The 254111-nt window shown below is 45.8% G+C and overlaps 11 protein-coding genes across 22 annotated transcripts in view; 4 read left to right on the top strand and 7 right to left on the bottom strand.

Moving 5' to 3' along the window:
* Positions 1-11980: 11980 nt before the first annotated feature.
* Positions 11981-73117, bottom strand: LOC115176381 (nectin-2). Its single transcript, XM_029736379.1, has 7 exons — positions 72756-73117; positions 26064-26173; positions 24424-24673; positions 22975-23283; positions 22645-22762; positions 22129-22277; positions 11981-13193 (listed from the first exon to the last, which is right to left on the bottom strand). The coding sequence occupies exons 1-7, from the start codon at positions 72838-72840 to the stop codon at positions 12595-12597; spliced, it is 1620 nt and encodes a 539-aa protein (XP_029592239.1). The 5' UTR covers positions 72841-73117; the 3' UTR covers positions 11981-12594.
* A 3163-nt stretch (positions 73118-76280) lies between these two features.
* LOC115176379 (uncharacterized) lies at positions 76281-90872 on the top strand. 4 transcript variants are annotated; one of them, XM_029736377.1, is made up of 14 exons: positions 76281-76419; positions 77211-77549; positions 77772-78035; positions 78338-78373; positions 78799-78971; positions 79209-79371; positions 80250-80311; positions 80551-80743; positions 88296-88454; positions 88640-88713; positions 89733-89759; positions 90315-90361; positions 90445-90507; positions 90651-90729. In XM_029736377.1, the coding sequence occupies exons 1-13, from the start codon at positions 76341-76343 to the stop codon at positions 90467-90469; spliced, it is 1641 nt and encodes a 546-aa protein (XP_029592237.1). In that variant the 5' UTR covers positions 76281-76340; the 3' UTR covers positions 90470-90507; positions 90651-90729. The 4 variants fall into 4 exon arrangements, with proteins under 4 accessions (XP_029592237.1, XP_029592236.1, XP_029592235.1 ...); XM_029736376.1 differs by lacking the exon at positions 90445-90507 and having other exon boundaries at positions 90651-90853; XM_029736375.1 differs by lacking the exons at positions 90315-90361; positions 90445-90507 and having other exon boundaries at positions 90651-90872.
* A 4837-nt stretch (positions 90873-95709) lies between these two features.
* LOC115176378 (phosphatidylserine lipase ABHD16A) lies at positions 95710-114041 on the top strand. Its single transcript, XM_029736374.1, has 19 exons — positions 95710-95854; positions 96256-96312; positions 96578-96644; positions 96920-97006; positions 97346-97431; positions 97647-97720; positions 97925-98035; positions 101288-101402; positions 102959-103060; positions 103155-103218; positions 103418-103467; positions 103824-103947; positions 104153-104257; positions 104486-104549; positions 108874-108930; positions 109036-109098; positions 111900-112075; positions 112844-112890; positions 113324-114041. The coding sequence occupies exons 1-19, from the start codon at positions 95753-95755 to the stop codon at positions 113405-113407; spliced, it is 1635 nt and encodes a 544-aa protein (XP_029592234.1). The 5' UTR covers positions 95710-95752; the 3' UTR covers positions 113408-114041.
* Positions 114042-115239: 1198 nt separating this feature from the next.
* Positions 115240-139589, bottom strand: LOC115176377 (valine--tRNA ligase-like). Of its 4 annotated transcripts, none has more exons than XM_029736370.1 (30): positions 139116-139213; positions 136601-137016; positions 136130-136273; positions 135396-135594; positions 134438-134565; positions 134173-134248; positions 133917-134017; positions 133675-133802; positions 133209-133373; positions 133012-133093; positions 132730-132849; positions 132071-132179; positions 131817-131905; positions 130252-130342; positions 130002-130126; positions 126876-126979; positions 126531-126689; positions 125785-125875; positions 125582-125687; positions 125420-125490; positions 120454-120579; positions 120239-120343; positions 118385-118532; positions 118164-118291; positions 117795-117950; positions 116890-117111; positions 116651-116762; positions 116342-116517; positions 116002-116151; positions 115240-115868 (listed from the first exon to the last, which is right to left on the bottom strand). In XM_029736370.1, exons 1-30 carry the CDS (start codon positions 139117-139119, stop codon positions 115800-115802), a joined length of 3900 nt encoding a protein of 1299 aa, XP_029592230.1. In that variant the 5' UTR covers positions 139120-139213; the 3' UTR covers positions 115240-115799. The 4 variants fall into 4 exon arrangements, with proteins under 4 accessions (XP_029592230.1, XP_029592233.1, XP_029592231.1 ...); XM_029736371.1 differs by lacking the exon at positions 139116-139213 and adding an exon at positions 139496-139589 and having other exon boundaries at positions 115800-115868; XM_029736372.1 differs by having other exon boundaries at positions 115800-115868; positions 136667-137016.
* A 203-nt stretch (positions 139590-139792) lies between these two features.
* On the bottom strand, positions 139793-143037 carry LOC115176490 (uncharacterized). Its single transcript, XM_029736529.1, has 4 exons — positions 142395-143037; positions 141578-141789; positions 141051-141546; positions 139793-140797 (listed from the first exon to the last, which is right to left on the bottom strand). The coding sequence occupies exons 1-4, from the start codon at positions 142728-142730 to the stop codon at positions 140246-140248; spliced, it is 1596 nt and encodes a 531-aa protein (XP_029592389.1). The 5' UTR covers positions 142731-143037; the 3' UTR covers positions 139793-140245.
* Positions 143038-153061: 10024 nt separating this feature from the next.
* On the top strand, positions 153062-156902 carry LOC115176409 (zinc-binding protein A33). The gene is made up of 4 exons (XM_029736441.1): positions 153062-153107; positions 155019-155041; positions 155486-155601; positions 155826-156902. Exons 3-4 carry the CDS (start codon positions 155580-155582, stop codon positions 156389-156391), a joined length of 588 nt encoding a protein of 195 aa, XP_029592301.1. The 5' UTR covers positions 153062-153107; positions 155019-155041; positions 155486-155579; the 3' UTR covers positions 156392-156902.
* A 774-nt stretch (positions 156903-157676) lies between these two features.
* Positions 157677-184762, bottom strand: LOC115176408 (uncharacterized). Of its 3 annotated transcripts, none has more exons than XM_029736440.1 (11): positions 184615-184762; positions 174583-174648; positions 171562-171582; positions 171174-171452; positions 166230-166350; positions 165789-165964; positions 164897-165036; positions 164482-164629; positions 163865-164046; positions 163678-163767; positions 157677-163510 (listed from the first exon to the last, which is right to left on the bottom strand). In XM_029736440.1, the coding sequence occupies exons 2-11, from the start codon at positions 174632-174634 to the stop codon at positions 162566-162568; spliced, it is 2154 nt and encodes a 717-aa protein (XP_029592300.1). In that variant the 5' UTR covers positions 174635-174648; positions 184615-184762; the 3' UTR covers positions 157677-162565. The 3 variants fall into 3 exon arrangements, with proteins under 3 accessions (XP_029592300.1, XP_029592299.1, XP_029592298.1); XM_029736439.1 differs by lacking the exon at positions 184615-184762 and adding an exon at positions 184379-184523; XM_029736438.1 differs by lacking the exon at positions 184615-184762 and adding an exon at positions 183630-183708.
* Positions 184763-186184: 1422 nt separating this feature from the next.
* On the bottom strand, positions 186185-198052 carry LOC115176489 (mediator of DNA damage checkpoint protein 1). Its single transcript, XM_029736527.1, has 11 exons — positions 197993-198052; positions 197608-197755; positions 196553-197194; positions 196260-196338; positions 194791-196100; positions 192751-194567; positions 190892-192547; positions 189026-189178; positions 188647-188829; positions 187537-187662; positions 186185-186518 (listed from the first exon to the last, which is right to left on the bottom strand). Exons 2-11 carry the CDS (start codon positions 197741-197743, stop codon positions 186198-186200), a joined length of 6423 nt encoding a protein of 2140 aa, XP_029592387.1. The 5' UTR covers positions 197744-197755; positions 197993-198052; the 3' UTR covers positions 186185-186197.
* A 1006-nt stretch (positions 198053-199058) lies between these two features.
* On the bottom strand, positions 199059-208176 carry LOC115176376 (tubulin beta chain-like). Its single transcript, XM_029736368.1, has 5 exons — positions 207833-208176; positions 201033-201150; positions 200755-200865; positions 200291-200535; positions 199059-200047 (listed from the first exon to the last, which is right to left on the bottom strand). Exons 3-5 carry the CDS (start codon positions 200813-200815, stop codon positions 199265-199267), a joined length of 1089 nt encoding a protein of 362 aa, XP_029592228.1. The 5' UTR covers positions 200816-200865; positions 201033-201150; positions 207833-208176; the 3' UTR covers positions 199059-199264.
* An 8389-nt stretch (positions 208177-216565) lies between these two features.
* On the top strand, positions 216566-234733 carry LOC115176373 (flotillin-1-like). Its single transcript, XM_029736359.1, has 12 exons — positions 216566-216697; positions 217444-217505; positions 218304-218379; positions 218748-218838; positions 218991-219134; positions 227637-227756; positions 228272-228520; positions 228751-228932; positions 229868-229913; positions 231276-231413; positions 231694-231858; positions 231971-234733. Exons 2-12 carry the CDS (start codon positions 217463-217465, stop codon positions 231995-231997), a joined length of 1281 nt encoding a protein of 426 aa, XP_029592219.1. The 5' UTR covers positions 216566-216697; positions 217444-217462; the 3' UTR covers positions 231998-234733.
* Positions 234734-234788: 55 nt separating this feature from the next.
* The window catches only part of LOC115176370 (epithelial discoidin domain-containing receptor 1), an 81373-nt gene continuing 62050 nt past the window's right edge, over positions 234789-254111 (bottom strand). The window contains exons 9-21 of one of the 4 annotated variants that reach the window (XM_029736355.1): positions 247602-247851; positions 247289-247429; positions 246203-246256; positions 245194-245360; positions 244769-244979; positions 242470-242616; positions 241925-242078; positions 241625-241757; positions 241084-241211; positions 239857-240054; positions 239202-239469; positions 238884-239033; positions 234789-238690 (exon numbers count right to left, since the gene is read on the bottom strand). In XM_029736355.1, coding sequence (XP_029592215.1) covers positions 238550-238690; positions 238884-239033; positions 239202-239469; positions 239857-240054; positions 241084-241211; positions 241625-241757; positions 241925-242078; positions 242470-242616; positions 244769-244979; positions 245194-245360; positions 246203-246256; positions 247289-247429; positions 247602-247851 — 2142 coding nt within the window. In that variant the 3' untranslated portion in view covers positions 234789-238549. The remainder of the gene's footprint in view (positions 238691-238883; positions 239034-239201; positions 239470-239856; positions 240055-241083; positions 241212-241624; positions 241758-241924; positions 242079-242469; positions 242617-244768; positions 244980-245193; positions 245361-246202; positions 246257-247288; positions 247430-247601; positions 247852-254111) is intronic. The other 3 variants (XM_029736357.1, XM_029736356.1, XM_029736358.1) reach the window with 3 other exon arrangements.

The raw sequence follows: 254111 nt of genomic DNA, 5'->3' as shown, positions 1-254111 counted from the left end.
GGAATAGAGGGCCATTTTGGCCGCATCCCTGGTGTGGGCCTATGGAGGATAAAGGACAGGAGAAAAGCTCATGGACAGGCCCTGTAATACAGAGATAAATTGTAGAATAGAGGCATGGGGCTACAGATGATAGAAGACTAGAGACTCCCAGACCAGACACACACTAAAGTACAGCTAAACCAATATAGTGCTGCTACGCCCAAGGAGCCATAGGTGGTAAAAGATGAGAGCTGTAATATTGCTCTGTGTGTGTGTGTGTGTGTGTGTGTGTGTGTGTGTGTGACTAAGGCCCAGGCTGCTCATTGCTCTCGTATGTCACACACACTGCTCTCGTGTCAGACACTCCTCTGCACATGGACATGAATCAGGCCTCTCTATGGAGCCGACCCACAGCACCATATTTGTGCCCCTGTCACTGTGGCCCTGTCACTGTGGCCCTGTCACTGTGGCCCTGTCACTGTGTTAAGAGCAGGGGTCAGCACTAGGCTAAGACTCAGCAGGTAGGCTAAGACTCAGCAGGTAGGCGAAGACTCAGCAGGTAGGCTAAGACTCAGCAGGTAGGCTAAGACTCAGCAGGTAGGCTAAGACTCAGCAGGTAGGCTAAGACTCAGCAGGTAGGCTAAGACTCAGCAGGTAGGTAGATACACCACACAGTTCCATACCTTCAGCTCCCCTCTGTTCTGCCCTCTAGACAACGTCTGGCTTGCAACAGAGAAGCTCAATAAGTTGAAAGGGGAAGGAACTCCTTTCCTCACAGAATAGATAGTGATCTGATGGGCTGCAGGTAACACTGGGGGGTTGTCAGTCTCCTGTGGTAACCAGATCAGAGAAACAGAGAGAGAGATATAAGGGGAGGAAGAGAGACGGTATCTCTGAGCAGTGAGTTGGGTTGTCAGATTCTCACCATCCATCTCCCTTCTTTATTATGAGAGTGACAGAGAGAGAGAGAAAAAGGTCAAAAAAAGGAGAGAGAGAGAAGATGGATGTATGATAGAGAGAAGAAAAATAGGTGTTTAGATGGAGAGACAGGTGAATGGAAGAGATAATACAGAGTGTTAAGAGGTGTTTAGATGGAGAGACAGGTGAATGGAAGAGATAATACAGAGTGTTAAGAGGTGTTTAGATGGAGAGACAGGTGAATGGAAGAGATAATACAAAGTGTTAAGAGGTGTTTAGATGGAGAGACAGGTGAATGGAAGAGATAATACAGAGTGTTAAGAGGTGTTTAGATGGAGAGACAGGTGAATGGAAGAGATAATACAGAGTGTTTAAGAGGTGTTTAGATGGAGAGACAGGTGAATGGAAGAGATAATACAGAGTGTTAAGAGGTGTTTAGATGGAGAGACAGGTGAATGGAAGAGATAATACAGAGTGTTAAGAGGTGTTTAGATGGAGAGACAGGTGAATGGAAGAGATAATACAGAGTGTTAATAGGTGTTTAGATGGAGAGACAGGTGAATGGAAGAGATAATACAGAGTGTTAAGAAGTGTTTAGATGGAGAGACAGGTGAATGGAAGAGATAATACAGAGTGTTAAGAGGTGTTTAGATGGAGAGACAGGTGAATGGAAGAGATAATACAGAGTGTTAAGAGGTGTTTAGATGGAGAGACAGGTGAATGGAAGAGATAATACAGAGTGTTAAGAGGTGTTTAGATGGAGAGACAGGTGAATGGAAGAGATAATACAGAGTGTTAAGAGGTGTTTAGATGGAGAGACAGGTGAATGGAAGAGATAACAGAGTGTTAAGAGGTGTTTAGATGGAGAGACAGGTGAATGGAAGAGATAACAGAGTGTTAAGAAGTGTCAAGAGAAGTTGCCTCACACACAGACATAGCTGTGTGAAGTAGTCACAGTTCTTCCCACAACCTGACTCTATTTGATGTCAGACAAAGACAACAGAAATAGATTTCACTCCTACAGAGAGACGAGACCACAGCCACTGAATAAAATCACTCTGGACTGCCTCAGAGAGAAGACACACACAATCTCTATCCCGTGTGAGAGCTGCATGTACATCGTCACAAAGACACTGTGGCCAGTTGATTCACTCTAGACCTGACAGAGTCCAATAAAAATATCATATGACTTATCCTGACCAACCTAGAGCCAGAATATTTCTGTTTCTGCTCTTCTCTTGATCGGTCGGGGTGTGTGTGTGTGTGTGTGTGTGTGTGTGTGTGTGTGTGTGGTGAGAGCACGATTGAGAACCTGTTGAGACGGTGAGTGCCCGAGCCAAACACACACACACATATCTATTCTTAGGAGCGGAGCAGGGGTAACCACTCATATCGATAAAGATCAGACTGAGACAGTAGGTCAGTGCTGCCAGCTAACCAGGACCCTGAAAAATGTATTATTACTATTCTGTGTGCTTCAGGGAGAGGTTTAGTTCCAGGTACATCCCAGCATGGGAACTTGATGTGCACACGCACACACGCGCACACACACACACACACACCTCTCATCTGCGGCTGCCGTCTGTTTTTGCAGGTGGTGGTTGAGGTCACTGCACCACTGAGTGGGACATACAGAGAGAACACACACACACACACACACACATCTCACAGAATCTAAACTAACACAGCTGCACTAACCCCATGCCCCCCCTCTTCTAATCCTACTCCCCCGTTCCTCTCGTCACCCCAAATCCAACCCACTCCTAAACCTACACTATACTGAAACCCATCACCCTACAACAACCTCCCCCCGCTTCTCCTCCACAGTCCTCCTCCCAAACATCCTCTATCACCTCCCCTACACTATACTGAAACCCATCACCCTACAACAACCTCCCCCCCGCTTCTCCTCCACAGTCCTCCTCCCAAACATCCTCTATCACCTCCCCCTACACTATACTGAAACCCATCATCCTACAACAACCTCCCCCCCGCTTCTCCTCCACAGTCCTCCTCCCAAACATCCTCTATCACCTCCCCCTACACTATACTGAAACCCATCATCCTACAACAACCTCCCCCCCGCTTCTCCTCCACAGTCCTCCTCCCAAACATCCTCTATCACCTCCCCCTACACTATACTGAAACCCATCACCCTACAACAACCTCCCCCCCCGCTTCTCCTCCACAGTCCTCCTCCCAAACATCCTCTATCACCTCCCCCTACACTATACTGAAACCCATCACCCTACAACAACCTCCCCCCGCTTCTCCTCCACCCAAACATCCTCTATCACCTCCCCCTACACTATACTGTAACCCATCACCCTACAACAACCTCCCCCCGCTTCTCCTCCACAGTCCTCCTCCCAAACATCCTCTATCACCTCCCCCTACACTATACTGAAACCCATCACCCTACAACAACCTCCCCCCGCTTCTCCTCCACCCAAACATCCTCTATCACCTCCCCCTACACTATACTGAAACCCATCACCCTACAACAACCTCCCCCCGCTTCTCCTCCACAGTCCTCCTCCCAAACATCCTCTATCACCTCCCCCTACACTATACTGTAACCCATCACCCTACAACAACCTCCCCCCGCTTCTCCTCCACAGTCCTCCTCCCAAACATCCTCTATCACCTCCCCCTACACTATACTGAAACCCATCACCCTACAACAACCTCCCCCCGCTTCTCCTCCACAGTCCTCCTCCCAAACATCCTCTATCACCTCCCCCTACACTATACTGAAACCCATCACCCTTCAACAACCTCCCCCCGCTTCTCCTCCACAGTCCTCCTCCCAAACATCCTCTATCACCTCCCCCTACACTATACTGAAACCCATCACCCTACAACAACCTCCCCCCGCTTCTCCTCCACAGTCCTCCTCCCAAACATCCTCTATCACCTCCCCCTACACTATACTGAAACCCATCATCCTACAACAACCTCCCCCCCGCTTCTCCTCCACAGTCCTCCTCCCAAACATCCTCTATCACCTCCCCCTACACTATACTGAAACCCATCATCCTACAACAACCTCCCCCCCGCTTCTCCTCCACAGTCCTCCTCCCAAACATCCTCTATCACCTCCCCCTACACTATACTGAAACCCATCACCCTACAACAACCTCCCCCCCCGCTTCTCCTCCACAGTCCTCCTCCCAAACATCCTCTATCACCTCCCCCTACACTATACTGAAACCCATCACCCTACAACAACCTCCCCCCGCTTCTCCTCCTCCCAAACATCCTCTATCACCTCCCCCTACACTATACTGAAACCCATCATCCTACAACAACCTCCCCCCCGCTTCTCCTCCACAGTCCTCCTCCCAAACATCCTCTATCACCTCCCCCTACACTATACTGAAACCCATCACCCTACAACAACCTCCCCCCGCTTCTCCTCCACAGTCCTCCTCCCAAACATCCTCTATCACCTCCCCCTACACTATACTGAAACCCATCACCCTACAACAACCTCCCCCCCGCTTCTCCTCCACAGTCCTCCTCCCAAACATCCTCTATCACCTCCCCCTACACTATACTGAAACCCATCATCCTACAACAACCTCCCCCCCGCTTCTCCTCCACAGTCCTCCTCCCAAACATCCTCTATCACCTCCCCCTACACTATACTGAAACCCATCACCCTACAACAACCTCCCCCCGCTTCTCCTCCACAGTCCTCCTCCCAAACATCCTCTATCACCTCCCCCTACACTATACTGAAACCCATCACCCTACAACAACCTCCCCCCGCTTCTCCTCCACAGTCCTCCTCCCAAACATCCTCTATCACCTCCCCCTACACTATACTGAAACCCATCACCCTACAACAACCTCCCCCCGCTTCTCCTCCACAGTCCTCCTCCCAAACACACTCTGTCATGTGGAAGGTGCATTCAACTGGATCTACATTCGTCTACCTCCACCCCCATCTAAACCCTGTCAGATGCCCCCTCCCCTACTGCTCTGGTGGCAGTGGGCCAACCATGCACCACCCCTGGGAGCCCTGCTACCCACAATCCCCTGCTCCTTGTCTGCCGTCAGCTCCAGCCCGGTCAGCATCAGGACAGGAAGAGTAAACTCCTTGGGACGCTAGGGGATACAGGGGCATCCCCCACCCCACAGCAGACCAGGGGTTGAGTGTGTGTGTGTGTGTGTGTGTGTGTGTGTGTGTGTGTGTGTGTGTGTGTGTGTGTGTGTGTGTACAGAATGTAGCTTAATAAAACCCTGAGAAGAGTCAACATTATGACTTATTGATAAAGGGGAACAATACCATTTCCTGTGTCTGTTATACTAAAGCGTAGTCTCAGTAATCTCAAGAGTTCCAGTGTGTTCTGCTTTAGTGTACTTGACATTGACAACAATATAGAGAAGTAGTATGGAATGCAGACATATTGCAGACAGTCATGTACCCAGGCTAGGCCAGGAGAAGCCATCATTATGCAAACAGCAGGGAGTAGAAGATCAAATACAGCACATGGAAAAAGGGCTCTGTAAGATGTCAAATATTGTCATTGGTGTGCAGCACCCGGCTCATATATACTATTTGGTTTAAAAAAAAATATTTACATTATTTTTTTAGAAAAACAGTACAAAAAAAATGAATACACCGTAAATCTGTGGCTCTGGATTGGAGAAAGTCAAACAGAATCTACAAAAAGCATGTGATGAGGCCAAAAGGAGTTTCCATTCACATTAAAAAAGGTCAGAACTGGGCTGGCTACTCACATAGGTCATTGAAGAGATGCCCTCATGGGTCAGCCCATCAATAAATCCTACTGTGATTCACTCTGGAATCGTTGAGTCAGGCCTGGAGCCTAAGGGTGAGGGGTTAAACGGAGACAGGCTAGCTTCTATCCATCCATCCATCCATCAGCAGACTAGAACAGGTTAAAGTGTGTGTTACAGCTGTGTGTTAATCTATACACTACTGTATGGACTGGACTGTAGCTCAGACAATTAGAAGCCATGGACAGTATAAACTTTGAATGCTGCAGGGTAAACAGGCGTACGCGCAGGTAAGTATACATGTGTCTACCCACTCCGATGTCCACACACACACACACACACACACACACACACACTACCCCCCTCAGGCCATCATACCAGACAGAAACTTTGCTGGTGTCTAAACACACAAACATGCCGTTAAAGTACATTCTGCCGTGCACAAACACAGAAACCCACACGATTATTCCTAATCGAGTCCGACAGACACAAAAACAACGTCTGCCTCATTCTCCCGTCACTGGGAGCCAGAACAGGGCCACCATGACAGTGCCCCGAGCATCACTACAATAGAACTACAGCAGATTGACACTGGACTGGTACAGCACTACGTTAGAACAGGGATTGGACAACACAGAGCTTGGCACCGCAGTGTCAGTTTGGATTCAAATCTAGATGATGTGGTTTTTGGTTGAACAGCCAGGTTTTGGTTTAAGGGGTCACTACTCTTAAACTATGAAATATTTCTGTTGAGTGCAACGCAGTGTGGGTGTATCCCTCTCAGGTGTTTCAAGAGATGCCACCATTTCTGTTCTGTTGTGAAAGGAAGTCTTTAGCATTCAGCCAGGAGCCCAGAGAAGAGAGTGAGTGTCGCCTTTTCATTTTTCCAGCCTCAAACTCAAAGCAATTAGTGGAGCCAGATGGCTGTCTGGACTGTGAATAGTTTGAGCATCGACGGAAAAACTCCATAGACGACACACACACACAGACCTGTGGCAATGAGTCAAGACACGGAAGATACAGACCTAAAGAACCAAATTGGTTCTAGCGGAGACTACAGGGCAGAAAAACATTCAAACCTTCACACAATGAATCCATTTCGACTTCATCTCTGCACTGTATTACTGTGGGGAGTGAAGGTCACACGGTTTTACAGTGATAAAATGATGGGCGCATGGAAGCACGCGTCTCCTCCTCCCACTTTTTGGACCAAACCCGTCTGGTTGAGTCAGCGGGTTCAAAGAATGCAGCCCTTGAGAGCTGGTCTAATTACTTAGTTTCAGCCAGTTTCAACCAGCATGCACATTCCCCAACTGATAAACTCTCCCTCTGCCTCCAGGAGTAACACTAAAGCAGCACCACATTCCTAAGCCATTACACACAGTATCCGTATGTTTCCTTGACTCTCTCTCTTGTCCAAACTACCCGTTACCACAGCAGCAGGGTCAGTTCAGCCAATCAGATGACATATGCAAATCAAACAAACAGGGGGAGGGGCTAACACACTTCATCTCTAACCTTCGTGTTGATTCCCATAGCCTAGATACTGTACGTTATCAGCACTCTGTTGACAATGAACAGTTTTATCACAACCGAAACCAGACAAACAGCAAGACTCAGCAGCCTCCAGGGTGTGCTAACATGTGACACTAGCTAACAGAGGACATTAATAATAAATATACCCAGATACATACCTACATTCAATTACTATTTATATGTGTTCTATTTCCTTCTATGTACATAATACACAGCAACAAGGTCATCATTTCAAAAATCAAGAAAACTTTAATTGCAACCAAATCCAAAAAAATAAATAATAGAAAGACATGACAAATAGTGACAAATTCTAAAATGTTTCTTTAAAAAATAAAATACACAAGTTCAGAGAATGGTGAATAAAAAGCACATTTTGTGGTAAGATTGTTTCGAGTGTGCACCATTTTGTGCAGTAAAAGCACATTAAGCCTGTTTTGGTGTAGTAATCACAGCAAAGCAGTCGAGAAATAAAGCACTCCAAAAACATAAATTATAAAGCACTGCAATAAGAGATAAAAAGATAGGACTAAGCATTGATACAGAATAGAGTAAATCCTTCATGCTTGCCGCTGAGAAATAGAACACGTGACACCATAAATTAGTAATTCTTTCCGTTAGATACTGTATTTATATATTTATACTATGTACACGTCAGGGGGAGCGATCGAGACGACCAGGAAGTTAAGGCTTCGATTAGTCATCAGCGTTTAGAGCCAGAGGAGGACGATGTGGATTATCATCAACAACCTAACTCTGTGTTCGCTCCAGGTCAGGAACATTACATCAACTCTCTAAAAGCATTTTGATTTTAAAACTTTTGTGCTAGGCAGTACAAGTGGAGGTCAAGAGAAGTAGATTCCAAGAAAACATTTACTTAAAAAAAAAAAATGTTGTAAAAGACTGAAGACATAGTTGGATAGTGATTTTCTAGGAGCATTTTACTTCGGGACCAGTCAGTGGAGGTCAAGTTTGGCCAATTGGGTATTTTATTTTGGGAAAGCTGTAAAACGCAGCACTCACAGAGAGAGTAACAGTACAGATGATTCTCAGAAAGTGTTCTTAGAACACATTCTCCTTAAACTCTCTGACATTGGGCAAGAAGAGTGTGTGTGTGGCTCTCTCCCAGTCTCTGGAGAACAGAAGGGTCTGTGAATGTGCTGACACAGTTCTGACCACTGAGCTTAGTTGGGACCATTGAGTGTTTGGGAAAGTGTCTCTCCTACTAGTTCCCTCTTTCTGTGTGTGTGTGTGTGTGTGAGTGTGTGTGTGTGAGTGTGTGATCAGGCTGCAGGGGACAGTGTACAGTAATGTCTCCTCTAACTCCCTATGCTAAGAGACAGAGGGGGCAGGAAATGGGGGTTACATTAGGGTTACACACCCTGTGGCACTGACAGACGTCCCAAAGCCCGAGTCACTCACACACACACACACACAGCGCTGACTCAGAAACCACACACACACACACAGCGCTGACTCAGAAACCACCCACCCACCCACACACAGCGCTGACTCAGAAACCACCCACCCACACACAGCGCTGACTCAGAAACCACCCACCCACCCACACACAGCGCTGACTCAGAAACCACCCACCCACCCACACACAGCGCTGACTCAGAAACCACACACCCACACACAGCGCTGACTCAGAAACCACACACAGCGCTGACTCAGAAACCACACACCCACACACAGCGCTGCCTCAGAAACCACACACACACACACACAGCGCTGACTCAGAAACCACACACACAGCGCTGACTCAGAAACCACACACACACACACACACACAGCGCTGACTCAGAAACCACACACACAGCGCTGACTCAGAAACCACACACACACACACACACACAGCGCTGACTCAGAAACCACACACACACAGCGCTGACTCAGAAACCACACACACACAGCGCTGACTCAGAAACCACACACACACACACACAGCGCTGACTCAGAAACCACACACACACACAGCGCTGACTCAGAAACCACACACACACAGCGCTGACTCAGAAACCACACACACACAGCGCTGACTCAGAAACCACACACACACAGCGCTGACTCAGAAACCACACACACAGCGCTGACTCAGAAACCACACACACAGCGCTGACTCAGAAACCACACACACAGCGCTGACTCAGAAACCACACACACAGCGCTGACTCAGAAACCACACACACAGTGCTGACTCTGTGGGAGCTAGTCTATCTGATAAATAGGGTGTGTGTTTATGGGTGAAGGGGCAGGTATCTTAAGTATTCTGATTGAGTTTAGTGAACCTGCCAATCCAGTTATTTCAGTCATCATCCTGGCTGAAAAACTAAAATGTTTACAACTATTTTTCTTGAGATGAACTAGATTCAGCAGTATTTAATAGCTGAAGATGTGCATCTTATACATCCTATACCTTTTCATTGAAGGGTTGTCAATTCAAGCAGTTACATTCTGAGTACAGTATTATTGGCTGCGATTGAACTTTGACCTTGGCCAAACCAGGAAGTGAGTTCAGGAAGTGAGACAACATTGACTCTATACAGCAGTTAATTATACTGACAAATATCCACATTTTTTCCACAGGAGTTCGACAAGAAAAATAAAGATCCGTACATATATATTATACAGATACCTCACACCAAAATATACATACAACTTTCTCCCTTCCCTCCCTCCCTCTTCACATTACAAACCCAAGGACATTATCAATATTTCTCCAAAGACACTTTATCACCTTCATACAAATATAACTAGTGGGCATATCCTGTTTTGGTGTTACACACAAGTGCAAAGATAGGAGATATGTGTTTGTTAGTGGTCATGATAAGTAGTTCACTACAGGCCTCTACGCTGACTTTTTTTAGGCGCACGTGTGTGGCTAAGTTGAAAACTTTAGGCGCACACAAAGAAATTTAGGAGCACAGTGAAAAATATTTGAGGTAATAAAGCTAGAATTCAAAACTGTTCAGCACACTGGGGCTCCTAAATAAAAATTAAATGTCGCACAGCAAAATATTTAGGCGCTTATGCGAGTAAAATGGTTGCACTGTAGAGCCCTGCTCTAGGCATGTGTACTGTATCTATAATGTGTATGTAAGTCAGAGTTTTGGCCTATACTGAGGCCATAATGCTATCAATCTATTGTATTGACAGACTTAAGCTATCGTGTTATCAAGTGATGGTTAGGCGAGTCGCACAGTGGGTCAGTCTCCCCCCTCTCCCTCCCCCACACCAAGGTCAACCTCCACCACAAGAGTTAGCATCATCCTGGAACACTACTACACATCGCTCTCTCACCAGAGTGTGTGTGTAATATGTGTGTTTCTCTGTGAACCCTATGGGTTAAAGGGCCCTATTAGAGGTGCATCCCACAGGCACCCTCCACGCCCTCAGCGGTAAAACACACATCGTTTGACCCCATGACCTCTGGCTGGCCGTGACCCAGAAACAGACCCAGGCTTAATGGGCCAATCGGGTGCCTCACTTGGTCAGGGCGGCCAAGGAAACCCCACTGATTAACCAGGAAACAAGGTGAATCACAGGGGAGTCATGAGATAGGAATCGTTAAGGGGCTGATTCAGACCTGGGGTATTGAGGGTAGGAAACTAAGGCTCTTCAGGAAGACAGCTGGTCATAGCCTTCCAGTGGTCATCAGTTTGCCTCTCGTGATGTATAATAGTTGTACATGGTGATATTGACTTGAACAGCCCTCGACTGTCTTGTTAGAAAGACAAATGAGTCACTAAACTATCAGGCTCTGGTCTGTCTGAATCATGAAGGATTATACCCAGATCTCTGCTAGTCAATATAGGTCCTACAACAGGTCATACACCCCCTGTGTATGCACAGAATCAATCAATTAATTTGACTTCATTTCTATCTTAATTAGCTACAGATGCAAATATGCCATCATGTATTTGGATTTCGATATACCTTGTGATTGTATAGATTGACAGAGCAACATATACAATGGGATAGGAGGAAACCTTACTAAGAAAACTATGAAAGCCGAGATGTACAGTGAGCAGGGCATGACGCCACCATGGCTTTCTGAGTCAGGTCTGGCAGGAGGAAGGGGGCTCCTGGCCATGCAATACTCCCTCTGCTCTCCCTGTATCCCTGACCTCCACACAGCACTGTGTAAATCACACACACACACACACACACACACACACACACACACACACACACACACACACACACACACACACACACTAGAGAGAGGTGATGGAGAAAGACTGGTGGAGGAGAGAGACGGTGAGGGAGAGAAGGAGATAGAGGAGAGAGACAGAGGTAAGAGACAGGGTAAGGAGGGAGGAGAGGGAGAACGGAGGAGAGCGAGGAGGGAGAGAAAATGTCCACGTCATACCATCTAAGCGGTGGTAATTTGGTGTGCGTGTGGGCTAAGCTGAGCGGTGACTTCATGGCTCATTAGCAATCAAACTCTTCCTGTCAGGAACACCACAAGAAGAGAGGGATCAAACGGAGGAGAGGAAGAACAGCCCTGCTGTTTCAGAGCCTTTTCTTTTTCTCCCTCTATCAATTCATCCTAATCCCTCTCTCCGGAGATGAGAGAACAGCTGTATGGTTTCCCTCTATCCATTCCCTCCCTCCTGTCCCTCTATCAATTCCCTTTCATGCACGGTCTTCATCTAGATGACTACCCCTCCTTCAGTAAGTTGTTTATCATTTCAGAATGTCCCAAACTAAATTCTGCGCATACTTCCAGTTGATGGCACAATAGCAGAGAGAAAATGAGGTAGAAAGAGGCCTACTGCAACATACAGACACGAGAGAGAGTTTGACATTTTACTTTAACCACAACTACATCGACCACTTCCCCTGCCAAACTTCCTGTTCCCTTCCCCAGTAATATCACATACAGCAGAAACAAGACTACTGTAGCCGGAACAAACGTTGTCCCATAGGAGAGAGACGAGAATAGCAGGCAGCAGATACCATCGTGACACCCCTTACATTGCTACTGTGCATTTAGTGGAGATAAGAGTGAATATTTTAGTGAGGAGTTTCTCTAGCTAGCGAGGGAACGGCTGCATGGAGATGCCATTTTACCCACAAGTCCCTACTACAATGTGTCTCTCTGGAGGCTTCAATCTCCAAGGTCCCTAAACTACAGAAATGAGGAACACAACAGACAGAGCAGCGATGTGAGAAAGATAGTTTCAGGATTTCTTTTTGGTAGATAGATATCAAGTGATCCACTTTTCATATTGGGACCAGAGAAAAATACTTGTTTTATCAATGCACCAGTCCTCCATCTTGTTTCTGTACATTCCCTCCCTCAGCCACTTCATTCAGTTCATCTTGTTTCTGTACATTCCCTCCCTCAGCCACTTCCTTTCATCCCGCTTTCCCTTCCTCCTCCTCCTCTTCCTCTGCCCGTTCTCTCTACACGTACACGGCAGTCCGTGAGATGACCGACCCGTCGCGCTGAGACTCCATGTCGTCGTCAAGGTAACCGCTCATGATTCCATCCTGGTCATGTGGTGGGCGGAGCTGCAGGATGGGCCCGCCGCCTCCAAAGTGGTCGTAACTCTCCTCGTCGTCCTCCAGCTGGTCAAACTTCCTTCGCTCTGCCTCGTCCAGCTCGCCGCTCAGCAGGATGTCCTGCGCCGTGGGCGCCGTGGCAACCCCCCCCTCACCACGCCCCCCCAGGTGCAGCGGCACGTGTTGATTGACCTTGTCAGTCAGGCCATCATGGGCGGAGCCCTCCTTGTAGACGTAGATGGGGCTGTTGTTGTTGCCGCCAGCCCCGTTGCCCCCGGCACCAGCACCCGTCCCGTTCTTGCTCCCCTTCCTACCGGCGCCGAAGAGACGCGACTTTATGTCGTAGGAGCTGTGGTTTGGGTTGCCACGGTAACCCTGCTGTTGCCTGCGGCTTCGGGTGACCAGGACGGCGATAAGGGCGGCGACGAGGATGAGGGCCAGAAGGGAGCCAATCACAGCACCTGCCACCACGGCCGCGTTGGAGTGGACCACAGAGGGTTCTGTAGGAAGGGAAGGGAGAGGAGAGAAAAAGAGGATGAGACCAGTGGAGGAAAGCAGATTGAGAAAGAAAGCAGATGGAGAGGGAAAATAAAGAAAGAGGACAAGAGGGAGGAGGGAGGGCGAGAAGAAGAGGAGGGGTTGGATGATGTCAGTAGTCTGCACTGTATTCCATGTGATGTGTTTTTGCATGTGGGAGTGAAGGTGCTGAGGCTTTAACAGCAGTGTTTAACATCACTGGCATTTCCTACTCTCCCTCTGAGATGCTCTTGTCCCCATTCCCTCACAAAACGCCCTAATAACGTCAGAGCAACATTTCAACAAGGTCTCTGCAACATCAAGGCAACGTGCCAATGACGTCTCCTCCTAAACTGTGTGAGGGCAGTGTGGAGGTTCTCTTTAGTCTCAGCCCCCTCACCCCTAAAATAGCAGAACGACTGAGCAAAAGCAAAAGACATCCTCTGGAGTCCAGAGGGCAAGAACAGGTGGAGGGCTATGCAGGAGGACAGGACAGGAGGATGATAAATGGATGGAGGGATGCAGCCAGGGATGAAGGAGAAGAGGAGGAGGATGCAGGGTGGTGGTGACTGACAGAGCGAGACAGCAGAATGACAACTCCTGCTTCAAGCTACTATAGTGTAGAACAGGGGACAGTCCGTCTGCCCTCTCTCTCCCCTAGCTACTGAACACCCAGCTCTGTTGTATAAGCCCCGGACGGTGCGCGTTTTCCCTCATACCTAGTTTGGTCATATTGCAAGGCTCATGACTCCAGATACAAGACACACCGGCTGGTGAGATTGCTAGTTATTTGCAACCCCTCTCTACCGCTTTCTTAGCCATCTCTCCCATCCTCCTCCATCTACTACACCCTCTCATGTTCCCCACACCACACCCCCCCTCCCTCAGCCCCTACTCAGTTTCTCTTTCCACACACACTTCTCACTTGTACACACGCACCCCCCCCCCCCACAGTAGCTAAACCTTTCCATTGATACATGACCATGAGACATGGTCCTCCAATCCGTCCTATAATAAAAACACAGGAACTGCATTTACACCTCTGTCTCCAGTGGACCCAGAAGACCTAGAGCCTCAGTACCTGGAGGTGCTAAAGGATGGAGTAGATACAAGTGTCCCCTAAACACTGATCCAGGGTCAGGGGCCACATTCATCAAGATTGTCTCCGAGTAAGAGTGCGGATCTAAGATCAGTCCCCCCTGTCCATGTAATCTATATCATTATGATTTAGAAGGCAAAACTGATCAAGGATCAGTAGTGAGACGCTTTATTAATACAGGCCCTGATATTATCTAATCCTCCCAATGGTTAAAGGTTGGTTAATTAATCTGGTACTAGATATGTGGTTCGGGGCAAAAAGGTTGGTGTCTGGTCAGTAGAGCGCTAGTAGAGGACAGTAGAGCAGAGGACGCTAGAGCAGAGGTCGCTAGCAGAGCGCTAGTAGAGGACAGTAGAGCAGAGGACGCTAGAGCAGAGGACGCTAGCAGAGCGCTAGTAGAGGACGGCAGAGTGTTAGTAGTGCGCTAGAGCAGAGGCCGCTAGAGCAGAGAGCGCTAGAGCAAAGGGCGCTAGAGCAAAGGGCGCTAGAGCAAAGGGCGCTAGGGCGCTAGAGCAGAGGGCGCTAGAGCGCTAGAGCAAAGGACGCTAGAGCAAAGGATGCTAGAGCAGAGGACGCTAGAGCTCTAGAGCAGAGGACGCTAGAGCAGAGGACGCTAGAGCTCTAGAGCAAAGGATGCTAGAGCAGAGGACGCTAGAGCTCTAGAGCAAAGGATGCTAGAGCAGAGGACGCTAGAGCTCTAGAGCAGAGGACGCTAGAGCAGAGGACGCTAGAGCGCTAGTAGAGGACGGCAGAGTGCTAGTGTAACCGATGTGAAATGGCTAGTTAGTTAGCGGTGGTGCGCGCTAATAGCGTTTCAATCAGTGACGTCACTCGCTCTGAGACTTGAAGTAGGGTTTCCCCTTGCGTTGCAAGGGCCGCGGCTTTTGTGGCGCGATGGGTAACGATGCTTCGTGGGTGTCAGTTGTTGATGTGTGCAAGGGTCCCTGGTTCGAGCCCAGGTTGGGGCGAAGAGAGGGACGGAACCTACACTGTTACACTAGTAGAGGACGGCAGAGCAGAGGGCGCTAGAGCAGAGGGCGCTAGAGCAGAGGGCGCTAGAGCAGAGGGCGCTAGAGCAGAGGGCGCTAGAGCAGAGGGCGCTAGAGCAGAGGACGCTAGAGCAGAGGACGCTAGAGCAGAGGACGCTAGCAGAGGATGGCAGAGCGCTAGTAGTGCGCTAGAGCAGAGGACGCTAGAGCAGAGGGCGCTAGAGTGCTAGTGCAGAGGACGGCTAGAGCAGAGGGCGCTAGAGTGCTAGTGCAGAGGACGCTAGTGCAGAGGGCGCTAGAGCGCTAGAGCAGAGGACACTAGAGCAGAGGGCGCTAGAGCGCTAGTAGAGGACGGCAGAGCGCTAGTAGTGCGCTAGAGCAGAGGACGCTAGAGCAGAGGACGCTAGAGCGCAAGCTAAGAACATTAGAGCGCTAGCAGAGGACGCTAGTAGAGGACGCTAGCAGTGCGCTAGTAGAGGACGCTAGCAGTGCGCTAGTAGAGGACGCTAGCAGTGCGCTAGTAGAGGACGCTAGCAGTGCGCTAGTACAGGACGCTAGCAGTGCGCTAGTACAGGACGCTAGCAGAGGGCGGCAGAGCGCTAGCAGAGGGCGGCAGAGCGCTAGCAGAGGGCGGCAGAGCGCTAGCAGAGGGCGGCAGAGCGCTAGCAGAGGGCGGCAGAGTGCTAGTAGAGGACGGCAGTGTTGTGTCCCAAGGTTTCACTAAACAGCTTCCTGTAAAGGAATGCTTCCTCTCCCACGGTGTTTGGCCTTTTAAACAGCACGGGACAAGCTCTCACCAGCATGATCACACACAACATATGTTTTACTATCCTTGTGGGGACCTAAAATGGATTTCCATTCAAAATCCTATTTTCCCCAACCCCTAAGCTTAACATAGCTTTTGTCCTCATGGGGATGTGGGAAATCTCCCCACGAGAGAGAATTTTGCTTACACACACACACACACACACACACACACACACACACAGGGGAGACGCTTCTCCCAGTCAGGCAGTAAACACACTGAGCACAACGCCTTGGGAATAGCGGTACACAATCCTCTCAATGAAAAATGCACTCATATCTTCCTCACTCTCACTGGACTGGTGCAACAAAGTTTCTCTGGACCCCCGCAAGCTCAGCCCCCCCCCCCCCAAATATAATTGAATGCGTCAGCCAGAGAGCCACTCACAAAGTTTAGACAAACAATCACTATCCACGATGCTGAAAGGGTCTATACAGCTGCCTATCAAAACCACGATAGGCTTTCTGTGGTGTCAGGGCATGTAGCCTATAGCTTTACTTAATGGATAAATGTTTATTGAAGGCCATCATTTGGTCATCATTTTCTCATGTTAAGCCTAACATTTCACGAAGCTATACACGTTGTTGTAGGGCATCCATTTAGATTACATTCTTGCCACCAGACAGCAATTACTTGTTCAGTAATTAAAAGCTGGAAATTCAAACATTGCAGATGGTAAAATACATGTTCAATACAACAGCATACTAATCAGCAACCAATTGATGTATTCTTTTGATACACAACTGTCCTGTATATCCTACCTGAACATGCATGACATGAGCCATTCCACGGGCTCTCTCCCAGCTTGGATAGAAAGTTGTGTAAAACCAATCTCTTTTTTTCTATGTAGAGGCCTATAGTTGCTACAGTATGCGGCTGCGTCTGCTTGCATTTTTGTGTACAAATGTTTAGCACAGCCTGTAGGTCCAGGTTACAGGCCCGACTGTTTTCTATACTGACAACCCAGACAGTCCATTGCGCTGCACACAATTTAAACTTAGTCTTGAATGACACATGTCAAGATATACCAGAGATAAGGGACTGTTGGTATTGCAACCACACAACTCAAATGCCGGTTCACCAGTATGTATAGAATCACAACATGCTTGTTTTGTTTCAACTCTCAAGAACAATTGTCCGCTGAAGATAATAATCTGTTTGCATCTGCCAGTTTATTGGCTGTCCAGTATCCAGACGACCTGTCCCAGAGCTTCCTATTCGGTTCATCTCTTTCCGTAACCTGTGAGTCCGGCAATTAAGGAGAATGCGAGAGGCTTAATTAAAGATTTTGCAGAACTGCTAGATTTGAAGCACCACTCCATTCTGCCCAGTTCCCCTCGTCTTGCTACGGCAATCAAGATGTTTATAACCATCCCTGTAACTGTCGCTTCTGCAGAGAGATGGTTTTCTGAACTAAAACGCATAAAGACCTACTTAAGAAGCATTAGGCTCTCGATCCGACATACGTTTTTTTAACTCCTGAGTAAGCTCCACTCACTGCACTGGCGCCGTCGTAGCCTTGACAACCGCATTTGTTCACCGATATCCCCTTATACTTTCAACCAGTTCAGGCCTGAGCACTTTGATCAGTCACATTCTTGAAGCCCAAGAAACAAATGCTTAGCTTCATTGTACATTAAAAAGATTCGTAATGTATTTTTAGAGAGTTACTGTCACAATTATTTATGTCAGACAGGTGCATAGGGCCAACGACAGAAACAACCCCAGAAAGTACACTATGCATCGCTCCAGCACAAAAACCACTGGCTGAGGAAAATGATGCTTTTTAGAAATTGCGTCATGCACGACCATAAGCTCCAAGTAACCGCAAGTAATGAGAGAGATGGGGCGGAAATAACGCCTGCTGCCGCCCGCCTCCTAAAGACATGCAGCAGCCCCCCACCGCACATCATGGGAGAAGAATGATTGGCTGGTTTCTTCACAGAGAGAGAGATGGTCAGCAGCAGTACTGAATGTGACTTACTGAATGGTCTGGATCAGTCTATTTATACATGTCTCTGGTCTTGATCATGTCTTACTGAGGGGTGGAGGGATGGCAGAGGGCAGTCAGGCCTGCAGGCTGGAGAGGAACAAACTACATCCTCTCTGTATGCATGGCCAAAGACTGACAGACTGGGAGGAAAACAGAACGAAGATGCATCCTCTGAAGGGGGGCTGACACCACTACAGGGGAATATGTGAAATAGGAAGGATGCAGGTTAACTCATTAAGAGGGGCTGATTTTGACGTGATACCATTGCAGGGGAATAGGGGAAATGGAAAGGAAAAAGGTTTGTCTTCTGAGCGAGTGGGGAAGGATTTTGATGTGACACCAGTGCAGGGCAATATTGGAGAGACCAGGTCTGGAGACAGTGGTGATGTCAGAAAATGTGTTAGCCAACTGTGGCGGAGCAGGATCCAGTACAGGATCATGGGAGCTAAGCAGTAATTTAGAGAGCTGGTATTTAAGAAAAGGAGAGACCAGCTCAGCAAGATGAGAGAGAGCGATAGGGAGAGGGTAAGGGAGGATGAGAGAGATAGGGGGAGAGGGTAAGGGGGATGAGAGAGAGAGAGCATATGAGAGAGAAAGTAAGGGAGATAGAGAGAATGGGATGAGAGAGAGGGGGGAGAGTGGACAGAGGAAGAGTGAGAGACGGGGTGAGAGGGAGATAGAGGGGAAAGGGAGACTGGCTCAGTGCTGTGGGCTGGTATTTGAGAAAGACAGAGAGAGGGGGTCTCAGAGAGGGCTAACGGCATGTCTTTCCACTGAGCACAGATCAGTACAGTGTTGTAGGAGCCTGATAGAGGTCAGTTATAGAGGACCGGACCAGGGGCAGGGACACAGACAGACAAAAGAGACAGGTCCCAGGTCAGCTCGAAACCCTGTGCAGGGCTCTCTGCGTCAGTTGTCACACAGCTGGGGGCAGGACAGGAGCAGCAGCAGGACAGGAGCAGCAGCAGGACAGGAGCCTGCTCTAGCCTGGTGCAGACGCTGGCCATTTCACGGCCACGTCCCCTCTCAGCCCTGGTTGGACACAGCTCCACTGCATTAGCACTCCATCTGTATTCACACTACCTCTCTCTCCGTCTCAGTCTTTCTCTGTGTGGGCCTGCACTCAGTTCATTCATCCCCCGTTTTACTGTCTTACTCACTGAGGGGGAATGACAGGAGAAGAGAAGAGAAGGAGATGACGAGTGGGGGAGTAGGTCGGGGAGTAGGTCGGGGAGTAGGTCGGGGAGTAGGTCGTTTTGCCCCTGAGCAAGGCAGTTAACCCACTGCTCCTCGATGACGTGGATGTCGATTAAGGCAGACCCCTGCACTTCTCTTCAGAGGGGTTGGGTTAAATGCGGAAGACACATTTCAGTTGAATGCATTCAGTTGAATGCATTCAGTTGTACGCATTCAGTTGTACAACTGACTAGGCATCCCCCTTTCCCTTTAGCAGGAGAGAGTACAAGGAGTAGATGAAGGGGGAGGGAGGAAGAGGACAGAGGGAGTTAAGAGGGAAAGAATTTAGGGGTGTTGGACCAAAGAGGAGAGAGAGGGAGGACAGGAAATCATTCTGGGAGACAGGAAAGGACAGCAGAGTTTATAGGAGACAGGATGATGAGGGGGAGGACAGAAGAGAGGGAGTTAAGAAGGAGAAGCAGCCAGGAGCTGAAGCAGCAGAGGCCGACTGATCCGCTCAGAAAGGATAGAGTGAGACTCCAACACTACACACTCACAGCACCGTCAGCCTGCTCGCTCTCACACACACACACACACACACTAATCAGAGAGAGCGAGAGAGAAAATGGAGGGGGTGATAGTGGTAGAGAAGAAGCAGCGCCATAGATTCCCATAGGGGTTTTAAATGGCATCAGCATCCTGTTCCCCTCTCACCCCCCTCGTTATTCTAAAAGCAGCCACTCTCGCTCTCTACCAACCCTTCCCCTTTCTCTCCATCTCACTCGTTCAATCACCCCTTTTTCTCCTCTCTACCTCCCTCCAGCCACCTGCCCTGTACCCATAGCCAGCCCTGTACCCATAGCCAGCCCTGTACCCATAGCCAGCCCTGTACCCATAGCCAGCCCTGTACCCATAGCCAGCCCTGTACCCATAGCCAGCCCTGTACCCATAGCCAGCCCTGTAATACCCTGTGGGCCTGCATGGGGACGTCCATTATGTTCCAGAGAGATGCTAGTGGCCCATTAGAGAGAACACATTAGTAGCATGGGGAGGTGAGGGACGGAGGGAGGGAGGGAGGGAGCGAGGGAGGTGGCTTTTAAAACACATTCACCAGTGAATTGCACTTTTTGTCCATTTGTCCTGCATTCCCCCGTGTCAGCACAAAACAACTTCAGGTAAAGTGCAGATCAGGGCGGCGGATATATTTTTTATAAGAGAGAGAGAGAGCAAGGTGGAACTCGTGGAGGGGGAGCTAAAGCTGTAGAGGGATGGAGGGATAGATGGACGGAGTGTTATTTATTTAAACGGGTGCGGTCGACCGAACATCTCAAGTGGTGTAGTGGTTGTCTAGTCACAGTACACAACAAGGAGATAGCAAGGTTGAGTTTCAGTCCAATGCAAACCGTACCCTCAAACCAAACCTGCCAGTGTGTGGAGACCTGAAACTGTCTCTGATGATGCAATACATTCTAACAGTAGATGAACAGACGAGTGGAGCTCAAACATCACAGCTAGGATCCATGGGTATGAACAGAAGGAGAGGATTACATGCAAACAAGGAGGGATGGGTGATAAGGTTTCAAAGGGTAGAGGATGGATAGATGGAAAACCAAAACAGAGGAAGAGAGGCCCAGTAAACTGCCCCCCAACCACTAACCCCAGGGACAGAGCATGCTGTTCTCCCTGACTACAGGCAAGCATCACCACATCCTCTCTGTCTGTCTGTCTGTCTGTCTGTCTGTCTGTCTCTCACATGTCTGTCTGACTCTCACATGTCTGTCTGTCTGTCTGACTCTCACATGTCTGTCTGTCTGTCTGACTCTCACATGTCTGTCTGTCTGTCTGACTCTCACCTGTCTGTCTGTCTGTCTGACTCTCACCTGTCTGTCTGTCTGACTCTCACCTGTCTGTCTGTCTGTCTGTCTGACTCTCACCTGTCTGTCTGTCTGTCTGTCTGACTCTCACCTGTCTGTCTGTCTGTCTGTCTGACTCTCACCTGTCTGTCTGTCTGTCTGTCTGTCTGTCTGTCTGTCTGTCTGACTCTCACCTGTCTGTCTGTCTGTCTGTCTGTCTCTCACATGTCTGTCTGTCTGTCTGACTCTCACATGTCTGTCTGTCTGTCTGACTCTCACATGTCTGTCTGTCTGACTCTCACCTGTCTGTCTGTCTGTCTGACTCTCACCTGTCTGTCTGTCTGTCTGACTCTCACATGTCTGTCTGTCTGTCTGACTCTCACCTGTCTGTCTGTCTGTCTGACTCTCACCTGTCTGTCTGTCTGTCTGACTCTCACATGTCTGTCTGTCTGTCTGACTCTCACCTGTCTGTCTGTCTGTCTGACTCTCACCTGTCTGTCTGTCTGTCTGTCTGACTCTCACCTGTCTGTCTGTCTGTCTGTCTGTCTGACTCTCACCTGTCTGTCTGTCTGTCTGTCTGACTCTCACCTGTCTGTCTGTCTGTCTGTCTGACTCTCACCTGTCTGTCTGTCTGTCTGTCTGACTCTCACCTGTCTGTCTGTCTGTCTGTCTGTCTGTCTGACTCTCACCTGTCTGTCTGTCTGTCTGACTCTCACCTGTCTGTCTGTCTGTCTGTCTGTCTGTCTGTCTGTCTGTCTCTCACCTGTCTGTCTGTCTGTCTGTCTGTCTGTCTGTCTGTCTGTCTGTCTGTCTGTCTGTCTGTCTGTCTGTCTGTCTGTCTGTCTGTCTGTCTGTCTGTCTGTCTGTCTGTCTGTCTGTCTGTCTGTTAACCAAGCATGCCTGCATGTGTAGTAAGTGTGTTTTCAGGTGTGTGTCCAGGTGTGTTTGTAGCATAGCATGCACATGTGTATGATTACAGTCATTTCAGGTGTGTGTGGACTCACCTCTGACCATAACAGTGACCTGGTCCTTGCCGATGCCCAGGCGGTTCTTGACCTCGCAGACGAAGGTTGTGTTGGCCTGCTCGTCCACCTTCAGCACGGTCAGCACGTTTTCTTTTACCTGCACTGTGTCTGGCATCTGACCGGACATACTGGGGGTAGAGGGAGAGGAGAGAGTGGAAGAGAGGGAGGAAAACATAAGTATTGGAACCTGGCCCAGATCTCCCTACTTTCAACTTCCACCTTTTCATACCTCTAAAAACGTCATACAGGTAAGTGATTATGGAGGAGCCAGTCAGGACACTGCAGGCTTGTTGTTTCTACTGCGGTTAAACTCCACTATGGAAACATACACCATTTCTCCATCATCAAGATAAGAGGCCAGTGGCTGTGGAGTTGATTATTATTATTATCATAATACTATCTGTGGTTTATAGTGGCCTGTGGATAGAGTGGTAACTAAACAAGGAGAGAGAGACCGAGACTGACAAAGAGACAGGCCGACGGACAGACACTCACGTTTTCCATGTGATGGTGGTAGGGATGGGGTTGGCAGTAGCCTGACAGGTCAGAGCCACGTTGGTCCGACCCACGTACCAGTTATTATCATAGTCCACGATGGTCACCTGTGGGGGGTCTGAGAGAGAGAGAGAGAGGTTAATTAGTGGGACTTCCTACACAGAGAAAATAGTTGTATTTGGATGCATATGCAACATTAAAAAAGGTCTGACAATACGGTCTGCATGAGTAAGAGTGTGTGTGTGTGTGTGTGTGTGTGTGTGTGTGTGTGTGTGTGTGTGTGTGTGTGTGTGTGATGCATGTGTGCACCAGTGTGTGCAGTGGCCTTACACTCGATGGCCAGTTTCATCAGGAAGCTCTCAGGCTTGGCCTGGGTCCGATGGGACACCAAACAGCTGATGTCTTTGCCGTTGTCTGCTGCAGTGGGAACCAGCATGTACTGGCTGGTTATCGTCACGGTGTTGTCAGCGCCCGCCGTAGAGGCGGAGGTAGCGTTGCCGTTGACAGCCGTCACCCATGCGATCTGGGCAGCAGGGCGACCGTCGGCCGACTCACAGCGGGCCACAGCAACTGGCTGGGCTCCCGTGGCAACAGTGGAGGCTATCACTGTTACTCCAGAGGCAGAGTTCCTGGGTTTGGCTGATGAAGGGATAGAGGGAAGAGAGAGAGAATAATTAATGAATACCAATATTGATAAACGACTAGACCGGCGAAAACAAGACAGACTCTATCTGTTTGTTCCCCCCCTTCTCTCTCTCTGTCCATGGCTGTTGAATGTGAATAGAGCAATCAGGACAAGAGCCGACACCAAGCATGACAAGCAGCCGGATCAATAAACCCCCGAGGGGAGAGCTCGGTCCAGGTTAGAGCAATGGTTCTAACCCATTAACAGAAACACAATTGATCTGACAATACCACTTATAATAGCAATTAAGCTGCTTGGACAGGATTTTAACCTGCAGGGTAGAGGTCGGATGGGATGGGGGTAGAGGTCGGATGGGATGGGGGTAGAGGTCGGATAGGATGGGGGTAGAGGTCGGATGGGATGGGGTAGAGGTCAGATGGGGTAGAGGTCAGATGGGATGGGGGTAGAGGTCGGATGGGGGTAGAGGTCGGATGGGGGTAGAGGTCGGATGGGGGTAGAGGTCGGATGGGGGTAGAGGTCAGATGGGGTTAGAGGTCGGATGGGGTTAGAGGTCGGATGGGGTTAGAGGTCGGATGGGGTTAGAGGTCAGATGGGGTTAGAGGTCAGATGGGGTTAGAGGTCAGATGGGATGGGGGTAGAGGTCGGATGGGATGGGGGTAGAGGTCGGATGGGATGGGGGTAGAGGTCAGATGGGGTTAGAGGTCAGATGGGGTTAGAGGTCAGATGGGGTTAGAGGTCAGATGGGATGGGGGTAGAGGTCGGATGGGATGGGGGTAGAGGTCGGATGGGATGGGGGTAGAGGTCGGATGGGATGGGGGTAGAGGTCGGATGGGATGGGGGTATAGGTCAGATGGGATGGGGGTATAGGTCAGATGGGATGGGGGTATAGGTCAGATGGGAGTAGAGGATGGGATGGGGGTAGAGGTCGGATGGGATGGGGGTATAGGTCAGATGGGATGGGGGTATAGGTCAGATGGGATGGGGGTAGAGGTCGGCACAAGAGCACTCACAGATACATAACAGAACATGGACACACACACACACACACACACACACACACACACACACACACACACACGAGACTAGGGAAACAGAAACACACATCCTAAAAAGACACAGACATACGGTCCTACCTAGCATGACGAGGGAGGTGACACCCTGTTCGTTGCCGCTGGGGTAGGTGGCGTATTCACAGATGTATTTCCCCTCGTCAGTCATCTTGACGTCCGAGATCTGGATGGAGGGGTTGCTGAGGGAGGGGGGGTCCGTCGTGAAGCTGACCCGCCCCTTCAGGGGCGATGTGGGGTAACTTGCCCCAAAGTTAGGGTGGTACACGGCGATGTTGAGTCGCTCGCCCTCCTTCGGCTCATAGATCCAGGACACCTGCGTAGACGAGTCAAGTTCTTTCATTCAAATATTACACAACCTGTCAAAAAGGGGTCAATAAATAACAGTGACTCTTAATCTTTTCTTTGTGAACATGTATTACTATCTACCAGATGTGTGGACTCGAGTCACAAATATGATGACTTGCAACTCGACTTTAACACCAATGACTCGTGACTTGACCTTGAGCCTTTTGACTCGACCTGACTTGATATCCTCCTCAAGCCCAAATATTAAAAATGATGCTATTAAAAAAGTGTGCAGCGCATCAACTCTTCATTTAACAGATTACAGTTTGAATCGGACAGCAGCCAATCAAATTGTGCCAGCTGAGAAAAAGTTGTGCGTGGCAGTGCAGAGGAACGTCGGCGGGTGAATTCAGATGGAGTCCTTGGAAAGATGATACCCAAAATTATTATTTTCAGATATAAATACTACGCTGTAGTCAACAAAAAACGGATTGCAACTTGCAAAATATGTAGGAAAATATGTTCGACATTTGAAGCTGCACAAAGACCGGTAAGTCGTGGCTAATATAGCCGACATCTATATATAACTTCACTAGTGTATCATGTAGGCTAATGTAACGTTAAATCAATGAGCCTCCACACAGTCAGTCAGTGCGAGAACGTGATCATTGCACCCAAGATTGAGCTACTACTGGCTAGGCAGTTGGTAGCCTAAACCCTGCCTGATGTTACTGCTGTTCCTAAAACCATTGACATACGTTAGCCTACTGTAACCACACACAGAGAGTGTGTGTGTGTGTGTGTGTGTGTGTGTGTGTGTGTGTTAAGGTTGGGCGATTGTGTACAAGCCTACATCGCCCGACTGCGCCCCATATAGATCCTCGATAGTCGACCACTATTGGGGGGGGGTTCTCATGGCTGCCCATGTATTTCCATGGAAATATAACGCTTATTTGGAAAGTAATAAATATATAGATGTTTTTAAAAGCATTCGTGATTTGCGTGAATGTAATATACTAACTTACTCTTGTTAAAAATATGAAATGGTATTACATTTGGTGAAGAGCACATTATGACATGTTTAGGACTCGAAACTCAAATTTTAGGACTTGAGACTTGACTCGGACTTGCCTGTCTTGACTTGAGACTTACTTGTGACTTTGTAAAACAATGACTTGGTCCCACCTCTGCTACCTACACTATGGTAGATATCAGACAATCCAAGTACAGTGCTCGTAAACCTGGATGATCAGGGACAAGTGTTGTTGTTAATGGAAATGGACGTAAATTGTTATGACGGTAAAATCCACGAGTCCAGACATTAGTTCCTGTATGTGTGTCTGATCATTTAGGACTTTCTTCTCATGTTGTAAAAACGTATCCATTTGTCTACATACGAGTTCCTGTCTGACACTGACCTGTGTGAGCTGTATCCCTACAGCGTCTGTGAAGGCACACCTCAGGTTGACCGCCTGGCTGGGGTAGGACATCACTTCTGGTTCCACCTTCACCTGCTGAGACACCGCCCCTGGGAAGAAGAGGAGAGGACGTTAGTGCACCTTTCACCACGGCTTCCTGTTTTCCCCTCCACGTTCTACGTCAGAGGCCATGAAGGAAAGGGGAGTAGGAGAGGAAGCTTGTTGAGACTATTGGGACCAGACCCCAGCCCCAGTCTGCCTGATGAGAGGAAGCTTGTTGAGACTATTGGGACCAGGCCCCAGCCCCAGTCTGCCTGATGAGAGGAAGCTTGTTGAGACTATTGGGACCAGACCCCAGCCCCAGTCTGCCTGATGAGAGGAAGCTTGTTGAGACTATTGGGACCAGACCCCAGCCCCAGTCTGCCTGATGAGAGGAAGCTTGTTGAGACTATTGGGACCAGGCCCCAGCCCCAGTCTGCCTGATGAGAGGAAGCTTGTTGAGACTATTGGGACCAGGCCCCAGCCCCAGTCTGCCTGATGAGAGGAAGCTTGTTGAGACTATTGGGACCAGGCCCCAGCCCAGTCTGCCTGATGAGAGGAAGCTTGTTGAGACTATTGGGACCAGGCCCCAGCCCCAGTCTGCCTGATGAGAGGAAGCTTGTTGAGACTATTGGGACCAGGCCCCAGCCCCAGTCTGCCTGATGAGAGGAAGCTTGTTGGGACTATTGGGACCAGGCCCCAGCCCCAGTCTGCCTGATGAGAGGAAGCTTGTTGGGACTATTGGGACCAGGCCCCAGCCCCAGTCTGCCTGATGAGAGGAAGCTTGTTGGGACTATTGGGACCAGGCCCTAGTCTGTCCAATGACAGATTGTAGTTTTGTGGAATGGTCTGGTACGCCATTAGACTACCTAGAGTAAGCAAGTAGGTCAACGCTCCAGGAGTCTGCTAGAGGGGTGTGTGTGCGCCTCCCCATTCTAGCGATGAGTGGAGGAAACAGGACATGTAGTGAAGAGGAAAAAGGCCAGTCCGCTCCACACCGGTCATAAATCATTTGGATGGATTATGCTTTTCTAGAACCAGCCATTTACTCTGGGCTCACACACACACACACACACGCTGTGTACAGGGATTGGTGTGCGTTTGTGTACATGTTTTTCTACATTTTCAGGACCAAAACGTCCTGACAAGTCACCAGAAGGTGTCTTTCGTGCATGTCTGCGTGAGAATGTAATTAACTGTATGAATGAGTGTGCATCGGTGTGCCTGTCTTGTCTACCTGTTCTACGTAAAGACAAATCATCTGCTGCGACACACCTGTCAATGTTTACCAACATTTCAATCTCTCTCTCTGCGTGTGTGTGTTCCCATATTGTGTAGCCACATGCTTCTTAATATGATGCACACACACACACACACACACCGAAGTGATTGATACGCCGATTAATTTTAGCATCATAACTGGTTCTACTGGTTTGTCCATCCTCCCAGAAACTACGGTGGAAGACTGGAGAAGAAGGTGGGGTGGAAAACACACCATCCCTATAGAGTCACGAGTCAAAGGCCAGGACTGACGGTCTTCTCTGGTGGTGGTTATGAGCAATCCACACAGCCTACCTCTGCTACCATGGTCTTTAAACGGGAAGACACACACACACACACACACACACACACACACACACAGAAGATAGACAGACAGGGAAAGAGAGAAAGAAAGACAGAAAGAGACAGGGAAAGAGAGAAAGAAAGACAGAAAGAGACAGGGAAAGAGAGAAAGAAAGACAGAGAGAGAGACAAAGAGAGAGAAACAAAGAGAGAGAGAGAGAGAGAGAGAGAGACAAAGAGAGAGAGTCAGAGAGAGAGAGACAAAGAGAGAGACAGAGAGAGAGAGACAAAGAGAGAGACAGAGAGAGAGAGAAAGACAGAGAGAAAGACAGAGAGAAAGACAGAGATGGCGTGAGAAAGAAGAGAGCGGGAGAGAGCAAAGAAAACAAGCAAGGCATTTCCTAGAATTACCCACCATCTCTCCCAGCACTGACCCAATGTCAGATTCAAACCACAAAATAACCCTTCTGCAACCACATAACCTCTTTACAACCACCCACCCACCCGGAGACTCTGCTGCCATGACTGAACAGAGCCAGAGGCACTGGTATTCCCCTCATAGTATTAACAGCATTAGGTTGATGAAAGCATGGGGCCAAAGGGAGTTTCCACCATATTCCTTCACAGATAAGGTTCATTTCTTATACTGACAAATCAATGAGGGGGAGTGAGGTGAATGAGTCAGTCCACGGGGTGAAGGGTTCAGAATCTGAGCGTGTTCTAGCTGGATCCTGGTGCCTCTCCAGACCTTGAAGACCTGTGTGTATTGTGTCCTAGTGTAGGGGCCACCTGCTGTGTGATCTAGGTGTTTGGAGTGTTTGTGAGGGATCAGGCAGCAGCCTCACTTCAATCCACCTGCAGCAGATAGACCAACTACAGATTAGCTCTGGGACCTGCTCGGCTCTAGTGAGGGAAGCATGGAGGGCTATTGAAACCCAGGATTGCTCGTCTCCACTGGGGACTATGAATTGAGTCAACCTTGCACGCCACAGGTCATTACACAGACCTGTATTGATAAGCATGCACACAGTACGCCAGCACACACGCACACTCGAGAGACACACACTCGAGAGAGAGACACACACACACACACGCACACGAGACACACACACAGTAATTTTTAATCCCAGGAAGGCAGGCAGGCGGGAAGGCAGGCAGGCAGAAAGCCCAGAGGGACAGGGCTGAGGAAAGCCTGCCTGCTGTCAGTCATAGACAGAGCAATAAGAGGAAAACCAACCCAGTTTAACTCTCTCTAAGCCAAGATGAGAGGAATGGTTTGAGACATTCAACCCCCCAGGGATATAAAATATAACCCACCCCCTGAAATGACTAACCCCTCGGGGGTTGTAGACTATCATTAGAACAGCATGGGTTGACTAGGATATTTATGGTGTGTATGTTTGCATGTATGTACAGGAGGTGACGTGTGTGTGTGTGTGTGTGTGTGTGTGCGCTGTGTCGCTAAGGTAAGGATGCCTTAACTAATATTAAAAACTGCAAAATACAGAGAAGAGTGAAGTGGACAAATTAACATAGAATGAGGAGGGGAGAGGGATTTGGAGGGGAGGATGGAGATGAGAAGATTAAAGGGAGAGAGAGCTAGAGCGAGAAAGAAAGAAGATTGAAGGATAGAGAAAACCGACAGCGAGAGGAGTCTCTAACCAACAAGACCCTGAACATATTCTACCCCCAAGCAATAAGACTGCTAAAATAGTTTGTTAAATATACTGGACCAAAATATAAAAACGCAACATGTAACAATTTCAAAGATTTTACTGAGTAACAGTTCATATTAGGAAATAAGTCAATTAAATTAATGAATTTCACATGACTGGGCAGGAGGGCAACCATGGGTGGGCAAAAGCCCACCCACCTGGGAGCCAGGCCCAACCAATCAGAATGAGTTTTCCCACAAAAGGGCTTTAATACAGACAGAAAAACTCCTCAGTTTCATCAGTTGACTGGGTGGCTGATCTCAGACGATCCTTAGGTGAAGAAGCCGGATGTGGAGGTCCTGGGCTGGCGTGGTTATACGTGGTCTGCAATTATGAGGCCAGTAGGACATACTGCCAAATTTTCCAAAACGACGTTCGAGACAGCTTATGGTAGAGAAATTAACATTCAGTTCTCTAGCAACAGCTCTGGTGGCCATTCCTGCAGTCAGCATACCAATTGTGCGCTCCCTTGAAACATTGGTGGCATTTTAGAGTGGCCTTTTGTCCCTGCACAAGGTGCACCTGTGTAATGCTCATGCTGTTTAATTAGCTTCTTGATATGCCACACCTCTCAGGTGGATCGATTTATCTTGAAAAATGACAAATGCTCAAACAAGAATATAAACAAATTAGGCCACAAAATTTGAGAGAACTAAGCTTTTTGTGCGTATGGAGAAATTCTGAGATATTTTACTTCAGCTCATGAAACATGGGACCAACACTTTACATGTTGCATTTATATTTTTGTTCAATATAGTTAACCAATAGCTACCCAGAGTTACAGCATTGACCTTTTTTTGCATAAACTTTGAACTCCTCACATACGCTGCTGTTGCCGTTTAGTCTATCCTGTTGCCTAGTCACTTTTTCTATTATTATTTGTCTTTTTTCCCTCTCTGCATTGTTAGTAAGCATTTCACTGTTAGTCTACACCTGTTGTTTAACAAGCACGTGACAAATAACATTTGATTTGAGACGGTTGAAGGGTAGAGGAAACAGACAGAGGGGAGACAGTTGAAGGGTAGAGGAAACAGACAAAGGGGAGACGGTTGAAGGGTAGAGGAAACAGACAGAGGGGAGACAGTTGAAGGGTAGAGGAAACAGACAAAGGGGAGACGGTTGAAGGGTAGAGGAAACAGACAGAGGGGAGACGGTTGAAGGGTTGAGGAAACAGACAGAGGGGAGACGGTTGAAGGGTAGAGGAAACAGACAGAGGGGAGACAGTTGAAGGGTAGAGGAAACAGACAGAGGGGAGACGGTTGAAGGGTAGAGGAAACAGACAGAGAGGGGAGACGGTTGAAGGGTTGAGGAAACAGACAAAGGGGAGACGGTTGAAGGGTAGAGGAAACAGACAGAGGGGAGACAGTTGAAGGGTAGAGGAAACAGACAGAGGGGAGACGGTTGAAGGGTAGAGGAAACAGACAGAGGGGAGACGGTTGAAGGGTAGAGGAAACAGACAGAGAGGAGACGGTTGAAGGGTAGAGGAAACAGACAGAGGGGAGACGGTTGAAGGGTAGAGGAAACAGACAGAGGGGAGACGGTTGAAGGGTAGAGGAAACAGACAGAGGGGAGACGGTTGAAGGGTAGAGGAAACAGACAGAGGGGAGACGGTTGAAGGGTAGAGGAAACAGACAGAGGGGAGACGGTTGAAGGGTAGAGGAAACAGACAAAGGGGAGACGGTTGAAGGGTAGAGGAAACAGACAAAGGGGAGACGGTTGAAGGGTAGAGGAAACAGACAGAGGGGAGACGGTTGAAGGGTAGAGGAAACAGACAGAGGGGAGACAGTTGAAGGGTAGAGGAAACAGACAGAGGGGAGACGGTTGAAGGGTAGAGGAAACAGACAGAGGGGAGACGGTTGAAGGGTAGAGGAAACAGACAGAGAGGGGAGACGGTTGAAGGGTAGAGGAAACAGACAGAGGGGAGACGGTTGAAGGGTAGAGGAAACAGACAAAGGGGAGACGGTTGAAGGGTAGAGGAAACAGACAGAGGGGAGACAGTTGAAGGGTAGAGGAAACAGACAGAGAGGGGAGACGGTTGAAGGGTAGAGGAAACAGACAGAGGGGAGACGGTTGAAGGGTAGAGGAAACAGACAGAGGGGAGACGGTTGAACGGTAGAGGAAACAGACAGAGAGGGGAGACGGTTGAAGGGTAGAGGAAACAGACAGAGGGGAGACGGTTGAAGGGTAGAGGAAACAGACAGAGGGGAGACGGTTGAAGGGTAGAGGAAACAGACAGAGGGGAGACGGTTGAAGGGTAGAGGAAACAGACAGAGAGGGGAGACAGTTGAAGGGTAGAGGAAACAGACAGAGGGGAGACAGTTGAAGGGTAGAGGAAACAGACAGAGAGGGGAGACAGTTGAAGGGTAGAGGAAACAGACAGAGGGGAGACGGTTGAAGGGTAGAGGAAACAGACAGAGAGGGGAGACGGTTGAAGGGTAGAGGAAACAGACAGAGAGGGGAGACGGTTGAAGGGTAGAGGAAACAGACAGAGAGGGGAGACAGTTGAAGGGTAGAGGAAACAGACAGAGGGGAGACAGTTGAAGGGTAGAGGAAACAGACAGAGAGGGGAGACGGTTGAAGGGTAGAGGAAACAGACAGAGAGGGGAGACAGTTGAAGGGTAGAGGAAACAGACAGAGGGGAGACAGTTGAAGGGTAGAGGAAACAGACAGAGGGGAGACAGTTGAAGGGTAGAGGAAACAGACAGAGAGGGGAGACAGTTGAAGGGTAGAGGAAACAGACAGAGGGGAGACAGTTGAAGGGTAGAGGAAACAGACAGAGGGGAGACGGTTGAAGGGTAGAGGAAACAGACAGAGAGGGGAGACGGTTGAAGGGTAGAGGAAACAGACAGAGGGGAGACAGTTGAAGGGTAGAGGAAACAGACAGAGGGGAGACGGTTGAAGGGTAGAGGAAACAGACAGAGGGGAGACGGTTGAAGGGTAGAGGAAACAGACAGAGAGGGGAGACGGTTGAAGGGTAGGATGGAGAGGGAGGAGACAAAAGAGAGAGAGAACAGAAGCTGTGTCTGTCAGTGCTGCTCTACTTTACTGTGCTTCAGTTTATCGCCTAAAGGACGGGTGACACACAACACGCCCACCAACACGTACACAGATTTGGCATCTAAAAGTAGCACATCAATGTTCAAGTCAGCATCCTAAGTACTGTCACCAATCATTATGTCTCTCCCTCTCACACACCCTGAGAGCAGTAACACCCCTGCCATATTAACCCCGTCATCTCTGAGCTCTGCCTGACATCTACATATTTCCCACCATGCCTTTGATGAAGGGAAAACGGATGGGAAAGAGGAGAGGCGTGCCGGAGGATGGAAGGATGAGACAGCTAGGAGATGTCAAAGTGATGCAGGATGAGTGGACAGCAAGAGAGCGAGAGAGAGAGGGAGGGAAGGAAGGAGAGAAGGAGAGACAGCAGGGTGAGTGACCGGTGAAGGAAGTGACATGAGGGAGAAATGGAGAGAATAGGGTACAAGCAATGGAGGGGGAGGGAAAGAGTGAGAAACCGAGACAGACCTCGAGAGAAGGGGAAGCAATAAACAAATTTGATGAGCAACATCTGAGAGGAACAGAGAGAAAGAGAAGGAGAGCAGGAGACAGAGGAGATAGACAGTGAAAGTGATAAATAAAGTAGGAGAGATGTTTAGACAGAGGAAAAGTAGAGAATGAGAGCGAGAACAGGAGAGGGAATCGGTGCATGGAGAATGGAATGACAGAAGGAAAGAGGAAAAGGGAGAGAGGGAGGTGTGGAGCAGTAGAGGAGAGCAAAGGTAGACTACACACACACTTGACCTTGAGAGAAAATGAGGACTGTCTCAGAATAGAGGGCAGAGGAACAGTGGGAGTATGACACCCCCCATTTGAACAGCCGTCGCTTTAAAGGGAACATACACCTATTACCCTTTCCCTGCTTACCTCCCTCCCTCCCCGTCGGTCTGCCCGCTTACCTCCCTCCCTCCCCGTCTGTGTGCCCGCTTAGTTCCCCGTCGGTGTGCCCGTCTGTCTGCCCGCTTAGTTCCCCGTCGGTCTGCCCGTCTGTCTGCCCGCTTAGCTCCCCGTCGGTGTGCCCGTCTGTCTGCCCGCTTAGCTCCCCGTCGGTCTGCCCGTCTGTCTGCCCGCTTAGCTCCCCGTCGGTGTGCCCGTCTGTCTGCCCGCTTAGCTCCCCGTCGGTGTGCCCGTCTGTCTGGCCGCTTAGCTCCCCGTCGGTGTGCCCGTCTGTCTACTTAGCTCCCCGTCGGTGTGCCCGTCTGTCTACTTAGCTCCCCGTCGGTGTGCCCGTCTGTCTACTTAGCTCCCCGTCGGTGTGCCCGTCTGTCTGCCCGCTTAGCTCCCCGTCGGTGTGCCCGTCTGTCTGCCCGCTTAGTTCCCCGTCGGTGTGCCCGTCTGTCTACTTAGCTCCCCGTCGGTGTGCCCGTCTGTCTACTTAGCTCCCCGTCGGTGTGCCCGTCTGTCTGCCCGCTTAGCTCCCCGTCGGTGTGCCCGTCTGTCTGCCCGCTTAGCTCCCCGTCGGTGTGCCGTCTGTCTGCCCGCTTAGCTCCCCGTCGGTGTGCCCGTCTGTCTGCCCGCTTAGCTCCCCGTCGGTGTGCCCGTCTGTCTGCCCGCTTAGCTCCCCGTCGGTGTGCCCGTCTGTCTGCCCGCTTAGCTCCCCGTCGGTGTGCCCGTCTGTCTACTTAGCTCCCCGTCGGTGTGCCCGTCTGTCTACTTAGCTCCCCGTCGGTGTGCCCGTCTGTCTACTTAGCTCCCCGTCGGTGTGCCCGTCTGTCTACTTAGCTCCCCGTCGGTGTGCCCGTCTGTCTACTTAGCTCCCCCGTCGGTCTGGCCGTCTGTCTACTTAGCTCCCCGTCGGTGTGCCCGTCTGTCTACTTAGCTCCCCGTCGGTGTGCCCGTCTGTCTACTGAATCAGTGTGTGACTGAGTGAGAGAGTGAGGCTGATGGCTAATGGTTCTCTTGTCCTCTGTCTGATGGTCACTGATGCAGCACAGTCCATCTCCAGCCCCAAAGAGGCCAGTTATTTACAGAGTAACACCACATCCCCAGTATTCACTAGAGCGTTTACTGGCCAAAACAAGCATTCAGCCTACTGTCTAAGACCATGCAGGCTTAACCCTCAAACAGTATTCCCTGCTGTGTGCTCTAGTCTCAAGTCCTGTTCAGTAGGGAGGAAACTGAAAACATTTGGAAATTGAGTGAAGCAGGGAGGTTCAACCTGCATGTGTCCAATAAGAACAAAGAGTTGTTTTCCACTGCTAAACATTGTGTTGCGATGTATCCTACTGAGAATGGCCTTGTACATTAGCCCCTGTGCTACCCTGTTCTCTACAGAGCTCTGTGGTGGCCCATTTGTTCAATCATCCTGGACCTTGATTTATTTGATTACCTACATTAGCTGCTGCACTCCCTCTGGTATTCAACCCAACACATTTAGCCTTTTAGCTCCTCAGTGTGATCCTGTGGGCTGGCCAGTGGTTGGTCTCTGAGGTTGAAGCCAAATAACCTGCATCTGCACATGTACTCTGACTGCCACTGTGTCACTGACATCCGTCCCAGATGGCACCCTAGTCCCGATATAGTGTGTATTTAGAGCCCTGCTGGCCGTGATCAAACATAGTGCACTACATTGGGAACAGGGTATGACATGATGAAAAGTACAACAGTCCTAAAATAGAGTCTGGAAAACAGAGCCATGACAGGAAGAGAGGACAAAGGATGGAGGGCAGAAAGAGGAGTAGAGAGAGATTGTGTAATGAAAGAAAGAGATGGCATCGGGCAGGATAGAGCTTCAAAGTGACAAATTAACACCTGGGGGAAATCTGTATTGAGATCGAGGTGTGTGTGCTTCATAAACAACAGGTGTAGACTAACGGTGAAATGCTTACTTACGGGTCCTTTTCCAACAATGCAGAATTAAAGATGAAATAAAATCATTAAAAAATAAACAGTGGCGAGGAATATATACACAGTGAATAAACAGTACAGAGTGGATGTGCAGGAGTACGAGGTAATTGAGGTAGACATGTACATATAAGTAGGAGGTAAAGTGGCTAGGAAACAGGGTAGATAATACACAGCAGCAACAGCGTATGTGGTGAGTGTGAAAGTGTGTGTGTGTGTGTGTGTGTGTGTGTGTGTGGGTGTGTGTGTGTGTGTGTTCCTCCTGTCTGTTTGCATACCAAAGCTTGTTTGCTTACATGCTTTATATTAGAATTTGTTCTGTAGGGAGTATGTTAATATTTACGCACAAAAGTCAAGTTTGTTCCTTAATTACACACAAAAAAAACGAGTTCATTTAAATAGTTAAAGGCATACTAACTGAAAGTAAAACTAGGCAGTGACCCTACCTGTACTCTCAGGTCACTGACGCGTACTGTATATGACTGAGTGTGAGAACTACTACAGCAGGATCTGACAGAGGCCTCCAGTCCCTTTACTACAGGGACCCCAGCAGGATCTGACAGGAGCTTCCAGTCCCTTTACTACAGGGACCCAGCAGGATCTGACAGAGGCCTCCAGTCCCTTTACTACAGGGACCCCAGCAGGATCTGACAGAGGCCTCCAGTCCCTTTACTACAGGGACCCAGCAGGATCTGACAGGGGCCTCCAGTCCCTTTACTACAGGGACCCAGCAGGATCTGACAGGGGCCTCCAGTCCCTTTACTACAGGGACCCAGCAGGATCTGACAGGGGCCTCCAGTCCCTTTACTACAGGGACCCAGCAGGATCTGACAGGGGCCTCCAGTCCCTTTACTACAGGGACCCAGCAGGATCTGACAGGGGCCTCCAGTCCCTTTACTACAGGGACCCAGCAGGATCTGACAGGGGCCTCCAGTCCCTTTACTACAGGGACCCAGCAGGATCTGACAGGGGCCTCCAGTCCCTTTACTACAGGGACCCAGCAGGATCTGACAGGGGCCTCCAGTCCCTTTACTACAGGGACCCAGCAGGATCTGACAGGGGCCTCCAGTCCCTTTACTACAGGGACCCAGCAGGATCTGACAGGGGCCTCCAGTCCCTTTACTACAGGGACCCAGCAGGATCTGACAGGGGCCTCCAGTCCCTTTACTACAGGGACCCAGCAGGATCTGACAGACTAAATGTATTACATGCTGTATCTCAGTGGATTTCAACCCTTCCCCTCTCTCGTTCCTCCCTCGCTCTCTTCCCCCCCCCTCTCGTTCCTCCCTCGCTCTCTTCCACCCCCTCTCTCGTTCCTCCCTCGCTCTCTTCCCCCCTCTCTCGTTCCTCCCTCGCTCTCTTCCCCCCCTCTCGTTCCTCCCTCGCTCTCTTCCCCCTCTCTTGTACCTCCCTCGCTCTCTTCCCCCCTCTCTCGTTCCTCCCTCGCTCTCTTCCCCCCCTCTCTCGTTCCTCCCTCGCTCTCTTCCCCCCCTCTCTCGTTCCTCCCTCGCTCTCTTCCCCCCCTCTCTCGTTCCTCCCTCGCTCTCTTTCCCCCCCTCTCGTTCCTCCCTCGCTCTCTTTCCCCCCCTCTCGTTCCTCCCTCGCTCTCTTCCCCCCCCTCTCTCGTTCCTCCCTCGCTCTCTTCCCCCCCTCTCTCGTTCCTCCCGCGCTCTCTTCCCCCCCTCTCTCATTCCTCCCTCGCTCTCTTCCCCCCCTTCTCTCTTTCCTCCCTCGCTCTCTTCCCCCCCTCTCTCGTTCCTCCCTCGCTCTCTTCCCCCCCTTCTCTCTTTCCTCCCTCGCTCTCTTCCCCCCCTCTCTCGTTCCTCCCTCGCTCTCTTCCCCCCCTCTCTCGTTCCTCCCTCGCTGTCTCTCCCCCCCTCTCTCGTTCCTCCCTCGCTCTCTTTCCCCCTCCCCCCCCCTTCTCACCAGGTATGCACATACCAGAGAACAGGTCAATTCTGGTCCAGTGAGTTTGTGTGGATCGAGTGATCATTATAGGAGTAGTCTTTGAATAAGGCTCCACCCCAAATGGCACCCTATTCCCTAAATACAGTAGGGTATTTCTCACTCCACCTCATTCCAACCAATACCTCCCCAGGAAGATCCATAGGACATGCATCATATGACAGAGTGCAGCCATACAGTAGCTACATTTATTTGCAACAGTAGTGTACTAAATGTCCAGCGTAGCGTAGTCTCCTAACAAGGGGTATACCTACTAACATACAGTACTCAACTTTGACATGGTTTTCTGTACAGTACATACTACATCATTTAAGAGGCACAGGCAAAGCAAAAGCCCAGTACTCAACTAAACAAAAAACAAGTGGGCGCACACACACACGGCAGGGCCCAGGCAGGCACTCGTCTCTACAGGCTGAATTATTCATTTCCTGGTGAAAAAGAGCACAGCGCTCTCCTCTTCTCATACCTCCATTATTGATAAAGAGAAACATTTACACTGGGGAGGGGGGGGCGCAAGAAAGAGCGAGCGAGCAATATAAAGAAAGAGGACGGGTTTGTGACTCCAGAGAGACTACAGGATGGAAATGTGGTTGTGTTGTGGGCTTTTGTCTGGTTGTTGGTCTGTTCCTGGATGTTTACAGAGAACAGAGGAGCCACTGCTCTCCTCAGCCAAATATACTGCTGCTCCTGCATGACTCAGTCTCTCTGCTGTTATACTGCTACAGTCTCTACGGATGCGTGGGCCCGGGTCAAACATAGTGCACTATAAAGGGAATAGGGTGGCATTTGGGGCACAGCCTACTGCTACAGTACAGCCCACCTCTCCTCTGGGACAGTCTGGCCATGACAGCTTTGTTATTTCCCCACTTTATTTCAGTCCAGGTCCTGTCACGTTTTATCCTTCTAGCTTTGGTCTATCCTTGTTCATCTGGTTCTGGCCTAGTCTTCTCACTCCACCTCATTCCAACCAATACCTCCCCAGGAAGATCCTAGCTAACACAAACCAGACCTCAATGTCAGGAGAAACTTCAGGATCAGTTCCTCAAAAACTTCCCTGATCTCCCTTCTTAATTTTAGCCTTGTCTGACACCTCTTTAGCGAGTCTAGCAGGCTGCCAGCTTCAGCAGAAAAATACAGGTTCCCCAATATCTCCCTCACCCGATCTGTCTGTCTGCCATTATCTCACCTCAGCCCCAGAATAGAGTTACCATCAATGATACAGGTCTAGGATCACAGGGAGTGATAGGTGATCAGGTAGACACACTGCACCAGACAGGTATGTCTCCAAAAGGTTTTTAAGTTATGGACATAAATAAATATACACAATTGCAACTTTATCGAGTGCAGGCCTTTTGTACTACTCAAAACTGTCTGCATTCTATGTGTGTGTGTGTGTGTGTGTGTGAGAGAGAGAGAGACTCCATCACTCCTGTGCAGTGTAACAATGTGCCTATAATAAAGGGGATATTTTTGGTTACAGTAGGTGTGAGCTTCTGATTCATCTGCTGTATAAAATCACTCCTGGGGTTTAGTGAGAGAGATTCCAAGACAACACCTCAGTTTACACCTCGTCAACCACACAAACACAGCTGTGTTGCTGCACTCCCTCGCTGCCATCACTTCCATTCAACTTGAATTCACCTTGGGCTGTTTCCCCAGCTGCTTTGTCAAAGCTTACAAACCATCATGGCTTGTAAGAGTCCGTCCCCCAATCAAAGAGACCAATCCAATTTCTGATACTTTTAGAGGATTAAAATAGTGTACGTTAGAGGTAGGGCAATTTTGGTCCTGGAAGACAACCCTGGTCCTGGAAGACAACCCTGGTCCTGGAAGACAACCCTGGTCCTGGAAGACAACCCTGGTCCTGGAAGCTATAGGCTCTTCATGTTTTTGATTTAACTGACCTGGAAGACCAGGTGTCTTATGCAATCACTGAACTAATCAATTAGCTCAGTTGGTCAGGGCTGCGTTCAGCATACAAAAACATAAGGTTCTATTGAACTGAAACGGTGCGGTACTGACCAACCGGTTAAACAGGGAGGAGTTGAGTTTAAAATGCACCGCTGCCCTTTAAATACGTCAGTCATTACTTCAAGCGACGAGCCGGTACACCTTCCGAACGGAGAAAACTTGTCAGAGTCCGTATAAGAACGTTTTGGGAAAATGTGTCGTTCAGTAGAAACCGTTCCACAACATAGAAAATGTTCACGCTAACTAAACACACCCCCGGTGTGGTGCCTAGTTGGAACAAAATCCTGCAGAACACAAGGAACAGGGTTACCTACCCCTGGTGTATGTGGTATGGAGAGCGCATCAAACCAATGCCTGACCATATGTCTGGCTAACAGAATGCTGACTGAGGGACAGGGTAGTGAACGCTTAGTCAGATATCAGCTGATTGTCTACATCAGAACAGCGGAGGACGACTCTGGCCTAAATTACAAAGCTAGCCCGTTGGAATGAATCCCTGCTGACAAGCAAGGGAGGAGAGAGAAGAGAAGGAGAGAACGAGAGACACAGAGACGAGAGAACGAGAGACACAGACAATGTGAGACACACCAAGAGGCTGAGAGAGTGAGAGACAGAAAGGGGTAGAAAGAGTCTTTGTGAAGGAAGTAACAGAACAGTTCCATTGTCCTGCTGTTCCTCTCAGGTCTGTTAGGACCAATAGATGGATGGGTTTCCTCCAGCCATTGTTCCCATTCTGAATAGGTGGCAGGCTATATGAAACCCAGCGCTCTAACACACACCTCCCATAGGCTCTCACCTCACTGGAGGTAAAGTGATTAGAAGAGAGGGATGGGATAAGAGAGAGAACACAGCCTTCCTTCCTGTGTGATCATGAACTGGATTTAAATTAGAGGTCGACCGATTATGATTTTTCAGCGCCGATACCGATTATTGGCGGACCCAAAAAAAAGCCGATGCATCGGCAGATTATTATTATTTATTTTTTATAATGACAATTACAACAATACTGAATGAACACTTATTTTAACTTAATATAATACATCAATAAAATCAATTTAGCCTCAAATAAATAATGAAACATGTTCAATTTGGTTTAAATAATGCAAAACAAAGTGTTGGAGAAGAAAGTAAAAGTGCAATATGTGCCATGTAAGAAAGCTAATGTTTAAGTTCCTTGCTCAGAACATGAGAACATATGAAAGCTGGTGGTTCCTTTTAACATGAGTCTTCAATATTCCCAGGTAAGAAGTTTTAGGTTGTAGTTATTATATTATTATAGGAATTATAGGACTACTACTCTCTATACTATTTGTATTTCATATACCTTTGACTATTGGATGTTCTTATAGGCACTTTAGTATTGCCAGTGTAACAGTATAGCTTCCGTCCCTCTCCTCGCTCCTACCTGGGCTCAAACCAGGAACACATCGACAACAGCCACCCTCGAAGCAGCGTTACCCATGCAGAGGAAGGGAAAAAACTACTCCAAGTCTCAGAGCGAGTGACGTTTGAAACGCTATTAGCGTGCACCCGGCTAACTAGCTAGCCATTTCACATCGGTTACACCAGCCTAATCTTGGGAGTTGATAGGCTTGAAGGGGTGGGTGTAATTTGTGGAACGTTCCAACAGGAATCTGTTCCAAAAAACGTAAAGTAAAAGGTTGCCAACCAACAACGCATACAAAGTAGCAACGCATACAAACCTAGCTAACTAGCTGCCAAATAGGCATCAACTCACCACGTAGCTTATTCTTAATGTTTGTCCATAGGCAACCAGACATGTGAGGACAGACATTTTTCAGAATAAACGTGATGAGTGAAAAACGCAATGAAATAGACCACTCCCTACCCGGTATCTTATTCTGCCGCTATACAACTTTGTATGCGTTGTTTTTTGGAAACCTTGTTATTTACCAAGTTTTTGGAATAGATTCCTGTTGGAACGTTCCACAAATTATACCCACCCAGGTTGAAGTCATAAACAGCGCAATGCTTGAAGCACAGCGAAGGGCTGTTTGAATGAATGCTTACGAGCCTGCTGCTGCCTACCACCGCTCAGTCAGACTGCTCTATCAAATCATAGACTTAATTATAATATAATAAACACACAGAAATACGAGCCTCGGGTCATTAATATGGTCGAATCTGGAAACTATCATCTCGAAAACAAAAGTTTTTTTCTTTCAGTGACATACGGAACAGTCCGTATTTTATCTAACGGGTGACTAAATCTAAATATTCCTGTTAGGCATTGATGTTTATGGTTAGGTACATTGGTGCAACGACAGTACTTTTTTCGCAAATGCGCTTGTTAAATCAACACCCGTTTGTCGAAGTAGGCTGTGATTCAATGAAAATTAACAGGCACCGCATCGATCATATGCAATGCAGGACACGTTAGATAAACTAGTAATATCATCAACCATGTGTAGTTAACTAGTGATTATGTTAAGATTGATAGTTTTTTATAAGTCTAATGCTAGCTAGTAACTACCTTTGCTTCTTGCTGCCCTCGCGTTACAGGTAGTCAGCCTGTTAATCCTTGTGGAGTGCGATGTAAGGCAGGTGGTTAGAGCGTTGGACTGGTAACCGAAGGTTGCAAAAACTAATCCCCCCTGAACAAGGCAGTTAACCCCCGTTTCTAGGCCGTCATTGTAAATAAGAATGTGTTCTTAATCTGACTTGCCTAGTTAAATAAAAGGTGTGTAACAAAATAAATAATAATACTAGTAAAAAATTATAATAAAAATAAAATAAATGTAAAAAAAAAAAATACATATATATATAAAAAAATTAAATTCTAGAAAAAAAAAAAAATCTGCAAATCGGTGGCCAAAAATACCGATTGTTATGAAAACTTGAAATCGGCCCTAATTAAATCGGCCATTCCGATTAATCGGTCAACCTCTAATTTAAATAGAAGCTTTAGTTTATATTGTAAGAGAGAATGGTGTGAACCAACCAACAGCACGGTCCTATAGTGCTTTCAATCAAACACCTCTACAGCACATATAGGGAGTTGGTATATTACCTACATCACCATGGTGACTGGTGCTGTGAACACCGTGTCCATCGTGAGCTGGCGGGTTTAAACAGTGTTATTAGTAAAGTGGTCCAAACGTTATTACATCACTGAGGGTTTATTAAAGCAACAATCATTGAGTGGACATTTACCTGCCTCTCTTTGGGCTTTGCACACTGATCTAAGGCAATGGCAGCTCTCTGAAGATCACACACGAACAATAGTGCACACAATTACACACACCATCAGGCAGGAACAGTCTCCCATCTACCAGTCATTACAGTTGGGAAGGGCTGCCTTTGTTGACTGTCTATTCTGTTAAGATAGAGTGATGGATAGAGAGATGGAGGAGGGGAGAGATAGGCCATGGTCCCTAAATAGACCCTCTCTCATGGCCCTCCAAGTCCCAGTCATGCTCTGATGCCCTACTACAACAGGGGCCATAATCAGACTGTAATCAGTAACACAGACAGAGAGACAGACAATTGAGGCTGTATTCTGTTGTAGCCTAATTTGACTCCACATTTCACTGCTTGACATTTCTGTTCAAAAGGGAAAAGATTTTCACCGTTTTCCCCCAAACCGTTATCACAACGTGTTCTAATTTTGTTCACTAGTATCAAAGTTCACAGTTCTGATTTGGGCCAGAGGACTTCTTTAAGAAAAGATTTTGTAAATCACACACACGAAGCTATAGCATACAGAGTCCAGTAGAATGGGTGGGTTAGTTCACACACGAAGCTATAGCATACAGAGTCCAGTAGAATGGGTGGGTTAGTTCACACACGAAGCTATAGCATACAGAGTCCAGTAGAATGGGTGGGTTAGTTCACACACGAAGCTATAGCATACAGAGTCCAGTAGAATGGGTGGGTTAGTTCACACACGAAGCTATAGCATACAGAGTCCAGTAGAATGGGTGGGTTAGTTCACACACGAAGCTATAGCATACGGAGTCCAGTAGAATGGGTGGGTTAGTTCACACACGAAGCTATAGCATACAGAGTCCAGTAGAATGGGTGGGTTAGTTCACACACGAAGCTATAGCATACGGAGTCCAGTAGAATGGGTGGGTTAGTTCACACACGAAGCTATAGCATACAGAGTCCAGTAGAATGGGTGGGTTAGTTCACACAAGAAGCTATAGCATACAGAGTCCAGTAGAATGGGTGGGTTAGTTCACACACGAAGCTATAGCATACAGAGTCCAGTAGAATGGGTGGGTTAGTTCACACAAGAAGCTATAGCATACAGAGTCCAGTAGAATGGGTGGGTTAGTTCACACACGAAGCTATAGCATACAGAGTCCAGTAGAATGGGTGGGTTAGTTCCCATCCAGTGGACTACATTCCTTACTAAGAAACACACTGGTGTTTTAGGAGAATTTCCTGTTTCTGTGTGACGGTCAAATTAAAACAAAGTGCAGCTGCGAAAACTGAAACCTGCCCAAAACAAACGTCAACATCAAACCAAGACTGTCGGTCGTGAAGGTGAAAGTTAACGTCTTACTGTATTTGTGTGGGTAAAAATGAACCACTGGTCTTTTAGGGGAATTTCCTGTTTCAGCGTGAAGGTCAAATTCCAACTGCAGAAACTGAAACCTGCCCAAAACGTCACCATCAAACCAAAACTGTCAGCCGTGAAAGTGAATGTCTTACTCCGTAAACATTGTACTCTGTATTTGTGTTGGTAAAAATAAAGCACAGTAACAGGCTGAGTCAACATGGAAACTAACCATGTCTTCTAGTGTGAGAACTCTGTTATGACTGACAGTTTAATAGATCTTCCTCCCGTCTCCAGGTGTGGGATATTGGGAATCAAAGGCCACCTGGGCTGCTACCTACCTGAGGACAGAGCTGCTGTGCGGTGACACACACACCAAGTGCCACATCAAACGCTAGCTGGCTAATCACACACACTAGCTAATGAGTCAGATCCTCAAAGGAGAGCCAGGAAATGACTGATCCTTCCTTTGAATGTCCATCAGCCCAGGCAGGAATATTCAGATGAACAGCAGCTCTACAGAGAGAGGGAGAGGTTGAAGGTCATAGGAAACCTGGAACCAGCTTGTCTTGTGAAATCTGATCTAATAGTACGAGGGAAAAGTGCTGTTCCATATCTCTGTTCTCCACAAGAGCAAAGTAGCAGACACACAGGAAGGGTAGAAGCTTCATCTCTGCATCCTTTAAATGAGACTGCTTGTTGCGGATTTGAGTGACGGTTAAATCCGAGCTCCTGTGATATTCCGGAGCCGTCGTGCCCGCCTGGCGTTCCAGGGAGCAGCGTTGATTAGGAGCAGATCTGCCACGCTGATCCCAGATTTCCACCCCAGATCAGATCAGAGCCCCAACCATCAGCATAGAGGGAGGAGGTCAGAGGAACTAATTACACACGTGGCAGCTAGTCTCTCTCACACACACACACACACACACACACACACACACACACACACACCTTAGCCCGGGCAATGCCCCCAGTGCGCCGGACATCATAATGACGCGACCCCCCTCTTCCTTTTCAGAGAGCAATACACATAACCTTCAATGAGTTTCTCAGGTACTGTAAGGAACCAATACACACTCTACACACTCTACACACTTACAGCTGACTACACTTAACGTGATGACATGTCTATCAATGTCTAGTACAGGCCAATACAAGCCCCTCAATACTACAGTATAGTCAACAGCAGTCAATACTACAGTATAGTCAACACCAGTCAATACTACAGTATAGTCTACAGCAGTCAATACTACAGTATAGTCTACAGCAGTCAATACTACAGTATAGTCAACAGCAGTCAATACTACAGTATAGCCAACAGCAGTCAATACTACAGTATAGCCAACAGCAGTCAATACTACAGTATAGTCAACAGCAGTCAATACTACAGTATAGTCAACAGCAGTCAATACTACAGTATAGTCAACAGCAGTCAATACTACAGTATAGTCAACAGCAGTCAATACTACAGTATAGTCAACAGCAGTCAATACTACAGTATAGTCAACAGCAGTCAATACTACAGTATAGTCAACAGCAGTCAATACTACAGTATAGTCAACAGCAGTCAATACTACAGTATAGTCAACAGCAGTCAATACTACAGTATAGCCAACAGCAGTCAATACTACAGTATAGCCAACAGCAGTCAATACTACAGTATAGCCAACAGCAGTCAATACTACAGTATAGTCAACAGCAGTCAATACTACAGTATAGTCAACAGCAGTCAATACTACAGTATAGTCAACAGCAGTCAATACTACAGTATAGTCAACAGCAGTCAATACTACAGTATAGTCAACAGCAGTCAATACTACAGTATAGTCAACAGCAGTCAATACTACAGTATAGTCAACAGCAGTCAATACTACAGTATAGTCAACAGCAGTCAATACTACAGTATAGTCAACAGCAGTCAATACTACAGTATAGTCAACAGCAGTCAATACTACAGTATAGTCAACAGCAGTCAATACTACAGTATAGTCAACAGCAGTCATTGGCTTTATGTGACCGGCAGTCAATCCTCCAGCATCCTGCTCCATTCAGTCAGACTGGACATAGACTGGCCCCTTGTTCAGATCACAACCCAGTTGTGCTTCAACCTAGCCAACAGAATTAGAGGGGAATGAGAGACAGTGAGAGAAATAGATGGAGACAGAGAGAGATGCTCCAGAGTTGAGCAACAGCTGCTGAGCATCACATCTGTTCAGAGCAGAGTCATCAGCAAACAGACTGGAACAGACCCCACGGAGCACTGCCATAGGGAGAGAGGGATGATGAGAGAGAGATGGAGAGGAGGGAAATAGCATAGATGGAGATAAAGCCACAGCAACAACCAGCTACTCTGAAATAGAACAGGAATCTAGAAGCACATGTTCTCTTCCTGCCACTGCCTTCCTCAGCCCTTCACATCCCCCTTCCTTCCTTCCTTCCTTCCTTCCTTCCTTCCTTCCTTCCTTCACATCCCCCTTCCTCCATCCCTCGCTTCCTCAGCCCTTCACATCCCCCTTCCTTCCTTCCTCCATCCCTCGCATCCCCTTTCCTTCCTCCATCCCTCGCTTCCTCAGCCCCTCACATCCCCCTTCCTTCCTCCATCCCTCGCTTCCTCAGCACCTCACATCCCCTTTCCTTCCTCCATCCCTCGCTTCCTCAGCCCTTCCTTCCTCCATCCCTCGCTTCCTCAGCCCCTCACATCCCCCTTCCTTCCTCCATCCCTCGCTTCCTCAGCACCTCACATCCCCTTTCCTTCCTCCATCCCTCGCTTCCTCAGCCCTTCCTTCCTCCATCCCTCGCTTCCTCAGCCCCTCACGTCCCCCTTCCTTCCTCCATCCCTCGCATCCCCTTTCCTTCCTTCATCCCTCGCTTCCTCAGCCCCTCACGTCCCCCTTCCTTCCTCCATCCCTCGCATCCCCTTTCCTTCCTCCATCCCTCGCATCCCCTTTCCTTCCTTCATCCCTCGCTTCCTCAGCCCCTCACATCCCCCTTCCTTCCTCCATCCCTCGCATCCCCTTTCCTTCCTCCATCCCTCGCTTTCTCATGTGAGGCTGACAGAACAGAGGCCTGTGAGTGTGGAGATGAAAGGCTGGGGGTGGGGTGTGTGTGTGTTTGTGTGTGTTCTCATGAATGAATGACCCCTAGTTGAAAATCCCACAAACTGCCCTGTCCTCGACACAATGGCTAAAAACATAGACCACGGGGCAGGAGGTCACACTGTGTTAGAGAAGGGGAAAATCTATAGTTACATATCAGGATATTCATTTTGATGTTATATCGTATTGACGGCAGTTGGCTGCACCAAGACGGCAGTATTTGTATAACTTGTTCACCATCTTGTTAAATAGGGCACCAAATTGTTTTCAACACTTTTCATTTCTGGGTGGCAGGTAGCCTGGTGGTTAGAGTGTTGGACTAGTAACCAGCAGGTAGCCTGGTGGTTAGAGCGTTGGACTAGTAACCAGCAGGTAGCCTGGTGGTTAGAGCGTTGGACTAGTAACCAGCAGGTAGCCTGGTGGTTAGAGCGTTGGACTAGTAACCAGCAGGTAGCCTGGTGGTTAGAGCGTTGGACTAGTAACCAGCAGGTAGCCTGGTGGTTAGTGCGTTGGACTAGTAACCAGCAGGTAGCCTGGTGGTTAGAGCGTTGGGCTAGCAACCAGCAGGTAGCCTGGTGGTTAGAGTGTTGGACTAGTAACCAGCAGGTAGCCTGGTGGTTAGCGCGTTGGACTAGTAACCAGCAGGTAGCCTGGTGGTTAGAGTGTTGGACTAGTAACCAGCAGGTAGCCTGGTGGTTAGAGTGTTGGACTAGTAACCAGCAGGTAGCCTGGTGGTTAGAGTGTTGGACTAGTAACCAGCAGGTAGCCTGGTGGTTAGAGCGTTGGACTAGTAACCAGCAGGTAGCCTGGTGGTTAGAGCGTTGGACTAGTAACCAGCAGGTAGCCTGGTGGTTAGAGCGTTGGACTAGTAACCAGCAGGTAGCCTGGTGGTTAGAGCGTTGGACTAGTAACCAGCAGGTAGCCTGGTGGTTAGAGCGTTGGGCTAGTAACCAGCAGGTAGCCTGGTGGTTAGAGCGTTGGACGAGTAACCAGCAGGTAGCCTGGTGGTTAGAGCGTTGGACGAGTAACCAGCAGGTAGCCTGGTGGTTAGAGTGTTGGACTAGTAACCAGCAGGTAGCCTGGTGGTTAGAGCGTTGGACTAGTAACCAGCAGGTAGCCTGGTGGTTAGAGCGTTGGACTAGTAACCAGCAGGTAGCCTGGTGGTTAGAGCGTTGGACTAGTAACCAGCAGGTAGCCTGGTGGTTAGCGCGTTGGACTAGTAACCAGCAGGTAGCCTGGTGGTTAGAGCGTTGGACTAGTAACCAGCAGGTAGCCTGGTGGTTAGAGCGTTGGACTAGTAACCAGCAGGTAGCCTAGTGGTTAGAGCGTTGGACTAGTAACCAGCAGGTAGCCTAGTGGTTAGAGCGTTGGACTAGTAACCAGCAGGTAGCCTAGTGGTTAGAGCGTTGGACTAGTAACCAGCAGGTAGCCTAGTGGTTAGAGCGTTGGACTAGTAACCAGCAGGTAGCCTAGTGGTTTGAGCGTTGGACTAGTAACCAGCAGGTAGCCTAGTGGTTAGAGCATTGGACTAGTAACCGAAAGGTTGCAAGATCGAATCCCCGAGCTGACAAGGTATAAATCTGTCATTCTGTCCCTGAACAAGGCAGTTAACCCACTGTTCCTAGGCCATCATTGAAAATAAGAATTTGTTCTTAACTGACTTGCCTGGTTAAATAAAGGTAAAATTAAAAAAAATGTATTTCCATGACTGATCCAAATTCCTTTTCTCATGGCTCTCTCTTGTACCTCTGCAGCAGACATATGGTGAGCAATATGTTTGGAACATTGAATCGGCACCAAAGTATCGTGATAATATCTTATCGTGAGGTCCCTGCTAATTCCCAGCCATACTGTGTGTGTCCTTACTGTCCCCCAGCTCATGGGTGGTATTACCAAGTGAACCCCACTACACTTCTAACAAACGTGTCTAATCTCCTCTTAGTGCAGGTAAAACTCATGGCCTCATCCCAGCTCCAGCAACAATACTGGGTGTACTGAGCTATAGTGGCCATTCCACCTGGAGGAACAGAACACACAGCATTAGGAGAGGAACTCACTGTCCAGTCATGACTGCATGCCAAATGGCACCCTATTCTCTTTTGGCAGCAAAGGGAGAGAGCAGGTAGTTTATGTTTCTCTCTCTCCATGGTCCCTGAGCAGAGCACAGAGCAGACTTTGTTGACATCTCTCCATGGTCCCTGAGCAGAGCAGAGCAGACTTTATGTTGATATCTCTCCATGGTCCCTGAGCAGAGCACAGAGCAGACTTTGTTGACATCTCTCCATGGTCCCTGAGCACAGCACAGAGCAGACTATGTTGATATCTCTCCATGGTCCCTGAGCAGAGCAGAGCAGACTTTATGTTGACATCTCTCCATGGTCCCTGAGCACAGCACAGAGCAGACTTTGTTGATATCTCTCCATGGTCCCTGAGCACAGCACAGAGCAGACTTTGTTGATATCTCTCCATGGTCCCTGAGCACAGCACAGAGCAGACTTTATGTTCTATAGTGGGGTAAACAATTGCACTCCTTTGAGCTCTTCAGCTCTCCTCCTCCCCTCTTATCTCTCTCCCTCTTCTCATCCCCCGCCACAAATAACAATCTACCCCACACAGCAGGCACTTCCAAATATTTACTCAGTTCTGTTCTGAATACAAAGGCCATTCTCCCACTGCCTCAGATGTCCCTAACACACACTTTTCTGGAGACACACACTTCTACAGCATACCACACACACACACGCACACACACACACACACACACCTCTTGTACCTGCTCTCCACTAGTGATGGGGGGGGAATCGATGCGGTTACCTATCGGAATATAATTTGACGATATCGTTTTGACAATATCTTAATATTATTTTTGCGCTAGTTGTCTGTACCTGCACCAAATCTCCAGTATTTTTCCTCCATAGCTTGTTCTCCATCTTCTTTTTAAATAGGAAGACAATTTGTTTTCAGCACCTTTATTTCCATGACTGATCAACACTTGTTTTCTCATGGCTCTCTCTTGTCCCTCTGCAGCAGACATATGGTGAGCATTATGTTTGGAACATAAAAAAAAAAGAATAATCAAATACATAATCATACTATCGAATTGCAATACATATAGAATCGTGAGAATCGCAATACAGTGTATCGACACGTAAGTATGGTGATAATATCGTATTGTGAGGTCGCTGGCAATTCCCAGGCCTACACTCCACACACACACACACACACACACACACACACACACACACACACACACACACACACACACACACGTTAGAATTCCTGTGTCTCTAGACTCTCTCCAGCTGATCACCTCCGACTACTCTACCGCTCTGTTACCGCTCTCTAACGAGGACTGCAGGTACAGTACGCCCCCTTGGCTTGTGTGTGTGTGTGTGTGTTGCTCGCTCTCCCACACAGACACTTCTAATTCCTTAGTGTTCACACCTTTGTCCTCCATCTTTTCCTGTGCAGTTTGTGCCCTCCCTTTGTCTCTCTCATCATCATCCATCTTCACCTCTCTCTCCCTCTCTCTCTTTTGCCCCTCTTCAGTCGCTCTCCCTCTGCCCCTCTTCCCTCACCTCCCATCTCTTTTCCTTTCCTCGTTCACACTCCCTGTCACACCCCCCCTCCCTCTCTGACAGTCTCTGTGGTTCCACAGGCTGCACCTGTGTCTCATTACCGCCGCTGACGGTGTTGAAACGAGTTCCCTTTCTCCTCTTCCCTATTCCTCTTTCCTCTCGTCTCTCGTCTCCCCCTTTAGCTACTGCCAAGGCACATTTATCTCTGTGTGCTGAACAATGATCTACTTCTCGCTTTCCCCATCCCTCACTTTCTCCCTCTCCTGTCCGTTCAGCCATGGTAGACTGAGTTCAGATGGTTTCCTAGGTGGCCTGGCCTGGTGGTCGGGTTAGCTAGGTGGCCTGGCCTGGTGGTCGGGTTAGCTAGGTGGCCTGGCCTGGTGGTCGGGTTAGCTAGGTGGCCTGATGGTCGGGTTAGCTAGGTGGCCTGGTTAGCTAGGTGGCCTGGTGGCCGGGTTAGCTAGGTGGCCTGGTGGCCGGGTTAGCTAGGTGGCCTGGTGGCCGGGTTAGCTAGGTGGCCGGGTTAGCTAGGTGGCCTGGTGGTCGGGTTAGCTAGGTGGCCTGGTGGTCGGGTTAGCTAGGTGGCCTGGTGGCCTGGTTAGCTAGGTGGCCTGGTTAGCTAGGTGGCCTGGTGGTCGGGTTAGCTAGGTGGCCTGGTGGCCGGGTGGCCGGGTTAGCTAGGTGGCCTGGTGGTCGGGTTAGCTAGGTGGCCTGGTTAGCTAGGTGGCCTGGTGGCCTGGTTAGCTAGGTGGCCTGGTTAGCTAGGTGGCCTGGTGGTCGGGTTAGCTAGGTGGCCTGGTGGCCGGGTTAGCTAGGTGGCCTGGTGGCCGGGTTAGCTAGGTGGCCGGGTTAGCTAGGTGGCCTGGTGGCCGGGTTAGCTAGGTGGCCTGGTGGCCGGGTTAGCTAGGTGGCCTGGTGGCCGGGTTAGCTAGGTGGCCTGGTGGCCGGGTTAGCTAGGTGGCCTGGTTAGCTAGGTGGCCTGGTTAGCTAGGTGGCCTGGTTAGCTAGGTGGCCTGGTGGCCGGGTTAGCTAGGTGGCCTGGTGGCCGGGTTAGCTAGGTGGCCTGGTGGCCGGGTTAGCTAGGTGGCCTGGTGGCCGGGTTAGCTAGGTGGCCTGGTGGCCGGGTTAGCTAGGTGGCCTGGTGGCCGGGTTAGCTAGGTGGCCTGGTGGCCGGGTTAGCTAGGTGGCCTGGTGGCCGGGTTAGCTAGGTGGCCTGGTGGCCGGGTTAGCTAGGTGGCCTGGTGGTCGGGTTAGCTAGGTGGCCTGGTGGTCGGGTTAGCTAGGTGGCCTGGTGGTCGGGTTAGCTAGGTGGCCTGGTGGCCTGGTTAGCTAGGTGGCCTGGTTAGCTAGGTGGCCTGGTTAGCTAGGTGGCCTGGTTAGCTAGGTGGCCTGGTGGTCGGGTTAGCTAGGTGGCCTGGTGGTCGGGTTAGCTAGGTGGCCTGGTGGTCGGGTTAGCTAGGTGGCCTGGTTAGCTAGGTGGCCTGGTTAGCTAGGTGGCCTGGTTAGCTAGGTGGCCTGGTGGTCGGGTTAGCTAGGTGGCCTGGTTAGCTAGGTGGCCTGGTTAGCTAGGTGGCCTGGTTAGCTAGGTGGCCTGGTGGTCGGGTTAGCTAGGTGGCCTGGTGGTCGGGTTAGCTAGGTGGCCTGGTGGCCTGGTTAGCTAGGTGGCCTGGTTAGCTAGGTGGCCGGGTTAGCTAGGTGGCCTGGTGGCCGGGTTAGCTAGGTGGCCGGGTTAGCTAGGTGGCCTGGTGGCCGGGTTAGCTAGGTGGCCTGGTGGCCGGGTTAGCTAGGTGGCCTGGTGGCCGGGTTAGCTAGGTGGCCTGGTGGTCGGGTTAGCTAGGTGGCCTGGTGGCCGGGTTAGCTAGGTGGCCTGGTGGCCGGGTTAGCTAGGTGGCCTGGTGGCCGGGTTAGCTAGGTGGCCTGGTGGTCGGGTTAGCTAGGTGGCCTGGTTAGCTAGGTGGCCTGGTGGTCGGGTTAGCTAGGTGGCCTGGTTAGCTAGGTGGCCTGGTGGTCGGGTTAGCTAGGTGGCCTGGTGGCCGGGTTAGCTAGGTGGCCTGGTGGCCGGGTTAGCTAGGTGGCCTGGTGGCCGGGTTAGCTAGGTGGCCTGGTGGCCGGGTTAGCTAGGTGGCCTGGTGGCCGGGTTAGCTAGGTGGCCTGGTGGCCGGGTTAGCTAGGTGGCCTGGTGGTCGGGTTAGCTAGGTGGCCTGGTGGTCGGGTTAGCTAGGTGGCCTGGTGGCCTGGTTAGCTAGGTGGCCTGGTTAGCTAGGTGGCCTGGTTAGCTAGGTGGCCTGGTTAGCTAGGTGGCCTGGTTAGCTAGGTGGCCTGGTGGTCGGGTTAGCTAGGTGGCCTGGTGGTCGGGTTAGCTAGGTGGCCTGGTGGCCTGGTTAGCTAGGTGGCCTGGTTAGCTAGGTGGCCGGGTTAGCTAGGTGGCTTGGTGGCCGGGTTAGCTAGGTGGCCTGGTGGCCGGGTTAGCTAGGTGGCCGGGTTAGCTAGGTGGCCTGGTGGCCGGGTTAGCTAGGTGGCCTGGTGGTCGGGTTAGCTAGGTGGCCTGGTGGTCGGGTTAGCTAGGTGGCCTGGTTAGCTAGGTGGCCTGGTTAGCTAGGTGGCCTGGTTAGCTAGGTGGCCTGGTTAGCTAGGTGGCCTGGTGGCCTGGTTAGCTAGGTGGCCTGGTGGCCTGGTTAGCTAGGTGGCCTGGTGGCCTGGTTAGCTAGGTGGCCGGGTTAGCTAGGTGGCCTGGTGGCCGGGTTAGCTAGGTGGCCTGGTGGCCGGGTTAGCTAGGTGGCCGGGTTAGCTAGGTGGCCTGGTGGCCGGGTTAGCTAGGTGGCCTGGTGGTCGGGTTAGCTAGGTGGCCTGGTGGTCGGGTTAGCTAGGTGGCCTGGTTAGCTAGGTGGCCTGGTTAGCTAGGTGGCCTGGTTAGCTAGGTGGCCTGGTTAGCTAGGTGGCCTGGTGGCCTGGTTAGCTAGGTGGCCTGGTGGTCGGGTTAGCTAGGTGGCCTGGTTAGCTAGGTGGCCTGGTGGTCGGGTTAGCTAGGTGGTCTGATGGTTGGGTGCCTGGAGGAGGATGGAGGCCAAGCCTCTCCATCTTTCAACATCTCCTGGTCTGATGGTGCATTCAGCTTCAATCTCCTCTATCCATACATCTAGAATATTCAATCATACAACAGGCCTTGTTGCTCCTCTCCCAGCCTGATTCAGATGGGGTGGTACGGACAACAGAGAAAGCGCAGTACATACTGATATCTAGAGAATGGTAGATGTATCATTGTATGGGGGTTTGTTAACTCCAGCTACATGGTAGAACAATACCATCCCCTTCCTCAAACTACGACTCACATAATGTTATGTATTCTCAGTGTAAATTAAGAACACCTGCTCTTTCCATGACATAGACTGACCAGGTGAAAGCTATGATGTCACCTGTTAAATCCACTTCAATTCAGTGTAGATGAATGGGAGGAGACAAGTTCTAGAAGGATTTTAAAGCCTTGAGACATGGATCGTGTATGTTTATTTATTTTACCAGGTAAGTTGACTGAGAACACATTCTCATTTACAGCAACAACCTGGGGAATAGTTTCAGGGGATAGGAGGGGGATGAATGAGCCAATTGTAAGCTAGGGATGATTAGGTGGCCGTGATGGTATGAGGGCCAGATTGGGAATTTAGCCAGGACACCGGGGTTAACACCCCTACTCTTACAATAAGTGCAATGGGATCTTTAATGACCTCAGAGAGTTAGGACACCTGTTTAACATCCCATCCAGAAGACAGCACCCTACACAGGGCAGTGCACTGGGGCATTGGGATCATTTTTTTAGACCAAAGGAAAGACTGCCTCCTACTGGCCCTCCAACACCACTTCCAGCAGCATCTGGTCTCCCATCCAGGGACTGACCAGGACCAACCCTGCTTAGCTTCAGAAGCAAGCCAGCAATGGGATGCAGGGTGGTATGCTGCTGGCGAGCTCCGTTTCAGAGCCACTCAGAGGGAGAGATTTGAGGACAAAAGATTTAAGTGCCTTTGAACGGGGTAAGGTAGTAAGTTCCAGGCACACCGCTTTGAGTGTCAAGAACTGCAAGGTTGCTGGGTTTTTCACTCAGTGTCTATCAAGAAAGGTCCACCACCCAAATGACATCCAGCCAACTTGGCACAACTGTGGGAAGCATCGGAGTCAACATGGTCCTTCTTCCCTGTGGAACGCTCCGACAAATTGAGGCTGTTCTGAGGTCAAAAGGGGGTGCACCTCAATATTAAGAAGTTAGTTGTTCCTAATGTTTTGTACCCTCAGTGTACAGCCGTTTAGCACAGAGGGTGGTCATCTCACGTTCACAAACACCACTAACTCTGATTACACCAAAGTTACAGTCCTTATGAACAACTGACTATTACAACACTGGGACATACAAACAAGCTGAGCAGTGTTAGTTCACCTTCCCACGCTGTGAATATTAATTTGTTCTCATTACGTCGCTAAGCTGCGGTTGTCAAATTGAACACTGCATAATTCAACAAGGGGACGAGACATGTACAGAAGAGGGGAGAGGAGCGGTGGTTGGGAATACACGTTCCACTATAGAAGTGTGAATCTAAGTCTCATTACTATACTTCAGTCTCTAGAATGAGCTCCAACTCTAGATCTCTGCCTTGTAAAGGCCAGTTCATACTCTAGTTACAACATTTGGCACTTTGGCAGTAGTATAAAATCAGCTTTAGTCCTAAGAGAGGACTTGAGAAAGTGTCAATCTTAGAATACTGAAACGGAACTGAACTAATTCATTGATGACATTGACAGAACACTAAAACGACTCAACGAACGCAGGAAGCCATTAGCCAAGTCATTAGTCATGTTTAGATTGACAGAACTGTTCAGCGTCTGTTCACATCCTGCCAGCCACCAAACCCCCTCCATATATACCTTCATTCATCCATCCATCCATCACTCCCTGTGCATGTAAATAAATATAGGCAGAGTGGGAAACGGAGAGAGAGAGAGAGAGAGAGAGAGACAGAAAGTAGGCCAGAAATGGAGAGAAATAAGAGAACAAGAGGGGAAGACAGAAAGCGAGAGGAAAGAAGAGTTGAGCTGGGAACAGGAAGGAAGAAGACAGTGGTTTTGAGGGTAGAGATGGAGTCAGCTAGAAGGAATGAGGGGGGAGAGATGGCAAGGAAGAGAGGGAGCGAGGGAGGGAGCGTGGAAGGGACCTGACTGGTGCAGGGAAGAAAGCCAAAGGATTGAGGAAAAGGGAGGACGGCAGAGAGGAGGGTTATAGCTAGGGAAGACATCAATAATCTATGGCGGATAAAGCTATTCCGTGTTGAACGGAGGAGAGAAAGAACGAGAAAACGAGAGCGAGAATGAGAGAGATGCAAAAGTTGGTAGGTGGGGCCTTGGGGACATCTATTTAAAAGAAGAGAAATTAAAAGACGCTTGTGTTCGTTTAGAGAGGAGGGCACCCCCCCCCCAACACTCCCTAGGCAATGTCTATTTAAATGTGGGTTTAAAAATCGGAGAGTGTTACAGCTCTAATCACGGCTGGCTGGCGTCACAGCACATTCCCTCTCTCGCTCTACCTTTCTCCAACGCCCAAAGCCCTCCCCCGTCGCTCAGCATGAACACGCACTCAAACTGAACACAAACGCACACACCAAGCCCCCCTAGAAGGGCTATTGCACGACAGAGCTGAATTCATGAATCACTGATAGACAAATCAGCTGCGAGCGAGTGAATGGAGGGAGGAGGAGTGAGAAAGGAGAGAGAGGATTGTTTCCTTTAAAGACTAAAAGTGAAGCCGATATCAGGAAATTGCCCCTAGCTGCCTACAAGGCCAGAACACCTGGCTCTGCCTGGCTCTGCATGCACACACACACACACACACGTGTACGGAACAGCCCGTAAGTAGCTAAGAAAGCCAGTCGACAAGCATGAAGGAGATACACAACACCAACACACATGAACCAAAGTACTGCTACCACCAACTAGCCACTTTCTACACCTGGTCCTCCAACTTCCATTCCCAACTTCTGCCATCATCCAGAAGGCGAGGTCGGTACAGGTGCATCAAAGCTGGGACTGAAAAACAGCTTCTATCTCAAGGCCATCAGACTGTTAAACAGGCATCACTAACACTGAGTGGCTGCTGCCTACATACAGACTTGAAATCATTGGACACCTTAATAAATGGATCACTAGTCACTTTAATAATGTTTACATATCTTGCATTACTCATCTCATATGTATATAGTGTATTCTATACTATCTACTGCATCTTATTCTATACTGCTCTGACATTGCTTGTCCATATATTTATATATTCTTAAATCCATTCCTTTACTTAGATTTGTGTGTATTCGGTATTTTTTGTGAAATTCTTAGATATTACTTGTTAGATATTGCTGCACTGTCAGAACTAGAAGCACAAGCATTTCGCTACACTCGCAATAACATCTGCTAACCACATTTATGTGACCAATAACATTTTATTTGAGAGAGAGGCTGACTATTGTTTGGAGCTCCACCTTTCCTCAGGGGAGCTGGGTAGTCAGACAGATCTGTCCATTCACACAGACTGGACAGGAAGGGGGGGAGCTGGGTAGTCAGACAGATCTGTCCATTCACACAGACTGGACAGGAAGGGGGAAGCTGGGTAGTCAGACAGATCTGTCCATTCACACAGACTGGACAGGAAGGGGGGGGGAGCTGGGTAGTCAGACAGATCTGTCCATTCACACAGACTGGACAGGAAGGGGGGGGAGCTGGGTAGTCAGACAGATCTGTCCATTCACACAGACTGGACAGGAAGGGGGGAAGCTGGGTAGTCAGACAGATCTGTCCATTCACACAGACTGGACAGGAAGGGGGGGGGAGCTGGGTAGTCAGACAGATCTGTCCATTCACACAGACTGGACAGGAAGGGGGGGGAGCTGGGTAGTCAGACAGATCTGTCCATTCACACAGACTGGACAGGAAGGGGGAGCAGGGGGGGGGGGGGGGGGGATGAGATGGCAAGGTAGACGGGGGGCTCCAAGGTACAGGCTGCTCTGTGATGCTCTAGTGGCCCTGGGGGAGGGAAGGATAAGGAAGGGGAAACCGGGAAAGTTAGGGGAGGGGAGGATAAGGAAGGGGAAACCGGGAAAGTTAGGGGAGGATAAGGAAGGGGAAACCGGGAAAGTTAGGGGAGGATAAGGAAGGGGAAACCGGGAAAGTTAGGGGAGGGAAGGATAAGGAAGGGGAAACCGGGAAAGTTAGGGGAGGGAAGGATAAGGAAGGGGAAACCGGGAAAGTTAGGGGAGGGAAGGATAAGGAAGGGGAAACCGGGAAAGTTAGGGAAGGATAAGGAAGGGGAAACCGGGAAAGTTAGGGGAGGATAAGGAAGGGGAAACCGGGAAAGTTAGGGGAGGGAAGGATAAGGAAGGGGAAACCAGGAAAGTTAGGGGAGGGAAGGATAAGGAAGGGGAAACCAGGAAAGTTAGGGGAGGGAAGGATAAGGAAGGGGAAACCGGGAAAGTTAGGGGAGGGAAGGATAAGGAAGGGGAAACCGGGAAAGTTAGGGGAGGGAAGGATAAGGAAGGGGAAACCAGGAAAGTTAGGGGAGGGAAGGATAAGGAAGGGGAACCCAGGAAAGTTAGGGGAGGGAAGGATAAGGAAGGGGAACCCAGGAAAGTTAGGGGAGGGAAGGATAAGGAAGGGGAAACCAGGAAAGTTAGGGGAGGGAAGGATAAGGAAGGGGAACCCAGGAAAGTTAGGGGAGGGAAGGATAAGGAAGGGGAACCCAGGAAAGTTAGGGGAGGGAAGGATAAGGAAGGGGAAACCAGGAAAGTTAGGGGAGGGAAGGGAGGAACTGGGGACTCCACTAGGAACACAATGACAGGCCTGTTTCAATAACAGTAGTATATAATTTACCCACCAATGCCTGGCTGGCCCACAGTACAACAGTAACTTGATATGAATAGAAGTAACTCACATCAAGGCAAGGCATGGTGCCGTTCTTCCTCAATTCCCCAAATCCAACCTGCTGTAGAACCCAAGCATGGTACATTTAGTGGAAGTGACCTGGCTAGACTTCACATCTGTGTATTGTGCTCTATAGTCCTTGTAACAGCAGTGTCCTGAGAGTGTGATAGGAGTTCTCAGAGGATTGAGTGTGGCCACAGCATCTCTGTGGGACAGGTTAGTCCTGATAAAACCATACCTCTCCCTGGCACAACCTCTCTCCCTGGCACAACCTCTCTCCCTGGCACAACCTCTCTCCCTGGCACAACCTCTCTCCCTGGCACAACCTCTCTCCCTGGCACAACCTCTCTCCCTCGCACAACCTCTCTCCCTGGCACAACCTCTCTCCCTGGCACAACCTCTCTCCCTGGCACAACCTCTCTCCCTGGCACAACCTCTCTCCCTGGCACAACCTCTCTCCCTGGCACAACCTCTCTCCCTGGCACAACCTCTCTCCCTGGCACAACCTCTCTCCCTGGCACAACCTCTCTCCCTGGCACAACCTCTCTCCCTCGCACAACCTCTCTCCCTGGCACAACCTCTCTCCCTCGCACAACCTCTCTCCCTCAGCAATCTGATTCAGCCCACCATTGAGCCTGAGGTTCTGTGAAAAAAAAGAGCGTGTGTGTGTGTGTGTGTGTGTGTGTGTGTGTGTGTGTGTGTTGGAGGGATAGCCGAGTGCCATTCTGCAGCCAGGGTGAGGAAGGGAGGAGGGAGAGGGCTTGAGATTATTGTTGGGAAACGTTGTTGTACTGTCGCAGCAACTTAACCTTCAAAAACTGCCTTCTGGGACAGGAGCGGGGGAGGGAGGGAGGGAGGGAGGGAGGGAGGGAGGGAGGGAGGAAGGAGAAAAAGGAACATTGTTAGGAGGCAGAGAGAGACTGCAACATAGAGGCAGCAATACACCATGTTGATAGGAAAGGTACCATTACAAAACAGTGAGGGAAAAGAAGCAATAAAGAGAGTAGTTTGTATTGGCAGGCTTAAAGAGAAACTTCAACGTTAATGTAGGTGAAACAGAGGGAATAGGACAGAGGGGGAGAGAGGGAGATGAAGGAGAGAGAAAGAGCAGAGAAAGAAGGGAACCAAAGACATTCAAATTACAGCAGGAGAAACGAGGGATGAGGGGAAGGAGGGACGGAAGGAGAGGGGGACACAGACTATAAGACAGGCTGAACAGACGGATCAATTACGAGGACCAAATTACAGAGAGGAGGAAGTTAAGAAGCTACTCAGAGGAAATCAACAGACAGAGAGAGAGAAGGGAAGATAGCGAGACATGGAGAAGGAGGAAGGAAGATGAGGAGGGGTGGAGAGTGTAAGACATGGAGAAAGAAGCAGAGAGAAAGAGAGAGGGGGTGGGATAGAGCTACAGGAGGTAGATTGGATTCATTAGTTAGAGGGCTGGCAGAGAGCAGAGGGATAAAGGAATAGGACTGAGTCAGAGACCCCACTGTGGCTGTGTAAGAAGGATGGGATCAGCTATAGTGTGTGTGTGTGTGGGGGGGGCTCATTCAACACAAAATTCTATTTAGATGAAGTGCCAAGACTATCTGTAGTAAACAAACACTTTGGCACACCCTGTTGACAAAACCCAGTGAGAGGAAAAGGCCAACCTGTCACTCCAGTCTCCTCCTATTCTGCTTTCTACCAGTCCTGGTGGCTGCAATGAATCTCAATGGTGATCATTGAGATAGGCTAGTCTTCTGTAGAAATTCTGTAGACATTCAAGCTGAAAAAGGTCATCATGAGGTTTGCTTTGGGTGGCAGTTGGATAACTACACTATAATTGACAGAGGTTACAATCTCAAAATGGCACCTTCTTCCCTATATAGAGCACACTTGACTAGGACCCATAGGGCTCTGGTTAAAATGAGTGCACTATATATGGAGCCATTTGGGATGCACCCAGAACAAGCCAAACAGAGTTGGTAAGGTTGATAGCTCTGGGCATCAGTGTTGTGACTAATCAGAAATGCAGTCTGCCGGCGGCCATCTTCCCTTTAATGTTTCTGAGATTCAGAAGAACATGGGGAAATAGAAGACAACACACTGTGTAATATCGGTTTTATCTTGAACAATTTAAACACGACTGAATGTTCTGTTCCAGCTCCACTCTTATCTCTGATAAAATGTCCCACACTAAATAAACTCCCTGCCTAAATGTCTTCCCTGCCTGTAGCCCAGTAATATGGTATGTCCTCTCCCTGCTCTAAATAACTACTTCCCACAAATCTAAAAGCATTGGATTGGTGGAGGCATAGGCTAGTGGGAGTTTACACCATATTTCTTATACCAGTGATTTCCATTTCGAATCAGGGAAGTGAAGTGAACAAGTGTACACTTTGGGAAGAAGGAAAGAACTGGGAGATTAAATTCTTCACCATCAACAGCCCATAGTAACATGTGATGATGTGGTTGGGTCTTAGGCGTGTCACCCTAAACAAGGTCCTGTCACAACTCAGTAAATATCCTCCCTCAGCCCTGTCTCTGTCTGTCCAGACAGGCTGGGAAGTGTGAATTTGACACAACCTTCTCAAAGTGAGCTGTACGGAGATGCAGAGAAAAGGCAACTGGTGGTGTAGAAGTGGAAGAGACAGGTTGTGACGTCACGGATAACATACAACACATTACGAAAAAACAGAAAGATGTGAAAAAAAGTGGGAGAGAATGGGGGGGCAAGAGAGGTGGTAACTGTCAAACTGACTTGGACACACAGAGAGAGAAAGAGAGATAGTGGTTTGACAGAGCCGTCAGTGCGAAACCTAAATGTTTTCAATAACACATAAGGACACTGCATCCTTCCCTGATCGATACAAGATCAATAACACAAACCACACTCTCCATTTAGACACATTAAGGTGACTGCTAATGACAACGGAAACATGTGTGTGTTCGTAGCTAGGACAATGTCAAGGGCCTCTGTGCTCAGTGCCATACAGATCTGCTGAGCGCACCACAGAGGATTTTACAGATGGAGAGAGATGGGAGAGACAAGAGAGAAAAGTGTGAGGAGAAAGACAGAAGATGTTAAAGAGAGAAAGGTTAGACATAATTGGCCCAACTCCATCAGTGATAGCTAGATCTGTCACTGTTAAAGTGTCAGAGAGAGGGATGATGCTAAACTACAAATGAGCAGATCCTCCCTCCCTCTCTCTCCTCCAAATCCCCTTATCCCTGTGCCAAGTTGCCACTGTGAGGAATTTAAAAGTATGTCATCTCCACTCTGCTCCCCCACTAACGCTGCCCCCTTCATTCCAACTGTACCCACCCCTCTCAGCCCCCTTAACCAGCAGCCTAGTCCTAGCGCCTTGGTTTGTGTCCAGTGGTGTAAAGTACTTAAGAAAAGATACTTGAAAGAACTACTTTAGTAGGTTTTTGGGGTATCTGTACTTTATTTATATTTTTAACTACTTTTACTTCACTACATTCCTTAAGGAAAATATTGTACTTATTACTCAATACATTTTCCCTGACACCCAAAAGTACTCGTTACATTTTGAATGCTTAGCAGGACAGGAAAATAGTCCAATTCACGCACTTATCACCTGAACATCCCTGGTCATCCCTACTGCCTCTGATCTGGCATACTCACTAAATACATGCTTCATGTTGAAATTATTTCTACTTTTGATACTTAAAACCCAAATACTTTTAGACTTTTACTCAAGTAGGACTTTACTGGGCGACTTTCACTTTTGTCATTTTCTATTAAAGGCATCTTTACTTTCACTCAAATATGACAATTGGGTACTTGACCACTGTTTGGGTCACAGTTTCATTGGGCACAGCAGGAGTCTTGATAAGTGGTACTGTGAAAGCGTTGCTGCAGTGTCATGCCATGTCCCATTCAGGGGCTGCTCCTAGACTCAGTCTCTCTCGATGGGGGTGTGACCACTGTAGCTGGGTGTCATCTGAGGCTGTGTCAAAGAGAATCTCCTACTCCCAACATGACCAGCTAAACACGGATTCTCTAAGGTACTGTGTTGAGTGTAGAGGCAGGCAGGGAGACAGAAACTGGTGTGTGTGCAAATGTGTTTCTGTGACGAAGACATTTTTGATAGAGGGATGGATGATAAGGAGCACTATCGGCATTTCCACTGATTCATACCATATCCAGCCTTGATAACATCTACAGACGGGTTTGTGTGTTTTGCTCTAGTTGGAATCCAACCTGACCCCAGTGACCTCAGCAGAACTATGATTTTGTAAACCCTTCCACTCCCATTCATCTTAATGGCATTTGGCATTCTTTAAAGGGGGGGGGGGGGGGGATTTCTACTTCTCCCTTTGATTGGATGGGATGGCCTCCAATCTGGCAACCCTGCCAGGTAAAACAAACACTCCCAATGGAGGATCTCTGTAGCAGAGGGGGGGGGGGGGGGGGGGGGGATGTCGTTTTTTGGGGGGCTGAGTCATTCATTCATGATCCATCAGTTATTTAACACCCTCTGAAAGATGCTTTGAAAGGATGTGTCAGTTTAATTAATATGTAGAGATAAATGAGGCTATTCTCAGACGACTGTGGTAGACAGGGAGGAACACCACCACATCCTGAAGAAACCACCCGGCAAAAAAGACATCTTGGTCGACCGAGAGCAGTCACACACACAGTCAAAAGTTTTAGAACACCTACTCAAAATGTTCTCTTTATTTTACTATTTTCTAATAATAAAGACATCAAAACTATGAAATAACACATAGAATCATGTAGTAACCAAAAAAGGGTTAAACAAACCAAAATGTATTTTATGTATTTGAGATTCTTCAAAATAGCCACCCTTTGCCTTGATGACAGCTTTGCAAACTCTTGGCATTCTCGCAACCAGATTCATGAGGTAGTCCCATTTTTCAACAGGACAATGACCCAACACACTTGTGTTAGGTCCAGGCTGTGTAAGGGCTATTTTACCAAGAAGAAGAGTGATGGAGTGCTGTATCAGATGACCTGGCCTCCACAATCACCCGACCTCAACCAAATTGAGATGGTTTGGGATGAGTCGGACCGCAGAGTGAAGGAAAAGCAGCCAAAAAGTACTCAGCATACGTGGGAACTCCTTCAAGACTGTTGGCGAAGCATTCCAGATGAAGCTGGTTGAGAGAATGCCAAGAGTGTGCAAAGCTGTCATCTAGGAAAAGGGTGGCTATTTAAAGAATCTCAAATATAAAATATATTTTGATTTGTTTAACACTTTTTTGGTTACTACATGATTCCATGGGTTATTTCATAGTGTTGATGTCTTCACTATTATTCTACAATGTAGAAAACATTAAAAATAAATAAAAACCCTTGAATGAGTAGGTGTTCTAAAACTGTTGACGAGAGAGAGAGAGAGAGAGAGGAGAGAAAGAGAGAGAGACCCTTTCATTCTAAAATGGTTTAAATACATTTTTAAAAATCCTTAATCTACACACAATACCCCATAATGAAAGAGAGAAAACAGGTTTAGAAATGTTTGCAAATCTATTAAAAATAAAACAGAAATACTTTATTTACATAAGTATTCAGACCCTTTAATGGAACAGTTTCATTTAACTTATAATAGTCTTCATATCGCAAAATCAATGTGATGTGGTTCATCAAAATGATATTTAAATGAAAATGGTACAAATCTAAAAGTAACTATTGGCAAGATGTAAAAATTGCCAAAATAAACCAACAAATAAAAACATTGCAGCCTGCAGGTAGAAAATATATATCCTAAAAATCACAGGCTACTTATGGCCTGTCTGCAAGGAACTAGAAACACTGCATCAACTATTAACTTGGCCCAGCCTTCACTCTGGACAGACACAGCTGTAGACTATTTTCACACGGGGTAAAAAGTAATCAGGTAGGCCTATTTTATGACGTTTCCACCAGAGCAGAGCATGACATTTTTTCCCCCTTTCATGCTGAGTGGTTAACAAAAAAGGGAGAGAGCTGGAAAGATTGTTCAAATAGGCTACATTGAGAAACCATTGTCATGCCACTTACATATCTGTTTAATCTAACCCTGGAATGTAATGAAATTCCAAAGATCTGGAAATCAGCATTTGTCCTGCCACTTTTAAAAGGGGGAGATCCAACTCTTTTAAATAATTATAGGCCAATCTCAAAGCTGTCACCCCTGGTGAAAATACTTGAAACCCTTGTGAGTGAACAGCTAAAAGAGTTTTTATTTAATCAATGTACCAATCGGGTTTCAGGAAGAAGCACAGCACAATTACAGCAGCCATGAAGGTTTTAAATGATATCACTGAAGCTCTTGACAAAAAACAGCATTGTGTCTCACTTTTTATTTATCTCTCTAAGGCTTTTGATACAGTTGATCATGCTATACTAAGGCAGAGATTGTCGAGTGTAGGTCTTTCAGAGCATGCAGTTGCATGGTTTGTTAACTATCTGTCTGATAGAACTCAGTGCACTCAATTTGATGGACTTAGGTCTGTTAAATTGTCTGTCATAAATGGTGTGCCCCAAGGCTCTGTACTTGGTCCTCTTATTCACTATTTATATAAATAATTTAGACAAAAATGTCCAAAATGCACAACTTCATTTTTATGCTGATGATACTGTTATTTACTGCTGTGCTTCATCTCTTACAAAAGCTTTCCAGAACTTGCAAACTGTTTTTAATACTGTTCAACATACCTTGTCTCAATTGAAGCTTATCCTCAATACTGACAAAACTAAACTACTGGTGTTTTCTAAAGCAAAAAAATAGACCTCTGAACCTTTCACCAATTACTACCTGTCAGGGCAAGGAGATTGAGGTTGTAACCTCATATAAATATCTTGGAATTTTGATTGATGATGGCCTCTCTTTTAAAATGCATATTCAACAACTTACAAAAAAATTGAAGCTGAAATTAGGATTTTATTTTAGGAATAAGGCTTGTTTTTCTTTTGAAGCCAGAAGGAGGCTAGTATCAGCTACATTTATGCCTTTACTAGACTATGGGGATATTTTATATATGAATGCTTCCGCTCAGTGTTTGAGATCAATTGACACCCTTTACCATGGCACTCTGAGATTTATTTTAAACTGCAAAACCCTTACGCACCACTGCACTTTGTATACCAGGGTTGGCTGGCCTTCTCTAGTCACTCGTAGGCTCAGTCACTGGTATACTTTTATTTACAAAGCCATTTTGGGTTTACTACCTTTTTATTTGGGCATTTTTATTGTTCAGAAATGTGGTGGGTACTCTCTTCGTTCGCGGGACTTTATCCTGCTAACTGTTCCAAATGTCCGAACTGAATTTGGTAAAAGGGCTTTTATGTACTCTGCGCCATCGTCTTGGAATGCCTTACAAAATACTTTTAAACTGGAAGAACTTGTCCCGATTGGTATTTTTAAATCACTGATGAATGATCTTGAGACTGATTCCCTGACATGTCAATGTTTTTAATGAGCTGTTTTTGATTTTGTTATATTCTTTGTTAATTCTATGGTTTTTACTAGATTAATTGTAGTTTTTCATGTTGTTTGTCTGTAATTTTCGTAATGACTTGGCGCTGCCTATCTTGGCCAGGACGCTCTTGAAAAAGAGATTTTAAATCTCAATGAGCCCTTCCTGGTTAAATAAAAGGTTAAATTTAAAAATTAAATTAAATTTAAAAAAATTCTCAAATGGATGTAAAAACAGACTTTGTTTACTTGCCGTTTGAGGCGAAGAAGATATTTCTTTGAGAAGCTACAGTGATGGTGAGTTAAGAGAGAAATAGTAGTGTATCAGATCCTAAAATGGGCACATTTATAGGCCTACATCTGCATGCAGGCAGGTAGCCTAGGCCTAGTTCTATGCACAATCAGGTGCGTGTCCTTACTCAACATTGACAGGAGCGCTCCAAACAAAAGACAATGAATAAATTGACAACTCATAAATGGAATGAAATAAACCAAAACTTTCTCACAAGTGTAGCCTAGGTTGTGCGCTCTACAAACAATGTGTCCACTCCTCCGATGACAAGACTGTAGTAATAATAATATATATTGAATGCATTACCAGAAATTACCATAACCAAACAGACATTGTGGATGAGAAATGATGGGAATGAATGGTAAATGTACTACTGGTGACAGTGGTGTGCCATCCCCGCAGCGGACTAGTCCACCGAGACGGGCGTGAATCAGACAGCTGTCTCGTGTGCCATATATATATATATATTTTTTTTTACATATGTGCCACTGCTTGTCGAAAAAAGAAATCTTGGTTGACCAACAGCCTATTTACCAAACAATCAACTAAATGTCAGTCAGCCCTACACAGCATAGCCTCAGGTTACACACCCTCATTATTACTAGCTAGTGGTGTGTCGACTACTATCGCTCCTGCTTCCCTGTCCAAAAGCAAAACTCATAGTTCAGTGACACAAGAAGTGCTGCTGATCGACCAAACTCTCCCTCTCTCTCTATACATCCTCGCTCCCCTTCACTCTCTCTCTCTCTATACATCCTCTCTCCCCTTCACTCTCTCTCTCTATACATCCTCTCTCCCCTTCACTCTCTCTCTATACATCCTCTCTCCCCTTCACTCTCTCTCTATACATCCTCTCTCCCCTTCACTCTCTCTCTATACATCCTCTCTCCCCTTCACTCTCTCTCTATACATCCTCTCTCCCCTTCACTCTCTCTCTATACATCCTCTCTCCCCTTCACTCTCTCTCTATACATCCTCTCTCCCCTTCACTCCCTCTCTCTCTCTCTATACATCCTCTCTCCCCTTCACTCTCTCTCTCTCTCTCTATACATCCTCTCTCCCCTTCACTCTCTCTCTCTCTCTATACATCCTCTCTCCCCTTCACTCTCTCTATACATCCTCTCTCCCCTTCACTCTCTCTATACATCCTCTCTCCCCTTCACTCTCTCTATACATCCTCTCTCCCCTTCACTCTCTCTCTATACATCCTCTCTCCCCTTCACTCTCTCTCTATACATCCTCTCTCCCCTTCACTCTCTCTCTATACATCCTCTCTCCCCTTCACTCTCTCTATACATCCTCTCTCCCCTTCACTCTCTCTCTATACATCCTCTCTCCCCTTCACTCTCTCTCTCTATACATCCTCTCTCCCCTTCACTCTCTCTCTCTATACATCCTCTCTCCCCTTCACTCTCTCTCTCTATACATCCTCTCTCCCCTTCACTCTCTCTCTCTATACATCCTCTCTCCCCTTCACTCTCTCTCTCTATACATCCTCTCTCCCCTTCACTCTCTCTCTCTATACATCCTCTCTCCCCTTCACTCTCTCTCTATACATCCTCTCTCCCCTTCACTCTCTCTATACATCCTCTCTCCCCTTCACTCTCTCTCTCTATACATCCTCTCTCCCCTTCACCTCTCTCTCTATACATCCTCTCTCCCCTTCACTCTCTCTCTATACATCCTCTCTCCCCTTCACTCTCTCTCTATACATCCTCTCTCCCCTTCACTCTCTCTCTATACATCCTCTCTCCCCTTCACTCTCTCTCTATACATCCTCTCTCCCCTTCACTCTCTCTATACATCCTCTCTCCCCTTCACTCTCTCTATACATCCTCTCTCCCCTTCACTCTCTCTATACATCCTCTCTCCCCTTCACTCTCTCTCTATACATCCTCTCTCCCCTTCACTCTCTCTATACATCCTCTCTCCCCTTCACTCTCTCTCTATACATCCTCTCTCCCCTTCACTCTCTCTATACATCCTCTCTCCCCTTCACTCTCTCTATACATCCTCTCTCCCCTTCACTCTCTCTCTATACATCCTCTCTCCCCTTCACTCTCTCTCTCTATACATCCTCTCTCCCTATACATCCTCTCTCCCTAGAACTATCCATCTTGTCTAATGATGTTTTAAATCAACAACAACCTAGTCTGGCCTTTGATTTAAAGGAAATATGTATAGACAGAGAAAATAACTGTCTCTCCACATACATTGATTATAGACACACGCATCACTAAGCTCTATGGCTTGACTTACTGTAGTAGGTCTTTTCATTCTATGTGGAATGTAGTTCATTGACGAACTGTTATAAACTGCCATAAAATGAGGATTGAATTAGAATTCCACGGAGGCAGCAGAGTCAGGGCCACAGGTGTTGGGCACCATCCACACACACTTAATATTACTGTCACAACTATTGGGCTGTAAATTAAAAACACACATTTATGTCTGAATCAACTGAGGTTGACTGGTGATGAGGGCAACTATTGCTCTACGCTCTAAACAGGCCCTGTAGTGTGTGTGTGTGTGTGTGTGTGTGTGTGTGTGTGTGTGTGTGTGTGTGTGTGTGTGTGTGTGTGTGTGAGAGAGAGAGAGAGAGACAGGGCCAGTGATGAAGCCATACTAAAAGCAGCCAAAGCAAGGCTAACGAACACACACACACACCTGACCTTTTCCCAATCCCCATGGCATTTGCAGCTCTAGAGTGGAGGGGCAAGGACACCTCATTAACATAACACCTGGAGCATGCAGACATTCATTGAAAAGTTCACACATTCAAAAAAAAGGTTGCTTTTCCAATTTCAAATAAGACTAGTCTATTTCTGCAGTGTTTTTTCTGCTGTGTTTGTCTGGGAAGAAAAATTGATTTAGATAAGAATGTTTCAATTATAGTCTCCCATCCCCCCCAAAAAACACACTCCACATTCTTTTATCCGTGGAATATCACATCTTTCTCTCTCACTCCCTTCTCCCTCCCCCTCTCAGACACCCATAAACAGCATGGCCTTGAGGACAGAGGGAGGGGGAGAGGAGGGAGTGCGTTTGAATAAACCAATAACTAACGTCGCTCAAACAAAAGCGCTGGACAGGAACATGAAAGATGGTAGAAAATAAAAGACCAGAGAACAAGGCCCCCTGTATGTACTGGGTCTGGCAGGCGGGGGAGGGAGGGAGCTCAAGTGGTGGTGGTGGGGAGGACGGGGGACGGGGGTCTGAATTCGTTGTTCATTCAGTCCTATAAACCAACTGACTACCAACCATCAACAGACTGACTCTGAAACACAATCCTCAGCCTGAACTGTCTCTGCATCACTCTAAAGAAGCCACCGGTTCCCAAAGGGCTGAAGAGACCCATCAGGAGGATCTCAAGTGTCTTCACTGCACAAAGTCAATTTGGCCTAATGTCACATTTCTCTCTTCTTCCAACAGCGTGCGACTGTAACCTGCTCTCCCCTGACCCTGCCAGCCCACCAGTCGCTCTCACACGCACACCAACGCCGTTTACTCAGCCGTAAAGATGACGAAACCAGTCACAGCTGACCCCATAGCCCTATTTCAATATAAAACATCACCATGGCAACGGGGTTCAAGCCCTCCTGACCCACATAGGGCCTCCACCTCGTTAGGGGGTATTACAGTGTCGTTTTAGGGCTCAAAGTGGAATCCCATCCATTCTCTCAAGATAACTTCATTTTCTACTACATGTCTTTTATTGATTTTCATACTATAGAAGCCTACCTTAATTCAAAACAAATTAAACTCACTGTTATTACATTGTAAGCTGGGTTATGAGACTATATTAAATTGAAATTGATGAGAACTGAACTAAGCCTACCTTCCTCTACTAAGCTATTGAAACTTTTTTGGGTCATTTCCTTATAAACAAGATTTTCTTGGCTTAGCAAAGAACACAAAAACAAATCTCCCACAAAAAACACACAAACAAGGCCTGAACATTGTCGTGTAAGAGGCTCTTTCTGTCAAATCAGTAAAGTGAAGAGGGAGATTTTTACACTTGAACTGGTTAAACCAGCGTTTTCCCTGATAAATATGCAGAAACCTTTTTGTTTGCCACTGGTTTCCTTCCCCCTAAGTGCACTAGATGTTCTGTAGAATGGATTTGGGCTGAAAAGGTCCACGCTATAAATAAATCAGAAGAGAAAATACATTTCTGTGCCGGATGATGATATTATTATTTTTGTGTTATGTACAACAATGCTCCCGAGTGACACAGCAGTCTAAGGCACTGCATCTCAGTGCTAGAGGCGTCACTACAGACCCTGGTTCGATCCCGGGCTGTATCCCAACAGGCCATGATTAGGAGTCCCATTGGTCGGCACACAAATGGACCAGCGTCGTACGGGTTAGGGTTTGGCCGGGGTAGGCCGTTATTGTAAAATAAGAATTTGTTCTTAACTGACTTGCCTAGTTAAATAAATCAAATAAAAATCAACTACAGCAGGCAGTACAGTAGGCCTCGGCTAGGCCAGCACCCTCTCTTCCTGTGGCACTAAAGTTTCCTTAGACAGTGTTGACTTTTTTATCCATGGGAAAGGAAAAAATAAAGAGGGCTGGGTTATATTGCCACTACAAATAAATGAATATAGAGATTTACATTTGTTTGGGCCAACTTGCCTGATCACTCTGCAAGTGTAAGGTGAGAATCTGCACACCTGAGCGCGAAGCCTACCACACCTGAATAAATTAACCTTCTGAATACAGCAAATACATTACCAACATCTTTTGATCTTTATATGTAAGTGTGATGCCAAAAGTGGGCACTGTTGAGAAGTTAAATATAGCCTAAGCGGGAAATTTGTTGAAACAAAACAAATAGGTTAGGCTACTGTCCTCACCTTTTGATGGAGTAGAACTAGCTGATAATCATACTGTAATCACAGGCAGAACCATGTATTTAGAGAGGTGGGCCAATGCGGTTTCTGCATTTCTTTCCACAAAATATATTTTTTATTTGATTTTTTTCCCAGGGGGTGCTGCAGCACCCTCAGCACCCCTACTTCCTCCTATGCATCCAGGTACTTTTTTCCAGTGCTGGAGTTCTAGATGAAATCATGACAAATAAAAAACACTGCTGTTCATGTTTTATTTTTTAATCACCTGGGAACATGAACAGCCGTGTTTTCCTTTTCATTAGCCATGTTAGCTCCCCATTGACATTACACAGGGAATTTTTTTTTTAAAGACTATAAAACTGAATGTCTAGAATGAGCATTATGATGCATTTACATGACATGACAACATTCTATGGCAGCCAAGTTCTCAAAATCCACCCCAAAAAATTAAATGCAAAATGTGAGTTATTAGTCCACTGTTGATGCAGTCCCAAAATGTTTTGCATGTCAGAAGTAAAGTATTCAAGACATTGGACTTTCAAGATGCAGTGTAACCAGCCACATCATCATGCAGATGCAAAATACATCATATGATGCAAAACGGATCATCATGGTTATGTGGCCCATGACACTTTGCTTTTTGAAAGTCCAATATCTTAAACTTGACTGCTGACATGCAAAACATTTAGAAAAATACCAAAATATAGTTTGAGTGGATTTTTCCTTTAACATTATATGGTGAATATTTAAACAATACAATGCAACTGTATGTCTAGAATTAGAACAATATTCAAATTCTCAGTTGGTCTAACTAATTATAAACTGGGTGGTTCGAGCCCTGAATGCTGATTGGCTGAAGGCCGTGGTATATCAGGCTGTATACCACGGGTATGACATGTATTTTTACTGCTCTAATTACGTTGGTAACCAGTTTATAATAGCAATAAAGCACCTCAAGGGTTTGTGGTGTATGGCCAATATACACAGGCTGCCTGCTATGCCGGACGCACGGTCTAGTCGGCATGTACGGGCTGTATCCAGGCACTCCGCGTTGCGAAATAAGAACAGCACTTAGCCGTGGTATATTGGACATATACCACACCCCTCGGGCCTTACTGCTTAAATATATGGCTCTGGGTACAGGTGTTTCTTTAAAATGCACAGGCCACAAGGACGCTATCAAGTGCGATACTGCAGCCTCAATCACTTTTTGTTGTTGGTGGCAACTAGGCTACACCCTGTTGTTGCACTGTTTACATTAAAAGCTATTTCTAACCCAATGGATGTGTTGTGAACTGGAACTAATCCAGGAAGATGTGTCGGATAGAGGAAAGAAAAGGCGCAGGGGGACGTAAGGAATTGAAGGAGAAGCGTGGTCCTGGGGAAAGAGGATCAAGGACACGCAACAGCGCTAGGGTTGTATTTGGAACAGAACAAGTGACAATGCACCTGCTGGCACCAGGAAGAAACATATACTTCGATTGCCAACTGAGCCACACCTTACGAGCAAAAACACCGCGTAGCCTACTTTACGCCGAAACTCTGGTTACCGAGTGAGATAGTGTCACGGTCAGAAAATAGTCTAGTCAAATTAGTTGACGGACACAAGGAGACTTTGTTTATTCATAATTTATTTCACGACCGTAAGAAGGAAAACGTTAAGACCTAGTGTACACCTGCACGTTGATTGTATCCAAACGGAGTCCTCCCCGGCAGGTGACAACCAAACGATCCGCGGTACGAGTATAGGATAACAACGTAGGCTGCTGTTGAATTTCTAGGGTGGTTTCTGAAATATGTTCTTCTTACCTTGAAAAGTCAGCAACGTGACCACGCAGAGCAGTCCGATCATTTTTGTGAAGTCATGCCAATTTCGAGCATCTTCTCTCGCCATGCTGTCTGTGCTCTGATTTAAATGACTCTTATGTCGTTGATAAAACAACCTCTATCCGTGTCTTTTCCCGGTTTGAACTTTAATCGTGAACTAATCAGAAGTCCGATTTCAAACGTCCTTCACTGACTGCGCGTCTTTCGGAGCCTGTTAAAAATAATACAAATCCTGTCCAATCGATGCCGACAAGAAACTCACAAATGTATATTTGTCCCTTAGCTAAAAAGGTGTTTTGTGGATCGGACTGCGTCCTCCACCAACTATTTCCACACTGCGGAGAGACCGCTACTGGGTGTGACGTCATAGACTAGCCCGAGGCAACGTCACAGCTCCTTGAAATCAAACGATATGTGACTGGAGTTTAGAAACTCCCAAAAGGATGAGAATATAGAGGAATTGTACTTTTTAAAAGATTGTGTTATCCAAAACGGAAAACTTGTTGATTTCCAGCACTGACTGGACAACACAGTTAATAGGGGGCACAACTACATTTGTTTAGCCTCAAGGCGAGCTGTCTTGCCTGTATTTTACAAAAAATAAACTAGGCATATTCATCAATGTACCCTCTTCAGTTTTCTACTGTCTTTTTATTGGAAATAAAAACATTTCGATGGAGGATGCTACAAACTTCAAGTTTTGATTTAGAAAGAAAAAAAATCTACCCGTAATGTGTAGGCTAATTTATGGGAAAGTACACATGTACCGTTCAATTATCGAATTCTAGGCACAGCAGTCCAGCAGTGGTGGAACGAGGCACATGGATGATGATTGCGCCCTCTGCTGTTTGGCTCTAACGTCCCACAATCATGACATAGCCTACTAAAGTGTCGCAATAAAATAACCACAAACGTTACAATCCAATAACTACTAACATTGATGTCACAATCAAACAACCACTGACGAAGACCAGAGATTACAATCAAATGACGACATTCAGGTGTGATTCTAAAGACCTTGATTAGCTCAATCAGGTGTGTTAAAACAGGGCTGGAAGTAAAGCTTGCAGACCCAGATCTGATCTCTAGGTTGGGGTTAGACACCCAGCAATCAAAAAACAACCATTTCTTATTGTCCACCAAAGCAACATTGCAAAACCATATTATCCTCCAGCTTTAAGGCTAATCTGTAAACCCACGTGTTTTACAGACGTGCAGAGAACATTGATTCATTGTAATCCCCTCCTCATCACATATTTCACTCTTTGCCCCTAACCTCTCATTTTCTCTCCTCTGCTCTCCCCTCTCCTTTTCTCCTTTCCTCTGTCAGTCCACAATGGTCACCTCTGAATTCTCCCAATCTCTTTTCACTTTCAATACTCTGAGCCCTTCCCCTAGTCATATAGGGACCTAACTCGTTTTCCCCTCATCCCTCACTCCTCTGGCCAATGTTATGTCTGGATTTGGTCACTCTTCCCTCTCCTCGTATTGTCCCTCACTTTCTTTGGCCCGGCCTTGTCTTTCACTCCTCTCTCTTCGTTTTCCTCTCCACTCCTGCCACCCTGTCCTGGGGTTGTCTGTGGGCCTGTGACTAGGATAGTGGAGGTCATAGATATCTGCTATTAGCTCATTGGCAGCACTCATTAAACTGAGCCAGAGCTTAGAGTGATTATTTATCCATCAGGGAGGAGATCAGTACTACCATGCTCTCTCTCTCGTCTCTCTCTCAATTCATTTCAAAGAGACTTATTGGCATGGGAAACATATGTTTACATTGCCAAAGCAAGTGAAATAGACGAAAACAAAAGGGAAATAAACAATAAAAAATTAACAGTAAACATTAAACTCACAAAAGTTTTAAAATAATTTAGACATTTCAAATGTTATATTATTGGCTATGTACAGTATTGTAACAATGTACAGATAGTTGAAGTACGAAAAGGAAAATAAATAAAGATAAATATGGGTTGTATTTACAATGGTGTTTGTGCTTCACTGCTTGCCCTTTTCTTGTGTCAACAGGTCACACATCTTGCTGCTGTGATGGCACACTGTGGTATTTCACCTAATAGATATGGGAGTTTATCAAGATTAGATTTGTTTTCAAATTCGTTGTCTCTCAATTCAATTCAATTCAAGGGCTTTATTGGCATGGGAAACATATGTTAACATTGCCAATGCAAGTGAAATAGATAATAAACAATACAAATTAACAGTAAACATTACATTCACAGAAGTTCCAAAAGAATAAAGACATTTCAAATGTCTGTCTCTCTCTGTTACTCTATCTATCTATCTATCTATCTATCTATCTATCTATCTATCTATCTATCTATCTATCTATCTATCTATCTATCTATCTATCTATCTATCTATCTATCTATCTATCTATCTATCTCTCTCTATCTCTCTCTCTCTCTCTCTCTGTATCTCTGTTGCTACTTTCTCTCTTTTCCTGTATTTTCCAATTTCTCACACTGTCATACATCTTTCTCTCTTCCTCATTTATCTCCCTCCTTTCTCTCTCCATTGTCCTGTTTTTCTCTTTCTCCCACACCCTTCCCCTCTTCTCTCTCTCCCATGTCTCTCTCTCTCTCTCTCTCCTCTCTTTTTGTCTCTCTCTCCCCTCTCTCCCCGTCAGCTCAGTGGTAATTAAGAGTGTATCTGGTAATGGAGTAATGGAGCTCAGAGGAGCTGATACCACCGTTAGCATAATTAAACACATTTATGGGATGTAAAGACATTTAGCCCAGAGGTTCCACTGCTCCCACTATAACCCAAACTCTTTATTTTTCTCCCTTTATCTCGCTAACTTTCTCGTTACCTCTCTCTGTCTTTCTCCCTCACTTTCATTCTGTCCATCTCTTCCTCTCTCTCTCTCTCTCTCTCCACTTTGTTGGACTTTTTCCCTTTCTCACTGTCACATATACTGTACGTGTTTGTTCCTTTTGTCGTTCTCCAACTCCAGTATTGAGGTCATCGTGTGGATTTTATCCCAAGTGAAGTTCTGCCCTCTCTGTTCAAAAACATACACAGTACAGTGACTGAGCTGCAGCACGAGTTTACATCATCACGTAGCCTGGTGTGTTATACTGTGTGCATGTGAGTGTGTGTGTAGGTGTGTGAGCATGTTGCCTGTGTGCGTGTTTGTGTTTCTGTGCTAGCCTTTTTCCCCTGTGCCAGTCCTATAAGTGTTTATCAGTCACCAACAGTGAACACAGTGACACTCTCTTCCTGAACACTATCAAGGTTTTGGACGGGTCGTATCCTGTTCACAGCAAAGGCACAAGTTCGGGCCAAATTACACCATATCCCCTATATATTGCACTACTCTTGACCGGTACTAATGGCCCGGTCAAAAGTAGTGCACTAAATAGGGTATAGGATGCCATTTGGAACGCAACCACATTCCCTGTTCATGATAATTATAGAATACAGAAATGTTGCTAGTAAACTGGAGATGAGAAGGGTGTTGTTGTTTGTGGTGGTGGTGGGTGCTAGTGGAGAGTGTGTGTGGGTCTGTGTGTGAGTTGACTTTCCACCTGCTCAGCTGCCTCCGCTTGGACCATGGAGTTTAGATGGCTCCTCTTTGTTTTTATTTCTTATTCAGTGATGCTCATCACTCAATCTGACACGACCACTAAAGGTACGGTGAAATTTTAACCATTGATAGATGACATCGCACAAATTGCCTTCACTTGCAAGATTTCTCCCGTACAACTGTTGTGACTGGGTTACTCACTCGTTTTGAAGCTGAAAACGAATGTGAGATTCTTCCATCGGTGTTCAGTGGATCTTTTATCAGAAAGTATATGGGAAAACATAACATACAAAATAATCAAGGTAGTATTTTATAAATAAGGTAGTATTTCAGTAGAGGTTTATAAATATTCCTGTCATTTGGAGTTCAAAGCAGGGATACACATCTCTAATCTGTCCAGTCTGGCTGGTTCTCAACTCTCCTTGGTGTTTCATTGGTCCATTAATGCCATTGATTGGGCTTAAAGAGTTCACAACACACTGGCTCTTCCTGATCTAAATCAGTTACTGATTAAAAAGGAAGGATAAAAACCTGGGTTGCGTTCCAACTGGCACTCTATTATCTATATAGTGCACTACTTTGGACCAGGGCTCTAAGAAGTAGGGTGCCATTTGAGAGTCCTCTAGAAGCAGAGCTGAGCGTCTCTGGGTTAAGTCTGTGTTGATTGTGGCTCCAGAACAAGTCACCTCATCTCCTCAGGTCTCATCTATCAGTAGTGAGGCCAGAGCCTGATCCAACTGCAACCCCTTCTACTAGCACCTTTACTTTTTACAGAGCACATAGAGCTGGATAGGTGTGAGCAGCCATGGCAGAAGTTCCCCTGTAAGCCCATTGGAAGGTTAGACCTATCACTATTTCACTCACTTGTTTTTGTGTGTGTTTTTTGTCGTCATCAGACCCTGACTGGAGTGATGTCGTTGTGACAATGGTTGGCAGGGAAGTCACCTTACCCTGTGTTGATTGGCCTCTCACGGGCTCTGTGAGCATTAATTGGAAGATGAAGCCTCTCAGGGTGGACCACTGGAAACTGGTCCTCTCGGCCAATGAGAGGCAGCAGTTCTCGGGCGCAGCCTCAAAGGCTTCCATGCGATTGGTTGACTCAAACTTTCAGAAAACTGGGGACTTCTCTCTGCTGTTTGTCCCCAAAATGGAGGACAAGGGTCGCTACTCCTGTCTGATTAAACAGCAAGAGAAGAAACTGAGAGAGAAGATCATACTATTAGCCGTCCTCACAGGTATAGAACTGTGGTCCTGTACACAAAACAGGCTACCGTTACAGTATGTCCATATACATGTAATGAACAGGTGTGATGGTATTGATAAAAATATTTTGTGTAAATCATTTCCCATGCACACTTTATTTGACACAATCAGGTCAGACTGTAGTAGCAATATCCCACATGTTTTCTATCTCTTCTATCATTCCTCCTATTTCCTACCTCCTACATCTTCCCCAGTCTCTATCTTTCCTTCAGCCACTCTCCCTCAGTACAGCACACTGCGTCTGATGGCAGAAGTGTCCCCCGCCTACGCCGTTTCCGAGGTAACCTGGCTGTCCCCTGGCGGGACGCCACTACGATTGGCAAGGAGGTCAGTTGGGGTGGTCGCCAAGCTGCCCCAGATACTCCCCACTGACCAGGGGGTATACATCTGCCAGGTGTACCCAAGGGGTAACAGCAGCACCCCTATGTTCCCCTTCACTGTGGACCTCCGCGTGGATGGTGAGATATGACGGGGGGATGGAGAGAGGGCAGAAAGGGTGTAGTGACATAATTGGAATCTGGGATGAATCTCAATACTCCAAACAAAGCATTGTATTTAGATCGGCGTTATATTGGCATTGTTATGTAATTGACTAGTATTTATATGTGCTCCCACTATAACCACTGCTCTCACACTAACCCAAATGCTTTATTTCTGTCCCTTTATCTCTCTCACTCCCTTGTTCCCTCTCTGTCGTTCTTTCTCCCTCTCTCTCCCTACCACCCTCTCCCTCTCACCCTCTCCCTCTCTCTCTTTCTAGGTATGAATGTGGCCTCGTTCACCAATATAAGCCATAGTGAGTGACGTCACAGTGTACAGTAGACTCTAGTCTAGCTAAAACACAGAGTCAGCAGCCTCTGGATCAAGCAGCACAATACAAACTGACCTTACTGAGGGACCAGCTCTCTCTCAGAAACATAACGACATAATCCCTATTGCTGCTGTGCACTACTCTCTCTAGCGTTCTTTGTTTTCCTCTGTCTGTTCTGTTCCTCTCTCCACTGCCACTTCTGTCACTCATCCTCCTCTCTATATCTCTCTACCCCACCATCTTCCCCACATATTTCTCTCACTGTTCCCCCCCACCACTCTCTCGCTCTCTTCTTATCTCTCACGTCCTCTCTCGCACTTACGCACCTCTCATTCTCTTTCTCTCCCCCATTCCCCCCGTTCTCGCTTTCTCTCTCTCCCTCCGCCTCCCTCTCCTCTCCCCCTCCCTAGGTCCTCAGATCTCTATGGCCAGTCTCACCCAGACCCCTCTCACCGTCGCCTGCCCTCCGATGCAGGGCGACTATGTCCTGCTCTATTGGAAGCCCCCAGACAGCAGAAACACCAACACCACAACCCTGGTCTACGGGTATGACCGCTGGAGGGACCGCACAGAGAAAAGCAAGGTACACCCAGAAGAGGATGTGTGTGTGTGTGTGTGTGTGTGTTCATGCTTGTGTGCGTATGAACTGAGTTCCTCTACAGGTTTCTTCCTTCAAGGGGGTTTTCCTGGCCACAGTGCTTCTGTTTCTGCCTGCTTCACAGGGTCCAGGCCGGGTTACTGTAAAAGCACTTTATAACAACTGCTGATGTAAAAAGAGCCTTTATAAATGAATGTGATTGAATGAATTTGATTGATCTAGACTCATGCCCAGCTGAGCCTGGATGGGCCATTGTCTACCCCAAAAGAGGGTTACTTCTCCTTCCTGCTGAGCCCGGGGCTGAACGACGGAGGCCTCTACTTGTGTAAGGTCTTCCTCAATGACAACGTGTTCATCCAGAGGACCCTGCTTAGCATCCTCCAAGGTACAGAGGGGAAGAGGGAGGAGAGAGGGAGGAGTGAAGAGAGAAGAGTGATTCATTTATGTCTGATATAGAGATATCAGTATGAATAAAAGCAAAGACTAAAAATACTGTCCAACTCCCACACACGCAGAAACACACACACATACTCACACACCCGTCTGTCAATTTCTGCAGTCTTGGAAGGCTCTAATAATCACTGTCCCTCTGGCAGCCATCACAGCTGCCCAGACATGACCAAGCGATCTGTCACTGTCACCCTGCTCCACACGTCTGTCACACACACACACACACACACACACACACACACACACACACACACACACACACACACACACACACACACACACACACACACACACACACACACACACACACACACACACACACACACACACACACAGCCCCGTGGACCCATGTATTTTTATCTTGCCTCATTATGGGTGTAATTATGTACGGTTATACCTGCAGCACTCCCACCAGGGCTGTGGGAGGCACACATTAAACACTGTAATCACGGACAGAGACGTGTGTGTCTGTAGGGCTTGATTACACCCAGATTGATCCTCATTGGGGTTTGATGAGACATGGGGCATCAGTCACCGTCAGGCGACACATTAGAAGCAATTCTGTGTAATTAATATATATTATTTTGACCCCTCTCTGATTCTCTCATTGTTTTCTTTCCATCCACCCCAACCCCCTTAACTCACCTTCTATCTCTCCTTGCCCCCTTCTCTTTTTGTCCCCTGACTACCCCTTATTGGTACTTCCTTCACTCTCTCCTTATCCCTACCTCACATTGTCTTTTTCTTTCCTACTCCCTTGCCTTCCACTCTTTCTCCTCTCCTTCCCCCTTTCTCACTATCCCTCCATCCCAGTGAAAGCCAGACATTCTCCATCAGCCGTGGTCCTGACATGTCAGTATACAGAGCGTTCCCAGGTAGGTAACCATCCCCTGACTGGCAACATTCATCCCTCATCTCTTCACTGTCATAGTTAGCTGATGTGTGGTGAGCTTTCAGGCACAAAATGGCTCCTTGAGCACCTGGGCTGAGTTCATTAGGCACAAAACGGAAAACTGACTGAAACAGGGAAGGACAACCTGGACTTGTCCAATTAGAAACACTTTTTTTGTGTAAGTTTTCTGTATAAGCCCAATCCATCTCCTCCATCCACCAGGTGAAGCGGGTGGTGTGGAGCCACCAGAACCAGAGTCGCACGCTGAAGTGGAGCTCCTCTGGCCTGGGTCGCCTCAGCACCGTGGTCCCCCTGTCCCCCACCCAGGACATGGCTGGGAACTACACCTGCACCATGCAGCTGCAGAACGGACAAGCGATCAAGGCAGTTTACACCGTCAAACTGCCCCCGAAAGGTTTAGAGAACCAAACGGTCCAACTTGGGCCTTTAGATATAGATCTAAGATCAGCGTACCCTCTCCTAGTGCTAACCATAATCAGTAATGCTAAAAATGCTAAACTTTTCTCAGGTCAGTGTCAACTAACTGTACCTAGCAGGACCAACAGTAGATATATAGGCCTATATATTTGTCCAAATAAGTCCCTTTACAATGCTTCCTTTCCTTCTAGCTATCATCTTATCCTTTCTTCCTCGCACCTACCCAGTCAGTTCCGGGGCGGTCTGGGCCGATGTGTTAGAAATGTCAGGGCCGATTTTTGGTCCCAGTCCGCCCCTGGTCAGTTCCCATCAGTGATTCTCATCAGTGATTAACAGAAGGGGAAAGTATTTTTAAACCACTCAGATGGAACCATACAAACAGAGAAGTTGTAAAACCAGGAAGTTATGTAACTCATGTTTGTATGTTTCCATTTGAGAGCTTTAAATATACTTTGCTCTTTAACACCACTATAGCCAACACCACTATAATCATTATGTCCAAATAGGCGCTCATCCAAGTCCATGTTTACTGAACATGAACCTCCTCTATCAGTGGTCCCCAACAGCACACACGGACAAACATACCTGATTCAACTCTTTCAGGGCCTTATGATTAGTTGCCAAGTTGAATCAGGGGTGCTTGCCTGGGGCTACAATAAAAATGTGTACGGTTGGGGGTACTAGAGGACCGGAGGTGGGAGACACTGCTCTAGATCAGTGGTTCCCAACCTTTTTGGGTTACTGTTTCACCAACAGAATTTTCCTCTGCCCAGAGTAGCCCTGAAATACCCCCTCGTGCATTTTACCAGTAGGCCTATGGTTTGATGAGTCTTTTCAAGTACCCTCTGTGGATAGGCCGAGTAGGTCCTAGTACCACTGGTTGGGAACCACTGCTCTAAATCCTAAACACACCAGACATCCCTTCCCAATTGTGAGAAGTGAACAGCAGGCTAGCTCACCTGCTAATCCGTTAGCTATGTAAACACACCTGCCTGTGTTAATCCCTCTCTCCCGTCGCTCCAGTCCTTCAGTGCTGGATGTGTGCCTTCTCCATCCTCATCTCGTTATCTCCAGGGCCCTGTTGTGAGCTAACCAATCAGCCCAGAATTGGAATAGGCAGGATGAATTCTAAATTCCAATTCTAAATTCCACATAAACTTTAAATGTGAGAATAACAAGAATTGTACACATATAGAAGACAGAGAAAGGCACTGAATTCTGCGTGAGGATTTCCCAAGTATTGACTGGAGAAAACGTCCACATGACACCCAATATGGTCCCATGTCTGATCCAGCCACACACCACAAAGCATTGCTTTGAATGGGAGTCTAATAGTCTGTTTCACTTATTTTATTCCATTCTATCCTATTCTACGTCCTTAACCCATTGTTCTGTTGCTTATCACAGCCAGACAGGTTGACCTGTCTGGCTGTGATCACAACCACTTTAAAATGCTTCACAGAGCACTGACCTTGTAGTCCTGCCTGCCTGCCTGCCTGCTTGCTTGCCTGCCTGCCTGCCCGTGTGCCTGCCTGGCTGAGTGACAGACTGTTTATGGCTTCTGTCCCAACGGAGGTAATGGGTTGTCACTGTCATCACCACCAGACCCGCCTGGGTTCAAATAGTATTTGTTTCCCTGTCTCTCTGTGTCTGTCTGTGTCGCTCTCTCTCTCTCTCTCTCTCTCTCTCTCTCTCTCTCTCTCTCTCTCTCTCTCTCTCTCTCCCTCTCTTCACACCCCCACACATCTTCAGATGATAAGTGTAAATGGTGAGGCAGGACACCAGGACAGCTCTCTGGAATGTATTCACATTCATTGTATCTGAGGAAGCACACACAGCCACAGAATGATCTGACAGTTGAATGAATCTCCTAATGAAGATGAGCTCACTACCAATACTCCCATACATCACTGATACAGAGGAGCCATGATGATGACACACAACAAAGCAATGTTTTAACAAGAGTAATGGATATGCAAAGGGAAGTGTTGCATTTAGAATGAGCTCTTGTTTGTGAGGGCTGATTGAACGTTGTGGTGGTCTTGTTGTCCCATTTACTCTCTTATTGGGATGTGGGAGAGAAGAGAGGAGATGGGAGGTAGGGAAGAGATGGGAGATGGGAGGTAGGGAAGAGATGGGAGATGGGAGGTAGGGAAGAGATGGGAGATGGGAGGTAGGGAAGAGATGGGAGATGGGAGGTAGGGAAGAGATGGGAGATGGGAGGTAGGGAAGAGATGGGAGATGGGAGGTAGGGAAGAGATGGGAGATGGGAGGTAGGGAAGAGATGGGAGATGGGAGGTAGGGAAGAGATGGGAGATGGGAGGTAGGGAAGAGATGGGAGATGGGAGGTAGGGAAGAGATGGGAGATGGGAGGAAGGGAAGAGATGGGAGATGGGAGGTAGGGAAGAGATGGGAGATGGGAGGTAGGGAAGAGATGGGAGATGGGAGGAAGGGAAGAGATGGGAGATGGGAGGTAGGGAAGAGATGGGAGATGGGAGGAAGGGAAGAGATGGGAGATGGGAGGAAGGGAAGAGATGGGAGATGGGAGGTAGGGAAGAGATGGGAGATGGGAGGAAGGGAAGAGATGGGAGATGGGAGGTAGGGAAGAGATGGGAGATGGGAGGAAGGGAAGAGATGGGAGATGGGAGGTAGGGAAGAGATGGGAGATGGGAGGAAGGGAAGAGATGGGAGATGGGAGGTAGGGAAGAGATGGGAGATGGGAGGTAGGGAAGAGATGGGAGATGGGAGGAAGGGAAGAGATGGGAGATGGGAGGTAGGGAAGAGATGGGAGATGGGAGGTAGGGAAGAGATGGGAGATGGGAGGAAGGGAAGAGATGGGAGATGGGAGGTAGGGAAGAGATGGGAGATGGGAGGAAGGGAAGAGATGGGAGATGGGAGGTAGGGAAGAGATGGGAGATGGGAGGTAGGGAAGAGATGGGAGATGGGAGGTAGGGAAGAGATGGGAGATGGGAGGTAGGGAAGAGATGGGAGATGGGAGGAAGGGAAGAGATGGGAGATGGGAGGTAGGGAAGAGATGGGAGATGGGAGGAAGGGAAGAGATGGGAGATGGGAGGTAGGGAAGAGATGGGAGATGGGAGGTAGGGAAGAGATGGGAGATGGGAGGAAGGGAAGAGATGGGAGATGGGAGGTAGGGAAGAGATGGGAGATGGGAGGAAGGGAAGAGATGGGAGATGGGAGGTAGGGAAGAGATGGGAGATGGGAGGTAGGGAAGAGATGGGAGATGGGAGGAAGGGAAGAGATGGGAGATGGGAGGTAGGGAAGAGATGGGAGATGGGAGGAAGGGAAGAGATGGGAGATGGGAGGTAGGGAAGAGATGGGAGATGGGAGGAAGGGAAGAGATGGGAGATGGGAGGTAGGGAAGAGATGGGAGATGGGAGGTAGGGAAGAGATGGGAGATGGGAGGAAGGGAAGAGATGGGAGATGGGAGGTAGGGAAGAGATGGGAGATGGGAGGTAGGGAAGAGATGGGAGATGGGAGGAAGGGAAGAGATGGGAGATGGGAGGTAGGGAAGAGATGGGAGATGGGAGGAAGGGAAGAGATGGGAGATGGGAGGTAGGGAAGAGATGGGAGATGGGAGGTAGGGAAGAGATGGGAGATGGGAGGAAGAAGTAATAGAGGAACAGAGGGGAGCAAAGAGGGAAAGAGGGAGGGATGGATGATAGACCCACATAAGAAAATCATATAGTATACTATGGTATAAATACTGTAGTGTTACTATATTTATATACTATAGTATTCACCGTAGTGTTTTTGCAGACATTACCGTAGTATTTACTAAGTGTTTTTTTTAAATGATCTTTGAAGTAGAAGTGGGTGCTTTCCCCTTGAGGAAACTGGACAAATACTACGGTAATGTCTGCAAAAACACTACAGTGTTGGACAAATACTATAAGAGGAAAGGTTCCATAACCTGTAGGACTGTAATATGAATTGATTGTTTAATGCTTCTGCTCTTTTCTATAATCTGTAGGGAACACAATATATAGTCTATACTTGGCATGTAGGTTTCTCAATCATGGGTGGCAACATTTTAATTTTATTTAACCTTTATTTAACCAGGCAAGCCAGTTAAGAACAAATTCTTATTTACAATGACGGCCTAGGAACAGTGTGTTAACTGCCTTGTTCAGGGGCAAAACGACAGATTTTTACCTTGTCAGCTCAGGGATTCGATCTAGCAACCTTTCAGTTACTAGTCCAACGCTCTAACCACTAGGCTACCTGCCGCCACAAATTGGGATATGGGGGATGGGAATGGGTGGGGTATATGCAAATTGAATACTGTAGTATTACTATAGTAAAAAAAACAATAGTGTTTTTGTGGATAAAACTGTAGTGTCGTGTCTCGAGTGGCTTGTCATTAAATGTGAAGACTGTTATTTTATCAAATCAATTCTCTGTAATTATTATAATCAGTTCTCATTCCAAACGTCATAAAATTCTTGTCTATCTGCACGAACCCAGCCTTTACTATGAATCATCCATACACCAATTGGCTCAATTATTTATTTACTAACTAATTAAACAATTACAGAATATACAATACATAATAACATTATACAGTGAATATCGTCCCTAGTGGACTTAACAAAAACTGTTTGGTTATAACATGATAGATTCAGAGACAAGAGAAGGGGGTTTTGGAAGGAAGACTAAGGAACATGGGTCTCTATCGGACCTGGGAAGCTATTCTCACATAAATGCATATGCCACTAACGATCGCTCATTCGGAAAAGTAATGCATTGTATTTCCGTGAAGCTGGCTTCGATAGTTGAGCTGGTGATGTGAGGCTCTGGTTTGCCCAGTCGATGTTGCCATTGTCCTTTGTAGATTCTTCCGGGTTGTTGTGTGAGAGGTTCACCTGGTCTGAGAGGTTCATCTCACTCTGGAGATTCGTCCTCGTCGGTCAGTGTTCTCGTACTAGATTTGCGCATATGTTCAGCTGCAATCTGATATATGCTAGTTTAGTATGCACTTCTTCTTTAGGTGCTCAATAGTTCAGAGTTCATACCATTTCACGTGTGGAGCAAGCTCTCACGTTTCCTGGTCTGTAGAGTTGAAATTAGAATTAGTCCTTTTCAACGTGGGGGACAAGTCCTGCCGTTATTTGGAATTGAGTTCCACAGAGGCTTTTATTCAAGAGTGGAAAAGGGTTGGTTCATCATTTCCAACCAATGTCTATTTACTTGGGTGTGGCTGCTGACTTAGTTCAACTTTACATGGGAGGCCAATTCTCTCATTTTAAAGGTTACCATCACATTACATCATTTCGCAAATAGTTGAATCTTTTACTCATTCATTTTATTCAAGAATTAGATGCAAGCCTCGTAACTGAGGAACGTGTATAAACAGAGTTAGGGTAATGTGGCTGTATTGTCTTTCATGAGGTCACAAACATGAAACGAAATGGACCGGGTCGTAGCTGGCTTCTCCACCAACCGTTTACACATTCTCCAAAATAGGAATATTGTTCAATTCTCAAATTCTGGGATGTAGTAGAATTTGGCATGAGAATTCCTTTGTTCTACTGTGACCCTCTCTCTCCCATACTGCATGGTCAGGGAGACAAGAGTCTTTGTTCTACTGTGACCCTCTCTCTCCCATACTGCATGGTCAGGGAGACAAGAGTCTCTGCAAGGAATTTACGATGTAGTTGTAAAGTCATAGAAACTGCCCCTCCCCTCCTAACAGGAGAGCGGGGGTTGTTCACATCTCAGCTAGCCAATTCACTGAAAGGGCTAGTGTCATAACAGTAGTATTCTACACAGTATTATATAGTAAGTACTACACATGATCGAGTGATACTACAGTGTGTAGTATATTATTTGACAGTATACTACAGTTTACTTCACAATTTTATAGTAAGCACTACATGATTGAGTGGATACTACAGTATGTAGTATAGTATTCTACAGTATACTACAAAATGATATAGTAAGCACTACAGCATGTAGTATAGTATTCTACAGTATACTACATTATTATAATGTAAGAAATACACGATCGAGGGATACTGCAGTGTGTAGTATAGTATTCTATAGTATACTACACATTTCTATAGTAAGTACTGCACATGATCAAAGGATAATACAGTGTGGAGTACAGTATACTACAATATTCTATAGTCAGAAGTACACGATCAAGGGACACTACAGTGTGACGTATAGTATTCTATAGTATACTACACATTTCTATACTAAGTACTACAAATGATCAAGGGATACTATAGTGTGGAGTATAGTATTCTACAGTATACTACAATATTCTATAGTAAGAAGTACACGGTTGAGGGATACTACAGTGTGGAGTATAGTATTTTGTCATGTGGGGAAGTGTGTAGGGAAAGGAAATTAGAGGAGAGCAGAGAGGAAGGAAGGGAGGGAAGGTGCACCCAGGCCATTGAGGAGTGATGGTATTTACGCCTCACCTTGCTGCACCAAATTACCATAATTCATGCAGTGTTAAAGAAGCTGGCATTGAGAACAGAGCAGGTCAACCTGGCCTGGGGGTCAACTCCCTGCCACCACACTATTCCATTAGGGACCCCAACACACACACACACACACACACACACACACACACACACACACACACACACACACACACACACACACACACACACACACACACCACCCCCACCAATCCATTACACCTCACTCAGCACTTCATGATTGATTCGTTTGAAGCACCATGTATAAGTCAAGACAGCAGGGCAAGGTGAAGGCCTGTAGAGGGAACTAATACGAAACAAACTTATGGATGTTTTTTGGAATTTGTAACTTGATGATGTAGTACAAATAAAACATGGGTGCTATCAAATTTTGTTTTTTTTATCCAGAAAGACTTGCAACCTCACAATAGAATCATCATAAATTAGCAATATATAATTAACAGTAACATGTTAATAATGGTCACATCGCTGGTGTACAAATGAAGATATATATATATAAATGAAGATATACACTGGTGACATCAAAGTCTCTGTTATATTCTCGATGCTTGTGAGCAGGTAGTTGTCACTGTGGTAACTGACACCTACCGCACATCTCCTATGTCTCCCTGTGTCTGTGTTTGCATGAATGATGTCACCTCACCTCACCATGCAAACACACCAGACTGTATTCATGTCGCGTGTGGCGCTTGTCAGTCTACAAATGGCTAATTTGAATACCATGAGCTAATCATCACATGGTTATGTCATGTAATAATTCCGTGTCTCCCCTCCCAACCTTCTCTTTCATCGTTCTGTTTCATCCAGAGTACTGTATGGAGTGTGATTTATACTGATTGTCTTGCCATGATAAGGAGTTAGACATTTCAACATACCCACATTGACTCACCCTCGCTATTTCGATAGGACCTCTCTGGAGCTAAACCAGGGATCAGGCCTGCCCCCTGCTGGGAATGAGACCACACTGTCATTGATGTACAAGTGTTCAATTCATACAACACTCATTAACTTATTCTCTTTTTCTCTTTCTCACTTCTTTCTGTCCTCTTCTCTCAGACAACACAGAGAGCACTACTTCTATCTCTCCTCCTCACCCAGAGAGCAACATTGCCTCGCTCCTTCCCTCCCTCCTCTCTGCTTTATTACTCCTGGTGCCCCTTGTTGCCGCGGTTGCTGGTGTGTTGCTATGGAGACAGAAAGACATTTCTCGCCGGGGTGAGTCTTCCGGCGTTTTCTTTTTTGACATCCCTACCTCATTCGTGTTCTCTCCATCTCTGGACCTGTCAAGTCCAGTGAGTGATCTGGGGCATGACATATTATGAGGTCGATGAAATGAATCTGGCAGTCTGCCTCTCACTGTGTGTGTGTGTGTGTGTGTGTGTGTGTGTGTTTCTCCACAGGTATTGAACAGTCTCTCTCCCACTACTCTGGGGAAGTGGAAAATATCTATGAGAATCCTGAGGATGTCAGACAGGTGATGGATTCATGCCTTCTCTGTATCTCAATAATCTCTGATGAATCTCTGTTCTCTTCTCCCTCTCTCTCTCCTCCTTCTGTCTCCCCACCATTTAATGTATTGTCTCTGGCCCTCTGTTTGTCTCTTTCTTCTCTCTTTGTTTTCCTTTGTTTTCCCGCTTCTTCTTCTTTACCTCTCATCTAACTCCCTGTCTCTCCCTTTCTCTATATTTCTCTACCCCCTCTCTCTACTCCTTTCCCTCTCTCTTTCTTTCTCTCTCTCTCTCTCTCTCTCTCTCTCTACTCCTTTCCCTCTCTCTCTCTCTCTCTCTCTCTCTCTCTACTCCTTTCCCTCTCTCTCTCTCTCTCTCTCTCTCTCTCTACTCCTTTCCCTCTCTCTCTCTCTCTCTCTCTCTCTCTCTCTCTCTCTCTACTCCTTTCCCTCTCTCGTTCTCTCTCTCTCTACTCCTTTCCCTCTCTCGTTCTCTCTCTCTCTCACTTTCTCTCTCTCTCTCTCTCTCTCTCTCTCTCTCTCTACTCCTTTCCCTCTCTCGTTCTCTCTCTCTCTCTCACTCTGTGTGGTTATTGAACACTGTTTTCTCTCCTCTCTCCCTATAGACTTCTCCCCAGGGTTCAGTGTGGTTATTAAACACTGTTTTCTCTCCTCTCTCCCTATAGACTTCTCCCCAGGGTTCAGTGTGGTTATTAAACACTGTTTTCTCTCCTCTCTCCCTATAGACTTCTCCCCAGAGTTCAGTGTGGTTATTAAACACTGTTTTCTCTCCTCTCTCCCTATAGACTTCTCCCCAGAGTTCAGTGTGGTTATTAAACACTGTTTTCTCTCCTCTCTCCCTATAGACTTCTCCCCAGAGTTCAGTGTGGTTATTAAACACTGTTTTCTCTCCTCTCTCCCTATAGACTTCTCCCCAGAGTTCAGTGTGGTTATTAAACACTGTTTTCTCTCCTCTCTCCCTATAGACTTCTCCCCAGGGTTCAGTGTGGTTATTAAACACTGTTTTCTCTCCTCTCTCCCTATAGACTTCTCCCCAGAGTTCAGTGTACATGGTGAGTTATTGTGTTTTGTTCTCAGCATCACAGACACAGAAGCGTTCCCCTGAGTCTGTGTGGGGAGGTGAGGTTGTAGTGGCCTCTCTTGCTAGTCTGTCCTCAGTGTGGGTGTGAGTGAGTGAGTGAGTGAGTGAGTGAGTGAGTGAGTGAGTGAGTGAGTGAGTGAGTGAGTGTGTGTGTGTGTGTGTGTGTGTGTTTCTCCCTCTTCTGTCAGCAGATATGTCTCCCCCCATCAGAACTGTGGTTCAGAAAAACCTGTCAGTTCTTAACTGTCAGCCTTACATTAGTGATATTAACAAATCAATCGCATCCCACCCAGGAGGATGCCTTTAAATGTAATCTCCTCTCCCTCCTGCTTCTCTCTCTCCCTTCCTCCCCTTCACCCCCTTCTCCCCCTCTCTCTCATACTACAATGCCCCTGTCTTTCTCTTCTTCTCCTCCCCTCCTATCTCTTGCTGTACTATGCCCTTCTCCCTTCTCTTGCACTCCTTCCACCCACCACTTCTCTCTCTCTCTCCTCTTCTTCTCCTCTTCTTCTCCTCTTCTTCTCAGGACCTGAAGCCCAGAGGGGAGGATGATGTCTATGAGGAATTGGATCGGTAAGAATTAAATAGCCCTGGGTCATGCGTGGTGTGTGTGTCTGTACGCATTTCTGTCACAATTTCCCATCTGCCCTTCACAGGCCCTCTCACCCCCATCAACTCTGAACATCACTATGACACTGTCAACCTGGCGCTGCACGTCGGTAACATAATGTCGCATAATGCACTGACAGTGAAGTGTGTGTGGTTTTGGGTGTGACGTGCAGCACGCCATGCATGGGTGCATACGTTTGTGTGTGTGTACCTGTGTGTGTCTGTGTGGTTTAAGAGCGTGTTATTTTTTCAGATACGAATCATGCAGCCTTCTGGAGACCTCCACATCTCAGGATTTATCAGCAAAAGCTTAAAGCAATATTATCTCTCCTCTGTTCAGTATATGGACATTTACAGTGCCTTGACTTTTTCCACATGTTGTTATGTTACAGCCTGAATTTAAATGAATTACATTGAGAATTTATGTCACTAGCCAACACACAATACCCAATAATGTCAAAGTGAAATTAATAAAAATGAAAAGCTGAAATGTCTTGAGTCAGTAAGTATTCAACCCCTTTGTTATGGCAAGCCTAAATAAGTTCAGGAGTATAAATGTGCTTAACAAGTCACATGATAAGTTGCATGGACTCTGTGTGCAATAATAGTGTTTAACATGAGTTTTGAATGACTACATCGTCTCTGTACCCCACATACACAATTATCTGTAAGGTCCCTAGGTCGAGCAGTGAATTTCAAACACAGATTCAACCACAAAGACCATGGATGTTTAACCTATGCCTCGCAAAGAAAGGCACCTATTGGTAGATGGGTAAAAAATAAATAATTAAAAGCAGGCATTGAATATCCGTTTGAGGATGGTGAAATTCTTAATTACACTTTGGATGGTGTATCAATACACCCAGTCATTTTAAAGATACAGGCGTCCTTCCTAACTCAGTTGCCGGAGAGGAATGTGGCAATAGAAATTAACTTTATGTCCTGAATACAAAGCGTTATGTTTGGGGCAAACACAACACATCACTGAGTACCGCTCTTCATGGTGGTGGCCGCATCATGTTATGAGTATGCTTGTCATCGGCAAGGACTAGGAAGTTTTTTTTAGATAAAAATTAATATAATAGCCTCCCGAGTGGGGCAGCGGTCTAAGGCACTACATAGCAGTGCTAGAGGCATCACTACAGATCCGGGTTGGGTCCCAGGCTGTATCGAGGGGCCGGGCGTGACCAGAAGACCATAAGGTGGCGCACAATTGTCCCAGCGTCGTCCGGGTAAGGGGAGGGTTTGGCCGGCCGGGATGTCCTTGTCCCATCGCACTCTAGCGACTCCTGTGGTGTGCTGGGTGCATGCACGCTGACATGATCTCCAGTTGGACGGTGTTTCCTCCAACACATTGGTGCAGCTGGCTTCCAGGTTAAGTGAGCACTGTGTTAAGTAGGAGTCCGGCTTGGCAGGGTCGTGTTTCACCTCTCCTGAGTCTGTACGGGAGTGGCAGCGATGGGACAAGACTGTAACTACCAATTGGAAATCACGAAATTTCCAATTGTTAGTATATATATTATACATTTCTGTACTTTTCTTTACCCCTTTTACAGTACCAGTCAAAAGTTTGAACACACCTAATCATTTATTTATTTATTTATTTTTTTAAACTATTTTCTACATTGTAGAATAATAGTAAGGACATCAACACTATGAAATAACACATATGGAATCATGTATTCACCAAAATAGTGTTCAACTAATCAAAATATGTTTTTTTTTTAGATTCTTCAAAGTAGCCACTGTTTGCCTTGATGACAGCTTTGCACACTCTTCGCATTCTCTCAACCTGATTCATGAGGAATGTTTTTCCAACAGTCTTGAAGGAGTTCCCACATATGCTGAGCACTTATTGGCTGCTTTTCCTTCACTCTGCGGTCCAACTCATCCCAAACCATCTCAATTGGTGATTGTGGAGGCCAGGTCATCTGATGCAGCCCTCCATCACTCTCCTTCTTGTTCAAATAGCCCTTACACAGCCTGGAGGTGTGTTTGGGGTCATTGTCCTGTTGAAAACAAATGATAGTCCCACAAGTGCAAATCAGATGGGATGGCGTATCGCTGCAGAATGCTGTGGTAGCCACGCTGGTTAAGTGTGCCTTGAATTCTATATAAATCACTGACAGTGTCACCAACAAAGCACACTCACACCATCACACCTCCTCCTCCATGCTTCACGGTGGGAACCACTCATGCGGAGATCATCTGTTCACCTACTCTGCGTCTCACAAAGACACGGCGGTTGGAACCAAAAATCTCAAATTTGGACTCATCAGACCAAAGGACAGATTTCCACCGGTCTAATGTCCATTGCTTGTGTTTCTTGGCCCAAGCAAATCTCTTCTTATTATTGCTGTCCTTTAGTAATGGTTTCTTTGCAGCAATGTGACCATGAAGGCCTGATTGACGCAGTCTCCTCTGAACAGTTGATGTTGAGATGTGTCTGTTACTTGAAATCTGAAGAATTTATTTGGGCTGCAATTTCTGAAACTGGTAACTCTAATGAACTTATCCTCTGCAGCAGAGATAACTGGGTCTTCCTTTCCTGTGATGGTCCTCATGAGAGACAGTTTCAATATAGCGCTTGATGGTTTTTGCGACTGCACTTGAAGAAACTTTCAAAGTTCTTTAAATTTCCCGCATTGGCTGACCTTCATGTCTTAAAGTAATGATGGACTATCATTTCTCTTTGCTTATTTGAGCTGTTCTTGCCATAATATGGGCTTGGTCTTTTACCAAATAGGGCTATCTTCTGTATATCAACCCTACCTTGTCACAACACAACTGATTGGCTCAAACGCAGTAAGAAGGAAAGAAATTCCACAAATGAAATTTTAACAAGGCACACCTGTTAATTGACATTTATTCCAGGTGACTACCTCATGAAGCAGGTTGAGAGAATGCCAAGAGTGGGCAAAGCTGTCATCAAGGCAAAGGGTGGCTACTTTGAAGAATCTAAAATATGTTTGGATTTGTTTAACACTTTTTTGGTTACTACATGATTCATATGTGTTATCTCATAGTTTTGATGTCTTCACTACTGTTCTACAACGTCAAAAATAATACAAATAAATTAAAACCCTGGAATGATTAGGTGTGTCCAAACTTTTGATTGGTACTGTATATGTAAAATGGAATAGGGCTAAGCCCAGGCAAAATCCTAGAGGAAAACCTGGTTCAGTCTGCCTTCCAACAGACACTGGGAGACAAATTCCCCTTTCAGTAGGACAATAACCTAAAAAATAACCTAAAAATAGACCAAAAATACACTGGAGTTGCTTACCAAAATGACATTGAATGTGGCCTAGTTACAGTTTTGACAAAACTCGGCTAGAAAATCTATGGTAAGACTTGAAAATGGCTGTTTAGAAATGCTCAACAACCAACTTGACAGCGCTTGAAGAATTTTAAAAAGAATAATGTGCAAATATTGTACAATATCTTGGAGACTTGCCCAGAAAGACTCACAGCAGTAATCGCTGCTTAATAAGGTGATTCTAATGTGTATTGACTCAGGGGTAGGAATACTTATGTACATTTCTGTATTTACTTTTCAATCAATGGGCTACAATTCCTAAAAACATGTTTTCACTTATTTCATTATGGGTTATTTTGTGTAGATGGGTGAGAAAAATACATATTGTTTATTAATTTTGAATTCAGGCTGAAACGACAAAATGTGGAATAAGTCAAGGGGTATGAAGTTTTAGTGATGTTGATCACTGGCCATAAGGATAGATCTGGGTTGGGGGAAATGTAAACCTTCACCTTGGACTTTTGGTCTGTCTGTTTCAATAAACATCACCTAATAAACGGGTCAAATTAATCTTAATTGTCTGTAATCAAACCAAATGTTATTGTCACAACTGTGTTATTGCAGCATTTATTACAACAGTAAAATGAAAAATTATTCTTCCTAAAACTCATGCACGGAAAGTGACAAGTTCTTCCGAGAAAGGGCCGAGATGGCGGAAGTGGAAGTGTTGTTTGAAGATGAAAGCGCGTCGTGTACAGCTAGTGAGAAAGATGAGTGGACAACAGTGAAGCCTAAGAATGGTACAAAAATGGCAAAAATTGTTGTGGAAAAGGACTCTGATGAGTTGTTGCTTGTTGGAGTACGTTTTTTGGATAAATATGTTCATTTGGGAAACCCTTTTGAAGTCACGAGGATTGTGATGAAGGTGTTGGGAAAAGTGGATGCAGTCAAAGTAACCAGGAGTGGTATGGTGTTAAGCACGTTGTGACATCTGCTGATGTAAAAAGGACTTTATAAATACATTCGATTTGATATCGTGTGTATCTAAAGAGCAAAGGGAGCGTGCATTGTGGCTTGTGAAATTATCGATGCATGAAGTGGACAGCTTTGATTTTTGGAGCAGGGCACTGGTAAAAGGTGATATCTCTGGCATCCCTTGGGACATTGATAATCAATATCTTAAGCAAAAAATTCCAGGAGTAGTTAATGCTTGACCCGTATGGAGAATGGGGGAAAAGGAGCAAAGTTTATCTGTATTATTGATGTTTGATGAAGAGTTTCTACCACTCTATGTAAAGCTGGGATATATAAGATACCCCATAAGAGCGTTCATTCAACACCCGAAGCAATGCAAGAAATTTAGAAAGTTGTAGTTTGGCCACGCTTCAAGTGTTTTCAGGCGAAAGGAATATGCTATTGAAGAGTCTGTGAATGTAAAATGTTGCAACTGTGGTGGGGATCATATTCCCGAATTCCCAGAGTGCCCTGTTAGGGTGAAAACGGTTGAGGTGTCAAGGATCAGGGCTGTACAGCAAATATCTTATATGGAGGCGGTGGTGAAGAGAGTTGAAGGGGAAACAGCCCACAGTTCTGAAGAAGATATGGCCATGGATGCACCGCAACCTGTTGCAAATGTTAAACATCAAAGTGATCTGGATACACTTATTGTAAAGAAGGTAGATTTGGTAGCATTTATAGCCACAGTTATTAATTGTACTGCACAAGTGTCCAAGAAGCTGGACATCATTACATCTGTACAGCTGAGAAGACTTCATGGCAGATGCACTGCAAGGACTACAGTCGCCAGAAAATATGCCACCCTCACAGGATCCTTCTGAGCCTGTGTTAAGTACCTGATTAGAACAGAAAACCATGCTGATGTAGTTTAATTCAAAATGTGTTATTGATAGTTGGTATGGATTTATTTTTACCCTGCATTATTCCCTTTTTTGGATATTTATTATCCACCTGTACAGTAGGTGGCGGAATGCACATATAATTGTTGCGAACGCTATTATACCGAAGAAGAAAACGCTTGGACTTCGTATGTTTGGAATTTACGTCCGGTGTCGACTGCCGTAGTTACCGGAGGAAGAATGGCCGGCTGGATGTGGTTTCGCTGCTTTTTGGGGCCTCATCTCCAGAGAGTGCACCGTTCACAGGGGGAGTCCCGACCCGAAGGAAGAGCAGGGAGGAGGGTAGGCTCACGGCAGATACCGTGCTTGTGTTTGTGACCGACCCAGGAAGAGATAGAAATGCAACTTTGTTCAACGCTAGCAGTAGTTCGCTCTCCGGTCAGGACGTGAAACTGCTGTCAGTCACTGAATGATATAGGTGACAATGTGAAAAATGATGCGTAGTTAACACATTTGGGAATGTTCAGCTAGATACCAGGAGAATCAAGTATAATGACTATCTTTGCGTTGTTGCAGGAGAGCATGCTACCAAGCACGTAACCCAAGTCATTGCTAGCTATGCTAGGTAGCTAACGTTAGCGCTACTAGCTAGGCAGGGAGATCATTGCACTTATCCATAGCTGGCTTGGCTAGTCACCACTCATTTAGCAGCTAACTACTTTCCCCTTATCTTACAACCCCAGGGATGGACTTATCAACCCAAGAGCCTGGAGAAACACACTGACAGCATCCTCGGATGGGTCTGTATATAACTAGCAAGTTACCACAAGTTGTAGTATCTAATTGTTGGTCATGACTCTGTTTTGATTAGCTAGAGAACAAACTCTATATTACTATTACATGCAGTGGCCTGCACTGTAATACACAACCTTTGATCTTTGTTTTTGCATAAATTGAAGCCACAAGTAAAGACAAGTAGCACACTCGCATAGCTATACTGGTAGTCTATACATTATCATACTTTGTGTCGAGATGTAACTGTTCTCTTGTGTGTTCTCCGTCCAGGCATCAGCTTTGTGGTCTCTGTCATACTACAGCTCCCCTCTCGTCCTCTGCTACCTTTACAGAAAAGGTAGTGTGTGTGTGTGTGTGTTCACTCATGCGATATGAAAGGTAATAAAAATGACTCATGCAGTAATGCTCTTATTTGGTTTAACTATTAATACCGCCCAGCTGTAGTGTAGTAGATAAGTATTGGTACTGGCTAGTGATGATATGGTTTGACATAGGACATTTGTGCATGCTTGATTGCGAAAGAGTGCAAGAAAGAGGGAGCAAATGGGTATTACTAACCTAGTTGTTTGTGTGTATAGTGTTCGTAGGCCAAAGCGTTGCTGTGTGTTTCAGGGTACATCTGCAGCAGTAAGCTGGTCCCAGTCAGTCAGTATGTGGGAACAGTAATGGTTTGTCTGCTGGGAGTCGCCTGTCTGAGAGGTGAGAACTTTACCACTATTTTTACTGAACTTGTATTGCTCTTCCTGGATTGGTCTGGTTTGAGAAATCCTCTGTGTTCAATGGATTTGTTTCTCCCCATAAAATATTATAACATCTCAAAACCTAATTGTAGAGAATGTAGTGTCTGGTGTTCATCATCTACTACACAGACATTGGATTGTGTGTGACTAGGCTGCCGGCAACTACGATTGCATTCCTGTGATGTTCCGATTTCACACACTGACTCCCTCACAAGGTGTGGGTCTATCAGGTACACTAAGTACACCCCTGAGACTCTCTGGCACTCTCTGCTTCTCTCTCCCTTCCCCTCTCTCTCAGGTTGGGGACGGTGGAGGAACTCTGAGTATCAACAGTTCATCTCCATTCTGGAGGAAACCAGGAAGAACCACACGCCTAGCAACAAGGTAACACTGTTATGGCAACAGCTGGTCAACAGCTGGGCTGCGTCTCAAATGACACCCTCCCTATTCCCCATTTGGTGCATTATGTCTAACCAGTACCCTTTATGTCATTTGATATTATTCTCAGGCCTGTTTTGCTAGTGGTTGTCAATCTTGAATTCAAGAAACAAGCCACAGCTATTCTTTCTGGTCACTAATTTTGAATGTTCTGTCTGTAGAAAAAACTGGCCTGCTATGATTTTGACTTCTCTCACTGGCCGGCAGACTTTAGCTGGGAAGAAGTTAGCAATCCGTGAGTTGTGTGTGTGTGTGTGTGTGTGTGTGTGTGTAATTTGCGTATTGATGTGAACCTTTTACACGTGTGTTAATGCACAAGGTGGTACAGTAAATGTAAACAGGATGACTGTGTCTGGGTTATGATTTGAGAGTAAGGCTCTATTTTCACTATATAGCTCTTGTGATTTGTTAATGTCCCTTCTAACATCCTGTGTGACAGGAAGCTGCTGTCTAAGACAGGAGTGTCTCTACTGAAGCCAGAGCCCAAACTAAGAGGGGCAGCAGACAGCGTGCTCAACTCTTTACGCACTCTACCATGCCACATTGTCAGGTATAGACAGACTACAATATCCACAATACACTGTACTCTACCAGGGTGTGACATTACAATTTTTAGCAACTTGTCCTTTGGACAAGTAGGACAGGTTTTTTTATTTTTTATTTTTTTTATTTCTTAAACTTGTGCGAACGCTCGTCACCTTTTTTGGGGGGGGACAAGTATGTAACACCATGGGGCAAAAAGGTGACTGAAAATTGTGTTGTATGATATAAAACATCCTTCATTACTATACATTATCTCCTGCTGTTGTGGCCTTGAGCAGGCACTTAACCCCCCACAAAGTAAAATAGTGCACTGATAGGCTACTGTTTAAAACACATGTGGTTCGTCAACCCTCCATCTGGATAGCTACCGGGTGTGCAGACTTTGGATCCAACCCTGCACAAATACACCAGTCAGTTTATCAAGGTCCTGTTGAGCAGCTGATCATTTTTTACAATGTGGTGTGTTCGAGCAGGGCTGTAGCAAAAGCCTGTACACCCAGTAGCTCTCCTGGAATCACCTGGAGGATGGTTTGTCCACCCTGGCAACATTACAATTACAACCAATACTTTCTTTATACAATGATTCCCTCGTTAAATGAACCAGGGATCAAATGGCTACGGTTGGCGAGGTAGCTAACTAAGATGTTTATCTATTTGTAAGGTTAAAATATTCAGTGTTCAGGGAAGATGTTGACAACATTGGAGTTACTTGTCAATTAGGCTATTCTAAGAATATATATTTTTAACTTTGTCAGAATTACATGGCCAGTATTGAATAGAGGAGAATCCTAGCCAATTTTTAGGGCTTCAGAGGCTGTTTTACAACCAGAGTATGCCTCATTTGGTTTCATCAACTGCACCCGTATCGACTGTGTCCCTCATTTGCGGTTATACACAAGTGCCAGTTATTTTAGGACATCGGACATGTCAATGACATTAATACATGCTAAGTAGTTAACTAGCAAGATAACCAGCCAAACTACACTATGTTTTGAATTGTCTATCTAGTTAGTCTGTTGTATATCATTATTTTACCTGCTACGCAAGTCTCTCCTCTGGCAATGGCCCGCTGGCACACGCAGCCCACTGGCACCATGACACCATGAGTTTTCCAGGATTTTCATTGCTGACCAAAAATGAGCTATAAATGGGCAAATGACTCACTAACAAGCAATGAATATCAACAAATGTGCACATGCGGCTGGCTTTAGTCTCAAAAACACATCTCTCGACTGCCTGATTGAAAGACTACTCGTGCCTGTGCAGGCTTTCAATAATTATACTCTGATGCGCTCTGCATAGATCAGGAGAACAGTGTGTAACACTGCATCTGGAAGACACAGATCCAATTCTGAATGGAGAACCCTAATTTATATTGGGATTATTTTACTTTTCCATTCGGACAACTTAAATCTATATTCTTATTGTCCGTCTTTTTTAATTTTTTTATTTCTTGCCTCGGACAAGCGTTAACGTCGACCCCTGTCTGCCATGCCACATTGTCAGGTATAAACAGACTAAAATACCCACAATACACTGTACTCTACCATGCCACATTGTCAGGTATAAACAGACTAAAATACCCACAATACACTGTACTCTACCATGCCACATTGTCAGGTACTAAACTACACTGAACAAAAATATAAACGCAACATTCAACAATTTCTAAGATTTTACTGAGTTACACTTTATATAAGGAAGTCAGTCAATTGAAAAATTCATTGGGCCTTATGGATTTCACATGACTGGGAATACAGATATGTATCTCTTGGTAACAGATACCTTAAAAAAAAAAAAAAAGGGGCATGCATCAGAAAACCAGTCAGTATCTGGTGTGACCACAATTTGCCTCATGCAGCGCGACATCTCCTTCGCTTAGAGTTCATCGGGCTGTTGATTGTGGCTTTAACTTATGCCTGGCCGTACCGTAACCGAGCGTTTCCCAAACTCGGTCCTCGTGACCCCAAGGGGTGCACGCTTTGGTATTTGCCCTAACACTACACAGCTGATTCAAATGATCAAAGCTTGATGATTATCTGAATCAGCTGTGTAGTGCTAGGGCAAAAACCAAAACACGCACCCCTTGGGGTCCCGAAGACCGATTTTGGGAAACCCTGCCATAACCCCAGCAACACCATGGGGCACTCTGTTCACATTGTTGACATCAGCAAAACGCTTACCCACACGACACTATACACATGGTCTGCGGTTGTGAGGCCGGTTGGAAATACTGCCAAATTCTCTAAAACAATGTTTGCCACTCTGGTGGAAATCCCTGTAATCAGCATGCCAATTGCACGTTCCCTCAACTTGACATCTGTGGCATTGTGTACTGGGTACAATAAAAGGCCACACAACAAGGTGCACCTGTGTAAGGATCGTGCTGTTTAATCAGCTTATTGATATGCCACACCTGTCAGGTGGATGGATTATCTTGGCAAAGAAGAAATGCTCACTAACAAAGATGTCAACCAATTTGTCCAGAGAATTGGAGAGAAAAGTTTATTGTTAGTATGGAACATTTCTGGGATCTTTTATTTCAGCTCATGAAACATGGAACCAACACCTTACATTATATTTTTGTTCAGTGGAAATGCATTATATTCTACGACATCGTCAGGTACTAAACTAAATGCACTATATTCTACCACATCTTCAGGTACTAAACTAAATGCACTATATTCTACCATACCACATAATCAGGTACTAAACTAAATACATTATATTCTACGACATCGTCAGGTACTAAACTAAATGCACTATATTCTACCATACCACATAATCAGGTACTAAACTAAATACATTATATTCTACCACATCTTCAGGTACTAAACTAAATGCACTATATTCTACCATACCACATAAACAGGTACTAAACTAAATAGATTATATTCTACCACATCGTCAGGTACTAAACTAAATGCACTATATTCTACCATACCACATGATCAGGTACTAAACTAAATACATTATATTCTACCACATCAGGCACTAAACCAAATACACGATATTCTACCATGCCACATCGTAAGGTATAAACACTCAATAGACTACAATATACCACACTACCATGCAACATAGTCAGATATTGTACTACACAGGTCATAATGTAACTAACTACTGTTTCTATCACTGTCTCTCTGCGTCACACTGTTATAGCAGGCAGGCTTGGTATATTTCATTGATATTACATTACTGCCTGCTAGCCCACTGACGCTACCTTTTCTCTCCCCTCCCTCTTTCTCCTCTTCTCTAGTTTTCTGATTGCCCACTCATTTGGGAGGAGGATGCTGTACCCTGGGTCTGTATTCCTATTGCAAAGGGCTATGAGACCCATGCTACAACAGGGCCAGGCTAGACTTATAGAAGAGGTGAGTCACCACACACACCCCACAGTAGGGTCAGGTTACATTCATTTACAATAGTTCATGTATTCATATACAGTGCATTCGGAAATATACAGACCCCTTTTCCCACATTTTGTTATCAATCTACATACAATACTCCATAATGACAAAGCGAAAATAGGTTTTTAGTATTCAGACCTTTTGCTATGAGACTTGAAATTGAGCTCAGGTGCATCCTGTTTCCATTAATCATCGATGTTTCTACAACTTGATTAGAGCCCACCTGTGGTAAATTAAATTGATTGGACATGATTTGGAAATGCACACACCTGTCTATATATGGTCCCACAGTTGACAGTGCATGTCAGAGCAAAAACAAGGAATTGTCTGTAGAGCTCCGAGACAGGACTGTGCCGAGACACAGAACTGGGGAAGGGTACCAAAAAACAAAACATTTCTGCAGCATTGAAGGTCCCCAATAACACAGTGGCCTCCATCATAAATGGAAGAAGTTTGGAACCACCAAGAGAAGGGCCTTGGTCAGGGAGGTGACCAAGAATCCAATGATCACCTTCCAGAAGGACAACCATCTCTGCAGCACTCCACCAATCAGGCCTTTCTGGTAGAGTGGCCAGACGGAAGCCACTCCTCAGCAAAAAGCACATGACAGCCTGCTTGGAGTTTGCCAAAATGTACCTAAAGGTCTCTCAGACCATGACAAACAAGATTCTCTGGTCTGATGAAACCAGATTGAACATTTTGGCCTGAATGCCAAGCATCGCGTCTGGAGGAAACCTGGTACCATCCCAACAGTGAAGCATGGTGGTGGCATTATCATGCTGTGGGGATGCTTTTCAGTGGCAGGGACTGGAAGACTAATCAGGATCGAGGGAAAGATGAAGGGAGCAAAGTACAGAGAGATCCTTGATGAAAACCTGCTCCAAAGCACTCAGGACCTCCGACTGGGATGACGGTTCACCTTCCAACAGGACAACGACCTGAAGCACACAGCCAAGACAACGCAGGAGTGGCTTCAGGACAAGTCTCTGAATGTCAGTGAACGGGCCAGCCGGAGCCCGGACTTGAACCTGATCAAACATCTCTGGAGAGACCTAATAATAGTTGTGCAGCGACACTCCCCATCCAACCTGACAGAGCTTGAGAGGATCTTCAGAGAAGAATGGGAGAAACTCTCCAAATACAGGTGTGCCAAACTTGTAGCGTCATACCCAAGAAGACTGAAGGCTGTAATCTCTGCCAAAGGTGCTTCAACAAAGCACTGAGTAAAGGGTCTGAATATTTATGTAAACGTAATATTTCAGTTATTTATTTTTATAAATTTGCAAACATTTCTAACAACCTGTTTTTGCTTTGTCATTATGGTGTATTGTCTGTAGATTGATGAGGGGGAAAAAACTATTTAATCCATTTTAGATTAAGGCTGTAACAAAATGTGGAAAAAGTCAAGGGGTCTGAATACTTTCCGAATGCAATGTATGCAACCTTTCGCTTATAGAACTGCTTAACTTAAGTTTCTCTCTTCCGATCCGTTTCTGTACCTCCCTCTTCTCTGTGTGCAGTGTGAGGGCCAGAGGAACAAGCTGGTGGCGTGTGATGGGAATGAGATTGATACCATGTTTGTGGACCGCAGGAGAGACGAAGGACAGCACGGACAGACTCTGGTAAGGACCTGCACTAGGCTCTATGAACCATCATAACAACATTACCCGGGGTTCCATGTGAGGTCTATAGTGTTTGCTGTATGTCCTGCTGTAGGTGATCTGCTGTGAGGGGAACGCAGGCTTCTATGAGGTGGGCTGTATGAACACTCCACTGGAAGGTAAGGAACCTCTGTCTGACACTTTTTTTACACATTAGAAATACTTCTTTTTTACTTCCTTCCTCTCATCTTACTTACCATCCTTCCTTCCTCCCTTCGTTGTAAAGATCACTGTTCATACATGGTTGTTAACATATTCCCATAACCTGTTAAATTCAAACAAGAGCAGTATAAAACTGTTTGTCTGTCTGTGTTGCAGGTGGATACTCAGTGCTTGGCTGGAACCACCCTGGCTTTGCAGGAAGCACGGTAAGCCTTAGTGTCCCTCGCTCTTCCCCATCACGCTTTTGTGTGAATTTACCAGCATATTTCAATGGCATTATTAGGCAAGTTTGTCTTATGTGGAAAGTCTGGTTTGTCTACACGGGTCATTCATAGAGAATGTTGGAAGACACAGGGTTGTGGGTTCGATTCCCACAGGGGACCAGCAAGTAAATGTAGGAAAATGTATCCACTCACTACTGAGTTGATAAGAGTGCCTGCTAAATTACTAAAATGTCTGTGTTAGCAGCAGATTTGTTTCCGTCTCAAAATGTGCATTGACATGAAAGTAAATATAAAACAATAACTCTTCATTCCCCTATCCACTCCCTTATTTCTTTTAGGGCGTACCGTTCCCCCAGAATGAGGCCAATGCTATGGATGTAGTGATCCAGTTTGCAGTTCACAAGCTGGGCTTCCAGCTCAGTGACATAGTGGTGTATGCCTGGTCCATAGGGGGGTTCACAGGTATGGACCCTACTGGTATATGCAGTTTGACTGCCCTAGTTTGTTGTGGGAATGAGTTTTCCAATTTCACCAACATACTGTAAGCACCACATCTTTATTTCTCCCCCTCATAATTTTCTCTCCATCTCGTGCTTCTCTCTCACCCTCTCTCTCCTCCTCCCCTCTCATACTTCCTTTTCTCGGTCTATATATTGCTCTCTCTCAGCCAGTTGGGCGGTGATGTCCTATCCAGAGATCCAAGCGCTGGTGTTGGACGCCTCCTTTGATGACCTGCTGCCTCTGGCCCTCAAGGTCATGCCCGACAGCTGGAGTGAGTCTCGCGCATTGGTCATAGGTCAAGGCGTGGAAAAGACCAATGATGTCATATAAACAGAAATGTATTATGTCTTTGGATGACACTTTTTTTTCCTATTATGAGATATATTCTTTAAGAAGTGAATAGTCACTCTAGATAAGAGCATCTCCTAAAGGCCTACGGTGTGTGTCTGTGTAAGGGCTGTGTTTGGTTCAGGATCTGACAATGAAAACGGTGTTTCAGGGCCGCTGGTGACACACACAGTCAGGCAGTACATGAACCTCAACAGCGCAGATCAGCTCTGCAAGTAAGTGCAACACTCTTTACTCACACAAACACTTTGCGTGTGTGTGACTGACACAAACATATCATCCATGGAAAATATGGGGCAAATCTATTTGAATTTAATCACTTTTTGACAGCATCCCATTTGATTTGAACAAAACTTTCCATATATGTTTACCTATGGAAGAAGTGGTCAGAAAGGGACTTTTTGGACCTGAATGCCAAAATATTCAGGAGAATAAAGATGTTCAAAGTTGATCTATTTTGCATACTCCACCATACCATCAGATAGCCATGTCTTCATCACTGGAACAGATAAACGGTTGAGGTCGATTATCAATTAAAAGCTTAAACAGGGTTGTCAAACTATTGTATAAATTCTAGATGTTTATTTTTTTCACCCCTTTTTAAAGGGTAGGAAGCATGAGTTTTTACTCACCAATGTAACAAGTGTAGTCAAAGGCTTAGTTGTAGTCATGGTCTGGTTACCGATGAGTACAAACATGTAGTTATGTTTTTAAGTTATTACATATTTAACTTATTTCCGGATAACTAATAAACTATTCTCAACGTCATATGGAGGATCTACTCTGCTACAGAGTTCGTAGCTACCGAACTAGAAGATCTCCATCTGGCTAACGTTAGCCACTCCTCATGCTATTCAGACTTTGTGGCTGTTTTATCTAGTGGGAACCCGTTACCACTGCAGGCTCTGGTGCTTTCTTGCCTTGGGCTCAAAACGAAGAACTCTTACCTGCTTGCTCTAATTGTGAAGTACTGTGTCTGTTCTACTTTTTATTTTGTGTACTTTTCACCATGTTCTGTGAAGTAGGCTACGGGAGTTTTGTAACTTTTTCCACCTTGGCTTAGTGCAAGCGCACTAGCTGACTGACATGGAATCTAACGTTATCTATTTTGGATTTCACCCTGGTGAAGCGCCCACCTCCCCTAGCTTTGGTAGCTAACTCAGCCTGCACTCTTACCATCGGATGGGCCACAACCATCAAGTCTCTGCTTTTAATCTGGGATTGTTTTAGTTTTGCTCTAGCTGGTCTCCAGTAGTTGGGCTCTAGCTTGCTGACCATAACCGTGGTGGTTGGCTAGGCTAATGACTAGTTGGCTAAATTTATTTTTTTATTTATTTCACCTTTATTTAACTAGGTAGGCAAGTTGAGAACAAGTTCTCATTTACAATTGCGACCTGGCCAAGATGAAGCAAAGCAGTTCGACACATACAACAACACAGAGTTACACATGGAGTAAAACAAATATACAGTCAATAATACAGTAGAAAAATAAGTCTATGTACAATTTGAGCAAATGAGGTGAGATAAGGGAGGTAAAGGCAAAAAAGTCCATGGTGGCAAAGTAAATACAATATAGCAAGTAAAACACTGGAATGGTAGATTTGTAGTAGAAGAAAGTGCAAAGTAGAAATAGAGATAATGGGGTGCAAAGGAGCAAAATAAATACAGTAGGGGAAGAGGTAGTTGTTTGGGCTAAATTATAGATGGGCTATATACAGGTGCAGTGATCTGGGAGCTGCTCTGACAGCTGGTGCTTAAAGCTAGTGAGGGAGATAAGTGTTTCCAGTTTCAGATTTTTGTAGTTCGTTCCAGTCATTGGCAGCAGAGAACTGGAAAGAGAGACGACCAAAGGAGGATAAATAACAAATGCTAGCTTGCCAGCTAACATAACTGACATTCTTTGGTTTGGCGTTATGTAGTTTCAAAAAGTTGGTCTACTTTCATGTAGCTGTAAGCTAGGTGTTGGTAGCAACTGGTTTACAGTGCTAACGTAATGTTAGCAGGCAGATAGGGCTAAGAGTGATGATGATGATGATGATGAGGGGAATCAATAGTTACATATCGAAACATATTTAATTTTTTTACAATGTATTGTTTTGACAAAGTTGCAATATTATTTTTGCGCTAGTTGGCTGTATCAGCACCAAAACTCCAGTATGTTTCCTTCGTTGCTTGTTTTCCACAATTTAGTTATCACTTTTTATTTCTATAACTGATCAAATTTCGTTTTCTTATGGCTCTCTTGTACCTCTGCGGCAGACATATGGTGAACAATATGTTTGGAACATCGAATTGCAATACATATCGTATCGGCACCTAAGTATCTTCTATATAATAGGGAGTAGGCTGGCTTGCTGGGTCCTCCAAATTACATCACACTCCGGAAAAACATTTTCCTTCATGACTTCAGCATTCTTCGGAACACTGATCAGTTTTATGTTATAACTCCAAAAATAGAAAAGTAAGGTGTACGTTTGCATTGGTACTTTTGATGTGTATTGTAATGCAAATCCATGTTACGTTTATGCTACCTTTTAATGTCAATTATCAATTAGCTTAGACCCTATTTTACATAGAGGTTTTTGTGTTGAAACACAACATGCTCTTGAATACAGGGTGGGTGTCATTTTAATCATAGAAATATAATTAATAGAATGGACCTATTCCTTCAGACCACTGCAATTTAGCTGTTACACCATTGACATTTTAACTTCTAATTACTACCACAGATGGCCCCTGGTCCACCCACCGTTGAATGTTAACTTTAATGGTCATACATTTTCTATTATCTATATTTCTATAGGTTTTCTATGGCGGATTGACAGTAATTTAAAACAGATATTCCCATTCAAGTCAACATTCTGTGTGGACCACCAACCATCTTTGTGGTACCATTTGAAAGTTGAAATGTCCATTGTATTCACTTTTTTTTGTGCATTTATCAGCCAAAACATGACACCAACCTGCATTCTTGTGTTGCATGGTATACTTATAAGGTACGAGGGGGTGTGGTAATATACCACGGCTAAGGGCTGTTCTTATGCACGACTTAACGCTGAGTGCCTGGACACAGCCCTTAGCTGTGGTATATTGGCCATATATCACAACCCTCCCGAGGTGCCTTATTGCCATTTTAAACTGGTTACCAATGTAATTAGAGCAGTAAAAATAAATGTTTTGTCATACCCATGGTATACGATCTGATTTACCATGGCAGTCAGCCAATCAGCATTCAGGGCCTTTTCAATACTAGAACATGAAAAATGGTTTGTTACTAGAATTTGTTACATTCAGTACTTCTGTCAAATCTGACTCGCGGATCAAGTCTGTCTGTCAGCGCAGCTAATGTAAAGGTACGTCTCTCCCAAGGATGATCTATTGCCTCAGTGAAGTGAATGGTGTGCTAATACGGCTCCGATGCCCCCCCCCCCCCCCCCCCCCCCTCTTGTGAATGACATCATTACTGGTTAGACACAGCGCACAGTTTTATCAAATAAGCTACTTCTATGTGTAACTCAATATTAGGAAGGTGTTCTTAATGTTTTGTACACTGTGTATAGGCCTAGGTTACAACTTGATTTACCCAGTTTATCAATAGAGATTAACCATTCAAATAAATTACCGTTATATAAATAGATGAGTAAAAACCAAGTAAAATTGATTGCTATGTATGGATTAATTAATCAATTATACAGTCTCTGAAAAATGCTGCCGTAAAAACATTAAAATCTAATGACATTGAATTTAAAAGATGCCCAACGATTGAACAGAGCAGTCAGTAGCTGAGTTTGTCTGGATCAAGTGTCATTCTGTGACTGGCTAATATTCATTTGTTTGGTGTTGAGTATCGTGATACTAGTCCTGGTATCTGTATTGAAGTCAAAATTCTGGTATCGTGACCACTACTTTATTCGAGCATGTTGTCTCAACCGGGCACAAATGCTTTTTTTATTAATTCATTTAACTAGGCAAGTCAGTTAAGAACAAATTCTTATTTACAATGATGGCCTACCCCGGTCAAACCTGGACGACGCTGGGCCAATTGTGCGATGCCCTATGGGATTCCCAATCACGGCCGGATGTGATGCAGCCTAGAACATCAGATGAAAAATAGGGTATAAGCTACAACATATGCAAATATGAAGAACAAAAGAGTTTACAAGTTTTTAGACAATTGTGTTTAAGGTTAAAATGACTGTAAAAAAAAAAATCATTATTTAAGAAATAATAAAATAGTTGGATAACCCAGTTTTTTAAGCTTTTAATTGATTACAACTTACAACTGTTTATCTTTTTCAGTGATGAAGACATGGCTATCTGATGGTATGGTGGGATATGCAAAATAGGTCAACTTTGAGTACCTTTTATCTCCTGAATATTTTGGCATTCAGGTCCAAAAGGACAATTTCTGAGCACTTCTACAATGGGCAAATGTGTATGGGAGGTTTTGTTCAAATCAAAAGGGGTACTGTTTACCCTAAGGGAAGATGGGAGGTTCTGAGTATTTTATGACCCTAACACTCAAGAGTTCTTCCTTAGGTACCAGGGACCAGTGCTTCTGATCAGAAGAACCAAAGATGAGATCATTACCACCACGTAAGTCACTATGAAGGCATGAATAAAGGAGACTTAAAGCCCGTTCATATTACCTCGATTTACCAGCGCATAGTGGCTGGTTTCACTGACGGACTGTTGTTTCAGGGGTCCAGAAGACATCATGTCCAACAGAGGAAACAACCTCCTGCTCAAACTTCTGCAGTTCAGGTTGGTTCTCTGTCTCGAAGACCTCACATAGGCTGTGTATGTCTATGTACACTACAGACCTGATTATCCACAACCTTACACAGACATCTGTGTTGCCTTGTACTACGCTGCTCAAAAAAATAAAGGGAACACTAAAATAACACATCCTAGATCTGATTTCCTTTACATAGTTGAATGTGCTGACAACAAAATCACACAAAAATAATCAATGGAAATCCAATTTATCAACCCATGGAGGTCTGGATTTTGAGTCGCACTCAAAATTAAAGTGGAAAACCACACTACAGGCTGATCCAACTTTGATGTAATGTCCTTAAAACAAGTCAAAATGAGGCTCAGTAGTGTGTGTGGCCTCCACGTGCTTGTATGACCTGTTGCAGGCAGCAGAACGTTCTCCACGGCGTCTCCAGACTCTGTCACGTCTGTCACATGTGCTCAGTGTGAACCTGCTTTCATCTGTGAAGAGCACAGGGCGCCAGTGGCGAATTTGCCAATCTTGGTGTTCTCTGGCAAATGCCAAACGTCCTGCACGGTGTTGGGCTGTAAGCACAACCCCCACCTGTGGACGTCGGGCCCTCATACCACCCTCATGGAGTCTGTTTCTGACCGTTTGAGCAGACACATGCACATTTGTGGCCTGCTGGAGGTCATTTTGCAGGGCTCTGGCAGTGCTCCTCCTGCTCCTCCTTGCACAAAGGCGGAGGTAGCGGTCCTGCTGCTGGGTTGTTGCCCTCCTACGACCTCCTCCACGTCTCCTGATGTACTGGCCTGTCTCCTGGTAGCGCCTCCATGCTCTGGACACTACGCTGACAGACACAGCAAACCTTCTTGCCACAGCTCGCATTGATGTGCCATCCTGGATAAGCTGCACTACCTGAGCCACTTGTGTGGGTTGTAGACTCCGTCTCATGCTACCACTAGAGTGAAAGCACCGCCAGCATTCAACAGTGATCAAAACATCAGCCAGGAAGCATAGGAACTGAGAAGTGGTCTGTGGTTACCACCTGCAGAACCACTCCTTTATTGGGGGTGTCTTGCTAATTGCCTATAATTTCCACCTGTTGTCTATTCCATTTGCACAACAGCATGTGAAATTTATTGTCAATCAGTGTTGCTTCCTAAGTGGACAGTCTGATTTCACAGAAGTGTGATTGACTTGGAGTTACATTGTGTTGTTTGTGTTCCCTTTTTATTTTTTTGAGCAGTGTATATACAGTTGAAGTCGGAAGTTTACATACACCTCAGCTAAATACACTTAAACTCAGTTTTTCACAATTCCTGACATTTAATCCTACAAAAAATGATCTGTTTTAGGTCAGTTAGGATCACCACTTTATTTTAAGAATGTGAAATGTCAGAATAATAGTAGAGTGCTTTATTTCACCTTTCATTACATTCCCAGTGGGTCAGAAGTTCACATACACTCAATTAGTATTTGGTAGCGTTGTCTTTAAATTGTTTAACTTGGGTCAAACTTTTTGGGTAGCCTTCCACAAGCTTCCCGCAATAAGTAGTGTGAATTTTTCTTGACATAGCTGGTGTAACTTGAGTCAGGTTTGAAGGCCTCCTTGCTCGCACACGCTTTTTCAGTTCTGCCCACAAATTTTCTATGGGATTGAGGTCAGGGTGTTGTGATGGCCACTCCAATACCTTGACTGTGTTGTCCTTAAGCCATTTTGCCACAACTTTGGAAGTATGCTTGGGGTCATTGTCCATTTGGAAAACCCATTTGCGACCAAGTTAACTTCCTGACTGATGTCTTGAGATTTTGCTTCAATATATCCACATAATTTTCCATCCTCATGATGCCATCTATTTTTTGAAGCGCACCGGTCCCTCCTGCAGCAAAGCACCCCCACAACATGATGCTGCCACCCCCGTGCTTCGCGGTTGGAATGGTGTTCTTTGGCTTGCAAGCCCCTCCCTTTTCCCTCCAAACATAACGATGGTCATTATGGTCATTATTTCTCCAAAAAGTACCATCTTTGTCCCCATGTGCAGTTGCAAACCGTAGTCTGGCTTTTTTATTGCGGTTTTGGAGCAGTGGCTTCTTCCTTGCTGAGCGGCCATTCAGGTTATGCCAATATAGGACTTGTTTTACTGTGGATATAGATACTTTTGTACCTGTTTCCTCCAGCATCTTCACAAGGTCCTTTGCTGCTGTTCTGGGATTGATAGCACTTTTCACACCAAAGTACGTTCATCTCCTTTCTGAGCGGGTCGACGGCTACGTGGTCCCACGGTGTTTATAATTGCGTACAGATGAACGTGGTACCTTCAGGCGTTTGGAAATTGCTCCCAAGGATGAACCAGACTTTTTTTTTTCTGAGGTTTTCGCTGATTTGATTTTTCTCATGATGTCAAGCAGAGGCACTGAGTTTGAAGGTAGGCCTTGAAATACATCCACAGGTACACCTCCAATTGACTCAAATTGTCAATTAGCCTATCAGACGCTTCTAAAGCCATGACATCATTTTATGGAATTTTCCAAGCTGTTTAAAGGCCCAGTCAACTTAGTGTATGTCAACTTCTGACCCACTGGAATTGTGATACAGTGAATTATAAGTGAAATAATCTGTCTGTAAACAATTGTTGGAAAAATTACTTGTCACGCCAAAGTAGATGTCCTAACCAATTTGCCAAAACTATAGTTTATGAACAAGAAATTTGTGGAGTGGTTGAAAAATGAGTTTTAATGACTCCATCCTAATGTAAACTTCCAACTTCAACTGTATACATACACTAGGAACAGAGTGAGCGCTGTGTTTCTGTTTAAACCCTTTCTGATGTCATATCTTCAGGTACCCCAAGGTGATGACAGACGATGGAGTCAGGGCCATCAGAGCATGGCTGGCAGCCTCCAACCCCGCAGAAGAGGCAGCGGTGTACAGTAGCTATGAGGTGGATGATGACTGGTGTGTGTCTGTACTGCAGTCGTATAAGACAGAGAGAGATGTTTTCTTCCCCTGGAGCGTTGGTAAGACTGCTCCTCAAATGACAACACCATTACAGCTGTTTTATTTAGATTATAATCTCCCTAGATGAACTACTTGATGATGGAATTTATTTTGGTCTTTGTTTACTGCCCCTTAGACACTACTCTCTGCCAGAGGTGGTAAAAGTAACCCAGTAAAATACTACTTTAAGAAAAGTATCAGATTTTAAATGTACTTAAGTACTAAATTGTTATACTTGAGTAAAAATAAAAGCTATACATCAAATTCCTTATATTTAGTAAACCAGACGGCACAATTTCCTTTTTTGACAGCTAGGGGCAGCTCCAACACTCAGACATAATTTACAAAGGAAGCATTTATGTTTAGTGAGTCCACCAGATCAGCGGCAGTAGAGATGACCAGGGACGTTCTCTTGATGAGTGTGTGGATTGGACCTTTTTCCTGTAATGCTAAACATTCAAATTGCAACTAGTACTTTTGTGTGTCGGGGAAAATGTATTGAGTAAAAATACAAGTTGTCAAAAATATATATAGTAAAGTACAGATACTCCAAAAAACTACTTTAGTATTTTTACACCACTGCTCTCTGCTGAGATTGTGTATCCATATAAAAAATTTTTTTTAACAAGGCAAGTTGGTTAACAAGAAATGATTTACAATGGCGGCCTATCCAAAAGGCCAATAGGGGATGGGATAAAAAATATAGAACAAAACGCATCACGACATAGAGACCTGTATAAACACACTTGTGTGTTGTGGTTTTAAGCTTTTCCTGTCTGTTTTGTCAGGTGAGGACATGACACTGGAGGGAAGACGGCAACTGGCTCTTTTCCTGGTGAGAAACCGCTTCTTCCGTTGTTCCTCCTCTCTACAACATGACTTGTTCTATTCCCCCCTCTCCATCAGTGCCTTTCATCTTATGTCTCCTTCACCCCATCCTTTGCTTACCTGTCCCCCCCCCCCCCCAATGCTGAAGAACACTTGAGGTTTCCATAGTAACTAGGTCACCTGTGCTCTCCTTGTGTCTGGTGCAATGCATTTCTATTGGCTCTGTGGTTTAAGTAATTTACTACAGCGAATGCTGCTACATTTGTTCTGTGGTGGGCTAATGCCTGTTAAGTACATCTGATTCCCTTTATATGGAAATGGTAAGGAGGTGAGTGAGCTTCCATTTAAGTCAGACAAAAGCAAATCTACAGAGTTCCATTGGGAATGTTCTCTCGTTCGTTTTCCCCACATCTCCATCACTTGTTCCCTCCCTTTCTCAGGCACGGAAATACATGCGGAACTTCGACTCAACTCACTGCACTCCTCTCCCATACTCTGAATTCACTGCCCCTTGGAGACTGTAGAAAGAGGGTTGAAGGATGGATAGAAACGAGAAGCAAAGAGCCTGGCGAGACCAACCAATCAGAGGTTTACAGAGCATGTGTTATGTATCTATGGGAGGTGTTCAAGGCAGCTTGACCCAGTCGGTATTAGAACGTAGCGACCCTGCCCACTTGTGGGGAAAACAACCTGTGGTTACCCCATAGCAAAAACTTGCCATTTGTCTACTTGTTTTAATCAATTACAAAATGTAAGAAATGTACATGTCTAAAGATTACTGCTCCATGGCGTTCTCACTACTTAGAAAAATGTAATATTGCCTCATGCCCCTTTTTTATGAAGATGCTAGCGGCCGACCGGAACATCAAGCTAGTCAAGACCAACGTTATACAGCTACAAGTAGTGAGTGGAGTTACAAACGAACTATACTAAACAAGTTAAGTTTTACCTGTGATAGTGCTTTCCCCACGCATAGCTACACATAGCCTGCTTTCCCACGCCAAATAGCCTGAAGCCACAGGGCTCTTCCTCAACGTGGGAGCATTGAGAACAGTAGGTTGTGATGTTTGACCTTTCTACATGTACATTGAACACAGCAGCTTTTTAGCATGTTTTATTTCTGTACAAAAATAAACTAAGTTGGCTCTTTTACAATGGGGTGAATGGTAAAGAATTGTTGTTTTCACAATGTGGTCTAAGGGAATTCCTTATTATCGTCTGAGTATAATACCCTGACTGCGTCGCAAAATCCATTTAGAAAGCTATATTATTCAATTATTGCACCCACACTGCTCGCACGCGTCAACGAGCGTTTGTGTTGCCGAGAGGTAAAATAAAGTTACACAGGACCCAAACCGGCTGCGCACGTGCGCCATAGTGCATAAATGTATTATTTTTTTAAGCCTGGAAGGAGGAGAGATGACTAGAAACGATTCGGTTGAGCGTTGTGTGTGGAGGTAGAGAACCTTGTGCATTTCAGGTAAAATAACGTTTATGAATTGCTATAAACCTGTCCCCAAATTAATGTAATTGGTTCAGTTTGTTTTGATATTTTAACCTGAATGTCGTGATGGTGTGGGGTGACAAATATTTATAAACTGGGTGGTTCCAGCCCTGAATGCTGATCGGCTGACAGCCATGGTATATCAGACCGTATACCACATTTATTTTTACTGCTCTAATTACGTTTATAATGGCAAATCGGGGGGTTGTGATATGGCCAATATACCACAGCTAAGGGCTGTATCCCGGAACTCCGCGTTGCATCATACATAAGAACGGTATATTGACCGTATACCACACCCCCCCCCCTGGCCTTATTGCTTAAATATACACTGCCGTCCTCAAGAAGCATCTGGTACTATGAGAACTAGATATTTAAAATACTTCCTTCCATGAAGTAACCATTGAGCTCTATCCTATTGCCTTTGACTACTACAAGGAAGGAAAGATGCATCATAAAGGAATAAGGTCTCCCTCTGGCTGCATTTAAAAAAAACTGAAGCAGTTATTCCAAATAAATTGGCTTTGAGCCTCAGATTTAGCCTAGACACAAAGCTCTACTTTGTACAGATATAGCCAGGCCATCCTCACTTTCTAAAGTGCTACCTTTTTTTTGCGGACACTCATTATTAACAAGGCTGTATCCTGATAATGCTCTTAATGTTTAATAAAATGTTGACATTTATTTATGAAACTGCGATCTTACATGTTTTTTTTCCCCCTGACCATAACTCAAAGTTCCAGGTCAGGTCACATCCTCAGGAAAAACTCTTGGACCTAATCATTTCACCAAAGGAGTAGAATGCACAAGATTGGCAGCAAAGACATCGAAGAAAGACACGGGGATCCCGGCATGTCTAATATAAGGTCTTTAATCACTTCCCTCCAGAGAATCCTTTGTGGCACATGAGACAACAGGAAGGGGAATACAGTGAAATTGTTGTTTTGGATTAAAGTACAGACTGTCAGCTTTACCTTCAGTATTTTCATTCATATTGGGTGAACCTTTTAGAAATGACAGCATTTTTGGGGGGGTTGTGTTTCAGAATATTTTTTGCCCAATAGAAATGAACAGCAAATGTATTGCCTCATTTTAGAGTCACTTATTGTAAATAAGAATAGAACATTAATATGGATTCTACCATGATTGCGTATAATGATAAATTAGGCACAAGTCATGTGCGTCTAAATTTCTCATTCATGATTATTCGTAATCATGGTGGCATCCACATTAATGTAGAAATGTTCACCCGATATGGATGAAAATACCCTCAAATTAAATCTAAACGTCTGCACTTTAACCTCAGTCGTCATTGTATCATTTCAAATCCAATGTACTGGAGTACAGAGCCAAAACAAGTCACTGTCACAATACTTTGAGCTCACTATCTTATTGTAAAAGGGGAGGAGAGGTTACACCATTCTCTTGAAGTTGTCAATGGCTTCCTTCGCTTTCTCCAGCTCCGTCTGGCTCTGACGCATCTGGGAGAGGGTTAGAGAGCAGTATCATATCTCACTTTACAAGCAGAGCCAAGCAACAAACGTCTCTACTGTGGGAATGCCCTACTTTCCCAAACTAAAACCTGAGTACATTCTCTCCACCACATCTCCTTACCTTCTCAGCATCCAGCTCCTGTACTTTAACAGGCACCTTCTCCTTGTAGTCACTCTTATCCATCTTTTCTCTCAGTTTATCCATCTGTTTCTCCAGCTCTCCCTTCTTCACAGTCAGCTTGGCCACCTCCTTCTCCAAGTCTATCAGGCCCTGGGAGAGAGATTAACAACAAGGAGATAAGGAAAAGTAGTTGTAAAAACAGGAAAAAGTTCAACTAAATTTCACTAGGGAATAAACATGTCTGTTTGGCACACTGTCATCAGATGACTCTGGCTAACAGTGTATACTAATCACAACACAGAATAATGTGCGGTTGAAGCCTGTAAAATTGACCTCTTACCTTGAGCATGAGGTGGATGGTGCACCTGTCGGAGGCAATGGCCACAGCACAGCCCTCTGGGACGGCCCCGGTGGCTGGGACGGGCTGGATGGTCTGGGAAAGAGACAGGGTCTGGATCTGCAGACTGTACTGCTCCACCAGAGACATCGTCTCACTGTCTATACACTGGAGATAGCCTGGGGGAAGGGGTTATGGTTATGTAAAGCAACACTGAGAAGTGTTCTTTCTAGTCACCAAAGTAGATAATCATACACCCTTGCTATAACTAAGTAAATATAGTACAGTGCTTGTGGTCATGCATGAACTCACAATCAGCGCGTGTCTTGGTCAGGTTGTAGTCGGCTCTGAGTGAACGGATGGTCCGGACCACGGTCATCGCAAACTCCATCTGACGGTCCACGTCCTCACTATGCCAACAGAACTAGAGACCACACAGAGATGACCACAAATTACAGTCAACATAACACAAACCACAGGGCATATTATACTGACATAGTGTTCTCAGTGTATCAATATAAAGTTCAGTCCCTCGAATCTCCCTCCCTCACCTCCTCAGTCTCAGGGTAGGGCGTGACATGGATACTAGAGTGGTCATCCTGGGATCGTCGCCGTGGCAACCTCTGGTAGAGCTCCTCGCCCACGAAGGGCATAATGGGAGCTAGGAGACGCAGGCCAGTCTCCAGGCAGGTGAACAGGGTCTGTCTGCAGACTACAGCCTGGCTCTGAGACCCACTGTCCTCCGCCCTGGAGAACACTGGCTTCACACTCTCCTGCAGCAGTGAGAGAGGTAGAGAAGGGGGGAGGATGGAGGTTGGGAGCAGCAGTGAGAGAGGTAGAGAAGGGGGGAGGATGGAGGTTGGGAGCAGCAGTGAGAGAGGTAGAGAAGGGGGGAGGATGGAGGTTGGGAGCAGCAGTGAGAGAGGTAGAGAAGGGGGGAGGATGGAGGTTGGGAGCAGCAGTGAGAGAGGTAGAGAAGGGGGGATGGAGGTTGGGAGCAGCAGTGAGAGAGGTAGAGAAGGGGGGAGGATGGAGGTTGGGAGCAGCAGTGAGAGAGGTAGAGAAGGGAGGATGGAGGTTGGGAGCAGCAGTGAGAGAGGTAGAGAAGGGGGGAGGATGGAGGTTGGGAGCAGCAGTGAGAGAGGTAGAGAAGGGGGGAGGATGGAGGTTGGGAGCAGCAGTGAGAGAGGTAGAGAAGGGGGGAGGATGGAGGTTGGGAGCAGCAGTGAGAGAGGTAGAGAAGGGAGGATGGAGGTTGGGAGCAGCAGTGAGAGGTAGAGAAGGGGGGATGGAGGTTGGGAGCAGGAAGTTAAGGAGTGGCAATATATTAATCCCACACACACACACACACACACACACACACACACACACACACACACACACACACACACACCACTCTCACACATTCAAACAGATTCTCACACCATTTCACACTCACAGGCAAACAGACTCTCACCAGATAGACGTCACAGAGCTCGTAGAGCCAGAAGTTGTAGATGGCTGTGGTGATAGCTGGGAAGTCGTAGGCCTGGAACCCTGCATTACACTGCCCCACAGCAGAACACAGACGGGACAGAATCCACCGGTCTGACACACTCTCCTCCCCACACAGCTGACAGGAGGAGGAGGATAATTAGACATTTTACAGAGATATAAACCTAAATACCATCTTAGCATACAAAGACCCGTATTCACTATCAAATTAAGAGCATTTTCTCTCAGCAACTTTATTTTCCTTTATTTACATGGGCATGACACTGCAGTAAGCACACACTGAATAGGCCTAGATAAAGATTCTATGGTAGAGATGTCACCTGTCTCTCACCTGGGCTTTCTCTGAAGGAACAAAGTTGTCTCCCAGTGTCCTCATGGCAAACTTCACAGCATTCCACAGCTTGTTACAGAAGTGACGGTAACCAAGGATACGATTCACATCCATGTTAATGTCCCTGCCTGAGAGAGTTAGAAAGGGTAGTAGTGGTGGTGAGTACATGGCATGCCAGCCATAACATGACACAGCCACACCACTAGATGGGAGTAGTGTACCTTGGCTGGTGTAGGCACACAGGGCGAAGCGTAGGGCATCTGTGCCACACTCTGGGATACCAGTGGGGTAGTCAGACTTCTGTCCCTGCTTGGCCTTCTCTACCTCTACTGGGTCCAGATTACTGTCTTGCAGCTGGGCGTACAGACCCTGCACACACACAAAGAGTCACCAGAGACATCTCTCTGTGTCCTGGTGCTTCGTTCTAGGCCCTTAACCACACTTGCAGTTCAACAGCTTTGTGACAACATAAATGCATGACACTTTGATTCAGCGCAGCAAGAGACACTTGGTTCCTCAATCCACCTGATATAGTAAGAGTATGTGCTGCCTGTCCCCAGAGCCCTGTATAGCAGTGGTCACCAACCGGACAATCTTCAAGGCATTCCTAGTCGATCACCAAAGATAAAGGCTTGCGCTCCTTTAAAAAAAAAGTGTTGCGCTGTTGGCGGTAGGTGCACTTGATTCAGATGCACTGTGCACCGGGTAGGCAAAGTGTTCCCATTTTCATTTGTAGGAAAGACACACTGCGCCTACCCGGCAGACCGGGAGAACTGTGGCTAAATCTAGTGTGCTTATTGTGCTGGCCATTCAGATAGCTCAAATCACCATGCCTACAGCTTCCACGACCCCAGTTAAAGCAAAGTTTGATCCAAACCTACATGAGATTTTATAACTTTTAAAACTATATGACCACAGAGAGACTGTCACAGAATACAGCAAAGAGCTGCTGTTTTTATTCAACACTATTACAAAACATAAAAACGCGCTTCTCCCTACTTCCACTCGTGCTGCAATGAATTAGTAGCCAAGTGTTTTGATAGCCCTGCATTTGTTTTATTATTAGCAGCTCATCGTGTCTATTTTAATATTGAGGAATAGAACAGCGACGTGAGAGGCGGACCCTGTGCTGCGACTCAAAACAACAGGAAACTCGGAAGAAAATTAGATCCGACTGGGAAAAATCGTTTCTAGATCACTGACGTCATGATTTGACCTCTTCTTTAGTTGTCTTGAAAGCACCATGACCATCAGACAGATGCAGGGAACATAGTCCAGTAAAAAAAAAAAAAAGCTAATTATTTGCAAATTATCTAAATTTATGCTCAGTTGTCCCTCGCAAGTACTGCTCAAACTGATCTATTTTGTTATCAAAGCTTGAGTTTTTTTTTATATATATATGATTAACTATATTGGCAGGCCAGGCATATAGTTAATATGCTGTGATAATCTATTAGGCCTACTGCACAAACCACATTCCTACAGAAAAGTTCTTATTAGGTTAAATGTTGTTTTCTTTTCTTCAAAATCATAGCTGTAGATATCGGCTTGCTTTTTGACTACGAAAATGACCTTGACTCAGAAAAGGTTGGTGGCCACTGCTCTAGAGGGCTGACTCAGCTCTAGGCTTGAGCGATATACCGTTTATACTATATACCGGGGTATTTCAGCTGGGGGAGGTGTGCTAGGATAATTCTAAGAAACCTAAGATGTGTTAAATACATGATATCCAGCTCAGGGCTCCAGCTATACATTTGGTTCACTAACTTGCTATCTAAGTGGCTAGATCAAGCTTCTTGGTTATAGCTTATTGGTTACATTCAATCCCCTCCTGGATCAAGATCCCTGTTGCCTAAATTGTTTTGTGCCCCTTGTGTGCATTTCCGGTAATACTGTATACCCCAGTATGGTAGAGAAACGGTATGACGGTAAGAAAATGTGGATACCTCCAAACCCTACTCAGCTCTGTTTGAGGGCGCACCACTAGGAGAGACAGATAAAGGGCCTCAGAGCCTGGAATAGCTGCTTAATAAAGCAGACGGTACAACAGCCCCCATGGGAGCACGGTGTGTTACCTCTAGAGAGATGCCTGTGATGACGTCCAGAGGGTCAATGACGTTCCCCAGAGATTTGCTCATCTTCCTCCCGTGGGCGTCCCTCACCACCGCATGGAGGTACACCTAGTGTCAAACACAGCCCTTACTATACAGGCTGTCCCCACTGTAATCAATGAAACATGCTACACCGGTCAGAGGCAGGCAGCAGGTAATTACTTCCAAATGAGCCCCACCTCTTTGAAGGGCAGCTTGCCAGTGAGTTTGAGGCCCATCATCACCATGCGGGCCACCCAGAAGAACAGGATGTCATGACCCGTCTCCAGCAGGCTGCCTGGATAGAACACACTCAGGTCCTGGGTCTGGACAGAGAGAGGATAACCTGTATTACACACTCAGGTCCTGGGTCTGGACAGAGAGAGGATAACCTGTATTACACACTCAGGTCCTGGGTCTGGACAGAGAGAGGATAACCTGTATTACACACTCAGGTCCTGGGTCTGGACAGAGAGAGGATAACCTGTATTACACACTCAGGTCCTGGGTCTGGACAGAGAGAGGATAACCTGTATTACACACTCAAGTCCTGGGTCTGGACAGAGAGAGGATAACCTGTATTACACACTCAGGTCCTGGGTCTGGACAGAGAGAGGATAACCTGTATTACACACTCAGGTCCTGGGTCTGGACAGAGAGAGGATAACCTGTATTACACACTCAGGTCCTGGGTCTGGACAGAGAGAGGATAACCTGTATTACACACTCAGGTCCTGGGTCTGGACAGAGAGAGGATAACCTGTATTACACACTCAGGTCCTGGGTCTGGACAGAGAGGATAACCTGTATTACACACTCAGGTCCTGGGTCTGGACAGAGAGAGGATAACCTGTATTACACACTCAGGTCCTGGGTCTGGACAGAGAGGATAACCTGTATTACACACTCAGGTCCTGGGTCTGGACAGAGAGGATAACCTGTATTACACACTCAGGTCCTGGGTCTGGACAGAGAGAGGATAACCTGTATTACACACTCAGGTCCTGGGTCTGGACAGAGAGGATAACCTGTATTACACACTCAGGTCCTGGGTCTGGACAGAGAGGATAACCTGTATTACACACTCAGGTCCTGGGTCTGGACAGAGAGAGGATAACCTGTATTACACACTCAGGTCCTGGGTCTGGACAGAGAGAGGATAACCTGTATTACACACTCAGGTCCTGGGTCTGGACAGAGAGGATAACCTGTATTACACACTCAGGTCCTGGGTCTGGACAGAGAGAGGATAACCTGTATTACATACTCAGGTCCTGGGTCTGGACAGAGAGAGGATAACCTGTATTACACACTCAGGTCCTGGGTCTGGACAGAGAGAGGATAACCTGTATTACACACTCAGGTCCTGGGTCTGGACAGAGAGAGGATAACCTGTATTACACACTCAGGTCCTGGGTCTGGACAGAGAGAGGATAACCTGTATTACACACTCAGGTCCTGGGTCTGGACAGAGAGAGGATAACCTGTATTACACACTCAGGTCCTGGGTCGGGACAGAGAGGATAACCTGTTTTACACACTCAGGTCCTGGGTCTGGACAGAGAGAGGATAACCTGTATTACACACTCAGGTCCTGGGTCTGGACAGAGAGGATAACCTGTATTACACACTCAGGTCCTGGGTCTGGACAGAGAGGATAACCTGTATTACACACTCAGGTCCTGGGTCTGGACAGAGAGGATAACCTGTATTACACACTCAGGTCCTGGGTCTGGACAGAGAGGATAACCTGTATTACACACTCAGGTCCTGGGTCTGGACAGAGAGGATAACCTGTATTACACACTCAGGTCCTGGGTCTGGACAGAGAGGATAACCTGTATTACACACTCAGGTCCTGGGTCTGGACAGAGAGAGGATAACCTGTATTACACACTCAGGTCCTGGGTCTGGACAGAGAGAGGATAACCTGTATTACACACTCAGGTCCTGGGTCTGGACAGAGAGAGGATAACCTGTATTACACACTCAGGTCCTGGGTCTGGACAGAGAGAGGATAACCTGTATTACATACTCAGGTCCTGGGTCTGGACAGAGAGAGGATAACCTGTATTACACACTCAGGTCCTGGGTCTGGACAGAGAGAGGATAACCTGTATTACACACTCAGGTCCTGGGTCTGGACAGAGAGAGGATAACCTGTATTACACACTCAGGTCCTGGGTCTGGACAGAGAGAGGATAACCTGTATTACATACTCAGGTCCTGGGTCTGGACAGAGAGAGGATAACCTGTATTACACACTCAGGTCCTGGGTCTGGACAGAGAGAGGATAACCTGTATTACACACTCAGGTCCTGGGTCGGGACAGAGAGGATAACCTGTTTTACACACTCAGGTCCTGGGTCTGGACAGAGAGAGGATAACCTGTATTACACACTCAGGTCCTGGGTCTGGACAGAGAGGATAACCTGTATTACACACTCAGGTCCTGGGTCTGGACAGAGAGAGGATAACCTGTATTACACACTCAGGTCCTGGGTCTGGACAGAGAGAGGATAACCTGTATTACACACTCAGGTCCTGGGTCTGGACAGAGAGAGGATAACCTGTATTACACACTCAGGTCCTGGGTCTGGACAGAGAGAGGATAACCTGTATTACACACTCAGGTCCTGGGTCGGGACAGAGAGGATAACCTGTATTACATACTCAGGTCCTGGGTCTGGACAGAGAGAGGATAACCTGTATTACACACTCAGGTCCTGGGTCTGGACAGAGAGAGGATAACCTGTATTACACACTCAGGTCCTGGGTCTGGACAGAGAGGATAACCTGTATTACACACTCAGGTCCTGGGTCTGGACAGAGAGAGGATAACCTGTATTACACACTCAGGTCCTGGGTCTGGACAGAGAGGATAACCTGTATTACACACTCAGGTCCTGGGTCTGGACAGAGAGAGGATAACCTGTATTACACACTCAGGTCCTGGGTCTGGACAGAGAGAGGATAACCTGTATTACACACTCAGGTCCTGGGTCTGGACAGAGAGAGGATAACCTGTATTACACACTCAGGTCCTGGGTCTGGACAGAGAGAGGATAACCTGTATTACACACTCAGGTCCTGGGTCTGGACAGAGAGAGGATAACCTGTATTACACACTCAGGTCCTGGGTCTGGACAGAGAGAGGATAACCTGTATTACATACTCAGGTCCTGGGTCTGGACAGAGAGAGGATAACCTGTATTACACACTCAGGTCCTGGGTCTGGACAGAGAGGATAACCTGTATTACACACTCAGGTCCTGGGTCTGGACAGAGAGAGGATAACCTGTATTACACACTCAGGTCCTGGGTCGGGACAGAGAGAGGATAACCTGTATTACACACTCAGGTCCTGGGTCTGGACAACCTGTATTACATACTCAGGTCCTGGGTCTGGACAGAGAGGATAACCTGTATTACACACTCAGGTCCTGGGTCTGGACAGAGAGAGGATAACCTGTATTACACACTCAGGTCCTGGGTCTGGACAGAGAGAGGATAACCTGTATTACACACTCAGGTCCTGGGTCTGGACAGAGAGGATAACCTGTATTACACACTCAGGTCCTGGGTCTGGACAGAGAGAGGATAACCTGTATTACACACTCAGGTCCTGGGTCTGGACAGAGAGAGGATAACCTGTATTACACACTCAGGTCCTGGGTCTGGACAGAGAGAGGATAACCTGTATTACACACTCAGGTCCTGGGTCTGGACAGAGAGAGGATAACCTGTATTACACACTCAGGTCCTGGGTCTGGACAGAGAGAGGATAACCTGTATTACACACTCAGGTCCTGGGTCTGGACAGAGAGAGGATAACCTGTATTACACACTCAGGTCCTGGGTCTGGACAGAGAGGATAACCTGTATTACACACTCAGGTCCTGGGTCTGGACAGAGAGAGGATAACCTGTATTACACACTCAGGTCCTGGGTCTGGACAGAGAGGATAACCTGTATTACACACTCAGGTCCTGGGTCTGGACAGAGAGAGGATAACCTGTATTACACACTCAGGTCCTGGGTCGGGACAGAGAGGATAACCTGTATTACATACTCAGGTCCTGGGTCTGGACAGAGAGAGGATAACCTGTATTACACACTCAGGTCCTGGGTCTGGACAGAGAGAGGATAACCTGTATTACACACTCAGGTCCTGGGTCTGGACAGAGAGGATAACCTGTATTACACACTCAGGTCCTGGGTCTGGACAGAGAGAGGATAACCTGTATTACACACTCAGGTCCTGGGTCTGGACAGAGAGGATAACCTGTATTACACACTCAGGTCCTGGGTCTGGACAGAGAGAGGATAACCTGTATTACACACTCAAGTCCTGGGTCTGGACAGAGAGAGGATAACCTGTATTACACACTCAGGTCCTGGGTCTGGACAGAGAGAGGATAACCTGTATTACACACTCAGGTCCTGGGTCTGGACAGAGAGAGGATAACCTGTATTACACACTCAGGTCCTGGGTCTGGACAGAGAGAGGATAACCTGTATTACACACTCAGGTCCTGGGTCTGGACAGAGAGAGGATAACCTGTATTACACACTCAGGTCCTGGGTCTGGACAGAGAGAGGATAACCTGTATTACACACTCAGGTCCTGGGTCTGGACAGAGAGAGGATAACCTGTATTACACACTCAGGTCCTGGGTCTGGACAGAGAGAGGATAACCTGTATTACACACTCAGGTCCTGGGTCTGGACAGAGAGAGGATAACCTGTATTACACACTCAGGTCCTGGGTCTGGACAGAGAGGATAACCTGTATTACACACTCAGGTCCTTGGTCTGGACAGAGAGAGGATAACCTGTATTACACACTCAGGTCCTGGGTCTGGACAGAGAGAGGATAACCTGTATCACACACTCAGGTCCTGGGTCTGGACAGAGAGAGGATAACCTGTATTACACACTCAGGGTATCACTCACTCAGCTCTAGACACACCTTACCCACACATTCAATATCGTCAAGACAGGAACTATGGAAAGCATATGTTAACAACTTTAATACACACACACACACACAGCCTCGCACACAGCCTCAGACACGCACCCACCCACCCACCCACACAACCTCAGACACACACCCACCCACCCAGCCACACAGCCTCAGACACCCACCCACCCACACAGCCTCACCTCGTTGGGCCAGCCGAAGATGGAGAAGGGGAAAATACCAGAAGAGAACCATGTATCCAGGACATCTTCATCTGTAACACAGGAAGTGAACATAAATCACTGGGCAATGGGCAGAATACTCCATTCCACTGTAAATGATCATCATTTGAGAGAAGATCTTACCCTGTCTGAGGGTGATCTTGTCAGTGGAGACGTTGAAGCGCTTGGCAGCTTTATCTCTGGCCTCCTCCTCTGTCCTCCCACTCACCCAGTAATGACCATCCATGTCCTGGAGGACGGGAGGGAGGGAAGGAGAAGGAAGCCAGAGAGATAGGACATGGGTTGTTAGAACAGGTGAGAGAAAATGAGAGAGAAACAGATCTCACCTCTCCTGGTTTGACTGAAGGGTCGTTCACGGTGACAAAGTAGGCTGGGATCCTGTGACCCCACCACAGCTGACGAGAGATACACCAGTCCCTGGGAGGGAGGGACAACGAGAGAGGGATGAGGGGTGAGGAAACCTGAGCACAACTGGTGACAGATGAACCACTAAAGAAGAAAAGGGGGTAGGTGCTGGAGGGGTCTAACCAGGGTCTGATATACACTTTATTACTATAATGGAGAGTGAGGTGTGGTCTAACCAGGGTCTGATATACACTTTATTACTATAATGGAGAGTGAGGTGTGGTCTAACCAGGGTCTGATATACACTTTATTACTATAATGGAGAGTGAGGTGTGGTCTAACCAGGGTCTGATATACACTTTATTACTATAATGGAGAGTGAGGTGTGGTCTAACCAGGGTCTGATATACACTTTATTACTATAATGGAGAGTGAGGTGTGGTCTAACCAGGGTCTGATATACACTTTATTACTATAATGGAGAGTGAGGTGTGGTCTAACCAGGGTCTGATATACACTTTATTACTATAATGGAGAGTGAGGCGTGTCCCCTTCTAATGCATAGAGAGATGGAGCACGTTAAAGAGTAGAACGGGAAGGACAGTGAGGAAAGAGAAAGACTGATGACAAAAGAGAGGAATAGAAGGAAGAGGAAAACAGAAGCAGAAAGGAGATGGTGGTGATAGAGAGAGAGGGAGGGACTGGGAGGGGTGCAGTGTAAACCTACCTGATGTTGTCCAACCAGTTGAACCAGGTCTTATGGTGGTGGTCTGGGATGATTTTGAGTCTTCCCTCCCGGACCGAGTCAGCTGCCTGCTTGCCCATGTCAGCACAGTCCACATACCACTGAGGCTTCAGCAGGGGCTCCACTATGTCCTTAGAACGACTGGGGAGGAGAAACACACTCACAATCAATACTATTCAAAACCAGAACTTTCTCACTAACACGCTCACACACCTGCACACAGACGTGACCCCATTTCGCCCACTGATGCACGTGAAGCTGAAAAAAGGAATGCATATTGACTAGACTGTGTTTATGTGCTCGTAATGTGGACTGATCGTAGCACACCTGCAGACAGGCACCACCATGGGGTTGTCTTTGGTCTCCTTGAACTGGCCTCTGTCCTTCAGTGCCTGCAGCACAGCCTTCCTCGCTTCAAAACGTTTCATACCCTGAGAAAGAGTGAAGGTAGGCAGAGAAAAACAGAGAGGAAGTTACCAAACAGATACCACACAGAACAACGAGGAAAAGGAAGAAGAGAGGAAGTTACCAAACAGATACCACACAGAACAACAAGGAGGAAAAGGAAGAAGAGAGGAAGTTACCAAACAGATACCACACAGAACAACAAGGAGGAAAAGGAAGAAGAGAGGAAGTTACCAAACAGATACCACACAGAACAACAAGGAGGAAAAGGAAGAAGAGAGGAAGTTACCAAACAGATACCACACAGAACAACAAGGAGGAAAAGGAAGAAGAGTCACAACACACCACAACTACTAAGACAGCATGAAGACAAGATCCAGTGAAGGAGAAGTGGGAGTGTACTGTACCAGGTGAAGGAGAAGTGGGAGTGTACTGTACCAGGTGAAGTAGTAGTGGGAGTGTACTGTACCAGGTGAAGGAGAAGTGGGAGTGTACTGTACCAGGCGAAGTAGTAGTGGGAGTGTACTGTACCAGGTGAAGTAGTAGTGGGAGTGTACTGTACCAGGTGAAGGAGAAGTGGGAGTGTACTGTACCAGGTGAAGTAGTAGTGGGAGTGTACTGTACCAGGCGAAGGAGAAGTGGGAGTGTACTGTACCAGGCGAAGTAGTAGTGGGAGTGTACTGTACCAGGTGAAGTAGTAGTGGGAGTGTACTGTACCAGGTGAAGGAGAAGTGGGAGTGTACTGTACCAGGCGAAGTAGTAGTGGGAGTGTACTGTACCAGGCGAAGTAGTAGTGGGAGTGTACTGTACCAGGCGAAGTAGTAGTGGGAGTGTACTGTACCAGGTGAAGGAGAAGTGGGAGTGTACTGTACCAGGCGAAGTAGTAGTGGGAGTGTACTGTACCAGGCGAAGTAGTAGTGGGAGTGTACTGTACCAGGCGAAGTAGTAGTGGGAGTGTACTGTACCAGGCGAAGTAGTAGTGGGAGTGTACTGTACCAGGCGAAGTAGAAGTGGGAGTGTACTGTACCAGGCGAAGTAGTAGTGGGAGTGTACTGTACCAGGCGAAGTAGTAGTGGGAGTGTACTGTACCAGGCGAAGTAGTAGTGGGAGTGTACTGTACCAGGCGAAGTAGTAGTGGGAGTGTACTGTACCAGGCGAAGTAGTAGTGGGAGTGTACTGTACCAGGCGAAGTAGTAGTGGGAGTGTACTGTACCAGGCGAAGTAGTAGTGGGGAGTGTACTGTACCAGGCGAAGTAGTAGTGGGAGTGTACTGTACCAGGCGAAGTAGTAGTGGGAGTGTACTGTACCAGGCGAAGTAGTAGTGGGAGTGTACTGTACCAGGCGAAGTAGTAGTGGGAGTGTACTGTACCAGGCGAAGTAGTAGTGGGAGTGTACTGTACCAGGCGAAGTAGTAGTGGGAGTGTACTGTACCAGGCGAAGTAGTAGTGGGAGTGTACTGTACCAGGCGAAGTAGTAGTGGGAGTGTACTGTACCAGGCGAAGTAGAAGTGGGAGTGTACTGTACCAGGCGAAGTAGTAGTGGAGTGTACTGTACCAGGCGAAGTAGTAGTGGGGAGTGTACTGTACCAGGCGAAGTAGTAGTGGGAGTGTACTGTACCAGGCGAAGTAGTAGTGGGAGTGTACTGTACCAGGCGAAGTAGTAGTGGAGTGTACTTACCAGGCTAAGTAGTAGTGGGAGTGTACTGTACCAGGCGAAGTAGTAGTGGGAGGGTACTGTACCAGGCGAAGTAGTAGTGGGAGTGTACTGTACCAGGCGAAGTAAGTAGTGGAGGTGTACTGTACAGGCGAAGTAGAAGTGGGAGTGTACTGTACCAGGCGAAGTAGAAGTGGAGTGTACTGTACCAGGCGAAGTAGTAGTGGGAGTGTACTGTACCAGGCGAAGTAGTAGTGGGAGTGTACTGTACCATGCGAAGTAGAAGTGGGAGTGTACTGTACCAGGCGAAGTAGTAGTGGGAGTGTACTGTACCAGGCGAAGTAGAAGTGGGAGTGTACTGTACCAGGCGAAGTAGTAGTGGGAGTGTACTGTACCAGGCGAAGTAGTAGTGGGAGTGTACTGTACCAGGCGAAGGAGAAGTGGGAGTGTACTGTACCAGGCGAAGGAGAAGTGGGAGTGTACTGTACCAGGCGAAGAAGAAGTGGGAGTGTACTGTACCAGGTGAAGTGGGAGTGTACTGTACCAGGTGAAGTGGGAGTGTACTGTACCAGGTGAAGTGGGAGTGTACTGTACCAGGCGAAGTGGGAGTGTACTGTACCAGGCGAAGTGGGAGTGTACTGTACCAGGCGAAGTAGTAGTGGGAGTGTACTGTACCAGGCGAAGTAGTAGTGGGAGTGTACTGTACCAGGCGAAGTAGTAGTGGGAGTGTACTGTACCAGGCGAAGTAGTAGTGGGAGTGTACTGTACCAGGCGAAGGAGAAGTGGGAGTGTACTGTACCAGGCGAAGGAGAAGTGGGAGTGTACTGTACCAGGCGAAGGAGAAGTGGGAGTGTACTGTACCAGGCGAAGGAGAAGTGGGAGTGTACTGTACCAGGCGAAGGAGAAGTGGGAGTGTACTGTACCAGGCGAAGAAGAAGTGGGAGTGTACTGTACCAGGTGAAGTGGGAGTGTACTGTACCAGGTGAAGTGGGAGTGTACTGTACCAGGCGAAGTGGGAGTGTACTGTACCAGGCGAAGTAGTAGTGGGAGTGTACTGTACCAGGCGAAGTAGTAGTGGGAGTGTACTGTACCAGGCGAAGTAGTAGTGGGAGTGTACTGTACCAGGCGAAGTAGTAGTGGGAGTGTACTGTACCAGGTGAAGAAGAAGTGGGAGTGTACTGTACTAGGCGAAGAAGAAGTGGGAGTGTACTGTACCAGGTGAAGTGGGAGTGTACTGTACCAGGTGAAGTAGTAGTGGGAGTGTACTGTACCAGGCGAAGTAGTAGTGGGAGTGTACTGTACCAGGTGAAGTAGTAGTGGGACTGTACTGTACCAGGTGAAGGAGTAGTTGGAGTGTACTGTACCAGGTGAAGGAGTAGTGGGAGTGTACTGTACCAGGAATGGAGCCGGCACGTTGATGAGCAGGCCGTTCTCATCCAGGACGTTGATGAAGGCCAGGTTGTGTCTGTTTCCAACCTCATAATCATTATGGTCATGGGCTGGGGTGATCTTCACAGCACCTGGTGGAGAGAGAGAGAGAGAAAAGGTTCTGTACATCTCAACCATACAAACTAACAGTATCCCACTATTCCTTGGGCCACCAGACTAGCCCAGGACAGACATGGCATCACAGCATGGTTAGCACCTGTTCCAAAGTTGACATCCACAAACTCATCAAACACGATGGGCATCTTCCTGTCACAGAAGGGATGAAGCACCATCTTCCCTTTAAGGTGCTGAGAGACACAGATAAACCCAAACGTGTTAGTTCTCAATTAGAATGACAAAAACATTCATCAAAACAACATTTAAATGTCAAGAAAGCATAACCTTTCATGGATTTCTCCAAAGAATGCATGTATTGGAAGGTTGTAGAGACGGCAGGGTGTGTGTGTGGGTTGTAGAGACCTGGTATCTGGGGTCGGCAGGGTGTGTGTGTGTGTGGGTTGTAGAGACCTGGTATCTGGGGTCGGCAGGGTGTGTGTGTGGGTTGTAGAGACCTGGTATCTGGGGTCGGCAGGGTGTGTGTGTGGGTTGTAGAGACCTGGTATCTGGGGTCGGCAGGGTGTGTGTGTTGTAGAGACCTGGTATCTGGGGTCGGCAGGGTGTGTGTGTGGGTTGTAGAGACCTGGTATCTGGGGTCGGCAGGGTGTGTGTGTTGTAGAGACCTGGTATCTGGGGTCGGCAGGGTGTGTGTGTTGTAGAGACCTGGTATCTGGGGTCGGCAGGGTGTGTGTGTGTGTGGGGTGTAGAGACCTGGTATCTGGGGTCGGCAGGGTGTGTGTGTGTGTGTGGGGTGTAGAGACCTGGTATCTGGGGTCGGCAGGGTGTGTGTGTGCGTGGGTTGTAGAGACCTGGTATCTGGGGTCGGCAGGGTGTGTGTGTGTGTGTGGGTTGTAGAGACCTGGTATCTGGGGTCGGCAGGGTGTGTGTGTGTGTGGGTTGTAGAGACCTGGTATCTGGGGTCGGCAGGGTGTGTGTGTGTGTGGGTTGTAGAGACCTGGTATCTGGGGTCGGCAGGGTGTGTGTGTGTTGTAGAGACCTGGTATCTGGGGTCGGCAGGGTGTGTGTGTGTGTGGGTTGTAGAGACCTGGTATCTGGGGTCGGCAGGGTGTGTGTGTGTGTGGGTTGTAGAGACCTGGTATCTGGGGTCGGCAGGGTGTGTGTGTGTGTGGGTTGTAGAGACCTGGTATCTGGGGTCGGCAGGGTGTGTGTGTGCGTGGGTTGTAGAGACCTGGTATCTGGGGTCGGCAGGGTGTGTGCGTGGGTTGTAGAGACCTGGTATCTGGGGTCGGCAGGGTGTGTGCGTGCGTGGGTTGTAGAGACCTGGTATCTGGGGTCGGCAGGGTGTGTGTGTGCGTGGGTTGTAGAGACCTGGTATCTGGGGTCGGCAGGGTGTGTGTGTGCGTGGGTTGTAGAGACCTGGTATCTGGGGTCGGCAGGGTGTGTGTGTGTGTGGGTTGTAGAGACCTGGTATCTGGGGTCGGCAGGGTGTGTGCGTGCGTGGGTTGTAGAGACCTGGTATCTGGGGTCGGCAGGGTGTGTGCGTGCGTGGGTTGTAGAGACCTGGTATCTGGGGTCGGCAGGGTGTGTGCGTGCGTGGGTTGTAGAGACCTGGTATCTGGGGTCGGCAGGGTGTGTGTGTGCGTGGGTTGTAGAGACCTGGTATCTGGGGTCGGCAGGGTGTGTGTGTGCGTGGGTTGTAGAGACCTGGTATCTGGGGTCGGCAGGGTGGACGGCCACAGCAGAATCTCCCAGCATGGTCTCGATACGAGTGGTCGCCACAATCACCTCCTCATCTGACAGGGAGACAGAGGGAGACATTTAATAAGAGGACAGAAATGGTGGGAGGGAGAAAAAAATGGAAGGGAGAGATCAGTTAACATTATTGACAGAAACACTCAAGATAAAGCTGTGTCCCTGTACCTCCCCAGCCCAAAATGACTCTCCCCTTTCTGTCTTACCTGATCCCTCTATCTTGTAGGAGAAGGAGACCAGTACTCCAAACTCCACCTTGTCCTTGTAGCCAGGCACGGGCAGCAGAGTCCTGCCAGTCAGCTCCTTCTTATCCACCTGGTCAATAAAGCATCATGGGAGTGTTCATTATGGTACGCAACAGAATGGACGTTCCAAAAACAGTTTCATTCTTTTTACGCCTTTTTTCTCCCCAATTTCGTGGTATCCAATTGGTAGCAGTTACAGTCTTGTCTCATGGCTGCAACTCCCGTATGGACTCGGGAGAGGCGAAGGTCGAGAGCCATGCGTCCTTCGAAACACAACCCAACCAAGCCGCCCTGCTTCTTGACACAATGCCCATCCAACCCGGAAGCCAGCCGCACCAATGTGTTGGAGGAAAAGCCGTACACCTGGCAACCGTGTCAGCGTGCACTGCGCCCGGCCCGCCACAGGAGTCGCTAGTGCGCGATGAGACAAGGATATCCCTGCCGGCCAAACCCTCCTTAACCCGGACGACGCTGGGCCGCCCCATGGGCCTCCCGGTCGCGGCCGGCTGCGACAGAGCCTGGACTCGAGCCCAGAATCTCTGGTGGCACAGCTAGCACTGCCTTACACCACTGCGCCACCCGGGAGGCCGAGTTTAAAACATTTCACAACAGAATCATACCTCTATATCCGAGATGGCAGAGTTGAGGGTGCAGGACCAGTTGACCAGCCTCTTGCTCCTGTAGATCACGCCGTCCTCCTGCAGACGAATGAACGCCTCCTGGACAGCATAGGACAGTTTCTAGAGAGGGAGTCACAATAGTTTAGTGTTGGGAACATTACAACGTTGGTAAAGGCTCAGTCTAGACATAGTACTTTATGTATTAGACTAATAAAGCTCTCATGAGTTGTCCATGATGACACAGTAACAGGTGACAGGTAATGTAAATGATAGTAAACTCACAGGGTCCATGGTGAAGCAGGCTCTGTCCCAGTCCAGAGAGGAACCCAGCTTCTTCAGCTGGTGGTAGATACGGTCCCCCTTCCTACAACACAGCGCAGGGAGGAAGAAAGAGAGGAACTCTAGCTCTTACTTTCTCTTCTATTGTTGTTTTTTCTTTTGAAACCCTCTCTCCTTCTCCTTCCTCTCCCTCCACTCACTCGTTCTTCCACTTCCAGACCTCCTGGATGAACTGGTCTCTCCCCAGGTCGTGACGGCTCATGCCCCTCTCCCTCATCAGTTTTTTCTCCACCACCACCTGGGTGGCGATGCCCGCGTGGTCACAGCCTGGGTTCCACAGGGTCGTCTCGCCACGCATACGGTGCCTGGGGAGAGGGAGGAAACAGGAAATGATAAGGACAGAACTAGATTACAGCACTACAGAATGTTGAGAATGGGACAAGACATGAATGTTGAGAGAGGTGAAGAGAAAAGTGGGACACGTAGAGTCATGACAGCAAGACAGAGAAAGCAAGACAGCGAGAGAGAGAGAGAGACGGCTAGAGAGAAAGAGTGTGAGAGGTTGGTAGAAAGAATATAGAGTGAGACTGGTGAAAGGATGTGAAAATAAAAACTGCTAGAAAGGGAGAGAGCAGATTGGTGTAATCAGATAGAGAATCCCATTACCATCTGGTCAGAGAGTCCTGGATGGCGTTGGTTAGGGCATGGCCCAAGTGAAGAGATCCCGTCACATTGGGCGGAGGGATACACATCATGAACACTCCACGGGAATTTGGCTCACTGATACTCTTCCTCTGAAGAATATAAGAACATAATCGCTTGATTATGACCTCAGCCATGGGCTGGTTAAATGTCACATTTCATAAACAAGCATAAACTATAAAATACATAAAGAGAGTGAGTCTCACCCCGTATTCAGGTTTGAAGTATCCCTGCTTCTCCCACCAGGAGTACCAGGCTGCCTCCACGTACTGAGGACTGTACGAGTCTGGCAGGGCGCTCAGGACGTCTGACACAGGGAGAGATAAGAGTTTAATATGCACCACACACACACCCACACACACACACACTTGAGTATAATAGACAGTGTGGTGGATTATACATGGTTAATAACAGAGATCCTATTCAATTATTCACATTCCTAATTCTATGGTTAATAAGCACCTTTTTTCTCTCCAGGGAGGGTGGGGGCGTCGTATGAGATCACTCCCAGGTCCTTCTTCTCGGGTTTGGCCTTTTTCTGGAGAGAGACCAGAATGAGACTTATTGGCAAGACACCTACTGAATGACCTTATCTAGGCTGTAAAAACTGTAAAGGGAGTTTACTTTAAGGATCATCATCTTGTTGGGTTCCAGTTGATCCAAACAGAAATGGTCTTTGCAACAGTGAAAATGAGAAATGAAACCAGCCACCTGTTCATCTTCATACCTCCTTCGGGGGTGCCACTTTCTTCTCTTGCTTTTTCTTCTCCTCCATCTCCTTCTTCTTTTGGAACTTCTCCAGCTTCTCTCTGTTTTTAGCATCCTTCTTCAGCTGAGCTTCTGTCTTTGGTTTGCCTGAGTGAGAGAACACACTTCTGAGAAACACACACACACACACACACACACACACACACACACACACACACACACACACACACACACACGTATCCAGAAAATATTCCTCTGATGTAACTAACTGATAAGATGCCAAATGTAGTGAAAACTGAAACGGATTTGCCATTCAGCTTGACAAGAAGACACCAGTAATCTTCAGGATAATAAAGTTATTATTCAATCTAAAGCTGATATTACACAAAGAAACTTGGCCAGAATTTCTCTTGCATTTGCAGGTTGCAAATGTCATCATCTCAAGCAACTTTGCAGGTATACGAGTCAACTCACAATTATTATAATTGTTTTATTGCATGCAATCGAACTGAAGGTGTTTGTCATTTTATTGATTCCATATTGTTTGCAAATTCTTAAAGCTGCAACGCAACTTTTTGGGCGACCCAACCAAATTCACACAGAAATGTGTGTTATAGATCTGCTATTCTCATTGAAAGCATGTCTAAGAAGTGGTAGATCTGTTCAACTTTCACTATTTCTATGCTTCCCGTTCTCAAGTTTAGTTTTTGCGTATTTTACTTTCAGTTTTTGTACATCAGATTCAAACAGCTGAAAATACAATATTTTTGGTTATGGAAAATAAATATTTCCCAGCGGTTTAGATGGTACAATGATTCTCTACTCTATACTTGCTTGTTATGTTATATAAACCGAAATTAGGCGCACTATTAGAATCTTAGCAACCAGAAAATGGGGGAGCAATTTCTGCATAGTGCATCTTTAACACATACTACCAGACGAGTTTCTCAGTCAAAGACACGGCCTAAGCCGCTTACCATTGGCAGCGTTGGCATCAGCAGTTGGATTAGCGTTAGCAGCAGGAACAATAGCAACGCTGGGTTTGGGTGTGACGGGCACCATCTTCTCACACAGAGAGATCTGTCCCAGGACCTTGACAAACTGAGGCTGGTTGACACAGGTCAGAAACCACCTGGTCACGTTCGTCAGGGCTTTCCTGTTGGACGGCTCCAAGGCCTAGTAATAAGAGGAATGTTATTGGAGTTCAAACAATGTGAAACAGGAAGATCTTACATTGGATGTTGCATGCAATTTCAGTCGAGTTGCTTTGCGTATCACCAAAGTTGCTTGAGATGATGTCACTTGCAATCTGCAACAGAAATTGCATACGGATTGCTTTCTGTGACGTCAGCTTTACAGTACAACTGGGGTGTATTCATTACGCCTATTCTGTTGCAAAATGTTTTGTCTGTTGCAAAATGTTTTGCAAGAGAAACGGTTTACTCCAAATGGAAAACGTTTTATACAACGAAAACGAGTGTTTCTATAGGACAAACGCAGGTAGGCCCCCCGTTTTGTTCTGCTTTCTCCATTTACTTCCATTTAGTTATTAAACGGTAAACAGGTTCTGTTGCAAGACGTAATAAATACACCCCAGTACTCACTTACCAGACAGTCTGTTAACAGAAGACAAGTACCTTCATTTCTTCCTAACTTTAAAGAATGAGGAAGAGTATATACATATAGGATAAATGTTAAAGACTTGGCTCACGTATTTGAAGGGCAGGAGTGCTGCAGTTGCCACAGCGATGTCGGCCAGAGTAAGGCTGTCTCCCACCAGGAATGTTTTAGGCTCCAGAGTCTTATCTAGAACGTTTAGCACGCGCATCATCTCAGCATGAGAACTCTGCTGAAGCTGCACGGAATCATCAGAATCAGAAAAAAACTATTGGTAATCAACAATGTTAACACAGGAATTTGTCTTGGGCTGTGTTTTATTCCAGATTAGTGTTCCCTCCCCTTGCTTTGTCATTGTTGGCTGTCTAATCATCCCCAGCTTAAAATTGGCTCATTCATCCCCCTCCTCTCCCCTGAAACTATTCCCCAGGTCGTTGCTGTAAATGAGAATGTGTTCTCAGTCAACTTACCTGGTAAAATAACGGTAAAATAAAAAAAATAAAAGAAATAAAATTGTTCAATCACTCCCATACTCCAATTAATTTGAAATGAAGCAAATATTCACCATTATACTCCTATTTGTGTTTGTGACTGCATGGGTTGCTGCCAGTACTGAGACCCTCTCCCTCACCTTCTTATCCACACCCATCACCCCCAGCAGTGGGAACACCACAGCACAGGACACAGGAGTCAGCTCATTGTCTGCAAAGCTGAGCCACTGCCACACCTGGCTCGCCTGCTTAGCATTCGATCCGGTCCTCTTCCCCTGAGAGGCTAGGTACCATGCAACAGCACCGGCCCCAGAGAGCACCTCACCTCCCCCAGAGCCCAGCACCAAGCCAGGGCGAGAGCACATGGCCAGGGAAGCAGGAGGGTCCTCGATGAGTGTGCAGGGCCGAGAGGGGCAGAACTCTGCAGCAACCAGGGCCATGAGGCTCCTGAAGTCATCAGGGTGGGGGGAGATGTAGAGCGAAGCCATCCCTAGGAGAGGGGGAGAATGATGACGGAGATGGGTGTGTCAGACAATATAATGGCTGGCAAAATATACTGCTCAAAAAAATAAAGGGAACACTTAAACAACACAATGTAACTCCAAGTCAATCACACTTCTGTGAAATCAAACTGTCCACTTAGGAAGCAACACTGATTGACAATACATTTCACATGCTGTTGTGCAAATGGAATAGACAACAGGTGGAAATTATAGGCAATTAGCAAGACACCCCCAATAAAGGAGTGGTTCTGCAGGTGGTGACCACAGACCACTTCTCAGTTCCTATGCTTCCTGGCTGATGTTTGGTCACTTTTGAATGATGGCGGTGCTTTCACTCTAGTGGTAGCATGAGGCGGAGTCTACAACCCACACAAGTGGCTCAGGTAGTGCAGCTCATCCAGGATGGCACATCAATGAGAGCTGTGGCAAGAAGGTTTGCTGTGTCTGTCAGCGTAGTGTCCAGAGCATGGAGGCGCTACCAGGAGACAGGCCAGTACATCAGGAGACGTGGAGGAGGCCGTAGGAGGGCAACAACCCAGCAGCAGGACTGCTACCTCCGCCTTTGTGCAAGGAGGAGCAGGAGAAGCACTGCCAGAGCCCTGCAAAATGACCTCCAGCAGGCCACAAATGTGCATGTGTCTGCTCAAAACGGTCAGAAACAGACTCCATGAGGGTGGTATGAGGGCCCGACGTCCACAGGTGGGGGTTGTGCTTACAGCCCAACACCGTGCAGGACGTTTGGCATTTGCCAGAGAATTCGCCACTGGCGCCCTGTGCTCTTCACAGATGAAAGCAGGTTCACACTGAGCACATGTGACAGACGTGACAGTCTGGAGACGCCGTGGAGAACGTTCTGCTGCCTGCAACATCCTCCGGCATGACCAGTTTGGTGGTGGGTCAGTCATGGTGTGGGGTGGCATTTCTTTGGGGGGCCGCACAGCCCTCCACGTGCTCGCCAGAGGTAGCCTGACTGCCATTAGGTACCGAGATGAGATCCTCAGACCCCTTGTGAGACCATATGCTGGTGCGGTTGGCCCTGGGTTCCTCCTAATGCAAGACAATGCTAGACCTCATGTGGCTGGAGTGTGTCAGCAGTTCCTGCAAGAGGAAGGCATTGATGCTATGGACTGGCCCGCCCGTTCCCCAGACCTGAATCCAATTGCGCACATCTGGGACATCATGTCTCACTCCATCCACCAACGCCACGTTGCACCACAGACTGTCCAGGAGTTGGCGGATGCTTTAGTCCAGGTCTGGGAGGAGATCCCTCAGGAGACCATCCGCCACCTCATCAGGAGCATGCCCAGGCGTTGTAGGGAGGTCATACAGGCACATGGAGGCCACACACACTACTGAGCCTCATTTTGACTTGTTTTAAGGACATTACATCAAAGTTGGATCAGCCTGTAGTGTGGTTTTCCACTTTAATTTTGAGTGTGACTCCAAATCCAGACCTCCATGGGTTGATAAATTGGATTTCCATTGATTATTTTTGTGTGATTTTGTTGTCAGCACATTCAACTATGTAAAGAAAAAAGTATTTCATAAGATTATTTCATTCATTCAGATCTAGGATGTGTAAATTTTAGTGTTCCCTTTATTTTTTTGAGCACTGTATAACGCTTCATGAAATAGTACAGACTATTGGATGCAAACCACTTCACAAGTCATCCAATCTCAGCTAAAACTAGCAGGCTAGATACATAACAGTAGGCAGTACCATTACGTTTGTTTAATGCTAACTTAAGTTATGCTATACTAACGTGACATCTCTTGCAAGTAACAAACGCTAACGTTCGCTAAAAATATGGTAAGTAAACAGACAGTTCCACAAACAGAGATGTGCGCAGATAGCTATGCATCGACTCATGCAATATTTTCTAGTGCAACAAACCTGTCAAACAGAAAAGACATGCTAACAGGCTAGCTAGCTAACTTAACCGTTAGCGGACTAAACTCCACTCCATGGTGAACGAAGTTTATGAGCAGAGTTTAGTCGGTTAGCTAATCATCAGCTTTGGCAAGCTGTAACGTTAAAAGGGACAATATGCAGTTACTATATCCATTGTAAATAAATTATATGTACCCATTCATTCTTGAAAAATATAACCTAGCTAAATGCCTCATGAGCTTCGTTCAATGGTCGTATACCACCAGAACACAAATATAAGCTTGTTTTACTCCAATGTTTGTAAACAAAGTAACGTTAGCTAAATGTAAACAAACACGGTATAGCCTCAAAAAAAATTGTTAAAGCTATCATGTTGAGATCATGAATGGTCAGTCCTTGCATCCATAGCTCCATCTATGAATTTGAGAGTTGTTACATTTCACCAGTCCCATCCCTCTGCTTTTTACCGAAAAAGTGGTAGTTATTCGCCTGCCTTACACCATTAATTACGTACACAAACTTTTGATATAATACATAATTTTAAACTAAATGGCACTTGCAAAAGTTGCCAATACCTTTGAATGAATAAGAAAGGGACGTCAACTCATGAGTTCCGGATAAGCAGCGTATTACAGTAGTCGGCCGTCTGACGCAATGTGGCGCACATGTTTGGTTCGAAGGACCCTTTGGTCAGATTCATTTCCGCCACACCAAGGCGGTCTGTAAGGATGCCTTTTCCAAATTGACAATGACATTTGTCCAGACTCTCACTCAGACCAATTATTGCAGTGTTATGAATGTGCAAATTAAAACGATCCAGCTTCAAGGCAAAATATATTGATAGACAAATGAATAAATTGCATTAGTCTGAGTGGGTGTGATCAATCAATTATTCTTTTTTAATCAAGCAAGCATATAGTTCATAATGTAACATCAATTCTAACACCTATTACCATATGAACTCACACAGTGAAAGCATATTTCCCCAAAATAATACCATATTGTAATTGATCAAATGGCCAGCACACCCATGGGGCTACCCTGCTTCACTTTCTGACACATATACCATTCATCTGAGCTTTAGTCTTTTGGGATCCTGCTTCTTTACAACTAAGAAGTAGTAGAAGTAGAAGTCATCTACTTTAGGGAGCAAAAAGATATGAAAATGTGTTGTGTGCCTAACTATGCATTTATGTTAGACAGCTTAGCTAGAGGCACTGGCATTGCGGTGTACCCATCAATTCTCTCTCGCTATCTGGTGCATATTTACATACTTTATAAGAACAAGATACACCATTTTCAAGGTTTTCAATAAACCTGCAATGTTATTGATGAACATTCTCTGTAGACCCAAACCATCCACAGTTCTGGTCCTGCCCAAAGGCCTCCATCACATTCCCCACAACCGTTTCCGTGCTCCCTACTACTAGCCCCCCTGCCAACCTCACCACATTCCATACCCCATTCCCACACCTCCACGCCAGCTTCCCCATTCCCCCACCCACTGCCTTCACCTGCCCTCCCATCTCAGACACCACCGACCCCACATACCCCCCACCCTGCTCCCACGCCTGGTCCCCAACCACCCTGGACACCCACCAGGCGCTGTCCACGATCCCCCTGAATATGCCCACCCCGTCCCAGGCCAGGGTGCCCACCCCTGTGACCCCGTCCTGGCAGCTGGTGAACAGAGAGCCCACCAGAGGGGCTGTAATGCAGTACAGGGTGGAGAAGCACATCTCCCCCACACCAAGTATCAGGCCTGTGACTGAGCCGACCCCAGACACCAGGTCAGACGCCATGTTGTAGAACACAGAAAGGATGTCGCCTGGCAAGGCAGACAGGACACCCAGGTCTTCCTGTAGGACAAAGGCCACCTAGACGAGGAGAGGAGATATGTTCTGTTACAAGATATTATAACAGAAACGTATTTTTGTGATCAGAAATATAAAAATATATGGAACCATCATGTGTTATTGTTTTTACCATTGAGGACCACTTTGAAACGAGCGTTTTAATTAATACTTTCAAGTGATATCCTCTGAGTCCACCTTGTACATTTTGTTTAATATGTCTGTTACCCAAAATAAATTCAATTCAATCACAGTATTGCATTCCATCAGTAATCACCTGTCCAGGGATCCCAATGAGGGTGGAGACTACAGGGCGTAGAGGGGCCATGAGCAGGGAGACAGAGGAGGTGATGATATACACCAGAGTGTTGCCGGACGACTCTGTGTCTGACTCAGAGGCCAGTGTCTCGTTGTCCACTGAAGGAGTGATGAGAGGTTCTGTGTCGGCAGGTAGTGCCTCTACGCTTCGGTCAGTAGTCTTATCTAGTGTTTCCTCAATGGCGTCTGGCCTTGCGACCGCTCTTTGCTTTTCTACGACTCTGACCATCGCATCGCTGAGCAGTGTCACTATGTCTCCCTCTGTTTCCCCATTTGCTTCCCCGCAACCCTCTGAAAATAGATCTGTCACTCCAATCATGTGTTCCAGCTCCTTAACACTCACCACCCTCTCCTCTCCCCCTGTCTCTCTCACTACCCCCACACTGAACCCACTATGTCCCTCTGGGCCAGCACAACACACTGCAGACCACTGCACCCCAGCCTCACACCCCCCCCTCCCCACCCTCCTCCATCCCGGGCCCCAGCCTGAGCCCTGTGGCCCCTGTCAGGACGTAGAGCTGGCCCCCTGTGGAGCCACACTGGGGCAGGACGCTGCTCTGGATCAGCTCTGTAGCTGGGGAGCCCCACTGGTGGAGCGGAGAGTCAGAATGAGATTGGGGTTTACCCCCCGCCACATCCCCTTGGAGCAGAGCTGGGGTCATCACATGGGACCATTCGTCCTCTTCCCCCTTCTCTGTCTAGGAGATAGGTTAGGAATCATTAGTCAAAGTGCATATATTGAATCACTAATGCAATTACTATTAACATCATGATAAATGAATGTTTGGTCCTTATTTGGGTAAAGCCTACTGTACATTACAGTACATTTAGTGTCAATGCAGTTTGTAAATAGAGTAGGATAGACAAGGACGTCTTTTACTCAGGTGTCATGGCAGAAATAACATGCCATGCAGACCATTCTAGTCTTGTGAGTGTTAGGGAGCTTGTCTACTGACAGACATCTGAGTCAAATATCAAACTGTTGTTCACATTCATCTTTCTGTTCACTCTGACTTGTTTTAACAAGGCCAGGTTTGCATGGAATGTTGATATCAACAGTAAGTTGACTGCCTCTACAGGACGAGAGTTTCCTTTCACTTGAACAAGTTTCATATCACAAAAACATTACTGTACTACAGCTGGAGGAAAAGAGTGGTATACTGTTGGTTTGATCATGTCCGCTATAACTTGTGTGATTGTGTTGAGAATGTACACTAAACTGTACAAGGTAGTACTTACGCAGTCCATGCATGACAATGATTCCACTGTTTCCACATACTAGAAATAAATAATCCTCCCTTACCCCCTCCTCCTTTCCTCCTTTCACCCCCCATCCTTGGCTGAGATGAAAGGCAGAGTAAACAGCTGTGTCACAGGTCGGGTGGTAGAGCGTGGCGAACGACTGTCCCCCTGGCAGCCTGTGACAGAGGGGGGTCAGGAGGGGCCCCCCACCTACAGAGAGGCCCAGGGGGGGGGTCTGTCTGTAGAAGCTCTGTCTGCAGAGGGAGAAGCCTGGGTCTGGTTCTGATAGTGCCGTGACTGGTAGAGACAGCTCCAGAGTCAGCCCCAGCAAGATCCAGCCTGCCCAGCCTGCAGTACTGACACTGACACCAGCAGGACACCACCGCAGCAGCAGCATGGTGCACTCAGCAAACCCACACACTCACAGAGAGAGAGGCTGGTAAATAATCCAGAGGTTTGTGCTGTATCTACGCAGATGGGAGAGGATAATGGCTGATAGCTAGGGTTGACAGCCAGGGAATCTCTGGTTATGTCGTTCTTTTATCCCTTTCTCAATCTCTCCCTTCTTTTTTCTCTTCCACCCCGTCAGCGTCTCCACCCCATGTCTTTCTCCTTGGACTGTGTGTGCTGGGCTGTCTGCATGTGTCTGGGCACAGTCTTGCTTACACTCTGCTTCTCCCTCCCTCATTGACAAGCTCACTCTTCCTCCCTCCCTCCCTCACACACTCTCCCTCTAGCTACACCTCTACCTGGCTCTCCCTCCCTCCTTCCTTCCTTCCTTCCTCTCTCTTCCATAGCTCTTTTGGTTACACCCTTACCTCTCATTACTGTTAGGCACACAGCAGACCCACACCCAGTAACAGGTTCCTATTACCTGTAAGTCTGCATTCCCAAACAATGTTTCCACAAGGTTTGGCTGTCTGATTGACAGCTCAATGGTTCATTTTCTATGGTAAAACACACACCTCTTAGAAAGTGCTGACTTTATTTTAGCCGAGTGCTTATGCATGCACTATTAGGGTGCACAGTGAAACCACAGCAGTATATCTTACAGCAGTATATCTTACAGCAGTATATCTTACTGCAGTATATCTTACAGCAGTGGCCTAGTGTTGAATATCACACAGTAGATCTATCCACCATCAAGGTTCCAAAATAGATTCTATTGACTGAATTACATTTTCTCTGCTATAAAGACAAAATTATTTTAGATTTTGAGTTTCAGCGGCCACTTGGTTTGGTAAAGCTGAATGAAATGGGGAAATGTATCCACTCTCAAATTGATAGAGGGAGTCATCCAATCCAATCCATTGCAATCTCTGTGAGATGACGAGAGGAAAGACAAGAGCATAATAATTAAGCTCTTCACCTATGTGACCGCTAACAAAGGGGGTCACAAACCAGGTTTGTTCTGCTACGTGTTATGACTGGGATCACATGGAGTCTTCAGTGCACCCTTGGGCCTAACAGTCAGAACTGTCTGGTAGGAGAATTCCTTTTATGGGATAGGCTACACATCAATGCACATCTGAGGGAGATTAGGCTAATAGTTTGACATGTGTAATTTCCACCAAGAAAAATCTTTATCAGTGCATAATTAGTTTTCTGACAGTGTCACACTGTTCCTTATTATATTTACTGACACAGTTATTAGTCTGTAGCAAAGACATTCATTATTCCCTCATTACATCCTTTGTCTGTAGCTTTAGGTTGTTTGGATGCATTCCATACTAACAGCTGCATGGCTGCTGCGGTATGAAAGCTTTTGGGTGTGATAGTTTTGGGTTGGGCTTTATGCGGCGTTCATAACCAAGCGGGAAGGTACCAATTACCAGTTGTCAAGTCGTAAATAACAGTTGGATGCATTCTCAACTCGTTGAGAAACGCCGACTGGCTAATGGCCAACAATCTGTGTCAACCATAAACTAAAAGTACAGTTATAATGCTTGTAAACAAATTACATTTAACTGCCGAAAATGCTGTTATCGAGGTCATTTCCTTAGTAAGTGACGTCAGAGGTCAGCATGTGCGAGAAGTCAGAGCTCAGGGATGATAGACGAGTTTCTTACTAGTTTTTACGAGTTGAAGGGGAATTCAAGTGGATTTTTGCCAGTTGTAAGTGGTAAAAACCACCTTCCCATTGGTTATGAACGCAGCATAAAAGGCTTTTGTCTCATTTTTACATTTTAGTCATTTAGCAGACGCTCTTATCCAGAGCGACTTATAGTAGTGAATGCATACATTTCATAAATGTTTTCTCCGTACTGGTCCCCCGTGGGAATCGAACCCACAACCCTGGCGTTGCAAACATCATGCTCTACCAACTGAGCCACATGGGACTGTCTCCAGGCACAGCCAATAAAAACAGTTGTTTTGAGTAAAAGTGCAGTACTCCATGTCTGTGCAGCACATACTACACACTCTACTACCAGTCCATTAGGCTTTCGACAACAACTACCAGTCATCTGAAATGTTACCACTTTAATGCAATTTAAATTTTGAAAAGTCATTGGTAGAAAACATAAGATCTCCATTATCTCCAACAGAAAATTCCTAATTTGACAGTTTTGTATAAAAAGGTAGGTGCTACATGTATAAAGTCCTGTTGCTGTCCATGCCTTCAATACCATTTCTTCCATGACTTGTATAACAGTAGAAGGCAGTAAAATGACATTAAAGGAGTCGATTAGTAACACATTGTTTAGAGAGATATTGTTGCAGTAACCTGAAGGTCCAATGGGGGGAGCTTGGCTAAGCATGACAGTGGTAGGGGTTGAATCCAGACTCACATTATGGTCTTACACACACACTTCACTCGTTGGGGATATCGATGACAAGGTCAGCCTCTTCTCCTTCCCCCCTGTCGTCGTCTCCTCCGTCTGAGTCTCTGTCACTCTCTCCCTCCTCCTCTGCCGCGTCTCCGCGGGGATCTTCTGGGATCTTCTGAGCTCTTCCTGAAAACACTCCTGCTCCTAAACGGAGACTAATAGCGAAATACAACAGTTCAACTCTGTAAATTACAGTTCCTTGGCTAATAGGTGTTATAATAATAATAGCACGTCATTGACAATTTGATGAAACATTAATACTCACATAAACCTTGAATTTCAATTTTCGTTTGAGATTTTTGTATTTCTGCTTGTAGTCCACCTCCATATCGGCATTTCTGACGCTGAGGTTGAACCGTCAGTGGACCTGCTATACCGGTAGGGAAATTGTTAGTGTCGTGGTTATGTTAGCTATATAAAAGCAGCTTGTTGGCTAGCTCACGGCTAGCCTTTCCAGTACATGATCGTTGTTTTTTTAAGCATTTAGCTGGAAGCAGAAGAACAGTAATTGAAAACGCTTGAAACAAGGATAATAAGGAGACGAAACCACGTCATTATAAGGTTAAATAGCTTGAATTAATATGAAAAATCCTTCATACCTCTCGTTTGAATGAATCTGTGCGACGTGCTCTTTGTTTACGTCTGTTCTTCTTCTTTAGGATGTGGTTGGCAGTTCGCATATACCGCCATCTACTGTACTGGTGTGTGAGGCCATTCACGGCCTACCTACATTACATTATTTAGTCTACTTTCGTTTTTTGTGTATGTATGTGTGTGTGCGCGCCATTCTTCTTTTTTAAATTTGTACTGGCGGATTTCAACCAACTGAAAGGTGCATACACCCCCACCTACTGTACTGGATTGTGAGACTGGGCACAACCTCCCTATTGCGTATTTCTCATGTATTTGTCTTTTCAACCCTTGTATTTCCGCCTACTGGAGTGTGAATTCATTACACTTTATGATGAAAAGGGAAGAAAAATGACCCTACACACGAACCCTACAGTTGCACCCATTACAACCTCACCTCACCACTAGTTGGGAGTCATTTTCAAGCTCTGGAAGTGACATTTAAAACAGTGGGCGGGGCCAGACATAGAGCCAGAATGAAGGAAATAATCACCCCTGCAGTGGTCACATAAATAATATACATAAACCAGGGATCTAGGCTATTTTATGGAGAGTGAGACCTATTCATACCCATGAACAATAGGTCTTATCAACTAATAATTATGGCCCAAACAAGATGACCTTGAATACAGAAATATATGACAAACAAAAGCAGTCGCATTTCCTATAGAGAATCGTTCTGTTGCATATTAAAACAAGTGAATCATGTTCAGTGTGTGCACTTCTGCATGTGAGTAGTATTCATAATAATGCATTGTGCTAGTGTTCTGTATTCTGTCCACCCACAGTACTGGAGTAGACTACAGTAGTTTGGTTTATGGCGCTGAAGGTGCAGCTTGCTCACTTCAGCAGAGCACACAGCAGTCACATCGTCAGGACCCAGGACAATGAATTATAGATGAGGAACATTCCAGAGATGAGTAATGCTACCTCTGCACACACACACACACACACACACACAGCCAACCAGCCAGGCTGTGTGTGTGTGCATGTGTGCATGTGTGCATGCGTGTGAGTGTATTAGAATGGGAGAATGCTAGAGGGAGAGAGGAAGGCAAGGAGAAAGAGTGTGTGTATGCCTACGTGTTTGTGTGTGTATGTGTGTGTGTGTGTGTGTCAGTGTGTGTGTTTGTCTCTCAGGGGGAGAATATTGCTAGAGAAAATGCTGACTGCTTGCTTTTATACCAGTGCTCCCCACTCTGTTTTCTTTATGTCACGAAGAGAAGGACCGATGGAAACTGACCTCAGTTTGCCCTACATCTACCAATATTTATGTTCAGTTTTAACACCAACATTTTATTGTTTACAGTTGTCATACTGCCCTCTCCATACGCCCTAGATACGGTAGTACTAAACCAACATAGGCCTACCAAAATAAATACACAGCCTCTCTCTCCTATCCCTTCCAGGCAAACCCCTCCCTATGAAAAACGATATCCCCCCTACATCCCGACCCACTGCCAGATTCTATCCCCTGACCGATTCCCTCTTTTGTTTCCAGAATGACAACAGCAGACAGAAATAGAATCTTCTCCACTGTGCAATGCCATAAATCGCTGCTGCCTGCCTGCCCATCCTGGCCAGCAGCTGTGGCTCCCTCCCTTCCTCCCTCCTTTCCTCCCTCCATCCCCCCTCCCTCCCTCCCTCCCCACCTCCCTGTGTTTCTCCTCAGTGCTAATGGACGCTAGTCTTGAGCCAAGCTGCGTGTGGAGAGAGAGGGAGAAGGCTACTGTCGAATGGTGTTTGATGGTGACCCTTGTCTGTTTAATTGTTTCTAGATAAATCTCCATCTGACTGGTTGGATGTATGTATGACACTCATTCTCTCTTCATACTAATTGTTTTGATGACCTCAGAGAGGGTATCTCTTCCTATTGGGCTCTCTCTCCATATCTGCTCTCTGTCTATCTGTCTCTCTCTCTCTCCATATCTGCTCTCTGTCTATCTGTGTCTCTCTCTGTCTATCTGTCTCTCTCTCTGTGTATCTCTCTTTCTCTCTGTGTATCTTTCTTTCTCTCTGTGTATCTCTCTTTCTCTCTGTGTATCTTTCTTTCTCTCTGTGTATCTCTATTTCTCTCTGTGTATCTCTCTTTCTCTCTGTGTATCTCTCTTTCTCTCTGTGTATCTTTCTTTCTCTCTGTGTATCTCTCTTTCTCTCTGTGTATCTTCTTTCTCTCTGTGTATCTCTCTTTCTCTCTGTGTATCTCTCTTTCTCTCTGTGTATCTCTCTTTCTCTCTGTGTATCTTTCTTTCTCTCTGTGTATCTCTCTTTCTCTCTGTGTATCTTTCTTTCTCTCTGTGTATCTTTCTTTCTCTCCTCTCTGTGTATCTCTATTTCTCTCTGTGTATCTCTCTTTCTCTCTGTGTATCTCTCTTTCTCTCTGTGTATCTCTCTTTCTCTCTGTGTATCTCTATTTCTCTCTGTGTATCTCTCTTTCTCTCTGTGTATCTTTCTTTCTCTCTGTGTAGCTCTCTTTCTCTCTGTGTATCTTTCTTTCTCTCTGTGTATCTTTCTTTCTCTCTGTGTATGTCTTTCTTTCTCTCTGTGTATCTTTCTTTCTCTCTGTGTATCTCTTTTGTTCTCTCTAATTTATAATTTTCTCTTGTCCTTCAATTCTCTGTCACTGTCCCTCCCTCTTTCCTCTTTACTCTCTCCCTCTGTTTTATTACACCTCTTTAGTTCCCTCTTTTCAAGAGTCCCTTGTTTGCTTTCCCGTCTCGTTAGGAGAAATTGGAATGTACAAAAATCACATAAAAGACACCAACAACAACTACAATAAAAGCCTTCTCCCTGACCATAAGGTAAGCTGCAAAAGTTTATCATTTTACCCTTGGGTTTATGTCTAAAGGGAAGTCAGGCAATAAAAAGTTTACTTAATTATGAAAGAGGTTATCTTTGGGAAAAGGCTCTTCCATAAAATCAAATAGGCTGTATCGATGGGACATTTTTTAAGTACATTTTCAATGGCACAACAATATCATGTTCAAGAAATAAATCACTTCTAAATTCATAGGAAAAACGATTATCTAAATACATGCATGCCAACTTACTCTTTAGTTAAATAACTTAAGTCACTATTCTGTCACTATTTGACATTGTTCCTCTGACTGTTTTTCCGTTCTCTCCTCTCCCCTCATGTTTGTCTGTGTGCGTGTTACAGGAGAAGCTGATCCAGGCTATTAAAAGAATAAAGCATGAGGTAGATGAGTGCTGGGAGGCAGAGAGAGAGACGTACATATGGTCTATTGGTGTAGAGGTACGGTACTGGCTGCCAATGCATCATTTACCACTGTCATTTACTTTTCATGGTTTATTCTTTTTATTATTTCATTAAATCCTGAATATGATCATCTGTGAATATATTAGTGTGTCAGTAATATTAAAAGCAATTTGACTGATAGTGGTGAGAAATGTTATCTAACAACATTATGATAAATATTTTGTAGTATTTACATATTTAGAATTAAAATTAACATACTGTAATTGATGCGTGTTGGCTAAAGCTGAAAAATCTGTCTCTCCCAACCAGGCTAGTATCCTTCTACTACCCACTATATAGTAACAAAACATAGTAAAACCTACTACCCACTATATAGTAACAAAACATAGTAAAACCTACTACCCACTATATAGTAACAAAACATAGTAAAACCTACTACCCACTATATAGTAACAAAACATAGTAAAACCTACTACCCACTATATAGTAACAAAATATAGTAAAACCTACTACCCACTATATAGTAACAAAACATAGCAAAAACCTACTACCCACTATATAGTAACAAAACATAGTAAAACCTACTACCCACTATATAATAACAAAACATAGTAAAACCTACTACCCACTATATAGTAACAAAACATAGTAAAACCTACTACCCACTATATAGTAACAAAACATAGTAAAACCTACTACCCACTATATAGTAACAAAACATAGTAAAACCTACTACCCACTATATAGTAAACAAAACATAGTAAAACCTACTACCCACTATATAGTAACAAAACATAGTAAACCTACTACCCACTATATAGTAACAAAACATTGTAAAACCTACTACCCACTATATAATAACAAAACATAGTAAACCTACTACCCCACTATATAGTAACAAAACATAGTAAAACCTACTACCCACTATATAGTAACAAAACATAGTAAAACCTACTACCCACTATATAATAACAAAACATAGTAAAACCTACTACCCACTATATAGTAACAAAACATAGTAAAACCTACTACCCACTATATAGTAACAAAACATAGTAAACCTACTACCCACTATATAGTAACAAAAACATAGTAAAACCTACTACCCACTATATAGTAACAAAACATAGTAAACCTACTACCCACTATATAGTAACAAAACATAGTAAAACCTACTACCCACTATATAGTAACAAAACATAGTAAAAACCTACACCCACTATATAGTAACAAAACATAGTAAAACCTACTACCCACTATAGTAACAAAACATAGTAACACCTACTACCCACTATATAGTAACAAAACATAGTAAAACCTACTACCCACTATATAGTAACAAAACATAGAAAACCTACTACCCACTATATAATAACAAAACATAGTAAAACTACTACCCCTATATAGTAACAAAATAGTAAAACCTACTACCCACTATATAATAACAAAACATAGTAAAACCTACTACCCCTATATAGTAACAAAACATAGTAAAACCTACTACCCACTATATATAACAAAACATAGTAAAACCGACTACCCACTATAATAGACAAAACATAGTAAAACCTACTACCCCACTATATAGTAACAAAACATAGTAAAACCTACTACCCACTATATAGTAACAAAACATAGTAAAACCTACTACCCACTATATAGTAACAAAACATAGTAAAACCTACTACCCACTATATAGTAACAAAACATAGTAAACCTACTACCCACTATATAGTAACAAACATAGTAAAACTACTACCCACTATATAGTAACAAAACATAGTAAAACCTACTACCCACTATATAGTAACAAAACATAGTAAAACCTACTACCCACTATATAGTAACAAAACATAGTAAAACCTACTACCCACTATATAGTAACAAAACATAGTAAAACCTACTACCCACTATATAGTAACAAACATAGTAAAACCTACTACCCACTATATAGTAACAAAACATAGTAAACCTACTACCCACTATATAGTAACAAAACATAGTAAACCTATACCCACTATATAGTAACAAAACATAGTAAAACCTACTACCCACTATATAGTAACAAACATAGTAAAACCTACTACCCACTATATAGTAACAAAACATAGTAAAACCTACTACCCACTATATAGTAACAAAACATAGTAAACCTACTACCCACTATATAGTAACAAAACATAGTAAAACCTACTACCCACTATATAGTAACAAAACATAGTAAAACCTACTACCCACTATATAGTAACAAAACATAGTAAAACCTACTACCCACTATCTAGTAACAAAACATAGTAAAACCTACTACCCCATATATAGTAACAAACATAGTAAAACCGACTACCCACTATATAGTAACAAAACATAGTAAAACCTACTACCCACTATATAGTAACAAAACATAGTAAAACCTACTACCCACTATATAGTAACAAAACATAGTAAAACCTACTACCCACTATATAGTAACAAAACATAGTAAACCTACTACCCACTATATAGTAACAAAAACATAGTAAAACCTACTACCCACTATATAGTAACAAAACATAGTAAACCTACTACCCACTATATAGTAACAAAACATAGTAAAACCTACTACCCCCACTATATAGTAACAAAACATAGTAAAACCTACTACCCACTATATAGTAACAAAACATAGTAAAACCTACTACCCACTATATAGTAACAAAACATAGTAAAACCTACTACCCACTATATAGTAACAAAACATAGTAAAACCTACTACCCACTATATAGTAACAAAACATAGTAAAACCTACTACCCACTATATAGTAACAAAACATAGTAAAACCTACTACCCACTATATAGTAACAAAACATAGTAAAACCTACTACCCACTATATAGTAACAAAACATAGTAAACCTACTACCCACTATATAGTAACAAAACATAGTAAAACCTACTACCCACTATATAGTAACAAAACATAGTAAAACCTACTACCCACTATATAGTAACAAAACATAGTAAAACCTACTACCCACTATATAGTAACAAAACATAGTAAAACCTACTACCCACTATATAGTAACAAAACATAGTAAAACCTACTACCCACTATATAGTAACAAAACATAGTAAAACCTACTACCCACTATATAGTAACAAAACATAGTAAAACCTACTACCCACTATATAGTAACAAAAATAGTAAAACCTACTACCCACTATATAGTAACAAAACATAGTAAAACCTACTACCCACTATATAGTAACAAAACATAGTAAAACCTACTACCCACTATATAGTAACAAAACATAGTAAAACCTACTACCCACTATATAGTAACAAAACATAGTAAAACCTACTACCCACTATATAGTAACAAAACATAGTAAAACCTACTACCCACTATATAGTAACAAAACATAGTAAAACCTACTACCCACTATATAGTAACAAAATATAGTAAAACCTACTACCCACTATATAGTAACAAAACATAGTAAAACCTACTACCCACTATATAATAACAAAACATAGTAAAACCTACTACCCACTATATAGTAACAAAACATAGTAAAACCTACTACCCACTATATAGTAACAAAACATAGTAAAACCTACTACCCACTATATAGTAACAAACATAGTAAACCTACTCCCCACTATATAGTAACAAAACATAGTTAAAACCTATACCCCACTATATAGTAACAAAAATAGTAAAACCTCTACCCACTATATAATAACAAAACATAGTAAACCTACTACCCACTACTATAGTAACAAAACATAGCAAAAACCTACTACCCACTATATGTAACAAAACATAGTAAACCTACTACACAAAATAGTTAAAGTCTGTCTCTCTATCTATCTCTCAGGATGTTTTTGATCATCTGGAGCGGGAGGTCCGAGCTGAGTTCCAGAACCTCCATCGCTTCCTGGATGAAGAGGAGACCATGGATATGGAGCGACTGAAGAAGGAGAAAGAGAAGAGGGTGAAGCTGCTTAGGGAGAGAGAGAAGAAGATCGCCATTGCAAGGGAAGAAGATCTGGAGAGAGGTCATTTGCCACGCAAACAACAAACTGGCTGAGGAGGATAGTCCCAAACTGCTCAAAGTGAGTGAGTTAGGGTGTTCAGGCTATTGTTCTAGCACTGCACCTCTTCACTGTAAAAAGAGGGATGGCGCTGTTGTTTATCTGAAGTGCTTTTTCTAAATGGTATGATCCAAAATTAATATTTGGTTCGTTCAACCTATTCCATTCAATTTGCCTGAAATCAAATAACGAATTTGACAGATCAATGTGATTTTTTTTAATTGAATGAATGCTTCTAAATTGCATTCAACACCTCATGGGCATCAATGTTGCATAGTGGTGAGAGCAATGTAGCAGTGGTAGCCTATCAGAATTGTTGGAGGCATGGCCTATTGGGGGCGTGGCTTTCTGTTTGTTATTTTTGGCCACCTGTGGGAATGAATGTCATTCCTGGTAATGTGTTCTGTTTTTTTAATGATTATATGTTCACTGCCAGCACTGGAACTTAAATGCTATCTGCTTAAGAACTGTGATACTAAAGTGCATGGAAAGGCTTCTATTGATGAGATGGTTACCATTTGGTTACAATATTGTAACCGGTTAATGTGGAAATATTATGTAAAGAAAGTGTTTGGAGTCATTATTTCATGTTATGGAACCAACTTAATATCTTGATTAACAGGAAATTTATTTAATTGGCTTATAACCCAATTGACGAAATTTGGATAGGTAATTCCAGAGTGAAAAATCTACTTGGTACAACATCAACAAAAGTAGTTTTACTGTATATACACTGAGTGTACAAAACATTAAGAACACCATGTCCATGTCTCAATTGTCTCAAGGCTTAAAAATCCTTCTTTAACCTGTCTTCTCCATTTCATCTGCACTGATTGAAGTGGATTTAACAGGTGACATCAATAAGGGATCGTAGCTTTCACCTGGATTCATCTGGTCAGTCTATGTCATGGAAATAGCAGATGTCCTTAATGTTTTGTAAATTAGTTTGCATTTATGTTATTTTTAGGTTTAACCAAAGGTTTAATCCCACAGCACCCCCCCTTGCAACCCCTCCTCCACCTCCCCTCACCCCCAAAAATAGCTTTTTGGGAACTAACACTTCACTTTCCCTCTTACTAGCTCTGACTGCTGATAGCTACTTTAATGAGGACGAATGTACTTACTATGACTGTGATATGTAGTTGTCCCACCTAGCTATCTTTAGATGAATGCACTATAAGTCGCTCTGGATAACAGCGTCTGCTAAATTACTAAAATGTTCATGTAAATCTAGTGCAGGGCTGGAACTAAAGCCTGCACATTGCAGTAGCTCTCCATGAGGAGAGTTGGCCACCATCAATGATCATAAGATGAGACAGACTGTCATAACTGTTTATGACAACTCTTATGTCATTATTACAACACCGTCATCCAGGTCTTATGATGAAAGGTCGGAGAGCAAAGTGTTACAGAGAATGTGATGAATGGCAGGAGGGAGGGAGTGGTTTGGGGAGGGTCAGGGGAATGAGAAGCTTGGAGTACCTCCACAGAATCTACTGGATTCTGCTTTCAGCTTCCACAACAGCTAGCCTACGCTGACATTGCAGTCCTCAAGGACCCACCGTGTCAGCTTATTGCCTTCTCTTCTGGCACTAATTTGATCAATCATTGGCTAAAGAGTCTACTTGCCCTGCTTTTTGCAGGTCTAATCAATTTCTCATTAAAAGGTTGGTGGACAGAAGCAACACACAGTGCAGTCCTGGAGGACTAGCTGAGGTTTGGCACCAAACACTGATGAGATAGAATATCAACTGCATATTGAGTTCACAGAGGGCACAATTTTGATTTGTTTTCTGATGGAAAACAATTGAATATAAATTTTTTATTGGGCACCTTTATCAGTGGAACAAATACACTGTATGTGCTATGTTGTTTTGAGTGCGTTAAGGTCTTTCACTACTGTTATGACCCTTCCTTTTTTTCTCTCTGAAGGAGATTCAAGACCTCTTGAAAAGGCAAGTGTTCATATTTAATTATTTAACTGATTATGACTCCATCTATTTCTCGTGTCACAAATCACTCCCTTCTCCTGATCGGCCATAATCTCTCATCTTGCATCTTTGGCATCTCATTGTCTCTCTCTCTCTCCTCTCTCTCTCTTTCTCTCTCTCTCTCTCTCTCTCTCTTTCTCTCTCTCTCTCTCTCTCTCTCTCTCTCTCCCTCTCTCTCTTCTATCTCTCTCTCTGTATCCTGTCTTTGGCATCCCCCTTTTTCTTCCCTCCACTCGCTCTATCCTCTCCTTCTCTCTTTGGCATCCCACTTTCTTTCTCTACTCTCTCTACCCTCTCTCTACCCTCACTCATTTCCCAATCCTTTCCTTTCACATTCTTTTCGGTCCCTTTTCATCCATCTTTGCACTCCTCTTCCCCTGCACCTCTCCCTCTCTCATACCCCCGCAGGTCTCAGGTGGCTTTCATACCCCCTCCGCAGGTGGATGTGGAGGTGCGATCAGCACACTTTGTGGGGCCCATCCAGTACAGGATATGGAAACACATGAAGAGCTGCCTGTACCCAAGTAATGCACATCATATCATTCTGTGACATTAGTATTGTTATAGTATTGTTTGTTATACAATGTGTATAATGCTGAGTTTAAGAGATTACGTCTTCTATTGACGTAGTGCTAATGTACCAGTATATGTTTTTTTACATTCCTACTTAAAGGGATCCACTTACACAAACAGTATACCATTAGATAATTCTAGATTACAACAACTCACCTGAGCCCCCTCCTCCCAGATATCACTGAAGTGACCTTTGACCCAGAGACAGCCCACCCCCTCCTCACCCTCTCCCCCAGCTGCACTTCTGTGTGGTTTGAGGAGGACAAAGTTATCCCCAAGGCCTCGGAGGAGGAGCCACCCAACCCCCGCTGCTTCCACTACTACTACAGTGTCATGGGCCGAGAAGGCTTCATCACCGGACGTCATTACTGGGAGGTGGAGGTGGGCCACAAGACAGCGTGGCGGCTGGGTGTGGCCAGGGAGGATGTCCACCGGGGGGAGATGGACTCCAGTGGGACCAGTAACGGTCTCTGGACCCTATCCCTGAAGGGAGGGGCCATCTTGGCCTGTACAGACCCCAAACCCACCAAGGTCCCGGTGTCCATCAGGCCCGTCCGGATCGGAGTGTTCTTAGACTGTGAGAAGGAGGAAGTAGCGTTCTATAACGCTGTTACCATGACGCCGCTGTACACATTCTCCATGGAAACGGTGTTCGTTCCGCTGATCCCCTTCTATAACCCGTGTGACACGGACGATGGGAGGAACCTGGGTCCCCTAAACCTCTTCAGCCCCTCTATATGAGAGTACAGAGAACCAAGCAGAACCAAGGTTGTACTGGAGTATATTTCGTTTGGGGATGTGGTGGAGTGATAGATAGGATTTGGAAATGGTTTGTTTTATACAGTGTGTGTTTCAGGTATAATTTCATAGCTGGCTGGAAACATGATGTAAATTGTATCTGTTAAAAAATCCAATGAGTTTATGATATGCATTTACATTTACCAGGGGAGGCTGGTGTGAGGAGCTATAGGAGGACGGGCTAATTGCAATGGAATGGAATCAATGGAATGGAGTCAACGAGGTTTCCATATGTTTGATGTGTTTGATACTGTTCAATTTATTCCATTCCACCCAATACAATGAGCCTGTCCTCCCATTAGCCTCCACTGACATGTACCTACCCAGTTCTATGGCATAGCACTATCAATTCATGTTTATGCCATTGCGTTCAGTTGTTTGCATTGTGGTTTGAATATTGACATTTTATTGGCATTAAATACACAAAAAAATAGGTAAACAAATGAACACAAAACCTTGGTCTGTGCTTATAACACCAGAACGTGATATTTTTGTCATATTATCACATAATAGGTTATGAATGTAGAAAAACCAGACTAAAGTATCTAACACAAGTCCCAAAAATGAGAAAAGGCCAAATGCCAGTATCCTAGTGGGGGTAGATACCCCGGGGCTTCAGGACTTAACAGGAGGGGGTAACTGCACAATGATGTTACCTTTGGCCCATCTATAAATACTGTGGTCATGCATCCACAGCTGTGACACTTTGTCTGCAGTCCAAATGTCACCCTATTCCCTATATAGTGCACTACTTCTAACCAGGGCCCATGGGCCCTAGTAAAAATGTAGTGCACTAAATAGGGAATAAGGTGCCATTTGGGATGTATCTATTGTGGCATGGGTATGGGAGAAATGTAGGGGAGGGGGGTGGGAAGAGGGAGGAGGAGGACACACAGGGAGACACTGGAGAGTGTGACACTGTGGGAAACAACTAAATGTGTGTGACATTGAGTAAGATGACTGACGTGAGGTAGCATGACAATACCGTCACATTTACAGAGACCAAGCCTTCCTCAGTGAGTGCGGCCATTAGTATGATATCTTACACTATGCACGGTGTGTGTGCCAGATAGACAGCTAGGAGAAAAGTGCTCCATGAAATGAGATGGTAAAATCTAAGTGCACACACGTCATGGCCTACCTGGCTACCCGAATAACATTATGACCAATTCAAAGCTTTGGAAAAGTACAGAATCAATGACAAGGAAAGGACACTAGATTTTTTTTCTCATAATATTTTGTTTATTCTTCGTATGTTTTTTTTAGACATGAAATAAAGAAATAACACCTTTCCTTTACAAAACGCCTGTGTGTCGTGTTGTGAAAAAAGGGAGGAGGGAGATCAACAGACTGCAGAACGCTACACAGGCCATCAACAGACAGAATCAGAATCAGGGCAGAGAGAGATCACTCACATAGTGCAAGGAACACCAATGAGAACACTGGAGTGAATTTGGTGGGTCTGTCCCAACCAGGGAGGGAATTGAACCCACAACCTTCTGGTCCCAAGACCCAGACACTAACCAACCATCCCAAATAGTGTTGACTCATTAGGAGGTGCTGGTAATGTGGTTACCAAGGGTAGGTTTGTTACATTACCCCCTCTTTTGGGAAGCGCTATAATACAGTAGTGGTATAAAACATGTCAAATTCATCCACATGCACATCTCAGTTCCACATCAGGAGGGCTAGATCTCAAATACTGTTTGAGGCTTTGGCATCCATTTTGAATTCAACCTGCTGTTTACATACAAACAGTGCCACTGATTTCCCAAGATGTACAGCAGTTATTGTCTCACCAAGTTACACAATACACTTCAGTATGATGTTATTCATCTCATGCTAATGCACATTCAAATAAACCCTGACAACCAAGCAACTAGGTAATTTATCACTCTTCCAATCATGACTGAGTGTCTGAGTGCTTTATATTAAACACTTTCTGTCCTGACTACAATATTCTGTATCTCCTGACTGTGTTGTGTCTCTATATACAGTACAGTAGACCTATAAGGTAGTCAGGTCTGCATATAATACTTTACCGCTGTTTAGTCTGAGACCACCCTACATCATATAAACCAAACGGTGCCTCTTGGAGTGTATTTATACAATATAGGCTGACTAGCCATTGAATATTTGATTTCATATTTGAGGCACTAAATCAAAGATGAGAGTCATCCCATGTAGAGCACCTCGGAGGTGCAGGTTGTGTGATGTTAACCACACTGACTGGACAAACACACACCGTTTTCTAAACAAATGTCAGATGATAAGCAGATCATTGAGGACAATCATTTCTAAGCATGGATATGTAAAGTCGACATACAGCTGAAGTTGTGATTTTCTATTCATCACACACACGTATGCTAGAGTCTTATACCTAGACACAGATACAAAATGATGTGTCACACACACGTATGCTAGAGTCTTATACCTAGACACAGATACAAAATGATGTGTCACACACACGCATGCATGCACACAACACACACACGTATGCTAGAGTCTTATACCTAGACACAGATACAAAATGATGTGTCACACACACGCATGCATGCACACAACACACACACGTATGCTAGAGTCTTATACCTAGACACAGATACAAAATGATGTGTCACACACACGCATGCATGCACACAACACACACACGTATGCTAGAGTCTTATACCTAGACACAGATACAAAATGATGTGTCACACACACGCATGCATGCACACAACACACACACACGCACGCACACACACGCACGCACGTACGCACACACACACACACACACACACACGCAAACGTCATGATGAAGATAACAGTATGACTGATCAATCCTCCACACACACAGACGGCTTTAATAAAAGCAGAAAAATATGAATAATAATAATACTGTCTTTGAGGAGATCATGTGGACATGCTGCAATAAACGTCTTTATCTTTAAAGTGACATAGATAATTCTGTATTTTTTATATATATATATATAAAGTTATGTAAAGGTGTTATACTGTGAGTGTTATCATCATAGGGTTGAAATAGCACTAATAAAAGTTAATCCAATCAAAATATTTTAGAGATCTATTCGAAGATCTGTGACACTGAAAAATATGCACTTATTCAGTTGTGTTTACCATTTTCAGTTGTTCAAGTTGTATTTTATAAGTTAGTGAAGATTAGTTTGTATGTATACAGTATATTCAATAATCAGCATGTAGGCTTTGCACAGGTGAGAAATTAGATTAGCTTTTTTATATCATCAAGTACAATACAACAACCATTCTATTCACTAAACACATTCAACCTTTGAAAGGAGACTTTTTAAACCTTACACATGCAATATTTACAATGCTGAACCTCGTCAGCAGGGTCATAAGCGAGTGTGTGTGTGTGTGTGTGTGTGTGTGTGTGTGTGTGTGTGTGTGTGTGTGTGTGTGTGTGTGTGTGTGTGTGTGTGCGTGCGTGCGCAGAAACAGCTAAACACTGCTTTTAGTATTGCCTAAATGGGTGTTACGGCTCCACACAACAGAGCTTAACGAGCACTGCGGTCGAGATTGAGATTGAGAGTGGGGCCAAATCTCTTCAGTGGTAGAATTTTACATAATCCTTGACATTTTATCACTTACATCAATTGAATGACAATATAGCAAAGAATTTAGGCACCTCAAACACTAATGTATTCATACTGTATTCATCATGATTCATATACTGTACTAATCATATCAACATCTATATCTCTATCTTACCATATGGCTTTTAACTTTCATTTTATTCTCATATTCATTTTAGCATTAAAAAACGTGTTAGAATTGTGGAAGTGTTTAGAAAGAGAAAGGCCATCGTTTGAAGTTGAATGTACTTTCTATGTGTTGGTTAACTTAACACGGCTCCTATTTGTGCTTCTCTTAAAAATCCTAAATGCTTTTAGATGTAGTCCACTGAACTCAATGTACCATTCAAGGTGTCTGTCACGGCGGTCAGTTAAAACACTGAGGTAGAGATATGTCTTTTGTCAAGCAAAATGTATCTGCACACCTCCTCCTGTAACACATAGCGGCTACAGGAGTTTTACCCACCAGCAAAGTCTTATTGCACTGTAAATCTAGGCTAGAGCAACATAGCTTCAAGCAACTAAAGACAGATGGCGTCATGGCACAGTCCTGGAGATGGTGGTACACTGAGTTAATAGTTAGTGAAGTTCTCGCAGGACCTTTTTAGGGCAGTCAGAGAGACCAATGGCAATAGGATAGGCTATTAGAACACATCAACCCATGCCTTGACATCATATCCAGTAATGTGGATGGATGCTAGTGGGTTAACCCTATTTGTGAAGTATCTGTTTTAGGCTGGAGAAAATAACCAGAACTACATGTATACTGTACTGTGAGGTCACCATACTAGGCAGCAGAGCCGTGGAGCACATCTACCATTGGCTCAAGGCCTCCAGTATGTAGCTCATAGACGACTGTAATGCATTTAGATGTGTGTAGGCAAGGAATAGTCTGACATGGATCTGTTCTATCATCTCAGGGAAGATTATACTTTCATACTGTACTTTTATAAGTCATCATGGGGTATAAAGGCTGACCCATAAGCTATAAATGAGAAGTCAAGAGGGCAGGACCTACAGTAAAACTACATCTATCGGCCAGATGAAACCATGCCATAATACTGTACTTCACTACCTGCTGCAAGCAAGAGAGGAAGGAAAAGAGGGAGTACAGAAGGAAGGAAGGAAGGAAGTAAAGAAGGACATAGAGAAGGGAGGATTCCTTTTTTAAATGTTAGGACTAAGCCAATGACATCACTCACCAGACCCCTCCTCCTCTCCCTCTCCCACTCTCATAGTTGTAGTCAGCACAATAACAATCAGCATTACATTTCCCAAGATTCACTGGGGATTGCTTAAAGTGCTGAGGTGTGGCCTTGGGGTCTTCGGGTGCTGGGGTGAGGTCAAGGATCAAACAAGCTCTTTCTCTTGGATTAAACTGATTGTAGAGATTCACTGGGACAGTCAGTCAGAGTTGGCCAACACCTTATAACCAATACAGTCTCTCATGTAGTTTGGAGTGCAATCAAATGAGACATCCATTTTAAACAAAAGTTAGATTTAGTTTAGCAGAAGGTATTGATGTTAGAGTTCAGCATTCAGGTGTTAGTGTTGCTGGGGCTCCTTTGTATCAGGATGTTTCATCATTCAAGTATTCTAGATGTTTCTATAGGATGGCAGATGACCAGCAGGAAAAATTCCAGATTCCCGGATTCCCAGGTTTCAGGAAAACTACTAGAGAATGTCACAAGGAGATTGAAGGAATCCAGTCCAGTTTGATAGAAAGGTGATTTAAATTCATCCAATTTGACGAGAACGTTATGTCAGAGTCACATTTATAAGTCCTTGGGGGGGCTAAATCATGTCATTGGTTTCATCATATGAGATAAAAAATGTCAGTTGCAAATTTACGAGCGGTTCGTGCTTTCGTTTTGGTCTGTTTCTCCACATGCTGAGATTAGAGCAGGCATCATCAAAGGTTTAATCATTCCACAAATGGAGTAGGTGGTCATAGATGTAGTTGAACTAGATTGAGTCATGTTCACTTGCCATTCTGTTGTTCCTATATCTATGTAAAAGGGGGTGGAACCATTCTGCACACCTCTGAACGTAAAATATATCTAAAGAAGCTAGGTTTAACATTTTACTTGTAAACTCTGCAACTGATTTTGTTGGCAGACCAGCAGTCATGCTCTATTTTTCACACTAAAAAAGAGTATGCAGCATAGAAAGTTAAAAAAGAAACAACAACAACTAAAACGTCTGACAAAACATAACTCGTTTGCTTATATTTCCTATCTTGTGAAAAGTATCTGTGAATTGAAAAAATGATCCCAAAGATAATGTTAGTGTTAGGTACAGGTGAGTTAGCTATCATAACAACCTACAGCATGTTCGAGCGTTAGAAGTGTTAAATCTAAGTCCCAGCCTCAATAGTAGCAGTGATTTCTTCCTTATTTGGTAAGGGGGGTGTTCGATTGTCTGTCTACAGTGGTGGAGGAGGATAGGATAATGGGTCTGTGGGGTTTCCCTTGGACGAGTGCAGGGACTGTTCTCAGGTTGCGGTGGTGGCGGTGTTGTCCTAAGCTGGGGTGTCCTTTTTGGCCTCAAGGGCTGGACTACTTGGGGCGGTCACCTCCACTTCAGGGGTTTTAGGAGGGGTTGCCTTGGCGACAGGACTTTCGATCAGACCCACTGGGGCTGGAGCAGTGTCAGGTTTAGATTCAGGTGCTGGTGGTTCGGGTGTGCCATTGGTGGTCGGAGCAGGTTCAGGACTCAGCATTGGGGTTGGGGTCGGAGTCTGGATTGATGTCACAGGCTTGGGGGATTCTGGGGTAGGTGTAACAGGCTTGGGGGATTCTGGGGTTGGTGTAGCCAGCTTGGGGGGTTCAGGGGTTGATGGTTGGGGTGCAGTTAGTTTGGAGACAGGGGTCAGGGGTGGGGTTGGCTTAGAGGACACCGGGCTTGGAGACGCAGCAATAGGTGTTTTGGCTGGTTCAGGTGTTTTCAATTCAGGTGTTTTCGGTTCAGGAGTTTTAAAGTCAGGAGTTTTGGTTGGTTCGGGTGTTTTCAATTCAGGTGTTTTCGGTTCAGGAGTTTTAAAATCAGGAGTTTTGGTTGGTTCAGGTGTTTTCAATTCAGGTATTTTCGGATCAGGAGTTTTGAAATCAGGAGTTTTGGCTGGATCAGGTGTTTTGGCAATGGGGCTTGGAGCCTGCTTGGAGACCGGGCTTGGGATTGGGCTGAGTTTGGTCTCAACGGGTTTGGTTATGGTCAACTTTGGTTCAGGAGCTGGTTCAGAGATTTTTTTTATCTCAGGAACCGGGCTAGGTTTGGTAACCAGGGGTGGGCTTGGCTTGGTTTCTGGGACGAAGGCAACACTCTCAGTCTCAGCCTCTGATTCTGGAATCTGGTCGGGGACGTCAGTGTCAGTGTCCAATGGGAGGCCAGTGGTGTTAAACTCCACCCCTGAGTCGCTGGTCTCCAGGTTACCACCTGCCACCTCCTTGGACGACACCTCCAGACCCTGCGGTCAACACACAGAGGTCAGAGGAGAGAGGTCAGGGTGAAGCTGGAGAGTGGGTAACGATAAGCAAAGAGATTTTAACAGCTATTTTGACAATATTCCCCTTCTGTTATTCTAATTAATTCCCTCAACTCTACAGAAATAACCACTGCGTCACTAATACTTACTTTAATGTCCACCTCAGTGCTCTGAGACTTCTCTGTGATGTCGATGGACTGGGCTATAGACTCCTCAAACTGAGTAATGTTCTTCACCACCTGGAAACCACACATACATGTTATGTCAAGTGCTGAGCATCATATAGTGAGCAGGGTGCCATTTGAGACATCACCAGTGTCTCTGTCTGTGCGGTACCTGTCTGAAGGCATCTCCCTCATCCTCCTTGCCTGCATTTTGGGCAATCTTCTCAATGGCTCGGGCCTTGGCAGCCCTCTTCTTCTGCTTGACCAGGCAGGACAGCAGACACACCAACAGCAGGAGAACCAGGAAGCCCACCAGTGCTATGATTGCCACGTAGAGGGACGGCAGCTTGTAGGCTGGAGGAGAGAGGGGAGGGGGAGGGAAAGTAGGGAGAAGGGAGAAAGAGGGGAGGGAGAGAATATAGAGGGGGAGTGTGGCGAAGGGGAGAGAGGGAGAGGAGAAGAGGAGAAGAGAGATACACAGAGAAGAGAGAGAGATAAAGGGAGAGTAGATAGAGTTGAGAGAGGGGAGAGGTGGTGAGGAGGAGACAGGCGAGAGAAGAAAGAGGTGCAGGGAGGAAAGGAGAGAGAATGTTAATAAATTATTATCTCCTCAACCTCCACTGCCGCATAGACGTAAGCCCCCAAGTTGGGTTCAAGTTGGTCGATGACCCTGAACTGGCCAACTCCTCCCATCCATCCCGCTTTCCATCTCCTTCATCCTCCCATCCCTCTCTCCTCCCTACTCCTCTCCTCTGTTCTCCTCTCCTCCCTTCATCCCCCTCTCCTCACCCTCCACTTCCAGGTAGACGTTGGACACAGGAAACCCCAGTATGTCCGTGACCTTGAACTGTCCGACGTCACTGGCCTTGACCTGGTCCAGAATAACCACAGACGGATCCAGAGAGATCCGGCCCTCCAGATCCAGGTCCGCTGGCACCTATCATCAACCAAGAACCATGGCAGGTTCAAAAGTTCAATCACTTTACTTCAACAGTGTAAGATGATTTTTACTATTGGCAAATTAAAGTAAATCAATTGGATATAAATATTTGGTAAGACTTCACTTCAAGCCAACAGGTATAATGCATTATAAGATTATCATAAGCATATATAAGTGATAATGTATTATTACCACCCCACAGTGCGCTATAGGGAGTAGGATTAGGGTAGAATTTGAGTGATTTTAAATCAGCCGTTCCAGTACCGTTAACTGTCCTCCGTCCAGGATCTGTCTGGTTTTTAAGTCGGAGTCGGGCGTGTAGAACAGACGCACCATGGAGGCATTCAGAATCAGGTTGATCTTCAGGGTGCCCCCATACGGCAGCTTCACAAAGTTCTGGTGTTCTGAGAGACAGAGGGAGAGAGAGAGAGACAGAGACAGAGAGACAGAGGGAGAGAGAGAGAGACAGAGACAGAGAGACAGAGGGAGAGAGAGAGAGGCAGAGAGACAGAGGGAGAGAGAGAGAGACAGAGACAGAGGGAGAGAGAGAGAGACAGAAGGGGAGAGAGAGATAGAGAGAAGAGAAGAAGAGAGAGAGGGGGGGGGTTATTGAATTATGAATTTATGGATTCCATAATGAGAGAAGAGAGGAAGAAGGAGACAAAAGGAAGAGAGGGATAAAGAGACGGGAAGAGAAAAAGATCCAGAGGGAGGGAGAAAAAAGAGAGAGGGGGCAAACAAACAAAACCTTTTGGAACACAATACGCAAAATAGAAAATAACACCCATCTGATGCTGGAATTGTTAATGGTGAAACTGCCAACTGTCTGTTTGCAATACTACAACAACAAAGAAGTTACTGCAAACAACAAACACTGTTTTTCCCCCTCTGACATTATTGCACGCGCGATAGAAGAGCAGAATATCTACTGCAATTGTTTTACCAGGATGTGTGGCGCTCCTCACCTCTTCTTCGCCAACAAAACAAATATAGTAACAACAGCGGTGGGGCGGACAGTGGCACTGATCCCCTACTGCGGATTCCATCTTTAAACCCACTGATGACTAACATTACAGCGAACTTGCAGCAGGTTGGAAAAAAGATGGAAAAGCCAAGGTAAAGGTTGGCCACAGAAGGTAGATGAAAACAAATGTACCTTTGACATTTAGGCAGACCTTCCTCATGATCTTCATGTTAGTGTCTCTGATGGTGTAGCTTCCCTCATCGGCGCCTGTCACGGTGTTGAGGGTGACCCGGCGCTCGTTGACACTCAGGCGCCCCTGGTACCCGTCTCTGGAGAGCCCTCCTCGGGTCATCAGCACCAGGGCCGGCCTGGAGGGTCAATGGAGAACCATAATAGAACTTGCTATCACAACAGTCATGATATTGATCAGAATAACAGAATGATATAATGATTGTGTAACGATAATTATCATATTGATAATGCTATCGTGATAACCATGATACTATCATGACAACCACAATAGTATCACAATATCACGATACTACATCGTGATAATCAATGTTGATGGGAGACAGTAAATCCTCCTTTGAGGAAAGCAGAGAAGTTTACATTTTGACAGAGAAACAACTGTACCTGGAAGTCAGGTTGGCCTCCACAGCACTGGGCCTATACTCCAGGGTGATGGGAGCCTCCACCCCCGCCAGCTGGATGTGGTAGTTCTCCCCATACTTAATGTTCTGCTCGTTGGAACAGTCTAAAAGACAGAGAAAGGGGTGGGAGAGGCAGGGACAGTTAGATACAGAACAAGAGAAAGAAATGAAGGTATAAAAGGGGAGGACAAGCGGAAAGAGAGGGAGACAAGAGATCAGGAAACAGAGAGAGAGAAACAGAAAGGGAAGACAAAAGAATGACAGAGAACCATGTGAGAAAAACAGAAGAGAATGACATAGAGGAGAAGAACAAGAGAGAGAAAAGGAGGATAAAGACAGAAGAAAAACAGCAGGGATGGACGGATGGGAGGGATGAACGGACGGATGGGAGGGATGAACGGACGGATGGGGTGGTTAAATAGCTGCATAATTACTGCCTGGTGTATGAAACACGCTGTTAACTACACACACACCTCCTCTCCACACACTGTTAACTCCATATGGTGATGTCAAGGCTCCACACAGCTAGCCAGCTGCACACAGCTAGCCAGCTCCACACAGCTAGCCAGCTCCACACAGCTAGCCAGCTCCACACAGCTAGCCAGCTCCACACAGCTAGCCAGCTCCACACAGTTAACTGCATCATTTGATATCAGACAACTGCATCAACTGATATAGCATTCTGATGCACGAATGCAAAGTCAATGATGTGGCATAAAACCACTGGTTGTTGCGTGCGACTGCAATATAGACAGCCTGGAACACCAATCCATGCAGAGCAAAGCTCAGTCTTCACAGCATCACTGAGTCATCATTCCTCTCTGACTGTGTGTATCTGTGTCCCAAACGGCATACTATTCCCTATTCCTTTTTTTATTTATTTAACTAGGCAAGTCAGTTAAGAACAAATTCTTATTTACAATGACGGCCTACCCCAGCCAAACCCAGATGACGCTGGGCCAATTGTGCGCCACGCTATGGGACTCCCAATCACAGCTGGATGTGATGCAGCCTGGATTCGAACCAGGAACTGCAGTGACTCCTCTTGCACTGAGATGCAGTGCATCTTGCACTGCGCCACTCGGGAGCCCCTATTTGGGCCCTGGTCAAAAGTAGTGCACTGTATAGGGATTAGGGTGCCATTTGGGATGCAAACTGGGTCTTCCTCATCCCATTACAGTCAGATACTTAGTGCTGTTCAGAACATTGCTGCTGCGCTAGCCAAAAGGGCTGTACTACACTAATAAAGCAGTGCTCATGAGTAGCTGTAAAAGGCTTGGTCTGTTAACCGAAGTGACAGCATGATTAAATCATGAAATGAGCGGAAACAAGCTGTGTCTAGACTGAGACAGACAGATGGTTTGAAGTGCACACAGCCACGGTAGCAGGGCAGCATGTTTCAGAGAGAACACCAGTATCAATTTAGTACTAAGGATTTAGACTGAGCCAAGGCTCCAAAACTCAATGTAAAAAGCACAGTATGTTTGCATCCCAAATGGCACCCTATTACCTATATTAGTACTTTTAACCAGGGCCCATGGGGATGCAAACTATGGTGTCTTGACGATGAAGATCTTCCAACCGTCCAACCCCCCTCCCAGAGAGAACTTTCCTTCTTCCAACCCCCCTCCCAGAGACAACTTTCATTCTTCCAACCCCCCTCCCAGAGACAACTTTCCTTCTTCCAACCCCCCTCCCAGAGACAACTTTCCTACTTCCAACCCCCCTCCCAGAGACAACTTTCCTTCTTCCAACCTTCCTCCCAGAGACAACTTTCCTACTTCCAACCCCCCTCCCAGAGACAACTTTCCTTCTTCCAACCCCCCTCCCAGAGACAACTTTCCTTCTTCCAACCCCCCTCCCAGAGAGCAACTTTCCTTCCTCCAACCCCCTCCCAGAGAGCAACTTTCCTTCATCCAACCCCCCTCCCAGAGACAACTTTCCTTCTTCCAACCCCCCTCCCAGAGACAACTTTCCTTCTTCCAACCCCCCTCCCAGAGACAACTTTTCTTCTTCCAACCCCCCTCCCAGAGACAACTTTCCTTCTTCCAACCCCCCTCCCAGAGACAATTTTCCTTCTTCCAACCCCACTCCCAGAGAGCAACTTTCCTTCTTCTAACCCCCCTCCCAGAGACAACTTTCCTTCTTCCAACCTTCCTCCCAGAGACAACGTTCCTTCTTCCAACCCCCCTCCCAGAGACAACATTCCTTCTTCAACCCCCCTCCCAGAGAGCAACTTTCCTTCTTCCAACCCCCCTCCCAGAGACAACTTTCCTTCTTCCAACCCCCCCTCCCAGAGAGCAACTTTCCTTCTTCCAACCCCCCTCCCAGAGAGCAACTTTCCTATTTCTAACCCCCTCCCAGAGACAACTTTCCTTCTTCCAACCTTCCTCCCAGAGACAAATTTCCTTCTTCCAACCCCCCTCCCAGAGAGCAACTTTCCTTCTTCCAACCCCCTCCCAGAGAGCAACTTTCCTTCTTCCACCCCCCTCCCAGAGACAACTTTCCTTCTTCCACCCCCCCTCCTAGAGACAACTTTCCTTCTTCCAACCCCCTCCCAGAGACAACTTTCCTTCTTCCACCCCCTCCCAGAGAGCAACTTTCCTTCCTCCAACCCCCTCCCAGAGACAACTTTCCTTCTTCCAACCTTCCTCCCAGAGACAACTTTCCTTCTTCCAACCCCCCTCCCAGAGACAACTTTCCTTCTTCCACCCCCCTCCCAGAGACAACTTTCCTTCTTCCAACCTTCCTCCCAGAGACAACTTTCGTTCTTCCACCCCCCTCCCAGAGAGCAACTTTCCTTCTTCCAACCCCCCTCCCAGAGACAACTTTCCTTCTTCCAACCCCCCTCCCAGAGACAACTTTCATTCTTCCAACCCCCCTCCCAGAGACAACTTTCCTTCTTCCAACCCCCCCTCCCAGAGACAACTTTCCTACTTCCAACCCCCCTCCCAGAGACAACTTTCCTTCTTCCAACCTTCCTCCCAGACAACTTTCCTACTTCCAACCCCCCTCCCAGAGACAACTTTCCTTCTTCCAACCCCCCTCCCAGAGACAACTTTCCTTCTTCCAACCCCCCTCCCAGAGAGCAACTTTCCTTCCTCCCAACCCCCTCCCAGAGAGCAACTTTCCTTCATCCAACCCCCCTCCCAGAGACAACTTCCTTCTTCCAACCCCCCTCCCAGAGACAACTTTCCTTCTTCCAACCCCCCTCCCAGAGAGGAACTTTCCTTCTTCCAACCCCCTCCCAGAGACAACTTTCCTTCTTCCAACCTTCCTCCCAGAGACAACGTTCCTTCTTCCAACCCCCCTCCCAGAGACAACATTCCTTCTTCAACCCCCCTCCCAGAGAGCAACTTTCCTTCTTCCAACCCCCCTCCCAGAGACAACTTTCCTTCTTCCAACCCCCCTCCCAGAGAGCAACTTTCCTATTTCCAACCCCCTCCCAGAGAGCAACTTTCCTATTTCCAACCCCCCTTCCAGAGACAACTTTCCTTCTTCCAACCCCCCTCCCAGAGAGCAACTTTCCTATTTCTAACCCCCTCCCAGAGACAACTTTCCTTCTTCCAACCTTCCTCCCAGAGACAAATTTCCTTCTTCCAACCCCCCTCCCAGAGAGCAACTTTCCTTCTTCCAACCCCCTCCCAGAGAGCAACTTTCCTTCTTCCACCCCCCTCCCAGAGACAACTTTCCTTCTTCCACCCCCCCTCCTAGAGACAACTTTCCTTCTTCCAACCCCCTCCCAGAGACAACTTTCCTTCTTCTACCCCCTCCCAGAGAGCAACTTTCCTTCCTCCAACCCCCTCCCAGAGACAACTTTCCTTCTTCCAACCTTCCTCCCAGAGACAACTTTCCTTCTTCCAACCCCCCTCCCAGAGACAACTTTCCTTCTTCCACCCCCCTCACAGAGACAACTTTCCTTCTTCCAACCTTCCTCCCAAAGACAACTTTCCTTCTTCCAACCCCCTCCCAGAGAGCAACTTTCCTTCTTCCACCCCCCTCCCAGAGACAACTTTCCTTCTTCCACCCCCCCTCCTAGAAACAACTTTCCTTCTTCCAACCCCCTCCCAGAGACAACTTTCCTTCTTCCACCCCCTCCCAGAGAGCAACTTTCCTTCCTCCAACCCCCTCCCAGAGACAACTTTCCTTCTTCCAACCTTCCTCCCAGAGACAACTTTCCTTCTTCCAACCCCCCTCCCAGAGACAACTTTCCTTCTTCCACCCCCCTCACAGAGACAACTTTCCTTCTTCCAACCTTCCTCCCAAAGACAACTTTCGTTCTTCCACCCCCCTCCCAGAGAGCAACTTTCCTTCTTCCAACCCCCCTCCCAGAGACAACTTTCCTTCTTCCAACCTTCCTCCCAGAGACAACTTTCGTTCTCCCACCCCCCTCCCAGAGAGCAACTTTCCTTCTTCCAACCCCCCTCCCAGAGACAACTTTCCTTCTTCCAACCCCCCTCCCAGAAACAACTTTCCTTCTTCCAACCCCCCTCCCAGAGACAACTTTCGTTCTTCCACCCCCCTCCCAGAGAGCAACTTTCCTTCTTCCAACCCCCCTCCCAGAGAGTAACTTTCCTTCTTCCAACCCCCTCCCAGAGACAACTTTCCTTCTTCCAACCCCCCTCCCAGAGACAACTTTCCTTCTTCCAACCCCCCTCCCAGAGACAACTTTCCTTCTTCCAACCCCCTCCCAGAGACAACTTTCCTTCTTCCACCCCCTCCCAGAGACAACTTTCCTTCTTCCAACCTTCCTCCCAGAGACAACTTTCCTTCTTCCAACCCCCCTCCCAGAAACAACTTTCCTTCTTCCAACCCCCCTCCCAGAGACAACTTTCGTTCTTCCACCCCCCTCCCAGAGAGCAACTTTCCTTCTTCCAACCCCCCTCCCAGAGAGTAACTTTCCTTCTCCAACACTCAGACCCCATACCTCTGACGATGAGTGTGATGCGTCGGACCTCTTCCGGCTGTTCGTTGTTCTTCACCGAGTACGTCCCCTCGTCCCCCTCACCCACATTCGCTAGGATCAGGTGACTGAGCTGACTGTTGAGCTTGGCACGGTTACCGACCACGGACCCACCCCGCATCAGGACCACCTCGACCCCCGCCTTGGCATTACTGGGCTGGAACAAAACCTCTGCAGCCAGGGAGGGCAGCTGCAGATGGAAGTCCTCCCCAAAGAACATGGTCTGCTGGGAGTCTTCTTTACCTGGGAGGTGGTGGGAGGGTATGTTTAACATTTCCACAGAAATGCATCACAAGCTTAGTACTATATCATAACTAATGATGCATTGATAACAGATGGCAGGGATGCTTACCTTTCAAAGGGGCCGACAGAGCTATGGACAAAGAGAAAAGAGGTTGGTGTGATTTCAGAATTATGCATAGAAATGTAATTCATCAAATATGTTAGATATATGACCGATAACTATACTGTGTCTTAAGGACCCATAAGAAACAAAAATGATGGTTGTATCTATTACTCCTCCTGGTGGATTATTCCACACACTGAACCTGTACACACTGAACCTGCACACACTGAACCTGTACACACTGAACCTGCACACACTGAACCTTTACACACTGAACCTGTACACACTGAACCTGCACACACTGAACCTGTAAACACTGAACCTGTTTTTACACTGAACCTGTACACACTGAACCTGTACACACTGAACCTGCACACACTGAACCTGTAAACACTGAACCTGTTTTTACACTGAACCTGTACACACTGAACCTGTTTTTACACTGAACCTGTACACACTGAACCTGTACACACTGAACCTGCACACACTGAACCTGTAAACACTGAACCTGTTTTTACACTGAACCTGTACACACTGAACCTGTTTTTACACTGAACCTGTACACACTGAACCTGTACACACTGAACCTGTACACACTGAACCTGTTTTTACACTGAACCTGTACACACTGAACCTGCACACACTGAACCTGTTTTTACACTGAACCTGTACACACTGAACCTGTACACACTGAGCCTGTACACACTGAACCTGCACACACTGAACCTGTACACACTGAACCTGCACACACTGAACCTGCACACACTGAACCTGCACACACTGAACCTGTACACACTGAACCTGCACACACTGAACCTGTACACACTGAACCTGTTTTTACACTGAACCTGTACACACTGAACCTGTACACACTGAACCTGTACACACTGAACCTGTACAGACTGAACCTGTAAACACTGAACCTGTACACACTGAACCTGAACACACTGAACCTGTTTTTACATTGAACCTGTACACACTGAACCTGTACACACTGAACCTGTTTTTACACTGAACCTGTACACACTGAACCTGTACACACTGAACCTGTTTTTACACTGAACCTGTACACACTGAACCTGTACACACTGAACCTGAACACACTGAACCTGAACACACTGAACCTGTACACACTGAACCTGAACACATTGAACCTGTTTTTACACTGAACCTGTACACACTGAACCTGTACACATTGAACCTGTTTTTACACTGAACCTGTACACACTGAACCTGTACACACTGAACCTGTACAAACTGAACCTGCACACACTGAACCTGCACACACTGAACCTGTACACACTGAACCTGCACACACTGAACCTGCACACACTGAACCTGTACACAATGAACCTGTACACACTGAACCTGCACACACTGAACCTGCACACACTGAACCTGCACACACTGAACCTGTACACACTGAACCTGCACACACTGAACCTGTAAACACTGAACCTGTTTTTACACTGAACCTGTACACACTGAACCTGTACAAACTGAACCTGCACACACTGAACCTGCACACACTGAACCTGTACACACTGAACCTGCACACACTGAACCTGCACACACTGAACCTGTACACACTGAACCTGTACACACTGAACCTGCACACACTGAACCTGCACACACTGAACCTGCACACACTGAACCTGTACACACTGAACCTGCACACACTGAACCTGTAAACACTGAACCTGTTTTTACACTGAACCTGTACACACTGAACCTGTTTTTACACTGAACCTGTACACACTGAACCTGTACACACTGAACCTGTTTTTACACTGAACCTGCACACAATGAACCTGCACACACTGAACCTGTACACACACACACACACACACACACACACACACACACACACACACACACACACACACTACTCTGGACAGCTCCACACTACTCTGGACACACACACTACTCTGGACACACACACTACTCTGGACAGCTCCACACTGCTCTGGACAGCTCCACACTACTCTGGACAGCTCCACACTACTCTGGACAGCTCCACACCACTCTGGACAGCTCCACACTGCAGCTCCACACTACTCTGGACAGCTCCACACTACTCTGGACACACACACTACTCTGGACAGCTCCACACTACTCTGGACAGCTCCACACTACTCTGGACACACACACTACTCTGGACAGCTCCACACTGCTCTGGACAGCTCCACACTACTCTGGACAGCTCCACACTACTCTGGACACACACACTACTCTGGACAGCTCCACACTACTCTGGACAGCTCCGCACTGCTCTGGACAGCTCCACACTACTCTGGACAGCTCCACACTACTCTGGACACACACACTACTCTGGACACACACACTACTCTGGACAGCTCCACACTACTCTGGACACACACACTACTCTGGACAGCTCCACACTACTCTGGACAGCTCCACACTACTCTGGACAGCTCCACACTACTCTGGACACACACACTACTCTGGACAGCTCCACACCACTCTGGACACACACACTACTCTGGACACACACACTACTCTGGACAGCTCCACACTACTCTGGACACACACACTACTCTGGACACACACACTACTCTGGACAGCGCCACACTACTCTGGACACACACACTACTCTGGACACACACACTACTCTGGACAGCTACACACTACTCTGGACACACACACTACTCTGGACAGCCCCACACTACTCTGGACAGCTCCACACTACTCTGGACAGCTCTACACTACTCTGGACACACACACTACTCTGGACAGCTCCACACTGCTCTGGACAGCTCCACACTGCTCTGGACAGCCCCACACTACTCTGGACAGCTCCACACTACTCTGGACAGCTCTACACTGCTCTGGACAGCTCCATACTACTCTGGACAGCTCCACACTGCTCTGGACAGCTCCACATAACTCAACTGAATCAGAGATGGATGACTGCTACCGTCACATTCCCCCTTTGGGCCTCAATAAGGTATTATCTCGTGTGACCTTATCATATCTGGTCATACATCTCTGGGCTTAACGGCATACCTGAGCAGAGCAGCAAGCTCAGCACCACCACACTGACTGTCTTCATCTTCATCAGATCTCCTGGCTCTGGAAAGAAGGAGAGATGAAGGGAAGATAAGATAAAGGAAAGATTGAGTATAAACAAAAATGGTGTTTGATAAGTGGCACATTAGAATAAAATGCCTCTCTATTTCCATCTCTCTCTCTGTGCCCTCCACATCCTCTTCTCCTCCCTCATTTGTTCTTTCTGTGTCTCCATCTGATTGTGTTTGGCTGGGTGTGGGTGAGGGTGAGGGTGAGGGAGGTGCTCCCTTAGCTAATTCATAGATAATGATAGAATGTTGTGGTGGTGACATCATCTCATGCCCGTCTGAAAGCACATATACATGCCCGTCTGAAGTTTGCCAATGAACAGCTGAATGATTCAGAGGACAACTGGGTGAAAGTGTTGTGGTCTTTGGCATCAACTCAAGGAATGACCCCAAGAACGCCATCCCCACCGTCAAACATGGAGGTGGAAACATTATGCTTTGGGGGTGTTTTTCTGCTAAGGGGACAGGACAACTTCACCGCATCAAAGGAACGATGGACGGGGCCATGTACCGTCAAATCTCGGGTGAGAACCTCCTTCCCTCAGCCAGGGCATTGAAAATGGGTCGTGGATGGGTTTTCCAGCATGACAATGACCCAAAACACAAAAATTATGGTTGTGTCTGTTACTCCCCGTCCATCGTCCCTTTGATGCGGTGAAGTTGTCCTGTCCCCTTAGCAGAAAAACACCCCCAAAGCATAATGTTTCCACCTCCATGTTTGACGGTGGGGATGGCGTTCTTGGGGTCATAGGCAGCATTCCTCCTCCTCCAAACACGGCGAGTAGAGTTGATGCCAAAGAGCTCCATTTTGGTCTCATCTGACCACAACACTTTCACCCAATGTTGATTGGCAAACTTCAGACGGGCATGTATATGTGCTTTCTTGCGCAGGGGGACATTGCGGGCGCTGCAGGATTTCAGTCCTTCACGGCGTAGTGTGTTACCAATTGTTTTCTTGGTGACTATGGTCCCAGCTGTCTTGAGATCATTGACAAGATCCTCCCGTTTAGTTCTGGGCTGATTCCTCACGTTCTCATGATCATTGCAACTCCACGAGGTGAGATCTTGCATGGAGCCCCAGGCCGAGGGAGATTGACAGTTCTTTTGTGTTTCTTCCATTTGCGAATAATCGCACCAAATGTTGTCACCTTCTCACCAAGCTGCTTGGCGATGGTCTTGTAGCCCAATCCAGCCTTGTGTAGGTCTACAATCTTGTCCCTGACATTCTTGGAGAGCTCTTTGGTCTTGGCCATGGTGGAGAGTTTGGAATATGATTGATTAATTGCTTCTGTGGACAGGTATCTTTTTTACAGGTAACTAGCTGCGGTTAGGAGCACTCCTTTTAAGAGTGTGCTCCTAATCTCAGCTCGTTACCTGTATAAAAGACACCTGGGAGCCAGAAATCTTTCTGATTGAGAGGAGGTCAAATACTTATTTCCCTCATTAAAATGCAAATCAATTTATAACATTTTTGACATGAGTTTTTCAGGATTCTTTTGTTGTTATTCTGTCTCTCACTGTTCAAATAAACCTACCATTAAAATTATAGACTGATCATTTCTTTGTCAGTGGGCAAACGTACAAAATCAGCAGGGGATCAAATACTTTTTTCCCTCACTGTAGCTTGTCTGACTTCACCAGAGGAGTGAATGCAGTGTGTGTGTGTGTGTGTGTGTGTGTGTGTGTGTGTGTGTGTGTGTTCCTCTGATCCTAACGGTCATCCCAAAGTTTCTTCCTCCTCTCTGATATCTTTGAAAAAATACATCTTTCCCCCCTTCCATGTTAGATCATGAAAGCAATCCAACAAACCAGTCACGTTATATCAGTCATGTTCAAAGTATTCCAACAGGGCCAAGGTTTTTCATCCACTGACGACTGTCAACCCTTGACTACTTTAAGAAAAACCGCTCAGTAGATATTTTGCTGCATTGAATCCCTACACCTGATGTCCAGGGGAATTCAATTTACCACCAATGCAAAAAGTTTGATGTTATAATTTGACATGTACAAACGATAGTCTGCAGTGCAGCACCTCCCCTGTTCCAAGATACAAACTAGCACAGTGCTCATGTAGCGTAAATAGTTCCCAATTCAATTCCAATAGTTGATTTACGCTACCAAGCTGCAAGCAAGTGGGGCTTTAAGATTGAAAGATACATGAACTTATTGCAACAACAAAAACAACAACAAGAACCTGTTATTTTTCATATTCCCTCCCCTTTAAAGGCACATTGGAGCTTGTTTGCGGTTTTGAACTAGGGGTGTATTCATTAGTGCTCACCATAGCAAGCCGTAGCAAAAGGTTATGCAACAGAAAGGTTTTGCAAAGAAAAGGAGTGTTTCTTATTGGACAAGTTCAGGTTAGTCCTTCCCGTTTTGGCCTGTTAGTGTCTGTTTGGTTCCTGAATAATACACCCAAGGACGCCATAGGCTCCCACTGAATCCCAGACAGGGACTGGTATATTGATTAGGTGTCAGTGAACATGCCTGAGTTAAAACAGCCTGGGAATAATTAATGGTAATTGGGACTGGGGGGAGCTGGGGAATTGCTTGGCTGGGTGTCACGACTTCTGCCGAAGTCGATGCCCCTCCTTGTTCGGGTGGTGCTCGGCGGTCGACGTCACCGGTCTTCTAGCCATCATTGATCCATTTTTCCTTTTCCATTGGTTTTGTCTTGTTTCCTACACACCTGGTTCCAATCCCATTAATTACATGCTGTGTATTTAACCCTCTGTTTTCCCCTCATGTCTTTGTCGGAGATTGTTTGGTGTTATTATGTTTGTGTATTTTGTATAGGTGTGCGACGGGTATGTTTACCCATGTTTATTTGATGTACGCTGATATTGGAGTTTGTTTTAAAAATATATGAAACGACCCCAATTATATGAAGTTGGTTTCTCCTGCGCCTGACTTCCCTGCCACCTACACACACCACGATTACACTGGGTTTCAAACAGAGATGCACCTTTTCCTTAATTACAGCCAGTTTGCTACAGCAGGAAAATAATCCTGCAGCAACAGGAAATGTGAATTATTATGTGGATTATAATTAATGGACATTTTTGTAGGGGTTGACACATTTTTCATTAGGGCAAATCAAGTCTGAAATTTCAAAGTGGAAATTACAAACTTCAGAATCCCTTTGAAACCTCAAATACACTACACATTTTAAATGTCCTGCATAGAAGGAAAGTTATTCTGCAACAGGGTGATCAAATGAAGATCCTACATCTGTAGCGGCAGATTGAACTAGTTCCCTGAGTCAGGGGAATGGCATGCCATTGAGGTGCTGAGATTAAGCAGCAAAGCGTTCACCCTCCCAACAACCATTCTGCAACAGGATGCTTAATCAGACACTGTGATCCCGAACGCTAGAGATGAAAGGAGATAGCATTTAGACACAGGCCTGAACTGTTGGATGTGTGTGTGTGTGTGTGTGTGTGTGTGTGTGTGTGTGTGTGTGTGTGTGTGTGTGTGTGTGTGTGTGTGTGTGTGTGTGTGTGTGTGTGTGTGTGTGTGTGTGTGTGTGTGTGTGTGTGTGTGTGTGTGTGTGTGTGTGTGAAAGAGAGAGAGAATGTGTGTACAAAGCAGGAAGCATTAAGCCACCTGCAGAGACCTGATCTGTTGGCAGGAGCAGAAAACCTGCTGCTCTCATTTGTTAATGAGGACAATTAGCATGTGATAATGTCATAATTCCCCAACCACCATCTCTCTCTGCTACAAGACACTCTTATCCAATCTTCTCCTCTCTCTTTTTCTCTCTCTCCCAGCCTCTTACACCCTGCACTGGGCAGTGAGCCGAGCCACTATCATAGCCTGAAAGCACAGTCATTTTATTAAATCTGAAACAAAAGACAGGACACAGCGGAGCCCCAGAGGAGAGGGTCCCTCAGACAACACCAGCAACAAGCACACATCAGTTGTGACCCCTTGGTTCAGCCATGTTCTGTCTGTATAGGTTGATCCTGCCGGGACATGGCGTTGGGGACACCTTGGTTCAGCCATGTTCTGTCTGTATAGGTTGATTCTGCCGGGACATGACGTTGGTGACACCTTGGTTCAGCCATGTTCTGTCTGTAGAGGTTGATTCTGCCGGGACATGGCGTTGGGGACACCTTGGTTCAGCCATGTTCTGTCTGTATAGGTTGATTCTGCCGGGACATGGCGTTGGGGACACCTTGGTTCAGCCATTTTCTGTCTGTATAGGTTGATTCTGCCGGGACATGGCGTTGGGGACACCTTGGTTCAGCCATGTTCTGTCTGTATAGGTTGATTCTGCCGGGACATGGCGTTGGGGACACCTTGGTTCAGCCATGTTCTGTCTGTATAGGTTGATTCTGCCGGGACATGGTGTTGGGGACACCTTGGTTCAGCCATGTTCTGTCTGTAGAGGTTGATTCTGCCGGGACATGGTGTTGGGGACACCTTGCTGTGTTCTTATTACTGAACAATTACATACTAATAAAAACATGTATTTTCTTACAACTGCATTGTTGGTTAAGGGCTTGTAAGTAAACATTTCACTGTAAGGTCTACAACACCTGTTGTATTCAGCATTTCACTGTAAGGTCTACTACACCTGTTGTATTCAGCATTTCACTGTAAGGTCTACAACACCTGTTGTATTCAGCATTTCACTGTAAGGTCTACACCTGTTGTATTCAGCATTTCACTGTAAGGTCTACAACACCTGTTGTATTCAGCATTTCACTGTAAGGTCTACAACACCTGTTGTATTCAGCATTTCACTGTAAGGTCTACAACACCTGTTGTATTCAGCATTTCACTGTAAGGTCTACACCTGTTGTATTCAGCATTTCACTGTAAGGTCTACACCTGTTGTATTCAGCGCGTGACAAATCAAATGTGATGTGATGTTATATCATAATGTGTGAACACAGGGGTGTGAAACATGTTTATCTTTGTGTCACTACAGCACATAAGGGGAATGTATCTGTGCTGTTGTTTTTAGAGGACCTGTGAAGCAAATAATCCAAGATCTTCTACTCCATTTAAGGAGGAAAAAATTTTTTGGGAATCATTTGGGGCCAGAAACCTTACAAAAAATCACATGTGAAAGGAACACGTGAAAAAACACGTGGTGTATGGACACGTGGTGTATGGACACGTGGTGTATGGACACGTGTGAACACAGGTGTAAACAAATCAGGTGAAATATGTCACGTAAAATAAAAACTTTCACATGAGTCAGACACGTAGTTTTCGGACACTTGTGACATTTCACATACATTTTCACATGTGAACAAATCACGTGAAAAATGTAATGTGGGAAAAGCAGACATGTGAGTCAGACGTGGTTTTAGGACAAATTTGACATGTTTTTTTGTAAGGGAAACAACACCCTGGTGCTCGCCTCACTGGGTTTACAGTGACACACACACACACACACACACACACACACACGCACACACAAACACGCCTCCTCTCCTTTGGGCTTTTAACCATGGGCTGCCGGACTGGGCCATCTGCTATCCTTCACTCCTTCACTCCCTCTTTTCCTCCCTTCCTCTTTCTGTATCTCTCTCTCTTTCTGTCCCCTATTCACCTAGACTTCTCTATCTGTCACTCTCTCGTCCTTCCTCAGTCCCTCTCTATCAGTCCCTCTCTATCAGTCCCTCTCTATCTGTGGTGTATTTCACTCTCTTTTTACTGCCACTCTCTCTTTATTTTATTTTCCTGCCTCCCTTTTTCTCTCTTTCTTCCCACATCTCTTATCCTCTTTCCCTCCCTGCATCATCTATCTTCCAATTTGTCCCTTTCTCTCTTTTTTTCTGTCTGACTCAGCTGTTACTTTCTCTCCTCTCCTGCTTCCTGTCCTTCTATCTTTTCTCATCCTATTTCCTGTTCTGCCTCATGCCACTCTCTCTATCCCTCTCTCCTCTCTGCCTTCTCTCTCTTTATTTCCCATTCCATTTCTGCTATGCCTCTTCTGTCCTTCCTTCCCTCTCTTTCTTCTTTTCTCCCCTCCCTCTGTTTCTCTCCCTCCCTCTCTCTTTCTCCTCTCATGCCCCCTTTCACCCTCTCCTCCTCCTTATCTTATATAATCTCAGCTCCAGCAGCATCCCACTCTGAACTCAAAGACTGTGTCTGTCTTCATCCGAAATGGGGGATTTGTTCCAAATGGCACCCTATTCACTATGTATTCCACTACTTTTGACCAGGGTCCATACGGCTCTGATCAAAAGTAGGGCACTATATAGGGAATAGGGTGCCATTTGGGACGCAGACTTTGAGTCTCTGGTCACTGAGAAGGGAGAGAGGAGGAGGTACAGACTGGCCTTTGTTGAGCTCCTTTAAAGAGGCGGAAAAGTCTTCAATGACTGCAGATGCATGAACCCCACAAAGATGTCTCTGTCTGTCTGTCCTTCATTCCTTCACCTTCACATCGTTTCCTTCATTCTTCTTGGCTTACATAACCCCAGCGGTCGGTGAATCTATCCCCTAATACTTCTGTCACTGTAATGAAGGCAAAGTATCCAGTCAGGCTACAAGGAAATGCACACCCCAAACACACACACACACACACACACACACACACTTGTCCATAAATCCCGTAGACACAAACACACATGACCAACATTTGCTTCCTCTCTCCCCCTTTCCCTCCTCTCCTCCCTCACCAGAAAATACATTCCTAAATCATGAAGTGTCAGAAAAGCAAAAGGTATCACTGCGCCAACAGAACAGGACGCAGGCTGAATGTTTACTTTAGGTGGTTTACTGGAGGTCATGGGTTTCTGGTTAGTTAAAATGACAATGGGTGCATCTCAATAGTCTGAAGAGGCTTCCTCTCTTTGTCTCCTTTCCTTCATCTGCTCTGATGAGTGTAAAACTACTTGATAGGTGAAAGCAGATTCCCAACAATACACATCAACCATATTGCTTTTATCCATCCTGTGGCAAGGAGACAGATAAAGGAAAGGAGACAAGGGGAAAAAGCCACTTTAGACTGTTGAGATGCAGCCCTGGGCTGCCTGCCTGGAAGTGTGGTGTAAATCAAAATGGATGATGGATGAGGTCTCATATCACACAGACATAGACTGACTCTTCATTTATCCACCGCCTTCCCTTCTTTAAGTACTCTAAAAATATTCTCTCTATCTCTCTGTCTAGGTCCATGTCTCTATCTCACTGTACAGTTGAAGTCAGAAGTTTACATACACCTTAGCCAAATACATTTGAACTCAGTTTTTCCCAATTCCTGACATTTAATCCTAGTAAAAATTCCCCGTCTTAGGTCAGTTAGGATCACCACTTTATTTTAAGAATGTGAAATGTCAGAATAATAGTAGAGAGAATGACTATTTATATAATGAATATTTCAGCTTTTATTTCTTTCATCACATTCCCAGTGGGTCAGAAGTTTACATACCAAATTTATTTGGTAGCATTGCCTTTAAATTGTTTAACTTGGGTCAAACGTTTCGGGTAGCCTTCCACAAGCTTCCCACAATAAGTTGGGTGAATTTTGGCCCATTCCTCCTGACAGAGCTGGTGTAACTTAGTCAGGTTTGTAGGCCTCCTTGCTCGTACACACTTTTCAGTTCTGCCCACAAATGTTCTATGGGACTGAGGTCAGGGCTTTGTGATGGCCACTCCAATACCTTGACTTTGTTGTCCTTAAGCCATTTTGCCACAACTTTGGAAGTATGCTTGGGGTCATTGTCCATTTGGAAGACCCATTTGCGACCAAGCTTTAACTTCCTGATTGATGTCTTGAGATGTTGCTTCAGTATATCCACATAATTTCCCCTCCTCATGATGCCATCTATTTTGTGAAGTGCACCAGTTCCTCCTACAGCAAAGTACCCCCACAACATGATGCTGTCACCCCTGTGCTTCACGGTTGGGATGGCGTTCTTCGGCTTGCAAGCCTCCCCCTTTTTCCTCCAAACATAATGATGGTCATTATGGCCAAACAGTTCTATTTTTGTTTCATCAGACCAGAGGACATTTCTCCAAAAAGTATGATCTTTGTCCCCATGTGCAGTTGCAAACCGTAGTCTGGCTTTTTGATGGCGGTTTTGGAGCAGTGGCTTCTTCCTTGCTGAGCGGCCTTTCAGGTTATGTCGATATAGGACTCGTTTTACTGTGGATATAGATACTTTTGTACCTGTAAACAATTGTTGGAAAAATGACTTGTGTCATGCACAAAGTAGATGTCCTAACCGACTTGCCAAAACTATAGTTTTTTAACAAGAAATGTGTGGAGTTGTTGAAAAACGAGTTTTAATGACTCCAACCTAAATGTATGTAAACTTCCTACTTCAACTGTATTTCTCTTTCTCCCCCTCTCTCTATGTGTATTTCTCTCTATCCCTCTTTCTCTCAATCACTCTCTGTCTTTCTCTCTCTGTATTTCTCCCTCTCTCTCAGCCCCCCTCTCAGTCTCTCTCTCTCTCTTTATATATATATGAAAGGAATGGACAGGTTTCCACCATATTGATCATAGGTCATGAGGGGGAGGAGAGCTACAGCAAATGTCCTTATCCTCAACTCATCATTGTCTTTCAAGTGAGGACATAGAAAGACAACTCATAGATGAGATGTAGCTTCATCATTTCCTAATGGTGACAGTTGAAAATAGGCCATTACAGGCTCTAGTAAAAAATCTATCATCATCACTTCCAGTTTACAGTCTTCCAATAAAAATATATATGTGCCAAATTAGAGACAGAGGATAAACAAATAGGTGTGTAAGGTGTTTCTATCTTAACCAGAACATATTAAAATAATGCCCTCCCAACAGTAACAAGACATGGTTATATTCCCACATCTTCTGATTAAAGTGTCCTTGTGTACAAGACAAACACGTGTTCATAAAATCCCAACAGATGAACCTCAGAGCATAAAAAGGCTTGAATTGCAGTGACATACAGGCCAAGGCCATCCCTGAACAGCGATCAGATGATGACTGATGATCCGCAGCGCACACTGCACTATACTGCCATGTACCTGAACTGTTGGCAATTGTAACATGCAGGCAGCGCAGACTCTGGCCACCATATGTCATCAACATATAAACGGCGGGGGCGACACCGTACAGCACCGGCGTCAGCAGCGCGCCGGTACAGGCTGCAGGAGCACATCGTTCAATTTAGAATGGATGGATGCTTTAAAAATAAAGGATTCAGTACAGTCTTAAACAGTCGATAAAAAAAGAATAGTCCTACATATTAAGATATACTGATTAGAGACAGGATCCGAAGACTACTCATTTGCATTGATTAGATGTGTATTATGCATCAATAATCTCACAGGGCCAAATTGAGTCATACAATTAATCTCTACATGAATTAACAGGTACTGCGAATTAAGGCGACATATTGCATTCCATGATGGGAATATTCAGGGATATTTCAAATAACATTTCCTACTGCATATCCCTGTTAGGCTACATTGTTTCAGAGATGTTTTCTTGTCATAGGCTATGGCTCAAATTCTGAAGCAATGTCTTACATTAGGCTATAGGCCTAATCTAAATGGTCATAAATAGGGATAGGCATTGGACCGGCACTTGTCTATCCAACCTGTGTAGCCTAATGATTGCCCACTTGTGTGGCATTCTGTAGAGCAGACTGTGAAATTAGCATGGTAATACATTATTGAAGACGTGTCCCATCATACCACCATCCCGATGATGCGCATAGTCTGTTTAATCGTTCCCCTCAATAAACGTGACAACCTAATCACAATTGTCTCACCTTTCATCTTCTCCGGAACAAGCACGCCCTGTTTTCATCCAATAAAGCCCTTATCAGATAATAATCGGCTATTAACCTAACATCTCAATATGCGGGAAAGCAAACAGACACCCTCACGAGCATCTCACCAAAAACTGCAGAATTTAACCCGTCACGCACCAGGCGGCGAATTTATTTTTTAGAATCTCATCACATCCACCACATGTAAGAAATAATTATCCCCTCAGCTCACTCACCTTTAAATTCACACTTTCTCCTCCGTATTGACAGAGTAGGCAACGTTATAACGGGATTGTAGGAGAAATAGGTAGCCTAGCCTATTGATGCATGTATTTCTCTCCCTTCTTGGCGTAACCCTCCCTCTCAACCTCGCCCCCCAAGAGCAGCACTTGAAGACTGGGGCTGAACATTTGGAAGATGCTAAGAATATATCGGCTTTTGCTCTCGATCGGAGCCGCTCGACTATTGTCGGTAAACACCGGATTCGATTGCCCCAAGCAAGCCAACGATTGCTGGTTGTTTGTCTTTTTAACTGAAGTGATTCATCTTCCTTATAACAAAACATTCTAATAGTTGTATTGTGTATAGGCTATTCAGCTGAGAGGTAGAAGTGAAGGCTGAGTCGAAGGATTTAGTTCATCCTCAATCGAGTATATCTATTACGTATTAAAACATCCCAAAACCCAGACTATGTCAGAATGAAGGGACATAACATTCATCCATTGTCCGCCATTCATTTGCCTAAAAACACACTTAAGGTAGCCAAAATATTATAAAACATCTAAACATATGGCATAAGAAATTTCCACCCCCCCAAAAACACAATTTCACTCAGAAGTTCAGTACAAAAGGTTTATTGGTCGGTAAATAAAGACACATTTAACTCCTAGACATACAAAGATGTAGACGGACGAGCAGCATTAAAACAATCAGTTCAGTTCTTTCTCTAAGATTGAAGAAATGTCCCTTCAGCAATCACAGCTAGTGAAGACATATCAGGTATATTCAACATTACGCTCGTATAATATATATATATTTGTTATCTTTATACAAAGGCGAGAGGATGGCAATTAATCACTATACAGTTGAAGTGGGAAGTTTACATACATTAGGTTGGAGTCATTAAAACTCGTTTTTCAACCACTTCACACATTTCTTGTTAACAAACTATAGTTTTGGCAAGTCGGTTAGGACATCTACTTTGTGCATGACAGAAGTAATTTTTCCAAAAATTGTTTACAGACAGATTATTTCACTTCTAATTCACTGTATCACAATTCCAGTGGGTCAGAAGTTTACATACACTAAGTTGACTGTGCCTTTAAACAGCTTGGAAAATTCCAGAAAATTATGTCATGGCTTTATAAGCTTCTGATGGGCTAATTGACATCATTTGAGTCAATTGGAGGTGTACCTGTGGATGTATTTCAAGGCCTACCTTCAAACTCAGTGCCTCTTTGCTTGACATCATAGGAAAATCAAAAGAAATCAGCCAAGTCTGGTTCATCCCTGGGAGCAAATTTCAAAACGCCTGAAGGTACCACGTTCATCTGTACAAACAATAGTATGCACGTATAAACACCATGGGACCACGCAGCCGTCATACCGCTCAGGAAGGAGACGCGCTCTGTCTACTAGAGATGAACGTACTTTGGTGAGAAAAGTGCAAATCAATCCCAGAACAGCAAAGGAGCTTGTGAAGATGCTGGAGGAAACAGGTACAAAAGTATCTATATCCACAGTAAAACGAGTCCTATATCGACATGTTTTGCTACAGTATGCACTAATGAATACCACCCAGGTGAATTTTGTTTTTCTGTTACGTTCTCTTCCTGCCACTGGCCTGGCCTTTGGCTCCTGGCTGGGCCCTGGGTTTGGGGGCTGAGAGGACATGGGTTACCAGGTCCACTCTCTGCTGTAATATACCAGTTAGCAGGAACTCAGCGCTGAGGACAGGGAGAGAAGCAGAGAGAGCAGGAGCACAGAGAGACCAGTCCTCCCCACACGATATCACTAGGGTCCGGGCCTGGGCCTTCTGAGTGGAGGGCATCTTGGAGAGGAAGTGAGCTCCGCTACAGACGATGATGTCCATCTGGGCTGGCTCTGGCAACACTGACCTGGTCACATGGACCTCATAACCCTGAGAGAGGAGAGGGCATGCTCTTATTTGGAGTTTCATTTACCCTTTTAAATGTACAAATCAGTGTCATCACTAGGGCCAGTTTCATAAACAGGAAGTAAAAAGGAGAGAATAAGATAATAGATAATAGCCTGCTTGTTGTTCAGTCAGAACTGAGCTTATGGGAGAGCTGCCATTAAACACAACCACAACATTAACAGTTAATGCAGCTTGCCTGCCTTCTCCAGAACACCATCTGAGAAGTCTGCTCTTTATATTTAATACATTTGCAAACATTTCTAAAAACCTGTTTTGTTTTGTCATTATGGCGTATCGTGTGTAGATGTAATTATTATTATATATTTTTAAATCTTTTAGAATAAGGCTGTAACGTAACAAAATGTGGAAAAAGTCAAGAGGTCCGAATACACTGTATGTACATATCTACCTCAATTACCTCGTACCCCTGCACATCAACTGGTACTGGCAGTCCTTGTATATAGACAAGTTATCATTACTCATCATGTATCTATGATGACATGTTTAACTTTCTATTATTTCTCTATGTTCTTTCTCTCTGCTTTGTTGGGAAGGGCCCGTAAGTAAGCATTTCAGTAGTCCACACCTGTTGTTTAGGATGCATGTGACGAATACTATTTGATTATACAGAAACCCATATTCTCAGGACATGGCTTTAGTGTGTCTTGTGTTTTCAGCAGTCTATGGTGTGTAGTCGTAGATAAAAGGAGGCCATTGGGGAGTGTGGATTATTCATAAAGTATGCAGAATAACTTCTGGGTTCCTGTGAGTCATTATTTGCCTAGCGCCTGCACTCTCCTAGGGGTGGGTGGGTGTGTGTGTGTGTGTGTGTGTGTGTGTGTGTGTGTGTGTGTGTGTGTGTTGCCTATTTGAATAAACATGGATGGGAGACACAAAGATAAAAGCAAAGCGGGGAGCATGCACACACAGAGTTGGGATATTAACACAAGAACATACAGGGATGAATTGGACAGATGGATGGAGGAGAGGGTGTGTGTACCTGTAGTAGAGGTTGGGTGCTGGCGGTCCTCAGTGATTCCTCCAGACAGAAGCTGAACTTGTTCTCCTGCTCCCTGTCCTTCACCAGGTACCTATCAGTAGGTAGGAAACTACCCGCCTTACCACACTGAGAGAAGGTGTGTGAGGTGTAGAGAGGGGAAAAGAGGCAGAGAGAGAGAGGCAGAGAGAGAGAGGCAGAGAGAGAGAGGCAGAGAGAGAGAGGCAGAGAGGCAGAGAGACAGAGAGACAGAGAGACAGAGAGACACAGAGAGAGAGAGAGAGAGAGGTGTGTGAGGGGAAAAGAGGCAGTGTGTGTCGGAGAGAGAGAGAGGTGTTTGAGGGGAAAAGAGGCAGTGTGTGTCGGAGAGAGAGAGAGAGAGAGAGGTGTTTGAGGGGAAAAGAGGCAGTGTGTGTCGGAGAGAGAGAGAGAGAGAGAGGTGTTTGAGGGGAAAAGAGGCAGTGTGTGTCGGAGAGAGAGAGAGAGAGAGAGAGAGAGGTGTGTGAGGGGAAAAGAGGCAGTGTGTGTCGGAGAGAGAGAGAGAGAGAGAGGTGTTTGAGGGGAAAAGAGGCAGTGTGTGTCGGAGAGAGAGAGAGAGAGAGAGGTGTTTGAGGGGAAAAGAGGCAGTGTGTGTCGGAGAGAGAGAGAGAGAGAGAGAGGTGTGTGAGGGGAAAAGAGGCAGTGTGTGTCGGAGAGAGAGAGAGAGAGAGAGAGAGAGGTGTGTGAGGGGAAAAGAGGCAGTGTGTGTCGGAGAGAGAGAGAGAGAGAGAGGTGTGTGAGGGGAAAAGAGGCAGTGTGTGTCGGAGAGAGAGAGAGAGAGAGAGAGAGAGGTGTTTGAGGGGAAAAGAGGCAGTGTGTGTCGGAGAGAGAGAGAGAGAGAGAGGTGTGTGAGGGGAAAAGAGGCAGTGTGTGTCGGAGAGAGAGAGAGAGAGAGAGAGAGAGGTGTTTGAGGGGAAAAGAGGCAGTGTGTGTCGGAGAGAGAGAGAGATAAAGTGCAGTGAAAAGAAAACTAGGCTCTGCCTCCAACCACCCCATTACACATAGAATGCACATCCCTGTTATTTCTACAATCTTCATCCATCTTCACTTCCTGGTGGGGGGGCGGGAACTAACCTTATCCAGCCAATCGGTGGTGACGACGGGCACGCCACGGGCCACAGCACACAGGAACTTGACGGTGCGTCGGATCCTGTCAGTCACCAGGTGGGTCATGTCAGCCACGCCCTTCGCCAGGCTACCCCCCAGACGAGACACCACCTTCCCCCCCCCCTCATCCACCACTCCTGTAAACAACACCTGAGAGGAGGGGGGTCAAAGAGAGAAGGACAGAAGGAGGGAGAGAGGGATAGAGAGTAAGAGGAAGGGAGGGCTTTCAAAACCCACATACACGACTGTGCATCAGAGAGATTTAATGCTCTAACACACGGACACTAAACACACACACGGACACTAAACACACACATGGACACTAAACACACATCCATTAGCTTACCTTGTAGGACTGCGTTGCAGCCCTAGCTCGGCCCAGTGTCCCAGGGGAGGAGAGGGAGGACAGGGGAGAGACAGAGGAGGAGCGAGGGGTCTTAGCCAGCGGTGATGATTCCACAGGGGCCCTACGCTTACCTCTGCCCTTACCTGTAGGGGTCTGGGGCACGTGAAGCAGAGAGGGGTAGGGGGTGGAAGAAGAGAGAGGGGGAAGAGAGTGAGCAGGAGGAGAGAAGAAAGAGAGGAAAGAGAGGAAGAGAGAGAGAGTATCATTAGTCAGTAATACAGGGTGTATACAAACTGACAGTTATGCACATTGAACCACTTAATTCATTACTAGGGCTGTTATGCAAAGATGGCCAGTGTACTCCCATGGCTGAGGGAGAGAGAGATGGCCAGTGTACTCCCATGGCTGAGGGAGAGTGAGAGATGGTCAGTGTACTCCCATGGCTGAGGGAGAGAGAGAGATGGCCAGTGTACTCCCATGGCTGAGGGAGAGAGAGAGATGGCCAGTGTACTCCCATGGCCGAGGGAGAGAGAGAGATGGCCAGAGTACTCCCATGGCCGAGGGAGAGAGAGAGATGGCCAGTGTACTCCCATGGCCGAGGGAGAGAGAGAGATGGCCAGAGTACTCCCATGGCCGAGGGAGAGAGAGAGATGGCCAGTGTACTCCCATGGCCGAGGGAGAGAGAGAGATGGCCAGTGTACTCCCATGGCCGAGGGAGAGAGTGAGATGGCCAGTGTACTCCCATGGCCGAGGGAGAGTGAGAGATGGCCAGTGTACTCCCATGGCCGAGGGAGAGAGAGAGATGGCCAGTGTACTCCCATGGCCGAGGGAGAGAGAGAGATGGCCAGTGTACTCCCATGGCCGAGGGAGAGAGAGAGATGGCCAGTGTACTCCCATGGCCGAGGGAGTGAGAGATGGCCAGTGTACTCCCATGGCCGAGGGAGAGAGAGATGGCCAGTGTACTCCCATGGCCGAGGGAGAGAGAGATGTCAGTGTACTCCCATGGCCGAGGGAGAGAGAGATGTCAGTGTACTCCCATGGCCGAGGGAGAGAGAGATGTCAGTGTACTCCCATGGCCGAGGGAGAGAGAGATGTCAGTGTACTCCCATGGCCGAGGGAGAGAGAGATGTCAGTGTACTCCCATGGCTGAGGGAGAGAGAGATGTCAGTGTACTCCTATGGCTGAGGGAGATGTCAGTGTACTCCCATGGCTGAGGGAGATGTCAGTGTACTCCCATGGCTGAGGGAGATGTCAGTGTACTCCCATGGCTGAGGGAGATGTCAGCGTACTCCCATGGCTGAGGGAGATGTCAGCGTACTCCCATGGCTGAGGGAGATGTCAGCGTACTCCCATGGCTGAGGGAGAGAGAGATGTCAGTGTACTCCCATGGCTGAGGGAGAGAGAGATGTCAGCGTACTCCCATGGCTGAGGGAGAGAGAGATGTCAGTGTACTCCCATGGCTGAGGGAGAGAGAGATGTCAGCGTACTCCCATGGCTGAGGGAGAGAGAGATGTCAGTGTACTCCCATGGCTGAGGGAGAGAGAGATGTCAGTGCACTCCCATGGCTGAGGGAGAGAGAGATGTCAGTGTACTCCCATGGCTGAGAGAGAGATGTCAGTGTACTCCCATGGCTGAGGGAGAGAGAGATGTCAGTGTACTCCCATGGCTGAGGGAGAGAGAGAAAGAGCGAGAGAGAGATTGATGCCTTGGTAGTCACTGAATGATGTTAATTGAAATCTATTACTCTAGTGGGAAAAGACTGAGTCAGTGTGCGAAGAGAGTGGCGCTGGGTGTGGACAGAAATTGAGTGCATAGCTTTTCAAAGGCTTGTCTATCAGAAGGGAGCAGATGGAGAGAGAACATTACCACACAATTAGAGTCCAAAACAGATTCCTCTTCTTTCTTTATCTGAACCGTTGACTGCCTGCCTCGGACTTTCCTCTGCACAGTACCAGCCTCTTCCATCTTCTCACTCTGTCCCTCCATACTCTTCTCATCCTCTGCTTTCTTCTTCACCTGGGCAGTGGAGGCTGTGCCCCTCTTTGCTGGAGTGGATGCAGGTTTCTCCTCTTTCTCTCCTTTCTCCTCTGCTGCCCTGCATCTCCCTCCCCTCTGAACCTTAGCTTTCCCCCGGGGAACCTTGAACCCACTGCTCTCCTCCTCCTCTTCCAGCCCCCTCTTCCTCCCTTTCCCTCTCCCACCTGTTTTAGACCCCACTCCCTCTTCACTCGGAGTGTCCCCTCCTGCTGTTGTAGTGGTGGATTCAGGTGTGTGGTCTTTCTGGCCACCTCGGCCCCGGCCTCTTCCATTCCCTCTAGGAGCGGGGGAGTCCTCGGTTACCTGGGCTGGAGTGGTTTCTTTATCTGCTACTACAGGGTCTGGCTCATTGGTTTTGGCTGTTTTCTTCTGCCCTCTAGTGGTACCAGCAGCCTCCTGAGAATCAGCCTTCTCATTCATCTCAGGGTGTGGACCATAATCCTCTACTTTCTGGCTTCTCCTGCCTCTGGCTGAGGGCTTGGTGGCTGGAGGCTGCTCACTCTGCCTGTTACTGGGAGAGATGAACTCTGTTCCAGTCTTCCTCCTCCCTCCGCTCTGAGAGCTCATGCTAGCCGGGATACAGGTGGAGACCTCTGAGTTGAGGGAGCTGTGGGAGTTGGTGGAGCTGGAGCGAGAGCGGGTTCTCCTGGCAACAAACTGTTCGCTGGAGAGAATGTCCTGCACTGTGACCTCCACAGCAGTAGGGGGAGCCACAACCGTACTGACCAACGTCCGTCTCCTGGTGCTGTTGCGGGTAGGGTTGTCTGGACCAGGGTCTGGCTCTGTGGTGCTGGTGGTCTTCCTCCCCCCTCTCCCTCTGTTCCCCTGGGTACCTATGGTGGAGGTGGATCTCTCAGAGCTGACAGAGTTGGAGCGAGACCTAGTTATACTAGCTGGGACTGGTTCTGGTTGGCTGGACAGAATATCAAGTTCAGGTTGTGGTTCCGTTGTGGGTGGAACCGTGACGGTTCTCCTGGTGATTGCTCTGCGACCTCTAGTGGATGTTTTTGGCTCATTTTCGTTGTCCTTCTTTGTTTGTTTTTCTCCTTGTTCCTTCGCTTGTCGTTCTTTAATCTCCTTTTCTTTCTCCTCGGCTTCCCTCTTTTCTCTTTCCTTCATTTCCCAGTCTAATCGCTCCTTCTCTTCCTTGTTCTTCTTCAGTCGTTCTCGCCCCTGTTTTTTCTTCTCTTCTCTTTCCATTTTTTCCTTCTCCAATATCTCTTTACGCTCTTTCTCCAATTTTTCATTTTCTGCTTGTTCTCCCTCTAATCTCTCTTTCTCCTCTCTTCCCACCCTCTCTCGCTCCAATCGCTCAAGCGCTTCCCTTTCCCTGCTTTTTCGCTCCAATTTTTCTTGTTTCTCTTTTTCCTCCCTCTCCAGTCTTTTCCTCTCTTCTCTTTCTTCTCTCTCTAATCTCTCCTTTTCTTCTCTCTCTAATCTCTCCTTTTCTTCTCTCTCTAATCTCTCCTTTTCTTCTCTCTCTAAACTCTCCTTTTCTTCTCTCTCTAAACTCTCCTTTTCTTCTCTCTCTAATCTCTCCTTTTCTTCTCTCTCTAATCTCTCCTTTTCTTCTCTCTCTAATCTCTCCTTTCTTCTCTCTCTAATCTCTCCTTTTCTTCTCTCTCTAATCTCTCCTTTTCTTCTCTCTCTAATCTCTCCTTTTCTTCTCTCTCTAATCTCTCCTTTTCTTCTCTCTCTAACCTCTCCTTTTCTTCTCTCTCTAATCTCTCCTTTTCTCTTTTTGCCCTTTCTTGCTCCAGTCTTTCTTGCTCTTTTCGTTCCTTCCATTCCCTCTCAAGCCGCTCTCTTTCCTCCTGTTCCTTTCTCTCTCTCTCCATCCTTTCTGTTTCTTGTCCTTCCACCCTCTCCCTCTCTAATCTCTCATATTGTTCTTTAAGTTCCTGCTCCATCCTTTCTCTCTCCTGTTGTTCCTTCCTAACCCTTTCCGATTCTACTTTTTCCTTCTGCAACCGTTCCTTCTCAGCTTGTTCTTGTCTTTCCTTTTCTATTCCCTCTTGCTCCTCTCTCTGTTCCCTCTCAAGTCTTTCTTTTCCTCCCTCTTTCTGTTGTTTCACACGCTTTCTTCCTCTTCTTCCTTGCTCAACCACTTCTTCTTTCTCACCCTCTTCCTCCTCAGGCAGCACCTTCCCTCTCCTCCCTCTGCCTCCTGCGGTGTTCCCAGCTTTCCCCTTCCCTCTTGTCTGTGTCTTTGGAGGCTCAGAGCTCTCCTCTTCTTCTTCCTCTCCTCCTCTAGCTCCTCTTCTACCTCTACTGCTGACACCGCTTGTCCCAGCCTCAGACTCTCTCCCTCGCCCTCTCTGAGCCCGTCCTTTAGCTTTGGTGTCCTCCTCCTTCTCTTCCTCAGTGTCACAAGTACCCATAAGCTGAGTTGCAGCGGTGGAGATGTGGGAGCTGGTGAGGAACTCACTAGGTTGTGTCTCCTCCTCTTCTACTCTCCCTCTCCGGGAACTTCCCCTCCTTCTGGGTGATGGAGGTTTGAGTTCTTCCTCCTCCTCATCATCATCATCATCCTCAGCAGCAGCAAACATGGGCTGGGTTTCAGCAGTGGAGAGGTAGGAGCCAACAGTCTGTGTCTCTTCCTCATCTACTGTCTGTTCTTGGGACCGTCCTCTTCTTCTGGGTGAGTCTGGTTTGGCTTCTTCCTTATCATCACTCTCCTGGACCATGTCCAGAGTTTGAGCCGTGGAGAGGTATTGGTTGATCAGCACGTCAACAGTCTGGGTCTCCTGCTCCTCTTCCTCTCTCTTCCTCGCTCCTCCAGATCTCCCTCTCCTTACTGGGGTTGAGGGCATGGCCCCAACCAAATCTTCCTCCTCTTCACCCTCTTCCTCATAGGCAGTCATGGGCAGGGTTTCAGTCGTAGCAACATTAGGGGTCTCCTCTTCATCTTCCTCCTCTGTGTCACTGTGAGGCTGGGCAGCATAAGCCTGTGTTGCCTCCAGGACAAAGTCCACCTGCCTGTTCCTTCCGTACACCGCAGACCTCTGGCCAGGCTCCTCGCTCCCCCCTCCAGATCCATAGGTCTGGTTGGCCTCCAGGTCAGAATCGCTATCTGGGGAGCTGAAAGCCTGGGTGCTCTCTGTGGCTACTGCCTGGGCCAGAAAAGCCCTGGAGGACAGAGTGGGAACCACAGCTCCAGCTCCATATGCCTGGGTGGCCTCCAACTCCCCATCTGTGAAGCTGAATGCCTGGGTGCTCTCTGAGGCCTGGTCCCCAGCCTGGAGGCTGAGGTCCCTGCTGTCTGACAGACCCAGCTGGAAGGAGCCTCGGCTGGGCTGCTCCTCTACCAAGGAAGGCTCCAGACCGTAGGGCTGCATGGCATCCAGGGTTGGTTCCACTGGAAGGCTGCTTTGATGGCCCTGGTTCTGGGCCTCCAACACAAATGACTGGGTCTCGGCCACCACAAAGTCATCGTCCTCCTGGCTGTCTGATGCAGAACAGGACAATGCTGCTGTAGGCCTCAGCACAGGAGGGAGAGCTGGGTCTGAGGAGGAAAGATAGAGAGACAGGTTACAAAGGAGCACGCCAGTTTCTACTGGAAATGTATAATCTCTTGTCAAAGTCTATGGCTGTGTCCCAAATGGCACCCTATTCCCGTTATAGTGCAGCACTTTAGACCAGAGCCCTATGGACCCTGGTCAAAGGCAGTACATTACATAGGAATCAGGGTGTGATTTAAGATGCAAACCATAAAATCAATGACTTACGTCTGAATGGGTCAGAGAGACTGAAGAAGGCCTGAGTCTCCATTTCCTCCTGTACTGACGATGCCAAAGGGGTGGAGCACTTCTGATGAGGGCCAGGGGAACCCCCCAGGGGGAGCAGCCCGGGGCCAGCTGCCCCCTCTCTGATCCGACCTCCAGTCTGACCCTGGCCTGCCTCCCCTGGTCCATCCTCCTCCGTATCACTGTCCATCCTGAAGTCACTGGGCTCACTGAGGTCCGACTCCGGGACCATCCCTGCTGGGGGCCGACACCGGGGGGGTTTGGGCTCCAACCGCTCCTCCTCAGCATCTGTGTCAGCATCAGAGTCCTGAGACCTGAGAGCAGTTGTCTTGGTAACAGCACCGGTTATCGATGTTGTGGGTGATGGAAGCACGGCCTGTCGCGACGCTAACACCGCGTCTTCCGTTACCGTGGCGACATTAGGAGGAGGAAGGTTCATGGTTTGTGTGGCGTCTTCCTCCAAGTCTGTGTCGCTGTCAGACCTGATCTCCAGAGGAGCAGCAGCTGCAGGTCCTACACTGGTGGGTGGAATAAGGAGCTCCGCTGTTCTGCTGCTGGCCGGAGGGGCAAAATGTTTGTCTTCTTCATCAGTATCACTGTCCAAAAGGATCTCCTGGTGACCAGCAATCCCTGTTCTGATCCCACTACAATCTGATTCTGGAACTGTTTTGGAATGTGTGTCTGTGTCCGCTTCCACATCTGTGTCAGTGTCTAGGTGGAATTCTACGGGCGGCACTGCAGGGGCAGAATCGTCTGGTTTCTCGGCCGGATCGGATACGAAGGAGGTAACATTGGTAGCACTGTCTGACACAACATCATCATCATCATCAGCATCCACATCTGTATCACTGTCCAGGTGGATCTGGCCTGGGTCAGAGTCTGTAGTAGGAGGTTCTGTTGCGTCTGGTGGCGTAACACTGTTTACAGGTGCAGACAGCACCATCTCCTCCTCTCCCTCTACGTCTGTGTCACTGTCCATGTTAAACTTGTCCTCTGTAGACACCATCGGTGCAGAGGGGGTTAATCTATCGTTCTCAGCTTGACTGACCTGGTTCACCACTGACACATCCTCCTTTCCTCTTGTCCTTTTCCCAGTTTCCTTCTCTCCTAGTGCCTTTGTGCCTTCCTTCGCCTCCTCCTCTTCTTCTTCGCTGTCGTCCACTATCACTTGTGCTCTTCTTCTCCTGGGCTGCTGTCTCGGTCCATCCATGTCGTGCTCCTCCTCACTGAAGCTCACTATTTTCTTGGGTCTGTTTTTTGCAGAGGAGGGAGTGATGGGGCTCTCGTCCTCACTGTTAGACATCAAAGGAAAGGTGACTTCACTTGGAATACAAACACCCACTGTATTCTAATATACATATTTATAGTTTAAAATATAATTCAATATTTAAGTGTTCGGTGATAATATCAGGTTACTGAAGTGGAAATTAATGGATGGATGGGAACTTTACCTCTCTGGAATGACTTTGTTTGTAGGACTGAGGAATGTAGAACAGGTGGGACTGGACATGAGGGAGTCAGAATCAGAGACTAACAGAAAAAGAGAGAGAACAAAAGAGAGAGAGGTGGAGAGAGAGGTAGAGAGAACGAAAGCGAGAGAGGTAGAGAGAAGTAGAGAGAACGAAAGAGGTAGAGAGAGGGAAAGGTAGAGAGAGGGAGAGAAAGGAGAGAAATAGATATTTACATAACACTGCAACAAAGCTAGATCAGATTACAGCAAGTGAAACAATAAACATAATTTTACCAAAGTACTTTCCCCGTTTGTCTCGCCGTCCCGCTCGATCTCCGTCGGAGTCAGACTCAGGCACCAGTGTCCTCTCAGGCTGTGTGGGGGTTTGTTCAAATGACAGGGGTATGGCCGGAGTTTTACCCTTTCCACCCAGTTCAGTCGACGATGGTGCCCCCATCTCTCCATTGACTCCTCTACCCTCAGTCGGTCTCTCAGTCTTCGGTGTGCCAGTCTCTCGTCCCAGACCTTGGCCACTAGGGCTTCCTCTGAACTGGGCCTTCCTGTCTGGCCCTGTCCTCCTTCCCCTTCCAGAGTGTGCATTGGTCAGGTTCTTCATGTGCCCCTGTTCCCCCCTCTGGTCCACAGAGACATACTGGCAGGGGATGTCAGCTATTACCACACACTCTCCCTCAGTCAGAGCGTAGCGGACGTGAGGGGTCAGTTTGGTCCGGCCCTTCCTTGTCCCATTCATGCTGCCCAGGTCCCACACTAAAGCCTCTGTCTCCATGGCGGCAACGTTGCCACGACAACGGTTGCCGTGAAACATTGAGATGGAGATGACGGTGTGTTGCTTGGATACGGAGCGGGCCTCGAGGGGCAGGGAGCAGGAGTTTGGGTTTCGACCCAACACATTCTCTCCCTGGTAGAGAGGCAACTCTGAGGGGGGGAGGGGGGGAGTATCAATAAAATACTACTTTTCGCAGCAAATATAAACATGTCATAAACTGACATCATTATTTAATGAAAAACTTGTTTTATTTAACCAGGCAAGTCAGTTAAGAACAAATTCTTATTTACAATGACAGACGGTTAACTGCCTTGTTCAGAGGCAGAACAGATTTTTACCTTGTCAGCTTGGGGATTCGATCCAGCAACCTTTCGGTTACTGGCCCAATGCTCTAACCACTAGAATACCTGCTGAATATCTCATATCTTGTGTTGATGAAACAAAGTAAGAGGGAAAGCAACGCATGCTACAAAATGCCAGCAATGCGAGATATTGTACAAGTCTAGGCGTATTTGTAAAGGTTCAAAGATTACAGAAAGGCTGGGGACATAACAGGGCTCACCAGTCTCTGAGATGTGTTCATTTTTTAACACCCTGAGTTTGGCCAATGGCTCTCCTCGCGTCTCTTTTCGCATTTCTCCATCCTCCTCCTCTGACTCCTCCAATATTGAGTCATCGATCAGCTGTGTTGCATCCATTCACCCTTTAATCTAAAATCAGCCAAAGGGACAAAAAAATATGGCAGTAAAACAGTAATTAGTTTGTCAGCTAAATTGTTTTATAAGGACGCACTGGCTAACGTTAGAAGATATAGCTAACAAGCTAAGTTAGCAGAACGTTTCTAAATGTGACTATGAAGCACTTATTCAGTAAAACAAGGCCAACAATTACCATAAAGTACACCTTTTTTATGGATATTCACTTTTTATTTAAAACATCAGACTTACTATGCATGCCTTTCGAACGACGAAAAACAATGTGCATTTCCGGTAGAATATCTGCCCGCCTTCGGTTGGTGGGTCCATAAGATTATTGGTCGAAACGGCTGTCAGTTATGCTTTTATTTGTGATGATTGGGTAAAAAGAACCGTGATCATTATAATTAAGTATTTGATTGGACATGAATGGTATGACCTCGGCATTTCTTGGCGCTCCGTGTGACTCGAGATTTCACGTAAGGACCAATGGAATAGTCTAAAATGTTCAAACTCCGCCTACCCTGGATACCCGGCCATTCAATACGAATTCGACTATTTTTTACCGGGCTGGATAGACAGAGGGGCGTGTATCTGCACTGAAGCGCCTTTTCCCCTTTCGGAGCGATCCAATGAGATTTTACTTTTATTATAGGAATAGGAGTGAATCTTTCCATTATTATTCGGATAGTTTGGGATCCGGTATCATTTGCATCAGTGTTTACACAGCCATTTCCCCTCTCTAATGTCTGTTCTCTGTTTCTTTTATGAACGTGTATTATTTGAATGCATTACTCTGGGTACACATTTCCCAACTCATTAATGTTCCCTTATGGTGTTTCCTTTTATATTATAACAAGAGTAAGAGCAAACCATTCTTAAATATAATTATCTGGCTATTGCACCAATACTAATATAGGCATATTCTATTGTGTTCATGAATATTCATAGTTTTTTCCCATTTTGAGGCAGTTCAAGCCTTATTGCTGCACTTATCTTATCCAGATGCATCTTATCCAGATGCTACTCTGTTGTCATAGTGGGGAATAGCGCTGCTTTGGGCCTGTAATATGCTGTGAGTTTAATGTTATTCCAATGATATAACTAACTTTCCTCCTCTCTGGCCCATGATGATGGTATGTATCAACAGCCTCCCTAGTGTATCAAACTTTGTGACTCAAAGCACTCACAGTACTCAACAAAAAACACATATCTTTCTATCGCAGATTTCACAATGTGGATGGAATGATAACTTGTAACATCTGTCAGTCAAACAGTATGCCTATTGGTACAGGACAAATGAGGACAAGACAACAGATGAACATTAGTTCATTTATTCGCAGTCACAAGGGGTGTGTCTAATTTTCTATAATACTTTCCATTAGATAAAACAAATGCTCCAAATTGGTTTTGGGACCCCTTTAACTTTTTCTTGCTTCTAAGTTACTTTGAGGTTTTTTCCCATATGGTTTCACAGCTTCATTTGGCCCTTCGAATACAATCTTCATCTTCAATGCTCTGTCTTTAAGCATCATCGTCTTCAGCCTCCTCCTCGAACTCTCCCTCTTCCTCAGCGGTGGCGTCCAGGTCGTTCATGTTGCTCTCTGCCTCAGTGAACTCCATCTCGTCCATACCCTCTCCAGTATACCAGTGCAAGAAGGCCTTGCGGCAGAACATGGCAGTGAACTGCTCAGAGATACGCTCCTGGATGGCTGTGCTGTTGCCGATGAAGGTGACAGACATTTTTAGACCACGGGGTGGGATGTCGCAGACAGCGGTCTTCACGTTGTTGGGGATCCATTCCACGAAGTAGCTGCTGTTCTTGTTCTGGATATTAAGCATCTGCTCGTCCACCTCCTTCATGGACATTTGTCCCCGGAACACTGCGGCCACAGTAAGGTAGCGGCCGTGACGAGGGTCGCAGGCGGCCATCATGTTTTTTGCGTCAAACACCTGCTGGGTAAGCTCGGGCACGGTGAGGGCACGGTACTGCTGGCTGCCCCTGCTGGTGAGGGGGGCGAAGCCGGGCATGAAGAACTGCAGACGGGGGAAGGGCACCATGTTGATGGCCAGTTTGCGGAGGTCAGCGGTGAGCTGGCCAGGGAAGCGCAGGCAGGTGGTGACGCAGCTCATGGTGGCTGACACCAGGTGGTTGAGGTCACCGTAGGTGGGCGTGGTCAGTTTGAGTGTGCAGAAGCAGATGTCATAGAGGGCCTCGTTGTCGATGCAGAATGTCTCGTCTGTGTTCTCCACTAGCTGGTGAACAGAGAGGGTGGCGTTGTAGGGCTCCACCACTGTGTCTGATACCTGGAAAGAAACAGAGAGAGAGAGAGAGAGATTCAAGTAATTTATATTATCTGCCTCATTAAGTACATTTGCATTGAAGCACTAGAAAAATTATGTACAAAGAAGAAACACTCAATATACACACTATATATTTTTGTTACTGTAAGATATTAAACGCATTTGAACAATACACGTTTATCTGATAAATCAGTGCACAATTGGCCGCAGCGATCTGAATTGCAAGTACGGCTGACATGACAGTACCTTGGGTGGGGGCACCACGCTGAAGGTGGTCATGATGCGGTCAGGGTACTCCTCTCTGATCTTGCTGATGAGCAGGGTGCCCATGCCCGACCCCGTGCCTCCGCCCAGGGAGTGGGTGAGCTGGAAGCCCTGCAGGCAGTCACAGTTTTCTGACTCCTTCCTCACTACGTCCAGGACAGAGTCCACCAGCTCTGCTCCCTCTGTGTAGTGGCCCTTTGCCCAGTTGTTACCAGCACCGCTCTGGCCTGAAGGAAGGGGAGAAGGGAAGAATAGGAAGGAGAATACATTTAACTTGTATTGTATATGAAACAAATCCAGTTATGATAATCAATAGCCCCCCCCATTCTGCTGGGTTCTCTTGGGTGCCCAATTCTAACATATATTTTTAACACTCACTAGCTGAAACATTTTCTGTTATATCCATCCCCAACCATTACCTACAAACAGGTTGTATGTCCACCTACCAAACACAAAGTTGTCTGGCCTGAAGATCTGTCCAAAGGGTCCGGACCTCACAGAGTCCATGGTGCCAGGCTCAAGGTCCACGAGGACAGCCCTAGGCACATATTTACCACCTCCATGAGAGACAGAGACAGAGGGGAGGAGGAAAAGACATCAGGTGAATACTGTAGGAAACCATTACCAAAACAACTCTCCACCAGCATTGCCATATAGACTGGGTTAAATATGCTACATATTAAAATGTGGCAGGATCATGGCAATAGATTTTGGGGTGTGGTACCTGTTGCCTCGTTGTAGTAGACACTGATTCTGTCCAACTGCAGCTCGCCGTCTCCATGGTAGGTGCCTGTGGGGTCGATCCCGTGCTCATCGCTGATCACCTCCCAGAACTACAGACACTAAATTGATGACAGCACATCAGTTTCCTAGGTTCATATGCCACACGTTTTATAGAGAGAGGAATGCAACGTTTTATAGAGAGAGGAATGCATAGCAAACAAAGACTGAAGCATGAGCCGAAATGTCTGATATGTCTCTCTTGTTGTGGAGTATGATGAAAACAACAGGAAATTCTTGGCTCACTAAACCAAATGTAACCAGTGCTTTACTTGGGACAAAAGAAGTGCGGGAGCTGTGTTTATCCAAGACGGTAGATTAGATTATGTTCACCTAAATTCACAAATTACATAATGCTATAGAGACCTCTGATTGTTCACTGTTACTCATACTTATTTTTGATGACTTCTCCATGACTTTTAACCAAATGTTCATGACTATTATTATAGCCTACATGAAAAAGTATGCATTATTGACACTGGAAGGCTGCTGTGTCTGGTCCCATGTAGGCCTACCATCTCCTGCTGTTGTGTCCTTGATCAAGGCTCAACATTACAACCACATACTTTTGTCTTTATTAAATTATTCCCCCATTCAATGAATCAGGGATCAAATGGATAAGGTAGGCTACTTGAAAGCAAGGAATCTAACTAGACATGTTAATATATAATGCTCAAATATTCATGTTTCAGGGGAGATCTATGTACAGCAAGTTCTTTTTCAATCAGGCCATTCTTAGAATATATTTAAACGTTGTTGCAATGACATGGCTGCTGTTTAATAGAGGGATTCCCAGCTTTCCGACGGTGCACATTTATTTATTGCCGGTGGAAAGTTGACAACGACATGAATGCTTAGTTAGCTATAGTTAACTAGCAAGATAACTGCTACAAGTGATGCTTTGAATTGACCATCTAGTTAATCTGTTGTCTGTCATTTTTTTTTTATACCTGCTGCTGAAATGTCGCGCTCTCTCTCCTCAAGCAACGGCCCACTCGCACTGGCACACACATACACGCACTGAAGAGTCATTCTGATAATGGCTGATATGTTGATTTTTAAGTGATTGATCATATTTAAAAGTGTGCCTTCATGAATTACAAAAATTATTAATAAACTAATTTCCATGACCTTACAAACCCTCATTTAACAACTTGGACCAGCGCATCATGTGCATTCAGGTTGGCGCATTTTCAATCTGCACAGTCTCAAACAGCCTACTGTCACGCACAGACTGGCGGCAAATGAACTTCAACAAACCGGAATCAGGAAATGAATGACCACACTCCATTGCTATTCAATGCAGATACCGCCTATATTCAGCTTTGATCAACGTGTTTAGCCTCGGTGTGTGAATATGGATCAGCGATAGGCTACTTTGTTTTGTAGAGGAGCTGGAACGCAATTTCCCAAAAATCAGAAGTACCTTTACGGCGCTCTGGACAAATCAGGCCCAAATCAAGCACGGAATGTAACACCATAGAGTGGTCAATGCACTGGCGGACAGAAGATGAAATTGACTCAGGCCACACACCAGCAAGGACCCTCATGAGCTGGGCATGAAAAATACATTCCATGATAATAAAAAAAAAAACGGAGCTTTCTTATATCGCTCAGATATAGAACAGACACTTCAAAACATACCTCCCTTTTATTAAATGTTTGACTGTCTTTATAAATGTTTTGAATATCTGTTTTTACATGTATACATCTGTTATTCAATGCATGTCTATGGGCTAATAGCAGTAAGGCCAAATTCAATGTTTCATGTACTGAACAAAAATATAAACTGAACATGCAACAAGTAAATTAGTCAATTGAAATGAATTCATTAGGCCCTAATCTATGGATTTCACATGACTGGGAATAGAGATATGCATTTGTTGGTCACAGATACCTTTAAAAAAAACGTGTCTTGCAATGGGCTTCAGGGTCTCGTGACACGATTTTTGTGCATTCAAAATGCCATCGATAAAATGCAATTGTGTTCGTTGTCCGTAGTTTATGCCTGCACATACCATAACCCCACTGCCATTATTGACACTTGCAAACCACTCACCCACACGACGCCATACACATGGTCTGCGGTTGTGAGGCCCATTGGATGTACTGCCAAATGATCTAAAATGACGTTGGAGGTGGCTTATGGTAGAGAAATTAAAATGATCTGGCAACAGCTCTGGTGGACATTTCTGCAGTCAGCATGCCAATAGCATGCTCCCTCAAAAGTTGAGACATCCATGGCATTGTGTAACAAAACTACACATTTTAGAGTGGCCTTTTATTGTCCCCAGCACAAGTTGCACCTGTGTAATGATCAATGCTGTTTAGTCAGCTTCTTGATATGCCACACCTGTCAGGTGGATGGATTATCTTGGCAAAGGAGAAATCCTCATGAAGAGGGATGTAAATAAATCTGTGCACAAAATTTGAGATAAATCATTTTTTTGTTCATCTTTTATTTCAGCACATGAAACATGGGACCAACACTTTACATGTTGCTTTTATCTTTTTTTTTTATAGCTACAGGCATCCTAAAATACTAAATTAAATAGCTAAATTATCCTTGGTATGACTATCTTAAAACAATTCCATGTTAGCTTAATAGAAACCCAACCCTGGGCCCATAGACTCTTTAGTAAAAAGACAGGTGCTGCTGATAATACTGCCATCGCCAACGAGGCAGAGGACATGTATGTGCAGCTCATGTATCTGACGCTATGAAGCAATAAAGATTATGGCATATCATCCTCTTTTTGGCCAGACAGCATCAGATACATGGGCTACATGTAGTAAGACAGAGGTTCGCTGTTTTGCTCGCTTGGATGCTTTCTCCGGTGAGATAGTTTCAGTCACTTGCGAATTGAAGAAAATTTGGCAGGTGCACAGTGCACTGCTCAGATGCTGGAATTATTTTGAATGAAGGTGCGAAAGTAACCTACTTTTTTAAGTGATTTGTTTGACAATCAGATGAAAACATAATGACTGGTTGTGTTCATGGGACATTAAAAGGTAATACATTTTTACAGTTAAATTACATGTCTTTACTATAAATCCATAAAAAGACTGGCCTCTTCCTGGGGCCTCCAAATCACTAAGTTGGCCCTGGGTCAATTTAAATATTCATAGACTGAGATAGATGGCTATAATAGTGTTATTGGAACAGAGGAGGCGTTTAAAAGGCCATGTGTGGAGAGGGAGAGAACACAAAGGACACGCAGATCTTTTCATAGACAAATATGAAAATTAAATCCATTTGCAGGCAGTCAGAGTTAATTGAGAAAGCTGATCATCTCTAGATCTGTAATCGTGTCTAGTTCACCCCTTGAGGAGTATGCTTGCGTGTTTGTGTGTGTGTGTGTGTGTGTGTGTGTGTGACCTTTTGTTTCAGACATTTGTTTATGTTGGTGCCTCTGCTAATTTTCTGTAAAGAGCAGCATTAAGGGATGATTTGGGATAATCTGGATAAACAGTCTGTATATCAGATCAGTAGTTAAGAGAGATTTGAGGGTACTCAACTGTATGGACTCAATATACAGTAGCAATCAGTGTTTTGATAAACCATGTATGCACAGCCAATATGACCAAGTGACCTTAATCTGAGAGAGAGAGAGAGAGAGGGAGTCAGAGAAAGAGGATGAGTGAGGGACAGCCAAAGATAGGATAGATGGTTATCAGGGAGGACTGAGAATAATTGCTTTGAAAGAATAGGGACAATGGCCAGCAAAGCGCACAGTGCCACACCCACTCTCCTATGCCTTCAACTGGGCTGTCAATCAGATCCGGCCGGTGGCCATCCAACCCATGACACCCTAGAGGGGGTAGCGTCCTCTCTTTCAGGCCACCAGTAATGTTATTCTAACTAACGCTTTACTAAACTAACAGTTACATGGACACCAGCAAGGTTCACTGTCCATTGAAGTAGCTTATACTACCGTTCAAAAGTTTGGGGTCACTTAGAAACGTCCTTGTTTTTAAAAGAAAAGCACATTTTTTGCCCATTTAAATAACATCAAATTGATCAGAAATACAGTGTAAACATTGTTAATGTTGTAAATGACTACTGATTTTTAATGGAATATCTACATAGGCGTACAGAAGCCTATTATCAGAAACCATCACTCCTGTGTTCCAATGGCACGTTGTGTTAGCTAATCCAAGTTTATCATTTTAAAAGGCTAATTGATCATTAGAAAACCCTTTTTCAATTATGTTAGCACAGCTGAAAACTGTTGTTCTGATAAAAGAAGCATTGTTTTGCTTAATGAAGCTGCCAGTTGAGCACTTGTGAGGCTTCTGTTTCTCAAACTAGACACTCTAATGTACTTGTCCTCTTGCTCAGTTGTGCACCGGGGCCTCCCACTCCTCTTTCTATTCTGGTTAGAGCCAGTTTGCGATGTTCTGTGAAGGGAGTAGTACACAGCGCTGAACGAGATCTTCAGTTTCTTGGCAATTTCTCGCATGGAATAGCCTTCATTTCTCAGAACAAGAATAGACTGATGAGTTTCAGAAGAAAGTCCTTTGTTTCTGTTTTATTCATAGGGCACCTCTCTCTTTCTTACACACTCCCCTTCTTGTCCCTCTCTCTCTCTCGCTCTTTCTTCTCATCTCTGTCGGTGTCTCTTCCTCCAGTAGTGTCAGATTAAATCGCTGTTGAACCCAGTGACTTCACCGTCTGTTACATCAGCTGTTTCCTCTGTCTGTATGTCCCTCCCACACCCCCCTAATTTGGTTAGGGGAAGACAAACATTGATTAGGATGAGGCGGGTAGTGCTACTGTACGGCCCTGCTTTTAAGTGGACATTATTAAAATGAACTTTAGCAGCCGGAAACGGCTCAGCCATCATGATAATGATGAGCTGTACTGTATGTCTGAGGAAGGAATGACCTTGGTATGGTTCTGTGGCTCTATAATGACCATGGACCTGGGGTAGTCATGACAACCTTAGACACCCTGATACAGAGAATATGGATTTGATTGGTCTGACTGGACCATTATGTCCTCCATTGTAGGCCTATATGAGCTATCAACCAGAAAGACTGTCAAACAGTTTACCCATAGGCATATGAGAGACTGGGTGGGGTTGGGGTACTTCTATCTGATGATGTCAAGGCTTATTGTACATGGGAAATGGACCAGTAACACAAACCAGTCCCACCCTACAAAATAAAAATGTTATCTCAAAGAGAACAAAGCAATGTCAACATTTTGTCTCTCCAATTTGGAAAAGACCAAACAACTGACAGACCTCTCAAATTGTATTTTATTCTCTTTCCATCATTGTAAATGATGCACGCCCCACTCTTCTCAATGCTCTCCTGCACCCCCTCTCACATACCAATGGAAAGCTCTGTCAGCGTCTACACAGCCCGCTGGAATAAATCGAATCGATATATCGACCCAGTATCTGAAGGAAAACATGTAACTTGGCTCTGCGCATAGCAGGCTACATGAATAGATGTGAATGTCTTGAACGCAAGTTTCTCACATATGCGAGGCAAAAGGGCAGGTCACCATTTCACAGTTTGACAGACCTTGACAAGTGAAGAATAGGTTGATTTAAGACAATAATGCGAGAGCAGCTTTAACGCGATCTGGAGACGTAGACACGCCAGAGAACCCGGTTAAACCGTGATAATAAGGGATTTATATGTTTGAATGTAATGATTAAATAATTCTACCCTGAGACTTCACTATTGGGGATATGGTCTATATAGCATGTAGAATGAGTAACTAAAGGGTTAAACATAAGTATAACGAGGTTGGACTAGGAGAAGAGAAGAATTTGTTTCTGTGTGTTTAAGTAAACACCAAGAACTGTTAAACTGTGGTTGACCTGCCCTAGCTTGAACTCTGAGGGTTTAAGATATGAGAGGGAGTTCCCCTCAAGGTTTCCCTAATCTCAGAGGAATGAAACTGTCTGCTGGGTAATGATCTACAGTGTTAAGAGATCTGGGCCTTAATGTTAGTGTGTATGTGTGTGCGTAAGTACGGAGCCTGGTATATAATGATGTCTCTGTACAATGGACTTCAGAGCGCACTCCTGAATAAACACGTCTGATTCTTGTAAACTGGGCCTCCGTCTGTGTTATTCAACCAGAATCTTACACATTCTGGGTGGCAGACTGAGTATTTTAATTGAAGTTAACATTGAGAACATAATTCTCATAACAACCGATAATCCTCGACAATTGCACACCGCAATTCCACACACTGGCTCACACAGACGTACAAACGTATACATTTATCACAGAGTTCTTAATTGTGGAGTTACAATACTTTAACAAATGGTAGCTATCACACACCCAATTCACTCTGCGTATTGTATGAAATAATATTGCAATAGACATAAATAGTCTCCATGTAAAAAGGTAGCTTTAATAGGGTGAATGTGACTGGATGATTATCCATTCTTTGTAGTAGTTTTCAGTTGTGTTGATTGATTTGAAACAAGCCTTTACTATATTATAGACAATCATTCAATAAACTGCTTTGATCATTTATCCAAACCATTGTAGTTGTAATACTGAGGATGTAAAGTTTTATTATAAGGGTTAAAAAGGAAGACACTACCACTTCCTGTGATAAAACAAAAGCTCAAAGCATAGTGGTCTCATCTCGCGCTATATCCTAATCTAATGTATCAAATCCAACCTGACAATTTTTAAAAAATTCTATGAAACTGCAACAGTTAGACTACAACAGCAGTTCATAATTAGGATGATGAATGTTTAGGTTCTTACTTTGGCACCAATCTGGTTACCGCACTGGCCGGCTTGGATATGCACGATTTCCCTCATGTTGACAGGTAAAAATGTCGAGACACAAAGAGACAGCGAACCATGAAGACCCAACCGAGCTAGTGTGGTCAATGGTTTTGTTAATCTGGACACGAGAAAGGTGCCAGCAGCACAAACAATGATGTCACTTTCATATGGTAATGAGGAAACTTCAAAATAAAAGGCCGCATTTCAAAATATTGTTATGTGGATAACCCATTCAAAAGATATTACATTTTAATCACTGGACACTTCTATTGTGACAACAAGAAAACGCAATGAGTAATTTGAGAAAAAAATAATAATATGAAAAAATATATATATATATATATATATATTCCAATAATGAAAAAATACAATGTTGACATTGGTATGTTGAGAATATTGGGCTGTAGAGAGAGAACTTTTCTACCTGTCTCAACTAAAGTGGAGTGGAAAATACTCAGTAGGGTCTCTACTAACCAAATGTGTTGTTTTGGAGGGGATTGTGTCGTACGTACATACCCAGCAACACAGCTTTAACTAGTCTGGTACTGTCCATGGTTCTGAAATCAATTCACACAAAAAATGAACAAAAAAAGAAACACAAAGGTCAACTTTTTTTTGATCAAAACAAAATCTAATTTATTTACAAGTTAAATGTAAAGAATATTAACCAGGCTGTTAAGACAGTATAATCAATCACACATTCTGAACAGCAATGGAGAAATGTATTTACAAGTTGTAGGCCGATATGTGATTCTTATCTATTCAGGTTAGCAGTATACAGCAAAAGCATAGGACTATTACCTAGTTTAAAAAAATTATAACAAAGGCAAGATTATTTACAAGCTATTTTGTCATGATTATGGATCAAGGTCAGCAAAGGGTCTTTTGTAGAGTTTAAAATGTACTACAAGAGACAACAAGGCTACATGGCTAACAGTACACAGTATGATCAAGCTTTCAGAACAACAATGGAGAACATTCTTTACAAGTTATAGGCCTCTATGTGTTGATTTTTCAATCAAGGTCAGCAGTATACATTAAAGGTCCATTAACTAAGTTTTCTAAACCAATAACAGAGACACGATTGGAAGATAATACATAATACAGAGAGGTGTTTATTATCTATCAAGGTCAGTAGTCATTTTCTGTAGAGTTTAAAATGCATTACGTAGTAATTTTCTCTCTGATAACTCAATTAAAACATACCATCGCATGCCATTGTGACAAAGTGTAGCCACATTGCCCTCTAATAAGACTGCTTTACAGAACAAGTACACATAAACACCACTACCGTCTGACTGTTTTCTAAAATAGGGACACCGATGAGGAAATTCATAGTATAGTGTCACATCCACCACAAATCCATACATTGCCAGATACTGTAATGCCAGGTATTTCTGAAGTGGAAGTAGTTTATCCTTTCATTCTCTTTCATATTGGCTTAAGGAATCCATCATTGTAATGGAATGGAATGCAATTACTGCTGCTAACTACAGTATATGTTGCATATCTATGGCTATAACTGTCCAATGTGACTTTAAGTTCACAGGCACTATCACATTCTCAAAAGCCACCAATTGTGCACCGTTCCAGGCACATTTGGTGTAATCTCTTTGCTGTCACAAAAATAGACTCTGTAATTCCTGACTTGCAAAAGATGCAAGGGACATTAACACAAATTGTTCCTTCAGATGTGACTTCAAAAGATCATTGTACCTGTCAATTATTCTATCCTTGAACCACTTGTTGTCATGGCTTAATAATCCTCTTTAGTAAGTGGAGATGGAAGAGTTTTGGTTGCCTTTGTTTAGAACTCGATGAGTCATTCTTTGTGCATTTGTCAGAGCACAGATGACTTTTGTCTTTTTGAAGAAAATGTAATACTTTTCCACTGTGTTTCTTCTGTTATGATACCAGATAGAACACAGCTTGCTTCAGGAGTTCTTGGACCTTCTCTAAGGTAATACCATGTATTACGTTGAAGAGAAAGAAGTGGGTGGAGTAAGGAGTCACCAGTACTCTGTTAAACCCGTTGCCCAGCACAAGAGACCCATTTAAGTTTTGCAGACTCTATTGAGTAATTCCAATAACACATATTTTATTAGAAGTGTATTTCTTTAAATATAGTCTACACAATAGCTTTCGATATGACAGTATTTCTGTAAACTTTTAAAAGAAATGCTGGTATAAATAATAGAATATGTCAAATTATCCATGTATTTTTTCAGAGGTGGTTGTAATGCAGTGAAAAACAGTTGTACTGCACTAGAGTGCAAAAAAAGGATATTCCCAAGTTTAGCATGTCTTTGCAGGGGGCCTCTTGTTTTTATTTTTTTATAATCTATGATGGTGCTGCCAGTACAAACAACTAAATTACTACTTATAAACATTACATTTACCCCAACTCTGTTTAATTTAAAAGTTTTGATGATATTTTCAGTCCTGAAGTTGAACCTTTAACTGACAGTTTGAAATTTACTGGGTGGGGTTCAACTGAAGGTGTCATTTAAAAAAAATGCACCCCCATCCCCAACATTAAAACACATTTTCACATGACCCTCCCCCTGTAAAAAAATGCACCCCCATCCCCAACATTAAAACATATTTTCACATGACCCTCCCCCTGTACTGTAAAAAAATGGCACACCCTTCCCCCTCATAGAATTAACTCACAATAATGTTTACGACCGCAAATAACAATAACTGTGGTGACCAGGCGTTTATAAACGTGGGTTTGGACTTTGTCACTTAAGCATGCTTTTGTGGCACAGTCACCTTGGTGATAAAAACATCATGCCAGGGCAAGCCCTTATTTTAAGTGTTTCTTAAATCCCCTATGGGAAATATTAAGGGTGTTAAAATTATTGGAACCATTTCCTTGTTTGACAGCTAGATTTCTGGGTATTGTGACATCTCCACTATGGGGAGATTATTATGGACAAAAGTGCGAGATTATTTTTATTTGTCAAACAGCAGCCATTCATCGATCATCATGTCACCATAATAAGACCCTTGATACTTTACTCCATAAAAAGGTTGGATGTGTAACGCCCTGGCCATAGAGAGGGGTTTTTGTTCTTTATTTTGGTTAGGCCAGGGTGTTACATTGGGTGGGCGTTCTATGTTCATTTTTCTATGTTTTTGTATTTCTTTGTTTTGGGCCGTGTGTGGCTCCCAATCAGGCACAGCTGTAGTTTGTTGTTGCTGATTGGGAGTCACACATAAGGAGCCTGTTTTTCCTTTGGGTTTTGTGGGGGATTGTTTCTGTTTAGAGTGTTTCCTAACAGGACTGTTTTGCTGTCGTGTTTTGTTCATTTTTGTAGTGTTCTCTTTGTTCTAATTAAATTTCAAGATGAACACTAACTCCGCTGCACCTTGGTCTACTCTCTCTTCCGACAGCCGTTACAGGATGGAAACCTTACATTTTCACTGCAGCCTAGAGTAGAATTTTGTACTCACTTGAAAACAATAATGCAATTATTCATTGTATTGTGGTGCTGTCGGTTAGTCTAGGTAGGATAACTGTATTGTCCCTAAACAAGATTAATAGGGGAGCTTTTTGAGCTGCATGTCTCATGTCTTCACTGTTCAAATCAAATTGAATTCTATTTGTCACATGCGCCGAATACAACAGGTGTAGACCTTACCGTGAAATGCTCACTTACTAGCCCTTAACCAACAATGCAGAGTAAAAAAAGTTTGCTAAATAGACTAAAGGACAAATAGTAACACAATAAAATAACAATAACGAGGATATATACAAGGGTACCAGTACCGAGTCAACGTGCAAGGGTACGGGTAAGTTGAGGTAATATGTACAGTTGAAGTCGGAAGTTTACATACACTTAGGTTGGAGTCATTAAAACTCGTTTTTCAACCACTCCACAAATTTCTTGTGAACAAACTATAGTTTTGGCAAATTGGTTAGGACATCTACTTTGTGCTTGTAATTTTTCCAACAATTGTTTACAGAAAGATTATTTCATTTATAATTGTAACGATCGTCGAAAGGAGTAGACCAAGGTGCAGCGTGGTACGTGTTCATCTTGAATTTATTTGAACTCAGAACACTTCAACAAAAGAATAAACAATGACGTCACGTCTTGCAGGCTACAACGAGCAGTACAAAAATAAGATCCCACAACTACAGGTGGGGAAAGGCTGCCTAAGTATGATTCCTAATCAGAGACAATGATAGACAGCTGCCTCTGATTAGGAACCATACTCGGCTCAACACAAAGAAATATAAACCATAGAATGCCCATCCCACACCCTGACCTAACAACCTAAAGAAATAAACCATCTCTCTCAGGTCAGGGTGTGACAATAATTCACTGTATCACAATTCCAGTGGGTCAGAAGTTTATATACACTAAGATGACTGTGCCTTTAAACAGCTTGGAAAATTCCAGAAAATGATGTCATGCCTTTAGAAGCTTCTGATAGGCTAATTGACATAATTTGAGTCAATTGGAGGTGTACCTGTGGATGTATTTCAAGGCCTACCTTCAAACTCAGTGCCTCTTTGCTTGACATCATGGGAGAATCAAAAGAAATCAGCCAAGACCTCAGAAAAAACTTCCACAAGTCTGGTTCATCCTTGGGAGCAATTTCCAAATGCCTGAAGGTACCACGTTCATCTGTACAAACAATAGTACGCAAGTATATACACCATGGGACCACACAGCCGTCATACCACTCAGGAAGGAGATGCGTTCTGTCTCCTAGAGATTAACGTACTTTGGTGCGAAATGTGCAAATCAAGCCCAGAACAACAGCAAAGGACCTTGTGAAGATGCTGGAGGAAACAGGTACAAAAGTATCTATCTCCAAAGTAAAACGAGTCCTATATAGACATAACCTGAAAGGCCGCTCAGCAAGGAAGAAGCCACTGCTCCAAAACCACCATAAAAAAGCAAGACTATGGTTTGCAACTGCACATGGGGAAAAATATTGTACTTTCTGGAGAAATGTCCTCTGGTCTGATGAAACAAAACTAGAACTGTTTGGCCATAATGACTATCGTTATGTTTGGAGGAAAAAGGGGGAGGCTTGAAAGCTGAAGAACACCATCCCAACCGTGAAGCACGAGGGTGGCAGCCTCATGTTGTGGGGGTGCTTTGCTGCAGGAGGGACTGGTGCACTTCACAAAATAGATGGCATCATGAGGTAGGAAAATAATGTGGATATATTGAAGCAACATCTCAAGACATCAGTCAGGAAGTTAAAGCTTGGTCGCAAATGGGTCTTCCAAATGGACAATGACCCCAAGCATACTATCAAAGTTGTGGCAAAATGGCTTAAGGACAACAAAGTCAAGGTATTGGAGTGGCCATCACAAAGCCCTGACCTCAATCCTATAGAAAATTTGTGGGGAGAACTGAAAAAGCGTGTGCGAGCAAGGAGGCCTACAAACCTGACTCAGTTACACCAGCTCTGTCAGGAGGAATGGGCCAAAATTCACCCAACATATTGTGGGAAGTTTTGGAAGGCTACCCGAATCGTTTGACCCAAGTTAAACAATTTAAAGGCAATGCTAACAAATACTAATTGAGTGTATGTAAACTACTGACCCACTGGGAATGTGATGAAAGAAATAAAAGCTGAAATAAATCATTCTCTACTATTATTCTGACATTTGACATTCTTAAAATAAAGTGGTGATCCTTACTGACCTAAGACAGGGAATTTTTTCTAGGATTAAATGTCAGGAATTGTTTAAATGTATTTGGCTAAGGTGTATGTAATCTTCTGACTTAAAGGTAGGGGTAAAGTGACTATGCATAGATAATAAACAGAGAGTAGCAGCAGCGTGTGTGTGTGTGGAGTCGTCAATATGCATGTGTGTGTTTTGTGTGTGTGTGTGTTGGAGTGTCAGTGTAGCATGTGTGGGTGTGTGGTTATGTGTGGGTGTGTGGTTATGTGTGGGTGTGTGGCTGTGTGTGGTTATGTGTGGGTGTGTGGCTATGTGTGGGTGTGTGGCTGTGTGTGGCTATGTGTGGGTGTGTGGTTATGTGTGGGTGTGTGGTTATGTGTGGGTGTGTGGTTATGTGTGGGTGTGTGGTTATGTGTGGGTGTGTGGCTATGTGTGGGTGTGTGGCTATGTGTGGGTGTGTGGTTATGTGTGGGTGTGTGGTTATGTGTGGGTGTGTGGTTATGTGTGGGTGTGTGGTTATGTGTGGGTGTGTGGCTATGTGTGGGTGTGTGGCTATGTGGGGTGTGTGGTTATGTGTGGGTGTTGTGTTATGTGTGGGTGTGTGGTTATGTGTGGGTGTGTGGTTATGTGTGGGTGTGTGGTTATGTGTAGGTGTGTGGTTATGTGTGGGTGTGTGGTTATGTGTGGGTGTGTGGTTATGTGGTTATGTGTGGGTGTGTGGGTTATGTGTGGGTGTGTGGTTATGTGTGGGTGTGTGGTTATGTGTGGGTGTGTGGTTATGTGTGGGTGTGTGGCTATGTGTGGGTGTGTGGTTATGTGTGGGTGTGTGGTTATGTGTGGGTGTGTGGGTGTGTGGTTATGTGTGGGTGTGTGGTTATGTGTGGGTGTGTGGTTATGTGCGGGTGTGTGGTTATGTGTGGGTGTGTGGTTATGTGGTTATGTGTGGGTGTGTGGTTATGTGTGGGTGTGTGGTTATGTGTGGGTGTGTGGTTATGTGTGGGTGTGTGGTTATGTGCGGGTGTGTGGTTATGTGTGGGTGTGTGGTTATGTGGTTATGTGTGGGTGTGTGGTTATGTGTGGGTGTGTGGTTATGTGTGGGTGTGTGGTTATGTGTGGGTGTGTGGTTATGTGTGGTTGTGTGGTTATGTGTGGGTGTGTGGTTATGTGTGGGTGTGTGGTTATGTGTGGGTGTGTGGTTATGTGTGGGTGTGTGGTTATGTGTGGTTATGTGGTTATGTGTGGGTGTGTGGTTATGTGTGGGTGTGTGGTTATGTGTGGGTGTGTGGTTATGTGTGGGTGTGTGGTTATGTGTGGTTATGTGGCTATGTGTGGGTGTGTGGTTATGTGTGGGTGTGTGGTTATGTGTGGGTGTGTGGTTATGTGTGGGTGTGTGGTTATGTGCGGGTGTGTGGTTATGTGCGGGTGTGTGGTTATGTGCGGGTGTGTGGTTATGTGTGGGTGTGTGGTTATGTGCGGGTGTGTGGTTATGTGGTTATGTGTGGGTGTGTGGTTATGTGTGGGTGTGTGGTTATGTGTGGGTATGTGGTTATGTGTGGGTGTGTGGTTATGTGTGGGTGTGTGGTTATGTGTGGGTGTGTGGTTATGTGTGGTTGTGTGGTTATGTGTGGGTGTGTGGTTATGTGTGGGTGTGTGGTTATGTGTGGGTGTGTGGTTATGTGTGGGTGTGTGGTTATGTGTGGTTATGTGGCTATGTGTGGGTGTGTGGTTATGTGTGGGTGTGTGGTTATGTGTGGGTGTGTGGTTATGTGTGGGTGTGTGGTTATGTGCGGGTGTGTGGTTATGTGCGGGTGTGTGGTTATGTGCGGGTGTGTGGTTATGTGCGGGTGTGTGGTTATGTGCGGGTGTGTGGTTATGTGCGGGTGTGTGGTTATGTGCGGGTGTGTGGTTATGTGCGGGTGTGTGGTTATGTGCGGGTGTGTGGTTATGTGCGGTTGTGTGGTTATGTGCGGGTGTGTGGTTATGTGCGGGTGTGTGGTTATGTGTGGTTGTGTGGTTATGTGTGGGTGTGTGGTTATGTCTGGGTGTGTGGTTATGTGTGGGTGTGTGGTTATGTGTGGGTGTGTGGTTATGTGTGGGTGTGTGGTTATGTGTGGTTGTGTGGTTATGTGTGGGTGTGTGGTTATGTGTGGGTGTGTGGTTATGTGTGGGTGTGTGGTTATGTGTGGGTGTGTGGTTATGTGTGGGTGTGGGTGTGTGGTTATGTGGTTATGTGTGGGTGTGTGGTTATGTGTGGGTGTGTGGTTATGTGTGGGTGTGTGGTTATGTGTGGGTGTGTGGTTATGTGTGAGTGTGTGGTTATGTGTGGGTGTGTGGTTATGTGTGGGTGTGTGGTTATGTGTGGGTGTGTGGTTATGTGTGGGTGTGTGGTTATGTGTGGGTGTGTGGTTATGTGTGAGTGTGTGGTTATGTGTGGGTGTGTGGTTATGTGTGGGTGTGTGGTTAGAGTCCAGTGCGTGTACATCGATCCTGTGCAAGAGAGTCAGTGCAAAAAAAAATACGAATAAATAAGAATACAATAAGGAATGCAAATACTTCTTTCATGCACAATGATACACCTCACCTCTCCTCTGCCTATTAGCTGTTCATGTTTTTTCTGGTGGGTTCATATTGAAAGTTGGTCAGGCTTTGGATGCTTTTATGTGTGGTATGATTGCTAGTTAGCCTATTGCAGATCTTGACAAACGATCCACTTTCCAGTATTGTCACTATGAATGGTGGATAGAGGACAGGCTAGACAGACTGGTAGACTACATTGACCTGTGGTAGTAAAAGTACCAAACACCTTGATATAGGGGAGGTGCATGCAAGCAGATGAGGAAATTATGCAAAAGAGCGAATATAAACCATGGAAAAAATGCACTACCCTGCCCAGTGCCCAATAAAAAAAAACACAACCCTCTAAGCAAAAAGGTAGACAACCCTCCCCGTATGTTGCCCCCCGCGCCCCTGACATTTCCGTCGGTACTGAACGTCTGCAGTCTGACCACCAGAGGACGTTGTTTACTCCTACGGGAGGCGTGGTCTGCATTTGCTCTCCGTTAAGTAACAGTGTTGCAGTTCCACTATTTGAGCCAGTCGTTAAGTCAGGTAAATCGGAGTATATTAAAACCATCTGGAGTGTACACGACGATTCAGGGAAACATATCTTTAGGGAGAATCGATTGGTAAGTTACAGTTGGCAAGATAACAAGTATTTGTTTCTTGTTTGTGGTTGTTATGGACCTAGCTAGCATAATGTAAACGTTGGATTTTCAACCAGCAAGCTTAAACTAGATAATTTGGTTGAGGCGGGGGCATAAAGCAGCAAGTTACGTACTTGACAATGTGGTCAGACTTTGCTGTGATGAGATACATCTAATATTTGCTGTGGGTCATGAGGGGTGATGCCGGGAGACAGAACAGGTCAGTATGGGTGACAGAATGGACTGGAGCACTGACGTTAGCTATTGGCTGTATTTAACGTTCACATTGTTGACCTAGCTAGCTAGCTATAGTAACCAGAGACAGTAGAAAAACTATATCTGTGGTAACTATGTAGCTAGCTGTAACATCTTGGCAGACGGTAACTATAATGTACCTTCTGGCATAAACCACGGATTGACGAACAACACTGTTGGAGGATCCACATGGCTAATTTAATCTGCTTAGATCCCAGATGAGATGGAACGCCTTTGCTTTGTCCCATTCTGCCAAATAACGTTCTCTAAACTGTAGTCTGGTCTACACCCAGACTGTCTGTCACTTTTTCACAAGTTGATTGCCCTACTTTTCTCCGCACAAGTACTAACCACAAAAGTAACTATTTGGAATTGGAACTAGCAGCAAAAGACTAGTACTACCCCAGGGATTGTTGAAAGATTAGGCCAACCAAGTGGAGACTGTCTAATGTTGACAATCTTAACCAAAACAGCTCTTAGGTCCAAATCAAGATGTTCTACACATGTGGACCCAATGAAGCCATGGTGGTGTCTGGTAAGATGTTTTGTTTTATGTGTTTAATATTTATTAACATAATATTATGACACAATACAGAACCCTAAAAATAAACTGTTTGGGTAATCTACACAACCTTACCTCCATTGCCCTACATGGCCCAATATTGTTGTGACTCTTCTTGAAACTGTAATAGGCCTATGTTGTTTACTGTATGTGATTGTTTACAGTACAAGTAACAGTAAATGTAATGCAGGGCCATGTGACTCACTTTAGCCTATCATCAAGTGTCATGTGATACCATTTAGCAACTCTGGGCCACTTTCAGTTGTCAAACTTTGCTGATAGAGAAGTCATTAATAGAGCCAACGTGATCCCTTGATCTACATGTTGGAGAGGCATGTTTGTTCTATATTACATATTTCTATCTGAATGTTTCAAAACATTGTGTCCTGCTGAACGTGCCCCGGATGCCACAGTTGGGTAGTAAACCAGGACAGGAATCTCTAATCGGGTTCAGCTCAAACAGTACAGTACTTTGTTTACATTTTACAATACCAGCTGTCAAAAGGCTAGCTCCTCACTTACATTGTATTGTTTGGAATGTGGTGCTGCAATGTAGTCCTAAATGTAGGAAAGTTAATATGTCATAGACTCAGTGTGTACATGACATGTTAATTGTGGGCACTACTGTGTTGACAGAGAGTATAGCCTAATGTAAACTCATCTCTCATATTTTCAAATAACCCACTCCTTTTTAGTATATACTAAGGCAATTTCTTTTCCTTTTCTCTGTCAAAGTCTGATTGCCCTCTCTCTTCTTCACTTCTCCTCCAGGCTTTGGTCGTTCCCCTCCTCTAATGATCGCTGGAGGAAGAGTGTTTGTCCTCCCCTGTATTCAACAGATCCAGAGGTGGCTGTCTCCCTTCCCTTCTTTCAGTCATCTATCCATCTGTTCATCTATCCATGTTTCATTCAGGGATTCTATTCATGTATAGAGAACAAGGCCCCATAGTCCCTGTGTATTCTCTACTGTTACTGAAACATAAGTGGTTAAATGAGTAAGCCTATATGAATACCAGGCTACTATTTTAAGCTTATAATGCAACACAATCTGTCATTTGTAGCCTTCACCTGTAGCCGTGGTTACTCTCTCTCTCTGACTCACTTTCTTCTCCATCCCTCTCACTTTCCTCTCATCCCTGTCATCCTTCTCTATTCTCACTGTACTTTCCCTCTTTGGACCCCTTACCCTCTTCTCTCTCTCTCTGTCTGTGTTAGGATCACTCTGAACACCCTGACTCTGAATGTGAAGAGTGATAAGGTGTACACCCGTCATGGAGTGCCCATCTCTGTCACTGGCATCGCCCAAGTATGGACTTAGAAGTCAACACCCAGCCCCTACACACTTCGTGCACATGTGAAAGTAGCCATGTATTCTGATTGGATAGGTACATTTGACCTCACATGGAATCCCCATCTGTCCTATGTGGCCTTTGACCTCTAACCCCTGACCTCTGGCAGGTGAAGATCCAGGGTCAGAACAAGGAGATGCTGGCCACAGCCTGTCAGATGTTCATGGGGAAGTCTGAGGCTGAGGTCTCCAACATCGCCCTGGAAACTCTGGAGGGGCACCAGAGGGCCATCATCGCCCATCTGACTGTTGAGGTAGGCTACACACCGCACCATATCCTGATAAAGGGCATGTGTTGCCTCTGGTGCCCTTTTCTCTTCCTAAAGGAGTGCCTTGGTCTTTTGAATTGCTGAATGTCTCGCTGACTTCAACCTACAAGCCATAGCTTGTTTTTCTCATCGTTGACCTTTCTCATAACTTACCAAAAGGCTAGCAAACCTGCCTGGCAACTTAGAGCAATAACGGATTGTAGTTATTATAACATATGTAATAGTAACACGTCTCCTTTCATTCTCTTGGTCTGTCATTTACTTCCTGTGTAGCTCTGGCTGATCTCCTCTGTGTGCTACTGGTGTCACCCCCTCCTCATGTAGATACAGAAGTACTAGAAGGGACAAAGCCCCTCAGACCAGGCCAATTTGACAGGAACACTCATGGGTACACTCGTTATGGCTGGTCGACCCTTATCAATCAAATTCAATCAAATTCAATCAAATGTATTTATAAAGCCCTTTTTACATCAGCTGATGTCACAAAGTGCTGTACAGAAACTCAGCCTAAAACCTCAAACAGCAAGCAATGCAGATGTAGAAGCACGGTGGCTAGGAAAAACTCCCTAGAAATGCCGGAGCCTAGGAAGAAACCTCGAGGAACCAGGCTCTGAGGGGTGGCCAGTCCTCTTTTGGCTGTGCCGGGTGGAGATTGTAACAGAACGTGGCCAAGATGGTCAAATGTTCATAGATGACCTGCAGGGTCAGTTAACAATAATCACAGTGGTTGTAGAGGGTGCAACAGGTCAGCACCTCAGGAGTAAATGTCTGTTGGCTTTTCATAGCCGATCATTCAGAGTTAGAGACGAGGTGCGGTAGAGAGTCCAAAACAGCAGGTCCGGGACAAGGTAGCACGTCCAGTGAATAGGTCAGGATTCCATAGAACAGTTGAATAGTTGAAACTGGAGCAGCAGCTTGAACAGGTGGACTAGGGAAAGCAAGGAGTCATCAGGCCAGGTAGTCCTGAAACTTGGTCCTGGGGGAGAGAGTGAGCCCCCCGACACGTAAACTATTGCTAGCTAAATTCCCAATCTGGCCCTCAAACCATTCACGGTCACCTAATAATCCCCAGTTTACAATTGGCTCATTCATCCCCCTCCTCTCCCCTGTAACTATTCCCCAGGTCTTTGCTGTAAATGAGAATGTGTTCTCAGTCAACTTACCTGGTAAAATAACGAATTAAAAAAATTGCAGTATAAATACTGGAGGCTGAGACAGGAGGGGTCGGGAGACACTGTTGCCCTGTCCGACGATACCCCTGGACAGGGCCAAACAGGCAGGATATAACCCCACCCGCTTTGCCAAAGCACAGCCCCCACACCACTAGAGGGATATCTTCAACCACCAACCTACTACCCTGAGACAAGGCTGAGTATAGCCTACAAAGATCTCCACAAACCTGAGGAGGGCGCCAACCCGGACAGGAAGATCACATCAGTGACTCAACCCACTCAAGTGACGCACCCCTCCTAGGGATGGCATGGAAGAGCACCAGTAAGCCAGTGACTCAGCCCCCGTAATAGGGTTAGAGGCAGAGAATCCCAGTGGAGAGAGGGGAACCGGCAAGGCAAGGGCGGTTCGTTGCTCCAGTGCCTTTCTGTTCACCGTCACACTCCTGGGCCAGACTACACTCAATCATAGGACCTACTGAAGAGATGAGTCTTTAATAAAGACTTAAAGGTTGAGACTGAGTCTGCGTCTCCCACATGGATAGGCAGACCATTCCATAAAAATTGAGCTTTATAGGAGAACCCTGCCTCCAGCAGTTTGCTTAGAAATTCTAGGGACAGTTAGGAGGCCTGCGTCTTGTGACCGTAGCGTACATGTAGGTATGTACGGAAGGACCAAATCGGAAATATAGGTAGGAGCAAGCCTATGTAATGCTTTGTAGGTTAGCAGTAAAACCTTGAAATCAGCCCTAGCCTTAACAGGAAGCCAGTGTAGAGAGGCTGGCATTGGAGTAATATGATCACATTTTTTTGGGTTCTAGTCAAGATTCTAGCAGCCGTGTTTAGCACTAACTGAAGTTTATTTAGTGCTTTAGCCGGAAAGTAGAGCATTGCAGTAGTCTAATCTAGAAGTGACAAAGCATGGAAACATTTTTCTGCCACATTTTTAGACAGAAAGTTTCAGATTTTTGCAATGTTACAAAGATAGAAAAAATCTGTCCTTGAAATGTTCTTGACGTGTTTGTCGAAAGAGAGATCAGGGTCCAGAGTAATGCCGAGGTCCTTCAGTTTTATTTGAGATGACTGTACAACCATCAAGATTAATTGTCAGATCCAACAGAAGATATCATTGTTTCTTGGGACCTAGAACTAGCATCTCTGTTTTGTCCGAGTTTAAAAGTAAAATATTTGCCGCCATCCACTTCCTTATGTCTGAAACACAGGCTTCCAGGGAGGGCAATTTTGGGGCTTCACCATGTTTCATCGAAATGTACAGCTGTGTATCGTCCGCATAGCAGTGAAAGTTAACATTTGTTTCCTAATGACATCACCAAGAGGTAAAATATATAGTGAAAACAATAGTGGTCCTAAAACGGAACCCTGAGGATCATCGAAATTTACAGTTGATTTGTCAGAAGACAAACCATCCACAAACTGATATCTTTCCGACAGATAAGATCTAAACCAGGCCAGAAGTTGTCAGTGTAGACAAAATTGGGTTCCCAGTCTCTCCAAAATAATGTGGTGATCGATGGTATCAAAAGCAGCACTAAGGTCTAGGAGCACGAGGACAGATGCAGAGCCTTGGTCTGACGCCATTAAAAGGTCATTTACCACCTCCATGAGTGCAATCTCAGTGCTATGATGGGGTCTAAAACCAGACTGAAGCGTTTCGTATACATTGTTTTTCAGGAAGGCAGTGAGTTGCTGCGCAACAGCTTTTTCCAAAGTTTTTGAGAGGAATGGGAGATTTGATATAGGCCAATACTTTTTTATTTTTTCTGGGTCAAGGTTAGGCTTTTTGAAGAGAGACTTTTTATCACTGCCACTTTTAGTGAGTTTGGTACACATCCGGTGGATAGGGAGCCTATTATTATGTTCAACATAGGAGGGCCAAGCACAGGAAGCAGCTCTTTCAGTAGTTTAGTTGGAATAGGGTCCAGTATGCAGCTTGAAGGTTTAGAGGCCAAGACTATTTTCTCTCAATGTGTCGAGGTATAGTATTAAAAACTTGCGTGTCTCCCTAGGTCCTGGCAGTGTTGTGCAGACTCAGGGCAACTGAGCTTTGGAGAAATACGCAGATTTAAAGAGGAGTCTGTAATTTGCTTTCTAATGATCATGATCTTTTTGTCTAAGAATTTATCACTCCTGAAGTGAAAGCCATCCTCTCTTGGGGAATTCTGCTTTTTAGTTAGCTTTGTGGCAGTATCAAAAATAAATGTTGGATTGTTCTTATTGTCCTCAATGAAGTTGGAAAAATAGGATGATTGAGCTGCAGTGTGGGTTCTTAGTACTGCCGTGCATTATCGGTCTTTCCAAGCCAGTCAGAAGACTTCCAGTTTGGTGTAGCGCCATTTCTGTTCCAATTTTTTGGAAGCTTGCTTCAGGGCTCTGATATTTTCTGTATACCAGGGAGCTAGTTTCTTATGACAAATGTTTGTTTTTTTATGGGTGCGACTGCATCTAGGGTGTTACGCAAGGTTAAATTTAGTTCCCCACTTAGGTGGTTAACTGATTTTGTACTCTGACGTCTGTGGTGGAGGAAATCTGGAAGGGCAATCTAGGAATCTTTGGGTTGTCTGAGAATTTATAGCACGGCTTTTGATGATCCTTGGTTGGGGTCTGAGCAGATTATTTGTTGTGGTTGCAAATGTAAAAATTGGTGGTCCGATAGTCCAGGATTATGAGGAAAAACATTAAGATTCACAATATTTATTCCACGGGACAAAACTAGGTCCAGAGTATGACTGTGGCAATGAGTAAGTCCGGAGACATGTTGGACAAAACCCACTGAGTCGATGATGGCTCCGAAAGCCTTTTGGAGTGTGAATATTAAAGTCACCAAAAATGTGAATTATCTGCCATGGGTACAAGGTTCGATAGGAATTCAGGGAACTCAGTGAGGAACGCTGTATATGGCCCAGGAGGCCTGTAAACAGTAGCTATAAAAAGTGATTGAGTAGGCTGCATAGATTCCATGACTAGAAGATGAAAACGCAGTCTTTTTTATTTATTTTATTTTTTTGTAAATTGAAATTTGCTATCGTAAATGTTAGCAACACCTCCACCTTTTGCGGGATGCGCGGGGGATATGGTCACTAGTGTAACCAGGAGGAGAGGTCTCATTTAACACAGTAAATTCATTAGACTTAAGCAAGCCATGTTTGTCAGGCCAATCACATCAAGATTATGATCAGTGATTAGTTCATTGACTATAACTGCCTTTGAAGTGAGGGATCTAACATTAAGTAGTCCTATTTTGAGATGTGAGGTATCACAATCTCCTTCAATAATGAGAGGAATGGAGGAGGTCTTTATTCCAGTGAGATTACTAAGGCGAACATCGCCATGTTTAGTTTTGCCCAACCTAGATCGAGGCACAGACACGGTCTCAATGGGGTTAGCTGAGCTGACTACACTGACTGTGCTAGTGGCAGGGTGGCAAACAGGGTGCAGGGCAGGCAGCAGGCTATCTCATTGTGGAGCTAGAGGAGTTAGAGCCCTGTCTATGTTCGTAGATAAGATGAGAGCACCCCTCCAGCTAGGATGGAGTCCGTCACTCCTCAGCAGGCCAGGCTTGGTCCTGTTTGTGGGTGAGTTCCAGAAAGAGGGCCAATTATCTACAAATTCTATCTTTTGGGAGGGGCAGAAAACAGTATTCAACCAGCTATTTAGTTGTGAGAGACTGCTTCATCCTAACAATATCTCTATACTCTCTACACTCGCCAGTTTTAGCCTTAGCCAGCACCATCTTCAGATTAGCCTTAACGTCGGTAGCCCTGCCCCCTGGTAAACAGTGTATGATCGCTGGATGATTATTTTTAAGTCTAATACTGCGGGTAATGGAGTCGCCAATGACTAGGGTGTTCAATTTGTCAGAGCTAATGGTGGGCGGCTTCGGCGTCTCAGACCCCGTAACGGGTGGAGGGAAGACCAGAGAAGACTTGGACTGACTCGTTGCTTAATGGGGAGAACCGGTCGAAAGTTTCAGTCGGCAGAATGAGCGACACTGGTTGAGCATTCCTACAGCATTTCCTTCCAGAAGCCATGAGAAAATTGTCCGGCTGCGGGGACTGTGTGAGGAGATTTATACTACTATCTGTACTTACTGGTGGCACAGACGCTGTTTCATCCTTTCCTACACTGAAGTTACCCATGCCTAACGATTGCATCTGACGCTGGGCTTGCAGCATGGCTATCCTCGCCATAAGGCGATCAATCTCCTGTATATTATGAGTACAGCGACTGCAATTAGAAGGTTTAATGTTACTACTTAGCTTCGGCTGGTGGAGGTCGTGTAGAACCATGTCCAGATAAAGCGTCCAGGGTGAAAAAGTTGAATGAAAAAAGTTGTGTGAGGGGGAACAATAATAAAAACCGTAAAGTTGGCAGGTAGCAAAGAAACGTTAGCAACAAACTGCACAGCAGCATGTAAACAACCCACTTGTCCTGTGTGGCTCAGTTAGTAGAGCATGGCGCTTGCAACGCCAGGGTTCAAATCAATTTTTTTTTGTCACATACACATGGTTAGCAGATGTTAATGCCAGTGTAGCGAAATGCTTGTGCTTCTAGTTCTGACAATGCAGTAATATCCAACGAGTAATCTAACCTAACAATTTCACAACAATTACCTGAATAAGAATATGTACATAAAAAAAATATATGAATGAGTGATGATAGAGTGGCATAGGCAAGATGCAGTAGATGGTATAGATTACAGTATATACATATGAGATGAGTAATGTAGGGTATGTCAACATTATATGAAGTGGCATTGTTTAAAGTGGCTAGTGATACATTTATTACATCAATTTTTCCATTATTAAAGTGGCTGGAGTTTAGTCAGTATGTTGGCAGCAGCCACTCAATGTTAGTGATGGCTGTTTAACAGTCTGATGGCCTTGAGATAGAAGCTGTTTTTCAGTCTCTTGGTCCCTGCTATGATGCACCTGTACTGACCTCACCTTCTGGATGATAGTGGGGTGAACAGGCAGTGGCTCGGGTGGTTGTTGTCCTTGATGATCTTTTTGGCCTTCCTGTGACATCGGGTGGTGTAGGTGTCCTGGAGGGCAGGTAGTTTGCACCCGGTGATGCGTTGTGCAGACCTCACTACCCTCTGGAGAGCCTTCCGGTTATGGGCGTAGCAGATGCCGTACCAGGCGGTGATACAGCCCGACAGGATGCTCTCGATTGTGCATCTGTAAAAGTTTGAGTGTTTTTGGTGACAAGCTGAATTTCTTCAGCCTCCTGAGGTTGAAGAGGCGCTGCTGCGCCTTCTTCACCACGCTGTCTGTGTGGGTGGACTATTTCAGTTTGTCCGTGATGTGTACGCCGAGGAACTTAACTTTCTGCCTTCTCCACTATTGTCCCGTCGATGTGGATAGGGGGCTGCTCCCTCTGCTGTTTCCTGAAGTCCACGATCATCTCCTTTGTTTTGTTGACGTTGAGTGTGGTTATTTTCCTGACACCACGTCTCGACACCACACTCCTGACACCACACCACCTCCTCCCTGTAGGCCGTCTTATCGTTGTTGGTAATCAAGCCTGCCACTGTAGTGTCGTCTGCAAACTTGATGATTGAGTTGGAGGCGTGCATGGCCACGCAGTCATGGGTGAACAGGGAGTACAGGAGGTTGTGGGGCCCCAGTGTTGAGAATCAGCGGGGTGGAGATGTTGTTACCTACCCTCACCACCTGGGGGCAGCCCGTCAGGAAGTCCAGAACCCAGTTGCACACGGCGGGGGTGGAGGTGATATGGTCCTTGACTAGTCTCTCAAAGCACTTCATGATGACGGAAGTGAGTGCTAAGCCCGCAGGTTTTGATAGCAGGCCGTGTCAGTGGCACTGTATTGTCCTCAAAGCGAGCAAAGTAGTTGTTTTAGTCTGTCTGGGAGCAAGACATCCCGCGACGGGACTGGTTTTTCTTTTATAGTCCGTGATTGTCCGTATAGACCCTGCCACATACGTCTCGTGTCTGAGCCGTTGAATTGCGATTCTACTTTGTCTCTATACTGACGCTTGTTTGATTGCCTTGCGGAGGGAATAGCTACACTGTTTGTATTCGGTCATGTTTCCGGTCACCTTGCCCTGATTAAAAGCAGTGGTTCGCGCTTTCAGTTTTGTGCGAATGCTGCCATCAATCCACGGTTTCTGGTTTGGGAATGTTTTAATAGTTGCTGTGGGTACGACATCGCCGATGCACTTGCTAATAAACTCGCTCACCGATTTGGCGTATTCATCAATGTTATTGTCCGACGCTATGCGGAACATATCCCAGTCCACGTGATCGAAGCAATCTTGAAGTGTGGAATCCGATTGGTCGGACCAGCGTTGAACAGACCTGAGCGCGGGAGCTTCCTGTTTTAGTTTCTGTCTATAGGTTGTAAGCAACAAAATGGAGTCGTGGTCAGCTTTTCCGAAAGGAGGGCGGGGGGGGCCTTATAGCGTCGCGGAAGTTAGAATAACAATGATCTAGGGTTTTGCCAGCCCTAGTTGCGCAATCAATATGCTGATAGAATTTAGGGAGCCTTGTTTTCAGATTAGCCTTGTTAAAATCCCCAGCTACAATAAATGCAGCCTCAGGATATGTGGTTTCCAGTTTTACATGGAGTCAAATGAAGTTCGTTCAGGGCCATCGATGTGTCTGCTTGGGGGGTATATATGCGGCTGTGATTATAATGGAAGAGAATTCTCTTGGTAGATAATGCGGTCGGCATTTGATTGTGAGGAAGTCAGGTGAACAGAAGGATTTGAGTTCCTGTATGTTGTTATGATCGCACCACGTCTCGTTAATCATAAGGCATACACCCCCGCCCTTCTTACCAGAAAGATGCTTGTTTCTGTCGGCGCGATGCGTGAAGAAACCAGCTGGCTGTACCGACTCAGATAGCGTGTCTCGAGTGAGCCATGTTTCCGTGAAACAAAGAACGTTACAGTCTCTGATGTCTCTCTGGAAGGCAACCCTTGCTCGGATTTCGTCTACCTTGTTGTCAAGAGACTGGACATTGGCGAGTAGTATGCTCGGGAGCGGTGCGCGATGTCCCCGTCTACGGAGCCTGACCAGAAGACCGCTCCGTCTGCCCCTTGTACGGCGTCGTTGTTTTGGCTCGCCGGCTGGGATCTGATCCATTGTCCTGGGTGGTGGGCCAAACAGAGGATCCGCTTCGGGAAAGTCGTATTCCTGGTCGTAATGTTGGTGAGTTGAAGATGCTCTTATATCTAACCCTTAGTCATGGGTTAGATCCCCGTTGGGGCCACCAATACGAAAATGTATAAACGTGTCTGCTAAATGGTATTATTATATTATCCTTCCTCTGTAGGAGATCTACCAGGACCGTAAGAAGTTCTCTGAGCAGGTGTTCAAGGTGGCCTCCTCTGACCTGGTCAACATGGGCATCGGCGTGGTCAGCTACACGCTCAAAGACGTTCACGATGACCAGGTTTGTTCTTTCTGACAAATATACAGCGACGTTACAGTATGAAGGTCAAGGATTGTTGTTACAGAAAAAAGTCTGAAATTGAGATATTGGCACAGATTTGGTAAAAATATTAATGTCTTTTAAAAGTCAGTGTTCGAGAATGAAAGACAAATTCCTGCACAAAAATACTTGTTTACTGTTCTGTTTATGTTCGTAACCAGTTTTATAATAGCAATAAGTCCGAAAGGGGTGTGGTATATGTCCAATATATCATGACAAAGGGTTGTTCTTAGACACGATGCAAAGCGGAGTGCCTGGATACAGCCCTTAGCCGTGGTATATTGGCCATATATCACAAACCCCCGAGGTGCCTTATTGCTATTATAAACTGGTTATGAACATAAATAGAACAGTAAGTATTTTTGTGGTATATTGCCTGATATACACACTGCTGAAATGCTGTTTCAGCCAATCAGCATGCTGCACCCAAACTACCAGGTTTATTATACTAATAATACTAACACTGTCTCTGTCAGGACTACCTCACCTCCCTGGGTAAAGCTAGGACAGCTCAGGTGCAGAAGGATGCCAGGATCGGAGAGGCTCAGTACAAACGAGACGCGGTGATCCGTGAGGCCCAGGCCATGCAGGAGAAGGTGTCGGCCCAGTATCTGAATGAGATCGAGATGGCCAAAGCCCAGAGAGACTACGAGCTGAAGAAGGCCTCCTACGACTACGAGGTCAACACCAAGAAGGCAGAGTCTGAGATGGCCTATCAGCTGCAGGTATCCTACCACCAAACTCTGGGCCGTGCAATGATCCTCTCATTCAGACGCACAACACAGCCGAGGCAGTGTGTCCTGTTCTAATAACAGAAAATATTCACGTTTATTTACACAGGGCAGAATCCTAACTTGAGAAACGTGCATGATCCTCAAATTCCCTCCACTGCCATCACTTTTGATGTAAAGTGTCTGTGTTTTTCTAAATCCGTTGTATTATTGGGGTTATGTAGGTGGCGAAGACGAAGCAGCGGATTGAGGAGGAGACGATGCAGGTGAAGGTGGTGGAGAGGTCTCAGCAGATCATGCTGCAGGAGCAGGAGATCACCCGCAAGGAGATGGAGCTGGAGGCCAAGGTGAAGAAGCCTGCTGAGGCAGAGAGATACCGTCTGGAGAGACTGGCTGAGGCTGAACGGTATGTTACAATCCCCAGGGCCGTTTTGTACGCACAAAATTTGCCCCAAAACCTGCATGCAAAAGTTGTCAGTTATTAAAACTAAACTTAAGGTGAGAATGTACTTCTCCTTCTGCAGACTCTAGACCACGTGTACACAACGTTTGTAGTGTTGCATTGCTAAAAGGCAAAAGTAACCTTGTGCAAATGGAGAATTTATGAGGACACTCTTATTCATAACTAAAAACAAGTAGCTAAATATAATAACAAGATGTAATCATTTGCTGTTATTTTTGCGTTCTAAAATAATGATCATTGCAGAATACATTCCTCATTTTCTGGCCATATTCATATTCCTGAAGTAGCCATACAACAAATTACCATGCACCTCTCATTTAATTGGAGCTATTAGATAGGCTTAGCTAGAGCAATTTAAAACAATTATAATAGCCTATGCATCCTACAGGGAGCGCAGTTTATAACAGACAGTTGATATGGGTCTGTGGTTGATGTTTTACATTGAAGTGTGTAGGCTACAGCTGTAAGTAACCCTGCTGTAGTTGTCATTTTTTTCCCAGGTACACCATGTTTCAGAATTCAGCATATTTATGTTTGGGGAAAAAGGGAATGCAAAACGATTATTGCAAACGATCTATTTACAGGTCCACAACCATTTGCAATTGTTTCTGTCTTTCAGAAACGGTCAGATACAGGCCGCCCAGGACATTTGATCAAGTTCACCATTGCTATTTCTTTGAGATACTGTTTTGGTGTAATTACAATACTTTTAAAGTAAACAGCAAATAAAGGCCTTATTGTCACCATAAAAGGGGAATGATGGGGGTATGTCAGAACTGTGGATATGTTCTGTTCCGTACTAGTCAGTTGTCCTGGACAGTGAGTCCTGTTAAAGGTCCAACATTTCTTCAGCTCAACTCAAACTGTCTCTTTCACAGTGCACAGCTCATCATGGAGGCTGAGGCAGAGGCAGAGTCCATCAGAGTGAGTTCAGCAGCGCCTCCCTTCTCTCCTCCCTCCCTCCTCTCTCTTCTCTATCACTCCCCTCCACTCTCATGTCACTCCTGTTATCAGTCTCTTCACCCCCAGTACAATAGCTGTCTGATATGCCTCCTGTCTTAGCTTCTCCCCATCAGCCTGTCCCTTCCACCCTCTCATTCATCCACTTGCTCTCTTTCTCTCCCCCTGCCTCCCCTCTCTCCATATTAAGGTTGGTGTTCTCTGTTCCTCTTCCCGTCTCTACTCTAAATTCCCTGTCTCCTTCTTTGTAGACATCGCTCACTTCCCTTAATACAACCTTACTTTAGGATAGGTTCTCTCTCATCCTGTTTCATATATTATACACATCCTTATAAACAGTCCATTTCCCATTTGGATATATTTTTCATAAAACAACCACCCACCTGTGTCTTGTGGTTCAGATGTTTATTATGTACACCACCCTGTTCATGAAAATGGATCGCTCCTACAGAAAGTGAGTCACGTGGCCGTGGCCTGCTATATAAAGCAGGCAGCCAGGCATTCAGTTACTGTTCAATTTAACGTTAGAATGGGCAAAACGAGTGACCTAAGCAACTTTGAGCGTGGTGTGATCGTCGGTGCCAGGCGCACCGGTTCCAGTAGCTCAGAAACAGCTGGGGTTTACTGAGTGTCTAGGGTTTATCGAGAATGATGCGACAAACAAAAAACATCCAGTCAGCGGCAGTCCTGTTGGTGAAAACAGCTTGTTGATGAGAAAGGTCGGAGGAGAACATCAAGAATTGTACTAAGAGGTGGGCCAGCTCTTAGCCACAAACAGACAAATGGCGGCGCAGAACGACATCTCGAAAGGCACAACTCGTCAGTCCTTGTCACGGATTGGCCATTGCAGCAGACTACAACACCGGGTTCCACTCCTATCAGCTCCAGTGGGCGCATGATCACCAACACTGGACGATTGAGGAGTGGAAAAACATCGCCTGGTCCAATGAATCCCGGTTCCTGTTGCGTCATGCTGGCAGTCAGGATTTGGTGTAAGCAGCACGAGTATGGCTCTATCCTGCCAGGTGTTAATGGTACAGGCTGGTGGTGTAATGGTGTGGGGAATGTTTTCCTGGCACACGAGTAGGTCCCTTGAAACCAATTATTGAGCAACGTTTCCATGCCCCGAAGAATTCAGGCTGTTCTGGACCCGCCCCGGTATGAGATGGGTGTACCTAATAAACTGGCAACCGAGTTATTTCTTCTTTCATATATATATATATATATATATATATATATATATATATATATATGCACACACACACACAACCTTTGTTTATTTGAACTAATGTGTTCTCTCTCCCTGTCTCTATCCTGTCTGTGTAGATGAGGGGCGATGCTGAGGCGTTTGCTCTGGAGGCTAAAGGTCGTGCCGAGGCAGAGCAGATGGCTAAGAAGGCTGAGGCCTTTAAACAGTACGGGGAGGGAGCCATGGTGGACATGCTGCTGGAGAAACTTCCACTGGTCAGTCACACTGAGAATAGGACTGGTTCTACTAGAGACTGGGAGGGTGCATGGATAGGGAGAAGGATTGATGGGAAAGCGGTTCAGTAGATGCAGAGTTTAAGCGGATGGATGTAGAGATGAAGAGATTGGATGGATGCATAAATGGTCAGATTCAGTGTATATAAGGATAGATGGATGACAGATTGATTAGATGACAGACAGACATGTGTACTGTTACTGCAGTCCTGTCTGCTGCTGTTCTCTTCCTGAAGCTGCCATCACTCCTCCTGTCCTCTAGATAGCAGAGGAGATCAGCAGGCCCCTCTCCATGGCCCAGAAGGTTACCATGGTTTCCAGCGGCGGGGGAGAGGTGGGCGCGGCCAAGCTGACCGGAGAGGTTCTGGACATCATGACCAGACTACCAGCTGCTGTGGAGAAACTCACTGGAATCAACATCTCACAGGTCTCTGTGTGTGTGGAAGAGAGGAAAATAGTATTTGTGTTTGTGTGTGCATATACAGTATGTGAACATATTTGTTGACAAACACTGACATTCTCTCCCCTTCTTTCCACAGGTTGGCCTGTCCACCCGAATGGGCTGAGAATGGAGCGTAGTGACTGAGACAGTCGCACTGTCAGACCAGGAACTCCAGACTGCCTCCTTGTGCCTATAATTATTATTACCTAGTGTAGTTGTATGCATGTCTGTCTGTCTGCATGCAGGCATGTCTGTCTGCGTGCATGTCTGTCTGCGTGCATGTCTGTCTGCGTGCATGTTTGTCTGCGTGCATGTTTGTCTGCGTGCATGTTTGTCTGCGTGCATGTTTGTCTGCGTGCATGTCTGTCTGTCTGCATGCATGTCTGTCTGCGTGCATGCATGTCTCCTTAGGGCATGTCTCAACACTCTTATTCGGCCTCCCCTCTTGCTTCCTGGGCCTTGTTGGCACTGATCTGAAAACAGAGGATGGTTACATTTACATTTACATTTAAGTCATTTAGCAGACGCTCTTATCCAGAGCGACTTACAAATTGGTGCATTCACCTTAAGATATCCAGTGGAACAACCACTTTACAATAGTGCATCTAAATACCTATCCCAGGTATTCCTTAAAGAGGTGGGGTTTCAGGTGTTTCCGGAAGGTGGTTCCTAGCTGTATGTTGTAGGCCTACTGGGGCAGTTTGTCTCGTGGTCATTCATAACTCTGTTAGATCAGCTTGGATGAAGGAAAGAAAAGCACTTTGGACTTGCATGACACAGCCTTAGTAGTTCTGGTAGTAACTCAGCCTCCTCTACCATTCTGTACTCTCTTTTCCCCGTCCGTTATTCAGTGTGTTTTAATCACTGCTTCAAGCCTGCCTTTCTGTCTCCCTCTATTACAGGTTTGGGTCCATATAAACTGTTCAACTGTTTCTGCCTGTCACATAGTTGTATTTTGTAATTCATAGAATGTTATTTCATTGGGATGTGGTTGTGTTTGGGAAATGATGTTTTCATTCTCAGTGCCTTTTTATTGTTCATATAATAATAGTGTGGCAGTATGAGGTCATCCATGTCATTGTTGGGTTTGTCAGCTGATTGTTTTGTCAACATTTGCAGTTGTTCTAGAAGGTTCTCAGCATCGAAAGCTTGCTTAGTTGCTATCAATTGCTTTGCAAATGAAGAAGAAATTATTTTTACTTTCACTGGGAAAAAATGAAGAAATGTCCACAATCAGAATTTAGATAATGGTAGTCATGTTATTATACATAACGATGTTCTATCTTGTTGACCTCTGTCTACCACCTTATGGACAAAGTCGTTTTCCACTATGTGCTCCCCTGACAGTAGAACCTAGATCAGTCTATCTACTGATATCTAGAAGATGACCCTCTAGAATGGCCAGGGCCTTGTTTTAAAGTCTAATCATATCAGTACAAGCCATATTACAATAGAAGCCAAGTTACATGCAGATTATGCTGGTTTTTGTAAGTCTGTGTTTTAAGATTTGTGGGCTTTTTGCCATGACTCTGCCATTTGTGGGGGATGAGATCACAAACTATATGATGGGTTGACACTAAACCTCTTGTCTCTGTTGGTACAATACTGGCATAGACACAATCAATGGAGTACCGACTCTGATGGTACCTAATCTAATTACCAAAGGAAAAAACCATGAACTACAGATTCTCTGTTACTATAGTGTTGTTTATCCAACAGACAGATTGTCATCTACACCATTATGGCTTAGTTCCAGTGTGTTTCTAAACCCTAGACTGATTTAGATCAGAGCTTCTACTGTGCTATAACTGTATAAAGGTGGTGATTTTCTGTGAAGTGATTGGAAGGGAGGGAGCAGACTGGGGTTTTCCTGCTGAAGACTAACCTCAGAAGTCTCTTATCTAGGTCAAGTGTACTGTCAGTCACGTGGTGCCTGGTGGATGTGCTGTTTGAGGTGAAGGTATGTGTGTAGATGAGGGGAATGGAGAAACTAGCCTGGGTGCCAGTCTGTTTCTGCTTTCTTGTCAAATCCTTATAGAATTGCCATGCCAAACATGTTTCCCTTGACAATGACAATGGAACAGGCAAAAACACAAACAGACCTGGGACCAGGCTACAGACACTACTGTAGTGGACTTCCGTTAAGTTACATGGTCCGGTGAGGTATACAGGGACCTTCTATAGACTGGAGTAGACCATATACATTTTAATCAGGAGCTATCCTTTCATATCGTAGTATTATCATTAGAATGGTGTATTTTTGTTATGCTGGTCACACCTCTGTTTGATCCTTTTGTAGTATAGGGTTGTTGTAGTTGTTAGGGACTTGTTCTATACCATAGAAATAGAATCCTTCTAATTCTATACCACTGCTCAGGATTCTAGAAGCTACTTCTCTCTACCGGATTGAATACTACCCCAAAGCTTACATGCTATCTGGCTGTCTATGCATTTTCTTACCAAGTGCCTGACTAAGTTGAAAGTTTCCCATTTTTCTCTCAACCTAAAGGCTAAACTATCACCCCAGGTTAAACATGAACAATCTAGAGGCATGCTACGTCTTAAAGATATTAATGAAAGCCAATTTCGCCAAACCAATTCTACTGCTTTCACTTATGCACACACCTGTATATTACATCAGTCAATGATGTGTGACTTAACCTTTTCCTGTACTGTAGCTGCTCTTAGATAAATGTGATTTGTGTTTATTTTCGTCTATACTTTGTTGACTTGCCAAAATAATCCTGGCCTCCCGTGTAGTGTAAACTTGGTATGCAAGTGCACTAAGTTATGAATATTATAAATATTTGGAATGAAATTATTGTAACATCATATAAACACAAACTCTGCTTTCCTAACGTAAACCCTTGGTCGTGTGTGTGTGTTTTAATGACAAGTAGAACATTCTTCCTTGCTTTATTTGGAAAGATTAACTTTATTAAAACTACAAAAATAGACAACACAATGGCATCAAGATAAGGTAGCAAGCTTTCTACAAAGGAACAAAAGGAAGAGACCCCAACTGTAACAAAGAAATTCCATATATTAGTCAATGAAATAAAAATTCTGTCCTTAAAATATGTACACATCAGGTTCAGCTTCAAAGACAAAGGATGACGTCATCACTGACAAGGAGATTCTAAGTACGTATACAGGAAATATATATACAAATATGGGTTTATTTGGGCTACAGTGTATCGAAAAAGGTCAATCGAGAAGCACATACTGTATTCATATGGAACCTCCATTCACACTCATTCAATCAGTAAATAAGGATTATTTGATTAACTTAATCTAACCTGACACATTATACAGAACTACAGTCAGTAAGGTAGAGTCCACCATGGTCAGCTTATGTTGGGATAATGTAGATTAAAGGTCACTGACAAACTAAAAGGCTTTGGATACAGTTGTTAGTGTTCCTCTCCTCATGAGTGTTAGGTTCTGTGTGATTGGGATGTTTTAACCATTAGGTCTGATGGGTATGTATGTAACACTGGCAGGATGAGCATTTGGTGTACTCTGCCTTTCCTCATAATGCGGAGGTTTTCCAAACCTTTACTTTCCTCCTTGAGAACACCTTTTATGAGGCAGTTCTATTTGAACAACAATCCACTGATATGAATCATGAATAAATGATCCACTTTAAGTAGATAAATCACAAGACACTGACCTGTTTTTCTGTTTAGAACTACATCTATCTTGACCAGCAGTGCCATGTTGGACTGCTATGGGTTCTAACGCCAAGGGGATAGACTGTCTGTACGCTCCAACATCCAGACTAGCATACCAACATGATACTAGTATAGTAACTAGCATACCAGTGTTGGGGGACCTATTCTGAAAGTGCTGTTAATTAGTTGTTAAACTACAAGTACTGTAACTATGCCCCAAGACTGGCCACGACTCTAGTATTCTAGTGCAGGTATTGGGGCCTGCAGCCAGAAACAGCCTTTAAAGTGCAGCTGGTAGTGTATTGGACATATACATGAACCTCCTTTCTCCATCTGGGTCACTGAGTCAGACCCAGCTTCGCTATCCATCGCTGGTAGAAAGTCATCACGTCGCTCACCTCACTTACACATGAAAATGGTCATTTACATATATCAGCCCCCACTCCCCTCTAGTCGTCAATCCATCTGTCCATCCATGTTATGCTGTTTCATCAGCTAGTCACCAATCACAACTGTCAGTTTCACATGTGATGTCACAGCACAGGCAGTGCTGTCTGTGTTGCTGTGGGCTGTACTATTCCAGCTCCCATCAGGAAGGACGACTCTCTTCTGTTAAGTTCAACTCTCATAGGCTGTAGCGGTTCACAGCGCACCTCCCCTGCTGTACCTGTTCTCTCAGTCAGTGAGGCTCACGTCACGTGACACCAGTCACTTCTCTCTGGCTCTGGAGGTCCAAAGGGTTTTAGTTTGGAGGTCTGGTAGAGTAACAACCACACACTTCCTGTCCTGGAAAGAGTCCTCAAGTCCAGATCAGTTCACATCAGTCCAGTATAACTCCATAGTTACAGCTCAGAGTGGATCAGTTGTGAGAGATATGAGTGAGACTGCAGAATGAAAGTTGGTTGGAGTGGGAGGCAGAATGTGGCAGACTATAGTCACAATGCCAGCCAAGTCTGGGCTGAGGAGCTGACTGACTGACAGCAGTGTTAGTGTGTCTGTCTAAAGCCTGGTGTTAGACTGCTGGTGGAACACCTGTTGCTATGTCTGCTACTGGCCTGTTTATGAGATACCATTATTCTGCTTGCCAGGCTTTAAAGCTAAATTGTAACGGGTAGGCCAGAGGAATATAATGCCATATTCAGCCTCGTCTGGCTCCATGAGACTAGAGACCGAACCTTAGACTGGGGTATGGGATGGAGGGTTTGGGGCTGGGAATAAGGGTCTGGGTGGAGGGTTTGGGGCTGGGAATAAGGGTCTGGGGTGGAGGGTTTGGGGCTGGGAATAAGGGTCTGGGATGGAGGGTTTGGGGCTGGGAATAAGGGTCTGGGATGGAGGGTTTGGGGCTGGGAATAAGGGTCTGGGGTGGAGGGTTTGGGGCTGGGAATAAGGGTCTGGGGTGGAGGGTTTGGGGCTGGGAATAAGGGTCTGGGGTGGAGGGTTTGGGGCTGGGAATAAGGGTCTGGGTGGAGGGTTTGGGGCTGGGAATAAGGGTCTGGGTGGAGGGTTTGGGGCTGGGAATAAGGGTCTGGGGTGGAGGGTTTGGGGCTGGGAATAAGGGTCTGGGATGGAGGGTTTGGGGCTGGGAATAAGGGTCTGGGATGGAGGGTTTGGGGCTGGGAATAAGGGTCTGGGATGGAGGGTTTGGGGCTGGGAATAAGGGTCTGGGGTGGAGGGTTTGGGGCTGGGAATAAGGGTCTGGGGTGGAGGGTTTGGGGCTGGGAATAAGGGTCTGGGATGGAGGGTTTGGGGCTGGGAATAAGGGTCTGGGGTGGAGGGTTTGGGGCTGGGAATAAGGGTCTGGATGGAGGGTTTGGGGCTGGGAATAAGGGTCTGGGGTGGAGGGTTTGGGGATTGGGGCTGGGAATAAGGGTCTGGGATGGAGGGTTTGGGGCTGGGAATAAGGGTCTGGGGTGGAGGGTTTGGGGCTGGGAATAAGGGTCTGGATGGAGGGTTTGGGGCTGGGAATAAGGGTCTGGGGTGGAGGGTTTGGGGCTGGGAATAAGGGTCTGGGATGGAGGGTTTGGGGCTGGGAATAAGGGTCTGGGATGGAGGGTTTGGGGCTGGGATGGAGGGTCTGGGGTGGAGGGTTTGGGGCTGGGATGGAGGGTCTGGGGTGGAGGGTTTGGGGCTGGGATGGAGGGTCTGGGGTGGAGGGTTTGGGGCTGGGAAGAAGGGTCTGGAGGAACTGGGTTATACTGAAAACTAGTGAAACATACTGGAGTTTACTGGGACATACTCGTTTTATATATAGTACTAAGACAGCAAACCTTGTGTGCAATTTCATCTCTGTGAAAAATGTGTGCGTACCGTTTTGAGATGGAGAAATGTTGACAGTATGAGAATATATATAGACCTTCACCAGTAACCCTAGAACATGATTTATACAATCCCAAAAACATTAGCAGGTCAAGTAATAAAATATCTATATAAGACGATGTGTTATTAAGTTTATCCTAAAATGTTAATATGCTATTAAACTATAATCACATTTCAAAGTATTAAAGTCTGACATTGATACATAATCAGATTGGTATTGTTGATATTCTTTGATAAACGTTAATCAGCGTTACACATTCATTTTAGCTTCATCTACATTACCAAGCATTGTCACATCACCTCCCCATACCTGTCTTACAGCTTCCCTGTGTTAGCTGGCCGACCAGTGACGGACCATGCAGAATCAGACCCCAACCCACCACCGCACCGACCATTGTTGTGCTACACTGTAGAGACTACTCAGGGGAGAGGGGGGGTCTGTCTACTCAGGGGAGGGGGGGGGGGGTCTGTCTTGTGGGAGTGAAAACCGAACCAGCGGTGTCTCGGCCACATCCGCCCATCATAGAGAAATACAAAATATACAAGCAGGCACCCGTCCCTCTACTGCACACCTCTCCCTCTACACCTCCACCTCTTCTACACACATCCCTCGCTCAAAGCACTCATCTCTGTGATGAATGAAGGTAGGAGGAGCCGTCTCTCTCTCTCTCTCTCTCTCTCTCTCTCTACACCATGTTCATGGCATCCTCTGTGAGGAAGGAGTGAATGTGGGCAAATGATGGGCGGAGCTTGCAGTCCCGGTTCCAGCAGCTCAGCATGAGGTCATAGAGACCCTGAGGACACACACCTGGTCTGCTCAGATACACCTGGGGGGGGAGACAGAGACAGAGGAGGGATGGGGGGGACAGAGACAGAGGAGGGATGGGGGGGACAGATAGAAAGGGGGAGGTGGAGGGTGGAGACAAAAGGTAGGAGGGAGAGATGAGGGTTAAACATTCCATCTACACACTTAAATGTAGTGCTACTGTACTGTAGGAGTGTGTGTTTGAGTGTGTGTACCTGTCTTCCGTGGTCCCTGAAGAACTCTCCAGCATTGTCTATGACCTGTTCATCAGTCAGGTTGGAGTAGGGTTGCTCCTGACACACACTCAGCATCTCCCACAGAGTCACACCAAACGCCCACACATCACTGGCTGTGGTGAACTTCCCCTGCAGAGACACACACTGTTAGTTACTGGTTAGTACCTTATTTACCACTGCTAACTTACTACTTGTACCACCATTTTGTTTCTTTCTTTTGTAATGTCCTCATATCTTCTCTCTTGTTTCCTTTATGCCTCTCTCTCCTTCCTCCCCTCCCCCTGTGTGTCCTCTCACCATCAGGATACACTCCCAGGCCATCCATCGTATAGGCAGCACAGCCCGCCCCTGGATGCGGTAATAGTCTCCAGCATACAGGTTTCTGCTCATCCCAAAGTCGGCGATCTTGATGGGTCGCTCCCCGCCCCGGTCGCCCCCGCTCTCGCCCTTCTCACCCCCCACCAGGCAGTTTCTTGTGGCCAGGTCACGGTGCACGAAGTTCAGAGACGACAGAAACTTCATCCCTGAAGCTATCTGACTGGCCATGGCGATCAGAGCAGGGTAACTGAGAGGGATGTGTGGTGGAAGAAGAAGAGAAGAGATAGAGGCAGAAATACAATATTTCAGATGCAGGTGTGTGTGTATATGCATCTGTCTTTAAGAAAACGTGAGTGTGACTGCGTGTGTGTGTACTCTGTGTGTGTACGGTGTGTGTGTGTGTGTGTACTATGTGTGCTTACAGTGTGTACTGTGTGTGTGTGTGTGTACTATGTGTGTGCGTACTGTGTGTGCGTACGGTGTGTGTGTGTGTACTATGTGTGTGTGTGTGTACTGTGTGTGTGTGTGTGTACTGTGTGTGTACTATGTGTGCGTACGGTGTGTGTGTGTGTGTGTGTGTGTGTGTGCGCGTGCGCGTGCGTGTGTGTGTGTGTGTACTATGTGTGCGTATTACCTGATGGTGGGGGTGTTGTGTGTGGGTCCAGTCTTGTCCAGCAGGACTCTGTGTGAGAGGTACTGGTTGAGGTCTCCACTCTCCATGTACTCTGTGACCATACAGAGAGGATCGCTGCTCACACACACTCCCAACAGACGGATGATGTTGGGGTCCTTCAGACGAGACAGAATCTTCCCCTCCTTTAGGAAGTCATTCCTAGGAGGGAGGGAGAGGGGGAGAGAGGAGCGATTAGAGAGAGGAGCGAGGGGTGGGGGGTGGAGAGAGAGAGAGAGCGGGGTGGGGTGGGTGGAGAGAGAGGAGTGGGGGGTGGAGAGAGAGGGGTGGGGGTGGGAGAGGGAAAGGAGCGAGGGGTGGGAGGTGGAGAGGGAGAGGTGCGAGGGGTGGAGAGGGAGAGGAGCGAGGGGTGGGGGGGTGGAGAGAGAGAGGAGCGAGGGGTGGGGGGGTGGAGAGGGAGAGGAGTGAGGGGTAGAGAGAGAGAGAGAGAGAGAGTAGCAAAGGGTGGGGGGGTGAAGAGAGAGAGTGGGGTGGAGAGAAAGAGTAGCGGGGGGTGGAGAGAGAGAGCGGGGTGGAGAGAAAGAGGAGCGAGGGATGGGGGGTGGAGAAAGAGAGCAGGGTGGAGAGAAAGGAGCGAGGTGTGGGGGGTGGAGAGAGAGAGCGGGGTGGAGAGAGAGGAGCGAGGGGTGGTGGAGAGAGAGAGAGCGGGTTGGAGAGAAAGAGGAGCAAGGGGTGGGGGTAGAGAGAAAGAGGAGCGAGGGGTGAAGAGAGAGAGAGTAGCGGGGGTGTGGGGGGTGAGGAGAGAGAGAGTAGCGAGGGGTGGGGGGATGAAGAGAGCGAGAGAGCGGGGTGGAGAGAAAGAGTAGCGAGGGGTGGGGGGTGGAGAGAGAGAGCGGGGTGGAGAGAAAGAGGAGTGAGGGGTGGGGGGGTGGAGAGAGAGAGAGAGGAGCGAGGGGTGGAGAGAAAGAGGAGCGAGGGGTGGGGGGGTGGAGAGAGAGTGGGGTGGAGAGAAAGAGAGTAGCGAGGGGTGGAGAGAGAGGGGTGGAGAGAGATCAACAATTGAAACTAGAAAAAGCTAGAAAAGTAAGAGAGAGAGATGATGGAGAGAGTGAGAGAGAGGTAGAAACTGAGAAAGAAAAACAAAACTTTAGTACCAAAATTAGATGTTCTTAATAGATCTAGAAATGGTAATTGTTCCAAATGATTTAGATGAACTGTCCTGAGACAGACCTGGCATTCTTGGAGGCGTCAGGGCGCAGTATCTTAACAGCCACCAGCAGAGGGCGTCCTTTCCTCACGTTGAAAGGGAACTCCAGGTTAGGCAGGTCCTGAGGGCTCTCTATCTCACACAGGTGCACCTGAGGAAGGAACCAATAGGAAAAGTTACCTTCAGACAACCAACAACCACAACTAAAAGTCTCTCACATGATCAGAAAACCACCCCTCGTCACAACAAATTACTTCAATGATGCCAGTCTCAGACTAAAGAATGTAGAGAACAACAGAGCAGCGGGAGAATTTAGTGAGAGTTGTCAAGCTAACACACACACACACACACACGCACACACACACACACACACACACACACACATGCACACACACACACACACACACACACACACACACACACACACACACACACACACACACACACACACACACACACACACACACACATGCACACACACACACACACACACACACACATGCACACACAGTATAGTTAAACACGTCTACACACACACACAAGCACACACACAGGCATACTCACCTCTCCAAACTGTCCTTCTCCCAGTTTCTCCTTGAAGACCAGACAGTGTCGTGGCAGTTCAGGCAGGGGGGTGCAGTCTGCTGCAGTGGGGCTGGGGGAGGTCAGGGCTGGCACTGCATACGTGTTGTTACCACTGACAAGACAAATCACAGCTAATTGTATTGAAATTTACACACTTTAGGGTAGAAACACAAAAAAGGCAATAAAATATATGAATATAAGAACATAAAAACAAAGAAAGATCACTGATTCAAGTCCAAGTTAAAAAGGTGGGTTTTTAATGGTGACTGAACCTCCTACCTGACGCCCTGCAGGCTAACGATGTCTGCCTCTGCATAGTGGGGCACGCTGGCGGGGAAGGGGGGAGACAGGGCCGGGTAGGGAGGAGCATCAGGGTACGGGGGAGGCTCCTCCTGGGTGGGGGGCAAGCCCTTCTCCAAGTCCATACCACAGGCTGGAGGGAGGGAGAGGAGGGAAGAGGTTGTGAAAGGAGGGATAGAGGAGTGGAGAGAGGGATGGAGGAGTGGAGAGGGATGGAGGATTTGAGAGAGGGATGGAGGAGTGGAGAGAGGGATGGAGGAGTGGAGAGAGGGATGGAAGAGTTGAGAGAGAGGCATGCTCAGGCCTTTGTCATGAGAATTTTGAGACAAATGACTTTATTATGTTAAAAGCACTACACAAAATGGAGTGAATTGATGCAGTGAGTGACGGACAAACGGTTCATAATCAAACACATGCTCAGAGCCCTGATGTTACTCTGTTATTCTAGACAGTATGATTCCAGCTCCATGGAGCTCCAGGGAGGGGGTGAATCCTGGTACTTCCCCCCAGTCAGAGGCTCTTACCCTGGGCCCCATTATTGAGGCTCTTCTCCTGAGGGTGGGAGGAGCTGGCCCTGGCCAATGGGACGGTTAGGGGCCACGAGGAGCCTGAACCATGCTGCCTCTGATCTGACAGGAGGAGGTCATAGGCTGGGTTGTTTAACAGCAAGGCTGGGGGGGGACATGGACGCACACAACGAGGCACACAACACGCAAAACACAAAATAAGGCAAACAACATGCGATATACACATCAAGGCAAAACACACAAGGCAAACACAGCACAACACAACACAGTACAGCATAACATACCACAACACCACCCAGCACAACCCAACACAGTACAGCACAACATAACACAGTACAGCACAACATAACATAACACAACACCACCCAGAACAACACAACACAGTACAGCACAACATAACACAGTACAGAACAACACAACACAGTACAGCACAACATAACACAGTACAGCACAACATAACACAGTACAGCACAACATAACACAACACAACCCAGCACAACACAGTACAACACAACACAGTACAGCACAACATAACATAACACAACCCAGCACAACACAGTACAACACAACACAGTACAGCACAACATAACATAACACAACACCACCCAGCACAACACAACACAGTACAGCACAACATAACACAACCCAGCACAACACAGTACAACACAACACAGTACAGCACAACATAACATAACACAACACCACCCAGAACAACACAACACAGTACAGTACAACACAACACAGTACAGCATAACATAACACAACACCACCCAGAACAACACAACACAGTACAGCACAACATAACACAGTACAGCACAACATAACACAGTACAGCACAACATAACACAACACCACACAGCACAACACAACACAGTACAGCACAACATAACACAACACCACCCAGAACAACACAACACAGTACAGCACAACACAACACAGTACAGCACAACATAACACAGTACAGCACAACATAACACAACACCACCCAGAACAACACAACACAGTACAGCACAACATAACACAGTACAGCACAACATAACACAACACAACCCAGCACAACACAACACAGTGCGACACAACACAGTACAGCACAACATAACATAACACAACACCACCCAGCACAACACAACACAGTACAACACAACACAGTACAGCACAACATAACACAGTACAGCACAACATAACACAGTACAGCACAACATAACATAACACAACACCACCCAGCACAACACAACATAACACAGTACAGCACAACACAACATCACCCAGCACAACACAACACAGTACAGCGCAACACAACATAACACAGTACAGCACAACACAACAAAACATCACCCAGCACAACATAACACAGTACAACACAACATAACATAACACAGTACAGCACAACATAACATAACACAGCACAACACAGCACAACAAAAACACAACACAACAAAAACATAACACAAGTTAGCGAAACACAGCATACCAGTGACAATACAAGGGGAGGATGCATTAAGTTGGGGACAACAGAACGGGTCAGCAGAGCAAAGACCAGGCAAGGTTAACACAACTCAGACAATGAACAAACATAACAACCACAGGGTATAATGTACATGTGGGAGGATAATATTTCTGTTATTCAGCATGATAACGTTTCTGTGATATTGTTATTCTTCTGTATAATGTGACACTGTTCAAATCTGACACAGTGGATAGTAAAGACAGCATAGCAGCCGCCTGCAGTGCGGAGCAACTAGGAATGCTCTCTCTCTCTCTTCCTCTTTCCTTCCCATTCAGTCAACAATAGGTCTCTTATGCCCTGTGTGTGTGTCTGGGTGTGTGTGTGTGTGTGTGTGTGTGTGTGTGTGTGTGTGTGTGTCTGGGTATGCTTGTGTGTGTCTGGGTGTGTATGTGTGGGTGTGTGTGTGTCTGGGTATGTGTGTGTGTGTCTGGGTGTGTATGTGTGGGTGTGTGTGTCTGGGTGTGTGTGTGTGTGGGTGTCTGGGTGTGTGTGTGTGTGTGTGTGTGTGTGTGTGGGTGTCCCCTATTTGCCTGTCTGTGTCTATCATCAGGATCTAATGGTGTCATGATTAGTTTTAGTGTTTGATCTGTTGTATCCTGTTGTGTGTTTACTGTACTGTACCACATCTCCTTCTCTTTTTCTAGTCAAATCATCTGTCTGCCTGCCTGCCTGCCTGCCTGCCTGCCTGCCTGCCTGCCTGTGTCTGTCTCTCTAACTATGTATCTCGATCTCTCAGTCAAACTGACACTGTCTCAGTGTGTTTGTGGTCTAACTGCGGCCATGTCTTACCGGTGCTGTCTGGTCCAGTGTGGTCTCGTGGTCGGAGCAGTGCGCTGGGCTCCTGGTACTCTCCCTCTCCGTCGCAGCGCTCCCTGTGGTCAGGGAATGTGTGTATACGCTGGTAGCGGCTGGAGTAGCTGTGTGTGTTGTTGATCACCACGTTGTCCAATGGGACGGACAGATGGACACGCAACTCATCACTGGACAGACTGCCCTGGGCCTAGAGAGAACAAAGAGAGGGTTAGCAAAACACACACACACACACGCAGGCCACCGCATGCATACACAACACACACACACACACACACATGCTACTGGACAGACTAATTTGAGCCTGAAAGGCCAACATGCACATTAAGTAAGAATGTAAAGATACGTGTGACAGATAGTGGTAGCCATTTTGAAAGTCCTGCTGAAAGCCTTTCCTCCTTCACCTTGCCCAGTATCTTCTTCCAGTATTGCCTCCACAGAATGACAGCGATCACAGTCAATAGCAGCAGGATGATGCCCACCAGGCAGCCAATCAGGATGGCTGTGTTACTGCTGTCGTCCTTGGCGACAGGAAGGCCCGCCCTCGGGGTCATGGCATCGAAGTCGGCCCCTGAGAAGAACATAAACGTAATGAAGTGTATGTGTGAGTGTATGTGAGTGTGTGTGTGAGTGTATGTGAGTGTGTGTGTTTGCGACAGTATATGTGATACGTGAGAGAGTGAGTATTTCATCAGTAAATGTCTAAGTGTTAATGTGCTTTGCAGTCTGTGTATTAGCACGGTCTACATAGTCAGAGTCTGTCACACCCAAATACTTTCATCAAGCTCACTGACTGTCTGGTGTGTGTGTTCATGTTGTGTGTGTGTGTGTGTGTGTGTACAGTATGTGTGCTCATGCCGGGGAGGTCTGTGAAAGCCTCAGGGCTGGTCTTGGGGACAGAATGTTTTAGTCGTGTTTTCTGTTCCAGATGACCTTGCATGAGAGCAGCAGCTCTGATTATATAGGAAATAGAATGCACACAGTTTATGAGTTCAGCTCAAAGATGCAAAACAGCGTTGTAAAGTCTCTCTCTCTCTCCAGCGTTAAGACAGACATAGCACTACACACTGCCGCCCTCTTAAATTAAAAAAAGGCCTGTAATTGTCTGATGTTCCTTAGTTCCACAGTGGTTCTTTCAACATGCAGTTAGGGAGATCACAGGAAGGAAGTAGTGGTGTTGTTGTATGTGAATATGATGAGGTACCACAAAGCAACATGCTGTGTTAGTGTGTTACACTCTTTGGCCCAGAGTCAAAACATGAACTCCACCTCCCATAATCCTTCCCTCCTGCCCTTTATCCCTCCCTATTTTATTTCCTTCTGAACCCCTCATGGTCTCAGGACAGCTCTAAGCTGTGTTAAACAGACCAGTTATCAGGGGAAATGTCCTTTCCCTCTTTCCCCCCCTCTCACCTGACAGTGTGCTGTTACCCGTGCTGTCCATCATGGGGTTGGTGGTGGGGAGTTCTGGAGGAATGAGGGATGGAAGGAGTGATCATACAGAGGAGAAGAGAGTTTCTCTCAGGTTACTGAAAAGCATGAGAGCGTGATGATATGTAGCATATGAGATGTCCAACTCCACGTGGACAATAAAGGTGTATTATTCTGTAGACGACCATGTTGCCAGACAAAGCTGCAGTGTAGACGACCATGTTGCCAGACAAAGCTGCAGTGTAGACGACCATGTTGCCAGACAAAGCTGCAGTGTAGACGACCATGTTGCCAGACAAAGCTGCAGTGTGTGAGGTTGGACTGAGGCCAGTGGTTTTAACACAGCATGATGGACAGTGTGTGAGGTTGGACTGAGGCCAGGGGTTTTAACACAGCATGATGGACAGAGGAGGAGGTTGGACTGAGGCCAGGGGTTTTAACACAGCATGATGGACAGTGTGTGAGGTTGGACTGAGGCCAGGGGTTTTAACACAGCATGATGGACAGAGGAGGAGGTTGGACTGAGGCCAGTGGTTTTAACACAGCATGATGGACAGTGTGTGAGGTTGGACTGAGGCCAGGGGTTTTAACACAGCATGATGGACAGAGGAGGAGGTTGGACTGAGGCCAGTGGTTTTAACACAGCATGATGGACAGTGTGTGAGGTTGGACTGAGGCCAGGGGTTTTAACACAGCATGATGGACAGAGGAGGAGGCGGCTCACACATGGCTCCTTGATATCCAGCACTGGATGGTGTGGTTACTTCTTATACCCTGTCCTTTTGTCATTGCATGTTTCTGGAAATGCTTTAAACACACGACTTAGAACACTGCATGCCCACACTCATCACGCTGGTGGGTCAAGGGGCAAGAGGGGAGAGGAGGGAGGAGAGGAGGTGAGAGGGGAAAGGAGAGAGGAATAGGAATGGAAGAGAGGTGAAAATGGGAAAGGTGGGAAAAGGGTGAGGGATGAGAGGAGCGTGGGGCAAAAGGGGGATGAATGGAAGAGAGGGGGATGAGGCGAACAGGGATGAGAGAGGTACAAGTGGTGAAGGAGAGGTGACTCACCTGAGGGAACGCTAGTGAAGTTGTGGTTGAGGGCGGGGCTGACAGAGGAAGGGAAGGCAGGAGGAGGAGGAGCGGAGGAGACCGGAGGAGCAGGAAGAGCAGAGCCCGTGTCCATGGGGTCGACACCCTCCCCATACGGCTCTGAGAGAGAGATGGGGATAAACAAGAATAGGATGATCACCTTCCTAAGACAATCAGAGATAACCATGAATCCCACAGAGTAGAATGGGAGAGAGACTGAGAATCAGAGAGAAAAGGAGAGAAGAGGAGTGAGAATGAAAGGCAGTGAAAGAGAGCAATACCCTGAACTTACCGGAGTAGAAGGAGATCTCAGAGATGAGCATCCATCGGTCTGCGAAGGCAAACTGGCAGCGTAAGATCTGGGCGGGGCGACCCCCCAGGGGCAGGGAGATGGGGCGTGAGGAGGGGTCCTTCAGGTCCTCCAGGGGTACAGCCAGGGAGAGGGGGGGCGAGGACCAGGGGAGTAACAGGCCAGGTTTAAACTGACACTCTACCTTACTGAAGACCCTCACACCCTGGGTGTGGCGGTTATTACTGTGGACCTGGATGGGGGAGGGGGAGGGGGAGAGGGAGAGGGAGGGGAGGAAGAGTTAATAAGATAATGAACATTTAACAATGAGAAGGGCTTATCAAGAAAAACTTCCAAACTAATTCAAGGCAGAAAGGAGTTGGAGCACACAACCAAAAAAAGGCAGAGATTGGTTTATTTTAGCTCACTTTAATCCAGTGAACAGGATGAAAACAGGATGCGAACAGGTGACTGACGTTTCAACGTCAAGCTGACGTCTTCCTCAGACTGAACTGACCATTGCACTTACCTCCAATGTATAGCCTAGTGGCCCATTGAGACACAACAATGTAAAATAATGATAATGTGTTTCAAGGTAAATGGCAAATTATAGCACAAAATAATACTAATAATAAGATAAATAGTGTGTCTCGTTAGTCAATAGGCCATGTCAAAATATACATAAGTGATTTGGATGTCTGTGAATCCGGAGACGCAGAGACCCAAAAAAACAAGACAACAGCATTATAGAAAGGAGGACAGTATAAAGAATCTAGTAATGCCAGAATGCCTCTTTCTTTTAGTTTATGTATGATTTATGTACGTGGACCTGTTCTATGGCTATAAAGTGCAGGGAGGAAGGTGAGCCATGGTTGGCTTCCATGTAGTGGAGTGCAATAACATAGTCCGTGTTTAACTATGCTCCAACTTCTTTACCTCGAATTAGACCTCTTGGAAGTTAATCTTGGTAAGCCATTCTCATGATTTTTGTCATTGATGTTGAGCACCCCTCCTTTCCTTTGTTTGCTGAAGTGCGAAGGTCCACCTGATCTTGATATAAAAATAAATAGTAACACTAAAACCCTGCAGTTATAATGCATCGTTAGCCTTGTTATGACCATGTACTACCTCCTTATAATAGGAACATCACATTACACTGAGGTACTAGGTGGAAATAACAAAACTCTTAATAAAGAAATGGTCAATGTGCAAACTATCTTTTTAAGTTGGAGGGGAGGGGGGGCATTCAATTAAAACATTAAATTAAAAACAGGATTTAAATCCTGTTGACTCTTGATTGTTTTGGCAACATTGTTGTGAGCCGGCTATAAATGCAAATGAGTGAAAATGGAAAGTGATTAGTGAAAGTATGAGAAGAGAGAAGAAAAAGAGAGAACAACAAGAAGAGAAAGGAAAGAGAAGAGGGGAGAGGTGAGAATAAGAGAGGGGGAAAAGGAGAGGGTGATTGATTTGAGAAAATACATTTACAGCCCACCAGAGGGACACGGCAGTAGAAAAGAGAGATAGTCCATAGACTATCACTGCTACCTAGTGAGGAGAGAGAGAGAGAGAGTCTATAGACTATCACTGCTACCTAGTGAGGAGAGAGAGAGAGTCTATAGACTATCACTGCTACCTAGTGAGGAGAGAGAGAGAGTCTATAGACTATCACTGCTACCTAGTGAGGAGAGAGAGAGAGCGTGTCTATAGCTATCACTGCTACTAGTGAGGAGAGAGAGTCTATAGACTATCACTGCTACCTAGTGAGGAGAGAGAGAGAGAGTCTATAGGACTACACTGCTACCTAGTGAGGAGAGAGAGAGAGTCTATAGACTATCACTGCTACCTAGTGAGGAGAGTAGAGAAGAGAGTCTATAGACGATCACTGCTACCTAGTGAGGAGAGAGAGTCTATAGACTATCACTGCTACCTAGTGAGGAGGAGAGAGAGAGAGTCTATAGACTATCACGCTACCTAGTGAGGAGGGAGAGAGAGAGTCTATAGACTATCACTGCTACCTAGTGAGGAGAGAGAGAGAGTCTATAGACTATCACTGCTACCTAGTGAGGAGAGAGAGAGAGTCTATAGACTATCACTGCTACCTAGTGAGGAGAGAGAGAGTCTATAGACTATCACTGCTACCTAGTGAGGAGAGAGAGAGAGTCTATAGACTATCACTGCTACCTAGTGAGGAGAGAGAGAGTCTATAGACTATCACTGCTACCTAGTGAGGAGAGAGAGAGTCTATAGACTATCACTGCTACCTAGTGAGGAGAGAGAGAGTCTATAGACTATCACTGCTACCTAGTGAGGAGAGAGAGAGTCTATAGACTATCACTGCTACCTAGTGAGGAGAGAGAGAGTCTATAGGACTATCACTGCTACCTAGTGAGGAGAGAGAGAGTCTATAGACTATCACTGCTACCTAGTGAGGAGAGAGAGAGTCTATAGACTATCACTGCTACCTAGTGAGGAGAGAGAGAGTCTATAGACTATCACTGCTACCTAGTGAGGAGAGAGAGAGTCTATAGACTATCACTGCTACCTAGTGAGGAGAGAGAGAGTCTATAGACTATCACTGCTACCTAGTGAGGAGAGAGAGAGTCTATAGACTATCACTGCTACCTAGTGAGGAGAGAGAGAGAGTCTATAGACTATCACTGCTACCTAGTGAGGAGAGAGAGAGAGTCTATAGACTATCACTGCTACCTAGTGAGGAGAGAGAGAGAGAGTCTATAGACTATCACTGCTACCTAGTGAGGAGAGAGAGAGAGTCTATAGACTATCACTGCTACCTAGTGAGGAGAGAGAGAGAGTCTATAGACTATCACTGCTACCTAGTGAGGAGAGAGAGAGAGTCTATAGACTATCACTGCTACCTAGTGAGGAGAGAGAGAGAGTCTATAGACTATCACTGCTACCTAGTGAGGAGAGAGAGAGAGTCTATAGACTATCACTGCTACCTAGTGAGGGAGAGAGAGAGTCTATAGACTATCACTGCTACCTAGTGAGGAGAGAGAGAGTCTATAGACTATCACTGCTACCTAGTGAGGAGAGAGAGTCTATAGACTATCACTGCTACCTAGTGAGGAGAGAGTCTATAGACTATCACTGCTACCTAGTGAGGAGAGAGAGAGAGTCTATAGACTATCACTGCTACCTAGTGAGGAGAGAGAGAGAGTCTATAGACTATCACTGCTACCTAGTGAGGAGAGAGAGAGTCTATAGACTATCACTGCTACCTAGTGAGGAGAGAGAGAGAGTCTATAGACTATCACTGCTACCTAGTGAGGAGAGAGAGAGTCTATAGACTATCACTGCTACCTAGTGAGGAGAGAGAGTCTATAGACTATCACTGCTACCTAGTGAGGAGAGAGTCTATAGACTATCACTGCTACCTAGTGAGGAGAGAGAGAGAGTCTATAGACTATCACTGCTACCTAGTGAGGAGGAGAGAGAGAGTCTATAGACTATCACTGCTACCTAGTGAGGAGAGAGAGAGTCTATAGACTATCACTGCTACCTAGTGAGGAGAGAGAGAGAGAGTCTATAGACTATCACTGCTACCTAGTGAGGAGAGAGAGAGAGAGTCTATAGACTATCACTGCTACCTAGTGAGGAGAGAGAGTCTATAGACTATCACTGCTACCTAGTGAGGAGAGAGAGAGTCTATAGACTATCACTGCTACCTAGTGAGGAGAGAGAGAGAGAGTCTATAGACTATCACTGCTACCTAGTGAGGAGAGAGAGAGTCTATAGACTATCACTGCTACCTAGTGAGGAGAGAGAGAGTCTATAGACTATCACTGCTACCTAGTGAGGAGAGAGAGAGTCTATAGACTATCACTGCTACCTAGTGAGGAGAGAGAGAGAGAGAGTCTATAGACTATCACTGCTACCTAGTGAGGAGAGAGAGAGAGAGTCTATAGACTATCACTGCTACCTAGTGAGGAGAGAGAGAGTCTATAGACTATCACTGCTACCTAGTGAGGAGAGAGAGCGTCTATAGACTATCACTGCTACCTAGTGAGGAGAGAGAGAGAGTCTATAGACTATCACTGCTACCTAGTGAGGAGAGAGAGAGAGAGTCTATAGACTATCACTGCTACCTAGTGAGGAGAGAGAGAGAGTCTATAGACTATCACTGCTACCTAGTGAGGAGAGAGAGAGTCTATAGACTATCACTGCTACCTAGTGAGGAGAGAGAGAGTCTATAGACTATCACTGCTACCTAGTGAGGAGAGAGAGTCTATAGACTATCACTGCTACCTAGTGAGGAGAGAGAGTCTATAGACTATCACTGCTACCTAGTGAGGAGAGAGAGAGTCTATAGACTATCACTGCTACCTAGTGAGGAGAGAGAGAGTCTATAGACTATCACTGCTACCTAGTGAGGAGAGAGAGTCTATAGACTATCACTGCTACCTAGTGAGGAGAGAGAGAGTCTATAGACTATCACTGCTACCTAGTGAGGAGAGAGAGAGAGTCTATAGACTATCACTGCTACCTAGTGAGGAGAGAGAGAGTCTATAGACTATCACTGCTACCTAGTGAGGAGAGAGAGAGAGTCTATAGACTATCACTGCTACCTAGTGAGGAGAGAGAGAGAGAGTCTATAGACTATCACTGCTACCTAGTGAGGAGAGAGAGTCTATAGACTATCACTGCTACCTAGTGAGGAGAGAGAGAGTCTATAGACTATCACTGCTACCTAGTGAGGAGAGAGAGAGTCTATAGACTATCACTGCTACCTAGTGAGGAGAGAGAGAGAGAGTCTATAGACTATCACTGCTACCTAGTGAGGAGAGAGAGTCTATAGACTATCACTGCTACCTAGTGAGGAGAGAGAGAGTCTATAGACTATCACTGCTACCTAGTGAGGAGAGAGAGAGAGAGTCTATAGACTATCACTGCTACCTAGTGAGGAGAGAGAGAGAGAGTCTATAGACTATCACTGCTACCTAGTGAGCAGAGAGAGAGAGTCTATAGACTATCATTGCTACCTAGAGTGAGAGAGAGAGAGAGAGGTCTATAGACTATCACTGCTACCTAGTGAGAGAGAGAGAGAGTCTATAGACTATCACTGCTACCTAGTGAGGAGAGAGAGAGTCTATAGACTATCACTGCTACCTAGTGAGGAGAGAGAGAGTCTATAGACTATCACTGCTACCTAGTGGGAGGAGAGAGAGAGTCTATAGACTATCACTGCTACCTAGTGAGGAGAGAGAGTCTATAGACTATCACTGCTACCTAGTGAGGAGAGAGAGAGTCTATAGACTATCACTGCTACCTAGTGAGGAGAGAGAGAGTCTATAGACTAGACTATCACTGCTACCTAGTGAGGAGAGGAGAGAGGTCTAGACTATCACTGCTACCTAGTGAGGAGAGAGAGTCTATAGACTATCACTGCTACCTAGTGAGGAGAGAGAGAGAGTCTATAGACTATCACTGCTACCTAGTGAGGAGAGAGAGAGTCTATAGACTATCACTGCTACCTAGTGAGGAGAGAGAGAGAGAGAGAGTCTATAGACTATCACTGCTACCTAGTGAGGAGAGAGAGAGAGTCTATAGACTATCACTGCTACCTAGTGAGGAGAGAGAGAGAGAGAGAGTCTATAGACTATCACTGCTACCTAGTGAGGAGAGAGAGAGAGTCTATAGACTATCACTGCTACCTAGTGAGGAGAGAGAGAGTCTATAGACTATCACTGCTACCTAGTGAGGAGAGAGAGAGAGAGGGGTGGGGGGGATTTTAACGAGCAAGGGAGAGGACAAACTGTAGACCTAAAGAAACTAGAGGGAGAGTGAGGCCAAGAAGAGAGAGAGAAAGTCACCTGGAAGAGAGGGAGAAAGTGAAAGGGGGAAGAGAGGGGGCAGGAAGAGAGGGATAGAAAGAGAGAGGGGGCAGGAAAAGAGGGAGAGAGGGGGAATAGATAGAAATAGAAAGGATAGAGGGTGAGGTAGAGGTTCTAGGGAGAAAGAGGGAATAGAGAGAAATAGAAAGGATAGAGGATGAGGTAGATAGAGGGTGAGGTAGACAGGGGGTGAGGTATATAGGAGAAAGAGGGAATAGAGAGAAATGGAAAGGATAGAGGATGAGGTAGATAGAGGGTGAGGTAGACAGGGGGTGAGGTATATAGGGGAAAGAGGGAATAGAGAGAAATGGAAAGGATAGAGGATGAGGTAGATAGAGGGTGAGGTAGACAGGGGGTGAGGTATATAGGAGAAAGAGGGAATAGAGAGAAATGGAAAGGATAGAGGATGAGGTAGATAGAGGGTGAGGTAGATGGGGTGAGGTAGAAAGAGGGAATAGAGAGAAATATATTGCTCAAAAAAATAAAGGGAACACTAAAATAACACATCCTAGATCTGAATGAATGAAATAATCTTATTAAATACTTTTTTCTTTACATAGTTGAATGTGCTGACAACAAAATCACACAAAAATAATCAATGGAAATCCAATTTATCAACCCATGGAGGTCTGGATTTGGAGTCACACTCAAAATTAAA

This window comes from Salmo trutta, chromosome 37 (genome assembly GCF_901001165.1).
Source record: "Salmo trutta chromosome 37, fSalTru1.1, whole genome shotgun sequence".
NCBI lineage: Eukaryota > Metazoa > Chordata > Actinopteri > Salmoniformes > Salmonidae > Salmo > Salmo trutta.
The sequence above is the reverse complement of the archived record's forward strand: the minus strand, read 5'-3'. Positions and strand labels throughout refer to the sequence as shown.

Excerpts from the sequence above, each read along its gene's own strand:
- LOC115176381 (XM_029736379.1), bottom strand. The coding sequence starts at position 72,840 with ATGGCGAGAGAAGATGCTCGAAATTGGCATGACTTCACAAAAATGATC. Across the intron at positions 24,674-26,063 it reads TAGGGATACAGCTCACACAG|GTGTCCTGGATCTATGAGCC; the intron begins GTCAGTGTCAGA and ends TCGTCTACGCAG. Across the intron at positions 13,194-22,128 it reads GGTCACTGTTATGGTCAGAG|AACCCTCTGTGGTCCACTCC; the intron begins GTGAGTCCACAC and ends CCCTTCCTACAG.
- LOC115176379 (XM_029736375.1), top strand. The coding sequence starts at position 76,341 with ATGGAGTTTAGATGGCTCCTCTTTGTTTTTATTTCTTATTCAGTGATG. Across the intron at positions 78,036-78,337 it reads TGTGGACCTCCGCGTGGATG|GTATGAATGTGGCCTCGTTC; the intron begins GTGAGATATGAC and ends CTCTCTTTCTAG. Across the intron at positions 79,372-80,249 it reads CCTGCTTAGCATCCTCCAAG|TGAAAGCCAGACATTCTCCA; the intron begins GTACAGAGGGGA and ends CCTCCATCCCAG.
- LOC115176378 (XM_029736374.1), top strand. The coding sequence starts at position 95,753 with ATGGCCGGCTGGATGTGGTTTCGCTGCTTTTTGGGGCCTCATCTCCAG. Across the intron at positions 103,061-103,154 it reads GACAGCACGGACAGACTCTG|GTGATCTGCTGTGAGGGGAA; the intron begins GTAAGGACCTGC and ends GTCCTGCTGTAG. Across the intron at positions 112,891-113,323 it reads GGCAACTGGCTCTTTTCCTG|GCACGGAAATACATGCGGAA; the intron begins GTGAGAAACCGC and ends TCCCTTTCTCAG.
- LOC115176377 (XM_029736370.1), bottom strand. Across the intron at positions 117,112-117,794 it reads AGCTCTGTGACGTCTATCTG|GAGAGTGTGAAGCCAGTGTT; the intron begins GTGAGAGTCTGT and ends TCACTGCTGCAG. Across the intron at positions 116,152-116,341 it reads CCATCCACCTCATGCTCAAG|GGCCTGATAGACTTGGAGAA; the intron begins GTAAGAGGTCAA and ends TCTCTCTCCCAG.
- LOC115176490 (XM_029736529.1), bottom strand. The coding sequence starts at position 142,730 with ATGCTGCTGCTGCGGTGGTGTCCTGCTGGTGTCAGTGTCAGTACTGCA. Across the intron at positions 141,790-142,394 it reads AAGGAGGAAAGGAGGAGGGG|ACAGAGAAGGGGGAAGAGGA; the intron begins GTAAGGGAGGAT and ends CCTATCTCCTAG. Across the intron at positions 141,547-141,577 it reads ACAGGGGCCACAGGGCTCAG|GGGGGGGTGTGAGGCTGGGG; the intron begins GCTGGGGCCCGG and ends GAGGGTGGGGAG.
- LOC115176409 (XM_029736441.1), top strand. The coding sequence starts at position 155,580 with ATGAAGAGCTGCCTGTACCCAA. Across the intron at positions 155,602-155,825 it reads GAAGAGCTGCCTGTACCCAA|ATATCACTGAAGTGACCTTT; the intron begins GTAATGCACATC and ends CCCTCCTCCCAG.
- LOC115176408 (XM_029736438.1), bottom strand. The coding sequence starts at position 183,693 with ATGTTGATGACATATGGTGGCCAGAGTCTGCGCTGCCTGCATGTTACA. Across the intron at positions 174,649-183,629 it reads TACAATTGCCAACAGTTCAG|AGCCAGGAGATCTGATGAAG; the intron begins GTACATGGCAGT and ends CCTTCTTTCCAG. Across the intron at positions 163,511-163,677 it reads GCACTGAGGTGGACATTAAA|GGTCTGGAGGTGTCGTCCAA; the intron begins GTAAGTATTAGT and ends TGTTGACCGCAG.
- LOC115176489 (XM_029736527.1), bottom strand. The coding sequence starts at position 197,743 with ATGGATGCAACACAGCTGATCGATGACTCAATATTGGAGGAGTCAGAG. Across the intron at positions 196,339-196,552 it reads CAAACGGGGAAAGTACTTTG|TCTCTGATTCTGACTCCCTC; the intron begins GTAAAATTATGT and ends TTTTTCTGTTAG. Across the intron at positions 188,830-189,025 it reads CTGCAACGCAGTCCTACAAG|GTGTTGTTTACAGGAGTGGT; the intron begins GTAAGCTAATGG and ends CCCTCCTCTCAG.
- LOC115176376 (XM_029736368.1), bottom strand. The coding sequence starts at position 200,815 with ATGGACTCTGTGAGGTCCGGACCCTTTGGACAGATCTTCAGGCCAGAC. Across the intron at positions 200,536-200,754 it reads GCCAGACAACTTTGTGTTTG|GCCAGAGCGGTGCTGGTAAC; the intron begins GTAGGTGGACAT and ends CCCTTCCTTCAG. Across the intron at positions 200,048-200,290 it reads GCGTGGTGCCCCCACCCAAG|GTATCAGACACAGTGGTGGA; the intron begins GTACTGTCATGT and ends GTTTCTTTCCAG.
- LOC115176373 (XM_029736359.1), top strand. The coding sequence starts at position 217,463 with ATGTTCTACACATGTGGACCCAATGAAGCCATGGTGGTGTCTG. Across the intron at positions 217,506-218,303 it reads TGAAGCCATGGTGGTGTCTG|GCTTTGGTCGTTCCCCTCCT; the intron begins GTAAGATGTTTT and ends CTTCTCCTCCAG. Across the intron at positions 219,135-227,636 it reads TCGCCCATCTGACTGTTGAG|GAGATCTACCAGGACCGTAA; the intron begins GTAGGCTACACA and ends CTTCCTCTGTAG.